This window comes from Cetorhinus maximus, chromosome 18, assembly GCF_964194155.1.
Source record: "Cetorhinus maximus chromosome 18, sCetMax3.hap1.1, whole genome shotgun sequence".
NCBI lineage: Eukaryota > Metazoa > Chordata > Chondrichthyes > Lamniformes > Cetorhinidae > Cetorhinus > Cetorhinus maximus.
In genome coordinates this window covers 42,809,996-43,055,011 of record NC_135896.1, presented here as the reverse complement: position 1 = coordinate 43,055,011, position 245,016 = coordinate 42,809,996, and the positions used below count along the sequence as shown (strand labels likewise).

Below are 245,016 nucleotides of genomic sequence, written 5' to 3'. Positions count from 1 at the left end.
CTTGAAATTATCAAAAGAAGCTGGGGGTAAAAGGGATTTGAAATGCTAATGAGTAAACATGGATGAGGTTTTAGCATGTAGAGTGTGAAGGAAATTTGCATTTTTAGGTAAGTGCAGTTGTTTGGATTTCAAAGGGATGGTAGGATGTTTACAACCAACAAGATAAATAGGGCAAGGTTATTATGTTTATTTTTACCAAAAGGTACTGACCATATTGGCAACATGAAAGATTTTTATATTATGGGAAAAGTACATTTTCAAAGACATATAGAACAATGGAATTTACAGATTAAAGAGAGAGAAACATATATAAAGAAAGAAGGAAGGTGCTGTTGAGGGCCATATAAGAACTAAAAAAAGTGTGTAAAACAGCCTCGGGGAAGCCTCAAGCCATGTTTGCTAAAGTCTGCTGTGCCCAGTAACTAAAGTTGGGGAAAAAGCCTTTGGAATTCCACTGTCGAGTGGGTGCTGTGGTAAATTTGCTGACTTGCTATTTAAATCTAAAATCTATTTTGGACTGTTGCCTTAAAGGCGTGTGTAGTTGGGAGAGTCAGTTTAATTAGGAATTTTGGGTTTTGTTATAATAAGTAACTGTAATCTAATGTATTTGAGATTTTTTCTTTTGTTAATAAATGTTTTAATTTAGTTTTTAAAATCTCTCAAGGTGTTAGTGGACTTATTACTTCTGAATTCAATGCCCAAATCTTTTCATAATAAATATAAACTGCAAAACCATTGTGAGAGCATGGCCAAGGTTCCCTTGTGGATTTGGTCCACCTGGCACACATCACATGCCACGTCTTAATCTCTATCTCTTTTGGCACCCAGGAAGTTGTGGATTTGTTTGCCCTACCATTTCCCTTAATGGGAATACACATTGATTGTACCCAAACTCTGTCTTCTTTAAAGGCAATCCATTGTTCAATTACAGCATTGCCTGCCAATCTTTGATTCCAATTTATCTGGGCCAGATCTCTTCTTATCTCTTTGAAGTTGGCTTTCCCCCCATTAATTATTCTTACTCTGGATCTTGCTTGTCCTTTTCCAGAGCCAACTTAAACCTTATGGCACAATGAGCACAGTCTCCTAAATGTGCCCCTACTGACACTTGATTAAGTTGTCCCAAGAAGTTATTCCCAAGAAGCAAGTGCAGCAATGCCCCCTTTCTTGTTGGACTGGAAACATACTGCTGTAGAAAATTCTCCTGAGCACACTATAGGAGCTCTTTTCTGTCTATGCCCTACACTACAACTATCCAGTCGATATTCGGACAATTAAAGCTCCCTATTATAACTGTTCTAAAATTCTTGCACTTCTTTATTGATAATAGGAATAATATTACATTCTAACTTGAGACACAAGTTTTTAGTTTGTTAGAACCAGTTATTCTAGTGGTGCTGCTGAATGGAGCACTTGTTGGGAACTGTATGTTTTTCTGGTTCAAACAAGGACAGCAATAATCCAATTCTCCACTCAAGAGTCGGTCACATTCCCATCTGGCGTCACCACATGGGCGGGGACAGTGACCGAATAGGCGGGGCTAGCGAACACCGCATCTGCCAATCAAACTACCAGTGAAACCATAGCAACCGGACTTACGAGCTGTCAATCATATGGCAGCACTTCCTGCCGCCAGGGCTGCGATTGCGTCTGTTCCCGTAATTCAGTGATTTGAGACTTCGTCTTCTTAGTGTCTTCTCAGACCTTCTTTATGCCCGCCGTTTAATGTATTGTTTGATGCAGGTAAGTAAAGTTGCGGGATGTTTATTTTTTTGTTTTAGCGCTGCTTAGGTTTCGAAGGTCCATTCGGGTAGGAATGAGTTAGCGAACCTAAAATGGCGGCCATTACCGCTGGGCAAAGATTTAACTTTCTGTGGCAGTTTTATTACAGGAAGTGTACCGCCTCTTTAAATAGTAGCGGTTCGCACTGCTGCTGGTTTTCTGCTCCCCGGTGAGTTGAAATGCTGTTCGGTGATCCTGAAGCCTGTCCGCCAAGGCCTGGCCTTACGGAGAAACCCCGGGGACCAGTGGTGACGTCACACACCGTGGAGCGGGCAGTTCAGACTCTTAAAGCGGCAACATCCAGAGAGTTTGGCCCGCACAAACCTCCATAGGCCCCGCTCACTGCTGATCATTATGTTATACAAACTTCAGAGTAAAACTGGTTGACAGTTGTAAAGATTGGGGGGTGGGTGGTGGGGAGTAGGGGGTGGAGAGAGAGGGGTATGGGGTGGGGTAGGGGGGGATGAGGTGGGGATTTGGGGTGGGGGGGGTGAGGGGTGGGGGGGGAACGATGGATGGGGGAGGACGGGTGGGGGGGGACGATGGATGGGGGAGGACGGGTGGGGGGGGGAACAATGGATGGGGGAGGACGGGTGGGGGGGGAACGATGGATGGGGGAGGACGGGTGGGGGGGGGGAACGATGGATGGGGGAGGACGGGTGGGGGGGGGAACGATGGATGGGGGAGGACGGGTGGGGGGGGAACGATGGATGGGGGAACGAGGGATGGGGGAGGACGGGTGGGGGGGGAACGATGGATGGGGGAACGAGGGATGGGGGAGGACGAGTTGGGAACGCGAGGGATGGGGGGAGGACGGGTGGGGGGGGAGCGATGGATGGGGGAGGACGGGTGGGGGGGGGAGCGATGGATGGGGGAGGACGGGTGGGGGGGGGAGCGATGGATGGGGGAGGACGGGTGGGGGGGGGAGCGATGGATGGGGGAGGACGGGTGGGGGGGGGAGCGATGGATGGGGGAGGACGGGTGGGGGGGGGAGCGATGGATGGGGGAGGACGGGTGGGGGGGGGGGAGCGATGGATGGGGGAGGACGGGTGGGGGGGGGAGCGATGGATGGGGGAGGACGGGTGGGGGGGGGAGCGATGGATGGGGGAGGACGGGTGGGGGGGGGGGAGCGATGGATGGGGGAGGACGGGTGGGGGGGGGGAGCGATGGATGGGGGAGGACGGGTGGGGGGGGGAGCGATGGATGGGGGAGGACGGGTGGGGGGGGGGAGCGATGGATGGGGGAGGACGGGTGGGGGGGGGGAGCGATGGATGGGGGAGGACGGGTGGGGGGGGGAACGATGGATGGGGGAGGACGGGTGGGGGGGGAACGATGGATGGGGGAGGACGGGTGGGGGGGGGAACGATGGATGGGGGAGGACGGGTGGGGGGGGGAACGATGGATGGGGGAGGACGGGTGGGGGGGGGAACGATGGATGGGGGAGGACGGGTGGGGGGGGAACGATGGATGGGGGAGGACGGGTGGGGGGGGGAACGATGGATGGGGGAGGACGGGTGGGGGGGGAACGATGGATGGGGGAGGACGGGTGGGGGGGGGAACGATGGATGGGGGAGGACGGGTGGGGGGGGGAACGATGGATGGGGGAGGACGGGTGGGGGGGGGAACGATGGATGGGGGAGGACGGGTGGGGGGGGGAACGATGGATGGGGGAGGACGGGTGGGGGGGGGGAACGATGGATGGGGGAGGACGGGTGGGGGGGGGAACGATGGATGGGGGAGGACGGGTGGGGGGGGGAACGATGGATGGGGGAGGACGGGTGGGGGGGGGGAACGATGGATGGGGGAGGACGGGTGGGGGGGGGAACGATGGATGGGGAGGACGGGTGGGGGGGGAACGATGGATGGGGAGGACGGGTGGGGGGGGAACGATGGATGGGGAACGAGGGATGGGGGAGGACGGGTGGGGGGGGGAACGAGGGATGGGGGAACGAGGGATGGGGGAATGAGGGATGGGGGAGGACGGGTGGGGGGGGAACGATGGATGGGGGAACGAGGGATGGGGGAGGACGAGTTGGGGGGAACGCGAGGGATGGGGGGAGGACGAGTGGGGGGGGAGCGAGGGATGGGGGGAGGACGGGTAGGGGGGGGAACGATGGATGGGGGAGGACGGGTGGGGGGGAACGATGGATGGGGGAGGACGGGTGGGGGGGAACGATGGATGGGGAGGACGGGTGGGGGGGGAACGATGGATGGGGGAACGAGGGATGGGGGAGGACGAGTTGGGGGGAACGCGAGGGATGGGGGGAGGACAGGTGGGGGGGAGCGAGGGATGGGGGGAGGACGGGTGGGGGGGGAGCGAGGGATGGGGGAGGACGGGTGGGGGGGGAGCGAGGGATGGGGGAGGACGGGTGGGGGGGGAGCGAGGGATGGGGGAGGACGGGTGGGGGGGGAACGATGGATGGGGGAGGACGGGTGGGGGGGGAACGATGGATGGGGGAGGACGGGTGGGGGGGGAACGATGGATGGGGGAGGACGGGTGGGGGGGGGAGCGAGGGATGGGGGAGGACGGGTGGGGGGGGGAGCGAGGGATGGGGGGGACGGGTGGGGGGTGAGCGAGGGATGGGGGGGGGAGCGAGGGATGGGAGGGGTGGGGGGGGAGCGAGGGTTTGGGGGGGACAGGTGGGGGGGGAGCGAGGGATGGGGGGGAACGGGTAGGGGGGCAGCGAGGGATGGGGGGGGAGTGAGGGATGGGGGGGGGACGGGTGGGGGGGGGAGTGAGGGATGGGGGGGACGGGTGGGGGGGGGAGCGAGGGGTGGGGGGGGGACGGGTGGGGGGGGAGCGAGGGATTGGGGGGGACGGGTGGGGGGGGAGCGAGGGATGGGGGGGACGGGTGGGGGGGGAGCGAGGGATGGGGGGGAGCGAGGGATGGGGGGGCGGGTGGGGGGGGAGCGAGGGATGGGGGAGGACAGGTGGGGGGGGAGCGAGGGATGGGGGAGGACGGGTGGGGGGGGAGCGAGGGATGGGGGAGGACGGGGGGGGTAACGAGGGATGGGGGAGGAGGGGGGGTGACGAGGGATGTGGGAGGGGGGGTGACGAGGGATGGGGAGGAGGGGGGGATAACGAGGGATGGAGGAGGGGGGGTGACGAGGGATGTGGGAGGGGGGGTGACGAGGGATGGGGAGGAGTGGGGGATAACGAGGGATGGGGAGGACGGGGGGGGTGAAACGAGGGATGGGGGAGGACGGGGGGGGGGTGAAACGAGGGATGGGGGAGGACGGGTGGGGGGGGAACGAGGGTTGGGGGGGGAACGAGGGGTGGGGGAGGAGAAACGAGGGGTGGGGGAGGACAGGTGGGGGGAGGACGGGTGGGGGGGGGACCGAGGGGTGGGGGGGGAACGAGGGGTGGGGGAGGACGGGTGGGGGGGGAACGAGGGGTGGGGGAGGACGGGTGGGGGGGAATCGAGGGGTGGGGGAGGAGCGGGTGGGGGGACGGGGGACGGGTGGGGGGAGGAACGGATTGGGGGGGGGAGGAACGGGGGGTGCGGGGATGGGGGGGGAGGAACGGGGGGTGCGGGGACGGGTGGGGGGGAACGAGGGATTGGAGGAAGGACAGGTTGGGGGGGGAATCGAGGGATGGGGGAACGAGGGATGGGGGGAACGAGAGATGGGGACGGGTGGGGGGGGGCGAGGGCTGGGGGGGGTGGACGAGGGCTGGGGGGGCGGGGGGTGGGGGCGGGGGGACGAGGGTCGGGGCAAGGACGAGGGTCGGAGGCGAGGTCGGGGGCGGGGGGGCGAGGACGAGGGTCGGGAGCGAGGTCGGGGGTGGGGGGGCGAGGTCGGGGGTGGGGGGGCGAGGACGAGGGTCGGGGGCGAGGGGGCCGAGGACGAGGGTCGGGGGCGGGGTGGGCCGAGGACGAGGGGCGGGGGCGGGGGGGGCCGAGGACGAGGGTCGGGGGCGGGGGGGGCCGAGGACGAGGGTCGGGGGCGGGGGGGGCCGAGGACGAGGGTCGGGGGCGGGGGGGGCCGAGGACGAGGGTCGGGGGCGGGGGGGGCCGAGGACGAGGGTCGGGGGCGAGGATGAGGGGAGGGGGCGGGGGGGCGAGGACGAGGGTCGGGGGCGAGGATGAGGGGAGGGGGCGGGGGGGCGAGGACGAGGGTCGGGGGCGAGGATGAGGGGAGGGGGCGGGGGGGGCGAGGATGAGGGGAGGGGGCGGGGGGGTGAGGACGAGGGGAGGGGGGGGCGAGGACGGGGAGGGGGGGCGAGGACGGGGAGAGGGGGCGGGGTCGCGGACGAGGGGCGGGGGGACGAGGGACGGGGCGGGGGGACGAGGGTTGGGGGACAAGGGTGGGGGGCCGGCGGGGGGACGGGAGGGACGAGGGTTGGGGGCGGAGGGGACGAGGGTTGGGGGTGGGGGGACGGGGTGGGGGGGGAGCGAGATTTGGGGCCGGGCGGTGGACGAGGGTTGGGGGCGGGGGGACGGGGAGAGGGGAGGGGGGGCGAGGTTTGGGGGCCGGGAGGTGGACGAGGGTTGGGGGCGGGCGGTGGATGAGGGTTGGGGGCGGGCGGGGGGGGGGACGGTTGGGGGCGGGGGACGGGCGGGGAGGACGAGGGTTGGGAGCGGGGGACGAGGGTTGGGGGCGGGGGGGACGAGGGTGGTGGGCGAGGGTTGGGGGAGGGGGAAGAGGACGAGGGGTGGGGGCGGGGGGACGAGGGGCGGGGGGATGCGGGGTGTAGGGGCGTGGGGACGAGGTTTGGGAGTGTGGGGGTATGGCGTGGGCCAGGGTTGGGGACGGGCGGTGGACGAGGGTTGGGGTGGGGGGACAGGTGGGGAGACGAGTGTGGGGGGTGGGGGACGTGTGGGGAAATGAGGGTGGGGGCGGGGGACGGGCGGGGAGACGAGTGTTGGGGACGGGCGGGGAGGACGAGGGTTGGGGGCGGGGGGACGAGGACCCGGGTTGGGGGCGGGGGGGACGAGGGTGGGGGGCGGGGGATGGGTGGGGAGACGAGTGTGGGAGACGGGCGGGACGAGTGTGGGGGACGGGCGGGACGGGCGGGACGAGGGTTGGGGGCCGGCGGGACAAGGACCCGGGTTGGGGGCGGGGGGACGAGGGTGGGGAGACGAGGGTTGGGGGCGGGGGGTTGGGGGCGGGGGACGGGCGGGGGGGTTGGGGGCGGGCGACGGGCGGGGAGACCGGGCGGGGAGACGAGGGTTGGGGGCGGGGGACGGGCGGGGGGGACGAGGGTTGGGGGCGGGCTGGGAGACGAGGGTGGGGGGCGGGGGACGCGCGGGTAGACGAGGACGAGGGTGGGGGCCGGGGGACGGGTGGGGAGATGAGGGTGGGGGGCGGGAATGCAAGGGTGGGGGGGCGGGGATGCGAGGGTGGGGGGCGGGGATGCGAGGGTGGGGGGCGGGGATGCGAGGGTTGGGGGGGCGAGGGTTGGGGGCGGGGGGGGCGAGGGTTGGGGGCGGGGGGGGCGAGGGTTGGGGGCGGGGGGGGCGAGGGTTAGGGGCGGTGGGATGGGGGGGACGAGGGTCGGGGACGGGGGGGGCGAGGGATGGAGGCGGACGCGGGGGGCGAGGGGACGCGGGGGGCGGGGGGGACGAGGGTTGGGGGCGGGGGGGACGAGGGTTGGGGGCGGGGGGGACGAGGGTTGGGGGTTGGGGGCGGGGGGGACTGGCGGGGGGACGAGGGTTGGGGGCGGGGGGACGAGGACGCGGGTTGGGGGCGGGGGGACGAGGACGCGGGTTGGGGGCGGGGGGACGAGGACGCGGGTTGGGGGCGGGGGGACGAGGACGCGGGTTGGGGGCGGGGGGACGAGGACGCGGGTTGGGGGCGGGGGGACGAGGACGCGGGTTGGGGGCGGGGGGGACGAGGATTGGGGGCGGGGGGGACGAGGGTTGGGGGCGGGGAATGGGCGGGGGGACGAGGGTTAGAGGTGGGGGTCGGGGGACGAGGTTTGGGGGCGGGGCACGAGGTTTGGAGGTGGGGGACGAGGACGAGGTTTGGGGTCGGGGGGACGAGGTTTGGGGTTGGAGGACGAGGGTTGGGATGGGGGACGAGGACGAGGGTTGGGGGTGAGGGGTGAGGGCGAGGGTCGGAGACGGGCGGCGGGCGAGGGTCGGGGACGCGGGGGGCGAGGGGGTCGAGGGTTGGGGGCGGGGGGGACGAGGGTTGGGGGCGGGGGGGACGCGGGTTGGGGGCGGGGGGACGAGGACGCGGGTTGGGGGCGGGGGGACGAGGACGCGGGTTGGGGGCGGGGGGACGAGGACGCGGGTTGGGGGCGGGGGGACGAGGACGCGGGTTGGGGGCGGGGGGACGAGGACGCGGGTTGGGGGCGGGGGGACGAGGACGCGGGTTGGGGGCGGGGGGACGAGGGTTGGGGGTGGGGGGATGGGCGGGGGGGATGAGGGTTAGAGGTGGGCGTCGGGGGACGAGGTTTGGGGGCGGGGGACGAGGTTTGGGGGCGGGGGACGAGGTTTGGGGACGAGGACGAGGTTTGGGGTCGGGGGGACGAGGTTTGGGGTCGGGAGGACGAGGGTTGGGGTGGGGGACGAGGGTTGGGGGTGGGGGACGGGTGGGTGGACGAGGGGTGGGGGTGGAGGACGGGCGGGGTGGGTCGACGAGGGTTGGGGGTGGGGGACGGGCGGGGGGGGTGGACGAGGGTTGGGGGTGGGGGGCGGGCGGGGGGGGTGGACGAGGGTTGGGGGTGGGGGGCGGGCGGGGGGGGTGGACGAGGGTTGGGGGCGGGGGGGGGGGGTGGACGAGGGTTGGGGGTGGACGAGGGTTGGGGGTGGGGGACGGGCGGGGGGGGTGGACGAGGGTTGGGGGTGGGGGACGGGCGGGGGGGGTGGACGAGGGTTGGGGGTGGGGGACGGGCGGGGGGGTGTGGACGAGGGTTGGGGGTGGGGGACGGGCGGGGGGGGTGGACGAGGGTTGGGGGTGGGGGACGGGCGGGGGGGTGTGGACGAGGGTTGGGGGTGGGGGACGGGCGGGGGGGGTGGACGAGGGTTGGGGGTGGGGGAAGGGCGGGGGGGTGGACGAGGGTTGGGGGTGGGGGACGGGCGGGGTGGGGGGCGAGGGTTGGGGGACGGGTGAGGAGGCGTGTGTTAGGGGTGGGGGACGCATGGGGTTGGGGGACAAGGGTTGGGGACGCGGTTGCGGGTGGGGGATGGGTTGGGGGTGGGGGACGGGTGGAGGGGGATGAGGGGTGGGGGACGGGGGAGATGAGGGTTGCAGGTGGGTGGGGGGAGATGAGGGTTGAGTGTAGGGGGGATGAGGGGTGGGGGTAGGGGTGGTGTAAGGTGTGGGGGTGGGGTGGGGAGAAAGTGATGGGTGTGGGTGCTAAGGGGTGGGGGGATTTGGGAAGGGGGCTGAGGGTGGAAGGGTTGACAGGAGGGGTAATGGGGTGGGGTTTGGAAGGTGTGGTGAGGGGGACACGAGGGTGTGGGAAGAGGGGGTGAGGGTGGAAGGGTTGTGGGAGGGAGGAGGAAGGGGGTGAGAGTGGGGAAGGGAGCAGGGGGAGGGGGTGGGGCGGCGAGGGTGCTTGAGGGAGGGGGTGGTGAGGTGAGTGTGCAGGAGGGAGTGGGTGGGGGTTTTGGGGACGGGGAGGGTGGGGGTTTAGGGGACGGGGCGGGTGCGGGATGCTGGGGGTTTATGGGACGGGGCAGTCAGGAGTGGGGGGAGAGGTGGGGGTTTAGGGGACGGGGCGGTCAGGCGAGGTGGGGCTTTAGGGGACGGGGCGGTCAGGTGGGGCTTTAGGGGACGGGGCGGTCAGGTGGGGTGGGGAGAGGTGGGGCTTTAGGGGACGGGGCGGTCAGGTGGGGTGGGGAGAGGTGGGGGTTTAGAGGACGGGACAGAGGAATGGGGAAATGGGTGGGTGTCGAGAGGAGCGGGGCAGTGGGGTTGGGAAGCGATCAGAGTGGAGTAGGTGATGGGGGTGTGGGTGGCAGGGAGGAGGTTGAGGATTTGGTTCCATTCCTCTGTTGGCATGTAGACTCCAAATAATAAGTATATTTACATTTTCTTGCTAAATGAAAAAAATTGAAATTGTTAAAACTGACTTCAAAAGGGGTGATTGTGGTTCACAAACCATCTAATTCATTGAGGAGAAGCAGATATGGCAGATGAGGGCAATTTTGTGGTTGTAGTGTGCATGAAGTTTAGAAAGCATTTAACAAGGTGGGCAATAACCAGAGAAGACTAAGAAGTATAAAATTGGGGAGAAGAATTGGAACCTGGATAAAAAATTGACCAGAAGGGAGAAAACAAAAGAGGGATTAAGGGTGTTTTTTTCAAAGTGGATAATAATTTTCCTCAAGTTTCGGTTCCAAAGTCACTTCTGTTCATTGTGTATTTTAATGATTTGGATTTGGGCTAGAGGGAGATAACAAAACAGTAGTAATATTTAAGTTTCTAAAATGTCAAAGGAAACTGCAATATGATATTGGTAAGATGAGGAATGAATTAGTGAGTGGCAGATGAAATTCAGTATAAGGTGATGCATTACGGCTTTAAAAAAGCAGTTATTACAATCAATCAAATTAGGCTCAGCATAGTAGAAGAGTAGAGGAAACACAAAGAAAGACTTGAAAAGTTGGACCATTTTCAACAGAGCAACACAGACCACGAGGCAATTTAACTCAAGCCTTTAAAATCATGGAAGGATGGAAGATGGTGGATAGAAGCAAACTATTTCCAGTGGTTGCAGGGTCTACAATAAGAAGCCATAGTTATGAGATTTAGAAGAGAGGGTAAGAGAGCCTTATACAGAGTTGTGTAGTTAAGAGCGAATTCACTTCCAGGGCTTGTGGCTGAGATTGAAACTATGTCAACATTCAAGATTAGATTGCATAGGTGGAAGAAAGAAAAGAGGAATGGATTTGGGAGCAATGCAAGTTAACATAGTTGCAACTATTTGCTTGCATGGAGGATGCACACCAATAGATAATTGAACGAACTGGCTATTTCCATTTTATAATTTCTATATATAGACACACACTGTTGTTCAGTTTGTGTCTATATATAGATATGTATATATATATATGTTCAATCAGCTTAACTAATTTATCTAAAGTTTTCCTTTTATCTGTCATAATATTGTTCATCTCACTCTCAACCAATTCAGCATTCATCTCTTTGTAGAGGACAATACAAAGCACTTGTTAAATACCTCTGCTATTTTTGATTATCCTCTATTAGTTGACCATCTTGTCTTCTTAGGAGCCCCACCTCCATACAAACATATGAATTAGGAGCAGGAATAGGCCATTCAGCCCCTCTAGCCTGCTCCGCCATTCAATAAGATCATGGTTGATCTGATTGTGGACTCAACTCCACATTCCACCTACCCCTGATAACTTAGGTTCTTGACTAACAAAGGAGTCAATCTACCTCTGCCTTAAAAATATTCATTGACCCTGCTTCCACTGCTCTCTGAGGAAGAGAGAGTTCCAAAGATTCACGACCCTTATGAGAGAAAAAAAAATCTTCACATCGCTGTCTTAAATGGGAGACCCCTTACTTTTAAATTCCATTCTTCTTGCAATAAACAACAACATTCCATTTATCTTCCTAATCACTTGCTGTATCTGCATACCAACTTTTCCTGATTCATGTACCAGGACACCCAGATCCCTCTGTATCTCAGAGTTCTACAGTCTCTCTTAAATAATACACTACTTTTATGTTCTTCCTATCAAAGTGGACAAGTTCACATTTTCCCACTTTATACACCATCTGTCAATTTTTTGCCCGCTCACTTATCTATGTCCCTTTGCAGACTCCTTATTTCCTCTTCACAACTTTCTTTCCTACCTATCATTGTGTCATCAGCAAATTTCACAACCATACATTTGGTCCCTTCATCTAAGTCATTGATATAGATTGTAAATAGTTGAGACCCCAGCACTGATCCCTGTTTCACTCCACTGGTCACATATTGCCAACCTGAAAAAGACCTATTTATTTCTACTCTCTGTTTCCTGTTAGCTAACGAATCCTCCATCCAACCTTGCTTAACAGTTCCCTTTCTTTACTGTATCAGTAGTTTATTTTAACTAGTCTGGAAGTAGTAATGAAACAGATGGGGTAAAATTAATTGGTGGAATTAAGAGTATTTATGCTACAAACAAAACTTGCATGATTTGGCATTGATGATGGTAACAAAAAAGTGTAACATAGCCTGAATATCAATAATACATTTAAAATCTAGATTATTGTATTGAACAAAATATATGGCAATGTAGTTAGGTTCTCTGAAGTTGTGGTTAGTTCCAAAGTATTTTATGTTTTGAATTTTGAAGAATGAGTCTTTCATTGTGATTGCTTTGTTTTGTAGGTCAACATGTTGGGAAAAGGCACAAAACGTAAATTTCCTGAAGAACAAGTTGTGGATGCCTGCCTTGATTCTGTTGGTAGCAATCTTAGTTTGCCATATAACTTGCAACGCCAGTCGCTTCTAAACATCTCATTGTTCAAACTTCAGCTCTGTAAGATGGTGGTGGAACCAAACCTTTGTCGCTCAGTGCTTATAGCCAACACCGTGCGACAGATTCAGGAGGAAATGATACAAGACTGCAGCTGGCAAGGACAAACGGCTTTCACAGGAAGCGATCTGTACATAGGTCAAACTTCCTCAGATAGTCTAATTGCCACAGATTTCTTATGTACTCCAACCAAAGAGCTACATGTAGAAAGTTCCACCGCTTCCACCAGTAATACAAGCACTCTTACTAAAACCAAGGTAAACTGCCTATCTTGTGAGAATATTACTTGTTCTTCAGCTGCTGCTTCTGCTAAAGACACCAGTACTGTAACACCAGACCAAGATCTGGTCCAAGCACATTTTGAAAATGATCTGAATATGTTGGAATCTGACGAGCAGCAAGTGGATCTGAAGCAGTGTCCAAAGCCCTTGGATCAAGTATTCGGGAGTTTTGAGATTGCAAATTACTCCAGTTCTCTCACAGATATGACAATAGATGATCTGTTTGCTGATATTGACACTTCTTGGCATGAGCTTGACTCAGTAATGTCTGGGTTGATGACTAGTCCAAAAACGACACCAGTCATATTTGAATTACTAAACGGTTTGCCAACACCCATAAATTCTACCCCAAACTGCAAAACAGACTTAAATGAGCTTGATCACATCATGGAGATTATTGTTGGGTCTTAAACTTAAGAGTTTTTTCACTCTCTTAAAAGATATTTGTACAATACGTATCCACCTTGTTTTATTTTCAGTTATATCTCTCTTGTAAAGTTTTCTGTCCAGTTTTCCTTTTTCAAAATATTGTTCAGATAATGCCTTTTGCAGGCAATGCTTTCATTGAGCTCGTACTTCTACTTGTGGTTAAAACTAAAATGGTACATATTTTCATACATATATATTTTAATACCAATTAGTTTTTTTACAGTTTCAAAAGTCTCCTGTTTATAATTTTTACTTGAACAGGTAGTTTTGAAATATTTTATGTATCTAAAACTGTGATTCAAAGAGGATTTATAAAATGTCTTCCTTAGCTGTGCCAAGGAGAGATCAACTCTTGTGTTGTCTAAATGGACTTCTTGCATTTCAGAATTGCCATATAAATGGAATCCTTTCAGTCTCCGTGATAGTTCAAGAAAATATCGTTAAAAAGGAATTGTCACTATGACAATGTACTTGCATTACTGTCTTACAAGCACAAAGTTCTTAGTTATAATCTTAAATTCATTGGATAATACGTTTATGCGTGCTATAATGGTATTGAATTGTTTCCTTGCTAGATTCTCTGTGGACTTGACATGAAAATGTTCCACTTTGTTCTGTGTAATCGCAACAGTACTGTGAATCTGGGCACAGAAGACAACGCTGGCTAAGGATTGAAAATTGTGAAAGTTTAAAGGTTTATTCCTAATTTTAAAAAGAATTGCAGCGTTTATAATTTACGCTTTGAGATGCATATTTTATTTCAAATTAAGTCACTTTTTACGTTTATAAAAAGCCATGATTTCTGATGGTTAGGTAGTTAGCACAGGCCGAATTCTAATTGGGACAGTTGATCTAAGTTATTACAAGCGTTATTTATTTATTTAAGTGAATATCATACAATTTGTGAAATTTTGGGTTGCAGCATGCAACTGATAATTATGAATCCTGATTTGGATGGAAGATGTCTGGTCCAATTTTAAACGTCTTAAGAGCTATTAAAAGAGGTCAGAATTATTTTTGAACAGTATTCTATGGAATTGCTGTCTGTAGTTAAAAGCATTAAATTGCAGTATATTAATTGCAGTAACTATCGACTTGTAAGTCCCAGGAAAAAACTTTTGCGGTTATGTTAAACATGTTAAAACTAATCTATTTTGTATTATTCATTAACAAAGCACATTTTATTCTTTTTAAGCAATAATATAAAGCTTGAAACATTAACATGTACTATAGATATTTGTAATTGCTGTTTTTACTGAGAAATTTACTGAGGATGTCTGTTAAATAAAAATGTACACATGCATTTTTGTATAATCACTGTGTTGCTACTTATATTAAGAATTACAAATGCAAGCTTATTTTTTAAAGTTTTTCTTTTCCTCTCCTGAGCCCATATGAACGAAACTTTGCCTTTTTGGGGGAACAAATGCAACAGTGTGGTCATTTTAAATTTTTATTTGCAAAGCTTACTTAGCTACAAGTTATAAATGGGAGTGGGCCATTTAGCCCTTTGAGCCAGTTCCACCATTCATTGAGATTGTGGCTGCTCTGTCACCTTACTCCAGATACCTGCCTTTGCCCTAAATCTCTTAATGCATTTGGTTAACAAAAATCAACAATTTCCGATTTAAAATTAAGAATTAACCTAGCCTCAGTTGCCATTTGCAGAGAGAATTCTAAACCTCTACTATCCTTTGTGTGTTGAAGTGTTTCCTAATTTCTCTTCCCCCTAGGCCTACTCTCCCCACCCAGAAGGAATATAGTATATAAAGAGATAGACATTTATTATTTTCCTTTAACATCTTGAAAATTGTGATCAAATTATCCTTAATCCCTTCTATAGTATAATGAGCACATTGGGTACCACACCTCAGAGTACAAGTGTATCACTGGGCCATAAATGATGTATGATAATTGCACTGATGTTTGCTGCCTGTACTGTAGACATTGGAGCCATTGCAATAAAGACTTCAAAGCTGTTTTGGATTTAATTTTACACTGCATCCTTTGCACATTGAGAAGTGAGGGATTTTAATACGTATATTGCAGAGAAGAGGTGGAAGAAGTTCAGCATTTGGTAGATGTAAGAATAATTAAGAATGGCCTCATGATTTTTACAAATACAGTATGGTTACTTTCCACAAGCAAAGCTAATTTTAAAAAATAGAACTTTTAGCGTAATTGTACACTTCAACCTGGAATTTCAGAAGTTGCAAGTTCTCTACTATAATTTTAACATGACTGCTGCTTCAAGTTTCACCAATTATTAACCATAATATCAAAATTCCTAGATAATCTTTCCCTTTAAATTTCTTTTAATATGAAGATAATAGATGAGAAAGATAATTAAGAAAAACAAATATGCATTGTGTTGTAATACACCCTGAACATTTGTGAAATCTGCTTTTTGATCTTTTGCATAAAAGAATTATAACCCCAGTTTGCAGATAATTTTGGAAATAAAGGCAAACATACTGAGGTTCTGAGAAGAGTACTTTGCTTTTCCTGAAGCTGCACTATCACTCCCACTGACCTGCGGGTGAACAAATTGCAGAAAATGAGTAAAACTTTGAAAGCTGCAGTTCATGTGATTTACTAGTTTATCCATTTGGCTGCATCAGTCTCTGCCAATTGGAGCAGACGTTGAAGCCAGAATCTGATGGCAACCATCTGATCTATCAAAGCTGCAAAGTCTGGTGTCATGACTCTTGCGATGAAGGCCTGGCTGCAGTATCCTTGGAGATGGCCAAACAGTCCAGGGTAAATTGCACAGTGGAAATGCCATATGAGAGAATTTGCTGGAATTGTCAGCTGAAGGTGCAATTGCTAGTGGTACATAAAGCAGTCAAAATGATAACCAGCCACCCGGCTCAGCAGACACCACCATTGCTCATTGCTCTAAATGCCTCATTTATTTCCAGTGCCTCCAGTTCCTCTGGAGATAGAGTCAAAATGTCAGCTGGGCCTTCACCCCTCATAGTTATTTCGTGTAGTGCATACTCATCTGCAGAAGGAGGAAAAAGTTGAGAGTGGCTATTGAGAAGGCAAATACATATTCAGGGCTACTGCATGTAGTGTATAAACTAAGGGAGGAAAAGCAAAATGCTAGATGAATGGGAATGTCTTGAGTGTGAAATGAGTGTAAGTAAAGGAATAAGAATAGGTGCAGGTTCTGTAATTAATGGCAGACTGTTATATGTGGAAGCAGTGAGGGTAACAAGTAGGATGTGTGAGGAGTGAGCATAAGATTACTGGTTGAAATGATGGTGATTGGGCCGAATGCTGGAAGGAGGAGGAGAGGGACTATGAGTAGGTGCCATGCAAGGATGGGGAAAGAAGCTGCACTTGCCTTTCCTAATACTGTGAGGTAATTGAATCTCATAGCACTGGATCTGGGTCCTAGGGGTGATGCTTCCGTCACTCGCTTCCCTTGCCATCTCCAGCCAGCCTTTCTTTGTGATGTTGATGGGCATCCCATTCCTATTTTGTGAATAAGCAGTCATAAGAATTACTTAAGAAATTGCAATTTTCAAACAAGTCATATTCAGCTTATAGTTGATCAGTCTTTCATTTTAAAGATATCCAATTTTTGTATGGCAAATCTGAATTTATCTTTCACTGCAAGAGTAGGAATGGAGAGAGAAAGGTGATAAATTGGAAAAATATTCACCTGGGATCTTTAGTTGCTTGCAATGATGTGAGTGAGTCTGAATAAAGTGGGGTATTTTTCATAACAATGAAATTTTACCTGGAGCTATCACTTTTACATCTTAAGAAATGGTATGCCTAGCCAACTTCTGGGCAGCAGCAGGCAAATAGTAGTATTGGTCTCCCTGGAGCGATTGTTGACCACTTGGTGTAATGATTCTACTTCAAGGATGCTTGCAAGCATTACATGAAGACCCTAAATGTTGACTATTGCACATGGGAGTCACAGCTGACGAAAGAGGGAAATGGTGAAGCCTCCTCTGGGCTGGCATGCACTACCACACCAACCAGTGGCTACAGCAGCTTGGCAACAGGTGCCAATGCCAAAAGCAGCAACCTGCTACATCAGTTGGCAGTTTCATGTGTGATGCTTGTGGCAGAACCTGCCTCTCAAGGATTGACCTTCACAGCCATCAGCAAAGATGCATCAAATGAAAACACCCCACCCAAATAGATTGTTTGCTGCATGTTCATTATCTCATTGATGAAAGCTTGCCAACATAAGGTGAAATTGAGCAGGTGGGAAGCTTCACCCCTGTTGCACTCAAAATTATTCACAATGGAGTTCATGATGCTTATAGCCTTGGAGAAGATGTCAGAATCAGGGTGAACCTACTTTATTACTTTGTAGATGTAGATTGAGTGATTGTCCTTCCTCAATCTTTTCTGCTTCTTGCCACCCTTTGCTGTGACTTTACTCACAGCTTTCTTGGTGCCCTTCTTGGGTGGTGGTTTGTTCTCCTCGGACATCAATTTTGGACACAGAAAAAGTACTGGGGCAAAGACTGGGATATCAGGATAGAGTGACTAAAAACTTTATCAAAGAGGGTCTTGAAAAGAGGTAAGGGAGGTGGAGGGGTTTTAGAGAGTGAATTACAAGCATAGGGCCTTCATGGCTGAAGATTATAGACATAGTGGATGAAGGCACAGAATATAAATTATAAATCTCTTTTGTACAGGTAATACTAGATCAAATTTTGTTATGAGTGTGAGGTTTTATAAGTTGATTTTGTCTTGGACCGTCTCTTTAATTTTAAGTAAAATGGAGTAGTAAAGCGGGTCATGTGATCTGCTACGAGTTCTGCCTGACAACAAGCCTGCATGGAGAATGGTGGCCCAGGTTGAGACTTACTAAGAGTAAGGTGCAAAATGTTCACACCTGAAAAGAAAAGCAAGAGCAGCTGGGCTGACTGGACAGACTTTCTGTTTCAGAGTTTTTGGACAGAAAGTGAGAAAGACCTTACAGAGACAAAATCTGCAGCTAGTGTGGTCAGCAGAAAGAAGACCACTCATCTTCTGCGAGCTACCAAGCAGAACGTGGGAGGGTGGACTGTCTTTGGTCAAAAAGATGCATCCGTGGCAAACTAAAGATTCTAGAAGATCTTTCCTGGTGAGGTGTGGAGAATAAATCACTAGAGTAGGCCTCACTGCTGAAGGCTGGTTCAGCAATTCTCAGGAGACTGAGGAAGAGGGCCTTTGATGGTCACTAGGAATTCAAACCTTTTGCTTAAAGTTATCTGCTGCTCAGGGGTTTGTAACAACTATATCTCCCCAAAACTCTAAATGTGTCATTCATCTCTCCTCAGGACTGATGGCGGCAGTGAACCAGGGGAGGGCGCAGTGCGGGGGGAAGAGAATGTTTGAGAGGATTAACTGGGATTCAATATGGGTAGAATAGAGGTTAGATCATGAAACACTAGCAGAGAAAATAGTATTTATTTACTAAAAGCGTTTGAAAGTTTGCTCTTTCTTGGATTTGAGGAACAGCACCAATTTTCAATTCACTTGTAGTCTGCTAAATCAATCTCTTCAATGGCAAAGAATGAAAACACCGAGGAGAAAACTCAGTGTTTCTTCGACCAATCAGATTAAAGAGTCCTTTCTGAGGCACGCAAAGTCTGAACCAGGAAGTGTAAGTTAGAATATTTAATTCAATGTAAAATTAGGTGCTGAAAGAAAAATAGAGAAAGAGAAAGATGAGATGAAGAGAGGGAAAAGAGACAAAGAAAAAAATTTTAAAATATAACTTTAATTTTTTTTATCCCAACAATAATTTAAACCTGAATGAATTAGACTTTATATTTGTAAAAGTATATTTTCAGAGCCAAAAAGGTTGTGTTTTTAGTAGTATGCCATTAAAAAATCACTTATGCTTGAGTGGACAAGCCCTAACTTTTTCTGGCATGTGTGATGGGTATCTAGTGGGTAAGTACCACAGTCTCATGCTGTTCGTGAATCTGAATGCCAATTTTATGGGTGAGCTTGTGAAGGAGCACAGCAAATCGGACAGCAACTTTCTGATTTCCACATGTAACTGAGGCTGTGGGGAGACTACAAGCTGCTTGCCCATTTACTCCTGAATAATGGTGAGCTATGATAGCCTCATTGTTATTCATATGTTCATATTTCTCTTCCTCAGAGAGCGGTGGAGGCAGGGTCAATGAATATTTTTAAGGTAGAGGTAGGAGGTAGATTCTTGACTAACAAGGGAGTCAAATATTATTGGGGATAGGTGGGAATGTGGAGTTGAGGCCACAATCATATCAGCCATGATCTTATTGAATGGTGGAGCAGGCTCGAGGGCTGGATGGCCTACTCCTGCTCCTAATTCGTCTGCTTGTATGTTTGTAAAACCTGGGCTAAAGTTCAAAATCCAGATGGTCATCTGAATGGGTTGACATGTGATCATCAATTCTATAAGTGGCTCCTCCTGAATAATATAGTTTTAATACGTTAACTGTTTAAATGGCCAAGCTTTTCAGGAAAAGGCTTTAGAACCACACATCAATCTAGTCTTGTTCCACAAAATATTGTGTTTGAATACTGTGACATATTAACCAACCTATGTAACTAAAAGTGACTAGCTGTTAAATTACTTTTTAAATGTCTTCAAAAGATATTGAAACAGGCAAGTATCCTGTCATGGATCAAAGATTCAAACCAGCTTGTGGGTGGTATTCTGACTGGCATCAGTGTGTCTTAGATATGTGGGATTAAGCAGGGTCATTGAATAGCTGCAATCTTCAAAGACAACACTGTGGCTAGATACTTCTAATACAAGTATAACTTTAGGTATGGGTGCTCAGATCACTATCAGAAGCACCAGGTTCCATGGTAGAGATTTGGCAAACACATAGTGAGCAATCATTTTCAGCAATCTCATTTTGTTGAATGACAGCTCAGGAGAAAGATCTTTGTTGCTTTGATATAATAGTAAGCACTGATTACTGTTTGTTTATCTTAATGTGAAATAAAATGTCATTTGGTTTATAGCCTCAGCCTTGTTTTAATAGCATATATATTCAATCCACTTACCAAAAATCAGAAATCCCATGGTACTCAGTACAGTGTCAGGGGCTCTCTCTGCTCAATCTCTGGATCTATCATTGATCTAAATGATGTTGATGGTTTGGCATCATTGTCAATGATGACAGTCCATGAGTCATTTCCAATTTACTATAGGATGCGATTTCTCCTAACACCGCAAAAATAAAGCCCAATTTTTGCAATATTTTGCCACACAGTACATCAGATCTTTCCTTTATTTCCTTCGGAGTCTCTTTTCTTCAGTTATCTGGATACGACTTGCAGACTGGACTTCTATATTTGCATACTGAAGAGATTAAGTCACACTATGGTTTGTGCAGGATGTGAGATCTGTTACAGGTATCACTGGTGATACTAAACCCAAGGAGAACACTTGAAGCAATACCTCAAAATGTTGCAAGAGGAACCTTTGTCCATTCCTATTCACAAATATGTGCAAATAAGCTCCACTTATATGGCATCTTTAAAGTTACAAAATGTCCTAAGGCATTGTATAAGTGGATGGGATACTGTGAAGAAGTGAAAGAAAAGGTTGTGATGGTAATAAGAGATGAAGGCAAGTAATTAACTTTTGAAAGTGGGGGAAAGGTAGCAAGGTGGAGGGATTTATAAAGAGTATTTGGACTGCAAGGGCATTTTGGCTGAAAGTTATGCTGAATGTGTGAAACAGAGAGAAAGAGAGCAGGGATACACAATAGAACATAGTCAGATGAGCAGAGCATCCTGGGACACATGGTTGGAGCTGGTAGAATAGTGTAAGGGCATTGAAGAATTTGATACTAAAGTCAATGATTTTCAAATCTGTGTCAATGGGGAGTCAATGCAAGCTGATGAGACAAGAGTGATAAGTAAGCAGAGTTTATTGTGGGTAGAATGAGTATCAGAATCCCACATGAAATTTAAAAAAACTTATAGCCTGAATTTTACCCTTGGCAGGCGCACATGATCAGCAGGCCCCGGAGTGGCCAGGAAACGATTCCCTGGCTGCGATTTCATGCTGGATGGCCAGTTAATGGCCAGCCAGCATGAAACACGCACTGAAAAGCTCCGTGCTGCCAGTGTGGGGGTGGGAAGAGGGTGGGCGACGACGTCACTGCGGGTGTGGGTGAGCGCTGTAATAGAGCTCCCTGAAGGCAGACAGTTGACTCAGGGAGGTGCAGACCTTCAAATGATTAAATAAAGGTTTAAAAAGTTGCAAAAAAATGCCCATGCATCACAATTAAAGCACCTGAAAATATGCCTCATAAAAATGCTGTCCACATATTTATTTTTATTTTATTTCATGATGGAGAATTCATCCCGCCCTTGGATGTGGCGTGATGAAAAATATCAAGGCCACCTGGCCAATTCGCCCATTCGCCAACTGTAAGGTTGGACGGGCCACGAAAATTCGGAGTCAATTGTGCCGTTAATGGGCTTGCCTGCTTAATCGTCGATGGGCGCGCTTCCAACTTTTGCACGCACCTGCTGAGCAAAATATCACGTGAGTGCGCAATGACGTTGGGACGCTCGCCTGACATCATCTCCCACGATTTTACACCTGATTGGGTCGGGCACGTGCCCACCCGTGGGACATAAAATTCTGTCCTACGTATCATTGAGTATTGATGTAGAATGGGATAACTTATGCAAACAAAAATGATATTAGAAGGGGTGACTATAAACTGGTTAAAGAGATAGGTTTTAGCTGGTGAAATTTAGGTAAAGAATTCAAGAGCTTAGGGCCTACATGACTGAAGACATGGTCACCAATGGTGGGGATGTACAAGAAGCCCACTCCCGCTGCTATGGCAGCTAATTTTGCAGTTCCCCCTCTCCTGATATTCCTCTCCAGGGTGGGGCATAAAATTCCAATTTATGTTAAAGACACTATAGAAAGGCAAGTAACTGGTAATAGGACAGGAGTTGTGTGTGTGTGGCGAGGGCACGGGGACAATTTTAACCAAGGATAGAAATTTTAATATCAAGGCATTGGTGAACCCGGAGCCAATGTAAATCACCAAGAACAGAAATATTGGGTGAATGGCACTAAGTGGCCTTTGTGTTGGAGAAGACATGGGGTTGAAAACTCAGCTCGGGGTCAAGGAGGATGCCAAGGTTGTGAATTGTATGGTATAACTTAAAACATTGATTAGAGACAAGGATGGAATTGGCGCTGAGGGAATGGAGTTTGTGGCAAGGGTTGAAGACAATGGTTTTGTCCTTCCCAATGTTTAACTAGAGAAATTTTTGGTTCATCTAAGACTGAGGTGTCGGATGTAATCTGACAACACAAAGGTAGCAATGGGTTGAGAGAGGTGATGGTGAGGTGGAGCTGAGTGCTGTCACCATATATGTGGAGCCTGATATCATGTGCTCAGTTGATGTTGCCGAGGGACAGCATATGGATTCAAACACAGCGACGCAAGATGAGCACAAATTTGGCAGAGAACAGCTGGGCACAATATTGCATTTCAATATCGTACGATTGGGTACGGCCTGATCCACGATAGACATTAAATTGCACCAAATCCAATGCTTTTATTATTGTATTGTTAAAAAGTGAACTTCAGAACCGTAATTATAGGATATGAATCATATGAAAACCAGAAATCCTAGGTATCAGCTTTACATTATTCCCTGCATAAGAGGCAGCAAACATTAAATCAGAGTCAGGGAGGGCAGTGAAATGCAGGAGAATCAAGAATTGAAGCTTGAATTTCATTTCTGAATTGAATATTTAACTTTTATCTGTTCATCTTTCATACCAGAATGAAAAATATAAGAAACATATATAATCAAATAATTGTAGTTGACTGAATACTAATTTCAGAATATTTTGATCATATGTTTTTAAAATCAATTCAAGCAGAAAACAAGGAACTCATGTTGTAAGCCATCAAATACATAATTTGTTCCACAATTAAGGAGTGCACCAAACAATGCAGAATTTCCAAATGCATAAATTGCATATTGAAGATATTAAGGTTCCTTGTTTTGCATGGTAGTTTTTAAATGCATTGCACATATTGTTAACCTCACATAATCAAATGCAAAATTGAGCTCTCTTTAAGCTTCTGAAGAATAATAAACATAAAAAATACATTCTAGATTATTTTAAAAGCAACTACCATAGTTAAAAACAAAAGTGATTTATATTGAAAGGCACCTGTGATACATAATCAGTTATCAAATATTTAGAAAACAAAAGAAAGTAACAGGTACAGGATTTTGTACTGGGAGTGGTACATTATATTTGCATTTGGTGACTAATTACATTGAGCATTGTTCCATAAATATTACAGAAGAGATGAGAAATAAGTCCTGTTGATTTTATTCTATGTAATGATCAATGTCCAGAACTTACTATTCTTTACATTTTAAGTGGACTCAGATTTCCACAGATTCACAGAATTGAGTCTTGTTTGAAAGTCATGTTCAGCCCAGGTTCTCTACACAGTCCATGCATTGCTATTTAAACATCCTTTGATGCCAGGCAGGTTTCCATTGAACAAAAACGGTAGCCACAATGACATTTTTGGGAGTCCTGTGTAGACAAGTCACGAACTTTCATTTAAAGTTTAAACCCATTCCTTCAGTGGTTTACTGCTGATCACTTTCCTGTCTATTCCATCCTCAGCTGTAAGAACTGGTGCAAGAATCTCACAGAATTTTTTGTTACAAAGATGGACTTCATCCACACAGCTAACACTGCTGCTCCCTTTCCCCTTGTCCACATAACTACATCTGCCTTTGATCGCCTCTGACTTTGAATCCTCACCTTTTCCTAGTTTCTTTCCCATCCCACCATACCTCTTCAAGTTCTTATCTTCTAGGAGACTTATCTCCAACTCCTTAGACTCCATTCCCCATAAACACATAACCAACCAACTTACTGCCATGCTTGCTGATATTGTAAATGGTTCCTGCTACTGGAGTGCTCTCTACTTTCAAAACCACCTTCATCCCCCATCTTGGACAATTAAACAACTAACAGGAAGAGGAGGCTCCACAAATAACACCATTCTCTATGATGTGGGAGCCCAGCACATCAGTGCAAAAGATAAGGCTGAAGTGCTGAGTGGATGATCCATCTTAGCCCTCTCCTGAGGTCCCCAGCATCACAGATGTCAATCTTCAGCCAATTCAATTCACTCCATGTGATATTAAGAAACGGCTGGAGGCACTGGATACTGCAAAGGCTATGGGCCCTGACAACATTCCCACGATAGTACTGAAGACTTGTGGCCCAGAACTGGTCACGCCCCTAGCCAAACTGTTCCAGTACAGCTACAACACTGGCATCTACCGGCAATGTGGAAAATTGCCCACGTACGCCCTGTCCAGAAAAAGCAGGACAAATCTAACCCAGCGAGTTACCGCCCCATCAGTCTACTCTTGATCATCAACAAAGTGATGGAAGTTGTTGTTGACAGTGCTATCAAGCAGCACTTACACTGCAATAACCTGCTCACTGACACTCAGTTTGGGTTCTGCAAGGGCCACTCAGCTCCTGACCTCATTACAACCTTTGTCCAATCATGGACAAAAGAGCTTAACACAAGAGGTGAGATGAGAGTGTCTGCCCTTGACATCAAAGCAACATTTGAATGAGTGTGGCATCACCACCAAAACTGAAGTCAATGGAAATCAGGGGGAAAGCTCTCCACTGGCTGGAGTCATACTTAGCACAAAGGAAGATGGTTGTGGTTGTTGGAGGTCAATCATCTCTGCCTCACGACATCACAGTAGGAGTTCCTCAGGGTAGTGTTCTGGGCCCAACCATCTTCAGTTGCTTCATCAAAGACTTTCCCTCCATCAGAAGGTCAGAAGTTGGGATACTTGGGAATGATTGCATAATGTTCAGCACCATTCACAACTTCTCAGCTATTGAAGCAATCCATGTCCATATGCAGCAAGGCCTGGACAATATTCAGGCTTGGGCTAATAAGTGGCAAGTAGCATTCATGCCACATGAGTGCCTGTCTATGACCCTCTCCAACAAGAGAGAATCTAATCATTTCCCTTTAACATTCAGCAGCATTACCATCACAAATCCCCAACAATCAACATTTTGGGGGAGGGGGGTTACCATTGACCAGAAACTGAACTGGACTAGCCATATAGATACTGTGGCTACAAGAGCAGGACAGATGCTGAGAATTCTAAAATGAGTAACTCAACTCCTGATTCCCCAAAGCCTGTCCACCATCTACAATGCACAAGTCAGGAGTGTGATGGAATACTCTCCACTTGCCTGGATGAGTGCAGCTCCAACGAAACACAAGAAGCTTGACAGCATCCAGGACAAAGCAGCCCATTGATTAGCACCCCATCCACCACCTTCAATATTCACTCCCCCCACCGACGTACAATGGCAGCACTGTGTACCATCTACAAGATGAACTGCAGCAACTCACCAAGGCTCCTTCGACAGCACCTTCCAAACCCACGACTTATACCACCTAGAAGGAGAAGAGAAGCAGATGCATGGGAACACCACCAACTTCAAGATCCCCTCCAAGTCACTCACCATGCTGACTTGGAATTATATTGCCGTTCCTTCACTGTTGCTGGGTCAAAATCCTGGAACTCCATTCCTAACAGCACTGTGGGTGTACCTACACCACATGGACAGCAGCGGTTCAAGAAGGCCGCTCACCACCACCTGCTCACGGGCAGTTAGGGATGGGCAATAACTGCTGGTCTAGCCAGTGACACCCACAACCTATGAATGAATAAAAATAAAAAAAACACTGTCCACCTTGGTGGGACTTCCTTTGCTTGCTTTTACTTTTACCTATCCAATTGTAACCAGAGCAACTCCAGCAACAGGTTCTGTTCCCACCTCCACACTGTCACTTAAGAAGTATCCCAAGGATGTATTCTTGGCAACCTCCTTTACGTGCAGATTCTGCTTTTACAATTACAGCCACCCAGCTCTACCTCTCTTGAACCATATGTCTGTGCTATCAAAGTGCTGATCTGACATCCCATGTTGGGTGAACCGTGATTTCATTGAGCTACGCATTAAGAGTGTAGCTGTCATCTGCCACCCATATGCTCACCATCAAATTCACCCCTGCCCCCAGCCACTATCCCGGGTGTTGTACCAGAGTATTCACGACCTTGATGTCCAACTTAACCCAGAACTGAGCTTCTCAACCTGTCATAAAGACTGCTCACTCTCACATTTAGAACATTGTCTGCTTCCTCCTTACCTTAGCTCCTCTGCCACTGAAATTTTCATTCATGCCTTTGCTACCTCCAGAATCAACTATTCCAATGCTCTGCTGGCCAGTCTCCCATCTTCCGCCTTCTGTAAACTGCAACTCACCTGAAACTGCTGTTTCCTATCCTTCCACTTGCCTTAATGCTTTTGCTCAGCCCTCCCAAGTTTTCGTTATTGAGCTCAGTTTTCATTGTCCACACTTCTTTCAAACACCTTAAAGTCTATTTTTTTCACTTTGGATACAACTGCAAATTGTTGATCAGAAATAATTTAATGACATTCTCCAAAGCGCGGTATTCTTCAACTTGCGGTAAGTTAATGATATAAATTAATTTAAATCTGTTTATGGGCTAATTTTACTGGCGCCAATTTAAAGCTCATTTCATGTTCACTTTTCTTACCTCGCCTGTAACCAACTCTTATTTCCCCAGTTTGACAAGAACTCTTCGTGTTCACAAAATCTATTTCTCACGAAGGGGTTGACAAACCACGGTGACAATGGTTGCTCTCTTAATATTACCTGGTATGCAAGTATAGAAAGAACATAAAAACGCAGGCCTTTATCGACCGCATAATAAATGTTTAGAAATAAATTGCTGAACTGATCAATTCTCCCGCAAAGAGGAGGTGAACTCAGTTACAGGGCTGTTTCCAAAAGCGATCGCGATTTCGCAAGGAACGCTGACTTTTTTTTGGAAGTGTTCACGTAGCAAGGATAGATGTTCTGTCAATTAAAGATTAGCTAGCGATTGCCCAACAGAAACACAGGACCTCAGGCGACGCCAGCCAGCTCTAAGTGAAGGGTTCTTTCAGGGCAATTCACCTCCGTCACCACTGGCTGCTGGGCATTTAACTATTGCAGGCCTTGTACGCGTTTGGCCACTTTTAAATCTGGAATCAAGCTAGTCACAAATACATAATTGACACTACATGAAAGTGGAAAGAAGTCATATTATATACCGACAATACCAGCCTTCTATTTAGACACGTATAACTCATGTACAAGACCAGTTTACTGCGCACCCTCAATGGTTAAGAAGCAGCCCACGCTTCCGCTCGCGAGGCGGGCGGGCACGCGCTGCCCTGCCGCACACTCTCCGTCATTCTGATTGGTCAAAACGGGGGGGCGGGCGAACCACTGATACAAGTTATACACCAATGGCAGCTCGGCCCTTGTTGCCCGGACAACGTTTCCCTCCAATGAAGGAGCGCGCACCTGACGAACTGTCAATCATCGAGTATCTTTCCCGTAATTTCGACGCTTTGAGCCCTGGAGCGACGAGACTGGAAGCTCAGAGCTTCTGTGGAGCGCAGCCTGTGTGGAAATATAACGGAGGGTTTGGAGACAACCGGCAATGTAGATCCAAAATGTATTCGGGCGAATGTCTCAGAGAGACTGCTTTCCCATGAAAATAAAGAAAATCTCTCAAGAATCTGTTTCCCTGCTCTGTACTCCGCTGGTCGACAGAAGGAAGTTGCAAAAGTCTCCTCTGTACTAAGGTGGGTGTTGGAACTGTAGACAGACATTGGGTTTATTTTCTGGTGTGTAAGCATTTCGACAGTGTTAGAGATAGGGCAAAACCGCGAGGCTTCTTATAAACATATAACACCATGTTTGTAACATTACACAAGTCACAAAAATCATCGTGACAGTTTTTGAGGTTCCAGTACCAGTGTTAACATGAAGACTTCATTCAAAAAGCTGATTTGTCGAACCTTCTGTACTGTACGATTGCTTACAAAGTGTACGAGGTGTTTAAATTCGGTATGACCTGTGGGGAAAGGAACTGTTGTAAACGTTTACTGAACTGGAATCCGTCCTCGGTGCTACCAGTGTAAAATGCGCTTCATTTTACAATTCCTAACTAATATTTCATCACACACTCCTATTCTCTTTCAAAACATGAAGCTGCTTTAGTTAAATTCTGTCATCTAACATTGTGTTGCTTTTCCAGCGCATCCGACTCCGAGGTGGTTTTGGAGAACTGGTTGTTCCGCTTGATTTGATGTACGGGTTTACCAATATGACAGTTTGGCGGATCAAGGAGTTGATGTTTAGTGTCCCGATAAAGATTGCCACTCCTCCCCAAATTCAAGAAAGCATAAGGGGCAGAATGGGGACCGGGAAGAGGTCGATATTTTCCCGGCTGATTATGAAAATTAATTGAAAAGGTTAATAACTAATGTCCATATATTATACGGTATAAAAATCGACGAAATCGTCGAAACAGGGCATATAATCCAGGAAGGTACCTGTTTGATCCTGGCCTGTCATGAATAAGTTGATCTCAACCAGAGTAAAATTTGACACACTTTGGGCTTTCAGACAGTCCTGGGAAAAGAGGGGAAGGAAGCCTTGATGTAAAACATATTGAAAACGCTAATCTTGACCTCTTAAGGGGATCTCTAAATATAAATTAGTTTTCAGATGGAGTGTCTGGGCCTGTATCCTGGAGACAATGAAAGATCCTTTGACGTTCTTGTAGTGATTGTTCACACTCTTTGCTGTTGGGAGGACTATTTCTTTTGATATGTCCAAGCTAGGCTGGTGGATTCCTCTTGGTGGGGTGGGGGTGGGGTGCGGGGTGGAGACTTAACGCTGATACTGGAGTTAAGCTTTAAAAAACAGGGCCATTGGAACAGCAAAGGGCTGCGAGGAGGATGGGTTATAGGAGGCGGAGTTAGAAAATTAGCTTTAAATAAAGAAAGGCATCCCTCTGAATAGCATGTTTTTTCATTATGCAACCACAAGTTGTATTGATGGCAATAAGTAACTGATTATGACGGTTCCGTATCTTCACCTTACTGTGGAATAAAACAACAAATATTAGTATTAATCTTGGCTCACTTAGTGGAAATTTGGCCCAACTTTAATGGGGTTGAAAAAATAAAGCAGCACAAGTATTTGGTGCAGATGCAAGGTCCTTTTATCCGAACTAATTTATATTTAGAGATCCCCTTAAGAGATCAAGATTAGCGTTTTAACATGTTTTAAATCAAGGTTCCCTTCCTCTCTTTTCCTCAGATTATACTATCCTACAGGTGGATATGGGGTAAAAATGATTCCAGACTTATCAAAAGAGCAACTGGTGCGATTGAACCTAAGAAGGTATCAACAGCAGACCTAAATTTGTCACTGTTCTTCAATTAGGAAGTGTAAACATTAACTTGGGTCCTGACTGCTGATCACCTAAAGACTGCTGCTGGAAAGTGTGTATGTGTGCCAGCATACTGTGAGGATAGAATGGGCCTGCCTATTTACTTTTCCTGTGGTTGAATAGCCTTTTGATGCTTGCTGTTTAGGCTCTGGCATGATCAATAATCTCTTGGGAAAGATGTTAGAGGATTGCTGATACCCATCCAGCATCAGTCAGTGACAGAGAATTGGTGGTGGGGCAATGATTCCTGATTGAAGAGTTTCAGATGGTGGCAGTCTGATTCTATACAGTCTACATTAAGACTGCCAAAAAAATGCACACATTTCAGACATACAGTACGACTTCAACTTGGTATGAGATGGCCTCATGAAGGGGGCTCATTCTTCACGATTTGCACTGCCGTTTTTGTGTTGGCATGTACCCAAAACTGTTCCACATTGATTCGAAGGTGGCAGTCCAACTGGAGCCTTAAATACATTGTGCATATCTGAGAAATCAAAAACTTACCTGCTAGTGGTGGGATTTAGTGTAACAGGTATTGTCTTGATGGTGACCGCTAAAATTACTTGTGTAAAATAACACGTTAGATTATTATTATATGCTTTCATTAAAATGGAAGTTACTTCAGGAACAAAATTATAAATCAAAAGCTCTACAACCTTTTCATTGAACTTTTTGCTTGATGCAGTTGTACTTTGTAACCAAGTGTTAGGTTGATGTTTTTCTTGTGTATTCAATCTCCTCGATAAAACAGTCTTAAAACCACAAACATACTGATAAAGTACACTAAAGCAACATTGTGGAGGTGGACCCATCATGAAAAGTGAAATAAAAACCTCTATATGAAGCTCACTACTGATAATTTCTCAAAGCTAAAAAGCTGCATAAAACATTTTTTAAGACTACTGCTGCCACTGCCAATTCTAATGTTGAAACATTTTAAATGCAAGTCTAAGTTTTAGAACTGTAGTCTTCTGCAGCCTCTCCACAAGAGTCATTTAAATGGAATGTACCTATACTGTAATGTGGATCAATACAAAATAATGTGTATCAATATAAGTCAATACTCCATTAATTTTTTGGCTCAAACTACAATTTAGCATTAGGTTCACAAATTGAATACCACAAGGGTGCTCGTATTATATTCCATTTAAATAACTGTATTGCACACAACCAGTTTTGTGAATTAGTTGCTTGTTAGGCGATTTTCTTTAAATCTGTTATCACACTGTGAACTGTTTAGCATTATCTTTATGTGCAATGTAAGAACATACATAAGATCTGTAGCATTTAGAATTCTGGATGGATAAATTAAGATGGGCTGTACTATCCTGTAAATGTCTTGTGTTAAACTTCAGCTAGTTGGTGCAGGAGGAGACCAGAAGTCAATCCTTACTCAGTTTTAAATTTATTCACAACGTGAGACATTACAAATGTCTAGTTCCTAACCCTACAACCCATCACCAGTGTCAATAAGTGTCTCTTTATATGTGCGCAAGTAATTATCCAATGAGTGCCCCACTGTATACACTTAATGTTAATTGTAAAAATTATCATTGTGTGATCAAGTAGTTACCGTATAGACAAAGTTAGATAACAACAACACAACTTGCATAAATATTTACTCTTTAATGTAGTAAAACGCCCCAAGATGCTTCACGTGTGTTATCAGACTGAAATTAACACTGAACGAAAGAAGCAGGTAACAGGTGACAAAAAGCTTGGTCAAAGAGCGTCTTAAAGAAGAAGAGTGAGTCGAAAAGTTTGAAGGGAATGTCAGAGCATAACGCCTCAGTAGCTGAAAGCACAACCACTAACTATATAGCACTACACACCTATGTAATAACAGTGAATACAGTTCAGAAGTACTGCTTTTAACATGAAGCACTTTAAGAAGAGATATTTCCTTTTTAATTTTAGTTACGTTAGCTGATTTGGTCCTCCTCTTGGTATTTGAATGGAAACAACAGCAACAACTTGTATTTATATATTGCTTTTAACATATTAAAACACTCCAAGGCACTTCAAAACACTTCACGGAAGCATTAACGAAAATTTGACACCGAGCCACATAAGGCAATATTAAGGCAGATGACTGACAGCTTGGTCAAAGAGTTTTTAAGGAGCGTTGTAAAGGCGAAGAGAGAGGTGGAGAGATTTAAGGAAGAAATTCCACAGCTTAGTGCCTAAGCAGTGAAGGCACAGCCAGTAATATTGGAATGATTAAAATTTGGGATTCACAACAGGCCAGGATTTGGAGGAGTGCAGGGATCTCAGAGGGCTTTAGGGTTGGAGGAGGTTACAGAGATGATAAGAGGCGAGGCTTTGGAGGAATTTGTAAACAAGGATGAGGACTTTAAAACTGAGGCATAGCTGGACAGGAAGCCAGTGTAGGCCAGTGTGCACAGGAGTTATGAGTGCATGGGCCATGGTGCATGTTAGGATATGAGCAGCACCAAATGTGTACTTCACTATGCCTATTGTAAAAAATTAAGGTCTAGGAAAAGAACACCAGAATTCTTACACGTTGGCATTATGAAGAGTTTCTGTGATCTACGTGTCTGCTATACTGATCACAAGTTTTGGATGTTCTCCTAGGTTTATATTGCTCCTGTGTGGTGCTTCTAATGCATATGCTGATGTAGGTTTCTCTTTATGTTATTATGTATTGTTTGTTTCAATCATAAATCCCACAACGATCTTAAATTAACAATTTATTTTCTATAATGTACCTATTTTAAAAATATTTTAAAAAATTGATTGGCCATGTGATGGTTGAAATCATGTTTCCAGAATGACCAAAACATTTACAACAAAATTGCAAGAAATAATTTCTACTACTGAGCAGTTCTTTCCTTCTAACTCTGTCATAAAGAGGATGTTGCATTAATATCTAATTGAGATTGCGAACCTTTATAGAGTACCAATACAGGATTAATTGTGAGTCTTGGAAACAGTGACTACACTTCAAAAGCACTTAATTGGCCCTGAGGCTCTTTGGGATGTCCTCACATTGTGAAAGGTTCTATATAAATGCAACTTTTTTTCTTATTTATTTTCTTTAATTGCCAAGATTAACAAAAAATTGTCGTTTGGCTGAACAAGTAAAATATCTTTGACCTGAATTATGCACTGCACTAATAGTAGGAATTAGTAGAATAATTTGCAGTCATCAAAGTGGCATGGTGACAAGCAGATAAAGTGGGATCCTGATAAGGGAGAGAACAAATCAAGAGCTAAACTTGTGAGAAAATTCAAACACTGCATCAGTTCCCATGTAACTGGCTTTTTATAGTGAAAAATTGTACTAATCTACAGATGTTTAGTAATGGAATGTACCTCACAGATAAATGCAAATTAGCACTTCAAAGTGTTGAAATACAAACTTTATGTGTGCTGTCACTTGTTTCTGTAAGCTCTTGTATGAGTTTAATTAATGTTCTCTATATTGTAAACAGTTTCAAATCCTTAACTGAAATGGTGATATAAAAATCACGAGAAAAGGTTTCTTCAATGTTCTTCACTATATTAGGGCGAGACTTTGGAAGGTTAAACAGTGCGAGAAGGGAAAGTGACGAGACTTTGGAGAGGCTTAAACAGTGTGAGAAAGAGAGAGAGAGCAGCAAGGCTTTGGAGGCTGAAAGAGTGTGAGGCAGGGAGAGGGAGCGGTGAGACTTTGAGGGTTAAATGGCGTGAGAAGGTGAGAGACTGCAGCAAGACTTCGGAGGCTTAATCAGTACGAGAAGGGGAGAGTAACAAGCAAGGCTTCAGAGGGTTAAACAGCGCGAAAAGTGGTGAGAGTGGCAAGACTCCAGAGAGGCGCAAAGAGCATGAGAAGGGAGTGGGGACAGCAGCTTCAGAAACAGCATGAGAGAGTATTAGTAGGATTAGTATAAAAGCAAAATACTGCGAATGCTGGAAATCTGAAACAAAAACAGAAAATGCTGGAAAAACTCAGCAAGTCTAACAGCATCTGTGGAAAGAGAAACATAGTTAATGTTCAAGTCTGTATGACCCTTCTTCAGAGCTGAAGAGAAGTGGAAATGTGATGAAATGTATAATGTTTAAGGGGAGGTGGGGGAGGCGGAGCTGGATGGGAGGCCAGCGATAGGTGGGGACAAAGGAAGGATTGACAAAGATGTCATGAACTAATGGACAAAGGGAATGTTAATGATAGTGGTAAATGCTAAAAAAGGTGCTGATAGTGGCATAAAGCTAAGAAAGCAGAATGTAATAATAGCAGAACAAGGGTAGCATTATGTGAAAGAACATTATGGAACAAGTGACAGATGGCCCTGTAGGGGATGGGGTAGGGGGATGGGTGGTGGTGGGGAAAGAAAGAATAGAAAATGGGATAGCAGGGGGTTAAAAACCACAGATAAATGAATAAAAATAAGTGGATAAAAAATAAAAATGAATGTAGAAAAACGGGGATTGGAAAAAGTGGGTGAGGATGGAGGAGAGAGTTCACGGTCTGAAGTTGTTGAACTCAATGTTAAGTCCAGAAGGCTGTAAAATGCCTCATCGGAAAATGAGGTGCTGTTCCTCCAGTCTGTGTTGGGCTTCACTGGAACATTGCAGCAGGCAAAGGACGGACATGTGGGCATGAGAGCAGGATGGTGTGTTGAAATGGCAAGTGACCGGAAGGCCTGGGTCCATGCTTGCGGAATGAACGAAGGTGTTCTGCAAAGCGGTCACCCAGTCTGCATTTGGTCTTCCCTATGCAGAGGAGACCAAGTGAAGCAGCGCTTAATTTGCACCTCCTTCAATTTGGTTTATTGCATCCACTGCTTCCAATGTGGTCACCTCTACATCGGGGAGACCAAACGCAGACTGGGTGACCGCTTTGCAGAACACCTCAGTCTGTCTGCAAACATGACCCAGACCTCCCAGTCGCTTGCCATTTCAACACATCATCCTGCTCTCATGCCCACATGTCCGTCCTTGGCCTGCTGCATTGTTCCAGTAAAGCCCAACGCAAACTGGAGGAACAGCACCTGATCTTCTGATTAGGCACTTTACAGCCTTCTGGACTTAACATTGAGTTCAACAACTTCAGACCATGAACTCTCCCCTCCATCCTCACTCCCTTTTTTTTAATCCCCTTTTTTCTACATTCACTTTTATTTTTTATCCACTTATTTTTATTTTTATTCATTTATCTATGGTTTTATCCCCTTTTCTATCCCCCTTATATCCCAGTTTCTATCCTTTTTTTCCCCAGCCACCGCTCCCTCCCCCCACCCCATCCCCTATTGGGCCATCTGTTACTTGTCCAATGATGTTCTTTCACACAATGCTACCCTTGTTCTGCTACTATCACATTCTGCTTTCTTACCTTTATGCCACTATCAGCACCTATTCTTAGCACTAGCCACTACCATTAATACTCCCTTTGTCCTTTAGTTCATGACATCTTCGTCAATCCCTGCTTTGTCCCACCTATCGCTGGTCTTCTATCCAGTTCCACCTCCCCCACCCCCCCTTAAACAATATAAATTCCATCACATTTCCATTTCTCTTCAACTCTGAAGAAGGGTCACACAGACTCAAAATGTTAACTCTGTTTCTCTCTCCACAGATACTGCTAGTCCTGCTGAGCTTTTCCAGCATTTTCTGTTTTTGTTTTAGTATCAGTAGTAGTAAGGTTTATTAATAGTAGTAAGGTTTATTCGTATTAAGGTTTATTCATATTGGCAAAACTTTATTAGTATTGGTAAGGTTTATTAGCAGTAACAAGTCTATTAGTTAATAAATAAAGTAATGGCAGGGCTGCCCCAACCTTGAGAATGTACATCCTTTGCAATGTAGGAATTCCAGGATGCTTCCCGTGTCCTGGATAACCATTTGTGCAGGAAGTGTCATCAGTTGCAGCAGCTTGAGCTCCAGATTTCAGAACTTGAACAGTAGCTGGCATCTGTGGTGCACCCGTGACGTTGGGAGTTATGTGCATAGCACGTTTATAGGTGTGGTCACTCCGCAGATTAAGGGTATACATGGAGGCAGGGAATGGGTGACCACCAGATATTCAAAAAGAAATAGGCAGGTAGTGCAGGAATGCCCTGAGTTCATCCTACTCTCCAACCAGTATTCAGTTCTGAATACCGATGAGGGTGATTGTTCATCTGGGGGGTGGAGCCAGTGCCAAGTTCATAGCACCACAGATGGCTCAGCTGTACAGGGGGGTACAAGGAAGATTGGAGGAACTATGGTGATAGGTGATTCGATATAGGGAAGTGGACAGGCATTTTTGTGGCCATAGGCGTGAATCAAGGATGGTATGTTGCCTTACTCTTGCTAGCGTCATGGATGTCATCGAGTGGTTACAGAGCATTCTGGAGGGAGAGGGTGAACAGCCAGAGGCCGTGGTCTATATCGGCACCAATGGCATAGGGAGAAAAAGGGATGCAGGCAGAGTTTAGGGAGCTAGGAAAGACATTAAAAAGCAAGACCTTAACGGTAGTAATCTCTGGGTTACTCCTAGTACCATGCGCTAGTGAGCATGGAAATAGGAGGTTAGAGCCGAAGAATGCGTAGTTGGGGAGATGGTGCAGGAAGGGGGGCTTTAGATTCCTGGGGCATTGGGACCGATTTTGGGAGAGGTGGGACCTGTACAAGCTGGATAGTTTGCACTTCAACAGGGCCGGGACCAATATCTTTACGTGGAGGACAAACAAGGCATAGGAGTGTACAAAAAATGGGAATATACTGAGAGGTATAGAGGAAGTGAGGGATCTTGGAGTGCGTGTCCATAGATTCCTGAAGGTAGCAGGACAGGTCGATAAGCTGGTTAAGAAGGCACCTTTGTTAGCCAAGGCTGAGGTGTATCAAGGTTGTGGGGGGCCTGGACAGAGTGGATGGGAAGGACTTATTTCCCTTAGCAGAGAGGTCAGTGACTAGGGGCATGGATTTAAAGTAATTGGTAGACGGATTAGAGGGGAGATGAGAAAAATGCTTCTCACCCAGAGGGTGGTAGGAGTCTGGAACTCACTGCCAGAAAGGGTAGCACAGGCAGAAACCCTGAACTTATTTAAAAGGTGTCTGAATATGCACCTGAAGTCCCGTAACCCCCAAGGCTCTGGGCCAAGTGCTGGAGAATGGGATTAGAATGAGGGGCTAATTTTTTGGCCAGCGCAGACACAGAGGGCAGAGTTTCCTTCTGTGCTGTAAATTTTTCTACATTTTTCTAAATTTTCTAAATATCTGAAAAGGAGGAATGTACAGGGATGTGGGGAGAGGGCAGGGGAGTGTCAGTACATGAATTGCTCCTTAGGAGAAACAGCACAGAAATTATGGGGTAAATGGCCTTCTGTGCTGTAATGATTTTATGTTTCCGTGTGTTCTTAACCTAATAAATATGGCTGCAGATCTTTGGAATCATAGAATGTCACAGTAATATAATGTGTTTCATGACTGAGTGTCATATTTACCTCATCAATTTTTCTCCATATGAATTACTTAGTCTATAATCCCACTCTCCTGCTCAATCCCCATATCCTTTAATGGTTCCCTTTTGTAAAGGCAACTATTTAATCCTTTTAAAGAATGGACCCTGCTTCAACAACAGTTTATGGTGGAGAATTCCATATTCTTGCCACCCTGTCTAAAGCCATTTCTCTAACTTTTTCTTCTTCTTGTGGTTGTCTTAAATTTTTGCATTCACATTATGATTTTGATGACCAGTGAGAAAATAATCCCACTATTTACCTTATCATAATCCTGAGCAACTCTGTCAGGTCAACCCTTAACCTTTTCATGCCTTTACCGAGTTAATCTGATCTACAAGAACTAACTCCTGTTCTCTTGGCCGATTACTGCTTAGATAAAGAAAAAAAGACTTGCATTCAGTTAGCACCTTTCACACTCTCATGACTTCTTAAAGTGCTGTACAGCCAATGAAATACTTTTTGAGGTGGAGTCTTTGTTGTAATGTAGAAAACGCGGCAGCTAATTTGTACACAAGGTCCCACAAGCAGAACTATGGTACTGACCAAATAAATCTGTTTCAGTGATATTGGTTAAAGGATAAACATTAGCCAGGACACAGGAGAAAACACCCCTGCTCTTCTTTGAATATTGCCATGGGTCCTTTTACATCCACTTGAGAGAGCTGACAGAGACTTAGTTTAATGGCTCATCTGAAAGACAGCATAACAGTCCCTTGGTACTACACTGAAATGTCAATTTGAATTATGTGCTCAAGTCTCTGGATTTGGACTTCTTGCTCTCTCTTGCTCTTTCTCTCTCTAGCGCTCACTCTCTCTCTCTCGCTCTCTCTCTCTCTTGCGCTCTCTTGCTTTCTTTCTCGCACTGTCTCTAGCAGTTCCTCAAAGTGAGGAGGACAGTTGCCATGAAACCCATGGCAAGAGTTTCATGTGGAGTCTTTGATGTGAGGAGGTTGTTGCGCTGCATCTGCCACATGGCTATGGCTGAATCAACCTGTTTGGCCATGCCACGAACATACATTCCATCAATTCTTCCACTGCAGCACAAGACCTCCTGTACTTCCCCATCTAGTTTCCCATCTAGCCCAATGCTAGCTGCTATTGTAAATGGTTCCTTCTCATCAGGTACTATCCCCCTTCCTTTCAAAACCTTCAGCACTCCTCCTCAAAAAAACATTCTTAACCCTCCCCTGTATTTACAAACTACTTCTCCAAGTGCAACTTTCTTTTCCTCTCAAGCCCTTGAACGACTTGTTCTCTCCACCAAATCACATTCTGGTTGGGATTTTTCAGTACCAACAAGGGGTGGTGGGGGATGGGGGGGAATATCACCTTCCCACTGGCGTGAAATTATGGTAGGAACGTGCGCTCCAGGCGTCATGGCGGGTCGCCATTCCTGCCAGAGGTTGGCGTGAAGCCGTTTTGCATCCTGTTAATGGGATGCAGATGAAGGCCCAACTGGAATTGTTTCCCCCCGACCCCCGGTCCAATTAACTGTGCCGCCAGCGAGATATCATGCCGGTGCAGAACACGTCCAGAGCAATGTGACGTGGACATGTCGGGGCTCACTTGGAAGAAGGCCTTGGAGAGTGGATGATGGAGGCCTCCAGCGACTGTGGACCCTGGAATGCCACGTGCAGCCGTGGGTGGAGCAATAAGAACATTGACCTTGCTGCAGGATATTCACGTGGATCTTCGTGCTGCTGGAGTATCCGAGATGTGGATATACGCGCTGCTGGGGTCTCTAGGACGTGGATCATCGTGCTGCTGGAGTCTCCAGGATGTGCATATTCGCGCTGCGTGAGTCTCCGGGATGTGGATATTTTCGCTGCTGGAGTCTCCGGGATGTGGATCTTCTCACTGCTGGAGTCTCAGGGGTGTGGACCTTCTCACTGCTGGAGTCTCTGGGATGTGGAGCTTCTCGCTGCTGGAGTCTCCGGGATGTGGATCTTCTCGCTGCTGGAGTCTCCGGGATGTGGATCTTCGTGTTGCTGGAGTCTCCGGGATGTGGATCTTCTCGCTGCTGGAGTCTCCGGGATGTGGATCTTCGCGCTCCTGGAGTCTCCGGGATGTGGATCTTCGTGCTCCTGGAGTCTCCGGGATGTGGATCTTCTCACTGCTGGAGTCTCCGGGATGTGGATCTTCTCACTGCTGGAGTCTCTGGGATGTGGATCTTCTCACTGCTGGAGTCTCCGGGATGTGGATCTTCTCGTTGCTGGAGTCTCCGGGATGTGGATCTTCTCACTGCTGGAGTCTCCGGGATGTGGAACTTCGCGCTCCTAGAGTCTCCGGGATGTGGATCTTCTCAATGCTGGAGTCTACAGGATGTGGATCGTCTCGTTGCTGGAGTCTCCAGGATGTGGATCTTCGTGCTCCTGGAGTCTCCGGGATGTGGATCTTCTCACTGCTGGAGTCTCCGGGATGTGGATCTTCACGCTCCTGGAGTCTCCGGGATGTGGATCTTCGCGCTCCTGGAGTCTCTGGGATGTGGATCTTTTCACTGCTGGAGCCTCCGGGATGTGGATCTTCTCACTGCTGGAGTCTCCGGGATGTGGATCTTCTCACTGCTGGAGTCTCCGGGTTGTGGATCTTCTCACTGCTGGAGTCTCTGGGATGTGGATCTTCTCACTGCTGGAGTCTCCGGGATGTGGATCTTCACGCTCCTGGAGTCTCCGGGATGTGGATCTTCGCGCTCCTGGAGTCTCTGGGATGTGGATCTTCTCGCTGCTGGAGTCTCCGGGATGTGGATCTTCTCGCTGCTGGAGTCTCCGGGATGTAGATCTTCTCACTGCTGGAGTCTCCAGGATGTGGATCTTCGTGCTCCTGGAGTCTCCGGGATGTGGATATTTTCACTGCTGGAGCCTCCGGGATGTGGATCTTCTCACTGCTGGAGTCTCCTGGATGTGGATCTTCTCACTGCTGGAGTCTCTGGGATGTGGATCTTCTCACTGCTGGAGTCTCCGGGATGTGGATCTTCGCGCTCCTGGAGTCTCTGGGATGTGGATCTTCTCACTGCTGGAGTCTCCGGGATGTGTATCTTCTCACTGCTGGAGTCTCCGGGATGTGGATCTTCTCACTGCTGGAGTCTCCGGGATGTGGATTTTCGTGCTGCTTGAGTCTCCAGGACGTGGACCTTTGCGCTGAAGGTGGTCAGCTGCATGAGGTTCTGTTGGGCAGCGATGGCCTGTGCTGTGGGGTATGGGGAGGGGAGAGGAAGAAATTAGATGGGAACGACAGGAATGAAGAAGTGGGTATTGAGGCCTAGATGAGGGGAGGTTGCGGGTGCTAGGGTAAAGAGAGTGATGCTGAGGGGATCGTGGAATGGGTGAGGTGGTTTACGGAGCGTTGGTAAGGGCTGTGGTGGAGAATGTGCAGGATGGGAGGGTGTTTGTCGGTGTGAATGGGAAAGCAAGGTGTGCAGGTGTGAATGGGCATGGGGGATGTGAATGGCAAGGGGGCAAGAGGGAAAACGGGTTCAGAGGATGTGGTCTATGGTGTCAACCAATGAGTCCTGGGGGTCAAACTGAGGGAATTGGTGATATGAAGAGATGGTGAAGGTTAAAGTGGGCAGAGGGAGCCAATAGGGTGGGAGGGTAGGGTACGTGGACATTCACCTGCACGGGATGGAGGGTGATGGGGGAGGGTTGTGGAGTGACTGTTGGGAGGCCAAAGGTTACACCAGGAGGGTCAATGGATATGGGCAGACATTGTGGGAGAGGTTGGAAGGTGTTGGACTGTATCTAAAAAGTCACATGCACCATGGCTGCTTCCAACTATCCAGAGCCTGGAGATGGGGATCTCAATGCTGCATGAAGGTTGAGTCATCGGGAGTGGGCGCAGTGACAGGTTAGCTCAACTAGACAAATGAAGGGGAACCCCAGCACGTAGTACTATGCCAAAACACTCAAGAAGCTTGACAAGGTCCAGGACAAATCAGCCCGCTTGATTGGCACCCCATCCACACCCTCCACCACTGACGCATAGTGGCAGCAGAGTGTACCATCTACAAGATGCACTGCAGGAACTCACCAAGCCTCCTTAGACAGCAACTTCCAAACCCATAACCACTACCATCTAGAAGGACAAAGGCAGCAAATACATGGGAACACTACAATCTGGAAGTTCCCCTCCAAGCCACTCACCACCCTGACTTGGAAATATATCACCGTTCCTTCACTATTGCTGGGTCAAAATCCTGGAACTCCTTCACTAACAGCACTGTGGGTGTACCTACACCACATGGACTGCAGCAGTTCAAGAAGGTACCTCACCGCCTCTGTCTCAAGGGCAATTAGGGATGGGCAATAAATTCTGGCCTAGCCAGCGACGCTCACATGGCATGAACAAATAAAAAAAAGCTAAGGCTTTTCAACAGATGAGTGTGTGAAGAGCAAAGCACAGGAGGCTTCTTGCACATGGCTCGCCAGGGCACTAGCAAAGATCCTTGCCTTCCTTCACATGTAAGATTCCGGGGGACATAGACCCAGCCTGGGGTGTCCCCCTGAAGATGGTGTTGGAGCACAATTAAACCACATCAGTCCTCATTAAAGTGCAAGTGTAGTCTATTTTCAAAAGTTAAGAACATTAACAAACATGGTGCACCCATTCAACCACATGTGAAATCATAACTTCTTAATCTTTCATTCCTTTTCATTTCTTCTAGGCACTCCCCTGACATCTGCAGCAGTGGTGGAGATGTCTGCTGACCACTATTCTCTGTTGTCTTGGATGATCTTGGCTGGCGTCCTCTGGAGACCCGAGACCTGGAGGGCTCCGGCTTACTTTGGCTGACCTGCTGTGAGGCAGCTGCTCTCTCTGCGGTCAAAGAGGATAAAGCTGAAGGGGGACACAGGCAAGGTGGATTCCAAAGGGCCGGACACTCTCAGGAAGTCCTGAGTGAAGGTCCACGGGGTGTTCAACAGCTGCTCTTCCTCCCTTTGGCTGCCGGGGCCCCTGTCTGACTCCTTGAGGAGAAGGGGCACCTGGAGGGAGCTTGAAGTGCCTCATCCCCATCTTGCACAGTGACAGCAAGATCTCACCCCTGGCTACAGCGAAGGAGTGCAGGCCTTGCACATCTCTGACGGAAACTGGGCACTCTGCTGGACAAGGTTCTTCATGGCATTCGCAATCCTCCCTGTGGAGACCTTCATATGTGCACAGGTCGGAATCACTTCATTAGAGAGCAGGCGGAAGGGCTCCTCCGCCTCATGTGCCACTCTGTTGAGGGTCTTTGCCACCTCTCCCTGATGTTCCCCCGCCTCTCACTGCCTCTCCAGCATTTCATGCAAGACCGATCCCAGAGCCTCGTCATCTGACTCGGGCACCACAGATGCCTCTTCCCCAGCAGTTCTCTGAGTGCTGGTGACCTTGGCTGACCCTGCTTTCTCCTGCTGCAGACATGTGTCCGTGTGGTGACCACCAGAGTGTGAGACTGTGCCTAACCTAGATCTGGTATACCCATTGACGTGTGTGTCTTTGGGCTGGTGTAGGGAGCAGGTGACTGCTGTGATGGCTCTACAAGCAGTTCAAGAAGATAGCTCACTGCCACCGTCTCAAGGGCAATTAGGGATGGGCAATAAATGCTGGCTTAGCCAGCGACGCTCATGTGCACTTTCTTCCTGCTCCCCAATGTCCTCAGTCCTCAGTGGGCTGGAGATACTGCTGGATAGAGCTTCTCCTTCTGGTCTTCCCCTCTTCCTGCTGGTACCTGTAAGTGAGAGAGGAGAGTGCAAGTGACTGCATGAGCTGTTTTCAACATAGGGGAACGCATGACCCTTAGGTTTGTGTGACTACATTATACATGGATCCTTACTGGATGGAGGCCTGCTGATCTCGCCATCTGCACAGGGTCGGTCCAGTTCCTCACCAGCCAGCTGAGCTGACCGCTGCTTGAATTCTGTAAGGTTCCTCAGTTCAGATGAGTCCCCTCCCATCTTCTCCCTCTCTCCCTCTCTCCTGTTGTACCCTAACTTTTCCTGTGCAAAGAGAGAAGATGGGGTTGAGAGAATTGGGTTTTCTCATGCTTCCAGTCTTACAGATATCCCACTGGGTTGTGTGCCATGTGATTGATGCGCTGTAGGTTGTCCACGAGGGTTCTGGGGCAGCACCCTCCAGAGCGATGAACCCATGCATTAGCGGTGCTTGCTGGTGCCCTCAATACTTACCACACCTTCCCCCCACCCCCAGATAGCATCTGAGCTCTGAGTGTGGAAGGGTTGTGGACCCACAGTGGCCTCTCCACCTGCAGACTACATGGACCGTAGTGAGGCTATGAGGCATCACCTTATCACGTTGAATAGCTCTTTTATGCATGGGCCGCACGATGGTGCCCTTGCCACTGAGGCCCATGTCCCCTCTACCATTCCGTGAGGTGAGTGTGAGCAGTTGAGGGTTCACTTACCCTGGGGGCGTGGATGAGGTCACTCATCAATTTCCGCCACTGTAGGGCAGTCATCCGGTGGAGGCCATGGGCACTGACCACCCTGGCTACTTATGCAGGGTTGGTCACATAGCTTGGCCCCCTCCTTCCATCTTTGGGGTACAGGGCGTCCCTCTTGGCCTCCACTGCATTAAGCAGCACATCGAGAGAAGTGTTGCTGAATCCGGGGGCCAGGCCTCCCTGGGATTGCCAGACTATATCCTCCTTCCGTGGTGGGTCGCGACAAAGAAGTTGATCACAACGCTTTTGGTGATCTCTCCTGATAATGTCTTTCATGTGGCAACCATTTTTTTGTTTAGGTCTTCATGAAGCAGTGTGAGATGTTTTCCTATGTTAAATTATTTGTGTAAATGTGAGTTGTTGGTGAAAGAAGCCATAACTGATTAAATTTCTCTTCATAACTGAAACCTCTTATTCTTTGTTTTACAAAACAGAATGAACTGCTGAATATTATTTCTACAGCTTAGATATTTTTAAGAAGTTGCTTAAATTATTGGAAGATTAAATATTTGTAAGAAAAATGTTAAGATATCTTCCATTGGGTAACTTTTTCCTTAATCACTTCAGAGTTGGTAATTTATAATGGGAGCTTAATTTCTGGCATAATGAAGGAATTCCCTCCCATGGATCACTCAAGTGAAGTGTCTTTTTAAATATGGTGCCCAGATATGATGGCGGGGCACGCGTCATCCAGCCTACCCTGTAGCGCAATACATCGGGAGACCCCTGACTGCATAATTAATGAGCCCAGCATTGCACAATTTGGTCTGTATTCCCACCGGGCTCCACAGTGGGAAACACTCCCAGTTCCTGCCCCCGCCACAGGACTTAGGCCCGGAATGGAAAATTCTGGCCTCTACCTGGAAAGCCAATCCCCGTTTGAATCTCTCCACTCAGGTTCTTGCCCCAGCCATAGCAACAAAGCTGTTCAAACCAATATTATCAATGGCATCCTCAGTGACTGGGACTGTAGGCAATTCCCTTCCTCCACTTCTCAACCACACCATCCACCTCCGATACCTCTCCTGCCCTGGATTGATTTCATTCTTACCCCTCCAGTCATAACTGCAGTATCTTCAATAGTGACTTATTTTCCTGTCCCTGCAATGTTGCCACTGGAATCCCCCAAGGATCTATCCTCTCTTTGTCTGCAGGCCACATCACCTGTCAATACGGGCTCAGGTTCCATATGTACACTGGTGATACACAGCTCTGCCTCACCACCCTATCTCTTGACCCTCCTCTATCTGTATGTTGTACTGATTGTCCAACGTCCAGTCTTGGATGGATTGCAATTTCCTCCATTGAGAAGACAAATGTCACCAACTTCAGCCCCTGCCACAAACACTTACTACCAGTTCCATCCCCCACCCTCCCTACTCTTTCAGGCTGAGCTACACTGTTTGCAACTTTGTGTCCTGCTCAACCTTGAGCAAAACTTTGACCCTATTATCGGTCTATCATAGAAATTGCCTACTTCCACTTGCATAATATAGCTCATCTCAGCCCAATTGTTGCTTAAGTTCTTATTCACACTTTTGTCTCACCCAGACTCAGCTCTCCTGGCTGCCACACTCTGTAAACTTCAGCCCTGCCAAAGCTCTGTTGCACATATCCTATTCCACCCCAAGTCCTCTTCAACTAACATCTTTTCCCAACATCGATGGCTCTGCCTATGCTGTTTAGGTTCAATGCTGTGAAATTCCCTCCCTAATACTCTGCCTATCCTCCTTTTATTAAAACCTTCTTCTTTGACTGTGCTTTTGGTGATCTCTCCTAATAACACCTTTCATGTGGCAACCACTTTTTATTTAAGTCTTCATGAAGCAGTGTGGGATGTTTTCCTATGTTAAATTATTTGTGTAAATGCAAGTTGTTGGTGAAAGAAGCCATAACTGATTAAATTTCTCTTCGTAATTGCAACTTCTTAGTCCTTGTTTTACAAAGTGAAATTGCTGAATATTATTCCCACAGCTCAGGTATTATTAATAAGTTGCATATGTTATTGAAAGATTAAATATTCGTAAGCAAAATCTTAAAAAAATCTTCCATTGGATAACTTTTTCCTTAAGCACTTCAGAGTTGGTAATTTATAATGGGAACTTAATTTCTGCCATAATGAAGGAATTCCCTCCCATGGATCACTTACGTGAAGTGCATTACCTCAAAAGCCTCCATCCAAATTCCCAAACTGATGTGAAATATCAACCTAACAGTCAAAGGTTCAGCAAAGACACAAGCGACCTGGCCTGATCCAAAGGGTTCTGTGTGGTGTTTTATTCTTGGTAGATTTTGTACAGCCGAGAAAAAGATGCAGCCTGAATAACCTGAATCCCTGATCCAAAGTGCACGCTGAAATTAACGTAAGTGTACATAAGGGATACAAAGTTTCAGTTGAAACAACCCAATGACCCAACTTTTACATGTCCAGCTTGGACACATGAACACAAGTGCTGGGAAAGCTGATAATTGGGGCAATCTTGTACCAGATGTATTTTAGCTGGAGCCACATAAGATTAAGCTGGTAGAGGGAGCGAGGAAATTGAATGTCATGCCTTTGTAGCACTGGTGTATCGGAATAAAGATTGCTCCTTTCATGTGAAGTTTGGCTCACCAAGATGTTTTTCCAATCATTTAATATAAACATTTCAGAATCCAAATAGTTACGCCTCTTTGATGTTACTTTTAACTTTTATGTTCCTCACAAAGCAATTCATTTGAATTAATAAACTGCATTTTATTTGTAAGTGATTGTGGAACATGTAACCTTTGATTTAAAATTTCTGTACAATATATGTTATATTATGCACTGTAGCTATATTACAGAAAAAACCTGTCATGAATGCCTCAGTTAATTTTTTTTCCCCAGATCTCTGTGTGTTTACCACATTTATCCTTAGACTTGAAATTGGCAACGGCCTAAGCATTCAGAAGCATCATCTTCTTCTTGTGAAGCTGCCCTGTTTGTTGTGCAAATGGCTACCTGATTAAGGGAAGGGTGTTTGTCTATAATAGTGAAATAAGCATGGCTGCTATTATCCTCCAGTTCTTCTCTCCTTAGTACTTTTGGTCCTGCTTAACTTAGCTAAGACTCCTTTTCTCACCATGCCAAATGATAATTGGACAAAAATGAATTTTAAAAAGTCTGCATGTGTATCATCACATATTCTGCATTGTGCGTCAAGATTTTGGGCATTGAGCAAATTTTTCAATTGTTTAATAGTATTTTAGAATGGTGGAAAGGGGAACCTCACTCAGGATGCAGGTTTGCAGATGATTTAGACTTTAGAGTAATGCTTGCCGGCAAAATTAATAAAGTGAATGAAAGCAAGCTTAAGGTACACTGGAATTTAGCATAATGTACATTTGCAGGATGGTTTTAAGTCAAGTCTTTCTGAAAATCAGTATTCCAAGATTGAAAAAAATAGAAAGACTTGCATTTATAGGGTGGAATCATCCCAGATTTGCACTAAGTGTAGTAGCAGGTGGGAAAAAGAACATTTTATCTGCCGGCTGCAAAGGCGGCTTGTCACACTGTATCATCCCAATCCTGGCTCATTAATCATGCATTCCCGGGAAACACACCTTTTTGATGGTGGGCGGGCTCTCATTCGCTTGCCACGCTGTCACCTCGCCGTTTCCTCACACCGGATGCCATATTTAAAGTGCAGTTGCGTGCACACCTCTCAGTGCTTCCAGCCCAGGACTGCTGCACAGAAGACATGGCCCCAAAAGGCAAGAAGACTGCAGCTGTGATTCATTGATGCATCACTGGAACGCCTTTTAAACACCATGAAGGCCTGCCGTGATGTTCTCCACCCCCATTCTGGGCAAAGACCAGCAAGCAAGGTTACCAATCCAGCATGGCAAGCAGTGGCAGTGATGGTTAGTGCCAGTGACCGGCAAAAGAGGACAGCCACTCAGTGCTGAAAGAGGATGAATTCTCCATGATGATGGATGAAGCCTCATCCATTCCACTCTCCTCATCACTCTCAACTTATACACTCAGAAACCCATCACACATCCACAGGGATCTCACACCTCAAGGGACAACACCACTAACTCTCACACACACCCTCACATCTCCATCAGGTTCATATCCTCTGGAGCTCACATCCTCACCCCGTCCATGTCTCCGCTCACCACACAAACATTCCATGCAATGTCATGTATCCTGCTCACACTCTCTCCATCTGTTTTCATGCAGGAGAAGCTGGCTCAAAGCAGCAGGGAGAGGTCTCAATCAGGGGTGGAGTGGCCCACATTAGGCCCCTCATTCACTTTGAGGAGAGTGCCATTGTGCTAATTGGTGAGGACATGGACCATGCCTGCAGTGACAATGAGGTCAGTGGCGAACACCCACCTGAGGACCTTGCATCAAATCATCCCTCTCTCAATGCAAATGTGAGTGCTCTCTCTCCTGCTTTGGCTCTGCTGCCATGCAGTAGTTATCTCTACTTTGGTTCACAGTGGGTTCTGCCAAGTAACTGACGCCCTCAGCCAGCCAGTCCCTCAGCTCCATCCAGGTCCTTACCTCCAGCCAAGAGGACACCTCGTCCATTGAAGAGCTGGAAATAAGCATCCTAGAAGACCTGTCACAGCGCTTACCCACACCCTCCACCAGTGTAGAGATACACACCTCGGTGGGACCTAGATCTAGAGCAGCCTCGAGTTCACAATCTGGTGGTCACTGCATGGACACGTGTCCATAGCAGGAGGAGGCAGGTTCAGCTGAGCTCCCGGCACTGAGTGTTGGGGAAGAGGCATCTGTGAGGCTCGAGTCAGATGATGAACCTCTAGATTCGGCTTTCCAACTCATTGTGGAGAGTCAGCAGAAGACGGGGGAACATTGCGCAGAGCTATTGGAAGCCCCCAACAGAGTGACATGTGAGTCGGAAGAATGTGTCCGCCTGCTCTCTGATGAAGTGGTGCCCACATGTGCGCGTATGGAGGTCTCCTTGGGATGCATGGTGGATGCCATGGAGACTACGGTCCAGCAGAAGGTGGAGATGCATGCAGACCAGCACTCTATCGCGGTAGCCATAGGTGAGTTTCTGCAGTGGTAGCGCGAGAGGGAAATGAGGCACCTCGACGTCCCTCCAGATGCTTCTTCCCCTCAAGGAGTCAGTCCGCCCATCGTGTTTTTTATGATTTCAGGACATTCCAAATTGCTCTACAGTCACTGGAATACTTTTGAAGTGTACTCAAAGTTGAAATGTAGGAAACACAGCAATCACTTTTCAGAGAGCAAGATCCCGCATACAGCAGCGTGATAATGACCCAAATATCTGTTTTAGTGCTTTTAATTGGGGGGATTAAGGACACCAGAGCCAACTTTCCTGCTCTTCTTTAAAATAATGCCATGTGATTTTTACATCTACCTGAAGGGGCAAATGGGAGCTTGGTTTAATGTCTCATCCAAAAGACAGCAACTCTGACATACAGCACTCCCTCAGTGTAAGCCCATATTAAATTTTGCGCTTAAATTCCTGGAGTGGGGCTTGAACCCACAACCTCTGACTCAGAAGCAAGAGTACTACCAACTGAGCCATGGCTGACACCCAAACATACAGCTTGTTATTGGAACTTACAAACCATCAATGTCTTTTTAAAAGAAATATTCCTTTGCATGAATAGCCTTGTGATTGGAACTTCCAAATTCTGAGGATGTCGTACATTTAGGAAGTTTGGAGTGCTGAGTTCAGGGGCAGGATTTTTCGGATGGAGGGTTTCCTACCCCCAGCCAAAAAAGCTGGTGAGGAATGCATGCCTGCTCCTAAAGCCTCTGTGGAGTGTTAATTGGCTGGAGGCGGGACTCATCTGGGAGGGAAGTCCCACCTCAGAGAGCTGCTGGCCAAACTGATTGGCCAGCAGTTCCCTAGTTCCAGCAGTGCTCCTGGGCCGCTGCTGGGACTTTATCCAGATGGCCCGGGAGAGGGAGTGTGCGCCAGGCCTTGCCCACCTCTAGTAAAATTGCGGACAGGAGGGTGGAAGCGGCAGGAAGGACACTGGAAGAATCATATGGCCCTCCCTCTCCGCCTGCAAACCTGGTAGGGAGTGGACTGTAAAATTCTGACCCTGGTGCTTGTTGTCAAGCCAGTGCTTCCGGCCTCCCTGAAGCACCAGCCATTCCCATTGTAGTAAATAGATTATGTTGCCATTATAATAATGTATAACACATCACTCATTTTTGTTGCTTCCAATTGTGTGCATTTTTACATTTAGAACCGAGAAGCTCCTGTTTCTCCCTCCACCGCCACCATTATTCTTAAAGATTCTGTGATTGTGAAGAAAAGATGAACCACTTCAAAAATATTTGGCTGCTCCAAGGTTGAGCTGGGTAAATGCACTGCTTGATTCTAATATTAAGTTATAGAGCTGACAAAGGACCCATGTTCAATTTGAAGGGTTTGTGTTAGGTTATCTGGTCTCAGATGTGACAACAGTAGCGGTGCAGCGATTTACACCAGTGCCTTGGAGAAGAAAAATAAGCATGATATCCTGTTGCTGATTGCTGTAGCCATTTGAGTGAGATATTCTTAGGCTGCTGCACCTGTGGAACCACGTCAAAGCCTTCACAAGAGGGAGGGAACTGTGTGGAGGGAAAGGAGAGGAAAAATTATCACCATGAAAACAGTTGCTGCTTTAAGTATGTCTCTTGACTGGCACACGGGAAGAAGGTTCGCTCTGCCAATTTTTTCTTTCGTATTTTTTGTCTACCTTAAAGCACTGTCACCTCGCTAGCTTATTGATCCATGAGTATTGTCAAATTGGCCATGGCTTGCTTGGGCCTGGACAGGAATTATCAGCAGATTCATTTTCAAGGAGGAATTACAGCCAAACCCACTTGTACCACCCAATTTAGGAAATGTTAGATCAGTAATTTGGTGCATATTTGTTTTTTCCCTAGCCTGTATTGCTCAGCTGAGCCTTAAAAACATGTTCTTGGGATACGAATGACATTGACAAGACAGCATGGGCTGAATTTTCATTCTGGGGTCGACATCCCAGATGTCGGGTGCATTTCTGAGTCCTGACCCTGCCTAACACCCAACATGATTTTTAAGAACAGGCCAATTAGTGGCCTGGGTGCATGCTCGCCATTCAGTCAAGGACGGAAGCGTGCTCCCAAGGCGAGGGCCAGTTGGAGGCCCTCCAGTGCTGACAGATCAACAGCCCCACCATCAGATGTAGGCGCTGCCGATGTAGATAAGAGAGAGAGAGAGTATGCCTCAAGATGGTGGTGTCCTCTGAAGAGCTTGTATAAATTTTAAATTTAAAAAGGTCACCACTACCAAGCCATCATCGTGGAGGTGCAATCCCTCTGCTGGATTGAGCTCCTGTAGAGTTTCTGCATCGTCAGTGTCTGCATAGTGGCCCTAATAGGCCCTGTAATTGGCCTAAATGACGGGTAGCTGTCAATACCACTCCACCCGCCTGTCTTTGGTGGGCCTGTCTGTCTTCTGCTGAAGGGCCATGAGGGCTCGAGGCGTTGACTGATTTCTTCTCCACCGGTGCTGCCGGACTTGCTGGGTTTTTCCAGGTAATTCTGTTTTTATTTTGTTTTGGATTTCCAGCATCCGCAGTAGCTTTTAGCTTTTTGTTTTTATCTGTCTGTCTTTGGTCCTGTCCCCTCAGATGAATGAAACTTCTGCCTCAAATCTCTATTGATTATCCACATAAGATAGAATTTAATCCGCCCTCAGTAGCAGGTTGTGGGGAGTGGGTGGGGGAGATGTGTGTGGGGCCATAGAATCGGGAAGGAAGATGGAGCTGTGGAGCGCCTGTCACCTTCTAGGCTCCATGTAAAAGTGACTGCTAGTAAAAATTGGAGGTATCCTTGCTAGCTCGATGGGGTGGTCCTCCTGACCCAGCACGCTGTGACCCACGGAGGACCCCTATCATCCTCCCCCACCACCAACAAGGGGCCACCCCCCCCCCTCAGAAAGCTCCCCCTTACTGCATTCCCTCAACAACGACCATCTGCTCACCCTCACTGGGGCTTGCCTGACTAGCGCTGGCAAGCCACGCACGCTTACCTCCACTCCAGGGCCTCCTCCTTTGTTGATGCTCCAGGCAGGTTGCAGTACCGGCAGTGGCCATCGCTTCTGATGGCGCTGCTGGGACTGAAGAGCTCCCAGCCGTCCAATTGACTGGCAGGTCTTGCCAAAGGGATCCCCGTCCTTAAAGGGACTGGATCTCTGCTGCCAGGCAGCCAGTGGCCTGAAGTGTATAAAATTGCAAAAGACTTCAGGAAATGGCCATGGCAGGTTTGCCCCCAGCTTCCTGGCTATCCGTCAGGGCCATCTCCACAGCCATTAAACTCAGCTCTTAGTGTGGGATTAGAATCACATGTAAGCCACAGCAGTGGTTGCAGTTTGCCTTCCCTCAAAGACACTAGTGAACTGGATGGGTTCTTATGTCAGTCCAGTATCACAACATGACATGGTAGGATTTTAATTCATAAAATTCTGGGTTGCTAATCCATCATAACAACCACCAGGCCACCATACGTGTAGGGCTAATTAGGAAGGAGGAGGAGGCGACAAAAGAATTACACACAAGGATGAGAACTTTAAATTTTAAATTTTGCAGGATTGGGATCAGCAAGGACATGAGTGAAGGGAGATTGGGACCTGGTTCAGGATAGGTATGAGAATTTTGGATGAGTTGATATTTATATAGGGTGGAGGATGGCAGGCCAGCCAGGACAACTTTGGAATAATTGTGTCTGGGACTGGATTTTATGTGACCCCGACGGGTGTGGTTTGGCAAGGTGGGGCTAGCCCACCACCTTCCTGCCCACCCCTGAGCTGACCCCAACATAATATGCAGCCCACCCACCATATATTAAATAAATAATTAAAGATCAATAAGATTGTCAGCAAGTCTGTTGACTGGGATATTACGCTGCCCATGTCATAATACAGTTGGTGTGGGCAGGTGGGCGAGAGTTGGCAGGCTGTGTTTTGTGGCCTAGATAAAAAAAAGGCAGGAAGGAAGGGGAGCACCTCATTTGAGGGGTGCCCTGTGTGCATCAGGGACAATTCCACTCCTCCTTCCTTGCCACCTAGCTTCCAAAACCCGGCCCCCACCCACCTCTTCACCCTCCCTGAGCTCTGATCCCTCCCCACCCTAAAAACCCGGAACTTACCTGGTTTCAACAGCCACCCATCTTCTGCACGCTCCTTCTTGTAAACCGGCAGTACCCACTACTGAGCTGTGGCACTTTTGGGACTGCTAGAGTTGCCAGCCAATCAGATTGGCTGGCACCTCTCAAGAGTGGTGCTTCTTCCTACTGAGGGGTGGAGATCCCATTCTTATCTTATTTACTCCACCCCGAGTGTGTTATGGCTATGGGACTGGCTTCTTCCCAGTGTGTCGGCTGCGAACTGACTTTCCTTCTGGGGGTGGGGGGGTTGGTGGGGGGGTGGGTGAGCAGTCCACACACCCCCCCCACCAGTAAAATCCAGCCTCTGAAGTTGGCAAAGGTGTGGAAGGAACTTTGAGCAGCAGACAGACTGAGGCAGGCATTGTGATGGCCATTGTTTCTGGAGGTAGAAGTAGATGATCTTTGTAATGAGAAGAATATGGCTGTGGAAGCCCAGTTCTTGGCCAAGTAGGATGCCGAGGTTGCCAGCAATCTGAGGGAGTGGGCAGGGTGAGAGTTGGAGTGAGTGCCAAGGGTATGGAGTTTGTGGCATGTATCGAAGATGTTGGTTGGAAGCAATTGCAGTTCATTTGTGATTGGATGTTGGAAATACAATCTGACAACATAGAAACTAAGAAGGTTGTTTAATTATTACGTATCTGTATTCCTAATTTCCAATTACTTTATTAATAGATATTTTAAAGAATTTGTATTTCCAATGGAATTGCTTAAATTTTAATCTGTTCTTTTCATACATGAAGACAAAACTGAAACTCTGGTGCTGTACCTAGAGCTAAGTCACTCACTCATTTCTGTTCCCCATCACAAAAGATTTCCTTAAGTCTGCTTACTTTGCACTGCATGACCTTTGTAATTGCCATTTTACTTTCTAATCTTGCATCAGTTGAGATGTGAGCTGTAACGACTTGTTGAAAGTTTGTTTTTGAAAGCTAGGGGTAAAAATTGATGTACATTTCACATGTTTATGGGTCCGAAATAGATGCCACAAAGCCTAATTCTGCAGAAAGCTGTACCACAGGAAATGTGGGCAACACCATATTTGTTTGGACACTCTAAAGGTGTCCCTACTCCTTCAGCTCTCCTTCACCTGTGTCTTCTTGCTAGGGGAGGGGTTGGGCTGCAGCTTGTCTTGTGCATATCATTGACCACAATCATCAATTATAGTTGCCCACATCCAATGTTCAGTTCATAGCACCCTCGCCTTTGAATCAGAGGGTTGTGGGTTCATGTCCCGCTCCCGGAAACCAAGAACTGTGATTGTACTCGAACGAGTTGCAATCTGTGACTGTTGATAACTCGAAAGAGTTTAAGGGTGCAAGCTGCCTTTAAATCCTGTCAACACTGCGCAATATTGATGACCAGCATTAGGTGAACAGCGCGGTAACACTGGCAGCCCACCTTTTTTATTTAAATTTATCAGGGTGACAATTTGGAACCTGGTTCCATCCAATTGATTGGGCCATTACACTGAGTGTGGTGCCCATTCTATGCCTGAAAATGTGCTTAAACCAATTTCTACCCTTTAGCCTGATATGGATGAATTCCTTCATTCTTTCTATACTCAGAAATGCAGTTGGTATCAGATAAATCACATAACCTGTGCTCAGAATTCCAGTGTACTAAAGGGGTGCCCATGCCTTTTGTATTTATGGAGCCTAAAGGACCACATACAAACTTTATGTTCATGTTCCCATTAATTGGCAGATATTTCATGTTGCTGATATGAGTGGATCTTGTTGTTCTGATATAGCAATTATCTATGAACAATGTAACAGTGCTAAAATCCAGCCTATCCAAACCTTCAGGCCCAAACATTGAGATGAACAAACTAGCAAATAAGAAGTAGAAGCAAATAGCCTAAGCTTTGAGGACCAAATTGTCAGATTACATGATTGCATGTGATACACCTACAGTTGCCACCTCTGATTGGATATATTCCTGCCAGTTCAATCAAGTGTCATGTGATCACATGACATTCAATCACATTATATTGTCCAGGCTGACAATGAAGAATGGCCACTGATGAGGTAGCTGCTGCCTGTGTACCCCAGTGAGAGCTAGTACTCGTGGAACTGTACCCTTGTAAGAATCAGTGCCTTAGAACTGTACCCTGGTGACAGTCAGTGCTTGTGGAACCGTAACTTAGTGAGCGTCTGCGCCGAGGAATCGTACTCCAGTGAGAGTCAGTACCAGGGAATTGTATCCTAGTGAGAGTCAGTACCTGTGGAACCATACCTCATTGATAGTTAGCACCAGGGGAATTGTACTTCAGTGAGAGCCAGAGTCAGAGGTCTGTACCGAATTGAGTGTCACTACCAGTGGAACCGTATTCTGGTGGGAGTCAGTGCCAGAGGAGTCGTACCCCAAAGAGAATCAGTTACTGTGGAACCCTGCTCCAGGGAGAGTCAGTGCCTGCGGGACCCTACTCCAGGGAGAACCAGTGCCTGCGGGACCCTACTCCAAGGAGAGTCAGTGCCTGCGGAACTGTATCCCAATGAGAGCCATTACCAGGGGAACCGTACCCCATGGGAACTGTACCCCAGCGAGGGTCAGTGGCAAGGGGAATCATACCCAAGTGAGAGTCAGTGCCAGGAAAACTGTGAAACAGTGAGAATTAGTGAGAAGATAAATATACTTAAGTGAGAGTCAGTGCCGGGGAACCATAGCCCAGTGAGAATTGTTGTCAGGGAAACGTACCTCAGCAAAATTCAAGTCGCGTTAGGTGAGAAGGGGAAGAAAAAACAAACAAAATGCTATTGAATAGGTTAAGAGGAACTCCCTTTTAAATATTGGATTATTTCATATACTTTGTCTCTTTAAGAGGCATGTTATTGACCTTTCTTACGTTTGGCCCCAAGTATTCAAATTGTCAGGAGCTGAAATTTATTGATTGGGTTTCTTTGTTCCCTCAAGCAGATGGAGTTGGTCCATTTAAATTCCAGGTGAAGGCTAGCCCCAGGAATTCCCTCTTGTCTGAAGTTTTATTATTAAGCATTATTAACCATTAAGTTTTAAATATAGTGAGCCCACTGTCAAATGTCATCTTGGAGCAATACAACAAGAATGTAGCCATGTAATTCTGTTTCTAAAGGGTTCATTAAATGGTCATGGCAGAAAGGTTTTCAAGTTTGCTAATTTTATTTATATTTGAAGTTAAATTTGTTTTTCTCTATCTTCTCTATGCCATTCATTTGGTATGTTCCCAGGGTCTTGCACCAGCTCTGGTGAGAATTACATCCAAGCCTCTTCCACTCTTAGATGGTCTGGGGTGATGAATTTTTCTCTCTCTTTTCCACAACAACATGCTGAGGTTGTAAAATCAAGAGCATGGGCAATCAAACCTGTAATCATTATTCCATGAGGGCTTTACTAGATTTTATTCAGTGCAATTTAAAATTCATCACAATTGATTAAAATAAAAGTTGAACTAAATAGGACATTCAATGCAAGTTTCAGATGAATAGTTTAAATTCAAAAATTTTGTAAAGAGACCTGCTGAATATTATTTTCCTGATTCTCTTTCTTTGTTTCTTGTTGCATATGAAAGACATAGGGTGAAATTATCCCAGATTTGCACTAAGTGCGGTAGCGAACGGGAAAAAGTACTTTTTACCTGCCAGTCACGATGGCGGCTTTTTGCGCCATATCGTCCCATTCTGGCCTCATTAATTATGCAGCCACAGGAAACACGCCGTCTCGCTGGCGGGTGGCCTCCGATTTACCCACCATGCCATTACCTCGCTGCTTCCTCATGCAGGGCGCCATATTTAAACTGTAACTACGTGCACACTTCTCAGTGCTTGCGGCCCAAGTGAAGACATGGCCCCAAAAGCCAAAAGTCAAAAAGCTCCCCGATTCAGTGATACATATCTGGGACACTTTCTGGACACCATGAAGACCCGCCGCGATGTCCTCTACCCCCGCTCTGGCTGCAGGAGGCCCATCAGTCTCACCACTCCAGCTTGGGAGGCAATGGCAGAGGTGGTCCAGTGCCAAGGCAAGAGGTCGGCCATTCAGTGCAGAAAACAGATGAATGATCTCATCCGTGCCACCAGGGTAAGGCAACTATCTCATCACTCTAAACTCACACACTCACAAGGCCATCGCACGTTCACTGGCATCTCACTCACTGCCAGCTCAAGGGACATCACCTCACACTGTCTCTCACACAAATCCTCACATCATCATCTGGCTTCATCTCCTCTGGAGACTGCCTCCTAAGCGCTCACCACCTTGAGGCTACTTACGCGGATCGACATGTGCCCCCACACACACCCTGGGATACTCCGCTTCCCCAGTACAGCCCTTGCCCTGCAGCCTCTTCCCTTGCCTGAGGCCACTCCTACCCCTTCCCCAAGCAAGCCCTAGCCCTACAGTTGTTGAAAAGCCACCCCGCCTTACAGCTGATCTGGTAGGTAGAGACCTGCCTGTAAGCCCCCTTAAAAGTGATGTGGCGCTGCCTGTGAAACCTGGTGGTAATGGCCGCGAGTGCTGTCCGAAGCAAGATAGGCAGACAAACCTCGAAGCCTCGAGCAAAGGGCAGCTCGCCAGGTGTACGTCATTTATGTGTAGTTGTGAAACACGTCAGTGTGGTGCCGGATGATCCAACACGGGGGGATGATTCTGGTGAGCAGGGCTTATAATGCTATGCGGATGTATTAAAATTAAGTTCCCGACGTCCGGCAGTGGGAAAGGCAGCCCGCCATTGATGGGCGGAGCAACGATTGCAAACTGGTTTCACGTGAAATCAATTTTTGGGCTTCCTGGCATGTTGTCTGCTCATGCCTGCCATGATGCCTGATGCCAACAGGCACGGAAAATTCCATGCATAGGCTCACAAACTGTTCCAGAAATGAGCACACTCCTTTCCTTTCCTATTAATATTCAGGTTAAATGCCCAAAGTTACACAGTTTAATAGTGATTTTGTTTGTGCTGCATGTTGTAACATAATAGTTTCAAAACATAAGCATAGAAACATAGAAAATAGGAGCAGGAGTAGGCCATTCGGCCCTTGGAGCCTGCTCCGCCATTCATTATGATCTTGGCTGATCATCCAACTCAATAGCCTGCTCCCGCTTTCTCCCCATATCCTTTGATCCCTTTCGCCCCAAGAGCTATATCTAACTCCTTCTTGAAAGCATACAATGTTTGGCCTCAACTACTTTCTGTGGTAGCGAATTCCACAGGCTCACCACTCTCTGGGTGAAGAAATTTCTCCTCATCTCAGTCCTAAGTGGTCTACCCCGTGTCCTCAGGCTGTGACCCCTGGTTCTGGACTCCCCCACTATTGGGAACATCCTTCCTGCATCTACCCTTTCTAGTCCTGTTAGAACTTTATAGGTTTCTACAAGATCCCACCTCATTCTTCTGAACTCCAGCGAATATAATCCTAACCGACTCAATCTCTCCTCATATGTCAGTCTCGCCATCCCAGGAATCAGTCTGGTAAACCTTTGCTGCATTCCCTCTATAGCAAGAACATCCTTCCTCAGATAAGGAGACCAAAACTGCACACAATATTCCAGGTGTGGTATCACCCAGGCCCTGTATAATTGCAGCACGACATCCCTGCTCCTGTACTCGAATCCTCTCGCTATGAAGGCCAACATACCATTTGCCTTCTTTACCGCCTGCTGCACCTGCATGTTTACCTTCAGCGACTGGTATACAAGGACACCCAGGTCTCATTGCACATTCCCCTTTCTCAATTTATAGCCATTCAGATAATAATCTGCCTTCCTGTTTTAGCTACCAAAGTGGATAACCTCACATTTATTCACATTATACTGCATCTGCCATGCATTTGCCCACTCACTCAGCTTGTCCAAATCACACTGAAGCATCTCTGCATCCTCCTCACAGCTCACCCTCCCACCCAGTTTTGTGTCATCTGCAAATTTGGAGATATTACATTTAGTTTCCTCATCTAAATCATTCATATATATTGTGAATAGCTGGGATCCCAGCACCGATCCCTGCAGTATCCCACTAGTCACTGCCTGCTATTCGGAAAAAGACCCATTTATTCCTACACTTTGTTTCCTGTCTGCCAACCAGTTTTTTATCCATCTCAATACACTACCCCCAATCCCATGCGCTTTAATTTTACACGCCAGTCTCTTATGTGGGCCTTTGTCGGAAGCCTTCTGAAAGTCAGAATAAACTACATCCACTGGCTCCCCCTCATCAACTCTACTAGTTACATCCTCAAAAAATTCCAGTAGATTTGTCAACCACGATTTCCCTTTTGTAAATCCATGCTGACTCTGTCCAATTCTGCCACTGTTTTCCAAGTGCTCAGCTATTAAATCTTTTATAATGGGCTGTAGAATTTTCCCCACAACCGACGTCAGGCTGACTGGTCTATAATTCACTGTTTTCTCTCTACCTCCCTTTTTGAATAGAGGGGACACATTAGCTACCCTCCAATCTGTAGGAACTGTTCCAGAGTCTATAGAATCTCGGAAAATGACCACCAATGCATCCACTATTTCTGGGGCCACTTCCTTAAGTACTCTGGGATGTAGATTATCAGGCCCTGGGGATTTATTGGCCTTCAATCCATCAATTTCCTCAACACCATTTCCCTACTAATACTGATTTCTTTCAGTTCCTCTCTCACACTAAACCCTGTGTTCCCCAACATTTCTGGTATGTTATTTGTGTCCTCCTTTGTGAAGACAGAACCAAAATATGTATTTAGTTGGTCAATCATTTCTTTGTTCCCCATTATAAATTCCCCTGTTTCTGACTGTAAGGGACCTACATTTGTCTTCACCAATCTTTTTCTCTTCACATACCTATAGAAACTTTTACAGTCAGTTTTTATGTTCCCTGCAAGCTTACTCTCATACTCTATTTTCCCCTTCTTAATCAATCCTTTGGTCCTCCTTTGCTGAATACTAAACTGCTCCCAATCCTCAGGTCTGTTGTTTTTTCTGGTCAATTTGTATGCTTCTTCCTTGGATCTAATACTATCCCTAATTTCCCTTGTAAGCCATGGTTTGGCCACCTTTCCTGTTTTACTTTTGTGCCAGACAGGAGTAAACAATTGTCGCAATTCACCCATGCGCTCTTTGAATGTTTGCCATTGCCTATCATCCCTTTAAGTAACGTTTCCCAATCCATCATAGCCAACCCACGCCTCATACCATCGTAGTTTCCTTTATTAAGATCCAGGACCCTAGTCCCAGAATCAACTATGTCACTCTCCAAAACAAAAACAAAAATATCTGGAAAAACTCAGCAGGTCTGGCAGCATCTGCGGAGAGGAACACAGTTAACGTTTCGAGTCCGAATGACCCTTCAACAAAACTAAGTAAAAATAGAAGAGAGGTGAAATATAAGCTGGTTTAAGGGGTTGGGGTGGTGGGGGGGCGGTGGGGGGTGTGATAGGTAGAGCTGGATAAAGGGTCAGTGATAGGTGGAGATAACCAAAAGATGTCACAGACAAAGAGGTGTTGAGGGTAGTGATATTATCTAAGGAATGTGCTAATTAAGGGTAGAAAGCAGGACAAGCAAGGTACAGATAACCCTGGGGGGGTGGGGTGGGGTGAAGGAATCAAAAAAGGCTAAAAGGTAGAGATAAAACAATGGAAATAGGTGGGAAAAGAAAAATCTATATAAATTATTGGAAAAAAAAGGGGGGGATCGGAAAGGGGGTGGGGATGGAGGAGAGAGATCATGATCTAAAATTGTTGAACTCAATATTCAGACCGGAAGGCTGTAAAGTGCCTAGTTGGAAGATGAGGTGCTGTTCCTCCAGTTTGCGTTGAGCTTCACTGGAACAATGCAGCAGGCCAAGGACGGACATGTGGGCATGAGAGCAGGGTGGAGTGTTGAAATGGCAAGCGACAGGGAGGTCTGGGTAATGCTTGTGGACAGACCGAAGGTGTTCCGCAAAGCGGTCACCCAGTCTGCGTTTGGTCTCTCCAATGTAGAGGAAACTGCATTGGGAGCAACGAATGCAGTAGACTAAATTGAGGGAAGTGCAAGTGAAAGGCTGCTTCACTTGAAAGGAGTGTTTGGGTCCTTGGACGATGAGGAGAGGGGAAGTAAAGGGGCAGGTGTTGCACCTTCTGCGGTTGCATGGGAAGGTGCCGTGGGAGGGGGTTGAGGTGTAGGGGGTGATGGAGGAGTGGACCAGGGTGTCCCGGAGGGAACGATCCCTGCGGAATACCGCCGGGGGTGGGGGGTGAAGGTAAGATGTGTTTGTTGGTGGCATCATGCTGGAGTTGGCGGAAATGGCGGAGGATGATCCTTTCAATGCGGAGGCTGGTGGGGTGATTAGTGAGGACAAGGGGGACCCTATCTCATGTTTCTGGGAGGAGAGGAAGGTGTGAGGGCGGATGCGCGGGAGATGGGCCGGACACGGTTGAGGGCCCTGTCAACTACCGTGGGTGGAAAACCTCGGTTCAGGAAGAAGGAAGACATGTCAGAGGAACTGTTTTTGAAAGTGGCATCATCAGAACAGATGCGACGGAGGCGAAGGAACTGAGAGAATGGGATGGAGTCTTTACAGGAAGCCGGGTATGAGGAGCTGTAGTCGAGGTAGCTGTGGGAATCGGTAGGCTTGTAATGGATATTGGTGGACAGTCTATCATCAGAAATTGAGACAGAGAGGTCAAGGAAGGGAAGGGAAGTGTCAGAGATGGACCATGTGAAAATGATGGAGGGGTGGAAATTGGAAGCAAAATTAATACATTTTTCCAGGTCCAGACGAAAGCATGAAGCAGCACCAAAGCAATCATCGATGTACTAGAGAAAGAGTTATGGGAGAGGTGTCACTCTCCATCTTGATGAAGAATTCTATCATATTATGATTGCTCAATCCCAAGGGGCCTCGCATAACTAGATTGCCAATTATTCCTTTCTCATCACACAATACCCAGTCTAGGATGGCTTGTTCTCTAGTTGGTTCCTCAACATATTGGTCCAGAAAAACACCCCGTATACACTCCAGGAATTCCTTCTCAATGGTATTGTTACTAATTTGATTTGCCCAATCTGTTTGCAGATTAAAGTCACCCACAATTACAGATTATGTGCAGTGACATGAAATTGATGCCACAACTGAACACTGAAGTTGTTAGCTTTAAAATGTTTATTAGAAAATCTCAATAAAATATATTTCAGGTCCTTAATATCAAAGATAAACTCTCGTAATTAAAAGAACACTTCTAAGCAGGTGCTATATGAAGATATCATTGCCATGAAAGGAATAAAATCAATTTAAATCACTACTGCATGCAACAGGAGGCCACCATTCACTGCATTACTAGCGCGGGTTGCACATGGAACCAAGTTTACCCACTTAAATTACATAAGATCACAATCCAGTGTCTCTTGTAAGTGGCTTTCAGTTTAGTATCTTGTGTTCTTTTCTCTACTTTCGGACAGTACTTTTGGGCAACTATATTAAACTCAGATTACCACTAAGCAATTAAATCTGAACTGATCTACTTTATTTAGAAAAAATATGCTGGGAGGATACTATTATAATTCAAGTTAACTTGTTAAGTGATAATCCTGCAGTCAGGTATTTATCTATTGGATATCTCCAGATTTCAAAATAACTTAGGGTTAAGTATTATTTAAAGTATCAGTAAGATCTTGGAATGCAACAGTTTACCAAACAGAAGAAACCTTAATTAATACAATATGCTAACCTGCTCCCCATCATAAATCCATTCTAATATAAGAGCATCAGAGAGAATCAAATCAAAATAAAGTCTTCAGGTTTCCTCTGTTCAATGACTATGCACAATATATGTTATTAAAATCTCAGTCTGCCCATGTCTCATCCAGGGAGAATATCCAATATAAACACTGTATGATTCTCGAAAATAATTATGCAAGAGTGTTAAATATGTATTCATCTACATTATTTGCTGCTTTCTACTGGAGATAATCCACCTTTTGTCACCAGCACAGGAACAACTGTAAATCTAATGAATGGAAAATAGTGGGCTGGAAATGCACAGTTTTGTGATTTGTAATCCTATTGGTGTGGCCAGTGTGTGGATAAATATTGAGAAGAGGCTAGAAACCAATTATTATTGATGAAAGGGCTTATGGGGATGAAAGAATAATAATTAAAAAGCTAAAGGAGAATATGAGGAAATAAGAGGTCAAGAGTAGGATATGAAAACCTAAGAGGAATTCTGAAGAAAAAGTTCAAAAAATATCAAAAGGAACAGTATGTCACATGTTAATCAGTAGAAAGAAAATTGCTACCTGATGTGGAATCCCTGAGAGGAGGGCATTGTCTCTGTATAAATGATTATCAAAAACAGTGGTCATTTAATAATCCTATTCACATCAGCCTTTAACAAAGGGAAGCATATCAAAGCGCAAATAGTTGTAAATAGGCAGGATATAATTGTGATTACGGAGACATGGTTGCAGGCTGACCAAGGCTGGGAACTGAAAATCCAAGGGTATTCGATATTTAGGACAGACAGGCAAAAGTGAAAAGAAGGAGGCTTGGCATTGTTAGTTAAGGATGAAATCAGTGCGATATTGAGAGAGGATATTGGCTCAGAAAATCTAGATGTAGAATCAGTCTGGGTGGAACTAAGAAGCAACAAGGTGTGGAAAACATTATGGGAGTTGTCTATAGGTCTCCAAACAATAGTGATAGGGTAGGGGATGACATTAAACAGGAAATTAGAGATGCATGTTACAAGGGTCCTACAGTAATCATTGGTGACTTTAATCTACATATAGACAGGGCAAACCAAATTAGCAATAATACTGTGGCGGATGAATTCCTGGATTGCGTACAAGATGGTTTTTTAGACCAGTATGTTGAGGAACTGACTAGGGAACAGGCTATCCTAGATTTGGTATTGTGCAATGAGAAGGGGTTAATTAATAATCTTGTTGTGCAGTGTCCTTTAGGGAACAGTGACCATAACATGATAGAATTCTTCATTAGGACGGAAAGTGAAATAGTCTGATCTGAAACTAGGGTCCCAAATCTTAACAAAGGAAACTACAAAGGTGTGAGGCATGAGTTGGCTAACATAGATTGGGGAACTTCATTAAAAGGCATGATGGTGGATAGGCAATGGTTAATATTTAAGGAACGAATGTATGCGTTGCAACAGTTCTACATTACTTTCTGGTGGAAAAAAAGCAGGAAAAGTGGCCTAACCATGGCTAACAAAATAAATTAAGGCTAGTATTAGATCCAAAGAGGAGTCATATAAAGTTGCTAGAAAAAGTAGCAAGTCTGAGAATTGGGGGCAGTTTAGAATTCAGCAAAGGAGGACCAAAAGATTGATTAAGAGAGGAAAAATAGAGTATGAGAGTAAACTTGCAAGGAACAAAAAAGTGGACTGTAAAAGCTTTTATAAGTATGTAAAAAGAGAAAGATTAGTGAAGACAAATATAAGTCCCTTACAGTCCGAAACAGGATAATATATAATAGAGATGAAGGAAATATCAGAGCAATTAAACAACTACTTTAGCTCTGTCTTCATGAAGGAAGAGACAAATAACTTCCCAGAAATACTAGGGAACCAAGGGTCTAGTGAGAAGAAGGAATTGAAGGAAATTAGTATTACTAAACCTATAGTGCTGGAGAAATTAATGGGACTGAAAGTTGATAAATCCCCAGGGCCCGATAATCTACATCCCAAGGTGCTAAAGAAGGTGGCCATGGAAATAGTGGATGCGTTGGTTGCAATCTTCCAAAATTCTGTTGATTCTGGAACAGTCCTGGCAGATTGGAGGGTGGCAAATGTAACCCCACTATTTAAAAAAGGAAGGAGGGAGAAAACAGCGAATTACAGATCGGTTAGCCTAACATCAGTAATAGAGAAAATGCGAGAGTCTATTATGAAGAATGTGACAACAGGACACTTAGAAAATATCAACGAGGTTGGGCAAAGTCAACATGGATTTATGAAAGGGAAATCATGTTGACAAACCTACTGGAGGTTTTGAGAACATAACTAGCAGAATAGATAAGGGAGAACCAGTGGATTGGGTGTATTTGGATTTTCAGAAAGCTTTTGATAAAGCTCTACATAAGAGGTTAGTGTGTAAAATTAAAGCACATGGGATTGGGGGTAATATGTTGGCATGGATTGAGAATTGGCTGGCAGACAGGAAACAGAGAGTGGGAGGCAGTGACTAGTGGGGTACTGCAGGGATCAGTGCATGGACCCCAGCTATTTACAATATATAGCAATGATTTGGATGCGGGAACCAAATGTAATATTTCCCAGTTTGCTGACAAAACAAAACTTGGTGGGAATGTGAGCGATGAGGATGGTGTTAAGAGGCTTCAAGGTGATTTAGACAGGTTGAGTGAATGGGCAAATACATGACAGATGCAGTATAACATAGATAAATGTGAAGTTATCCACTTTGGTAGGAAAAACAGAATGGCAGAATCTTATTTAAATGGTGATAGATTAGGAAATGTTGATGAACGAAGGGACCTGGGTGTCCTTGCATACCAATCACTGAAAGCAAGCATGCAGTTGCAGCAAGCAGTTAAGAAGGCAAATGGTATGTTGGCCTTCATTGCAAGAGGACTTGAGTACAGGAGCAAGGATGTCATACAGCAGCTGTACAGGGCCTTGGTGAGACCACACCTGCAGCACTGTGTGCAGGTTTGGTCTCCTTACCTAAGAAAGGATATACTTGCCATAGAGGGAGTGCAGCAAAAGTTCACCATACTGATTCCTGGGATGGCAGGATTGTCGTGTGAGGAGAGATTTGGCTGACTAGGCCTGCATTCACTGGATTTAAAAGAATGAGTGGAGATTTCATTGAAACATATAAAATCCTGATGGGGGTGGACAGACTGGATGCAGGAATGATATTTCCTCTGGCTGGGGGGTGGGGGGTGTCTAGAACAAGGGGTCACAATCTCAGGATATGGGGTAGACCATTTAGGACTGAGATGAGGAGAAACCTCTTCATTCAGAGAGTGGTGAACCTATGGAATTCTCTACCACAGAAGGCTGTGGTGGCGAAGTCACTGAATATATTTAAGAAGGAAATAGATTTCTGGACCCTAAAGGCGTCAAGGAGTATAGGGAGACCACAGGAGTAAAGCATTGAGATAGAGGAGCAGCCATGACCATATTGAATGGTGAAGCAGGCTTGAAGGGCTGAATGACCTACTCCTGCTCCTATTTTCTATGTTTCCATGAGGTGAATCCTGAAGCGGTTGAGAGTGAGATTAGTGATATTATATAATGCATAAAAGGAATAAGAAGAATTGGTTAAGCTAAGGGGAGACAAAGCACTAGGGCTTGACATAATACATTTTAGGATTCTACTGGAGTTGAGGGAGGAAATTTTCAGTGGCCCTAGAAATTTAATTTCAAATATTATTTAAAAGTATAATTGTATATAGTATCAAATGAAATCCGAATTGGATTAACTATTTTTTTTCTACAAATGTAATGGACATTAAATTGTAAAGGACTAGAAGAATAAATGGTTTCTACTGAAATGCATCAAATTTTGGTTCACTAGATTCTGAATGAATCTGCTCCTACAATCTGGCATAAGAAACCTTCACAAAATGTTGAGAGCTGTGGAACTGCATTAATTGTACGAAACAGCATTCTTTTGGACAAAACATGATTTGATGAATATGATTAAAGAATAAAACTGATAAAGGAGCCACGCTTGTCAAAGGTACTTTTAAAAAGGTGTGTTTGAATGACAAACCAGATGAAAAAGAAGCCTTTAAAATCTTAATTCCAAGAAAAATTACAGAAATGGGTGAGTTCTCTTGTGCGTGGTCCTTGCCACACAAAAACAAATGTATTCATATCAGCATAAAGCATTAAACTGTTGCATGTGTGTGTGTGTGTGACACATGCGTGCTTTTTTGCCTTTTTATCACTTCCTTCTCATTTCGCCAGCCATCTCATATTTGAATTCAGCAGTAATTAAGTTGCACTGTGACGATTCAGTTATCTTGTTCCATGAATTCTTGCTGAGTGATGGTGGGGGCTGCGGGATACGGGGTTCACTGTTAAACTGATGTGTAAGTTCAAGAGTTTTATCAGGAATGCTTTGGAGATGTACTATGAATGTTGGAGAAAATATCCTCATTAGAACCTTGTAACACTAGTTAATTGTGTACCTTTGGCATTTGTGTTTCAATACCATGCATTTTTCATCTGTGGTTTCAAGTATATTACATGCCCAATCTTGGGAAGTGTTATTGAAAATGGTATATTCCTGAAGGAGATGTTTATATATTTACCTATTTAAGAGACCACTACAAACAATGTTATAGCAAAGGTATTGGGAGGATAGTGGGAGTGACAGGGTAGATAGACTGTTTCCAGTGGCTGAAAGGTCTAGAACAAGGGGCCATAGATGTAAGATTAGACATAAGGGATTCAGAACAAAAAGCAGGAGAAACCTTTTTGCGCAAAGGATTAAGAACGTGCTACTGGAATTGGTGATTGGATCAGAGACAATGTCAACTTTTAAGATTAGGTTAGATAGTTGATTGAAGTAAAGGGGAAATATAATGCAATATGAGAATAGAGCAGCCACCTGGGATTAGGACTATCACTCATGTGAAGGTTCAACACCGACAAAGAACAGTTAGATCAAATGGTGTGTGCCTGTATCATAATTCAATGTAATACCGTATCCAAGAAAATATTAGCAAAGTATTCCTCTTTAAAATGACTTTTAACATAGTGCCTTTTTGAATGGCCAAAGAATAATTAAACACTGTTTGTGTATTCTACAAAATGTGTGCTAGCTCAGTCATCACATCTAGTTTAAACTTTTTTTTTACAGCCACAGAAGAATTTGCAACTTGGTGACTAACATAGTGATACGTGCAGATGAGTCATAATAGGCAGCTGTTTCACTTACTGATATAGACAGCAATGTCTTTCAGCTTGTAACTCTCCTTTAATGGTAAAATAGTCCTAATGAGAAGGGTGGCTGGTGATTGGCCTGTCCTGAGCTAAAGTGCAGCCCACTCAAATGCAGCTTCCTACGTGGCTAAAGCCATCACTTATTTCCTGTCGTTGGCTTGCTTCTTTGTCAAGCTGCAGCCAGTGAGAGGCTGGTTTATGTTCCTGCCCTAAGTGTGTAATCCGTGGGAGTCAGACTGCCAAACGCCTACTGCTTGCCACTGCGTCACTGAATCATGCTTAACAATATTTCATGCGAGGTGACTGAATTGTACCAACAAAATGTTAAAATAAAAGTACTTTAATGTTATGCACAGTAGGAAGTCTTTATATGGTGTCTAAATTTAACTGAATTTTTTAGCTGAAGAAAATTAGGCCTTTAAAATGTGGCATTCAAAGCCACCTACATTACTTTTTTTGAAAAATACAGCAGATGTGCTAAAGTCAGAGGGCGAAATACTACGTGTAAATAGCTGATACTCATCCTTCTGCCATACTTTGTGGATTATTTATGCTTGAAATTTCTCACTTCTGTCTGGCAAGGTACAGCTGTGTGCTCTTTCTATTGGTTTGAGAACTACGCCAACAACTGGACAACTAATGGTGTATAAACTTATTTTCTTTAAAAGGGGAGGGATAGGTATTCTTTTGGAATGGGAAATCATTTGATTTTTGAAAGGTTGCATGTTATTTGAATCCCATGCAAAGCAACATGAATTTGACTGTTGTGCAGTTTGTGCTGTGTTTATAGTTTCAAATTTGTAACAATTTTACAGGAGTAATGATGCTTCAAGTTCTCCCTGATGGGTCAACAAGTTTAGTCTGTAATAAATGATCTACAGAGACCTAAGTCCAATCAGAGACCTCTACTGAGGTGGAGGTAGGAATGTTAGAATTGACTTCTGTGCTCGGGATTAAGGAGAGAAAAGTTGTCCCGAGTTCCTGCTTCTGACCAAGATCGGGGCGAGGGCACGTAGTTGTGTGATTGTGTGCGTGTGCTTATTGGATGTCTGGTGAGGACAGGATCAGGCTTGGCTCTGATGTCCCTGTGATAAAATAGCCAGCCTCAACTTACATTTCAGACCCAGACAATAATGGCCATAAGAGCAAAGGCCACCTAATATACACAAAACTCTGGTCTTGCAAGAATCAGCGCTTCAAGAGGAAAGATGAGAAAATTGATGAGAAAAAGATACATGTTAATATTGTGTGCACTAATTGATTTGTGTGATGTCTCTGTGTTCCAGCAGTACCTCTGGGCTAAAATAATTGTTTAGTCCACAGGTTGGTAATCCTTGGCTGAGTAAATGTTGATTTAAAAAAAGACAAACAGCTTTACATTTTTGTAATCTAGAACTTAATAAGGTGACGTCAGAAACCTATTTGAAGAATTGTTCTTCTAGAACTTTCCTCAACATGGGTTGATATTTGGCAAACTTGGATATATTTGCTGACCATTTACATGTTGCATATGACAGAATTGTAACTGGGTACCAAAATCAGCTAAGCTAATAAACACGGCAATTGTCAATTATTACACAATTGTGCACTTATTTATTCCAATTGTCCTGTATCATCCTTCATCCCATTTTGAATAAATACATTTTCTGATGAAATGCAAATTTTATGTGACTTATAGTTAAGTAATCTTTCAATAGTGATGCAATTTTAATTTTACTATTTTGTGCATGTCATTACAGAAATCCTGAGCCAGTGCTTCCCAAACTTTTTCCTGATGTGACCCCATTTTAATGCCTCAAACTTTGTGTGACCCCAGAGTGAAAATATGGAGGGTCCGAGAGCAGTTGAGCGGGGAAGTGGGGTGGGAGAGTCATCGGCTTCAGATGTTGAGCGGGGGGAGGTTTATGACAAGATGGTTATGGATGAAGAAGGCCATTATTTCCTTAGTACCTCTTTCATCCTGAATGACTCCAAATTGCCCACATTTCAGCGTCGAATTGTTTCTTAATCATTCCAGGGTTTTTGCCTCCACTACTTCATCTGAAGCCCTTCACATGTTGATCATTCCTTTTCTGAAAAAAATCCTGATATCACTCTTAAATTTACCTTTTGTTAGTTTGAACCTTGGCCCCTCGATAGTGATGGCTCTCTTATTTAATAACTTTATGCTCAATCATTCTAAAACTATCAAATTCCAAAATGACATTTCAGAGGAGGTTCTTTGGACAGAAGAAAAAAGCCCCAAGACTTTAAGGTAACGCACTTTTCTGCGTTCATTTGTGCACTGAATTAAATGGAGATGGTAGTATGGAAAATGCAAAATTAGAACATAAGGCTATAAGCTTTAAAATCAAAACATTATTATAACAACAAACACCTACCTGTTGATAGGCTTTTTGCAGTAGCAAGTGGCCTCAGAAAGCAGTGCATTAGGCCACATCCACCATTAGAAAAAAAAACAAGGATTTAACGGGCCTCGTAACTGTTGGCATTCAGTCCAAGCTCCCTGGCAGCCGTTGCTGCCTTGCAGCTTGTGACCCCAAAATCTCATCTCGTGACCCCACTGGGAGTTGCAACCCAAAGTTTGGGAAGCCGTACCCTAAGCATTGCCACACTAACATGGTCTAGTCAGTTTATTATGTAAAGGTGAAATAATGGGTGATGTAGGAAAATATTTGCAGATTTAACATTATTCAGTGTAAGTAATTCACCTAATATGGTATTACACATGTGGAGCTAAGACCAAGGGCTGACTTTTATGCTGCCCCCCAACATGTGTAAAATTCAGCCCTTAGTCCCCGGTTTCAGCATAAAAGTTGGGGCAAGTCCACCTCCGCTTGGCTGGCTTGCCCCGCAATCATTTAATGGCTGTCGGGCCATTATTGGCTTAAGGCAAGTCATCTTCCTGCATCGGCAGGGAAGACCAGCCTCGGAGAGCTGTCGAACAATCAAATGGCAGGCAGCTCTCTTGTCCCAGCATCGCCACTTGGAATGGAACAGTGGCCACAGCTGGGATTGAAGGGTGTGCCAGAAAGGAATATGCAGCAATGGAGCTGGGCTTAAAGGTAAGTCCGAGGCCTTGCTGGAACCAGGCTGGCAGGTCCCAGTGAGGTGGGTGTGGGGCTAGGATTGTCAGAGCGGGGAGGGAGGGGAAACCTGGGGTGGGGTAAGAATTATTTTGGGGCTGGGTGGTTTCACCTTATGGACTGGATTCTTGGCGCCGCCTTCCAATTAATGATCACTTAGGTGCCTCAATTGGCCCACGTCAACTGGGTAACTGATGCCTCTCCCATCACTGGTAAAATTGCAGTGGGGACTAGTAGGCGGCAGGTATGGAGCCACTGCCATGGCACCCAATTTTATGGAACCTCCCCACTACCCACCCCATCCCGACCTGCCATGTTCTTCCCAGACCTCTGTAAAATTCTATCCTAGTGTCATCTTCAGGTAAAGTGGGCGAGAAAGTTTGGAATAATTGGTCCAACTCACATTGCAGTAATCCTTACCTCATTTTAATATTTACAATGAAATTTGTTACTTTCCGAAACATTCCATCTTTATTTTTATAGAATTGTTTTATATCTTATATTTTTTATAGTTAAACAGTAAAACTTGCAGCAATCGGGGAAGCAGAGAAGTAGAATTCATTGGAGTCTAAAATACATTGTGAAATACAGACTGAGGACATGGGGCATGCAAAACGCAAGCATTACTATGTCACCACTGCTGCAAGAGTGTAATTACAGATGGCAAGTTTACATGGGCAGTTTCCGTTATAAATGAAAATAGCTGGTGCAAAGGTGTGACAAAAATATGACAGAATGAAGTAAGGTCCTCATGAAAAATGCCATATAAATGCAAGCTTGTTACTTTCTTTATTCCAGGTTGCCATGGATGGAACGTGACATAGAAGTTTTGGATGAATTGTATAATGAAATATCACTATCAACTTTGTTATTTTAATTTATAGAATTGAAACCCCTTAAACTGCTGAAATGATCAAGAATTTACACATTTATTCTATGCTAATTATTTTTCACAAGATCTATTTTGAAGAGCATTGGTAGTGTTCTGATGTTGTGCCTGAGACTGATAATTGCGCTAAGGGTTCCGCTTAGGTAAACAGGCTCCAACTGTAACTCTCTGCACAGAGCTCCCTCCTAGGTTGCCCAGGCCATCTAAAAGACTCCCTTCTCCATTTCTGACTATTTTTAACATTGGGTTTGACCTAGCAATGTAGTTATGCTCCATCCAATGTCATACTCGATGTAAGAAAGTACTCCTTCTAGGAGGTCTTCTGCTTCTCTCCTTTGTCTGGTTGGACCAGAGTTGTACTGCAACTTCAGCATTGCTGTAACATGGAAACCTATTCGCCATAATGTTTAGGTTTTATTATTTACTTCTTGTGAAAGGGAAATTGTGCTTGACTAATTTATTAGAGTTCTTTGAGGAAGTAACAAGTATTGCAAATATCTAGTCCATGGTTCATGTATTTTAGTACATAATTTCTACTTTTAGGAATTAAAGTTTAACTGTTGAAAATGGGATAAATGCAATTAAAGCAAACTTGGAGTTAACCCTTAAAAGTTTGGGGCCATATTGACTTAAGAGGTTAACAACTAGAAAGGTAAGATCATAAAACAGCAGGTGGACCTACTTAGCTGGACAACTGGAGACTGATGTCTGCAATCCTTGCATTAATGGTATTCCAGAAAGATGTTTTTGTTTTGGGAGTTTGAGTTAAATTGGTTTAAAAACATTCAGTGAACCCTGAAATATTATAAAACCCATTCACTTTGTCAGATCAAAAAAAATGTAAATGAGGGTTAATTAACTTAAAGGTTGATTTGAGGATAGCCCAGAGCAATGTATGTCGCCATGGAGATGTGTGTATCTTAGGAATACTGTCTGGTTTCAATTTCTCTGGGTGTTTGTTGGGAGAGGTTTTTTGTTGCAGTTTGGACCTCATGTAGCTTGCAGCCTACTGAAAGAAGTTATCCAAAATAAATAAAAGCAAAATACTGCGGATGCTGGAAACCTGAAACAAAAACAGAAAATGCTGGGGGTGATGGAAGAGTGGACCAGGATGTTCCGAAGGGAACAGTCCCTACGGAATGCCGACGGTGTGGGGGGTAAAGGGAAGATGTGTTTGGTGGTAGCATCATGCTGGACTTGGTGGAAATGGTGGAGGATGATCCTCTGAATGCGGAGGCTGGTGGGATGAGAAGTCAGGACAAGGGGGACCCTATCATGGTTCTGGGTTGGAGAGGAAAGTGTGAGGGCAGAGGCGAGGGAGATGAGTTGGACACGGTTGAGTGCCCTGTCAACCACAGTGGGAAACCTATGTTAAGGAAGAAGGAAGACATGGCAGAAGCACCATTTTGGAAAGTGGCATCATCGGAACAGATGCGACGGAGGTGAAGGAACTGAGAGAATGGGATGGAGTCCTTACGGTAAGCGGGGTGTGAGGAGCTGTAGTCAAGGTAGCTGTGGGAGTTGGTGGGCTTGTAATGATTATTGGTAGACAGTCTATCACCATAAATTGAGTCAGAGAGGTCAAGGAATGGAAGAGAAGTGTCGGAGATGGACCACGTGAAAGTGATGGAGGGGTGGAAATTGGAAGCAAAATTGATAAACTTTTCCAGGTCCAGATGAGAGCATGAAGCAGCAGCGAAACAGTCATCGATGTACCGAGAAAAGAATTGTGGGAGGAGGCCTGAGTAGGACTGGAACAAGGAATGTCCCACATACCCCATAAAGAGACAGGCATAACTGGGGCCCATGCGGGTACCCGTAGCCACACCTTTTATTTGGAGGAAGTGAGACAAGTTTAAGGAGAAATTGTTCACTGAGATAGCAAGTTCAGCCAGACGAAGGAGAGTGGTGGTGGATGGGGATTGTTTGGGTCTCTGTTCAAGGAAGATGTGGAAAGCCCTCAGATCATCCTGGTGGGGGATGGAGGGATTGGATGTCCATGGTGAAGAGGAGGCAGTTAGGGCCAGGGAACTGGAAATTGTTGATATGATGTAGGGCATGAGAGGAATCGTGGATGTAGGTGGGAAGAGACTGGACAAGGGGAGAGAGAATGGGGTCAAGATAGGAAGAAGTGAGTTCCATGGGACAGGAACAGGCTGACACGATCAGTCTACTGGGACAATCCTGTTGTGGATTTTGGGGAGGAGGTAGAAGCAGGCCATCTGGGGTTGGGAGACTTTGAGTTTGGAAGCTGTGGAGGAAAGATCTCCGGAGGAGATGAGGTCAGTGACAGTCCTGGAAACAATGGTTTGATGTTCGGTGGTGGGGTCATGGTCCAGGGGGAGGTGGGAGGAAGTGTCTGAGAGTTGGTGCTCAGCCTCTGCAAGGTAGAGGTTAGTATGCAAGACAACAACAGCACTACTCTTGTCGGCAGGTTTGATAACAAAGTCAGGGTTGGACCTGAGAGAACGGAGTGTGGCAAGTTCAGAAGGAGACAGGTTAAAATGGGTGAGAGGAGCAAAGAAATTGAGACAGCCAATGTCACGCCGACAGTTCTCAGTGAAAAGATCAAGAGCAGCTAAGAGGCCAGAGGGAGGGGTCCAGGTAGAGAGAGAATATTGGAGGCGGGAGAAAGGATCCATTGAACAGGGGGAGGACTCCTGCCCAAAGAAGTGAGCACAGAGACAAAGGCGGCGGAAGAAGAGTTCAGCATCGTGCTGAGCCCGGAATTCATTGAGTTGAGGGCCTAAGAGTATGAATCTGAATCCTTTGCTGAGCACTGAACATTCAGCATCAGAAAGGGGAAGGTCAGAGGGTATGGTGAATACATGGCAAGGGCTGGGATTAGAAGACGGGATAGGGCCAGAGGGACAGGACGGGGTGGAGGATTCTGGATGGGCGTTGGACAATGAGTTGTTGGAGCTTGCATCCCTTAGCACCTGAAAGGAAGAGACAAAGTTTCTTGTTAAGGCGTCAGATGAGACGAAGAATAAAATGTAACTGGGGACAAGGACATCTTTGAGATAGGGTGAGTCAGTGCTGCTGGAGGGAGAGGTCAAGTGTGTTCATATGGTGGCGCATGGCACTGAGTGTGGATCTCTGGATGCGGCGAGAACAGTAGTCCGAGGAATGTTGCATGTCCCAGAGATATCTGTAATCCTGGGTGGGTTCGAACCATGAGGGATGGAACTTCAGTTGGAATCCATGTGGGATAAGTCAGACGGAGACAGTCACTGAGGAAGGAAGTATGGCTGTGAAAGCAAGTTTTGGTAAACACCTTGTTAAACACCAGGAGGGAAATGGAAAGCAATAAAGGCGAACAGGGCAAAAGAGACAAATGGAAATCCTGTCAGAGAGAAGAGCAGTACTTCTTCAAGGTAGGCATTCCTGGAAGAGAAGTGGCAGTGAATTAAACACTAAGATAAAAGCAAAATAATGCGGATGCTGGAAATATGAAACAAAAACAGAAAATGATGGAAAAACTCAGCAGGCCTAACAGCATCTGTGGAGAGAGCGACAGATTTAATGTTTCAAGTCTATATGACTTCTTCAGAGCTAAAGAGAAGTAAAAATGTGGTGAAATTTATACTGTTTAAGGGGGGTGGTGGAGGAGGTGAAGCTGGATAGAAAGCCAACGATAGGTAGAGGCAAAGGAGAGATGGACAACGATGTCATGAACAAAAGGACAAAGGGGTGTTAATGGTAGTAGTGGTACTGGCTATGGGAGATGCTGATGGTGGCATTCAGGATGGAGAGCAGAATGTGATACTAGCAGGACAAGGGTAAGCACTCTGGAAAGAACAACATGAACAAGTGATAGATGGCTCGAGTGGGGGTAGGGTGGGGAGAGCATGTGCGCGAAAGAGCGTACTGGTCCCTGAGGCAAAGTCCTGTCTCAGGGAGTTTAGTGAAAGGTAAATAAAGTCAAAAAATAGAGACATTTTAAAATTATTAACATGTCCCCCTCATGTGACAATGTCACACGAGATGAGACATGTTGATAACAAACTCATAGAATTTATTAAATTTTTACAAAACGGTAATGAAACTTCATTCTGCCAGTGGATGAAGTTTCATTAATAATCTACAGCCTGCTGGGGCTCCTGGCCTGCCTGCCAGCCTTAAGGTTGGCCGGGCAGGGTATTTAACTATCTTAATGAGCCTGTCAGTGGCCATAATTGGCCATTGACAGGTCAGCCGGTGGACAGCTCATTTTGCTGTCCGCCCGCCTTCCTTAAGATTTAAATGACCCGGGATGATGTCGGGGATTCCTCCCGTGTCATTTTCCCCTCGGCGAGCGGGCCCCACCCCCAAATCGCCGAGGGGAAAATCCTGGCCATAGTTATAAATTACAGTATTAAATTACTTGCATTTGCTTTGTTTAATTTATTCTATATCCAATAAAGTTTGTGTTTTGTTAAAAAATGTGAAATCTTGTGGCATAGTTCTATTGGTTAAAACAAGGCATTTGGGTTTCTATTTAAAGTTAACAGTCCCTAACCAGATCATAACACTAGCAAGGTGGATAAAAGGGAACCTGTGGATGTGGTGTACTTGGATTTCCAAAGGGCACTTCATAAGGTGCCACTTCAAAGATTACTACATAAAGTAACAGCTCCTGATGTAGGGGGTAACATATTAGCATGAATAGAGGATTAATTAGCTAACAGGAAACAGAGTAGGGATAAACGAGTCGTTTTCAGATTAGCAAGCTATAACCAGTGAAGTGCCACATGGATCAGTGCTGGGGCTTCAGCTATTTACAATCTATATCAATGACATGGATTAAGGGACTGATTGTATAGCAGCTACATTTGCTGATGGCGCAAGATAGGTTGGAAAATAAGTTGTGAAGAGGACCTAAAGAGTCCACAAAGGGATTTAGATCGGTTAAGTGGGTGGGCAAAAACTTGGCAGCTTGAGTGGAAGGCGGGCAAATGTGAACATGTCCACTCAGGAAGGAATAATAAAAGAGCAGTATATTATTTAAATAGGGAGAGTCTGTAGAACTCTACGGTACAGAGGGATCTGGGTGTCCTGGTACATAAACTGCGAAACATTAATATGCAGGTTCAGCAAATGATTAGGTAGGCACATGGAATGTTGGCATTGTTACAGCCAAGGGTGGGAGTGAACTAAAACCCTTGTACCCTTTCACATACTGTCATAATCAGCGTGGTTTTTGGAGAGGAAGATTTGTATGTTTCTAAGCCCAATGTGTGGTCAATTTAATTAACAGCAGCAAGTTTTGTGGGTTTAAATAAAGAGGGTTGTTTATTCACGCATTCACCCCGAAAGCCTAAACACTACGTCAATCACTTAGCACTCTCTCACACACACATAGACACACACACACACACATACACCCATGCTTGATAAAAAATACAGTTAGAGAGAATCGTGTACTTTTACATGTTGTAAATAAAATAATAGTTCAGAATTTATTTGTTTGGCTCGTTGTAGGAGAACAGTTGTTGTGGGCCTGGTAAAGAAAGGAGTCTTCTCCACCTATGAATCTAGTTTAGATGAGTTCAAATGGCTGAAGCCAGATATTAGGATTATTGCAGCATTCCCTCGAGGACATGAATGTTCAGCAGGTCATGAAGCTAGGCATATGTGCTTTTTGTATTAGGAAGTCCAATTTCTTTACAGGTGTACTTGGATTTAGGAATTAGGCTGGGAGGCTTTTAAAAATTTTACAGTCTCCAGATTCTTAAAGGCAAAGATGAGGAGGCAGGTACATCTGCAGGCCACTTAGGGCCTGGACCCCTGGAAATTCCTACCTTCTGGCAGTCCCAAGATGGTGATAGGAACAGGGCACAGGATTAGTCCCATCTCACAATTCCTGCTCCTGACATGAAAATCCGGCCCAGATAACATTCTAGTAAATCTACACTGTGCTCCCCCCAAGGCCAATATATCCTTCCTAAGGTGTGGTACCCAGAACTGCTCACAATACTCCAGGGGCAGAATTTTACGAGTCGGCAAGCGGGGGCAGGGCCCCGCCCCCTGCTCGCCGACAGCAAAATTCAGCCCATAGTTTGGGACTGGAGTCACACATAGGTTAGATTGAGCAGGTTTTCAGTTCCTGAAGGGTATTAGTGGATGAGGTGGGCTTTCACAACTCTTACTGGAAGCTATATCACATAAGCCTCAGTGAGTTGTTTGTTCATTGAGATTGGGCATGTAAATGTGGCATAATCCTTGCATCAGATGTAATTTCACAATAGGCAGTTTCATGTTTCATGATCAGACTTGGACTTCTTGGTTATGTCCTGGACCCTTCTCTGGTCTAGCAATCAATCACACTGTGCCTCACATTGTTACTGTTGAAATGCCTTAGGTTGCTGGTCCTATTCTGTACAGCAATGCAGGACTCTCAAGACTGCACAATGGGTTTCATCCATTTGCCATGCTCAGACTCCCAACTAGAATGTATGAAGATGCTCATGCCTCCGCCAGATCTATCATAAAGCAGAGGATAGGTTTAATTAGACAGCATTTCTAATACCTCAACAATTCTGGATGTACCCTTTATATCAGTCAGAACCATTGTCATACACAAGCTGGCCACTGACCGAGCCATGAATCTTGGGGAAATGAAGGGCGAGTGGTGGAGGATAACGTGGCTTCACTAGTAGGCCCCTGTGAGTTGCTAGACCTATTTACCAAACATTAATTAAATTGCCTACTGAAATATCATAGCATATTACCATATTCCTCACACCATCTTCTCTTGATGTATGAATGTCTGCAGCAGTGACTATAGCCATTGAACAAGGACCCTCTGGCCAGCTCTCTAACCATAGCAGAGTTTCAAGTTACTGAAGAAGGGAAAGGGACTCCTTGACCACAAGAACACAAGAATTGGAGCATGAGCAGGCCATTCTGCCCTTCAAGCCTGCTCTGCCATTCAATAAGATCATAGCTAATCAGATTGTGGCCTCACCTCCACTTTTCTGCCTACCTCCCCATAACCCTTGATTCCTTTGTCGATCAAAAATCTGTCTAACTCAGCCTTGAATAAATTCAATGACCCAGCCTCCATTGTTCTCTGGTGAAGAGAATAAATTTCTCCTCATGTCAGTCTTAAATGGGAGACCCCTAATTTTTAAACCGTGTCCACTTGTTCTAGACTCCCTCACAAGGAGAAACATCCTCTCAGCATCCATGCTGTTAACTCCTCTCAGGATCTTATATGTTTCAATAAGCTCATCTCTCATTCTTCTAAATTCCAATAGGTGAAGCCCCAACCTGCTCAACCTTTCCTCATAAGATGACCCCTACATCCCAGGAATCAGTCAAGTGAACTTTCTCTGAACTGTTGCCAATGCAACTATATCCTATCTTAAGTAGGGTGACCAAAACTGTACACAGTATTCCAGATGTGGTCTCAGTAAGGCCCTGTACAACTGTAGCAACACGTCCCTACTTTTGTACTGAATTCCCCTTTCAATAAACACTGTTATGTCCAGTGAAGGCTTGTCTTAGTCATCACTTTAAACATGGACTGTGCTTGTATGGAAGCTTCTGGAACTGTCTTTTTATATTTTTTTAAATGGACACTAACCAGGCTAAGATGACTGCCAAGGGTCAGGTGACTTTTGCAAATTCAACCTAGACTATATTAAGTTTCTGGAAAGTTCCTGATTGAATCATCCTGGATGGTGGTATTTTCCTTCAATGGGCATAGACAGCACCCTTCTGTGTGGAATTCACAATTGCCATTGTTCATAGTTTACTCAAAACTCAGAATCAATGGACTTCTAGACTCCATGGCCTGAATTTTTCCCATGTCAGGCAGGGAGCTCTGTACTGCCATTTCACACAGTGGGCCAGTTAAGGCCCGCCCAGTGTAATACACGAGTGGGGGAGGAGGGAGAGTTGGGTCCAGCGCTCTTTCGCGCATGCACGCGAGAAAATAAAAGCAATAAAAATTTAATGAAACACGTCCCCTCATGTGACTGTGTCACATGAGATGGGACATGTTTTTATTTTTCAGAAAAAGTTTTTACATTATCAATATTAGCTTTAGGAAACCTCATCCTGCTTATGGATGAGGTTTCCTAAAAAATGTAAAAGCCACTTGGCCTTTTCGCCTGCCCGCCATTCATGTTAATTACCTGTTTAATAGCCATAAGAGGCCTATCAATTATCGGCGGGCACGCAGCTGACTCTGGCACGCGCTGGCCGGAGGAAACATCATGAGATTGCGCGATGACGTGGGGATGCACGCCGACGTTATCACGTGTCATTTTACATTCCAGTGTGTCGGGCCCACCCCCACACGCAGAATGTAAAATCCTGGCCCATGTCTCCAAGTTTGCAATACAACTAAAGGAGAACTGCAGAAAACTTGTTATCCATAGTGGGTGTGAAAAGCCATCATATGTCTTCATTGTCTAGCAATGGTTTTCAGCATTAAGCCTTTCTAGGAGGGAAAAAGCATTTAATTATGTGACTGAAACTGGTTTCTGACACCAAAATCCTTTATTATCCTAAGACCCAAAGGACCTGGGCAGTCTGCAAGAACACCGCAAGAAACAGCAGATGCAGGAAAAGGCTGTGTCATAGATCATAGAATCATAGAGGCACAGAAGGAGGCCATTCAGCCCATCAAGTCCGTGCCAGCTCTCTGTAGAGCAATCCAGGCAGTCCGATTCCCTCGCTCTAAACCTGTAACCCTGTGTCTATTTTGCTCAAATGCCCACCTAATTTCCTTTTAAAATCACTCAATGTCTCCGCTTCTTCTATCTTCTACCCTCAGAGGCAGCAAGATGCAGGTCATTATCACTCACTGTGTAAATAAGTTCTAACTTAGAGCTCCCCTGCAGCTCTTGCTTTAAAACCTTAAGTTTTGTACCATTAGCTAATGGATATAGCTTTTCTTTGTCTACCTTATCTGAGTCTGTCATAATCTTGTACACCTTTATCAAATCTCCCCTCAATCTTCTTTGCTCCAAGGAGAACAACCAGAGCTCTTACAACCTAACCTTGCAGCTAAAATCCTACATCTCTGGAACCATTCTGGTAATCTCTGCACCCTCTCAAGGACTTTCATTTCCTCCCTAAAGTTTCTGACCAGAGCTGGCTGCAATAGTCTAGCTGTGCACTAACAAGAGCTTTACAAATGTTCAACATAACTTCCCTGCTTTTGTACTCAATATTTCTATTCATGAAGCTCAAGATTCCAAATGCTTTGCTGTTACAGGCCCAATTTACTCAGTCCGCCCCATTTAAATCTTCAAGAAGGCGGGCCTGCAGCAAAATCAGCTGTGGGCCCGCCTACCTGTCAATGACCAATTGAGGTCATTGACAGGATCATTAAAAAAATTAAAGGACCTGCCCGTCCAACCTTAAGGTTGGTGGGCAGGCCAGGAGCCCCGGCGGGGAATAGAAAAAACATGAAACCTCATCCACCGGCGGGATGAGGTTTCATGTAGGGTTTAAAAAAGTTTAATAAAGTTTTAATGAAATTTATTAACCTGTCCTATCTCGTGTGACATTGTCACATGAGGGGGACATGTTAAGAGTTTTTTTTTCTATTTTTAATGTTTGTACAACTTTCAGTGATCTCCCTGAGGCAGCACTTAGCCTCAGGGAGATGTGCGCTCTTTCGTGTGCATGCGCGAAAGAGCGCAGTCTTGCATCTGGGGAATCCCTCCCCCCCGCCCGCACAGGAAGCGCATTGCTTCATTGGCCCGCCCACTTAAAATGGTGGCGTGGCCCGCTTCTTCGGTGGGGATCGGCTCCCCGCCCGCCAGAGATTGGGTTGGGCCCGCCCGCCCGGTAGGCAGAAAATTCTGCCCTATATGTTTGACACTTGTGCTTTCTGCAGTGGTATAGCAACTTGCTTGGTTGTTGACAATGTTGGAACCATGGAGAAAGTAAATTAAGCAGGATGACCCCAGGGATGTAGGTTTAAAAGAATTGCAAAAACTAGGCTATATTTAATGGAGTAACAAGAGGTAGAGAGAGAATGTACTAAGAGAGAGGAATTGATAAACTCTTGAAAATTAAGGCATGGGAAGGAACAGGGAATTAAAGTAGATAACTGCCATGTGGACCTAACAAAACCATGCCGGGGAAACTAAGTACCACTTTTGCTGAAATATTTAGGATTTTATACCAGGAAAGCCCACAGTTCAATTCTTGGTCTGTTATGCATTTGCTGATCTCAGTTTAGGTAGCAACACAGGATTGCATTTGGTTTTATTTCTTGTGACTGGAGAGTGAGAGATAGAGAGGAAGAGAGAGAAAGAGAGTGAGAAAGAGGAGTGGGGTATTACGGAATTGGAGAATATCAGGATTCAGCTCCTAATTGTTGTTCAGTGACTTCTTCTGAAATCTGTTTGAACTTTTGGTGAAGAGATTTGAGCCTATGGTTGAATAGCTTGTTGATATGCAATATCTATTCAACGGTGGAGGCTATTGCAGTGGAGTCTGAGTCATACACCCTTGGCATTCATGTACCGGTGCATCCAGTAAGACTGGATAGCAATTAAGGTGAAAAACTCTTCCAAAATCAGGGACACTGAGGCCAACTGTGGCATCTCCGTTGCCGCCCTAGCACAGCTTGTCCAACAGTAGAAAGCTGGAACAAAGCCCTGACGTCTACTAGTTTGTATGATTTCTGTGCTGTCCAACGCGTGGCATTCACTTCCTAAGAGGGTACTGGAAAGTAGCTCTTCATATAAGTGGAACCCTTGTTACTCATACTGTAGCATGCACGTTTTTAATAAACGTATCATACTATTTACATGGTTAAGAACTGACAGCAAAATATATTATCTTTATGTACGGTAGTAATTGTAAACTTACATTTTAATTTTTAAAGATAATTTATTAAAAGAACTATTTAAAATTGAACTTAGTTCCTCAATGTATATCTGACAGGGGGTAATTTCCAACTTTGCCACCAAGGAAGTAAGCTGGAAATAAATGGAAAGTAGGGCAGGTTTTACAATGGCTGGCAATCGACTCGTTAAAGATTCCCTCATTCTAATTGCAATAAAATGTTTTCAGCTGGTTGAATTTAGCCATAATTCCTTTAAAAATAAATTTATAGAAATGGAAAGATTCCATTATCTGTTCAAAACGCTTCCATGTGGCCAACAAAAATATGGACTAGGTTCTAGGTGAATGCATGTGTCTTAAATGTATTTATTCTATCAATTTCTCCATTTATTGTTTTAAGATATATTTTTGCATAAGTTGCAAGCGTTAATTATTTAAGTGAGGGCACTGGTTTGGAATGGTTACTGTGCCTGACTGACTGTAAGTATGCATACATTAATTCATTTTTCAACTAATATGTAAAGTTAATTTTGAATCATTTCTGTTTTTGACTCTGCAAGTTGATTCAGCTCACCTGTTTGGTTACTGTAGCTACCTCATTTAACCCAGTCCCCTCGTCGATGTAAAATGCATTTACTGTTTAATTAAGTTATATTAAAACAGTTAGCAAAAAGATTACCTGAATTTTTTGTAATTCTCTTTTTTTTACAGTAAGTATTTTTTGGATTATGTATAGTGAAACGGCTTTCATGTTTTCTACTAAAACAGAAACATTCGAAATGGGAGCCAGTTGTGAAATAAGTTTTTTAATGTCCTGTATCTTTGTCTCAGGCTCTTTTATTTCGGTAATACTTTACAGTATCCAAGTGGATTGCAGTGTATAATGCTTCAACAAACTGCTGTTAGCGGACATGGTAGAGACACTGTCAGCATTTCTGGAATAGCAGTTGGGGCCCTGTGTGCTTGTTGGGCAGTTCTCTGACTGTTCACCAAGCTGGAGATGGACACTACTGCAAGCCACAAAGCTCCACCCACTTTTTCAAGCCCCACTCCTTTCCACGGCAGCTTAGTCTTCTGCGTCATTGTGCTTGTGCAGTTGCTGTTTGTCAGCTGTCTGAAAAAAGCAAGACAGCTGCATGGCAGTTTGTGCAAGTGAGAATTCTAGCTTGCCTACAGAAACTGATTTAAAAACCAACCGAGGACTAATTCATTTTCATTTAAAATGTTCAAAATGTACTGTCACACTAACTCCAAAGATTTGGAAATAAAAATTGTGGCACTTTGGAACAAGGTAAGCTTTTATTGTGTAGCATTTTCACTAATTATCAAAAATATCTGTTTCTTTGTTAGATTGTTACTTTGCTTATATTAACATTATGGAGAGACCTAAAAAGAGACAGTAGTGCAAGCAAGGGTTAGTGCAAATTCTGTTATGGCTTTAGAAGGGTTCAGTCAGACAGACTTCTTTGTTTACTGTACACCCCATGTATGTGAAGGCATACAGTAATCTGGGTAGGAATTGTTATGTCTGGATAATATAAACAATTGATAATTACAAGAAGAAGGGTAGTGCTTTTGTAGGAAGCAGCAGTATTGATTTGAACACTATGATTTTAGTAAATGTGTATAAAGGCAGTAAAGAGTAACCTCTAAGTAACAGTAATAAACAAAGATCAAGTAGTTTAAATTATCTAACTAGTGTTTGCCCTGATTTCTATGTACCAGGCCAAATTATTTGTACCGTATGAAGTTCAGAGTTAATGAATTTTGTTTTCTGATTAATTTGGAAAATGTGTAGAAATTCTGTGAAAGTGTTCTGAGGCACTGTTCAGAAAGTCCATTACCCAGTCTTCTTTAAGTGCTTTGCTGAATTCCAACATTTGTAACAGACATAATTGAATGGGTTTTTGAGATTCCACCTAAACTGTTCTGCAAAATGTGTTTTTTTTTCTTAACAGCATATTATCATATATTTAAGATTTGAAACTGTAGTAAGCAATGTAGCTTCAGCAAATGGTGAAAATGTGTGGAGTAAAAAAATCAGGGATTTGGTAAACTCTCACCTGGGTTCACTTTTTCCAGGTTTCTAATACAGTAATTGTATGTAGTAGTCACTATGGTATACTAAATGTATATGCAGTCAACTTATCAACTTCTCGCACTTTGAATTGTGGGATGATTAGCGCAGGGGATTTGTTGAGAATTTAAATTTGCATTTCTCCAAAATACGCATCCTTTTTATTTATTAGTCTGGAATATGAATTCAAACACACTGATTCATCCTTTTATACCATTTTCATTCAACACAATTTTCTGTTATCACTGGAGATAAGGCGAGGTAACTTACCTAGAACTTGTTAATAAAACTATAACAAGTGAGTTGCTGTCATCCTGTTGGCAAAACATATCAAGGTGTTTGTCAAATCATTTTTGCTATGCTGATTGGTGAAGAACTATGTGGTAATCATTTTTCTGTTTTACGTTTACAGATCTGCTAGATAGTTTATTAATTAAATTAAAAGGGGTTAGAGTTATTTTCTGTTACAGGAGAGATGCTAGTAAACCTTGCATTAAAAATCTTCAGCATAAAGTGAATCCTTCTTAATCTTAAATGATAGTGTATGGCTACAGCATTGCAAGAAGAAGCATTTGCTGGAAATGTCTATTTTGCTGTGGATCGTTTGACAAATTGAGAAAAAAAGCCATAAAACTCCAGAATTTTGTTTGTCTTAAAAGAGCTGGAAAAATCTTAAATTGTATATAACATGTTTGAAAGCTTATGATTAAAATGCTATATTAAGTGGATGTCAGACTAATGGCTATCAATCACTCTAAAAAATTACCTTTAATCTCAGTCTTTACTCACCCACAATGGAGCATGTGTATATGTAATGGTAGAGTTTCCACTAGCTTGTGCTGATATTTTCAATGCAATTCACTGAAAATTGGCCAGATCAGTACAAAGGCTTGTGTGAGTTTCTGCAATCCTGTGTATTACTTTAAAAATATTGCACTGGAAACCAGCCCTGCCCATAAAACTGGCCATGCCCCTTGACCAAATTAATCACTACGGTGAGTTTCCACTAATTGAACCTGTTTGCGGGACTTCAGTGGCTCTTAAAATTAGGCTTTTTTTAGACTCAACGACACCAAAAGGCACCTTTTTAAAAGCTTTTAAAATATTTTTCTTAACTTACTAAGGGACCGACTACTGTATACCAATGAAACTAGTTAATGGTTCTGCCTAGTTTTTTTTAAAAGTCATTTTCAGTTATTTAAAATTAGGTTACTCATAGATCCTGGACTGGATCCTACGATTAAAATTTTTTATTTTTTTGTGGTGAATCCCATTTTCAGCTGTATTAATAAAACTGCACCTTAATATATCAAGGTCATTTTTTTAACCCTAAAAATTTACATCCTAAAATATTGCCCAATTGCAATGGTTTCACACAAAATTTTACATATGGTGATATACAAATGGGTTTAAACAAAAAAGTTAGTTCCAAAAGGTACCACAATTTTGAGCACAATTTGCACCCGGGTCACCGATTGCACCCAAAAGGGAAACAGGTGTATATATTAACATGTACATGATCCTAAATTGGTGAACTAGCATTATAGTTATTAGTTTCATTACATTGTTTGCATTTTGCAACTTTTTAATTGCTGCCTCAGCTATTTAGTATACGTTTTGATCAGAGCACTTTCTTATTTAAAGGGCCACCTGAATTGCTGTGGTCACTTTCCTGATTAAGGCCAGGATTTTCTGGCCCTGTCATAGGCGGGATCCGCCATGGGCGAGGTGACACCCCAGCCAGAAATCCATTGACCTGAGGCGGGACTGGAAGATCCCGGTGGCAGTTGGGTGCAGAAAATCCCATCCTAAGGGCAGAATTTTCTGCCTGCTGGGCGGGCGGGCCCGACCCAATCTCTGGCGGGCGGGGAGCTGATCCCCGCCGGAGAAGCGGGCCGCACGGCCATTTTACGTGGGCGGGCCAATTAAGTGCTTCCTATGCGGGCGGGGGGGATTCCCCAAAAGCGAGAGAGTGCTCTTTCATGCATGCGCATGAAAGAGCGCACATCTCCCTGAGGCAAAGTGCAGCCTCAGGGTGATCACTTCCACTTTGAAAAAGATTGAAAAAAGAAAAAAAAATCCCTAACATGTCCCCTAAATCCTAACATGTTCATAATTTACAGAATAACTTTATTAAACTTTTTAAAACCCTGCGTGAAACCTCATCCCGCCGGTGGATGAGGTTTCATGTTTTCTCTATTTGCCGCCGGGGCTCCTGGCCTGCCCGTCAACCTTAAGGTTGGACGGGCAGGTCCTTTAATTGTTTAAATGATCCTGTCAATGACCTCAGTTGGCCTGCAGCTGATTTTGCTGTGCCCCCGCCTTCCTGAAAATTTAAATGGGCCGGGATAACTTCGGGGGTTCCGCCCGACGTCATCCTGTGTCATTTTACGCTTCGGCGAGTGGGCCCCGCCCCCTGCTTGCCGACAGCAAAATTCTGCCCTAAGAATTGTGGATAAAAGATGGTTATTCAAGGCTTCCAAACTGCATGGATTTGCAGCCACACAGCAATCAGAAATGTACCGTCCAGGGGACAAACAGGCCACTCTCAAGCAGAATTTCCTATAAGATGTACACATTCCCAGCTGTGTGGAAATCTTAAAGGGATTACGGAGAAAACTGGCTGCACACAGTGAATGTTGTTCTTGCATAGAAGAAACCTTCATTACAATTGTTTGATTAATTCAATGGGAATGAAAAATGGTGACTTAATAAAATGATCCTCTAATATTTTAAAAAGGGAACAAAGAAACTAAATTCACTATTGGTACACTTGGTTGGTTGAAACTCCTTTTAAGAGGTTGCTTGCAGTAATCACTAGGGCTCTTTAGCCTACACAGAAAATGGAAGAAATCCAGAATGTGGTCTGTACTCGGGGTTTAAAAATGAAGAATGATTCAATTTCCATGCCTCATAGCCTTAGTAGTGCATCTGCTGCCACATCATTTCAGAAACTAAACAGCACTGGATTTCAATTTTTTCATGTGCTTTCCATCATATATTGTCATATAAGTATTGCGTAGTGACAGCCTTGATAATGACAAGATTGTTTGTCTATATTTTGTTAATTGACATTAGGTTTTATTATTGTTTTGGACTATTTATTTATTTATACAGTAACCATTACGGTAGCATTGTAGTTAGATTACTAGAGTAGTAATGCAGAGATCTAGACTAATGATCTTGAGACATGTGTTCAAATCCCATGACGACGTTAGAGTAGTTTAAATTCAGTTAATTAAAAAAAATCTGGAATAAAATCTAATATCAGTAATGATGACCATGGAGCTATTGGGTTGTCATACAAACCCTGTCAATGTTAGAAATGCAGGTCCCTTTAAGAGTAAACCAGTTCAAGCTTCAGAGTGAAGTGACAGCAGATGATGCTCAATGAAGCCTGTACTCAAGGGCTGGGTTTTTCCCCAGTAGGTGGGTTTTGCTTCTGGACAGAGAGAGGATCCAGAAGGGAATAGTGGAAACTGGTATTTGTACTGAACTATAGTTTAATAATAAAACAATTGTGATTCACAGAATGTCTTCTACTGCCTGATTCAGTAAATGGATATCCACTTATTAAACAAACCCATCTGGTTTACTGATGCCCTTTAGAAAAGGAAATCTGCTGTCCTTACCTGGTCTGGCTTTAATGTGACTCCAGACTCTCAGCAATGTGATTTGTAGTGTAAGAGTTAACAGAATGGATATGCTAATGTATGACATGGGTGATGGTGTATCACTGGCATCAGTCATTCATGTGTTAGACTCTCTCTTTCAAGAGAGAGGGAGGTTGGAACACACCATGCCTAGGAGCAACATACCTACTCTGTAATCTATTTAGATGTAGTACTGATAAACCTGTTTTAAGCAAGTGCCAGAGTATGACTACAACCTGTCTAAGGGAAGATGGGTCACACATGCCAGTTACCAAAAACCACACCAAGAGTCCACAGATCAGAGGGACCATCCAAAACCTGGTTCACTCTTAACTGCCTTCTGAAATGGCCAAGTAAGCTACTCAATTGAATTCGAGGGCAATTAGGAATTGACAATAATACTCTCACCTTGCCCACATCCTGTCAATGAATTTATGAACTACATAAATCACTGTCAGAAACTATGGTGGCCTTGGAAAAGGTCTACAAGAATGATTCCTACCTTGAAGATTTTTTTCTATTCAGATAGGCTTGAGGAGCTGGGTTTATTTACTTTATTAGATTGCCTCTAAATCTACACTGCTCTAGAGGCTATAACATTACGAGAGGGCTAGGCAGCACACCTATTAATAGATTAGGAAGAATTTTAACCCCCAAAAAATGGGCAGGTTTGGTTTAGGTGGTGGGTTGGTGTTAAATTCTGACAAGTCTGTTTCCTGACTCAAACCTGCCTCTGACCACTCTTTTCTGGCTTTCTGAATTGAAAGGTGAGCAGGTGACCAACCCTCTCCAAGGACATGGGATAATGAAGCTGTGAGCCTCATATGTATTCTACTTTTGGAATTTGGCTGCTGTTGTCTGGATTTCCTGAATGTCCGCTCGGCAGCTTCGTCAGACCGAGGATTTGTTGGACCCAGGAAGTGAATGCCTTTGCACCTAACTCCGAGATCCAGGGTGCCTTATTGAGGAGGCTCCGTGATTGGGGCACCCACCCCTGAACAACTTTCCCCCTGAGACCTTTGATCCCACCACGAGGCCTCTGACCCCCCCTCTCCCCCAGCTCACACCAGGCCTCAAATTCCCCCACCCAGTCTCTAAACACCTCCGATCAAAAAGCCTCTGGGCCTTCGACCCCCCCCACTGAGGCCTCTGACATCCCTCCTCCTCAGGCTCTTGACCTCCTTCCCACCTCCACCTGGGCTCAGAAGCCGACCCAATTGACTTGACCCCCCCACCCCCCCTGCCGCTGTCGTGAATCCAACACCCACCCACCTCGCTGTCCTGAATTGCGGACTCTCCATGACTTTCTGACCAATCTGCTGCCTGCGGGCCAGGTAAGTAAAAATTTTTTCCCATTAATCCCATTTAACAGATTGAGGAGGAGCAGTGGACATGAGGTTAAATGACACAAAGGTAGGAATAGACTGGATATTAGGCAGTTCTTCTCCCGGAGAGTAGTGAGCTTCTGGAATGCAGTGTTGGATGATGTGGTGGTTGCTGGCTCTCTGTACATGTTCAAGAGACAGATGGATCAATTCTTGACTGGGGCAATGATCACATCATACCATATCACAGGTAGGTGACTTTACAGATAATAGTTGGCTCAAGTGATCTTCTGGACCAGTTTTGACCGCTGGAGGCAGGAGGAGAGAAATTTCCTGGATTAATTTTCCCTTATTGGCTCTGGTTTTTTCTGTTATTTTATTTCTTCCAGGACATTATATGTGGAAGGCTAGAAACTCTCTAGTCAGGATGTGTGGAGCAGGTTTGTTGGACCAGATCTGGTCACCAATTTTGTATGTTGCTACCTATCTGCTAGTGCTAAAATGGGAGCATCATTAAAAAACTCAAATGGAGCTCACACTCTCTTATGTTTCTTATAATGATAAATTCATTTCAAATAAAGTGCCAAATTATGGTTTCTGGATCATAATACTGCCACAGATGCAACTGCCCATAACAGTATCGGTAGGAGTGACCACTGCATGGTCTTTGTGGAGACAAAGTCCCATCTTCATATTGAGGACACCCTCCATCGTGTTGTGTGGCACTACCACCGTGCTAAATAGGATAGATTTTGAACAGATCTAGCAACTCAAGAATGGGCATCTATGAAGCGCTGTGGACCATCAGCAGCAGCAGAATTGTATTCAATCATAATCCATAACCTCATGGCCCAGCATATCCCCCACTCTCACCCATTATCACCAAGCCAGGGGATGAACCCTGGATCAATGAAGAATGCAGGAGGGCATGCCAGGAGCAACACCAGGCATTCCTAAAACTGAGGTGTCAACCTAGTGAAGCTACAACACAGGACTACTTGTGTGTTAAACAGCATAAGCAGCAAGTGATAGACAGAGCTAAGCGATTCCGCAACTAACGGATTAGATCTAGGCCCTGCAGTTTTGCCATATCCAGTCGTGAATGGTGGTGGACAATTAAACAACTCGCTGGAGGAGGAGGCTCCTCACTGATGGGGAGCCCAGCACACCAGTGCAAAAGATAAGGCTGAAGCATTTGCTACAATCTTCAGCCAGAAGTGCCAAGGGGGTGATCCATTTTGGCCTCTTCCAGAGGTCCCCAGCATCACAGATTCCACTCTTCAGCCAATTTGATTCATTCCCAATGATATCAAGAAATGGGTGAAGGCACTAGATACTGCAAAGGCTATGGGCCCTGACAATATTCCAGCAATAGTACTGCAGACTTGTGCTCCAGAACTTGCCATGCCCCTAGCCAAACTGTTCCACTACAGCTACAACACTGGCATCTACCCTGTTATGTGGAAAATTGCCCAGGTATGTCCTGTACACCCAAAACAGAACAAATCCAACTGGGCCAATCACCGCTCCATCAGACTACTGTCGATCATCAGTAAAGTGATGGAAGGGGTCATCAACAGTGTTATCAAGCGGCACTTGCTTAGCAATAATCTGCTCACTGACACTCAGTTTGGGTTCCACCAGGGTCACTCAGCTTCTGACCTCATTACAGCCTTGGTTCAAGCATGGACAAAAGAGCTGAACTCCAGAGATGAGGTGAGAATGACTGCCCTTGACATCAAGGCGGCATTTAACCGAGTGTGGCATCAAGAAGCCCTAGCAAAACTGGTGTCAATGGGAATGAGGGAGATAACTCTCCGCTGGTTGGAGTCATACCTAGCACAAAGGAAGATTGTTGGGATTGTTGGAGGTCAATGATCTCAGTTTCAGAACGTCAATGAAGAGTTCCTCAGGGTGGTGCCCTGGGCCCAACCATCTTCAGCTGCTTCATCAATGACCTTCCTTCCATCATAAGGTCGGAAGTGGAGATGTTCGCTGATGATTGTACAATATTCAGCACCATTCGCGGCTCCTCAGATATTGAAGCAGTCCATGTCCAAATGCAGCAAGACCTGGACAATATTCAGGCTTGAGCAACACACAAGTGCCAGGCAATGACCATCTCCAACAAGATAGAATCTGACCATCGCCCCTTGACATTCAATGGCATTACCATCGCTGAATCCCCCACTACCAACATCCTGGAGGTTACCATTGACCAGAAACTGAACTGGACTAGCCATATAAATACTGTGGCTATAAGAGTAGGTCAGAGGCTAGGAATCCTGTGGTGAGTAACTCACCTCTTGACTTCCCAAAGCCTGTCCGCCATAAAAAAGGCACAAGTCAGGCCTGTGATGGAATACTCTCCACTTGCCTGGATGAGTGCAGCTCTAACAACACTCAAGAAGCTTGGCAGCATCTAGGACAAAGCAGTCCGCTTGATTGGCACCCCATCCACAAAAATTCACTCCACCACCAGCGCACAATGGCAGCAGCGTGTGCTATCTATGAGAGGCACTGCAGGAACTCACCAAGGTTCGTTAGGCAGCAACTTCGAAACCCATCTAAAAGGACAAGGGCAGTAGACACATGGGAACACCACCATCTGGAAGTTCCCCTCCAAGCCACTCACCATCCTCACTTGGAAATATATCGCTGTTCCTTCACTGTCACTGGGTCAAACTCCTGGAACTCCCTTCCTAACAGCACTGTGGGTGTACCTTCGCCACAGGGACTGCAGTGGTTCAAGAAGGCAATTAGGGATGGGCAATAAATGCTGGCCCAGCCAGCGACGCCTACATCCTGTAAATGAATAAAATTCCACTATGGTCAACTCTTGTAATATGCTCCTGGCAAAAGGTTTAAAAATATAAATTGTAGTAAGATAACATTATACAAGTCAGAACTAATTCCTATTGTAGTCTGATGATTATAACTAAAAGAATATTGCATGTGACAGGAGGAATGTACCCAAATGCTGCATAGAGCTAGACTGCTAGCTGTCTTTGGATTGAAATCTTAACTACATCCACTCCACAGGCTCAATAAAGGACCTTTTAAAGGAGTACAATGAAACAATTAACACTTATTAGAAACTAGCTTAACTTTCATGGTATCACGGTGAAAGACTAGAGATTTTCAAACGAGTCTCTGGCTCTTAAGGACTGCAAGGTCATCAAATTTCTGCTGTGTGATCACATTTTTGTATTTTCTGATGTACTAGCATGTTATTTTTGTTGTTGTTTACCAATGAGAACATTGATATCCTTTTTAGAAGCTGACGGTCTTTTGAAAGTCAGGGTATGGGTTCTGAGGAATGATTTCCCTACACAGAAAAGTTTGTAACCCACTGGACTAGGTGGTACTGAATCTGGCATAGGAAAATGATAAATAGACTGAATTCAAAAAACAAGGCAGTGAATTTTGAGTTATACTGCCTGTGTGAACTTTGCATATGAGGGCAGATATCAATTAACTTCAATGGACAGAAAATTAACTGCAAATGTGCCGCTGAATGTCTAACATTAGCTCCTGTTGTGAGATACTCACTGGTGAGAGTACAAACCTGCAAAATTACTCATAGCACTTCATTAACAGAGAAAGGTAATTTCTCAAATTAAAAACCAGAAAATGCTGGAAATACTCAGCAGGTCTGGCAGCACCTGTTGAGAGAGAAACCAAATTAATATTTCAGATTTGTGACCTGAAAATTGCCCTAAATGTCTTTACACACCTATGATGTTAATTGAAATACCAGCTTGCTGTTCATTGTTGAATATAGTTTCTTCAGGTCTCTATAAACAAGAGCATAAACTGCTCACTTATTTAAAGATCATATTAACTATTCTGATAGAGCGGATACTCATTTTTTTCCCTTTTTCTTCTCCTAGATTCATGTTGGCTAAAGGACTGAAGCGCAAGTTTAGTGAATACGAAGAAAATATGGCTGGTGTTCCTGGTGCCTTTGATTCTAACCCAGGGCTGCCCTACACTTTGCAGAGACAGTTAGTACTTAATATGTGCCTCATCAAATTGCAAAGCTGTAGGATGCTGGTGGAACCAAACTTGCATCGTTCTGTTCTTATAGCAAATACTGTACGGCAGATCCAGGAGGAAATGAGGCAAGAAAGCAGTCATGAAGGATCTAATATTTGCAATGGAACAAGTCCAATTCCAGACACATACACAGCATCTCAGGCAGGTATTGAATTAACTGGAACGCCATCATCTGTTCAAAATAACTCTCTCGATTTGAATAGTTCTTCAGATTTTTCAGAAAGTCAGATTGAGAATTCTTTAGTGGTGGTTTCAGATGATGACATGTCATCTGCAATTTCATCAATCCTCAAAGACTTGGATTTTATGGAGGACATCAGCCCATCTCCTTGTCCAACATCTGCAGGCGAGGGTGACATAAATACAGAAATATCTTTGGGAGACAGACCGCAAGAAACTAAGCCTGCAGAAACTGTGTTTGGCTCTTTTGAAATCACAAATTCAACGAGTTACCTAACAGACCTTGCTTTTGATGACATATTTGAAGACATTGACACATCAATGTATGACTCAGATCTATGCTTACTTCCATTGACACCTGCTAGATCGCCACCAGCTATTGTGGATGATGTTTCAAAACCATTTCAGTTATGCAACTCTACATCTGTGAATGCCATTCAGATCTGCAGAGTAGATTTGAGTGACCTGGACCATATCATGGAGATTCTTGTAGGATCCTAATTCATCACTAGGTGCTTCAGAGTTTTGGATGCTTGTCTTCCTATTTATTTGAAACAACTTTATCTGTACCATTAGTAATGGGAATAGCCACTGTATAGCAAGCTGTATTCAATCTTATAAATTTTGGAAGAGTTTAAACAGTATAATTTTCAACTTTTTACACATTTCAAAAAGTTGTATACAAAAGACTACAGAAAACAAGCATATAATTAGCATGTGAATCATGGCAAGTGAAGTCTTTGCTAGTGATGACAACTCCAGGCTTGAAATCCAGAAATGTGACTGTAATCACTTAGGTTATTTTTTTATGGGATAAAATTGTTTTTAAGAAATTAATGGACTGCTGCAACACACTGAACATTAACTTAATCAACTAAACCTTTAATAGAGACTAAACAGTATTTTGTGTTTCTGTACATCTTTTGATAGTTACGGTTTTTCAGCATCCAGATATAAAGTGTGAGAGGAACTAATTTTCCGAAGGACATTTTGATGAGCGGTTTTATTCTATTGATGAAGCACATGGTGTGTTTTCTTTCCTTGCAGAATGTTTTTATATGGTATTCTTGCACCAACAAAGGCACCTTTATCAAAAGGTTACAAGAATGTTTTATATTACATTTAAACTATTTATTTTTTTAGAATTTTATACTCTAAATATCTATGTTTGTTGTTTGTCTTGTTTGGTCTTTAGTTCCAGTCTGACAGGCTTTGCTGTTGGATTTGACTTACACTACCTCTCCCAAGATCTAACAATAAAGCTTTGTCTTTTTTTTTAAATATGTGCTGTACATGAGCGGATGCAGCTTCTGTTTTTTAGTTTAGAAAAACGTTCATGGGGGAGTGGAATTTAATTTATCCAGAGCAAAGAAAGTTTTTTTTCTTCTTAAATGTGAAGCTGTTGAGTTAGATTTAAATATTTATGACCTAGACTAGCTTTATTTCAATTGCGTTTTGTAACTCTGAAAACATATTGACTCAACATTAGAGCTTGTTTGATTCTGGGGTTTATTTTGAACTGAGTATTTATGTTAGACAAAATATGCACATTCAAGAACTACATACTTTATCAGCTGTGTCAGAGGATTTCTTGTTTAGTTATATAGTACTGTAACTGTAGATATTCTGACATCTGACCTGTAAACAAATGTATTGCCTTTTTTATTTCAATATATTTCCTATGAGATTAACTGCCCAACTACCCAAAGCCATTTTGTTAATGAAAGAACTCCACAAGGGAATGCATATGATGGTGGGAATGAGGAAATGCACGTGAAAGCTGAACAAAGATATAAATTAGTTTGCGAACCCCAACATGGGTGGCAATTGTAATTATATGGGTGAACCAGTTTTTGCAATTTGTACACTGAGCTAGACACTCCAATATAGTATGAGACCAACAACTATCACAATATAATTGAATGATGAGGTGAAAATTTTTATTAACTTTAATGCTACACCTTTCTTGCTTAAATTTATATTTCTTTATGTTCTGAAATAATAATATGAACCGATAAACTCATGATTGGCCTTTTTGTCAAATTTTGGAACAAATATAACTGGCGGGGATGGTGGGGGGGTGGGTGCGATGGTGTTTAATGATGGTGTAATTCAATTTCATTTTTATACAAAGGGATTGATGCTGATATAAGCATGTCCTGAAAATGTTGTCTCTTTCCTCTGTTATATTGATATGTTGGGTTTAGAAATGACACAGGCAACATGGAGGAGCTCCCCGGTCAATATAAAGACCTTTTAATGTGAGCATACTTTTGCAATATTCTACCTAGCTCCTACCACTACCACCACAAAACCCCACAGATTTGAGCACATAATCTAGGCTGACAGTTCATTCCAATACTGAGAGAGAGCTGAGTCCTTGGAGTTACCAACTTTTCAGGTAAGATGTTAAACCTAGACCTTCTCAGTGATATTGCAGATCCCATGGCACTATTTGAAGAACAGCAGAGCATTCTTATAGTATTCTAGCCAACATTCCCCTATTAACTAACACCATCAAAAGTAGATTATCTAGTAATTTAGCAATTGTGAGGCCTTACTATGCTTAAATCGGCTGCTACATTTGCATATATAACAGTGGTTGCACTTCAGAAAGTAATCCATTGTAAAGCACTTTGGGATGTCAAACTATATAAATACAAGCTTGTTTATTCTCTTTCTCATTCTCTCTGGCCCCCCCCTCCATTCATTAAGTGGCTTAGTTTGTCTTCTCAGGTGAATGCAAAGGATTTCATGCTGTTCTTCTAAGAAGAGCAGGAGAGTTCTCCTGATGTCCTGACTAGCATTTATCCTTCAATCCATATCATAGAATTATATGGTTACAGAACAGAGGAAGTCATTCGCCCCTCCGTGTGGCTGCAAGAGCAACTCAGCTAGCCCCACTCCGCTGCCCTTTCCCTGTAGCCCTACAATTTTTTCCTCTTCAGATAATTATCCAATTTCCTTCTGAAAGCCACCACACAATTTTCCTCCACCAAGCTCTCAGGCATTGCATTTGAACTAAATGCTACATAAAAAAAGATTTTCCTCATGTTGTCTTTGGTTCTTTTGCCAATGGGAACAGGTCTCCCTAGCTACTGACCTCTCATGACTTTGAATACCTCTATCAAATTTTCTCTCAACATTCTCTAAGAAGAACAACCCCAACTTTTCAAATCTAGCCATGTAACTGAAGTCCCTCATCCCTGGAACCATTGGAACTTATTTTCATAAGTCTTTTTTGTACCACCTCTATAACTTCACATATTTCCTAAAGTATGGTGTCCAGAATTGAGCAGAATACTCTAGATGAGGCTGAACTAGTGTCTTTTAATGGTTCACCATAACTCCCTTGCTTTTGCATACCCTGTGTCTATCTATAAAGCCCAGGATCCTATATGCCCTATTAAGCACTTTTCCGACCTATCCTGTCATCTCCCATGATTTGTGCACACATACCCCCAGTCCCTCTGGTCCTGTACCCCCTTTAGAATTGTTTTGTTTATTTTATACTGCCTGTCCTCATTTTTCTGACCAAAATGTATCACTTCACACTTCTTTGCATTAAACTCAGCTGCTAATTGTCTGTTCATTGCACCAGTCTGTCTATGTCCTCTTGATGTCTATCACTATTCTCCTCACAGTTCATAATACTTCCAAGTTTTGTGTCATCTGCAAATTTTGAAATGCGCCCTGCATATGCAAGTTTAGATCATTAATATAAGATCAAGAAAAACAGTGATCCTAGTACCAACCCCTGGAGAACCCCACTGCATACCTTCATTCAGTCTGAAAAACAACCATTCACCATTACTCAGTTTCCTCTCACTCAGCCAAATTTGTATCAATGCTACCACTGTCCCTTTTATTCCCTGGCTTTAATTTTGCTAACAAGCCTGTTATGTGGCACATTATCAAATGCCTTTTGGAAGTCCATGTACACTACATCAATCACATTACCCTCATCAACCCTCTATGTCACCTCATCAAAAAGTCAGTCATGTTAGTTAAACACAATTTTCCTTTAACAAATCCATGCTGGCTTTCTCTAATTAATCCATATTTGTCTAAGTCACTTGTTAATTTTGTCCCAGATTAAAGTTCCTAAAAGCTTTCTCGTCATTGAGGTTAAACTGACTGGTCTGTAGTTGCTGAGCTTATCCTTGCTGCCTTTTTTGAACAATAACATTTAAAATTCTCCAATGCTCTGGCACCACACCTGTATTTTAGGAACATTGGAAGATTATGGCCAGTGCCTTTTCAACTTCCACCCTTACTTCCTTCAGTATCCTTGCATGCATCTCATCCGGTCCTAGGAAGGTATCAACTTTCAGTAAGGCCAGCCTTTCTAATACCTCTTTTTTAAAATCAATTTTCAGTCAATTGAGTGCCGAAGCTACCTTCTCTTTCACTATAACTTTAGCAGCATCTTCTTCCTTGGCAACATGTTCATTTAGTATCTCAGCCATGCCCACTGCCATCATGCTTAAATCCCCTTTTAGGTCCGTAATTAGGCCCACCCCACCTTTTACTATCCTTTCTACTATTTATATGCCTATAGAAGACTCTTAGATTCCCTTTTATACTAGCTGCCAGTCTCTTCTCATACTCTGTCTTTGCTTCTCTTATTACTTTTTCACCTCCTCTAAACTTTCTTTTCAGCTTGGTTCTCACGTATTATCAACCTGATACCTGTCATTCTGATATAAAGCTAAAAAAAGTTTAATTGTTCTTTTCTTTAATGGGATATGGGCATTGCTGGCAAAGCCTGCATTTATTGCCCATCCATAATTGCCCTTAAGAAGGTGGTGGTGAACCGACTGCCTGAACCACTGCGGTCCGTGTGGTAAGTACACTCAGTGCTGTTAGGGAGTGAGTTCAAGGATTTTGACCCAGTGGCAGTGAAGGAATGGTTATATATTTCCAAGCCAGTGTATGACTTGTGGAGGGGTTTGCAGGTGGTGCTGTTTCCATGTTCCTGCTACTCTTGTTCTTCAAAGTGGTAGAGGTCTGAGTTTGGAAGGTACAGTTGCAGGAGGCTTGACGAGTGCTGCAGTGGATCTTATTGATGATACACATTACAGCATAGTGTGTTGGTGATGAAGGGAGTGAGTGTTTAAGGTGTGGATGGGATGTCAGTCAAGCTAGTTGCTTTGTTCTGGATGGTCTCGAGCTTCTTCAGTGCTGTTGGAACCACGCTCATCAATGCGAGTGGAGAGTTTCCATCACACTCCTGACTTGTGCCTTATAGATGATGAACATGCTTTGAGGAGTCAGGAGGTGAATTACTTGCCACAGAATTCCTATCCTCTGACCTGCTCTTGTAGCCACAACATTTATGTGATAGTCCAGTTAAGTTTCTGGTCACCCCAGGATGGTAGGAAATTCAGTGATGTTAATGGCCTTGAATGTCAAGGGGAGATGATTAGATTCTCTCTTGTTGGAGATGGTCATTGCCTGGACCTTGCTGTATACCAATTAGCTGCCACTTTCCCCTCTATTACAGAATTAACTACACTCCTAAAGTACTGAATAGGATGTCCCAAAGCACCTCATAGTCAAAGATTGTGAGAAAGGTATTCTCTAAATACAAGTCCTTCCTTCTTTGCATAGCTCTCAGGATTTAGCACTGCTTCTCCTATACCCAAGGCGCACCCAACCAGGAGAGTCCAATTGAAAGGTGATGTTATCTTAGCCTTAATGGTGTAAGTAAAAGTATAATGTTAATAATAATGGGATAATAGCATTAACTGAACTATTTTTGGATAGTCCTTTCTTGATTTCTGTTGGAGGGGCAGGAGCAACAGCGAATCTTGGATACAATTTACCCATTCATCACCCAGTTAGATATTACAGATGTTTTCAACAAAGAAGTTCCAAATGAATTATTTGACATATTGCTATTTATTTTTAAGTTGCAATACAATATATGGTGGACAGTCTATGATATTTAGCATTCTGCGCAAGGATATTTAGTGTGAAGCCAATTGGCACTTCATTCTAGCATGTCAGACTAAGGTATGAATTACAGTTCACCTGTAATCCTTATAGTGGGTGATCAGATTCTGTTATTGGATAGCTTTACATTAAACATCAAATTGTGACTTTTTTTGGTTTAGGTGGATTTCTATCATGTTGGAACCATAACTGTTTCTTTCCCACCATCTTCAACCAACCCCCACTCTGCGCACCCCCCCCGCCCCAACTTGTATCATTTTATTTTCAGTTCATTTGGATGCATGTTTGTTCCTCCCTGTCAAATATTAAAAGCATGTTTTTTGTTCTCTTAATTTGGTTACATGTATCTCAGAGAAACGAATACATTTTGTGGTATCAAACAGAGGTAGCTTATAATTTATAACAGATGGTATTAAATGTCATTTGATTTTCCTAGAATTGTGTGTGTTTTCATTAGTTAGTTATCCTATAGTTGCTTTAAACACTTTTTTAGGTTAGATATTTAAATTGCAGATTTTGTTGAAACTTATGTACCTGGTTAGATATATTATGATTGTTTCAGTAAAACTGGAGGCAGCACAGTATGGATTGAAACATTTATTATGATAATATATTGTAACTTAGATTAGTTTATAAGATTGTCTTCAAAATAATGTTTATTTAGTATGGGATTTAACAGGAAGTTATTCTAAAATATTTAAATCTATTTTGTGTTTTACCATGGCGGGTGGAGAAAGCAGAACATCTTAGTGATTAATAAAAAAAAAAGATTATTTAGAAGAAAAATATTTTAATCCTTCTGTAACAAGACAAGTCTTTCAAAATTAAAGAAACTATTATAAATTCAAAATTTTGGACAAACAATTAAGCAAAAGTATTTGTAACAATTGGAGTGAAGGCTCAAATGTCCAAACTGTAACTTTCAGCATGTATTTCATGTGATGCATAATTATAAAAATAACTTCATCAGTGTTGAAAGGAAGTCTGTGGGAGTTATGACTATGCATCAGCAGGAAGTGACAACTTTTGAATTTCCTGAGGTACGTAAAACAGCATGCATAACTGACCAATTAGAATTCTATCCCAGTCCCCTTTTGTGTACACCCTTTCACCTTTAGATTTCCAGATTTTTAACCAGTTTAAATAATTTCGTTCATGCTGAAAGTCTGCTGCAAATTAAATGGATTGGCGATTGAATTAAAAACACCTGTAAATTGCTTACATGAAGAGGATAAATTTGCTGTTTGTAGTTTGACTGTTAAGGGCTTTACATTTGAGAATGAAATCTGAAAAACATGAATTCAAAGGACAAGATCAATTCCATTATTATACTGCATTTACACAGAGAAATTCCAGCCTGTTTGCATTAATGATGTTCTGTTTTAGTTGATTCCCACTTATTCCATACAATTGAGATTTAAATATGTTGTAAATCATGAGACTATGGTCCCATGGAAATGATGATTTGCTAGAAATGCGTGGTGTGACTATAGCTATTGCACGAACTGTTCTATTTTTAAATGAGTAATTTTAAATGAGAACCACAGAAATTTCAAAGTAATTTCTGTCTTCATTTTCTCCTCTTGCAATACCATTGTAACAGGTCAGTTATACTGAAAAACTTGCATTTTTTTTCAAACGTTTTGTTGAAAATAAAGTTTAGGTAAATCACTAATTTGTAATTGAAAATATTTTTCACACCTCTTTACCTACTGGGGGATTTCAATGCTGGAGTGCGCAGGGACCATGAGGCATGGTCCTCCTGCCTTGGACATCATGGTCTGGGAAAGATAAATGAGAACGGACAGAGACTACTTGAGCTTTGCTGCTACTATGAGCTTTGTGTAACTAACATCTTCTTTCGGAGCAAACTATGCCACAAGGTGTCCTGGAGACATCCAAGATCAGGGCAGTAGCACCAGCCGAATCTGATCATCATTCAGATGTGACTCTCTCAACAGTATTCTCAACACACGCAGCTGCACAGCACTGACTGTGATACAGATCACTCCCTGGTGTGCACTAGGGTAAGGATTCAACCCTTGAAGTCTTTTCATTCAAAGCGGAAATGCCATCCATGTAGCAACATCAGCCATTTTGCCTACCCAGATAAAAACTGACTGTTCCGTGACTCGATTGAACAGACGTTCTCTGGCATTCCCACACAGAGCGTAGAAGCAAAATGGAACAAACTTCAAGACAGTGTTTACAATACTGCACTCTTGACATATGGAAAGCAAGAGCGAAAAAATGCTGACTGGTTTGTGGCTAATATCACTGTGATGGAACCTGTCATTAAACTCGAGCGGTCTGCTGTCATTAATTATGAGAGATCTGAGTGAGAGAACTCTGAATGCACTAAGACCCGCTTGGAGTAAAGTCCAACCAACTGCTAGGCACCAGTGACTATTGTTACAACCCTGCCAAAATATCCAGATGTTCTTCAACACAGGGAATGTCAAGGGCATGTATGAAGGGATCAAAAAGACCACAGTTCCATCAGCAAAGAAAAGTGGTCCATTGAAAACAAAGGCAGGGGAGGTCATCACTGACTAATAAACAGTTGGGGAATTTAGGTGGAACACTACCTTGAGTTGTATTCTATGGATAACACTGTCACCAAGGAAGTTCTAGACACCATAAAAAGCCTGCCTGTAAGGGCAGAGCTGGGCCAGGATTTCCTGGTTGGCAAGTGGGGGGCGGGGCCCGCTCGCCGATGCGTAAAATGATGCGGGATGAGAGATCTGAGCGAGAGAACTCTGAATGCACTAAGACCCGCTCGGAGTAAAGTCCAACCAACTGCTAGGCACCAGTAACTATTGTTACAACTCTGCCAGAATATCCAGATGTTCTTCAACACAGGGAATGTCAAGGGCATATTGAGGCCATTGACAAAGTAATTAATGTAATTAGTCGACCTGCCCGTCCAACCTTAAGGTTGGAGGGCAGGCCGGGAGCCCTGGCGGGCATTGGAAAAACATGAAACCTCATCCACGGGCGGGATGAGGTTTCATGTATGTTTATAAATTTTTAATTAAAGTGAAACTGAAAGTGATGGACATGTCCCAACTCATGTGACAATGTGTAGTTGATCTCCCTGAGGCAGCACTAAGCCTCAGGGAGATCTGTGCGCTCTTTAGTGCGCATGCGCGAAAGAGTGCACTCTTGGCTCAGGGAATCCCCCCGCCCACACAGGGAGTGCATAGTGCTTCCTTGTGGACGTCACATTGAGTGGGCCTTAGTTGGTCTGCCCACGTAAAATGGCGGTGCGCCTCCAATTGGGGGCGCCGATCGGAGGCGTGCCTCCACATGCCCGCTCTTGAACTTCTCCCCCGATGGGGGGAAAATTCTGCCTCTGGACATCGAACCCACAGTGGAGGAGCTTAGCAAAGGTATTGACTCGCTTGCCATGAGCAAAGCTCCTGTTGCTAATGCTATACTGCCTGAACTCATCAAGCACAGGAAACCGGTACTCCTGCAACATGTGCATGATCTTATCTGTCTTTGCTGGAGGGAGGGGACAGTGGGCCAGGAGATGTGAGATGTAAAAATGCATGACCCTGTGCAAGAACAAGAGTGACCCAGTGATTGCAACCAAGGCACCTACCTGTTGACCATCACAGGAAAAGTATTTGCGCATGTTGCCCTTGTCAGACTGCAGATCCTGGCTGAATAAATCTATCCCCAATCCCAGTCTGGTTCGAACTTGAAGATCTACAATTGACATGATCTTCACCGTCCGCTATACACTGCCTTCATCGACGTCACCAAGGCATGTGAGCAGAAGTGGTCCATTTAAACTGCTGGTGAAAATTGGCTGCCCACCAAAGATGCTCAGTGTGATCTCTTTTCATGGTGTCATGATGGGTAATGTCACCTATGACGTGGCAGCATTGGAATCCTTGGAGATCTGCAGCGGGATCAAACAGGGTTGTGTACTGGCACTTACTTGGTATTTTCTTCTGTTTGCTCATGCCATATGCCTTCAGGCCAGCTACAGAGTGTGTCTACTTACATTCCAGAACTGATGGAAAGGCATTCAGCCTTGCTCGTCTGAGATTCAAGACAAAGGTGACCAAGTCCTTCATCAGACTTTTGCTCTACGCTGATGATGCTGCACTAACATTCCATACTGAGGAACATTTGCAGTGGCAAGTGAACATACTCTCAAGCCTGTAAAGAGTGTGGTTTGACCATCAGCATCAGGAAGAAAAATGTCATACCAGTATATGAAGTAGGAGCAGGAGTAGGCCACTTGGCCCCTTGAGCCTGCTCCACCATTCAGTAAGATCTTGGTGATTTGATTGTAACCTCAACTCCACATTCGCACCTACCCAGCTTCTGCTGCTTTTTGAGGAAGAGAGTTCCAAAGACTCATGACCCTCTGAAAGAAAATCTCTCCTAATTTCTGTTTTAAATGGGTGACCCCTTATTTTTAAGCAGTGACCCCTAGTTCTAGATTCTCCCACAAGGGGAAACATCCTCTCCACGTCAACCCTGTCAAGACCCCTCAGGATCTTTTATGTTTCAATTAAGTCACCTCTTACTCTTCTAAACTCCAGCGGATACAAGCCTAGACTGTTCAACCTTTGCCCATAAGATAACCCGCCCATCCTAGTTATTAGTCTAATAAACCTTCTATGAACTGCTTCCAATGCATTTACATCCTTCCTTAAATAAGGAGACCAATACTGTACACAATACTCCAGATGTGGTCTCACCAATGCCCTGTATAACTGATGCATAGCCTCCCTGTTTTTTTATTCAATTCCCCTTGCAATAAATAATAACATTCTATTGGTTTTTTCAATTATTTGTTGTACCTGCATACTAACCTTTGGTGATTCATGCACTAGGACACCCAGATCCCTCTGCGTCTCAAGAGCTCTGCACCATTTAGATAATATGCTTTTTTATTCTTCCTGCTATAACGGACAATTTCATATTTTCCCACATTGTAGTCTATTTGTCAGATCTTTGTACGCTCACTTAACCTAGCTATATCCCTTTGTGGCCTCCTTATGTCCTCTTCACAACTTAATTTCCTACCTAACTTTGTGTCGTCAGCAAATTTAGCAACCATACCATCGGTCCCTTCATCCAAGCCATTTATATAAGATTTTAAAAGTTGAGGCCCCAGCACTGATTCCTGTGATGTTTCATCTTGTCAAGCAGAAAGTGACCCTGTTGTGCCTACTTTCTGTTTGCCAGCCAATGTATTATCCATGCCAATATGTTAGCTCCTACACCATGAGCTTTTATTTTCTGCAAAAACCTTTGATGTGGCACCTTATCAAATACTTTCTGGAAATCTAAGAACTGTACATCCACTGGTTCTCCTTTATCCACAGCACATGTTACTACAAAGAACTCCAATAAATTGTTAAACGTGATTTCCCTCTCACAAAATCATATTGGCTCTGCCTTATTGCCTTGAAATTTTTCAACTGCCATGCTATAATGTCCTTAATAATAGCTTCTAACATTTTCCCTATGAGAGTTGTTAAGCTAACTGGCCTGTAGTTTCCTGGTTTCTGTCTACCCTCCCCCCCGCCCCCACCTTTTGAATAAAAGAGTTACATTCGCTATTTTCCAATCTAATGGAACCTTCTCCGAATCTGGGGAATTTTGGAAAATTAAAATCAATGCATCAACAATCTCACTAGCCACTTCTTTTAAGACCCTAGGATGAAGTCCATCACAATCCGGGGACTTGTCAGCCCACAGCTCCAACAATTTGTTTAGTACCACTTCCCTGGTGATTGTAATTCCTTGAGTTCCTCCCTCCCTTCCATTTCCTGATCCAAGACGTTGCCATATCGCCATCTATCGGCATTGACAATGTGACGCTGGAGGTTATTGATAGCTTCACATATTGTGGCTCCACAATCAACAGCAATCTGTCACTTGATGCTGAAATTAACACTTAAAAGTTGCAACTGTTATGTCCAAACTGAGTAAGAGAGTCGAACAACAGCAGCCTAATTGAGAACACCAAACTGAGAGTCTACTAAGCCAGTGTCCTCAGCACACTCCTCTGCAATGGTGAGACCTGGACAATGTATGTTAGGCAGGAGAAAACGCTGAACAGCTTCCACCTTCGCTGTCTCAGCTGTATCTTCAGCATCTCTTGGCAGAACACAGTTACCAATTCAGAGGTCCTGGAGTGTGCTAATTTCATCAGCATACACTCATTGCTAAGACAAGGATACTTGTGATGGCTTGGCCACATTCGTCAGATGGATGATGGCCATATAACCAAAGACTTTCCATATGGTGAATTGGCCACTGAGTCATGACATCCTAGGTGTCCTTACCTCCGCTACAAGGACACCTGCAAGTGAGATATGAAGATGGCAGACATTGACACTGACAACTGGGAGACAGTTGTTGACAACCATTTGAGGCTGACTGTTCGGAGGAGCATTGGAAGTGGCGAACAGAAACAAAAAGCTTAACTGGCCGAGAAGAGGGCCCAGAGGAAACTGAGCCAATGAATCGTGCATCTTCTCAGCCCAGGAGAAATGCAGCAGGAACTGTCATGCCAGAGAGGGCTCCTGAGCCACACTAGTTAATGCCTAACACAGGGATAACCACTACAGCACAAACCATTGTCTTATGAGATGGCAGGCTGCCACACCCAATTGAAAATACTTTTCAAAACGAACATTCTAAGCACTTACATTGAAATTTACCTGTTAATGAAAGGCAACAAATAAGTGTTTCTGTATGACTTCAAGTCCACTTCACTTCAGATACATTTCCTTTTGCCCATCACAAACATCCACAAACAGAAGTTCCGAAGAAGAGTTGCATTGGGCTTGAAATGTTAACTCTGTTTCTCTCTCCACAGATGCTGCCAGACGTGCTGAGTTTTTCCACCACTTTCTGTTTTTATTGCAAACATCCACAAACAAGCCCATGCTTGCTATGAAATGAAATTTAACATTATATGCAAAATAAGCTGGGCTTGCAGGCTGCAGGATGAACAGTGAGCTGTGCACTGAAAATAATGCTAGTAGTCAAATGATCTTGATCTCTGACTTGTGCATGAAGTACATCCCCACCCACTGCAACCCCTAACTTTCCCAAGGTTGTAAATCAGTACTTGTTGGTACACTGTACAACTAGTGAGAGCTATAATTGCAGCTTTTTGCTCAGTTGAATTGTTTGCAACACCTTCTAGTCCAGAGCATGCGGAATCCTGCATGAAAGACATGTTCCCCGCACACCCACTGCCTCCAACACCTTGTTTTTGCTGCAGCACCATGTACCATACCATGGGGCTGAAATTTTTGCTTAGTGGGCGAGTTTGCGTCCGACCTGTTTGAGCGTGAAATGATGCGCATTAACATTGGCTGAGCGTGCCAACATCAATGTGCAGTTGCGCAATAGTTTGGTCGGCGGGCGCGTGCCAGAATTAGTAGGGTGCCTGGCGACAAAAGGTCTGTTAAGGCCTTTTAATTAAAATTTTCACTGCCTGTCCAACCTAATGGTTGGCAGGCAGGCGAAAAGGCCAAGTGGCCTTTGCATTTTTTTTGGAAACCTCATCCATGGGCGGGATGAGGTTTCCAAAAGCAAATAAAATAAAAGTTTTGCAATTGAATTAATAACATGTCTCTACTCATGTGGCAGTCACATGAGGGTACATGTTTTATTACATTTTTATTTTCTTCATTATTTTTTGTTATATCTCTTCATCTCCCTGAGGCAGCTCCATGCCTCAGGGAGATTATGCATCGCTCACTCGCGCGCATGCACGAAGTTTGTGTTCGGCCCACTCACCCTCCTCCCGCGCCCCCGTACAGGCAGCGCTCAGCGCTGCCACTCACGTTTTGTGCTGGGCGAGCCTTGATTAGTCCGCCAATGTGAAATCGCAGCGCGGTGCCGATCGCGGGTGGTGGACAGCTTCCCAACCACCCCCACCCGCCCCCACCGAGCCTGCCCGCCAAGGGCAAAATTCTGCCCATGGAATAACGTCAATAGGTGTTTGCGCTTTAGACATGCAGCCTTGCCAAGCTGGCTGTGTCCAGCAACAGTGGCTCAAAGCTAGATGAAGCTCCATCCCAGCTTTGCAACCAAGTGTTTCACCATTGCCTACCTGAAGCATTTATGCTGCACAAGTAATTAACTCTGTTCTCATTAATAATGTTACTTAAATCTGTCCTTCCCTTAACCAAAAGGCATGAAAGATACAGGTGTCTTGTCACAGAGGTATAATGTTGAACACTAATCCTGTTGCAAAGAGCGTCACTCGATTGACAGGAGACTTAATTTTATCCAAGCTTGAGGTCAGTAGTCTCTATTTGTTCTCACATTGTTCTCTATGAAGAATGAAGGGACTGAAATTCACCCAGACCTGCTTGTCTTACCTACCCAATCTCTCCTGGACAACCAGTTACTGAGTAAAAGTAGATGAAGGCAACCAGCTTGCCAATTTTGATTATCGTATAATGTTCCCCAGGGAACTTGGAGAAAAATAAACATCCTTTATGGGGGGAAGTGTTGCTTTAAATTCATATCTACAGTCAATGGCTATTGCACACACAGTTAAATAAATGGACCAGACTAGGACACAAAAATGTAGCCATTGTTGGACTAGCAACACAGAGTTCAAATCCTACCATCACAAACTTTTAATTCTTTCATGGGATGTGCACATCACTGGCAAAGCCAGCATTTGTTTTCCATCACTAATTGCTGGTGAGCTGACTTCTTGAACCGCTGCTGTCCATCTGGTGTAGATAGACTCACAGTGCCACAGTGCTGTGGCGGCTCTTTGATGGAACTGTCCAATTTAGTCTCACAAACCCCATAATTGTGCAATACAATTCAATAAATCTTGTAATTTGCAGGCTAGCATTCATAAAATGAACAATTATAGTTTTCACTCGTTGTATGGTATTTGTACCAATGCCATAAAAACCTATTGGTTCACTGATGCTCTTCAGGGAAGGGAGCATGCCAACACTACCCTAATTTTGAATAACGTCAGGCTGAAATGCTAGCCAGCTCTCTATCCAAGCTGTTCCACTATGCCACTAGCATTATCCAACAGGTATGTCACAAAAACAGTATATGTCTAACCCAGTCAATTACTCCATTAACAGTCTCCTCCTACTAATAGTCCCCATTAAGCAACACCTACTCACCAATGACCCGCTCATCAGAGTCTTGATCCAGAATGCCCTTGAATTAAAGTAGCGTTCAACCAATGAAGGAGCCCCAGTAAAACTGAGGGCAGTGGGCGTGATGAGGTGAAGGCATTGTTCTGAGTCAATAGGAAAACTTCCCAATGAATGAATTTATACCTAAGATAAAGGGTTGAGGTTGTTAGAGTTCAATCATTGCAGCCCTTGAAGGTTGTAGGACCTCTTCAGGGAATTGTCTTTGGCCCAGCTATCACTGCTGCTTCATCAAACCCTCTCTATGAGGGTTCAGGAATGGGGCTGTTCACGTAGCTTAGCTCCATTCATAACTCCTCTGTACTGCAACTGTACATTTCAGCTTGATGCAAGTGTTGGACAACATCCAGACTTAGTTTGACAAGTGGCAGGCAATATTCGTGCCACATGACTACCAGATAATAAGGGAAGTTCAACAACTCTTCCAAATTTCAAAGGCATCAGCATTTCCAAGCATCTTGGGGGCCATCACTGATCAAAAACTGAACTGGACAAACAATAACAACGCCATGGTCATAAAATCAGAGCAGAAGATGGATTCTCTGTGTTGATTGGCTCACCTCCCACCCCCCCATATCTCTACCACATGCAAGGTTCATCAGGAATGTGGTGATGGAATGTGTAGGAACAGGTGCAGCTGCAAGAATACTCAAGGAGCTCAATACTATCCAAGGCTGTGTTGTTTACTTGATTTATGTCCACATTACCAGAATGAACATCTACTTCCTTTACCACCAATGCATTATGGCCACAGTACTGAAATGGCCCTTATCAAAGTCACAAATTACATCCATGGTAAACTGTTCCTCCTGTCTGCAGCTTTGGACATTCTTGACCACACTGTCCTCCCGAGAACAGTACCTCACTCCATTTTCCAGCTTGGTGAGAGTACGCTTGCCTGGTTCAATTCTTATCTATCTAGTTATAGCCAGAGACTCATCTCAATGAGGAGATGGTGACATAATGGTAATGTCACTGGACTAGTAATCCAGAGGCCCAGGCTACTGTCAGGGGATGTGGGTTCAAATTCCGCCATAGTAGCTGGTGGAATTTAAACCCAATTAATAAAACCTGAAACTAAAAGCTAGTCTCAATAATGGAAACCATTGTTGTAAAAACCCATCTGGTTCACTAGGGAAGGAAATCTGCCATCCTTACCTGGTTTGGCCTTGATGTGACTCCAGACCTGCAGCAATGTGGTTGATACTTCACTGACCTCTCAGTTGTGCATAAAAGTAAAACAAAACTGGACAGACCACCTGTCATCAACTTAAGCGCTGGAAACAACAATGGCACACCCAGCCCTGTTGCCCCTGCAAAGTCCTCCTCACCAACATGTGGGGGCTTGTGCCAAAATTGGGAGAGCTGTCCCACAGACTGGTCAAGCAACAGCCTGACATCACCAAATCATACTTTACAGCCAATGTCTCAGACACCACCATTGCCATCCCTGGGTATGCCTAGGACAACCTACTGATTTCCACCTACTGCCCTCCCTGAGCTGATGAATCCGTACTCCTCCATATTGATCAGCACTTGATGGAAGTACTGAGAGTGGCAAAGGTACAGAATGTACTCTGGGTGGAGGACTTCAATGTCCATCACTAATTGTGGCTCAGCAGCACCACTATGACCAAGTCCTAAAGAACATATCTGCCAGACTGGGCCTACGGCAGGTGTTGAGACAACAAACAAGAGGGAAAAACCTACTAGACCTTGTCCTTACTCAACTACCTGTCACAGATGCAACTGTCCACGATAGTATTGGTAAGAGTGACTATTACATAGTCCTTGTGAAGACAAAGTCCCATCATCACACTGAACATACCCTCCAGTGTGTTGTGTGGCACGACCACCGTGCTTAATGGGATGAATTCAGAACACATTTAGCAGCTCAAAATTGTGTATCTATGAGGCACATCAGCAGCAGAATTATATGCAACCACAGTCTATAACCTCATAGCCTTGCATATTCCTCACTCTACCATTACCATTGTTATGATCTGGCTAGGGACCAATAACTTCTTGTTTAAAGTAGACAAAATTTGAAACCTTTGTTCTTTAAGAGAATAAAGCCACAAGATGTCTTAAACAAACTGAAGAATTTTTACTATACAGGAGTCAACTAAGCAAACACTAAATGCTATCTATCCTATACTCTCACATCCAGAATTAACATGAGATAAATATGCATTAACTGGCAAACTGTGGTCGAATATGAACTGTGAATTGTACATTAAATGTCAAATAAAGCTAAGTCCACTTTTACTAATTTACTCAGCAGTCCACTTAGATTTTAGGGATCACTGTAAGTCACAAAGCCCTGCAAACTCTGTCCTCCTCGTGAGGAATTTCAGTTCCTCTCCTTCAAAGAGCCAGTCTGATCTCCAGCTGACAGCAGCTCTACTCCACCCAAGTTACATGGGTACAACCCTCACCAAAACGCACACTATTCCGAGTGCCTCTCATCTCTACTCCCAGACCCAGCCTTCTTGGTCTTCTTTTCCATCTGAACTGACCTTCTTCAAGACTGAATCCCTCTGTGTTGGCCAGGCTAGATGACAGGGCCCCAGCTCCCCAGCTGAGCTGCTGCCAACAATTGCGACTGGGATTAACTTGTGCCCTGTTAAATCTTTCAACAGGATTCAGGCTGTCCTAAGGCAGGGTCTGATGTATCAAAACCTGGTACACACTGTATCTTGAATGTTACAATATCTAGTTTGCCAACAGGTGCTAAATTACAATGGCTCAATACCCTCACACCATCAAGCCAAGGGATCAACCTTGGTTCAATGAAGAGTGCAGGAGGGCATACCAGGAGCAGAACCGGGCATACCTAAAAATGAGGTGTCAGCCTGCTGAAGCTATAACACAGAACTACTTGCTTCTGCTTTATTTATGTTGGCATCATGGACTAAGACCCATATCCTGCCAATATTTATATGGGTAGCACTAGCTGTGATGGTAGCCCTGATAATGAAAGTTTTTCAATGGAAATAATCTAAAGGTGGATCTTGAAGATTTCAAGTGATGGAGCTGTGACTATTTCCTTTGGCAGCTTGTTCCATTGTGGGATTGTTCTTGGGAGGAAAAATTGTTGATACACTCTCTCGGGCCAGAATTTTACGCTGATCGGGCGGGCACGCTCCAGAACGGATCAGATGTGAAATCACGTGAGATGTTGTTGGGCGAGCGCCCTGACGTCATCCCACGCTCGCGTGATATTTCAGTCGGCAGGTGCGCGCAAAAGTCGCAAGCGTGCCCACCAACAATTCAGAGGGAAATTAAGCCCATTAACGGAGCAAGTGATTCCAACTTTTTGTGGTCCATCCAACCTTGCAGTTGGCGGATGGGTGAATCGGCCAGGTGGACTTTGCATTTTTCATGAAACCTCATCCAAGTGCAGGATGAGGTTTCCGTTATTAAGTAAAATAAAAGTAAAAATCTATGGACAGCACTTTTATCATCTATGGACAGCCCACCGATTCTCACAGCTACCTTGACTACAGCTCCTCACACCCTGCTTCCTGTAACAACACCATCCCATTCTCTCAGTCCCTTCACCTCTGTCGCATCTGTTCCGATGATGCTACTGTCCAAAACAGTTCTTCTGACATGTCTTCCTTCTTCTTTAACCGAGGTTTTCCACCCATGGTGGTTGACAGGGCCCTCAACTGTGTTCGGCCCATCCTCTGCGCCTCCGCCCTCACACTTTCCTCTCCCTCCCAGAACCATGATAGGGTTCCCCTCATCCTCACTTATCACCCCACCAGCCTCTTCATTCAAACGATCATCCTCCGCCATTTCTGCCAACTCAAGCATGATGCCACCACCAAACACATCTTCCCTTCACCCCCCCTGTTGGCATTCCATAGGGACTGTTCCCTCTGGGACACCCTGGTCCACTCCTCCATCACCCCCACACCTCAACCCCCACCCACGGCACCTTCCCATGCAACCTCATCCATGCAACACCTGCCCCTTCACTCCCACCCTCCTCACCGTCCAAGGGCCCAAACACTCCTTTCAAGTGAAGCAGCACTTCACTTGCACTTCCCTCAGTTTAGTCTACTGCATTCGCTGCTCCCAATCCGGTCTCCTCTACATTGGAGAGACCAAACGCAGACTGGGTGACTGCTTTGCGGAACGCCTTCGGTCTGTCCACAAGCATGACCCAGACCTTCCTGTCACTTGCCATTTCAACACACCACCCTGCTCTCATGCCCACATGTCTGTCCTTGATCTGCTGCAATGTTCCAGTGAATCCCAACGCAAACTGGAGGAACAGCACCTCATCTTCCGATTAGGCACTTTACAGCCTTCCGGACTTAACATTGAGTTCAACAACTTCAGATCATGAATTCTCTCCTCCATCCTCACCCCCTTTTGATTCCCTTTTTTCTAATAGTTATAATTATATTTATTTTTTATATATATTTTTCTTTTCCCACCTATTTCTATTATTATTTTTAAAATTTATTTCCATCCATTGTTTTATCTCCACCTTTTAGCCTATTTCTATCCCTTCCCCCCACCCCACCCCCGCTAGGGCTATCTGTCACTTGCTCATCCTGCTTTCTACCCTTAATGTCACCATTAGCACATCCTTTAGCTAATATCACCACCGTCAACACCCCTTTGACCTTTTGTATATGACATCTTTGGCAATCTCTCCTTTGCCTCCACCTATCACTGGTCCTCTATCCAGCTCCACCTGTCCCACACCCCTTAAACTGCTTATATTTCACCATATTTCGATTTCTCTTTAGTTCTGATGAAGAGTCATATGGGCTTGAAACGTTAACTCTGTCTTCCTCTCCACAGATGCTGTCAGACCTGCTGAGTTTTTCCAGCAATTTTTGTTTTTGTTTCAGGTTTGTAACTATTAACTCAAAATTGAAATGTGTATCATATGTGTGTAATCCAACAATAGTTATGGTTCAGGAACCTATTCATTACACATAGAAGCCAACTAGATCAGCACTCGTGATTTTATTTCTATTGCACCAAGTGACATTACATGGTGATCATTGTGATTATAAACTTTTATTAGTACAGCAGTAACACAGACCGAAATATAGGAGATACCTGCAAGCATTCACTGCTTGAAGCTCTTATATTTTGAAGCAGCTACATAAGGTCGATGCAGATAAAGGAATGAAACTGCACTTTGGTCCAGTAAGACTGGAGGTGTACCACACTCTGTAAAAACTCAAACCCTTGACGAGTCATCTTCCACAGAGGGAGCCTCATACTTCATAGTTTTATTGTGTTGGGTATTCTCCTGAGTTATACTTCTAATTTTGCATTGATATGCACTAAAATCACTTTGCATTGATAAAGTAGCAGTACAATCTCCACATTAAAATTGTGAAGGAGTAGTCACATTTTAAATGAATCCCCAAAACATTATGGGGGTACAGCAGTGTAATGACTATGTTATTAAACTACATATACAGAAACTGAATGAATAACTCAGCAAAAATAAGTTCAAATGCCATCATGGCAGCTGAAAATTTGAATTCAGTTTTTAAATATCTGGAAATAAATATCAATAAAAGCGACCATTCAGCTGTTGGATTGTTGGGAAAACCCCAACCAATTCACCAAGGGAAGGGAAGCTGGCCTGTGTTGTGACTCCAGTCCCACATCAATGTTAACAATTAGCTATCCTCAGGGGTGACCTTGTAAGTTGGTCAGTAGTATAAAACTACTTCTATGGTTCAAGAAAAGGGTCCCCAACCTCCTCAGAGCAGTTAGGGATGGGCAATAAAGGGCAGCCACGCAAGTGATATCAACATCCCGAGAATGAAAGATTTAAAAAAAAAATTAAATAGTTTAGGCAATCTGTTAAATTCAAAGGTTGTCGGGGGTAGGCAGATGTGGACTTGAGGCCACAATCAGATCAGCCATGATATCATTGAATGGTGGAGCATGCTCGAGGGGCTGAATGGCCTACTCTCGCACCTAATTTGTATGCACGTATGATTGTAAATTATACTTGCTTTAAAATACCTGTGCTGTAACTAAATTCTGGTAAATTTTGAAATGTTAAGTATACTGAGTTTAAATGTGATGCTGAATGATCATACCATGTAAAAAGTTAAAAATTTAGAAAAATCGTTTGAAACAAATTGGTGTTAGTGAAGAATTCGAGGGGAAAGCACAAAATATGAACATTTTAAATTGTGTATCACAAAAACAATGAATTTCTCTTGATCCTTGGGACATCTCGGACTCTATTTCCATTCACCTGTAACCACTGGATAAACACAGTTTCTAGCCGATGTGTAAAACTTCGGCCAGTTCTTGGAAAAGGAGTTACGGGGATCTGTAATCAAACAAAATAAAAGTTGATGGATATAATTCAGCAGGAGCTTTACAATGTGATGTACTAAAATGTTGACATTTACTGTAAGTTCAACTTTAACTTTTTAAATATGGTTACTAATTTTTTGAACAAAATGTACAGGGAATTCTCCCTTCCATCTCGCCCCAAAGTAATTTCTATTTGATTTCTTCATTCAGGAATTTCTTCCCTTCCTCCCGGGAGCAATCTGATTAACACGACATGAGCAAAGTCAGGAATTTACCACCTGGGGAAAGCATGTTGTGCAAATTATTGCACTGATGGACAGGAAATCAACTAAAAAAAAACTAGTATGTTCAATGTTATAGGAATGCAGTTCCTAGTCCATTTACATGGATTAGAAAATGAAGTGTAATGGAATGTCCAATATAGAAATGGAAGAACTGACATTCGTGCATTCAATACAATAGAGGGGTTTTAAACCAGAAGATGGGAAAGCCAACCGAATGAGGATGGAGCTGCATTCCTTCTCGATACAAAGGTATGAACCCCTTTCTATATTCTTCTCTTTTCATGGACTACCTGCAAAGGTGGGTTGTCTATTAAGTGGAATGAAAGAATGAAACAATAAGGAGATGACCGGTTTCTCCAACGTTCTCCAATGAATCGAGCATGTGCAAGTCTCCTTTTGCCATCTCTATTCGAGTCACGCTTGGTAACTCTCTGGACTGGAGATTGAAGTTGTTACCATTGCTACCACCACCACTCCATATAGGCCAAAATAAAAAGAAAAAAGTTTGACATATTTGAATAGTTCAGGCAATGTCCTGAGAGCAAATGTTGTTAGTCAAATAAGTAAATATAATCACTGATTGGGTGGCAATTTGATGCATGTGCTACAATGAATATAGGATTTTAAACAATTCCGGCTAAACTCTTTAATGTACATTTAAATCCATATAAGTCTTTTAATGTCTTCCCTCAGAAGATCCAAAAAATACAATATGAACACTCAGCATTAAATTTCAAAGTAAAGGAAGTAAAAGACTGCACAGGATAAGAGGCTGCACCTAACAAAGTGCACCAACCTGATGAAAGTGCTGAATACTCAGGCAGCCAGAAAGAACACGATGTAATCTCCTCTGCCATGGCTAAAATTAGAAGTGACTGAGGCCATGATTAATGAGCTTTCCTACAGCAGAAATAGTCTGACTCCAAGGACCAAAATGAAACAGGCCATAAAGAGTCCAAGTAGTCAGGCTTTGAAGGCTTGTGTAAAGCCATTCAATGGAGAAAAATAATGAAAACCAATCTCTCTGGAGGTGTCAAAGTTGAAGGAGCGTACAGGTAATTCTTGCCAAAACTAAGTATTTCCACCAGTCTTAAATATCTTAATTTCTGGAAAAGTTAGTCTATTTTTGATGTATATTCATAGCACAAGGCACTTTAAATTGCTTATACTGTCCATTCAGACATAATCATAGAGTCATCCAAAATCTATTATGAGTACATCGCCTAAATGAGAATGAGACAGAAGTTTCTCTACCTAGATTGTCTGATATTCCCTGCTGAAGGCTTAAGCAGTGAGAAACTCAATAACTGACTATCCCTCATGACCTCGGCCCTCCCTAGCTACATAATCTCCTTCAACCCCACAATCCTCAGGATTATTTGCATTCCTCCCATTCTGGCCTCTGAGGCTTCCTTGATTTTAAATTGCTCCACCACTGGTACGCGTGCCTCCAGCTGCCAAGGTGCTAAGCTCTGGAATTCCTCCCCTAAACCTCTCTCCCTTCTTTAAAATGCTTTTTAAAACCTATCTCTTTGGCCGAGCTTTGATCATCTGGCCTAATTGATCCTATTTGGCTCAGTGTGAAACATTTGGTTATGGCTCCTGTGAAGTACTTCGGAATGTTTTACCACATTAGAGCCACATTAAAGGGTGTGTGTCAGAGGTAGTCCCTTCTGCAGGAGTCAGCCGCATCCTACTGGATGGATAACTGCACCTGGTCCTCTACACTCACCCAGCTCTCACCTGTGGCTCCATGTAGCTGCTTGTGCATGGTAGCAACCGCACCTTGGTAACTGTGTAAGTTTACAGGTCAGACTAGGTGAGGGTAGTATGCAGGCTGGTGTCCACATGAGGGAGAACACCCATCTCCAACCACCCTTTGTCAAGTGCACAAAAAACTGCCTTAATGGATGTAGCAGAGGGAATGGTATTCCTTTACTGGTATTGAAAGCATCGCAGCACAGCTTTGAGGACAGCTGTAAAGTTCATCAGCTTGGGCACAGGAGGCGCTGCAGATCATCCACAGTAGTTGACCGTATCTCCAGTCATCTTGCAAACCACTGGGAACAGATATGCATGAATGAGAGGGTGTTTCTTGTGAGCACACCTTACCGACTCTTTCACACACATCCTGTTATATCCCAAATCCCACACACTATGGGGAATCGTCCCAGATTTGCACTAAGCGCGGTAGCTTTACCTGCTGGCTGTGATAGTGGGTTTTCATGCCGTATTGTCCCAAACCCGCCACATACTTATGCATTCCCGGGAAACACGCCGCTTCAATGGTGGGCGGGCTCTGATTCACCTGCCACGTCATCACCTCGTTGCTTCATCACGCCAGGAATAACCAGTTCTGAAGAAGAGTCATATGGACTCAAAACGTTAACTCTGTCTTTCTCTCCACAGATGCTGTCAGACCTGCTGAGTTTTTCCAGCAATTTTTGTTTTTGCATAACATTTAAAGTACAGCCTCGCTCAGAGCTTTCAACCCATGACTGCAGCAAAGAAGACATGGCCCCGAAAGGCAAGAAGACTGCAGCCCTTGAGGGCCTTTGGACGCCATGGAGGCCCGCTGTGATGTCCTCTACCCCCGCTCTGGCCGCGGGAGGGGCAGTTACATTACCACTCTAGCTTGGTAGGCGATGGCAGTGGTGATCAGTGTCAATGCTGCTCAGGAGAGGTTGGCCATCCAATGCAGAAAGAGGATGAATGATCTCATCTGTGCAGCCAGGGTATGGCAACCATCTCATCACTCTAAACTCACACACTCAAACCCATCACACATTCACTGTCAGCTCACTCACTGCCAGCTCAAAGGACATCACCACCCATTCTCACACACATACCCTCACATATCCATCAGGTCTCATCTCCTCTGGAAACTGCCTCCTCAGCCCTTACCATCTTGAGGCCACTTGCACAGATCAATATGCATCCCCACATACACCCTGGGATACCCTCCTTCCCCAGTACAGCCCTCGCCCTGCAGCCTCTACCCTTGCCTGAGGCCACCTCTCCCCCTTCCCCAAGCAAGACCTTATCCTTCAGCTGTTGAAAAGCCACTGAAATATGGCTGATCTGGTAGATAGAGATCTACCTGTGAGCCCCCCTAAAAGTGATGTGGTGCTGTCTGTGACACCTGGCGCTGATGACTGCGAGTGCTGACTGAAGCAAGGTAGGCAAACAAACCTTGAAGTCCCAAGCGAAGTGCAGCCCGCCCAAGTGCATACCTTATATATGCTGTTGTGAAACACGTCAGTGTGTTTTTCTGCCGATGTTGGCGGACGATCTAGCGGGGGTGGGGTGGGCTGGCCTTATAATGATATGCTGATGTATTACAATGAGGTTCCCAACGTCAGATAGTGGGGAATGCAGTCCGCCATCGGCGTGCGGAGCAGACAATCGTAAACTGGTTTCACAACGTCGTGAAACTGATTTTTGGCCTTCTCGCCATATTGTCAGCCCTCACCACCGAACACGCCCGATGCCAGCGGGCATGGAAAATCCCAGTCTATAATATATTCCAGGCAAGACAAAAAGAAACAACGGGACTCTACTTAGCTTCTTGGAGCGTATAAACTCTACTTGATAAAGACAGCAGTTCCTGAGCCCAGCTCAGGCTGGCAGGCCACTATTGTGATACAATATTGACATTGCTGCTTTAAGCAAAACCTGTCCTACAGAGGAAGGCCAGCTAAGAGAGCCATCAGCAGGCTACACATCCTTCTGGATAGGCAAGTGAAGAGTGGGAGGCAAGAGGCAGGTGCTATTAAGTTTGACAGCACGAAAAATTTTGAATACTCTTCCTAGGGGCATAAAAACACCACCTCATGACTCTATGCCTACGTCTTGTAAACAAATATGTGACAACCATTAGTGCATACACTCCAACAATGACTAACCCAGAGGATATCAAGGACAAATTCTACGAGGACCTGCACAAAGCTATTGCAAATACTCCACAGGAGGACATGTTAATTGTGATGGCGGATTTCAATGCAGGGTTAGGAGCTGACTATCGGGCTTGGGATGGTGTCCTGGGGAATCAAGGTGTGGGGAAAAGCAACAACAATGACATGCTTCTGCTGAGCCTTTGCAACCTCTGGAATATGTCAATCATTAGCATCATCTTTAGACAAAAGGCAAAGTACAAAAACACTTGGATGCACCCAAGATCTAATCATTGGCTTCAGGTTGACTTTATCATCACCCGGCAGAACCATGTAAAAAATTTTATGATCATCAGGGTTAAAAGGAGTGGAGTGCTCTACAGACCAAAGAATGCGACACTCCAAAAGAAATTTACTATCTCACAGAATAGAAGTCCAAAATGCACTATACACTCCCAAGAAAGCAGGATGTGCAGAAACTGGCATCCTCAGAGTGCTGCGAAACAATTCAGTGTCAGACTTGAGGAACAGGGTTGTCCTCCAAAGAAAGTTCAGTTGATAATGTTGAAGTGGTATGGTCAATCTTCAAGGGCAGAATCTTCTGCCTGTTGGACGGGTTGGTCGGGAGCGGCCGCAGGCGGCCGGGCACCGCCATTTTACATGGGTGGGCCAATTAAGGCTCGTGACGCGCGCCCAGTGGTGCTCAGCGCTACCTGTGCAGGCGGGGAGACGAGGGAGAGTCAGGGCCTGCACACGAAAGAGTGCAGAAATCTCCCTGAGGCACGGAGCTGCCTCAGGGAGATTAAGTTAAGATTCAAAGTTTCAAATAAAAAAAGAATAAAATTATTTAGACATGTCCCCTCATGTGACAGTGTCACATGAGCGGCAACATGTTTATGAATTGTTTGAAAAATATTTATTAATTTAATAAACCCTTCATGAAGCCTCATCCTGCCCGTGGATGAGGTTTCATGCAAAACACGAAGGCTGCCTGGGCTCTTCGCCTGCCTGCCAGCCTTAAGGTTGGATGGGCAGCGTTCAGAATTAGTTTAATTAGTTTGTTAGTGGCCTTAACAGGCCTTTGACAGTTCGGTGGGCGTGCGCTGAAGGCGGCTACACGCCCACCGAACGGAAGATCGGAATGATGCGCGGTAAGGTCGGGACGCACGCCCACACGCCGACCAGAAAATTCTGCCCCAGATTTTGAAAGCTGCCAATGATGTCCCGGGAACATAGTAAAGAAATCACCAAGGTTGGTTTGATGAAAATGCTGATCAAATTGAGGAACTGCTACAGGAGGAAAATGCGTATGCAGCATGGCTGGGAAATAAAGATACTTTCGCTGCTAAGAAATCATTCCAGGAGAGCAAAAGGAACCTGCAATGAAAACTGCAGAGGATGCAAGACACATGGTGGGCCAAACAAGCCAGAGGGCTTCAAACCTGTGCTGATCAGCACAAGCTAAGGAATTTCTATGAAGCCCTGAAAATTGTGTATGCTCCTCTCTCACGCAGCTACTCACCTGTTCTTAGCACTGACAGGAAAATCTCCTGACAAACAGGACAGTTGTCAGAGTGCTGGGTCGAGCACTATAGGGTGTGTTTAACCTCCCATTCACTGTAAATGGGGTAACTATGGACAAGCTTTTAGACTGGCTCAAATGTGATTACCTGGTCAGCAAACCCTCTGTTAGAGAGGTTGACGAAGCCATCAGATCCCTACCCACCTGGAAAGCTCCAGGATGCCAGGAGAAATTTGCAAATCTGCTGGCCATCAAACTCACAATTACATCACATAATGCGGGATCAACAAACCATTTCTCAGGAGTTCAAAGATGCCACCATTGTTCACTTGTACAAAGAAAAGGACAAAAACCTGTGTGTGACAACCACAGAGGAATCTCTCTGCTTGTAATAGCTGGTAAGATTCTAGAAAAAGTTCTACTCAACAAATTGGTAAGCCACATAGAATAACATGTACTGACAGAATGTCAAAGTGTGTTCAGGAAAGATAGAGGAACTTGCGACATGATCTCCACCCTTCAGCAAATACAGGAGAAATGCCATGAACAACAAATGAAACTACTGTGCCTTTGTTGACCTGATGAAGGCCTTTGACACAGTAAATAGAAAGGCCTTGTGGAAAGTCTTAGCCACACTTTGATGTCCTGTCAGAGTTGTGATTCTGATACAGCAAGTTTCATGATGGAATTATGGTCAGAGTCGCTGACTGTGGTGAATACACTGACCCCGTTGACATAACTAGCGGTGTGAAGCAGGGGTGTGCCAAGGCCCCTGTGCTCTTCAGAATATTCTTTGCTGTCATGCTTTCTGGAGTATTTGATGGAAAGGTTGATGGAATATATGTCCAATTCAGAACAGATGGTAATTTCTTCAACTTGAGGCAACTGAAATCTTCAACTGAGGCGTCAGGGATGATTATACGGGAATTGCTGTTGGTCGATGAGTGTGCCCTAATGTCACACAGTGAGCATGGTCTTCAAACAATGACAGACTGTTTTTCAAAAGTGCCTGGCGACTATGGACTAACCATCTGCTCAAGGGAGACAGCGATACTCCACCAACCATCACCAAATTCTGACTATACCCCATCTACTATAACTATCAATGACACAATGCTGAAGGCTGTATATGACCTCACTGATCTTGGAAGCACAACCTCCAGAAATGTCTGCATTGACAGCGAGGTGATAACTAGAATTGCCAGAGCAAGCTCAGCTTTTGCCCATTTATGCAAGTTACTGTGGAGGAAGCGAGGTATCAATTTCACAACAAAACTTGCTGTGTACAAAGCTGTGGTAATACCTTCCCTCATATATGCCTGTGAGATACGGACTACCCACTCCAGACATAATAAACAGTTGGACAACTCCCACATCCGATGCATTCAGAACATCATGGTCATTAAATGGGAGGACAAAGTGCCCAACACTGAGGTACTTCAAAAAGCAGTAATGTCTGGGCCCAGGCATTTTCAGATGGCGAAGTTTCTCTTCCTGCCGTCCGAAGAGTCGATATTACCTGTCCCACAGCCATTTAACGCTCCAATGAATGTTAATTGGCTGGAGGTGGGACTTCTGCCCCTCAGTTGGGAGGAAGCTCCGCCTCAGAGAACTACCAGCCAATCTGATTGGCCGGTAGCTCTAGTCCCGGCAGTGCCAGAAGCTGCATTGGACAGGGTTGGGACTGTAAGCAGTCCCTGGAGTCAAAGACCCGGCAGTCCAGGATCTGGTAAGTTTTGGGGGTTTTAGGGCAGGGAGGAGAGGTGCGGCTTGAGGGGCATAAGCAGAGGTGGGGGGCTTGTGGGAGTGCTTGTGGAGAGACTAGGGAGGGAGGAGGCACCTCGAGCAGCCAGATGTTTTGGGAGGGGAGGCACCCAATGGTAAATGGAGGCGCCCCACCCCCACCCCCCTTTCCTGCAAGTGGTATGAGCAGGGTCACTTTTCTGAATTCTCCCATGCCTCTGAACTCCTCCTGCCAACCTGAAAATTGAGGCTGGGAGGGAAATGGCCCTTAAGTGGTATTTAATTGGCCATATAAGGGCCTCAATTGGAGCAAGGGCATGGAGGCCAGCCTATCACCTGTCCGACCATAATATTGTGGGGAGCCAGTGAGAAGGCCATCTGAAGAATTTTATGGCCACACCCGCACCTACAAACCTGCTGGTGGGGGAACATACCATTCTGCCCCTGGAACTGAAGTACTCATGTTCAGAGTCCAGCTCAGATGGAGTGGACATGTAGTACATATGACTGACGATAAAATCCCTAAGATGGTCAGGTATTCATAACTTAAACTTGGACACCCCTGCATGGTAGGACAAGATTAAAGTTCAAGGACGCCTTGAAGTCAAACCTCAGGAAATGTGGCATGTCCACCACTGACTGGGAAAAAATGCACAAGAACTACCTGGCAAGCAATCTCAAGTACTTTGCTGTTTCCTTTGAACAGCAAAGAATACAGGCAACTAAGGACAAAAGGCAAGCTAGAAAGACCAGGCAATCCCAACAAAAATCAGACAATTCATCCTTGCTTGCGCTTTGGAAAGCCATGTAGATCTGAAATCAGGCTCCACAGCCATGTTCGAATGCACAACAGATGACTTTACACACATAAGAAATACCATCAGCAATAAGGGGAACTGATGATCACAATGATAAATTCAATTTGTGCTGCCCTATAGGTGGATGCACCAAAACGGCTCATAGGAGTGCAGGGGGCAGGATTCTCCAGGTATTCTGACACCATTGATCCTTCAACAAACATGAAACATGAAACATTAAATATGGCACCCAGAGCGCTGAAGCAGCAAGGTGATGGTGTGGCGGGCGAATGAGAGACCGCCTGCCATGGAAATGGCGTGTTTCCTGGGAATGCATAACTAATGCAGTGGATTTACAATGACATGGCGAGAAAAGCTGCCATTGCGGCTGAAGGGTAAAACATTTTTTTAACCTGCCCGCTGCCGCACTTAGTGCAAATCTGGGATGATTCCATCCCCTGTCTTGGATAAATCGCAATTCTTCCAGCTAAATACTGGTAAGACCAAAGACAATGGGTGGAATTTAATTCCACGCGATGGGAAAGATGGCGGCCAGGCCCACTTAATCATGGGAGAGGCAACACAGGAAAACATCCCACAATTAAGCCGGAGGTGAGAAGGGGCCACTGCAAGAAACTTGCCCACTTGGGGTAGGATGCCAACTAATGAGCCCATTGTCACCAATTGTCCTAGAGCCCACCAAAATTTACTGGTAGCTCAGGGATTAAATGGGAATCATACAGTTTCCCTGTGCCCCCCAAGGCCCATCCATCCGAGACCATAAGACATAGGAGCAGAAATTAGGCCATTCGGCCCATCAAGTCTGCTCCGCCATTCAATCATGGCTGATAAGTTTCTCAACCCTATTCTCCCGCCTTCTCCCCGTAACCTTCGATCTCCTTACCAATCAAGAACCTATCTATCTCGGTCTTAAATACACTCAATGCCTGGCCTCCACAGCCTTCTGTGGCAATGAATTCCATAGATTCACCACTCTCTGGCTAAAGAAGTTTCTCCTCATCTCTGTTCTAAAAGGTCTTCCCTTTACTCTGAGCCTGTGCCCTCGGGTCCTAGTCTCTCCTACTAATGGAAACATCTTCCCCACGTCCACTCTATCCAGGCCTTTCAGTATTCTGTAAGTTTCAATCAGATCCCCCCTCATCCTTCTAAACTCCATCGAGTATAGACCCAGAGTCCTCAAACGTTCCTCATATGTTAAGCCTTTCATTCCTGAGATCATTCTCATGAACCTCCTCTGGACCCTCTCCAGGGCCAGCACATCCTTCCTGAGATACGGGGCCCAAAATTGCTCACAATATTCTAAATGTGATCTGACCAGAGCCTTATAAAGCCTCAGCAGCACATCCCTGCTTTTATATTCTAGTCCTCTCGAAATAAATGCCAACATTGCATTTGCCTTCCTAACTACTGACTCAACCTGCAAGTTAACCTTAAGAGAATCCTGGACTAGGACTCCCAAGTCCCTTTGCATTCCAGATTTCTGAATTCTCTCCCCATTTAGAAAATAGTCTATGCCTCTATTCTTCCTACCAAAGTGCATGACCTCACACTTCCCCACTTTGTATTCCATCTGCCACTTCTTTGCCCATTCTCCGAACCTGTCTAAATCCTTCTGCAGCCTCCCCGCCTCCTCAATACTACCTGTCCCTCCACCTATCTTTGTATCATCTGCAAACTTAGCCAGAATACCCTCAGTTCCCTCATCTAGATCATTAATGTATAAAGTGAAAATTTGTGGTCCCAACACTGACCCTTGCGGAACTCCACTAGTCACCGGCCACCATCCTGAGAAGGACCCCCTTATCCCCACTCTCTGCCTCCTGCCAGACAGCCAATCTTCTATCCATGCTAATACCTTAGCTCTAACACCATGGGCTCTTATCTTACTGAGCAGCCTCCTGTGTGGGACCTTGTCAAAGGCCTTCTGGAAGTCCAAGTAGATAACATCCATTGGCTCTCCTTTGTCTAACCTGCTCGTTACCTCCTCAAAGAATTCTAACAGATTTGTCAGGCATGACCTCCCCTTGATGAAACCATGCTGACTTTGCCCTATTTTACCATGCACTTCCAAGTATTCTGAAATCTCAACCTTAATAATGGACTCTAAAATCTTACCAACGACCGAGGTCAGGCTAATCGGCCTATAATTTCCCATCTTTTGCCTCACTCCCTTCTTAAACAGGGGGGTTACATTAGCAATTTTCCAGTCCTCTGGGACACTCCCTGACTCCAGTGATTCCTGAAAAATCACCACTAACGCCTCCACTATCTCTTCAGCTATCTCCTTCAGAACTCTGGGGTGTAATCTATCTGGTCCTGGGCTCTCCTTCCTTTCCAGTTTTTTCATAATTTTCCATGAAGTTGAATCCACCCCCCCACACGCTAACCTGCTGCTTTGTTGCCCATTAGTCATACTTCTTGGAGTTTTACCCTTCCCTTCCCTCCCACTTTCTAGTTTAAAGTCCTGTTGACCACCCTATGTACCCTTTTCGCTAGAACATTGGTCCCAGATCGGTTCAGGTGGAGACCGTCCCAACGATACAGATCCCTCCTGTTCCAATACTGATGCCAGTGCCCCATGAAATGGAACCCCTCTTTCCCACACCACTCCTTTAGCCATGTGTTTACTTCCCTTATTCTCACGTCCCTATGCCAATTTGCACGTGGCTCGGGTAGTAATCCGGAGATTATAACCCTTGAGGACCTGTTCTTTAATTTAGTTCTTAGTTCCTGATAATTCCCAAACAGGTCCTCTTTCCTAGTCTTACCTATGTTATTTGTCCCGAAGTGGACCACAACAACTGGATCCTCCCCCTCCCTCTCCAATATCCTTTCAAGCCGGTCAGAGATGTCCCTCACCCTGGCACCGGGCAGGTAACATACCATGCGGGACTCTCGATCCTGCTTACAAAGGATGCTATCAATTCTCCTAATTATAGAATCCTCTACAACTACCACTTGTCTTTTTGCTCCCCCCTCTTGAATGGCCTCCTGTGCCACGGTGCCGTGGTCAGCTGGCTCATCCTCCCTACAGCCCTGTTCCTCATCCACACAGGGAGCAAGTACCTCGTACCTGTTGGACAAGGTCAAGAGCTGAGGCTCCTCTGTTCCTGAACACAGGATCCCTCTAGCTGCCTCACTTGCAGTCACACCGTGCTGACCCTGACCACTGACCGGACTTGAGGTACTTAATCTACCGGGTGTGACCGCCTCCTGAAACAAAGTGTCCAGGTAACTCTCCCCCTCCTGGATGTGCCGCAGCGTCCGGAGCTCGGACTCCAGCTCATCAATTCTGAGCCGGAGTTCCTCCAGCAACCAACACTTGCTGCAGATATGGTCATTGCGGCTCGCAATGGGATCTGCCAGCTCCCACATCATACAGCTACATACCAACCTACGAGGGAGTGTGGGGGGGGGAGGGGGTGGGTGTTCCCTTGTTGTCAGGCACTCTGTGCATGATTGAGGGACTCGGCATTGGAAAGGTGGGGCGGAGGTGGTAAAAGCTACACCCTGCCCTTGCCTCTGACCCGTTGCCCTCCTTCCCCCATGAACCCCATCCTGCCCTCACTCACCTGTGTCCAGGGATGCAGTGACTATCCCTGGTGAAGGCCTCAATGCATTACTGGCGGCAGTGGCGCTGTCGGCAATGGAGAGCTGCCAGCCTCTGATTGGTTGGCAGCTCTCTGCAGGGGTGTACTTCAGCTATTGGGGCCCTAAATCGCAGAATGCTGGCCAGTCAAGTGCCTGAGAGGCACATAATTTTGTTGGGCTTCTCCCACGGAAATGAAATGGGACTCTTGCTGGTTCTTCAACTAGTGGGTGAGACCCCTGTCACCCACATTAAATTCAGCTCATTGTCTTCAGCCTCACCATAAACTTTAATATTGTCACAGATTCATTCCCATTCCTGGCCACCAAATCAGTTTGAGCCAGACTGCTCACAAACTTGGCATCCTATTCTAGTTCTTGTATTCACTTTACAAAAAGGATGTAGAAACATTGGAGAAAATGTGCAAATAGTATTCACAAGGATGAGACCAGAACTGAGAGAGTGCAGCTTTCAAGAAGGACAGAACAGGCTAGGGTCCTTTCTTCAGGTCAGCTGCTCCCCAGAATGCAAATTTTGTGCCTTCAGCCTTTCTTACATTGAAGTTTTTTCCCCTCCAATATGGGTGAAGCAATATTACATAACCTGTAGACCCCACCATCGTTGAAGCACCAGGACAAGTTATAGAAAGTGGCTTTCCCTAGATTGAGCAAATCAACATTGGTTGTTGACAGCTAGATAGGGAAAGAGTTGAGAACAGTGAGAATGAGCAAAGCCAGGGAAGAGCAACCAACAGCTAAATCTGAAGGGGTAAAAGATAAGACAAAAACAGTAGCAATCAATTATAAACTGCTAAGAAGAAAAGGACGTCCTTCTCCCAACTTTTCCCCACCTTCATCAAATGGATTCATCCACACTGAGCAAAAAAATAAATGCTAGGAAAGTAGGCAAAAGAGTCTAAAAGACACGCATGGATGATTACCAGGGTGTATACTTACAGAAGCACTTAGATACCCACCAAATTATCTCTCTCAATATAGATGGCAACAATCTGACATCCAAGATGTTAACTACAATGAACCATATTTAAAATAAATATTTCAAAATCTTGCACAACAATGGCATCAAATACCTCAAAAGAAAACATAACCTTTACTTGGCACAGAAGTTTTAAATTTAATACACATATATTAAAAAAGACAAGTTTTCAAATTTAGTAACTACTATGTATATATTTTTTATTTTACCCTGGTTTGGATTAGTGTCTTGGTGCCATTTTCAGACACGGTAGTAATTTTTGGCAGTGCACTAAGTGTCTCCAGGTCTGAATAGCAGCCCATCCTGTCCTCTAGAAACCAGATGTCACCTTGCCCAATGTCCTATATAGCATAAACAAGGGGGAAAAAGTGTAAGTCAATCTGTACAAAAATAAATCAGATGCTTAAAATCAGTACTAGTTGTAGGGTAACAGGTTAGATTCAGGGTTATGATTCTATGATAGTATATAGCCTATAGAGTTACATTGCTAAATAAAGATTTTCCACAACAAGTTTACAATTTTGGGGAAAAAAAATAAAGCAATTGTCAAATTCCTTTAGTCACATAGCAATGTATAATGTTGGGATAAATACGGTGGGAAGTAAAATACATTTAAAAACTTTAAATTGTTGTCATTTTATTGGCGGCTGGAGAAAACTGTTTCACAAATTAAAATCATTTTCAAAGTTAAAATGGAACTGTTCAAAAGTTGTCCATTCCCAAACTTCAAATAGTACTAATAGATTGTTTAAATAATCCAAAAACAGTCAAAATGTGATTAGAACATTGAATCATATAGCACAGGAAGAGGCCATTTGGCCCATGATGCCTGTGTTGGCTTTTGAAGGAGCTATCTAATTAGTCTCAAACCCCTGCTCTTTTCTTATAGCCCTCCACATTTTCCTCTCCATATATTTATCCACTTTCCTTTTGAAAGCTATTAATGCATCTGCATCCACAACTCCTTCAGGTAGTGCATTCTACATCATAACAACTCACTGTGTAAAAAAGGTTATCCCTCTCTTGTTTTTGTGCCAATTACTTTAAATATGTGTCCTCCAGTTACTGACCAACCTGCCAATGGAAACAGTTTCTCCCTATTTACACCTTCAAAACCACTCATAATTTTGAATACCTTTACCAAATCTCTCCTTAGTCTTCTCTAGTCTTGCCACATAACTGAATTTCCTCATCCCTGAAACCATTCTAGTAAATCTCCATTGCACTCTCTCTCCAAAGCCTTGACATCCTTCCTAAAGTGTGATGCCCAGAATTGGACTCAATATCCTAGCTGAGGCCTAACCAGTGATTTATAAAGATTTAGCATAACTTCCTTGCTTTTGTAAGTGTATCTCTGGGCTGAATTTTACGCTGATCAGGTGGGTGTGTGCCTGACCCGATCGGGCGTGAAATCGCACGAGATGACATTGGGCAAGCGTCCCTGAAGTCACCCTGCACTCGCGCAAAAGTCGGAAGCGCACCCACTGACAATTAAGAGGGCTATTAAGCCCATTAATGGCGCAATTGTCTGTCATTTTACGTAGCCAGTCCAACCTTACAGTAGGCAGACGGACGAATTGGCCAGGCAGCCTTTACATTTTTCATTAAACCTCATCCAAGGGTGGGTTGAGGTTTCCATTATTAAGTAAAATAAAAACAGAAATCTGTGGATAGCATTTTTATAATCTATTTGTTCAGGTGCTTGATTGTGATGCTGGACATTTTTTTCCTGATTTTCAAAACTTTATTTCCTGGGTTTCGAGTCTTTAGCTCCCTGAGGCAGTTTTCTGCCTTCAGGGAGCTTTCTGTCAGCACTCATCCATGCCCACGTTAATGTCATCGCCCGCCCTCCTTCTGCCCCTACCCCGGCAGCGCTGATCTTTTCAGCGCATGCTTCACACTGGCTGGCCCGTTAATTGGCCAGCCAGCGTGAAATCGTGGTCGGGGCCGATCGCGGTCAGCGGTCTGTTTCCCGGCCACTCCCTGGCCTGCCAATCGTGCCTTCCCGTCGAGCTGAAAATTCAGGCCTTTATAAAGCCAAGGATCCTTAAGCTTTATTTTTTTTTTAAAAAACAGCCTCATTAACTCGCCCTGCACCTTCAAAGACTTGTGGATGTAAACCCCCAAATTTCCCTGTTCCTGCATCCCCTTTAAAATTGCACCATATATTTATATTGTCTCTCCTCAACATTCCTTCCAAATCCATAATGTTTGCATTAACCAACCATTTTAAATGCTACCTTACCATTAACAAAGTTTCGAGACAATATTATTATGATTGCGTTCTCAATAAAAACATTTTCCGAGGGCAGACCAGGTCTGCTGAAACACAAGTCTGCTATTTAACTGGTTAACTTTGTGCTGTGAAGTCTCGGCCAACTTTGGCATTAGTAACAAGGTATCATATATAGTATTAACAACAAGTAGTTATAATTTATTGTATAAACAACTGTCACTAACCGATCTTTGTTCATAAATATATAAAGGATTTTGATAAATTATTGATTATTAATAAAGTTAGTGAATAAACAATAAACAACATTTAATTGTGACAATTACCCTGAAGCACTAGTTTTTACTGAGTGAAGACATAGCACTATCCTTTGGTTACAAGAGACTAAATTCAACTCAAAAGGTCAGATAAAGAAAAGTAAACTTTATTACATTGGAATTTGCTGTGAGAAGAGAATGAAAAGCATGAGCCCTTAGTTTTTCACTGGGATTTTGTACAGGACGTTGTTGTCAGTGGGATATCTAACTGGTGCATCTGGGACCTGTGTGAACAAGGCAAGCAACCGTGTATTTCCTTAAACAATAAGATTGAAAAAAATCATTAATGAGCAGCGTAGTCTGAATCAAAAAATGTCAGTTAGAAAAACAAAGTCAATGTCGCATTGGGTAGAGGAAATAAAATAAAGGCAGGAAAGTTTGAATTAAGAAAGAGGGAGATAAATGACAAAGTAGAAGTTAAAAATTTATAAATCTTCAACGTTAATTAAAAGCTGAAGGAATGACATTTCACACTTGTAGAAGTTCATTTTCAGTGCCAGAGAGGTTGTTTAGTAGTTATTAAGACTTCCAACACTGCTAATAGCATACTTAGACTGGAATGGTCAAGCCCTAACTTGCTGTAGTGAGCTTAGTCAATATCTGCAAAGTGAGTACAGAAGAGACATGCTGTTCAATGCATTTGAATGGGTAGCCAGAAGTCAAGGTGCTGTTTTTATGCAGTTCATGGAGGGGAAATGCATTGTAGACAACAACTTCAGGATTGTTACATTTACTGATAAACACACGCATGTTCACTGGAAGTTGTTGTCCAATTTGTGCGTGAGTAATAGTGAGAGCAATTAACCTAACCAGAGGAGGAGGCACCAAAAATATCCCCATCCTTAATGATGGGCAAGCCCAGCATGTCAGAAGAAAAGATAAGGCTAAAGCATTTGCAACCATCTTCAGCCAGAAGTGCTGAGTGAATCATCCATGTCAACCTCCTCCTGAGGTCCCTTTTAGTTGCCAGTCTTCAAACAATTCAATTCACTCCATGTGATTTCAAGAAATGGCTGATGGCTATGAATACAGCAAAGGCTATGGGTCCTGACAGGATCCCGGCTGTTGTACTGAAGACTTGCACTCCAGAACTAGTCTTGCCCTTAGCCAAGCTATTCCAGTACAGCTAAAACGCAGGCATCTACTAGACAATGTGAAAAACTGTCCAAGTATGTCCTGTCCACAAAAAGCAGGACAAATCCACTTTGAATAATTACTACCCTGTCAGTCTACTCTCAGTCATCAACAAAGTGATTGAAGGTGTTGTCAACAGTGCCATCAAGCAGCACTTATTCAGCAACAATGCTCAGTTTGGGTTTTGTCAGAGCCACTTGGCTCCTGACCTCATCACAGTCTTTCTGTGGACCAACGAGCTAAATTCAAGAGGTGAGAGGGATTGCCCTTGACATTAAGGCAGCACTTGCCCCAGTGTGGCATCAAGGAGCCCTAGCAAAATTGAAGTCAATGGGTATCAGGGTGAAAACTTTCCGCTGGTTGGAGTCATTCTCAACACAAAGGAAGGTGGTTGTGGTTATTGGAGGTCAATTACCAATGCACCAGGACATTGCTGCAGAAGTAGTAGTGTCATAGGTCCAGCCATCTTCAGCTGCTTCATCAATGAGCTCTCCTCCATCATAAAGTCAGAAGTGGGGATGTTCGCTGATGATTGCATAAATATTCAGAACCATTCACAACCCTCAGATACTGAAGCACTCTGTGCTTGCATGCAGAAAGACCTGGACAACATTTAGGCTTGGCTCATCAGAGGCAAGTAACAATTGCTGCACAGGCAATGACCACCTCCAACAAGAGAGAATATGATCATTTTCCCTTGACAGTCAATGACATTACCACCTCTGAATCCTCCACCATCAACATCCTGGGGTTACCATTGACTAGAAACATAACTAGACCAGCCATATAAATATGGCTATGACAGCAGGTCAGAGGCTAGGAATTCTGTAGCGACTAACTCACCTTCTGACTCCCAAAACATCATCCACCATCTACGAGGCATAGGTCAGGAGTGTGATGGAATACTCTCCGTTTGCCTGGATGAGTGCAGCTCCAACAATACTCAAGAAGCTCGACACCATCCAAGACAAAGTAGCCCGCTTGATCAGCATCCCATTCACCTCCTTAAAGATTCACCCTTCCACCACTTCCACACAGTGGCTGCAGTGTAAACCACCTATAAGCTACACTGTAGCAATACACCAAGTTTCCTTCGACAGTACCTTCCAAACCCAAAACCTCTACCACCTAGAAGGACAAGGGCAGCAGATGTACAGCCACCTATAAGTTCCCCTGCAAGCCACACACCATCCTGACTTGGAGCTATATTGCCATTCCCTCACTGTCACTGGGTCAAAATCCTGGAACTCTCTCCCTAACAGCACTGTGGGTGTACCTACACCACATGGACTGCACCGTCCATGAAGGCGGCTCACCACCACCTTTTCAAAGGTAATTCAGGATGAGCAACAAATGCTGGCTTTGTCAGAGATGCTCACATCCCAAGAATGAATAAAAATAATTAGCCTCACCATCATTTCCTCAGGAAAGCCTAACCCTTTATGTCTAAAATCAACTGCGCAGGAATCCTTATCAGCAAAAATTGCTACATATACAACTAATATAATAGTCATATCACTAAAAAGCAAATGATCTTGTTGTTATCTGATTGCTGTTTGTAGGACCTTTGGGGGAGGGGGGTAGGACAAGGAATGGGATCTCCATTTTACAGGATGTAAACTTTGATGTAATATGCACAGAAATCTAAAGCCATTTCCTGATTGTGCCAAAAGTTAGAACTCTCATATGCGCAAGAGGAAATCCTGCATGAGGGGCATGCCCTCTGTTGTGAAATACTTGCATGCATCAAATTTGATCATGTTTTGATAGATGTTGGTAATTCATTACATACAATAATATGTTATCAGCATATGGAGAGATTTTCTGCGCAGTTTCTCTGGTTTGTGCTTGGTAGATGTCCAGATTTGCTCTGATACATTCTGCCGGAGACTCTGCAACCAGAGGAATGTGCAGACAGGATAGAGTTTTGATGAAGGGGGAATACAGGAAACTCATGGTAATTAGTGAAGTGCGAAGGCAGGATTTTCATTTACATCTGCAGTATATTGTTAAAAGACATTCCTTTAAATGTCTTGCGGGGAAAATGTCTATTCTTATTAGCCGAATTTCCATCTGGTGTCCAGGGAAACTACCAGAGCAGGAATATTGGTGCTACTGCAATGTGAGTTGCATTGAATAATGACCTGGTGTAATTCTTCAAAGTAATCTTGTATTATGCAGAGAGACAATATAAAATAAAGGGTACAATTCTAAAAGGGATGCATGAGCAGAATGATCTGGGTGTATTTGTGCATAAATCATTGAAGATGGCAGGACAGGTTGAGAGCGCAGTTAATAAAGCATTCAGTACCCTGGGCTTTATCAATAGGGGCCCACTGTACAAAAGCAAGCAAGTTAGGATAAAGTTGTATAAAATACTAGGTCGGCCTTAACTGGTGTACTGCGTCCATTTCTGGGCATCACACTTCAGGAAGGATGTGAAGGCATTATAAAGGGTGCAGAAAAAGTACACAAGAATGGTTCTGGGATGAAGAATTCAGTTACGCAGAAGGATGGAGAAGTTGGGACTGTTTTTCTTGGAGAAGAAAAGGTTGAGAAGTGATCTGATAAAGGTATTCAAAATCATGAGGGGTTTGGATAGAGTAAGTAGGGAGAAGCTATTTCTATTGGTGGAAGGAACCAGAAGGCACAGATTTAAGGTAATTGGCAAAAGAAGCAATGGTGACATGAGGAAGAACTTTCAAGCAGCCAGTAGTTAGGAGCTGGAATGCAGTGCCTGAGAATGTGGAGAAGGCAAAGTGAATTGAGACTTTCAAAAGGGAATTGGATCATTATCAGAAAAGGAAAAAAAATTGCAGTGCTATGGGGAAAAGGCAGCAGAATGGCACTAGGTGTATTGCCCTTTCAGAGAGCCGGTACAGAAATGACAAGCCAAATGGCCTCCTTCTGTACTGTAACCATTCTATAATTCTATAAGCCATCTGATTTACATGGAGCAACCTGAAAGTTCAGATCTTGGTCAATAATTAGTAGTCTGCTTTGAGGACTTACATTGGTATGTGTGAAACGCATTAGGTGTGGTTGTACTTTATTACACAATACTGTAATTGCCTTGACGGCTTCTGAGGAGGTAGTTGTCACCAGCGCAAATGGAAGAATTTCAGCATGAGAGGGATCAGCATGGAGATTAAAGCCTTGATCGGGTCCTGGGACCTTCCTAGGATAGGGAATTTTCAGGGTCTGTTGGACCTAGCTGGCTAATTTGGTGCATCGAGCAATTATGTGCTTTCCACGGAGCCAAGAGTGCCAGGTTACATTGGTATTGTACAGTTTCTTGTTACATAACTTGGGACTTGTTTTTAGAGTGAGGTATAAAAGTTTAAAACTACTCTGCTGTTCTCAATGTGCTGAGAAGAATGTTATGAGAAGTTGCCCCAGTTTGTATTCCTCTTCTTAATATTTGGTACTAGCAGGCCAGAGAGGCTTCTCAGTGCCCTGATAACATATTATTTAGTCTTTCTTTGGTCAATATCAGGACTGTTTCAGTATTTTCTGGTGGTCTCAAGAAAAAGTAAAGTTTGGTAAAACAGTAAAACATGTTAATATAAAAAGGAAAGCTATTTATATCATGCTTGCAATTAATCCTTTGACCCTACTTCAAAAAAGTGCAAAAGATCTCCTTCATAGTTATTTTGTAGCTTGGACGCATTACATTCAATCTTAAAAGAATGGTCTATCAAATCACATTGAATAGCATTGTTTTAGTAATATGGACCTGCTATATTTTAATTCCTACTTCCATTTGTAGAGCTCCTTTGTTTTGTTTAACTCTAATTGCCAACAATTCAATAAAACCATTCATAAAGACGTTTAAGTAACATCTTGGTTCCCCTCAGGTGATTAATCTCTAGCTTTAGTGCTGCAGAGCACCACCTAGTGGAAATGAGTGTATTAAAGCTATTCTGTATTTCACTGCAACAAGAATTTGGTTTTGGAACAAGTCATATACTAAAATTATGGTAATTACAAAATAAAGCAAGTAATTTATTCTTTCATGGGAATTGAGCATTGCTGACAAGGCCAGCTTTTGTTGCCCACCCCTATGAACCCATGAACTGAGTGGCATACCACACCATTTTAGAGGACAGTTAAGAGTCAATCACATTGCTGTGGGTCTGGAGTCACATGTCGGCCAAACCAGGTAAGAACGGCAGATTTCCTTCCCTAAAGGACATTAGTGAAACAGATAGGTTTTTGTGACAATCGATAATGGTTTCATAGTCGCCATTACTGACACTAGCTTTTAAATTCCAGACTAATTCCGGTATATTTAACTAAAGAAACAAACCAGATGTGCTTAAATAGAATATTTATCAATGAACATATGTAGATTAAATAGGACGTGCAAGTCAATCGTGAAACTTCAATTCAATCAGTCAGGTAAAATTAAATATTTTTTTCATTTAGACAGTATACAGTACACTTGTAATTCAAGGCTAACTCAACTTATTAGATAGTTCATATGCTTCAGGACAGTATTTTTACTTTGCTTCTTTCTTTATGTTGCCTCTCTTCTCACCCCACACAACTACTGTGGGAGATTCCCATAGATCCATCTTTGACCCACTTTTTCCTCATCTATATGCTACCCTGAAAGCTATAATCTGAAAATATTAGCTCAACATCCAACCAAAGAACTCCCTGCCAATCTCTGAACCTTTCAACTGACTGTGTTGTCAGACTGTTCTCCAATAATCATCTTGGATAGCCTACAATTTCCTCCCTCTAAATATTAGAAAACTGAACCATTGGTGGAATCTTGTGCCCTCCCCTGTGATGAGTTTGGTGGCAAGGGGTATTTCATCAAGTGGGAGGGTGGTGGGTGGGGACCCTGACACCTTCCAGCCTCCACCCCAATTAGGTCTGTGGTGAGAAGGCCTGTGGATGGTTTCCCACCCCACCACCAGTTGAGACCCTGGTGTGTTTGCCTGTGGGTTCCCAGAGAGTTTCCCTCGTTCAAAGGCACTCAGTGCCTGATCAAGGTGGTGGGGGCTGTAGTGATGGGAGTTCTGAAAGCCAACCCCATGCCCTTGCTGCTGACACCTCTCCCTCACCCTATCCTGTGACCCCCACCCCACGACCCCCTTCCCACCATCACTCACCCTGTGCCTGGGTCCCTCCTTAATCTGAGGCATCGGTGGGTGTAGTACCAGCAGTTGTTATCAATTCACCAGTGACGCTGCTGATTACAGAAGAGCTACCAGGAGCCTTTTTTTAATTCATTCATGGGATGTGGGTGTCACTGGCTAGGCCAGCATTTATTGCCCATCCCTAATTACCCTTGTTCAGAGGACATTTAAGAGTCAACCACATTGCTGTGGGTCTGGAGTCACATGTAGGCCTGACCAGGCATGTAGGATGGCAGATTTCCTTCCCTAAAGGACATTAGCGAAACAGATGGGTTTTTACAACAATAGGCAATGGTTTCGTGGTCATTAGACTATTAATTCCAAATTTTTTTTTATTGAATTCAAATTTCACCATCTGCCGTGGTGGGATTCGAACCCAGGCCCCCAGAGCATTACCCTGGGTCTCTGGAATACTAGTCCAGAGACAATACCACTATGCCTTTGGTTGGCTGGCAGCCCTTGGCAGATCAGGCTTCTGCCCCCCAAGATCCTTTATCCCTGCTGCTGGCTTGTCAAATGCCTGAGTGGCACAAGATGCGATGGGCCTTCTTGAAAAGAAGTGACACAGGGGCCTCACTGGCTCCAGACGGTACCGAGATCCCTGTTGCCTCCACAACATTCCACCCATTGTCCTGGCCCTCAACCACGGAGTCTCTAACCTTTAACGGCCCAAATCCCTCCCCAGCTGTTGTCTCAGTATAAATAAGACTGTGTGCAACTACAGTGTCCTATTAATCCTGAGCTGTCAATCCCATATTCTTCTTCATCATGAAGGCTAACTACTTCCATCCCATTTTCATCAGTCATCTTCCACCAAACCTCCAGACTCAACTATTTCAGTGTCCACCGGTTTAGTCTCCATTCCTCCCTATTCTGTAAAATTCTCCAAAGATTTGTTACCCATACTCAAACCAGCAATAAGTTCATCAAGTTCATCACCCCTGTCCTTCCCACATTGTCCCCCAATACTCTAGAAACCTCAAATTTAAAATTCTCAATTTTGTATTTGAATTGCTTCTTCCCAATTTATCCTTCCCAATCTCCAAACTCCTTGAGTCTTACTATCTCATTATTCCTCTGTCCATTTCTGTACCACCCCTGCTTTACTCTACTGCTGGCAGCTGAATCTTGCTGTCATATCCAGCTTTAACTAGTCTTTATTGCTTAAACTATCTAATGCCTTAGTTTGGCCTTATTAACATACCACTGATGGTTGCCAACTTTCCTGGAGTCTCCAGGAAATAAAGATTAAACCCCAGGACACAGCTGAAGAAAAATCATCGGCGCATTAAAGATGGTGCTTTTTTAAAAAAAAAAATGACAGTTCCAAGTTAAATCTTGTAAACTAGCTCCAATTTTCTTATATTCAAGCTTTTCACATGACTAGCTTAAGATTGTACTTCCTTCCCTAGTCACAGTAATCAGACCTACAAGCAAGTTTAGCACTGTCATTATATGTTAGCTTTGACCTTCAGGTAACTTATCTGTTTAATCACTTGTTAATCTCCCTTACGTAATGGATTTACTTGTTTAGATATGATAGAACTAGAGTGTGCCATTTTGTCTGTAACCTCAATAATTAGCAATTATTAAACAGTATCATATTGCAGTTTTATAAGTCATGAGGTCTCAAATGCATGATAAAAGTAATCTTTATGAATGAAATAAAGTGAAGTTCATTGTTTCTCTATGTGTGGACCTTGACTCAATGGTACCACATTTACTTCTGAGTCATAAGATTGAATGTTCAAGTCCGACTCCAGGGACTTGTGCATACAATCTCCAATTCTCAGAGGTGCTGTATTTTGCATGAGACATTAAATCAAGAGCCTGGTGGATAGAAAAATATCCCAGGACATGGGATTTCTCCTGTTTTTCTAACCACCATTTGTCTCTCAGCGAACACCACTGAAATTAATTAATTATCTGGTCATTTATCTCATTACTGTTTGTGGGAATTGACTGCTATTTTTGCCCACATTATCATACTGATTACATTTTAAAAGTGCTAATTGGCTGTTACGCTCTTTGGGATGTCTTGCAGATTTAAAAGGCACTGCAAAAATACAAATTTTATCTTAGTGTTTATTATATTAATACATATTTATTGATTTCAATGAAGGTTAACGCAAACATAGAGATCAACGTCATATACACTAGTCAAACCAGTTACCTTCATTTCTTCTTTAAAATGGAAAATTTGTGGTGCGAGGACTCATTCAGTGACTGTAACTATATATTACTGCTATGAGTCACAGATATGGTGATTCAAACGCTGGACTCTTTCTGGATGCACTGAAAGTATTTAGATTAGGACTAAAGAAGTTCTGGATAGTTAACGTTTTGGTATAATATATAAATAAATTGCACAGGATTATCTTGCCTTTTGATTTTGGTCAATTCCCAGTGTAGAAAGGAGCTTCTGTCGAGTGTGCGATACATTCCAGCTGGATCTTAAGGACACTTTATTTAAATCTTGAAGGATTTCCCATGCACTTGGAAATTCAGGACTGGAACAGAACAACAATACGAAGAAATAGACAAAATGGTTTGTACACTTGTGTGTTTGCTGTTTAGCCTGCATAGCGAGTAGATGGGGTTGAGGGAATGGGACATTAATTCATTCAGACAGACTTCCTCAATTAAATTTGCTGGACAAATATTGATAGAATGTGCCACTGCATGGTGATGTTTGGTGTGGAATTCCAACCCAGCGCTGATGAAGTAACACTGTTATATGTCCAAAAATAGGTTTAAAGGTTGGTGCTCAAACATTTGAATTACCATCCTGTACCAATGTGAGAGGTTAACTCCTAACTGACAGCCAAGAAAACTCACCTAAAGAGCAGTCCCAATTTCAGTTAATAGGGAATTAGATTCCTGCAAAAACTCTTGGAACACAAAGTTCTCTCTGGCTCCTTGAATATCTCCCTGCTCTTCTGCTCTCAATCTTTTCAGTCATGATGTTTATGCCTGTTTTGTATGTCTTTCTGCCTGTGTCTGCCCTGTCCCCTTCTGTTTCTCTGCAGCTCCCACTCTTGTTTTGCAGTGTTAAGAGTAAATCTTGACGTTGCCCAATTCCCAATGGATTCGAGAGTCGAAGCTGTGTAATCCTTGATGGGTTTGTGAACTGAACTGTGAGCAGTCTCCTTTTGTGGGCTGAATGGGAATTACACAGACTGATGCTGGATTGTAGTAAAATGCTGCTGTAAAAACCTCAAAAGGTTTGAGATAACAACATGAGTTAAAAATAAATGCAAGATTTAAACTCAATGTTGCAAAACAAGAGTAGGAGCTGCAGAGACAGCAGAAAGGGACAGAGACAGAGAAACATACAAAACAGGCAGAGAGACACATGCAAGAAGAGGCTGGGAAGAGAGAAAGAACAGGGTGATATTCTAGGAGCTGGAGAGAACTTTGTGCTCCGAGCGTTTTTGTGAGAATCTAATTCACTATTAACTGAAGTCAGCACTGCTTTTTAAATGAGTTTTCTTGGCTGTCAGTTGGGAGATAATCTCACACATCGGTACACAATGGGAATTCAAATGTTTAAGCACCAACCTTAAACCTAGTTTTGGATGTTTAACACCGTTCCTTCATCAGCACCAGGTCAAACTTCTGGAATTCCTTATAACACATTGGGGAAGCATCAGCACGAACGCTGCAGCACTTCAAATAGATGGCCTACCATCACCATCTCAGGAGCATAGGGTCCTGCCAACATTGCCCATAATCACATGAACAAAAGATTTTAAAAATTAGAACAAAATCATCTCTGTATATTTGCCACAGAATAATTTATACACAGTTAGTTAGAGTTTGGCCTTATAGTTATGGGAGCAGTGTGGGTCAATCATGGAACTAAGCTGCATTGGTCAATTTATTTTTGTTGAACCTGGACTGATAAGTAGTTGATCAGAGACTTCACACAACAGGTAAGATGCACTATTTAGAGTGCTACAGGTCCAGCTGTTAGTTGTCAGTTTATTGTGTGTTCTAGGCCTATGGCAGTTTTTCATTTAATTTGTTCTCATCTGAGTGATTGGATGACATGTCTTCCAGGCAGACAGTATGTCACAGTATTTAACAGTAATAGGAACTTTAGTAATGGCATGTCTCAGATTACCATATTAATAATGAAAAGGCTGCGTTTGTTGCTAACGCTGTGCACGTGCTGTTCTAGTGTTTTACTCCGTAATGTCATTGTGAGTGACAGAGTAGGTTGTGGCCAGTAGAAAAGATGGTGCTGCTCATATTATCATGGCTATGTTTTAGGTGGTGTCCTTTAATTCCAAATTGAAGCAGATTGGCTGGAGTGCCTGTCACTCACGAAGAGGGAGTCAGTTTTCCGGGTCGGGGCCCCAGCCAGACTTGGGCCTCAGCCGGTGGTCCAAGCGGGAGTCAGGTGGAGGGTTTACAGAGGAGAGGGGTTGATGGGTGAGCGGGAGGAAAGGGATGGGTGTGAGGAGGAGGGGAATGGGTGTGAGGAGAGCAGGGGATGGGTGTGAGGAAGAGGAGGGGGTGGGGATGAGATGAGGAGGAGGCAGATGGATGTGAGGAGGAGGGGTATGGGGATGGGGGTGTGAGGAGATGAAGGACACTATACCCAGGGAGGATTGATTTATCAAACTTTTTTCTCCCTTTCACTAAAAGGAGCTTTCATGGCTAGAACACATGGGAGAATAAAAAGTTTTATAATTATAGAGAGCAAAAAACATGCAAGGAGTTTAGAAGTAGTTTTTCTTTTGAAAATTAGGAGGTAAGCAAGCAGAGGGAAATATTTTCAATATGCTTTAGCTGCAGTATAGCCTCCTTTAACCAATCTATTTGGGGAACATGGAAATCAATTTACATGAGTTGAGATGAATTATGGTTCACTGTACATATTTAGGTCACAGAGTTACTCCTTCCGGCAGGAGGGTGGTGATGGAATTTGGGACAGGAGTAACCAATTTTTTTTTTAGGCTTCACAGCAAGTCACAATCATGTGTGATGCATCTGGGAGGGGGAAAGTTACTTGGATGTTTTGTTCCAAGAGGCAGTCACACCCCTTAGGTGAGGTACTTCAGATTTGGTCACGGCCAGGGATAGGAGGGTGTGACTAAGAGTGAGACAGGCATGGGGATCGGGAAGGTAGCAATGAAGGCACCTCAGCCCTTGCAACTGTCCAACAGGCTCAAGGTTCTTGCAACTTTTATGGAGGAGAGCAGGGACTGCAGGGAGGATAAGCAAACTGACCACAGCACTGTAGTGCAGGGAGCCATTCAAGTGGGGGGGAGTAAAATGTAATGCAGCATAGTTAGGGGAAAGATGCTGCTCTTTTCAGCTGAGAGCGAGAGTACTGAAGGCTGTGTTGCATGCCCGATGCCAGGGCTAAGTATATCTCCTCAGGGTTGGAGAAGAACTTGGAGTGCGAGGTGAAGGATCCAGTTGTCATGGCCCATGTGGGTATCAATGACAGGTAGGACTAAGAAAGAGGTTCTTTTGAGAGAGTATGAGCAGCTAAGGACTAAATTAAGAAACAGAGGTGCAAAGATAATAATTTCTGAATTACTAGCTGAGCCACAACCAAATTCGCATAAGGTAAATAAGGCTAGGGAGTTGAATTCATGGCTCAAAGATTTATGTGGGAGAAATGGGTTTTGACCCATGTGGCACTTGTACCAGTACTGGGGAAAGAGGGAGATGTGATGTTGGGAATGCCTTCACCTGAACCATGCTGGGACCAAAGTACTGGCAAATCATATAATTAGGGCTCTAGAAAGAGATTTAAACTAAATAGTGGGGAGGAGGTGGCAGGGTTCGTGTGAGGAGAGATTTGGAAGGTTAAAAAACAAGGACAAGGCAATAGTGCAGGGTAACGATGAGGGTATGGTGACCAGAATGTGACGGGAAAGGTCAGAGCATTCAAACATAAGGTTGCACCAGCAAATAAGTTAGGGAAAAATAGCAAAAACGACTGAATTCAAGGCTCTTTATCTGAATGCACACATGATTTGTAGCAAGATGGATGAATTGATAGTACAAATAGAAATAAACGAGTATTATATGAAAGCAATTGTAGAGACATGGTTGCAAAGTGACCATGTTGAATATTCAAGGGTATTTGACATTTTGGAAGAACACGACAAACGTAAAAGAAGGTGGGTAATTTTGTTAATAAAGGAGGAGATCAGTACAGCAGTGAGAATTGATATTGGTTTGGGGGATCAAAATGTATAATCAATTTGGGTGAAGATAAGAAATGGCAAAAGGAAAGAAGTCACCGGTGGGAGTTGTTTACAGGTCCCCTGACAGTAGCTGCACTGTAGGATAGGGTATACAACAAGAAATCATGGGGGCTTGGAAGAAAAGTACTGCAATAATCATGGGAGATTTTAATCTTCATGTAGATTTGACGAACCAACTTGGCAAAAATAGCCTAGAGGATGAGTTCATGGAATGTATTCAGGTTAGTTTCTTACAACAACAAATACTTGAACCAACCAGGGAACAGACTATTTTAGACCTGGTAATGTGTAATGAGACAGGATTAATTAAGGACCTCATAGGCAAGAGTGATCATAACATGGTGGAATTTAACATTCAATTTAAGGGTAGTAAATTTGGGTCTGAAACTAGTCTTAATCTTAAATAAAGGCAATTACAAGGGTATGGAGACGGGAGTTGGCTAAAGTGAAATGAGAAAATAGGTTAAAAGGTAAGAGGGTAGAGAAACAGTGGCAGACATTTAAGGAGTTATTTTATAACTCTCAACAAAGCCATATTCCATTGAGAAAGAAAGATACTATGAAAGGATGCACCATCCATGGCTAACTAAGGAAGTTAAGGATGATATCACACTTAAAGAACCGGCATATAAAGCTGCAAAGATTAGGCCTGAAGACTGGTAAAATTTTAGAAATCAGCAAGGGATGACTAAAAAAAGAGGGAGAAATTGGAAAATGAGAGAAAACTTGCAAAAATTATTTTAAGAAAAGAGAGTAAAAACTTCTGCATGAATAAAAATGAAGAGAGTAACTTAAGTAAGCATTGGTGCCTTACAGGATGAACCTGGGGAATTAATAATGGGAAATAAGGAAATGGAAGAGGCTTTGAAAAGTATTTTGTCTCTGTTTTCACAGCAAAAGAAACAGAAAGTATCCCAAGAATAATAGAAAATCAAAAGACAAAGGGGAGGGAGGAACAATCACAATCACTAGAGAAAAAGTACTAGAAAAACTAATGGGATTAAAGGCTGACAAGTCCCCTGGACTTGATGGTCTGCATTCTGGGATCTTAAAGGATCTGACTGCAGAGATAGTGGATGCATTTGATGTAAACCTAGATTTTGGAATTGTCCCAGTGAATTGGAAAGCTGGAAATGTACAGTTTAAGATAGGGCTGAGAGAGGAAGCAGGAAACTATAACTCAGTTAGTCTAACAACTGTCATTGGGTAAATGCTGGAGCCTATTATTAAAGACGTAGTAGTAGGACACTTAGAAAATCATAATACAATCAGGTAGAGTCAACATGGTTTCGTGAAAGAGAAATCATGTTTGACAAATTTATCAGAGTTCTTTGAGTATATAACAAGCAGGTTGGATAAAGGGGAACCAGTAGATGTAATGTATTTGGATTTCCAAGAGGCATTCGATAAGGTGCCTCATAAAAGGTTACTGCATAAGATAAGAGCTCAAGGTGTTGGGTTGATATATTAGCATGGATAGAGGTTTGGCTAATTAACAGGAAACAGGAGAGTCAGGAGAAAATGGGTAATTTTCAGGTTGTCAAATTGTAACTAGTAGGTTGTTGCAAGCATCAGTGCTGGGGCCTAAACTATTTTAAATCTATATTAATGACTTGGATGAAGGGACTGAGCATACTGTAGCTAAATTTGCTGACAATATAAATATAGGTAGGAAAGCAAATTGTGAGAAGGATACAAAGTCTGTAAAGGGATATGGGTAGGTTAAGTGACTGGATAAAAATTTGGCAGATGGAATATAATGCGGGAAAATGTGAGGTTGTCCACTTTGGCATAAAGAATAGAAAAGCAGAGTATTATTTAAATGGAAAGAGATTGCAGAAATCTGAGGTAGAGGGACCTGGTTGTCCTTGTACTTGAATCACTAAAAATCAGCATGCAGGTGCAGCAACGAATTAAGAAGGCAAGTGGAATGTTGGCCTTTATTGCAAAGGGGATGGATTATAAAAGTAGGCAAGTCTTGCTATCGCTGCACAGCACAATGGTGAGACCACACCTGGGGCTGCATCTTCCGGTCGGCGAGCAGGGGACGGGGCCCACTCACCGACATGTAAAATGACTTGGGGTGACTTCGGGCATGCATCCCAAAAATCATTTAGATTTTCAGTTTGACGGGCACGCAGCCGACTCAGCTGTGCGCCCGCCGAACTGTCAACGGCCAGTTAAGGCCTTTAAAAAAGTAATTAAGCTAATTAAAGGATCTGCCCGTCCAACCTTAAGGTTGGTGGGCAGGCGAGGAGGCCAGGCGGACTTTAGAAAAAACATGAAACCTCATCCACGGGTGGGATGAGGTTTCATGAGGGTTTTAAAATGTTTACGAAATGTTGAAATAAAAGAAATTGACATGTCACATGAGGGGACATGTGAGGAATTTTCTTCTATACTTCCACAAATTTTTTAAACTTCCAGCGATCGCCCTGAGGCAGCACTTTGCCTTAGGGAGATCTGTGTGCTCTTTCGTGCGCATGCATGAAAGAGCGCACTCCCGGCTCAGGGGATCTCCCCCCCACCCACACAGGGAGCGCATAGCACTTCCGAGTGGACGTCACGCTGGGCGGGCCTTAATTGGCCCGCCTACGTAAAATGGCGGCACGCCCCCGACTGGGGGCACCGATCGGGAACCCACCTGCCCACGCCCGCTCCCGCACATTCCCCCTAACGGGAGTAAATGCTGCCTTTGGAATAATGTGTGCAGTTTTGGCCTCCTTGTTTAAGGAGGGCTACACTTGCATTGGAAACAGTTCAGAGAAGATTCACTAAGTTGATCCCTGGGATGAAGGGTTTGTCTTAAGAAGAAAGGTTGAGCAGGTTGGGCCTATACTCATTGGAGTTTAGAAGAATGAGAGGTGATCTTATTGACACAAGATTCTGAGGAGGTTTGACAGGGTAGATGCTGGGAGAATGTTTCCCTTTATGGGGAATCTAGAACTACAGGACACAGTTTAAAAATAAGGGGTCTCCCATTTAAGACGGAGATGAGGAGAAATTTCTTCGCTCAGAGGATTGTTAGTCTTTGGAATTCTCTTCCATTGAGAGCGGTGGAGGCTGGGTCATTAAATTTATTGAAGGCTGAGTTATACCGATTCTTTTATCAACAAGAGAATTAACGGTACCGGAGGGAAGGCAGGAAAGTGGAGTTAAGGCCACAATCAGATCAGTTATCACCTTATTGAATGGCAGAGCAGGCTCGAAGACCCTCCTGTTCCTATTTCTTATGATCTTATAGCCACCCACTAAGTCATGGGAAGGATGTCTGATGTCCAAATGCCTTCATTTATGCCTCACTCAAGCCAATTGCCTTTCTGGGCAACACACTTGAAAAAAATAACTGATTTGATGGTACCTGGCTAAGTCCCAGCAGAAAGGAACTAGCACCCTCTTGTGCTCCTTTTGCCAAGGACTCTGGTAGTTGTAAGTTTGCAAAAAAACTGTCTGCACCTTTATTTTTTCCTCTCCCTTGCATTTCACTTATAACTTGCTCATCCTTTTGTTTGTTTCCCTTACTGTAACTCCACTTTTGTTTCTCTTTCTCTCTCAGTATTGCCCCTCATCCATCACTTTAATTTCTCTCATTTTACATTTTCTCTTTTTCTTTCTTACCCTTCTTTTCACTCCTGGAGCTAAAGAGCTTCCCTTAGCTTCCTTGCTATTATTGCAGGTGTCTCGGGTGTTGGACACTCAGGGCTCTCTGCATGTGCTCTCTTTCCTCTCTGGTTTCTTCTATGTTCCATCAAACTTAGTGTTTACAGGATGCTGGCATTCGAAGATCTCGGCCTTGCTCTCATCTGTGTATTCATGGCTCTCACATTCACTTTCTTCCTCCTGTGACCTTGTCCTATTTCTGCCCTTCACTTCTCTTACTCACTTTCTATCTCAGCTTTCTGGTTCTCCCTCTCTTGCACAGCTTATTTCTCCTGGACTCTGTCATTCCATTTTTCACCTTCCTCTTGGGCCTTGGCTGGAAGTTGGTGGTACTGCTGAGCAGACTCTTTGCAACAATGATTGGGAAATGAAACACAATCTGTCTGCCTATGCCACTGATGCAATCATACTGCTGGTCTGCATCTATCTATCTTGTACTGAAGCGATGGCATTCTTTTCTAGAAATATCGACTTCCCCGAATCCTAGGCCTGAAAATAACGCAGAAACTACAGGGATATGAACATACAAAAGAAAAAATAGACAGAAAAAGACCAGCTGGTTCATTTGAGTCTGTTGCATTGAACCGTGTGGCAACATGACCCCCAATGCTCCTTACATATCAGCAGACATGGAGTCTCCTGGCAGAAGCAAAAAAAAAAACAGATGAAAAAAAACCCGCTGGGTTAATTCAAGAGAAAAATAATTCTGGAAAAATTTCTCACCAATTTCAAATGGTAGATCAAAAATGGGTTCCAGGAGATAATAATTGTCACAAAATATATTACCCAATAATTGTACAGTGAAGGAGTACTGGTAGAGTGTGACATTGTCTAACTTGAAGCAACTAGCAAAGCCCAAGACTTGTCACAATCTCACTCCTTCCCTCTGCTGCCCTGAGATATAGCTTCAAACTGCTTCTGTCTCAGAATTCAACCCTTTCCTTAGATTCTCTACATCCCATTTTCCCTATCCCCAAATTACTTTAAAAGGTACCTTCTTCCTCCTCCCCAGCTTCCTTAAAATACCCTTCACAGAAAAGCACTAGCTTCACTTCCTATATATGATGTATCTTTTCTGTCCATCATCACCCTTCTGCTCAAAAATAACCCACGTGCACACATGCACACACTTATAGAATTGCTCAAAATCATTTCTCTATTCTGGTCAAAATCTGCTTTCTTCTCTTGGTTATTGAGGAAGGATGATTGATCGAGTGATTGCAGCCATTAAGTTTGTAAAATTAATGCTACTACATTTTTAAAAAATGTTACTAACCACACAGTTTAGAGTACAAATTAGATCAATTTTACTCTGAATTAGAGTGCAGGGGTGTGGCCCAAAGGTTGGCTTGGAGTTGCAGCATTCAACACCCACATGCCTCAGATGTTTTATGGCCTCCTCACACAAAGTGACTAGTAATTTTTTTTTTATTCGTCATGGGACGTGGGCATCAGTGGCAAGATTAGCATTTGTTTCCCATCCTTATTGCCCTTGAGAGCAGTTAAGAGCCAACCACATTGCCGTGGGTCTGAAATCACATTTAGGCTAGGTCAGGTAAGGATGGCAGATTTCCTTCCCTTAAGGTCTTTAGTGAACTGGATGGGTTTTTACGATAATCGACGATAGTTTCAAGGTTTCAATTACTGAGACTAGCTTTCAATTCCAGATCTTTTTTTGCCAATGGACTTTATGGACCTAATCATGAAAGCTTGCAGACTATAGTTTGGACACTTCCAGACCGACAGTATAGCTCAATGTCTGTTATTGACAAGAATTGTATCTTGACTGGGGTATTTCTGTAGATTGTTAAACTCCAGTTCTTTAATTATCTGTTGACAACCTAAAAGGAAATGATTGGTCCTTTGCTGACTCTCTGTCGGCAGCCGTCAACAGGTAATTAAAGTGTTCCAGCTTAACGATCTAGACAAGCAGCTCTGCATAGATTACATTCTCATCAATTTGACAGATGGTAGCTCGGATTGCAGCCATGACATGACCTCAATGTTGCACCTTTCCTATCCGGTTGGAAAACTGTTCAGCATGAGCCACTCAGAGAATGAAGCTGTACTTGTCTATTGGGATATTTTTGTGACTGAGCTAACTGCCGAAAGAGCAATAGATCATAGAATAGTACAGCACAGAAGGAGGATTTGGCCCATCAAGTTTCCCACTTAGTTAATTAATAATTCTTGTTCGAACCGGAATTTATCATCATTAGATGGCATTGTTGTCTCTTACTTTGTTATACTGATTTTTGCAGTCACTTGATGAGTCCCATTTTGTGTCTGAAATGTGTCAAAGTTGTCTAGCTGACCAAGAAAGATGTTAACCCATGTTAGATTATATGCTCAAATCTTGGAGCATGGTTTTGGTTCACAGATTCTGTTTCAGTGCTGAGTGTACTGCTAACACTAAGCCAAGCTGATAAACCGTATCATCTATTTCTTGTACAGTGAGGCTACAAAACTTCAGTTTCACAGCTGCTCTAACAGAACTCATTTACTGTAATGTTCATTTACCTTGTCTTTGCTTTAATGGCATCACTTTCTTCTCCATTTATCTTGAGAAGTTTCTCTAGTGTTGGGATGTCTTCAAAGGAATGTTTCATCGGTTCAGATGGAAAGGAGTTCTGAAAAACCTTTTCCAAGAGATTCCTTGTATCAGCCTAAAGGAATTAAGATATTTCAGATGCAATATTCCTTGATGTTTCACTTTTCCAAGGTCACAAGATAATTACGGATGAGAAAGCCCATTCAGCCCATCTTATTCGTATGTCAACGTGGCTCATTCAGTTGCACTCTGTGGTAGCACAAGGTTCTGGATTCATGTCCCATTCCAGGACTTGAGCATATAAGTCTAGGCTGACACTCCAGTGCAGCTCTGAGGGAGTGCTGCACTGTCAGAAGTGCCAACTTTTGGATGAGACATTGAACCCAGGCCTCTTCTGCCTGCTCAGGTGGACGTAAAAGATTCCATGACACTATTCCAAAGAAGAGCAGGGGAGTTGTCCTGACCAATATTTATCCCTCAGTCAATCACAAACAACAGATTAACCGGTCAGTATCACATTGCTGTTTGTGGAAGTTTGCTCTGTACAATTGTCTTGTATTAGATCATATCTCAGACACCTTCTTTACAGGCTAAAAAGAAAATCAAGTTTCAACAGCCCTTCTTTACAATTTGGGCATTAGGTATTAGGTAGTAACTTAATGGTTCTTCTCTACATTGCCACCACCACTTGTTTATCTATTGTGTGTGTCAGCTACCAGAACTAGTGTGAATATTCAAGGTGTGCCCTAGTTAGAGCACCAACAGTTTGATCATGAAAGTGGAAGGATAGAGAGAGGTGGTGGAGAGGTAGAGCTGGGCTTCATCAGTGCCCAAGTCAAACCTCCATTTGCTGGGACTACCCTCATCTGGTTCCATTCATGCCTATCTAATTGCAAGCAGAAGAACATCTCTAACTTCTCTAGCTTTGCCTCCAGCACCATTACCCCTGAAATCACTCAAGGATCTATTCTCGACTCTTGCTCATCTATATGTCCATCCTTGGATGTGTGTGCCGACTTCCAGATGCACACTGATGATGCCCAGCTCTCCCTTCCCATCATCTTTCCTGACCCCTCCAACTGACTTTGTGATATTAGCCAGTTTACCTGACATTCAATCCACAATGAGCCACAGAATCTTCCAACTAAGCATTAGGAAGACTTCTCTCCTGTTATTGTCAGGCTGAACCAGATTGTTTTCAACCTCAGTATCCTAATCATACGAACATACAAAATAGGAGCAGAAGTAGGCAATTTGGGCCCTCGAGCCATCTCCACCATTCAATAAGATCGTGGCTGATCTGTCTGTGTTTCGAGTTCTACATGCCCATCTTTCCCCGATAGCCTTTGGTTCCCTTGCCTAACGAGAATCTAACATCATGCTGAACTTCAGACCTATTCTACAGCATTGTTCCTATCTCAGCCAATTTGCTGCTGAAGCCACCATTCACACTGTTGTTGCCTCCAGACTCAACTCTTTCAATTTTCCCTTGAATGACCTTCCATCCTCCACTCCCCTGAAACTTCAACTCTTCTGAAACCGCGATGCTCATATTTTGTCCTTCAACAAGTGTCACTTGGCATTATCCTGGCTTTCACTGGGCTACATTGGTTCCCAGTCCTCCAATTGAAAATTCTCCTTTGCCTGGATGCCTCCCTCTCCACCTCTAAGACCCTCTTTAAAACCCATTTCTTTCACCAAGGTTTTAGTCACCTCTCCTAAAATGTCCATTTTTGGCTCAGCCACTGAAGTGCCTTGAATCATTTTTCTACATTCGTGGTGCTATAAACAAGAACAATTTGCATTTATTTTAACATAGTTACATGTCCCACATCACTTCACAGGAGCATTATCAAATCAAATTTGACAATATAAATATGAATTGCTGTGTTTATCATATTTTGAGGTTTCTATCCATGTTTCCATTGAAAAGATTTGGATATGATGAATGTTCAATGTGTGGATTTTCAATTGAAGGGAGGTTAAAAGGGAAAGGGGCTCATTGGACCAATTCCTGGATAAGGGAATTGTCCTAGGAGGAGGGATTGAGTAAATGAGGCATTTATTCTTTACAGTTTAGAAGAATGATAGGTGATCTCATTGAAACATATGAAATTGATAAGGGGCTTGTGAGGGTAGATGCCAGGAGAATGTTTCCCTTGGCTGGGACTCCAGAACTAGGGGTCACAGTCTCAGAATAAGGAATCAGCCATTTAGGACTGAGATGAGGAGAAATATTTTCACTCAGAGGTTGTGAATCTTTGGAGCTCTCTATTGCTGAGAGCTGTGGATGCTCAGTCATTGAATATATTCAAGTCAGAGATTGATAGAGTTTTGAATACTAAGGAAATCAAGGGAAATGAGTATAATACTGAAAGGTGCAGCTGTGGGAGAAGATCAGCTTTAATCTTATTGAATGGGGGACTGACTCTAGGAGCCAAATGGCTTATGTCCAAGGTTAGAATTTTCCTCAGATACATGCCCCAGTTGTTGGATTGATGAGGTGATTGATGCGGTATTAAACCAGGCATTGAAACTTTTAAAAAATTCATTTACGGGATGTGAGTGTCGCTGGCTAGGCCAGCATTTATTACCCATCTCTAATTACCTTGAGAAGGTGTTGGTGAATTGCCTTCTTGAACTGCTGCATTCCATGTGATGCAGGTACACCCACAGTGCTGTTAGGGAAGGAGTTCCAGGATTTTAACCCAGCGCCAGTGAAGGAACAGCAATATATTTCCAAGTCAGGATGGTGAGTGGCTTGGAGGGGGACTTCCAAGTGCTGGTGTTCACATATATCTGCTGCCCTTGTCCTTCTAGACGATAGCGGTCATGGGTTTCGAAGGTGCTGTGGAAGGAGCCTTGGTGAGTTTCTGCAGTGCATCTTGTAGATGGTACACACTGATTCCACTGTGTGTCGGTGATGGAGGGAGTGAATGTTTGTGGAAGGGGTGCCAATCAAGCAGGCTGCTTTGTCCTGGATGGTGTCAAGCCTCTTGAGTGTTGTGGGAGCTGCACTCATCCTTGCAGGGAGAGTATTCCATCATACTCCTGACTTGTGCCTTGTAGATGGTGGACAGGCCTTGGGGAGTCAGGAGGTGAGTTACTCGCCAAAGATCTAGCCTCTGATCTGCTCCTGTAGCCACACTATTTATATGGCTAGTCCAGTTCAGTTTCTTGTCAATGGTAATCCCCAAAATGTTGATAGTGGGTGATTCGGCGATGGTAATGCCATTGAATGTCAAGGGGTGATGGTTAGATTCTCTCTTGTTGGAGATGGTCCATTCCCTGACACTTGTGTGGCGCAAATGTTACTTGCCACTTGTCAGCCCAAGCCTGGATATTGTCCAGGTCTTGCTGCATTTGTACATAGACAGCTTCAGCATCTGCAGAGTCGTGAATGGTGCTGAACATTGTACAATCATCAATGAACATCCCCAGTTCTGACCTTATGATAGAAGGAGGGTCATTGATGAAGGAGCTGAAGATTGTTGGGCCTAGGATACTACCCTGCAGTGATATCCTGGAACTGAGATGATTGACCTCCAACAACCACAGCCATCTTCCTTTGTGCTAGGTATGCCTCCAACCAGTGGAGAGTTTTTCCCCTGATTCTCATTGACTCCAGTTTTATTTGGGCTCCTTGAAGCCACACTTGGTCAAATGTTGTCTTGATGTCAAGGGCAGTCACTTTTACCTCACCTCTGGAGTTCAGCTCTTTTGTCCATGTTTGAACCAAGGCTGTAGTGAGATCAGAAGCTGAGTGACCCTGGCAGAACCCAAACTGGGCATCAGTGAGTAGGTCATTTCTATGTTAGTGCCGCTTGATAGCACTGTCAATGATCCCTTCCATCACTTTACTGATGATGGAGAGTAGACTGATGGGGCGGTAATTGGCCAGGTTGGATTTGTCCTGCATTTTATGTACAGGACATACCTGGGCAATTTTCCACATCGCCCGGGTAGATGCCAGTGTTGTAGTTGTACTGGAACAGCTTGGTTAGGAGCGCGGCAAGTTCTGGAGCACAAGTCTTCAGAACTATTGCCAAAATGTTGTCAGGGCCCATAGCCTTTGCAGTATCCAGTGCTTTCAGCCATTTCTTGATATCACGTGGAGTGTATTGAATTGGCTGAAGATTGGCACGTGATGCTGGGGACCTTCGGTGGAGGCCGAGATGGATCAACTACTCAGCACTTCTGGCTGAAGATTGTTGTGAATGCTTCAGCCTTATTTTTTTGCACTGATGTGCTGGGCTCCTCCATCATTGGGGATGGGAATATTTGTGGAGGCTCCTCCTCCAGTGAGTTGTTTAATTGTCCACCACCATTCGCGACTGGATGAGGCAGGACTGCAGAGCTTCGACCTGATCCATTGGTTGTGGAATCGCTTAGCTCTGTCTATCACTTGCTGCATATGCTGTTTGGCACGCAGGTAGTCCTGTGTTGTAGCTTCACCCGGTTGACACCTCATGTTTAGGAATGCTGGTGCCGCTCCTGGCATGCCCTCCTGCACTCTTCATTGAACCAGAGTTGACTCCTGGCTTGGTAGTAATGGTAGAGTGGGGGATATGCTGGGCAATGAGGTTACAGATTGTGGTTGAGTACAGTTCTGATGCTGCTGTATTGTACTCAACCACATCACCATCATAGACAATAGGCAAGCCATTACCCAATCTCAGGTGCTTTTAACTGGACAGCTCTAGCAAAGAGCTGCCAAAAGCAAGATGACCCAAATGGCCTCCTTCTGTGCTGCATGATTTTAATCTCTTATTCATTGACAAAGTAATGGGATAAGTTATCAACAATGCTATCAAGTGGCAGTTACTCAGCAATGCCCAGTACTGGTTTTGTAAAGGCCACGCTGCACTACAACATTGATCCAAACTTGCACATAATACTGAATTCCAGAGGTGAGGCGAGTGACCGCCCTTGACATCAAGGCAGCATTAGATAGAGTGTAGCCACAACCTCAGTATAACTGAAGTCAGTGGGGGTCAAAGGGAAAATGTTCCAGTAGCTGGATTCATATTTGGCACAAAAGATGACGATTGCAGTTCTTAAAGGTTAATCATCTCAGCCCTGGATATTGCTGCAAGATTTCTTCAGGCCAAACTATCTTCAATTGCTTCAATGACCATCCTCCTGCATAAGGTCAGAAGTGGGCATGTTTACTAATGATCGTAGAGTTCTCAATTCCATCTGAATTTATCAAATAATGAGGCAGTTCATCCCTGCATGCAGCAAGACCTGGACAACATCCAGGTTTGGGGTGTTAAGTGGCAAGTGACATCTATGCCACATAAGTGCTAGGCAATGACTATCTCCATCACCTACAAGGCACATGTTTGGAGTATGATGGGATGCTCTCTACTTGTCTGACTGGGTACAGCTGCAACACAAGAAGCTCAACACTATCACAACAAAGCTCTCTGCTCAATTGACACCCCATCGACGAGCTTAAACATCCACCCCTCCTTTACCCTCATACTGTGGCTGCAGTATACAACCTACAATTGCGCATAGATCACCGTCCCTTCATTATCACCGGGTCCAAACCCTGGAACTCTACTTAACAGGATTGTCTGAGTAACTGCATAACATTGACCTTAGTGGTTCATTAGGGTGGTCCACCATCAACACCTTTTCAAAAGGCAAATGCTGGCCTTGTCTGCAACACCCATTCCAGAAAAGTAATTTAAAAATTAGATTCTGAATATTAAATTCAGTTCCACCTTTGCCACAACATCCTGCAGCTCTGGCATTTGATTTCTGTTGCTTCTCGTGTTCACATATATACATCTTATTGTAGATTTGTCTTGTTTCACATTGGCAGCTGCTTTTTAAATTAATTTTAGGTTCATGCACTCAGGGCTCAGGGTTTCTTTACCTCCCTACCTTAATTGCTTTCCTCCCTGCCCTCACCTCTACCTCTGTAGTTTAAATGATTCTCAAGTCCTGTCTCAATTTTACTTGCGAATCTCTTTCCCCACCCCTCCCAGCACCCTCCCACCCCCCTGCATTGGTTTAATTGCATCCCACATCTCCTGTACCAGTCACACAATAGGGGGTCTGGGGGTATTGTCTGGTTGCAGCCCTCGCATTCAACAGCAGAATTATTCCTTATTGTCAAAGTTGTCAATACTGATGAATGGCTATTTATCCAATCTCAATTGTGAAAAATGTAGTCATATCCAATTGTGTTTCTGTAGAGTTTTAGATCATATTTATGGGTATGTTTTTTGGAGAAAGCAGTCAACATTTCAGTTTTGTAGCCAGATGGTATTTAAGTTCTATGTCAACCGGGGTTCAAAATACATAGGGGCGATAAGCGGATTGGCCCTCGAAACTTCACAAATAGCCTGCGAAAAATCAATGACTTGGGCGAGAAGTTCAAAATATCCAAAGAAAGGTCGCCCTCATACATACACTATAACCTCAGTGCGGAACTCCGAAATCCGGAAACACCAGTTTTTTTTTTAAGCCGACCCACAATTCTCAGACTCGCCACTTGTGGCGCTGCAACAATCCCTGGGCCATTTAATCGATGCCGGGCAGATGAGATTGGCTGCTTCAAACTTTGCTGTATCTCTGCTGCTTGCGCTTTGTATCCAATCCAATGTGTCCAGTGCTGGACCCTCACCGGGAATCTGTCCACTCTCACAACCCTACGGCCGTACTGTAGCGCTGCTTCTGCATCCTTATGCTGTGCCCTGCCCTCTCCCAAATTCTGGGCTGTTTGTTGTTGCTTGTGTTATTTTCATTTCAATGCGAGCTGCTGATGGGAGGAAAGTACTGATCTGTAAATAAGTCAGGATTTTAGGTATTCTGAACTGCCAGCTACGATTCTGCCAGCCGACCAGCGCTCTCGGTTTCACTCTGCCTGTTTTCCCACCTGCTTTTGATGTACCCCTATTAAAATTTTTAAAAAATGCTCCCCCCACCCCCCGGCCAAACCCCACAGCAAACAGCCGACTGCGATCAAAGATATTTACAGATCACTACTTTCCCGGCAATCCTGAAGAATGAGAGGAAACCCTGCACACAAACACATACATATTTAAAACGGCGAGGAGTGCACTCGCTCACCACTTGCACTGTCACGCCGGTGGGGAGGAGCAAGCAGCGATTTGATTGATGTCTGACATTAATTTCATCTTCTGTAACCTCTCCAAGGACCCGGCAACAAACCGGGAGAGAGAGAGAGAGAGCCAACAGCAACCCACAATGAAATGAAAATAACACGAGCAACAAACAGCTTAGACCTGGGCAGGGAGAGCGCAGGGCAATGCGTAAAAATGCGTGTGTCTGTGCTAAAACGGGGTCACATTTATTACTGAAAATGAAAAAGGAACCTCAGAAAAACAAAAAAAAAAGCCCCAAATCAAAAGGTAGCTCTCCACAAAATTAAGCTAGGCAAACAGCCCTCGAAAAACAAATTATTTTCACCCCTGCTGTCAACCAATGCAAACTTTCAGGTGATAGTCTGTTCTACAGTGCAAGAAGATAATTTATGTCTAGAGATTATGTTCAGAGGGAAAATAAATAGTGCCTTATGCACATAAAACACTTCTGTTCACAGCTCAAGTCTTGTCCTGGTAACAGTGTATAACAGCGCAAAGGGGAGAATCCAATAGCTAGTTCAGAGCGAAGGTATTACTATCCTTGGATACTTGTATCATTGACCTAGATACAGGGCAGGTTAGGCAAGCTCCCAATAATAGGGAATATGATATCTCCTTCTGGGTGCGGCTTTTGACGACAAAATATCTAGCCATAAAGCTCAAAAGTGTGACACTGTTCAAAACAAAATGAAAACTTTCAACTTTTGTAAATCACTGATCTTTTGCATGTTAATTATTTTCTGCAAACTGCTATGGAAAGAATATTTAGAAGAATCAAACAAAGTTAAAGATGTCACACAAGAGTCCTGTATTTTATGGAAAAATGGTAAGTACTGTGTTTTTAATTAAAGGTTTCCTTGCACATTATATTAATAATTGTAGTGTAGTTATTCCTTAAATATATACCAATACCCATACTTTTCTACATTCTAGTACAAACTGGTATTTACTTTAGTGACAGTCACAATACTGTAGGCCTTCAGGCCAAAATGACAGTCTTATCTTTATTACCCTCCAAACTTTAACCTAATAGCTGAGCAATGCTGCCAAAAATATCTTACAACATCATCAGTAGCCAACTTCAATTGAACCTTAGCAATAAGTACATTTCCTCAATATAAATGCTGACAGATTTACAAGGGAGAGGTTTCTTTGTTCCTACAATTTATGAAGTTTAGAAAACTTTTAATGTTGGGGATATTTTATTTATAAAGTCATCACTGTTGATCACACCAGACGCACTTCCTGATAACCTTCTGTGTAATTATCAAGTCAAATGCCTCCGGAAGGATGATAGTTTGTCACTCTGTTTGCCTGACGTGGGAGGTCAGCTTTATTTATTTGAACCCGGTTATAAGTGACATCTGTATTTTGTCCTGGGAATACATGAGATTTTAACTCAATTAACCCAGCTATCATAGCTGGAATAGGTTCAACATAGCATCTAAAGCAGGAAGGTTGATTGACAGCCTCATGTTCAAGTATATTTTGAGCAAATCTCTCAACTCAATTCTTCTTTCACAGCTTGTGGTGGTGGTAAGTCTCATGGAGTATTGTGGGTCGTTATAAATCCTCACTCAGAAGAGTTACAGCATGAAGACTAATCCAAGTATTGCACCTTTTGTCATTTTTGTGTTAAAGAAGGAGGTTGAGCTCTAGAAAAATAGTGCAAGTTGCTGCATTGTTCCAAGTTGCTGTATTATTAACAAACCAATCCCTTTAGTTTATGACCATAACCAGAATTTAACCATTTATCCTTCCACTATCTGAAGTCCAGGGGATCATGAGATAAAAATATTAATAAAGTTACTATTCAATCCCTGGATAATAATACAGCACTGTACTGTATATTTAAGGTCAAACTTTAATTTGTTAGGAGTGAAATTTCACACAAAGCTGAGCAAGAGAGAAATATCTGGTTAAAGCTTGAAAACTATGGTGGCAGCAATCTTGAATTAAGAGTATAACCCAGAGGGCAAAAATAGACTCATTTTTTTTTACATTTCAAAAATGTGCAGAGACGATGGGCCGAATGACCTCCTTCTACACCGTAACAATTCTGTGAGTCTGTGATTTTAGCAGGAGTATTCAGCAGAACTTAGAGTATGTATGAGAAAGGTGGATCATAACAGTTAGCTCAAGTACAGATGATAAAACCAAACAAAGAGGCTGTAAAATAACAATGTAGAATTGAGGAGGTGCAAGAAGATAGCATTCAAAAAGAGAAAAGGAATGATAGCTCAAAGTAAAATGACAATGAAAAGACGTAGCATCAGCACACAGAAGCATCACATAAGTATGAGGCAGACATCAGCATGATCATTGACTGAACAATTTGTGACACACCCAGCTCAGGTGAAAAAAGATAGAAGTGAAATGAATCTATGATCTGAAAAAAATTATATCAATGTGTAATTTCAAAATTTAATTCTGGGTATGAATGATTTTAATCTGCATTTGAATTGTCAGCAGGACAGCATATTTGGAACAAGCACAGAAACTGATCCCATCACTCAGTGGGGAAATGTTAACTGTATTTTTGTGACGGGAACCTGAATTCTGTATAGAATATAATATTGTGAAACTGGCGTTTCTGCTAAAAATCTCATCAAAAGGCTTAAAGGTATAAAAGAGCCTAACTAGATATACAAAATATCACCTCTGGAGCTGTGCAACAGCAAATTCAAAAATATATAATTTACTAACACTTCTTCAGGCACATGGATGTCTACCAGAGCGGAACTATTAATTGATTAGCTTAACTAGTTTGAAACTATTAATACCAAATAATGCACAGTACTGAGGTAAAGCCTGCAATCTTGTCCCAAAGAACTTGAGGGACATACAATGGCAACATAGTTTCCTCAGCCTCAGCTGTTGCTAACAAGGTTTAGGCTGTAAGCCAGAAATATTCTGAGGGCAGAAATTCATCTCAGGCGGTGGCGGAAAACGGGCGATATCAAATCGGCTGCCTGGTATACGCAGCACCTAATATCTAATGCCATTGACTGCAATAAAACTAAATATCAGGCCACGTGTATAAGCAGGCAGACAATTCGGTACTGCCCGTTTTGCACCGACATCTAAGATGAATCTCTACCCTCTGGTTTATGACACTTTCTCTCTATTCTTCATCAGATGATAAAAAGTCCACCTGAATTGGTGCTCTTGAAATGGCTCAATCAAATGACCAAGTAAATCTGTCTTCCTCTAGTTGATGAATATGTCTGCCTGGGATTTGAAGTGTTTTTATTTAGCTTTGAGCTAAAGACCCAATTCCAGTCTGATGATTGAGACGAGAGCATCATCTTATCTTTGCCACGGGTAGGGTAGGGATGGAATTGCAGGGGGAGACATCTCATAATGGGAAACAAAAAAGTCAGAAGTTAAATGTGATATGGGCATATATCGCACCACTTTTCGTATGAACAAACAACTCCCAGTGAGGAAAATGGAACAAAATTCTTCAGTTGACTCAAAAGGAGAATGCTTCCAAAGCCTTAGCAAAATGCAGCTAACATATTTGTGAGCAGAATAAAATCACCTCATTTTATATCTCAACACCTGTATCCTCTTAGAGCTTTCCAACCCAGTTTCCTTTTGCATTGATTGCTGGAAAAAGCCCTCCCCCAAATCACTCAACAGCTGCACTTTCAAACTCCAAACAGTATAGCCTTGGCCCTTCATTCACAACAATACATCTGCAGCTGTCAGTTTGCTCAACCACATCCTCACTTGCACCTTTGATACACTTGCTCCCAGTAAAACCATTACTCTCTCCCACTTTGGCCATTACCCCTGATATAGAGCCCAATTTCATTCCTTCAAGACCATGATGCAGACTTGAGCATACCTGGTGCACTACTGATTTATCCACACACCACTCCAGAATCGGTCTGGAAAACAAAGTTGCTTCTTTTCTCCACTACCCACTATTTCCTTAAACCCTGCTTTCTTACTTATTTCTTTCCTATTTATGCTCTCTGGTCATTAAGATTGAAACCTGTCTCTCCCCCTTGTCCAATAAGCCACACATCCCCAAAAGCTGCCTCTTTCTCTAGTCCCAAACCCTAACATTTCTCCCCTATTTTCCTTAATGCTCCCATTCAGTTCACCTTATCCATTAGATCCACCTCTTGCTCCTTTGACCCTATTCCCACTAAAATGCTGACTGACCAGCTTCCCTTCCTGATTTCCCCATGCTAGCTTACATTGTAAATGGCTACATCTGTTCAAGTAGTGACCCTAAATCTTTCAGAACCATTGTGATCATGCTTCTGTAAAAAAAAAACTCATCCTAGACCGCTTCATCCTTCTAAACTAATCATCCCATCTCCAATCTCCTTTTCTCTTAACTTTATTGAATCTCTCAATAGGTGCCACTGCACTGAAATGGCACTAATCAAGGTCACCAATGACATCCCCTATGACTGTGACCATGGCGCATGCTCTCTTCTTCTTGATCCTCCTGCAACCTTTGACAGGGTTGATCACACAATCTTCCAATGCTTTTCCTCCATCGACCAATTCAGTGGAACTGCCCTTGCTTGGTTCTGTGCTTCATTATTCAATCATAACCATAACATTTCTACCAATGGCCTCACTTCCTGCCACCATGCCATTAACTCTGGAATTCTTATGGATCAATCCTTGACCCTTCCTCTTGCTCATCTGTATGTCACCCCTTCCAAAGAATAGGATTAGATTCCACAGGATGACATTCAGCCCCACTTTCCATCATTTCTCTTGAACCCTCCACTGCCTCTGTTGTCAGACATCTAGTTTGGATAAGGTGAATTTCCTCCATTTAAACTTTGAGAAGAGTGAAGCCATTGAATCAGAGCCTGCCAGGAACTCTATATCCTCCCGATATCCCTCTCCCCGACCATTTCAAAGGGTAAGACTGCTTGCAACTTTGGTGTTCTATTTGACCCCAAGCTGTGTTTCCAACCCCAAATCACCTCCAAAAATTTCCTACTAAAATAAAAGCAAAATACCGCAGATGTTGGAAATCTGAAATAAAAGCAGAAAATGCTGGAAAAACTCAGCAGGTCCAGCAGCATCTGTGTATCTGAATGCATGCAGTATACGAAATAAGGTAAATGAGCTTGTGGCGCAGATTGAAATTGGCAGGTATGATGTGGTGGGCATCACAGAGACATGGCTGCAAGGGGATCAGGACTGGGAGCTAAATATCCAAGGATATACATCCTATCGAAAAGATAGGCAGGTTGGCAGAGGGGGTGGGGTTGCTTTGTTAGTAAGAAATGAAATTAAATCCATAGCAAGAAATGACATAGGGTCAGATGATGTAGAATCTGTGTGGGTAGAGTTGAGGAACCGCAAAGGTGAAAAAACCATAATGGGAGTTACGTACAGGCCTCCGAACAGTAGTCAGGACGTGGGGCACAAGATACACCAGGAGATAGAAAAGGCGTGTAAGAAAGGCAAGGTTACAGTGATCATGGGGGATTTCAATATGCAGGTAGACTGGGAAAATCAGGTTGGTAGTGGATCCCAAGAAAAGGAATTTGTGAAATGTCTACGAGATGGCTTTTTGGAGCAGCTTGTGGTGGAGCCCACTAGGGAACAGGCAATTCTAGATTTAGTGATGTGTAATGAGGCAGATTTGATAAGGGAGCTTAAGGTGAAGGAACCCGTAGGAGGAAGTGATCATAATATGATAGAATTTACCCTGCAATTTGAGAGGAAAAAGCTGGAATCAGGTGTAACGGTATTACAGTTGAATAAAGGCAACTACAGAGGCATGAGGGAGGAGCTGGCCAGAATTGACTGGGTGATGAGCCTAGCAGGGAAGACAGTGGAACAGCAATGGCAGGAGTTTCTGGGAGTAATTTGGGAGACACAGCAAAAATTCATCTCTAGGAAGAAGAATCATACTAAAGGAAGGATGAGGCAACCATGGCTGACAAGGGAAGTCAGGGACAGCATAAAAGCTAAATAGAAAGCATACTATGCGACGAAGAGCAGTGGGAAACCAGGGGATTGGGAAGCCTACAAAGACCAACAGAGGACAACTAAAAAAGAAATAAGGAGGGAGAAGATTAAATATGAGGGTAAACTAGCCAGTAATATAAAAGAAGATTGCAAGAGTTTTTTTAGATATATAAAGGGTAAGAGATGGCAAAAGTGGATATTGGGCTGCTGGAAAATGACGCTGGAGAAGTAGTAGTGGGGAACAAAGAAATGGCGGAGGAACTGAATAGGTACTTTGCGTCAGGCTTCACGGTGGAAGACACGAGTAACATCCTCAAAGTTCAAGAGAGTCGGGGGGCAGAGGTGAGTATGGTGGCCATTACCAAGGAGAAGGTGCTAGGAAAATTGAAAGGTCTGAAGGTGGATAAATCATCTGGACCAGATGGATTACACCCCAGAGTTCTGAAGGAGATAGCTGAAGAGATACTGGAGGTGTTAGTGGTGATCTTTCAGGAATCACTGGAGTCAGGGAGGGTCTCAGAGGGCTGGAAAATTGCTAATGTAACTCCCCTGTTTAAGAAGGGAGTGAGGCAAAAGATGGGAAATTACAGGCTGATTAGCCTGACCTCGGTCATTGGTAAGATTTTAGAGTCCATTATTAAGGATGAGATTTCAGAATACTTGGAAGTGCATGGTAAAATAGGGCAAAGTCAGCATGGTTTCATCAAGGGGAGGTCATGCCTGACAAATCTGTTAGAATTCTTTGAGGGGGTAACGAGCAGGTTAGACAAAGGAGAGCCAATGGATGTTATCTACTGAGACTTTCAGAAGGCCTTTGACAAGGTGCCGCACAGGAGGCTGCTCAGTAAGATAAGAGCCCATGGTGTTAGAGGCAAGATACTAGCATGATATAAGATTGGCTGTCTTGCAGGAGGCAGAGAGTGGGGATAAGGGGGTCCTTCTCAGGATGGCGGCCGGTGACTAGTGGAGTTCCGCAAGGGTCAGTGTTGGGACCACAACTTTTCATTTTATATATTAATGATCTAGATGAAGGAACTGAGGGCATCCTGGCTAAGTTTGCAGATGATACAAAGATAGGTGGAGGGACAGGTAGTATTGAGGAGGCGGGGAGGCTGAAGAAGGATTTAGACAGGTTCGGAGAATGGGCAAAGAAGTGGCAGATGGAATACAAATTGGGGAAGTGTGAGGTCATGCACTTTGGTAGGAAGAATAGAGGCACAGACTATTTTCTAAATGGGGAGAGAATTCAGAAATCTGGAGTGCAAAGGGACTTGGGAGTCCTAGTCCAGGATTCTCTTAAGGTTAACTTGCAGGTTGAGTCGGTAGTTAGGAAGGCAAATGCAATGTTGGCATTTATTTCGAGAGGACTAGAATATAAAAGCAGGGATGTGCTGCTGAGGCTTTATAAGGCTCTGGTCAGACCACATTTAGAATACTGTGAGCAATTTTGGGCCCCGTATCTCAGGAAGGATGTGCTGGCCCTGGAGAGGATCCAGAGGAGGTTCACGAGAACGATCCCAGGAATGAAAGGCTTAACATATGAGGAACGCTTGAGGACTCTGGGTCTATACTCGATGGAGTTTAGAAGGATGAGGAGGGATCTGATTGAAACTTACAGAATACTGAAAGGCCTGAATAGAGTGGACGTAGGGAAGATATTTCCATTAGTAGGAGAGACTAGGACCCGAGGGCACAGCCTCAGAGTAAAGGGAAGACCTTTTAGAACAGAGATGAGGAGAAATTCTTTAGACAGAGAATGGTGAATCTATGGAATTCATTGCCACAGAAGGCTGTGGAGGCCAGGTCATTGAGTGTATTTAAGACCGAGATAGATAGGTTCTTGATTGGTAAGGGGATCAAAGGTTACGGGGAGAAGGCAGGAGAATGGGGTTGACAAACTTATCAGCCATGATTGAATGGCGGAGCAGACTCGATGGGCCAAATGGCCTAATTTCTGCTTCTATGTCTTATGGTCTTATGGTCTCATGGAGATAGAAACAGAGTTAACTCTTTCTGTTTTATTCCAAAAGTTGCCCGCCTGTTGCCAAAATCTTTAAACATGCCTTTATCTTCTGAATTAACTATCGCAATGCTATCCTGGCCTGCCTTCCACCCTCCAACTTCCATAAACAGCCCATCCTAAAGTTTGATACTCATATCCAATCCTAGTTTATGTAAATTAGAAACAATAGGAGCCCCAAACTGAAATTGTTCTCCTCTCACCAGCGTTTTTGCAAACTAGGGAGGAGGTGTAGATCGGTGCTCAAGGTGGGAAATCTCCCCCACTTTGGAGCAATATACTGCTGGGGTGGTTTGCACTCTTGGTATCGACTTGATTTCACCTTTCACAAACTCCCGTATGCGGAAGCCTGCTCCTCATCATTTTTCCATGTTTTCTATTCTTACCTGCCCTTTAGCTACTCACACACAATTCTGAGGAAGGATTCAGTACTCGGAAGGTGCCTGACCTGTTGAGCAATCCAGCATTTCCGGTTTTTGTTTCACTTCCACTCATTTAACCAATCTTTCTAAATACAGGTTTTACCATGGCTAGTCTGTGGGCCCAGAATGTGCTAAACTCCTAAATGGCACTTGCTCAGCAATGATAAAAGACTGACTAGCCTAAAAAAAGCCACTTAGGTGACAAGAAACAATGCAGTGCCCATTTTTGGCAATATTGCAGCAAAGTCATCAGAAAAACAAGATCTCAGCTGTATAAGATATCATTTAACAGATATGAATTTGTAATTTAACTTCCTTTTTCCAGATAAACTAGACATCACAGCCTTGCAACTCACTTCATGATTTTTTTCCTTCAGCATGTTACAAAAACTCAAGTAGGAGTTTCACCATCAGCATCTTCTTTCATTACCAGTTATATAATTCTTTGAAATCCTCGTTGTTTTGTTTGCTTCAACAGATTTTTTTAACCAAAAAATGGCGAGCATAGATGATATCAGCTCTGGCTGAAAGATTTTTGGGGGCAGGTCATGTGAGGAAGCAAAATGAAAGGTTAAAGTCGAGTTGCTCCTCAGCTTATCATTCTACCACTAATCAAAGCAACATTTTGCATATATGTTGGAAACTTGAAAAAAGAACAAAAATGCACATAACATTCAATCAGGCTATTTTCCTTTCTTTACAAATTTTGCCTGACTTGCTGAGTGTTTCCAAACATTTTCTATGTTTACTTTCTACCAGTAATTAATTCCACATTCCAAAGGTTAAATCAGCAACTCTCCCAAGCAATTATCTTAATGATCATTTGTTTACAAAATAACTTGTAATACTAACCTTCAGAGCTGAACTTGCAGAGACAATCTCTTGGTTTTCTGAAAATGGAGAGCTCGTAGGGCACAATGCTCCAGTTGCACCAAAGTCTGAAAATTCAGTTTCACTACAGTCAATCTGAAGTGTGTCATTAACTAACTGGCCATTACTTTCAAATGTTGTCCAATTCACTGCAGAATCAATGAAACTGTCATCAACAAAAGCTGCAGATTGGCCTGGATTGTGGCCTCTAAGTAGTTCTCCTTCAGCATTCCCAGAAAAGTTTAATTTTAACATGTTGAACTTTGGAGCACAAGCATCGATAATTGAAACAGAGGCTTTCAATTCATTGTCACATTTGCCATTTGTGGATTTATGGCGTTGGATTGGAAAGTGATTATTCATGAAGCTGCCATTAAGACTTTTGGAGCTTTTTTGCTGGAAACTCTTCTCAGCAAAATCATCCTTTTCCCTCAAAGACAATTCATGAAATGTACCACAAAACTGAGATGCTTTACCATAACCTGCAAAGTCACTCCATAACTCATTGCTTTCTTCGTTTTTTGACGCAAACAATGTTTTGTTTGTTGAAACATTAAGTTGTATATCCTCTCTCACACCCACTAACTCAGCTCCATTTAAGATATGCTTCATGTTGCTAACAGGATCCTCCATGTAGCCTGCTAAGCTGGCATTAATTGAATCACTGGGATCTAATGCTTCTAAATTGAAAGATCTATGAGTTTCCAGTACAGTTGTCTCTCTTTGGATTTTGTCAATTTCACCAGGATCTTGTTCCTCCATAGAATTCTGGTTCATAGATGGATTTCTGACATCTAATCCACAATCATCCAAAGGAATAGAAATTTCCACATTTCCATTCATGCCGTTCAGTTTCATGAAGCATTCTGCCATGTTCTGGGGAAAGTTATTAGCATTTACATTTTCTTCATCCTGTTGCAAATGTACTGCTGGTGATCTTTCTTGATAATCTGCAACACCAGTTACCATGTTGATAGCACATGGTTGACGACAGTGCTACCATGGAATTATACAAAGATAATTCAGAAATAACTCTCAAGGGACTGATTGGTTATGAAGTTAAAATGGAAAATTACTTCCATTACTCTATTCTGTTTCTAGCTTTCGTGTAACTCAATACACTTAACATCTCAGTTTAAAGTTACTAATGAAACAGCTTAAAAGAGGAAATAGGTCAGTCTTTGTTAACTGAACTGTGTTGCAGTTTACAAGCTTTTGTGTTAATTCAACATATTTGTATTAATTTGCAAACTACATTTGCAATATTTGAATGCACAATTTTATTTTGCAGTTTATGGTTTTATAAATTAGGTTGTATTCCCATCACGGCTAGTGTTGTTTTCATATGACCTTCAGCATTTGTGCCAATTGTCTCCTTCAGTCTGTAAAAAGAAATGAAAAATAACAAAGTGAAACATTCTTTGCATATTTGTCAGATCAGGCATGGTATTATGGAAGTACACAAAAGGCTTTTATACCCAGACCAACATCAATTCTGGCTTATTAGACACACTTACAGCGGTTCAAGAAGGTAGCTCTCCACAACTTTCTCAAGGGCAATAAGGGAAGGGCAATAAACATTGGCTTATAAAAGACCATATCTCAAAAATTAATGTAAAGAAAGGTTTAGAAAACTGGATTTGCATAAAGACTTTGCATTTTGCAAGCAAGTAAACACAAGTTTGCTCCTCCTTTCCTGTTTAAGTTTCATCACCAAGAGATGATGAAACAGGCTGTGGTATAACGATAAGACATATCAAAGTCAAGCCCAATCATCCTCAATGGCTGTCCATGACAATTTCCAGCAGGGATCCTTGTGCAACAAAATAGGAATTCAAACTTGGGATGATTTCCCTAGCTTGGGGTACTGAGATCATTTGTAATAGCCCCACTATTAGTGTGAAAGAGTTACCAGTGATTTAACCTAAAGCATTTTGTGGGGAAGTGATGGTGTAGTGGTATTGTTGCTAGACTAGTAATCTGGGGACCTAGGTTCAAATCCTACCACAGAAGGTAGGAAATTTGGAATTAAAAGTCTAGTGATAACCGTGAAGCCATTGTCAATTGTTGTTAAAAAAAAATCTGGTTCACTAATGTCCTTTAGAGGAGGAAATCTGGTCTATGTCCATACCTACATGTGACTCTAGACCCACGGTGATGCCCACATCCCCTAAATGAAAATTCTGATCAGTATGCTCTCTGCTCTACTATTTTAGCATAAAGGAGTGAAAAAGAGAATAAGAAACTGACAGTGGTGGTGTTTGCTCCCAGATGACACTGGGAAGACTCCACACTTTTCTTTAACAATAATGCTGTAGAATCTTTTACATTCAGCGGTACAGGAAAACAAGACCCTGGTTTAACTTCTCACCTGAACAGCAACACCTCTGCAAATGAGACTCATGATCTTCTGACTGGACTAGAGTGCTACAACTGGGTTAAACTGATATTTTAAAAAAAGACTGAATTATTTTTGAATTTGGAAGCAAAAATCTGAATATTTAAAAGTCTATTTGCACAGAGCAAATTAATGTTGTATTTTGTTGAATGGATAGATTTTGAAAAATCTCAAATTTCATTTACCCAATTTTTAATTGGCGCATTTGAGTAGCAGCATTTCTGATCTTAAGATAGCTGTGTCCTAACAGTTATCTTTGGTTGACCACAACAATGATCTCAACATAAAATCAGGAAATGCTGGAAAAACACAGCAGGTCTGGCAGCAACTGTGGAGAGAGAAACAGAGGTGATGTTTCAAGTCTGTTTCTCTCTCCACAGATGCTGCCAGATCTGTTGTGTTTTTTCAGCATTTCCTGTTTTTATTTCAGATTTCCAGAATCCCCAGTATTCTGCTTTTATTTTAATGATTTCAACATTATGCTGACATGTCACCTTTGGGCCCGTGGAATGTTGATGCATGACAAAGGTCATAGCCAGCAACCGTTTTGACTAGTGAATTAAATAAGTGTAGGGTAGCCAGCAACAACTACTCTCGGTGAAATAGGATACCCCTCCTTCAGTGTTCGAACACTGAGCAAAGTTGGCAGAGGAATCTTTCTAGCTGGTCAATATAGTAATTTTACTTCAGTAAAATGTATGGCACACAAGGGTGTTACTCTGATTCAAAATATGCTATGGTCAGTGTATTTTAAGGGAACACATCATTCATTACTCCCCGAACAACCAGAGGATTCATGAATTCAATGTGAAATACACTGATTACCAAATTTCAAAGCAGGGAATGAACAGATACAAAAATGTGTGATTGGCAATTACATTGAAATTTTTGAGGATTTGTATTAATTGTGTTTAGTTTGGTTATCAGACAAGAGGGCAATGATTTAATCTTGGCTTAAGTTTACTAAAAAGATTAAGAGGCAAGGCTGGGATTATCCCTGTGAATGTGAACACCAATAGGAAGTTTCTAAAAGATAAATGTAAAAAAGCAGAGGCGACTTTTCCCCCCACCATAAAACAAGCTCACATTAATTAGTTTAATAACTGCAGATCTGTGGAAAATATATCAGGAAATATTGCAGTTCATCTGGTTCATCCCAAAACTTACTACTTTCAATTGCCGACTCTTGTCAAACATCTAAATCTACCATAAAATGTTCAAACTATGTTTCCCAGTCTATATATTCTTTCTCACTGTGTAAGCTAGTTAAATATCAAATAGCCAGTTCACCTTAATTCTAAGTTTGAGCATATAGTTTCTGATTCTGAAATTTGTGACAATCTCAAATATATTGTGGAGATTTTTCAAAGCAGTATTTTTGGAAAATACCTTATTGATACTATGAGACAGTTTCACTAAAGAAAGCTACATAGATGACTAAATGACTAAGTCGACTTTAAAAGATGAAAGAAACTATTGCCATATGAATCGGAAAAACATCTTACAAAAAGCTTCTGGATTGTAATTCACATACTCAACATTCTGGAGATGGCAATGTTTAGAAACTTCAGTTAGACATTTCTAAAACATTTACCTTTGGACAAAGTTTTTCTTCGAAAAGAAATTTAATTTAAAAGCCCTCTTTAGTCACCCCAAATATTTTATATGCCTCCTGCTCATTTCTACCTTAACATAATTTTTGGCTGTTCAGATCTAACCATCCTTTCTCAAGTTAGGGTGGTTTTACTTCCACAAAAAAGTCAAATCTTTATTTTTGTAGGTATTGTATTTACAAAGAGTACTCAAGTCTTAAGAATAAATTTCCAACTTCGAATTGAAGCATAATTAAGAAATAGTTTCTAACAGGCCAAATTAGTTGAAAGTTAATGTGCTGACATTGGAATAATGCATATGTTCTTAATTAAAGAGTAAAGAATCATTCTGCTAGCCTCATCAATAGTCAGTTGTAGTATTCCACTTGGTGAAAACACTGCAGGAGTCATTTATAAGGTAGTATAAAAATCATACTGTTGCCAGCTGGTTAAAGTTTGCCCTTCAGCAGGTTAAGTCCTGGTCACACAAACTTTGATAACGCAGTTTTCTATTGTTTTAACCTCAGTTCTTATATTTTTTGGAATGCAACAGAAACGATTGACAGTGCCATAATCAGAAAACATTTTACAGTTCCCTTTGCACATAAAACATGGTCAAGTCTCCTGTGGTAATAAAAGATCCTTGGTTTCAATCTAGATAGCTTTCACATAAATCCCAGATTTTACTGTTATCCCCCATTTATTGTTATTGATTTATCGCCTTCCACCCGCCCCTCTACCCCACCCCCACCCCCGGCAAATAAGATTGAACAACCTTTCAACCTGTGTCACCACCCCTGACTTGGGAGTGTCTAGATTTAACTTTGTGCATATTTCAGATACATAAAATAGTGTCCCACTTTGTTCACCATTTTCTTGTCTCTCCTAACCCCACCCCCCCCAAACAAATTGTATAGTTCAAATATAACAAAAATTAGATAACAAGCAGCTGTGAGTTTGCAAACATTTTTTGCTGAACTTTTTTTTAACCCTCTTGATTTTTAATTGGCAAGATGCTACATTCAATCCTTCACATACACCTCGTTTAAACTTACTAAAACCTCTCAAATAGCAATGTAGTTTATTTTACTATACAATATTAGTATTACTGTATTTTAAAATCGTAAATTTACAGGAACAGTAATATTGTACTGATATTCACTAATGGCAATAGATATAATACAGGAATTGACTTAAGACCTGTTAGCCCTTGAGGGACTAGGATCGTTATGAATAGCAGCGCAAAAAACAATAAATGAATGCACCCATCAGTCTAAACATGTTGCGCACAATATTAAAATCACTTCACACCCGGAAGTGACAACGCTTATCAATGCAGTTTTCACAATCTGCTGTCAGTTACAATCTGCTGTCATTTTGCAAAGGTTAAAAGAAAACATGTTCCTACTGACATGAGTGGAAATTATGGCAGGTTAACAACACCCTCGTAGGAAAATTCCCCAGAAGACAAGTCTCTCTCCAAATGCTTTCGTGTGCTCTCAGCTTGTCCAATGTATGTTAAGAATTACATTTAAAACGAGCATATACGATCAGTACGTTTCCAGCCAGTACTCTTCCAATTAAAACAGACCCGACAATTCTCACTTATTTGAAGCGAAATGCTCTTAATTTTAGTTTAAATTTGACTTAATTAGGCGCACATCACTCTTGAAAACGTACATTAAAGTGGGGTTAATGATCGACCTCGTTTGCATAAATTCAACCCCGCACTTTTCCGATGTCGTGACTAGTAAAACTTTCCCAACCAGCTTTTTAACCCCAGCACGAATGTTTATAAGTACCCAGAAAGGGAGAGAGATGCAATACAGCGAGAGCTCAGTAACTCCCGCAGCCCCCGCTACAACCAGCAGGACTGGGATCAGTTGCCCTCCGACAACGGGCGGAGCCGGCAGATCCTTCAGCCTGAAAAACTGAACAGAGAAAAAAGAAACCGGGGCCAGAGAACAGGAGAGGGTTTCCCGTCTCAGCCTGAATCCTGACCGCCCCGCCTGCCAGTACCTGTGGCCTGTCAGCTCCGCCGCTCCCCGCTCCTGGGGAACCAGCTATGAGCCCCAGTAAGCAGTCTCAGGTTGAAGAGCAGCCCGCCTCCCGGATTCCACTTCTGGGGATTGTTACACACGTCACCCAGCCCACCTTCCGAGCTCCGAGAAAGCCGGGAGATTCGAGCTCTTCCCTGGGCAGTTCCTGGAGTCTAACACAAGCGATGCAAAGCGTATCCTTTCAGGTCGATGACTTCATATCAGAGCAATTCCCCTCTCTCTCCACAGAGGCTGCCAGACCTGCAAGAGCGCTTCGCGCATTTCCTGTTGCGATGTTTTCTTAGGTTGTGCGTATTGACGCCAAAGTGATGGAGTCACAGGTTTCAGGCAAAAGGTTTGCCTCTCCGCCGACGCTGACTGACTTGCTGAGTATTTCCAGCATTTTCCGATTTGAGTCACATACTCTCATATAATTTTTCCCTCCTTATTTGTCTTTTAGTCATTCTTTGCTGTTCTTTATATTCTGTCCAATCATCTGGCCTTCCACCAATCTTTGCACAATTATATGCTTTTTCTTTAAGTTTGATAATATCTTTAACCTTTCTTGTTAACCAGGGATGGTGTGTCCATCCCTTGGACTTTTTCTTAATTGTTGGAATGTATCTATGCTGAAATATCTCCTTAAACATTAGCCATTGTATCTCTATTGACCTATCCTTTAACCTAATTTTCCAATTTACCTTAGCCAGCTCAGCTTTCATGCCCTCATAATTGCCCTTATTTAAGTTTGAAAACTTAGTCACAGACCCACTCCTCTCTCCATCAAACTTAATGTAAAATTCAATCATATTATGGTTGCTGTTACCTAGCAGCGCCTTCATTAAGAGATCAATAATTACTCCCATTTCATTGCATAATACCAGGTCTAGTATAGCCTGCTCTCTGGTTGGCTCCAGAACATGCTGTTCTAAGAAACTATCTCAAAAACATTCAATGTACTCCTCATCTAGGCTATCTTCACCCATCTAACTTTTCCAGTCTATTTGTAAACTAAAACCTCCCATGATTATCGCCATGCCGTTCTGACAAGCTCCAATTATTTCTTCCCTTATGCTCAACTCTACCATGTGGTTACTGTTAGGGGGCCTGTACACAACTCCCACTAGTGACTCCTTGTCTTTACCATTTGTCACCTCTACCCAAACTGTTTCCACGTCCTGATTTCCTGAACTTAGGTCATCCCTCTCTATTGTGCTAGTACCATCATTAACTAACAAAGCCACCCTTCCATCTTTTCCTCACATCTCATCCTCCCTAAATACCCTGTACTCTTAAATATTCAGGTTCTAATCCATATCCTCCATGCAGCCATGTCTCTGTAATGGCTGTCAAATCGTTATTATTTATTTCTATGTGCACTCTCAGTTCATATGTTTTGTTTCAAATGCTACTGTATTCAGATACAGAGCTTTTAGTTTTACCCTCTTATTCTTTTTATAACCTCTAGTTTCATCTGTTGATTTACTGCTAGATTTGTATGCTATCCCTTCCTGTCACGGTCTGTTTTTTTATTTTTTGTAATAATACCTTTTTTCTTTTGTCTTGTCACTGCTCCTTGATTTGCCACACCTTCCCAAATTTGATCCCTTGCCCCCACTATTTAGTTTAAAACTCTCTCTACTTCCCTAGTCATGTGGCTCGCAAGAACACCGGTCCCAGCCCAGTTCGGGCATAGACTGTCCCAATGGTACAGATCCCACTTTCCCCAGTACTGGCGCCAAACCTCTGGAAACTGGAACCCACTTCTCCCACACCTGTCTTTGAGCCACACATTCATCTCCCTAATCTGATTTGTCCTACACAAATTTGCACATGGCTCAGGTAATAATCCAGAGATTATGACCTTTGAGGTCTGCTTCTTAATTTGGTGCCTAGGTCCTTATACTGACTATACAGAACCTCTTTCTTTGTTCTGCCTATGTTGTTGGTACCTACATGGACCATGACAACTGGGTCCTCCCCCTCCCACTACGGTGGGATGAGCCAGGAGCAGCGCCTTAGGTGGTTATGCTTCTCTGAGGAGGTAGTGATCGAGTTATGTCAAGACCTTCATGATGACCTGGAGCCTCAAACCAGCATGAGGATGACCTTCAATGGCTGGGAAGATTTCCATCTCTCTTTTGCTCTGTGCAACTAATTTGTTCCAGGAGGGAGCTGGAGACCTTAGAAATATGTCACAATTTATCATTCCCAGAAGTATGTAGGAGGTCACAGAGGCAGTCTACAGAAGGAGAGGGGACTTCATCCTCTTCTTCCTGAGGAAGGAAGACCAGGATGAAAGGGCATGTGGGTTTGCCAAAATAGGGGGCTTCCTGGTGGTGAAGGGCACCATCGAATGCTCTGTTGGTTCCTCACGCCAATGGGAGTGATACTGCAACCACAAGGGCAATGTGCAGTTGGTGTGTGACTACACCCTAAAATTTATCTTAGTGAATGCCCTCTATCCTGGCAGCACCCATGATGCTTTTATCCTGTGACAGTTAGTACTTCCCACTCACACAGCCATAGAGTCATAGAAGTCTACAGCACAGAAGAAGGCCCTTCGGCCCATCAAGTCTGCGCCGGTCAAACAAGCATCCAACTATTCTAATCCCATTCTCCAGCAAGCCCATAGCCTTGTATGCCATGGCATTGCAAGTGCACATCCAAATACTTCTGTTTACCCTATCTATGCCCCTCATAATTTTATATATCTCAATCATGTCCCCCCTCAATCTCCTCTGCTTCAGGGAAAATAACTCCAGTCTATCCAATTTCTCCTCATAACTGAAACTCTCCAGCCCAGGCAACATCCTGGTAAATCTCCTCTGCACTCTCTCTCTAGTGCAATCACTTCCTTCCTATAATGCGGATTCCAGAACTGCACGCAATACTCTAGCTGTGGCCTAACCAGTTTCATACAGTTCCAGCATAACCTTCCTGCTCTTATATTTTATGCCTCAGCTAATAAAGGCAAGTATCCCATATGCCTTCTTAACCACCTGATCTACCTGTCCCGCTGCTTTAAGGGACCGGTGGACATGCACACTAAGGTCCCTCTGATCCTTGGTACTTCCCAGGGTCCTACCATTCATCGTGTATTCCCGTGCCTTGTTTGTCCTGCTCAAGTGCATCACTGTCTTTGGGCCTTCAAGAGAGACAACAGGATGATTACGTGGTGACAAGGGCTACCTACTCCACACTTGACTCACTACTCCCTTCCATCATCCTGCCAAGTGAGGTCAGTGGGCCTTTAGTGAAAGCTATGGAGCAACATGTGGAAGAAGCCATTGGTCTCTTAGACCATTCAGGAGGGCTCTCTCCAGTACAGGCCCAGGAGGGTCTCCATGTTTATGATGGCGGGCTATGCCTTCCAAATTATGAGATCCCAGCCACTATTTCCTGGGATCTGGAGGCCGTCTCAGGAGGGGGAGGAGAAGGACTGAATCATATCCCTGGCAGATACAGTATCCCCATTAACGTGGGGCGGGTCGGGGAGGGAGGGGGGTGGTGCGCAGAGCTACATGCATGCAGCTGCACCATTGCGAAGCCTGTTATCCTGGATAACCCATGTGCCTCCCTGCCTGCAGAGTGTCTCTTACTAAGATGATGCTTCAGCCATAAATCGCTGAATAACTTATTTAGCATAGAACAAATAAATTAATGTAATCAGTACAAAACACTGTTTATTTACAGTCATTTACAAAGCTCATTACCTTTCACAATACATCAAAAACAATAAAGATGTGGTTCCTTGGCAAGCTTTCAACATACATTAAAGTTTGATGAAACAATGAAATCACTAACTTAGTGCAGTCTTTGATGGATCTAGACTAAGATGAACTAAACACAAGTTTCTCAATATAAACTTGTGACTAGAAACCCCTAGCCACATAGTTAATCATCAAAAACTACAAAGAATCATTGGTCCTACCTGTTTACAAGCCTGATCCATTTCTTCATCACAGACTTAGCTGTCAGTTAAGAATCACTTTCTCAGGATATCAGTTACCTCAGGAGTATTGGAATTGAATAACGTGGCATGTTTAATTGATTTGTGCCAAATACTTTGAATGGCCTGTCAAAAGGATTCCATTCATTTACAGTGGCAGCAATGCGATCACACATCCACGATCACAAAGCATGTCTCATCCCTGCCTTGCCCTGAGGTGTGCACACTTATCAGGGCGCCGTGTAATTCCCTCCAATTTACAGAAAACAGCAGTGACAGATGTTAATCTGTGCGTTTTGGAGTTATCGACTGAAAATTCAAATAAATGGTTAATTTTTGTCAGAGTGTGTCTTAGCTTCTTATGGCTTGATATCTCAATAGGTTTTCGATACAGCAAAGCAAAGCAATGAGAAAAGTATTTTCTTTAATTACTATTGCTACTCAATCTATTGCATTGCCACAGGAATTTTTTCCATCTCCTAAAAATGGTAGAGTTTCAAAACATTTAGGTTTTTAACTAAGCAAATTTATTGAACAAAAGATGACAAAGTAGGCAGCGTTAGCTGTGGCTCAGTGGGTGGTACTCGTGCTTCCATGTCAGAAGGTTGTGGGTTTAAGTTTAACTCCAGGATGTGAGCACAAAAATCAAGGCTGGCACTCCAAGTGCAGTACTAAATGTAACTCCCCTATTCAAGAAAGGAGGGAGATAGAAAGTAGGAAACAACAGGCCAGTTAGTCTAACATCTGTCACTGGGAAATGCTGGAATCCATTATTAAGAAAGTAGTAGTGGAACATTTAGAAAATCATAATGCAATCAAGCAGAGTCAACATGGATTTATGGAAGGGAAATCAGGTTTGAGGAATTTATTAGAGTCCTTTGAGGACGTAACAAGCAGGGCAGATAAAGGGGAACCAGCAGATAATGGGGGAATGTTCCCTGCTGGCATCGGGCGTTTTCGATGGCGTGAGCGGACAATATGGCGAGAAGGCCAAAAATCGGATTCACGCCGCTGTGAAACCAGCTTGCGATTGTCCGCTTCACTCGCTGATGGCGGGGGTGCAATTCCTGCCATCGGGAACCTCATTGTAATACACCTTTATATCATTATAAGCCCAGCCCGCCAGAATCGTCCAGACCTGCTGGATCGTCCACCCATGTCGGCATGATTGCATGCCGACATGTTTCACAACAGCATATGAAAGGCGTGTAGTTGGCTGGCTGCACCTGAGGTTAACTCACAGGTGAGTACACAGTAACGTTGCGAGGTGCTTGCCTGGATTGCCTGTTGGACTTCAAGCCTGGGGCGTGTTGGTGGGGGGTGGGGGAGGCACATGTACTACCCACTGAGCAAAGGGTGTCCTGCTGTTGAGGTGCGTTGGGAGGGGAAAGGTTTGCGCTGTGGTTTAGGTGACCTGGGGGGTGCGGGTAAGGGCTGCCCGGTGGTTGAAGGTAGTGCACAAGCACGTACGGAGTGGGCTGGGTGAGGGAAGCGGCCTCGCATTAGGGAAACCTTATATAAAATGACCATTCCTCTGCAGCTGAGACAGTTCAGGCGCAGCCACATTGATATGATTGGAGCTGGGCCTCTAGATTCTCTGCCCACTGAGGCAACACAGAGGCATCAAAGTGCCACCAAGTGCTTTTTATCCCTCAGACACAGACTGTAAAGCAGTGAGCGTTTTAGTGGACTGAAGAACAGTTAGACAACTAGGCACATTGTACAATCTCCTTGTTCAAGCAGGACGTGGAGCAGTCATTGGTGGAGGAGCTCACAGCCACTTGCAATGTCATCATTTAAGTTTGGACCAGTGTCCCCCAAGGTTCAAGCTAACAGTGCAGCCTTGCAGCGCGGGTTAGGAGAGAATACCTGCATCTGAGCTGAGAGCACAGCATGCAGTCCAATGGGCAAAGCCGCTATCAATCGGTTGGGTGGAGTGAGGGGGAGGTCGGTGGGGTTTCTGGCATCAATGTAGTGCACTAATCTCTGGCCATCCAACTGGTGGCCAGCACTCTCCGGGATGCGTTAAGGGGCCTTCAGACTTAATCAGGACAGGTTCTTGCTACACTCATGCTAACCCACACAATTCTCACTTTCTTCCTGCAGGAGGAGTACATCAGGGTCATGGAGCCTGGTGAACTAGCTGTATGCCTCGTGGAAAGTGAAGACGATGGAGGAGAGAGTGACCGAGACTCCTGGTTGCGCAGAGGGAGGAGCAGCAACCTCAGAAAGAAGGGGCAGCTGGGGCTCCCGCATATGGTGCCGAAGAGCCACAGCGAGCCATTGCTGGTCGGTGCCTAGCTAGACCCAGGGGCTATAGACGCTGCCTTTCATTCCTGCAGATGACCAAGAACCAGTGTCGCTGAAGACTGCGCATGTCTAGGGAACTGATCGGTCACATCTGCCACCTGCTGCAGGATTTGGCGCCACGGGGACATGGAGGGCATCCGCTGTCAGTGGCCGTGAAAGTGACTGAGGCGCTCAATTTCTACTCCAGTGGCTCTTTTCAGGGCTCCACAGGTGACCTTTGTGGGATATCACAAGCCTCCCCAACAAATGCATCCATGAGGTCATGGATGCCACCTTCACAAGGGCATAAAACTTTGCGTATTTCGCCCAGGACCAGGACAGCCAGGATGCAAGAGCAATTGGATTTGCCCAGATCTCAGGTTTCCCACAGGTGCAGGGTGCCATCGACTGCAATCATGTGGTGCTCAGATCTCTGTCACAGCTAGGGGTTAACTATGTCAACCGCAAGGGATTCCATTTGCTGTATGTGCAGCTGGTGTGCGACCACCACAAACGCATCCTGCAGGTCTGTGCACCGTTTCCAGGCAGTGTCCAGAAATCCTACATTCTCAGTTGGTCACAGATCCCTAATGTCTTCCAGGGTCCACAGAAGCTGCAGGGCTGGCTCCTCGGGGACAAGGGCTACCCGCAGAGGATGTGGCTGATGACAGTCATGTGGCAGCCTCAGGCTGCAGCCGAGCAAAGTTATAATGAGGCCCATGCTGCAGCTTGCAACTTGGTGGGCCAGGCTACCGGGATGCTGAAAATGAGGTTCTGGTGCTTGGAGCGATCTGGTGGAGCCCTACAATATGGTCCACAGAGGTTGTCATGCATCATTGTTGTCTGCTGCACCCTTTAAACCCGGTGCTGCAATGCGTAGAGAAACTGGCTGAAGAGGAGATGGAGGAGCTGGAGGTCTCCTCCAATGAGGAGGATACTGACAGGGATGAGGGTGAGGAAGTCCTCGAAAGCAATGATAACAGGGATGAGGCCATCGCACTGGCCAGATGAGGCAGGCGTGCTCGGGAGGCCCTCAGAGCTGCTCGATTTGTGGAGGATGATGGTGACATGCAGTGAGGAGATACCATAGATCCTCACAGTGCATCTATGAATGTTTGACTCCAGTCTGGCTTATGGCAATGCACATACCCCCTGTGATAATTCTCCTGTCATGGAGATGCAGTGGAGGCCCTAATAGTTGCACAATTGCAGGAGGATGATGATGACATGCAGTGAGGACACTCCATAAACCTTCACATAACCTCTGAGAATGTTTGACTCCTGTCTGGCCGAGGGCAGCTCGCTTGCGCTCTGTGATCAGGGTCATATAATAGAGACGCAGCCATGAAACTTTAAAAGCACCTGATCCTTTGTCTGCCTTCAGCACCTGACCCCTTCAGGAGCACAGCATCAGTGGTCACAGATGCTGAAGAGATGGGGACCAGCCCCACCTTAAAGGTGCTGAGAACACACACAGAGAACGACGGAACTCTGTGACGCCTGTCCATGATATTCTGGCAGCAATGACAAGCACTGTTGAGGTGCAGGCATCAGTAATGTGTCCAGGGAGTGTGTGGCTGGGCCATCTCTTTGGTCTGAAAGCTGCACAATGCACAGGGAAGAGGCCCTTGACTGAGACACCTGCCTTTATCTGGTGCAGAAAGATTTCACATCTGAGTGACAGGAACACTGCTCATCAGAACAAGGAGCCATAGGCAGGGAGACATTCTTGGGAGTTTATTGAAATAGCGAACAGTATGTGCAAGTGATTAACACCCATGACCAGGCTGTGTAACTACATAACTACATCTTCTTATATTCCTTAACCCTGCCACTATGCCATGGTGCTCCCCAGATATCCACAGCGGCGGTGGAGGCAGCCTACTGACTACTACGCCTTGTCTGTGATGACCTTGGCGGGCTTCCCCTGGAGGGTTGAGACCTGGAGTGCCACGGCCTGCTTTTGGAGTCCTGTTGTGTGGCAGTGGCACCCTCCTCTGCCTGTGGAGCTGGAGCTGCTGAGGTTACAGGAAGAGGGGTTTCAGATGGGCTGGAGTCACCTGGATGGTCCTGGGGGGGTACACCTGCTGATCTTCCTCCCTGTGGGTGCCCAAAGGCTGACTTCTTGCGGAGAAAGCGTAGCTGGAGCGAGATTGAGCTGCTCCACACCCCTCTTGCGTACACACTGTTGGAGGCCAACTATGACATCAGCGATGGAGTCGAGCCTGTGCAGCAGTGCAGGAACGAAGTCCTGGACCAAGGTCTCTATGCCGGCCATCATCCTACTAGTGTTGGCCTTGGTGTGTTGGCATGCTGGCGCTATCACCTCAGCCTGAAGGTGGACGGAGTCCTCTGTCTTGACTTGCAATTTGAGCTGTGCAGCGGACATCCCTTCCTGATGTTCCCAAGCTTGCCTTTGCAGCTCCAGTAACTGTGACATGACCGAGTCCAGAGGCTCGTCATCTGACTTGGACTCTGCAAATATCCGGCCTCAAGCAGTCCTCTGAGTGCCAGACACCTGGCAAGTCCCTGCCGCCGCCTGCTGCGGATCAGACAGTGCGATGTGCTCACCAGATTGTGATCCTGAGGTATTCTAAAGCTAGGTCCCATTGAGGTGTGTATGTCTGTGTTGGTGCAGGATATGGGTGAGCGCTGTGATGGGACTTCAGGGAGGGTGCCACCAGATTCCTCTTCAGAGGTTTCTTCCGGGCTTGATTGGAGGCCCTGGGTCATGGACTCCATTGCCTGTTTGGCATATGTGCCTGCGGACTCAAGGGGAGATAGTTTATGTATGGCAGTGGCCTCTGAAACAGGACACATCACTCACAGCATGGTTTTCTGATGGATGTTGCACTGCTGGATCCTCATTTGATAGAACACCGCCGACCTCACCGTCAGCACAGGACTGGGCCAGATCCTTGCTGGCCAGCTGGATGGCTCTGTTTTCAAAGTCTGTGAGGACCTTGATTTCATGCATTCCTCCACCAGTCTGGACCTCTCCCTCTTGTTATGTACCAGCTTGTCCTGCATAAATAGAGGTGGAGAGAGTGTAAGCAGCACACCTGCCAGGCCAGATGATAAGTATGCCTGACATGTGTGTGTGGTGAGTGGTCCCATGGACGGGATGAGAACAATGAAGGTGTGTGTGAGAGAGTGAATGGTGATATCCCTTGAACTGGCAGTGAGTGAGGGCCCTGTGGATAGGTGATGGGTTTGTGAGTGTGTGAGTTGAGAGTGATGAGAAGAGTGACTTACCCTGGCGGAACAGAGGAGATCGTTCACCCTCTTGCGGCACTGGCTGGCTGTCCTCTTTTGAAGGGCATTAGTGCTGACTATCGCTGCCTCCCAAGCTGGATTAGTGAGGTTGCTGCCCATCCTGCGGCCAGGCGGGGGTAGACTACATCAAAGGCGCTTGAGGAACATGTCATTGAACCTGGGGGCTGCTGCCTTTTTGCCTTTCAGGGCCAGTCTTCTTTGCAGCAGCCGTGGGCTGGAAGCGCTGAGAGGTGTGTGCGTGGCTGGACTTTAAGTATGGCACCTGGCGTGAGGAAGTGGCAAGGTGATGGCCTGGCGGGCAAATGACAGCCCACCCGCCATGGAAACAGTGTGTTTCCTGGGAATACATAATCAATGCGGCAGGTTTGGGTCAATATGGCTTGAGAAGCCACCATTGGGGCCGGTTGGTAAAATGTCGTTTTACCCGCCCACTACCGCACTTAGTGCAAATCTGGGATGATTCTGCCCAATGTATTTGGATATCCAGAAGGCATTTCATAAGGTGTCACAAAGAAGGCTACTTACACAAGATAAGTGCTCGTGGTGTTATATTAGCATGGATAGAGGATTATCTAACTAACAGGAATCAGAGAGTCGGAATAAGTGGGCCATTTTCAGGTTATCAAACTCTAATCAGTGGGATGCTGCAGGGATCAATTGTGGGGCCTCAACTCTTTACAATATATATCAATAACTTGGGTGAAGGGACAGAGTGCATTGTGATGATACAAACATAAGCAGGGAAGCAAGTTATGAGGCGGACACAAGAAGTCTGCAAGATTAAGAGTGAGTGGGCTAAAATTTGGCAGATGAAGCATAATGTGGGAAAATGCGAGGTTGTCCACTTTGATAGGAAGAATAGAAAAGCAGAACATTACTTAAATGAAGAAAGATTGCAGAATGCTTTAATATAGAGGGATCTTATTGAAACATAGATTCTGAGGGGGCTTGATAGGATAGATGCTGAGACAAAGTTTCCCCTTGTGGGGGAATCTAGAAATAGGGTGCACAGTTTAAGAATAAGGGGTCTCCCATTTAAGATGGAAATGAGGAGGAATTTCTTCTCTCAGGGGTCTTTAATCTTTGGAATTCTCTTCCCCAGTGAGCAGTGGATGTTGGATCATTGAATATATTCATGGCTGAGTCAAACAGATTTTTGATTGACAAGAGTGTCAAGGATTATGGGGGATAGGCAGGAAAGTGGGGTTAAGGCCACAATTAGATCAGCCATGATCTTATTGAATGGTGGAGCAGGCTCAAAGGACTGAATTGTCTCCTTCTGTTCCTATTTCTTATGTTCTTAAGAATAATGGATTGCAGGAGACTGGACACACAACTCAAGATGCACGCCGGAACCCTGTGGAAGTCCCGATGCACTTTGGGAATGGGGCAGGATGTTTGCATCCGCAAAAGTCTCCGACTCTGAGTTAGGGTCAGGGAGTTCAGATAGTTCTACGTACTCACCTGAAGACTACCCAAGAAATGTTACCAAGACAGAATATTCCTAGTCTAGCTCTTGGGTAACTAAAGAACTGACCCCAATCACTCACATTAATCCTCCCAAATCCTCCCTTGACTCCCCCCTGCGCCCAACTAATCCCCCTTAACCTTGGTTACCCTAGATCCTACACAATCTAACCTGACTACCCCTGACCCCCTGATTATCCCCTCAACCAGACCTGACTACCCCATCACCCAGCTACCCCCCTGACCCCAGCCAACTACCCCTGACTCACCTCATCCATCTCACCCAGCTAACCCACCTACCACCCTACCCACTTACCACCCTATCCACCTACAATCCTACCCACCTCATCCACCTGCTACCCTACCCAGTTGCCACCCTACTCACCTACCACCCTATCCACCTGCCACCCTGCCCACCTACTACCCTACTCACTTGCCACCCTACCCAGCTACCACCTCACTCATTTAACACCTCATACACCTGCCACCCCATCCACTTACCCACTTACCTCACCCTACCTGTTCATTCATTCATCCACTCACCCATTCAATAACATTCACACTGGACATTTAAACTTACCATATGGCAGCTAATGCCGTAAAAAGGGGACATGTCCTGTCTTCCTTCCCGACAGTACTGCGATCCAAAGGAGTTCTCTAATGGAGAAGCTGTGCTCTGAAGACTCAGCAAGATATACGCTAGGGCATTGAAAAGTTCTAGTGGGGCGGCAACCTGATAATGGTTGTTGCTTCGCAGAAGATTCAGGCCAGTGTATAATGATATATATATTTGCTGTTGATATTACACTATTAACTTCACAAATAAATAAGACAAATACACATCAGAATCTATATGCAAGTTTTTTTTTTTAAGATTCATTTACTTTTCTTCTTTGGGATCTAGCCTGTCTAATCTCTCTTTCTCTGCATGGTCCAGCCAGCCTGATTTTAAATGGAATTCCACTGATATTCCCTTCGAGAAACAGGCAACCTGGCCCAATTAGTGTTTATCTTTGCTTGAGCAGATGCTGCAATCTCATGTGTCTGCTCTGTTCGTTTATTCCCCATCCCTTCCACTAATTATCTAACATATTCTTAACTATTATTGAACACTATTCAACTCTGACGTACTCACCTCACCTCTGCTCTAGTGAGTGTAGCTTTTTGGAACAAGTTCAGCTCAGTAAGTATTGTGAAGGCAGTTGCTGGAACTTCCTAGATTTTAATAACTGTCAGTTACATTCAAAAGTAACCGGCTGTCTTACACAACTGAGCAAAACAAAGCAAAACACAAATCTCTCTTCATTTAAAAAATGTTCTGCTTTTCTATTCTTCCTAACAAAGTGGACAACTGCACATTTTCCCACATTATACTCCATCTGCCAAATTCTAGCCCACTCACTTAATCTATCTCTATAATTTTGCAGGCTTTTTAGTATCACATTCGGTTGCAAGAAAGGCACACCTAGCCCAATGTGCTTGAATGTGGCTTGGCTCCCTGCACTTGCAGTAGTCATAGTGACATGGCTATGACATGGGCTTTAACTGCAGGTCTGCTCCCTGACCCTTCCCCATTTTGGGGACAAGATTACCTAATTAGGATTATTCAGGGGTACAGTAGCATAGTGGTTATGTCACTGAACCAGTAATCTGGAGGCTTGAGCTAATGATCCAAAGACATGTGCACAAATTGTATCACAACAGCTTGGGAATTTAAATTTAGTTAATGAAATAAGTGTGAAATAAAAAGCTCATATCTGTAATGGTGACCACAAAGCTAGCCAATTGTTGTAAAAAGATCCCTATGGTTCAGTGTGGTGTAATATGTATTCTTTAGATGTCTCAATGATGAAATCTTGAGACTTGTATATTTAAACATAAGCCCTTTATTGTTAACTAATTTACAGATCCCAAGTTACATTCATGGTGTTGTTGCCATGCGGGTAGGCTGCTTCCAGAGTGTTATCACTAGATTGTTCTCTCAGCCCATTACCATGTGACTCTATTCATCATAGCTTGGGGCGGTGCTATTCTCCAGTCCCATGTTAACCTTTGTTCTGTTGAGCCATGCCATTACAATGGCATGCAGGCACATACTACAACCTTCCCCTTACTTCTCCAAATAAAACTTCCCTCACTTCCAACGGAGTATTACAATACAATCTTCACTTGCTATCCCTTCTCCCCATCTCAAGTCTCTGACTTTATAGATGCAGACGGCCTGGTAGCTTGACAGTTCTTCCACATCTCGGTCTGTCACACTTGGGGGAATGGTAGTAGTACTCTGTGGGCAGAATTTACTATTTGTCGGGTGGGCGGGCCTGACCCAATCGTGGGCGGGTGCAGAGCCGATCACCGCCATCGATCAGGGCTGCACCGCTATTTTTCATGCGCGGGCCAATTAAGGCCCGCCCAACGTGACGTCCGCCAGGAAGCACTATGCGCTCCCTGTGCGGGCGGGTGGTGGGGTGGGGGGGGGGGGGGAAATCCCTAAAAGCGAGAGTGCACTCTTATGCACATGCTCACAAAAGAGCACACATCTCCCTGAGGCTAAGTGCAGCCTCAGGGAGATCGCCTTGACTTTTAAAAATATTAAAAATAGAGAAAAGAAAAATCCCTTACATGTCCCCTCATGTGACAATGTCACATGAGTTGGGACATGTTCATAATTTACAGAACATCTTTATTACAATTTTTAAAACCCATCATGAAACCTCATTCCGCCGCTGGATGAGGTTTCATGTTTTCTCTATTTGCCGCCGGGGCTCCTGGCCCACCCACCAACCTTAAGGTTGGATGGGCAGGTCCTTTAATTGGTTAATTGATCCTGTCAATGGCCTCAAGTGGCTACTGACAGGTCAGCGGGCGCACAGCTGATTTTGCTGCGCCCCCACCTTCCTGAAAATTTAAATGGGGTGGGGTGATGTCAGGCCCGCCCCCCCCGCTTGCCGATGGCAAAATTCTGCCCTGTGTTTCTGGTACTTGGTTACCTCCATTTGATTTGCTTTTTGCGCTCCTTTGAGTTGCGTTTCTCTTAACAACCCGTCTGCTTTTTTCAGACACTGTGGGTTTGCCCCTTTCCTTCCGAAAGTAATGTGCACTCTGTTCATTCCTAGATGGATTCGAATTGTTTTTTCCGTGGTGTTTGCCATGTTCTTGCTGGATGTATAAGTGTTGCAAATGGAACCTTCATTTCCACTTGTTTCACAATTTCAGCCAAACACTTGTTTGTTGTTTTATTTTCAAATCCTTTTGCAAGCTTATGAATCTTTTCATTCAGCTCATCTTTTTCTTCTTCTGGTGCTTTGCACTTCAGTGTCTTATTTACATTTTCTGATCCCATTTCTGTCTTTTCTTTCTCTGTCTGCAACAGAACTTTAGCCTTGTCCTTCATTTTAGATTCACTGTTGGCCAGGTCTGTTAACTTAACTTGTTTCAGTTCTGTAATTGTGTTACTCATGGCTTCGTTATCTGCTCGCAGCTTGGAAAGTCCTACGACTTTTCCTTTCAATGTCTCCTCTTTCTCATTCAACTGCTTCTTCAGCTCTTCAGTCTATTTTTTGTAGCTTTTGGCTTCCTCCTGGAATATAGAACATTGCTGAGTCTTCTCTGCCAACTGGTTCTGCAGTTTGTTCAGGTTGATATTAAACCCATTTTGCTTCTCTTCAGAATGTTCCAGAGGAATAACTTTGACCAGAGGGATTCTTGTAGTGTGTAAAGGTCTGTCAACAGGTTTTCCTTTTCTTTGTGAAGCTCACTTGCTTCACCTTGAGTTTCCCTGTAATTCATTAAAGTCTCCTCGAGTTTATTCTGCTGTGCTTCCATTCTGCTGTTTAAAACAGTCTTCATTTCTTAATGTTGCAGAATGGTCACACATTCCTTTTGCATTTGAACTTGAAGGGCAATTAACTGTTCTTTCAACTGTTTATTTTCTTGTGGACCTCTTGCCAACTCACTCTGGGAGTCTGTGCATCGTTTCTGCTCAGCTTGACTCAGCTTGAATCTTGTCTTTTAAATCTTCTGGTTCAGCTCTGATGCGAACATTTTCCTGTAGAACAGCTTCATTTACTTTTTGCACGTTTTGCTTCTTTTGAGTTACCTCAGATAGCTTTCTTTATTTACAGCCATCTGCGCATGCTGCACTGCCTTCTGATGTGTCAGCATTTTCAAAAAACTCTATTTTTGAGCCTTTAGGCTGCTTCTCAGCCATTTGTTTCTCTGTGCTAAACTCTTTGGCTCATTCATTTTATTGCTTTGGTATGGTCAGCAACCATCTTGTGGTTTACTTGAATATTGTCTCCCTCGCCCTGGGGCCTTTTGCTGTCCTCCCTCTGGGGTGTCTTGTTGCTTTCGGCACTTTATTGGGAGTTGCCCTCTCTCTGGGATCGTCTGTTGCCCTCAGTGCTTTATTGGGAGTTTCCCAACCCTCTCGAGTCTTTTGTTGTCTTCAGTGCTTTATTGGGGGTGTGCTAGACCACTCTTGTGTCTGATATTACCATTTCCTTATCCAAAACACATCTGGCTCTTCTAATTTCCTGCCCATGGCTGTTTATTTTTCTCGTAGTTATAGCTTTAAATGTCATTGCCCCTTTAAGACTGTCAGTGCAGTAACCATTTTTCACTTCAGGCTATCTGCAGCTGTGGATTTCCTTTGTTGTGAGCTTCCCGTACATTTCTGGGTTTTGGCAGGCTCCCAGCAATCCTTGGCCTTTTACTTTAAAACTTGTTAAAACTTCAAAATGACACAATGTCTTTCCTGGGGAATTCTTTCTTCTTTTTCTTTTAATCTTCAGGAACTTTTCTCTTCTTTGTTGAATCTCCCTTTCTGTTCGGTGCCCTTTTTTAAAACTTAAATCTGCAGCATTTCTTTCTGTGTGCTCTGCTTGCTTTTTTTTCACAGGGTTATTTCACTTGCAGTGGTCTTCCAGCTTCTCTATGGACGTGCTGAGCCCTGGGACCACCACCTATTCTATGACGTAAATACAGCTTCTGTTTTTATAATTTTTACTCACTATTTCGTGAACCAACCAGGTCCTTTGACTCTGTGTCACTCAGGGTCTTACAAGTTTTTTGTAGCATTGCTCACCCATCATATGATCTGAACAGTTTTTGCTCTGCATCACTTGGGGTCTTGCAATGGACTTCCACTCACTCTGGTGGATTCCTTGACTTTTAAGTCTGTAGCAAAGCTTCTTCAACTGTTTCTTCAAGTTTCCTTCTCAGGTGCACATCTCTCTATGACAGCTTCAGCTGCTTTTAGTTTTTCATACCTTGGAATACTGTTCTGGGTTCATTGTTTAAAATGCCACCTTTCATATCACTGCTGATGTGAAATCTTTTAGAAGTGACCACTGCTGCCAACTATGTGTAATATGCGTTCTTTAGATGGCTCAATGATGAGATGTTGAGACTTATATATTTAAGTATGAACCCTTTATTGCTAACCTTTAACTATTTACAGATCTCAGGTTACTGTCTTGCATGGTGCTGTTGCCATGCAGGAAGGCTTCTTCCAGAGTGTTCTCTCCAGATTGTTCTTTCAGTCTATAACCATGTGACTCTATACATTATACTGTGGGCAGTGCTATTCTTCAATCCCACATTAACCCATGCTCTGCTGAAAACATTTACATTACAATGGCTTGCAGGCACATACTATAACACAGTGTGTCCTTTAGAGAAGAAAACCTGCCATCCTCACTCATTCTTCCCACATGTGACTCCAGACCCAAAACAATGTGGTTTACTCTTAACTGTACACTTGATGCCGAGCAAACCATTTAGTTGCACCAATACAAAGTAGTATAACAAGAATAAAACCAGAAACATCACATGGCTTTGACCTTGTTATCAGATTCGGATTTGGGAAAGGCACACCTAGCCTGGTTGACCTTGTAAAGTCCTCTTTACTAACATGCACTTTGAGGTAAAAAATTTCAAAGATTCACAACCCTTTGAATGAAAAACATTCTCTTTATTTCAGTCCTAATTGTTTATTCCCTTATCCTGAGTCTGTTGCCATCATTATATCATTGTCATATTAGTGCTGCTTGACTGCTTCCACAACCTATCATTATCACACTGGTGGGCTTGTAAATTCACAGTTTGATCAGCAGCTCCAACTGATTATAAAGGGATTAGCTGTCTTTGATGTGGGGCAATGAATACAAATGTTTGTTTTTATAAAGGATTAATTATCTAAACGGATTTAAATGTATTAATTGGGCTTTTATCAATGAGAGTGTTTTTTTCAATATAGTGAAGTCTGTAATAGTTAATTAGAACTATATTATATTTCATCTCAGTATGGGTTCTGCCCTTGGTGGATATTGGGTGAGTTGGGATGGAGGGTGCAAGAGCAAAGGGTGGTGGGTGGAAGCACTAGTTGGCATGAGTTGGCACTAAATTGGCGTAGGGAGTATAAAGGACCATGGGGTGGGTAGAGGGACATGATGTGGCATGAGTTGGCATGTAAAGGGCATGGGGAGTGTATGGGGGGTGAGGCGGTGTGAGGGGTGAGAGTTAGAAGGCCTGACTGTTTTTATTATAATTGGGACAAAATCCCAGAGCACTGGTGTAGGCTTTTTAAACAGTTCCCTTGGTAGCCCCTGTAGCTGCCTTCACAATGTTTCTGGGGGTAGCGGTCCTGATACCAGTTAATACCTGCCCTCTGGAACGAAAACCTGGCCGTTCAGGGAAGTTTATCCCGTGTCGGGTTTGTGGTGTGTGGAAATTTTCTAACTCTGCACACCCGATTTGGGAGCCAAAATTTGGGCCTAATTAATCCACCCACCGTCAGCATAGCCGCCCTGGTCATTGTTTACAGGTGTGAATAACTCATACCTTCTTCCTAGTAAGACAGCCTGGGCCCACCTTTAACCTTTAACAACGAAGCCACCCAAGCTTGTTGTTGGGGAGAATTCAGAGCAGGTCACATGACCTTGTTCATTCCTCCATTTTACAGTCCCAAACCATAACAACCTTACAAACTTCATAGTTGTAAGAAGAATATTAAAGAATGTGCTCAGCTTATCAATTCTTCATAGTTTTTTTTCCCTCTGCCAAATTGCCAGCAGGTCATAGCCAAACTGTTCAGGTAATTTTTACTTGAGTGCCATGTTGATGAATTTAGTCTAAACTAAGTTAAGGTGAAACAAATTGGCTATAGTGTAGGTGTGGCTATATTAAGGAGGTAAAAAGCCGCAAACCTCTTACCTTATTGATATGTAGTAGGCAGAGAATGCAGAAAATTTTGAATTACACATTGCAAAACAGTTTGTAAATTCTCATGCAGAGCACTCTTCATGGAGTATTGAAAACTGATGAAGCAGATAGATGTATCATAGACACTTGGTATGGAATATCTTTAGGTTGTTACCTGGACTAGAATGTATACAGGATTGTATCTAGAACAGCCTTTATCAAGGTACAACAATGGTTAAATAGAACTGTGTATACTAATTTGGAACAGCTGTATTCAAATTTACTGAACTTACATTGTCAGTGGTAAGCTTTCTCATGGAGATTATTTGAATTCAAACAATTTCCTCCATCCAGATTGCAGAAGAGGGTAGATGTTGGTCGAAGGGATATCACCGCTGTTTCTAGAGTTCATGTGACAGATGTTGCTTAAGATTTGTAAGCAGACTAGTTGAAACAAAACCCTTATATCTAGAATTTACTGGCATAAAAAAATTTAATTAATTTATAGAAAAAATTAGAAGTAAAATGTACCAAAGGTTAACTTTTCTATGAGCATCTAAAACTATGGATTAGTTGGTTAATTCAAATTTCCCACTTGCCCATCAAATCAAAAGACAGGTTTGGCTGAAAAAGGCCCTTTGCCTCATTTGACCTTGTCCTTCTCGAATACCAATCCACTGATTTCCCGTTACAGGATCTAGATGTATCTTACATGAGTCCTGTCTCTTGGATGCAAAATCTACCTGATAACCTTTTCCAGCAGTTTGAATAGGGAGTTAATAGCTATTATGCTTATTGTTAGAGTGCATCATCAGTGATGTCACATGATGTTACATCCCATGTAGCTGGAACCTGAGAGAAAAAAGTTCTGATGAAGTCTTACAAAAGTCCACCCTATAAATAGTGTAAATAGCCAACAAATGTTTATTAGTTTATAACAGCATGGTTTTCAGCTTTCTTCTATCAAAGACATCCAGGCCCCAGTCATGGTATTAGTGAATGTTGGCAGCGGTGTGCAAACCATTTTATAAGGATCCCCCTTGATGCCGAGAAAGGTAGGTAAGTGCAAAAGCAGTCAGCTCAGCAGAGGGCATGTGAGAAATGCCCATAGCAGCAAACGGAGTGACAACTTGTTGCTGGAGTCCTGCAACAGCTGAAAATAGGCAGAGATGTGGAGAAAGCCTTCCCCTTCCTAAATCCCTGGACAACGTGGAAGGCCCCTATCAGGCTGCGCACTGGATCAACTGGCACCGCTGCTTCAACCGCTACTGCACCGCCTCTGGACTCGAGGAGAAACCAGATAAGGATCAGTGTGCTACTATACACAATCGGCAGTAGAACCGAAGACATTTTAATATGGTAATAGGTCAATGCGGAAAGCCCTGGATATTCAAAAGTCTTTAGTGCCTTCAACCCCTACTTCAGTTTGAAACACGATACTGGTACAGACCGGGAAGTGTTCGACAAAACCACCCATAAATCTGCAGCAAGTACTGATTCCTTTCAAAATGATTATTATCGTCTGCCAGTGCACGGGGATATGTCAGGGCACCCAGAACGTCCACAATGAGTAGAGCAGGATGCGACAGTGCGCAGTCATGGCCATTATTAGATGTTTATTGTTGGGGGAAATGATTGCATCGCCGCCACATCTGTCCAGCCGTTAACGCAGAGTGCCACTTCTGCCACAGGACGAGGCATTCTCAGCCAGTCTGCAGCAACAGAAAGCTTTCAGCTCCAGGTCAAAATTTAAAGACAGGCTACTCCCAACAACAGCTTCTAAAGCACTAGAAAATCCTTGTGAGTATCAACCACTTTTTTTATCTGAGGTCACAGAATCTAAAAGGCATTTTTGGAAAATAATGGCTAATGGCCACAACGTGACTTTTAAACTGGAATTAAGTTCACCCTCCAAATTAAGTTGTCCACCAGCGAGAGTTTAAAATGTTCAGTTTTACGACTGTATATAAGTGGCGTGCACCTGGCGAACTTCACTTCTTCCAAAACTTTGAGGTCCGTAGATATTGCTTTCTCTTTCTTGAGGACCTCGCATAACTTCACTCACATCGAGTGCCAGTAGCAAAAGCTCCGCCAATGCTGGACACGGGTGGCAGGCTATGCCGGGGGGGAATGGGGGGCAGTGGATAGTGTCTGGAGAAGGAGACGGGGAGCAGAGTGTCCAGGGAAGGGGGAGGAAGAGTGTCTTAGAGGCGGGATTGGTGGTGTCGCCAGTGGAGTCCTGGTGGGAGGGGCGGGGTGATGAACTCAGGGCACTGGTGATAGGAGGGAACAGTCACAGTCAGAGCGGGGGAGTGGGATGGGGCAGGGTGGCATGTCCAGGGTGATAGTCTGGTGGTTGAAGCTTTTATCGGGTGGGTAACAGAGGGGGACAAGACAGGTGGTTCAGATAATGGGAGGGAGTAGGGTCAGGGTGGGTATGGGGACAGTAATGGGTGTCGGCTCTGAGGGGAGGGAAGGCATGTGGGGGTGGATCGTGATAGGGTCCAGGGTAATGGGGGGAGGTTCATGGGTGACAGAGGGGAGAAGAATGGTGATATTGAGTGGGTCAAGTGTGATGGAGGCAAGTTGGTGGGTGATAGGTGGAAGGTATAAGGTGGTGGACTGAGTTGGTGGACCGCACACTATTTTCCAAATTTGATCTTGACCACACAGTTAGTCAGTGAGTGAAATCCTTTGAAGTAGGAGGAGGGTCTTTTCAGGTGGGTGAAGTTCAAGGTCGGCACAAGAGGCCGACTAAAGGGACACCCTAATAATTATGAGGCAACTGGATGTCAACCATGCCCGGTTGTGTTCTCCTCTCTATGGCGAAGCCTACATGGCAGCAGGTTTATTCCCAACTCAATAGTCTCACAACATTGAGATCCCAGCAAGGCGTGGAGCTGCCATTCATTATGTGCCATTTGCCATCAGCTGCAGTCAGAGGCAGGGATGAAGGGAGGAAGGGAGGTGGAATGTCTCCAAAGGGCTCGACTGGTGGAGGGCAGCCAACCTGTGACTCCAAACCTTTATCCATGAATGGTTGTGGCTGACAAGGGTTCATGTGGTTAGTCTTTCTATGCTGCCAAGGCAATGATCTCTCTATAGAATATTGAGGGTAGTGGAGGCAAACAGAACAGTGTCAGGGGAAAGCTTCTTGCACATGGCTCTCATTACCCTGGTCAAAAAACAATGTCTCCATGCACGGTCAAGTTTGAACAGGAGGAACACCCATCTCTGGCCCTCCAGAATGTCCTTCACTTGGAGGGAGTGGGGTGGGGATCCATCAAAGGGCTCAGCACTACCCTGTTGGCTTTGAGATGCAGGGAAACCTGCTCACATAATTTACCACTTCATTTCATTCACATATTCACTAAGGTGTTTGATGCAGGCTGCTGGCAACCCTGCCTTGGTAATGACTCTCATCCAGATGAGGAGATGGAGGGCCCATCGCAGGTTGGCACAGGGCCAGGAGAAGCAATGACCTGAGCAGCAAGAGGCAGTGGGGTCTCTAAAAGTTCAAGAGGCTGGTGCACAGGGTCCACTGCAACAGTGAGCATTGGCCTGATCATGGGTGTAATGCAGACAGTTTTCTTATCTAACAATGAGCGAAAGGCATTGCCGGAGGTGCCATCGTATGTCCCGGGATGTGGTTGCTCGTATCTGCCAGCTTCTTCAGTACGAGCTGTGGCCACAAGGACTCTGTAGGAGTAATGCGGAGCTGGGGTGAGTGGGGGAAGCCTTCCCATGTCTTGCTTCCATTTTTCTTCTTTCTGCTGCTTTCAAAAGCAATGTTGTTTTCAGCTATTCTGACCACTTTAAATAGAGACCCCTTCATTGACAGGTGCGTGTCATCATCATGTCCACACTCATGTCAGGAAACCTAGAAGCAGGATGCTAACACTGTGGCTGCGTTAAAACTGCAAAGACCACTGCTGAATCAATCAGGCTCTGACCCACTGCTGCCAGCTCCCACACCCCCCACCTTCCACCCCACCACCCCCACCACCCCCGCCCCCCTCAGCCCCTTGATGCAAGCAGATCAATTCAAAGAAAATTCCACCCCAGGGATCAGTTTTCTTCTGCCTTTAAGACATGATTATCCTTGTATCCTTGTGACCAGAAACATATGCAGTACCCTGCATTGGCTGAAAAAGAAACTGTGCAGCTTGTAACTGAGCTTTGAAGAGTTGGATCAGCCAAGTAAACTGGTATCTTGTTTGAAAATATATCTTCCAGCATCACACCCATGTTACCTGTGGCTTGGGACTTTAGTGTAAGTAAATGCAGAGGCTCTCGTAGATTAAAGGTGTCCTCCAAATACTTCCTAATAGATTCTACCCTACCCATGGAGTGTGTATATTTTTATTTTGAGTATTCACACTTTATATTTATCCTATTGAACAACATTTGTCATAGAGTAACCCATCTACAAACTCTTTCCAGCTCTCTTTGTAAGGTCTTGCCTATCTCTTCTGAATTTGCAGTACCCTTAGTTTGCTGTTACCCGAAAATTTAAGGACCTTCCATTGGGACGGTATCTGTATAAGATACATTTCCCAGGAACAGGATGGGTCCCTGCAATGCTCCAGGGGACCCAACTCACTACAAATACCCCAACCCCCCATCTTGTGATCTGAATCCCCTTACTTCCTTCTGCTCTTTAAGTAGTTTCTAATTCAGTCCCTTGATAAGTACCGGCTTTAATTTATATTAAACTTTCTCAAACAAAATTTACAAGATTGGTCAGGCAAGGCCTACCTCATCTAAAACCTAACTGACTGTAATTTATTGGGCTATTTGCATGTATTTATTCTTCTAATTTGTTTCAAATTCGACTAGATTTCTAATTATTAGGCTGTAGTTGCTAAATATGGTCCTGCTGAATTCATTTAAGCATGGGAACTATATATCTCCGTTCCCACTCTGTCAGCAACTTTCCATTATTCATCGACTGCAGTTGAAAATGACTGTTGTGCATCACAAATATATCTCCACATCTCTCTAGACACATTTGAAATATAGTTCATCCACCAGGGGATTTATTGGCTTTACTGGACTCTACTTTATTTGTATCAAAGTCGTAATGCGGAGACAACATGTACTTAATGCTGGGTGACATATTGGCTGTTTTCACTGGTAAATTCCTCCAAGAACTTGTCATTGTCAAATTAAATATCTTCTGTTCATTATCATATGAGAAGTTGCACTGGGTTGCTTAAGGTTTTAATTTCCTTCCTGACTGATTCAGTTGGTCGTGCTTTCACTCATAATTCAGATGGCTGTGGATGCAAGTTTTAATATGTACTTGAATGCATAATCTAGGCTGACATTTTAGCATAGTAATGATGGAGTGCTGCATTGTTGGTGCGGCTGTCTTTCAGAGAGACGCTGAACTGCCTTTCTAGTCAGGGGATGTAAGCAATGCTTTGCCACTATTTGAAGAAGCGGGAGCTCTCTCAGTATCTTAGCCAATATTCACTGCACAATCAACATTGAAAAATTAGGTAATCTGGTCATTTGCTCAGTTGCTGTTTGTGGGACTTTGCTGTTTGCAGCTGACTTCTTTCATTGTCAAATCCTGGAAATCTCTACCTAGCAACATGGTGGGAGAGCTTTCACTGCTTGAAGTGCAGTGGTGCAAGAAGGCCCTCCACCACCTTCTCAAAGGGAATGAGCAATAAATGTCAACCTTGCCAGCTTCATTCACATTCCCAAATAAATGATATAAAAAAACTGTCTATCATGTTTACCTACATTGCAGCGACATTCATCGGTTGTAAGGTAACCCTTGAATCAGCGCTATATAAATGCAAGTGTTCTCCACTATCACTGGCTGCTTGTCCCAACAAAACCCCCCCCACCCCGCCTTAAACCAGCTTATATTTCACCCCTTTCCTATTTTTACTTAGTTCTGTTGAAGGGTCACGAGGACTCAAAACGTCAACTGTGCTCTTCTCCGCCGATGCTGCCAGACCTGCTGAGTTTTTCCAGGTATTTCTGTTTCTGTTTTTGTTTTTACACTTGTTGTTTAAGTGCTGGCAGAATGTTTAGAAATTGTGTTTTGCATTTGCTGCTATGACCCCCTGTTTTTCTCTTCACACTCCTAATTTCTTTATTTTGAATGAATTAAACATAGCAATTTAGATCATTTGCACTTACTGTTTTATTAAGACAGCAGCAACAGTGTAAAGTCCAGACTGTACAAAACGCATATGCCAGCTTGCATGCCAATAGGGTGTAAAGTAATACAGTATATTTCACAGAAATATGTAATGCTGACTAGAATTGACAGGGTGCGGGTACCTGACCCAGTTGTGAGTTCAAATCCCCTCATGGCAACTTGGAAAATTGAATTTATTGGGTGGAATTTTCCCATCCTGTCCGCGGCGGGTTTCGTGGCGGGCTGGAGCAGGGAATCCAGTGGCAGGCAAAAAGTCAGAAATCTGCTAGCGTAACAAGTTTGCAATTCCCCTGATGGTGGGTTTCCAGCAGGTCGGTTATCCCGCTGACTAGTGGCGTGAATGCTATTTGCATTCATTAACATCTCATGAATTAAAATAGCTGCTTGCCGGGATCTCGTTATGCCTTCCAATCTTGCTTCCAGTCTCGCCAGCGGGAAATTATGTCGGCCTCAAATCCGTTTGAAAAGGGGTGACGTGCACAAGTCGGACCTCATTTTGCTGGTAACTTTGAAGTGAGCGCAAGATACATAGCTTACCTGCCTTAGCGCCGCGCTGGCCTTGTTGCGATGAACGCCACTCTGCTAAAGCTGTAGGATTGGTCTGCTCCTGCTCTTTGCCTACATTGTCCTGAAGAACACCACTGTGCTGTGGTAATCATGCAGACGTCCACTTTCAAAAACTAACACTTCAACTGGAGGTGGGCTATGAGGCGAGGGTGGGTTGATGAACACAAGGTGGGCAATGGGGAAGAAAGGCTGGAGAATGGCAGTTAATGGGGAAGGGTGAAAATGATGGGGGAAATCGGGAGGGAAGGCTGTGGAATGGCAGTGAGTGGGAAGGCTGAGCATGAGGGGGGAAATGGGGAGGGAAGGCTGTGGAATGGCATTAAGGGGTAGGGTGAACATGAGTGGCCCTTTCTGGGGTCACTCTCTGACCTCTTATTGCCGCAGGAGTGAACAGGAGCCTGCCTAGAAAGAAAGGAGGTAGAATTCCTTGCTATGAAAGCCACTGAAAGCCAATGGCTTCATTGGCACTGTTAAAAGGCTATTCAGAACTCAGTGGCTTTACATCACAGTCACTGCATCTCAAGAGTAACACATAGGAATGTAGAATTTGGGAATACAGGCAATAGTGAAGGAGGCACAGCTGTTTCATATATGGCATTCCATCAATGAAGGCCTGTCAGCTGTTCATCAGATTTGATACTCCCAATGAACCAAAGGGCATTCACTCACAGCAGACACATGGGAACACCACGACCTAGGGATTCCCCTCCAAGCCACTCACCATCCTGACTTGGAAATATATCGCCGTTCCTTCACTGTTGCTGGGTAAAAATCCTGGACTCCCTCTCTATCAGCACTGTGGGTGTACCGACACCACGTGAACTGCAACGGTTCAAGAAGGCAGCTCACCACCACCTTCTCAAGGGCAATAAGGGATGCACAATAAATGCTGGCCTAGCCAGTGACGCCAACATCCCGTAAATGAATAAAAAAACCTAATTGGTCATTAATATGCCACATCGGAGATTGGAGTGCAGATTTAGGTTGGGTCACTCATCTCAGTTAAACCTTAGCGTTCCACACAGGGCTCAAGATGTTATATAACTGCAATGTTATCTTGGTCACCTCGATGTGTGTGCTAGTGGCTCAGGGACAAGGCGGCATCAGCCACCATGCAAGTAGGGCAGGAAAAGCTATGGACCTTACAGTTTCCAAACATTTCATCTTGCGAGCTTCACTTTCTTGCCCCTTGAATCATTGTCTTCAATGTTTCCTTTCAGAGAAAAGGCAAAGGCACATATGGATCTAGGGCTCAATACTGCCTTTGTCAGGGGCCTAATGCAATGTAGGAGGAGAAGGAGGGAGAGGCGATGCCACACGCAGCTCCAGCAGGAGGGACATGGTCAAGCGGAGCCAGAGCGTGAGCAGGAGGGTCAGGAGGAGAGACCCAGACAACAGGGGTAACTCGCCAGAACTAGTGTTTATTGCAGAAGAGTCTCCTATTTACAGATGAATGAGAGGCAATGCCGTGCACGTCTGCACTTGTCCTGAGCTCTGGTACATCACATAGGCCCCATTCTTCATGAAGACCTGATGCTATGTGGAGTTGGAGGGCATCCCCTGCCAGTGGCTTTGAAGGTGACCGCAGCGCTCAATTTCTTGGTCTCTGGCTCTTTCCAAAGATCAACAGGTGACCTGTGCAGTATTTCTCAGTCCGCAACACATCTATGCATAAAGGAGGTCACAGATGCCCTTTCCAGGAAGGCCCATCATTATATCAGATTTGCTCTAGATGAAGATAGCCAGGCTATGAGATTCACTGGCTTCGCTGCCATCTCAGGCTTCCCAAGAGTGCACGGTGCATTAGACTGCACCCATGTGGCTATACGGGCTCCATGGCAGCAGGCCTAATGGTTATAAACTGCAAAGGCTACCATTCTATCGATGTACGGCTGATGTGTGATCACCAGAAGCACATACACACATTTGTGCGCGGTATCCCATGACTCCTACATCCTGAGTCACTCCTAGGTGCCTGAGATTTTTGAGAGGCCATTTTGCCTGCAGGGGCGGCTGCTTGGGGATAAGGGGTACCCATTGGAACACTGGCTGATGATACTGGTGTGTCGCCATCAGAGTCCATCTGAGGTGAGGTACAACGCTGCTCACAGCTCCACACGCTCCCTTATAGAGCAGATCATAGGGCTTCTGAAGATGCGCTTCAGATGCTTGGACTGCTCAGGTAGCTCAATACCATACACTCCCGACAGGGTCTTCCGCATCATCACAGTGTGTTGCGCCCTTCACAATCTGGCAATGCAAAGAGGTGAACCCCTGCTAGAGGATGAACGGAAGGAGGATGAGAGTTCATTGGAGGATGAAGATCCGAAGATCCAGGAACCTCAGGAGGCTGCTGAGGGTCTCTGTATGAGCATGATCATGCCATGGAGGAAGGAAGATGTGGAAGACGTGCCCATAATACGTTAATTGCTGACAGGTTCCAAGAAGAGTAATGTTAAGTGAGGGAATATGGCCACATCTCTCCTAGCCCCGTCCTGACTCCTGCAAGAGATGGTGCACCTGGAGGGAGGTCAAGGTGCCTCATCCCCATGTCGCCTACATCTTTCATCTCAGGGGATGTCCACCCACTTGCAGTGAGAATGAGTTCTGCATTCACATTTGTGTGATCTGACCTCATGAATCGCCAGGCAATGATCTTTGCTTTGGTCCATGGGGCCCTGTGAGTGAGCTAGCTCTGGGAACTGAGAGTCCACTTAGGAACAAGAGTGATGCAAGAGAAGACTTGAAGCCTTTGCCGCCATCTAATGATACAAACACTGCTGCGACTGAGATGTGGACATGCCTAGGGATCTCCTCCTCCTGTGCATGTTTTTTCTTCTGCCACTACCACTGAGGAGACATAAATGCAGCTAGATTATCAATGCTGATGAGCTGCCCTCACTCAATGATGTTCTTTGAGGAAGAAAGGTTAGAAATGCTTACACCACACATCTCAAATAAAGGTTTAAACACAGCTCCCTGACATCAACTGCGGATCACATCACAGGAATGTGAATCTCACAGTGGGACACTATCACTGAGTGGGAGGAAGGCTAAACCTCGAATTAAAGATTCCGAAGAATAAAATCTCAATGCAAAATGTTGCCCAAAACATTCACATAACCATCAAATATATTCACAAAAGTGCAACTTAGTTACATGTATAGCACACCCATGACCCAAAAGTGGCAATAATTTTTCTTAACTTTCCTAACTCTAGCACTACACCTGGGTGCAGCCCCAACATCAGCAGCCGAGGTGGGGGCAGCCTGCTGACTGCTGACTGCTACATCCTGATCTGTGATGACCTTGGCGAGCCTCCTCTGGTGCCCGAGGCCTGGAGGGACCCAGCCTGATAAGGGTCACCTGTTAGGGGCATAAGCGCCTTTGGTGGCCTGAGAAGCTGAAGTGGATGGGAAAAGGGGGCTCTGAGCGGCTGCACACACTTGGAGTGCCCTTAGGGGTGGCCCCCAGGGTGTGTGGCTGTCCTCCCTGTAGGTGCCCGAGGGACCCGTCCTCACTCCTGCAGGAGATGGTGCACCTGGAGGGTGGTCAAGGTGCCTCGTCCCCATGTTGCCTACATTCTGATGGCGCCCACCAGGGTGTGTAGCAATGGAGTGCAGCACCAAGTGCAAATCTGGCAACACCTGCTGGACCAAGGTCTCCATGTGGCCACCAGCCTTCTCATGGTGACCTCGAGGCACTTGTACGTCGGAGCCATGACCTCAGACAGAACATGGATGGGCTCCTCCATCATTCACTGTAGCCTGCTGAGTGACTGCCAAATCTTTGCCTGATGTTCTGCCACCGCCTGTCGTTGCATCTCCAGAATAAATTTGGGGGCTGCTTCCAGAGGCTCATCATCTGACTTGGCCTGAGCAGGTGGCTGGTCTCCAGCAGCCCTCTGAAAGTACCTGCCTTTGACTTCTGCGGGGTCGTGTCAGTGAGGTGTTCCCTAGAAAGAAAGCCTGAGCCTAATCTACAGCTGTGCCCCACCGATGTGTGTGCCTCTGAACTGGGGGAGGGTGCGTGTGAACTCCATGATGGTTCTTCTGGAGCTTGCTCTTCGGATGTGGTCTGGAGGCTCGCACTGGTGCTGGACTGGCTTGGAGGCCTCAATCTGCTGGTGCCTAGAAAATAGAAAATAGAGTTTCAGTTAATGAGCATGAGCTAGATAAGACTCCATGTGACTCAATGTGATTGTCAGGATTTGATGAAGTGATGGAGCTGTGATCCGTACTGGGTTGCTGGGAGAGGCCGATCTCCCCTTCCCCACAGGAGCGATCCCTGTCCTCCCCAGCCAGCTCGGCTGCAGCCTCCTCAAACCCAGTGAGGGCAATGATGTCGGCCGCCCCTCCCCCGGTCTGCGATCTCTCGCGCCTGTTGTGGGCCAGTTTGGCCTGTATGAAGAAGAAAGAAAGGCATGTGAGGGGAAGGGATGGAGCAGAGGTTGGGTGAGATGCATGTACCCTGTGTGTGGTGACCTAGAAGGGCCAGAGGATGGAGTGTGAGCAACATGATAGATGGGATGGTGGTGAAGTGAAAGTCCTGGTGAGAGAATGAGTGTTGATATGTGCCCCCCGCTTATGGTCATGTGAGATCCCTGAAGAGAGTAACCATTTCAGCAGATGATGCCATTGATAAGAGTTTGATATTGGGGGGGAATTGAAGGATGACTTACTCTGGCAGAGCGGATGAGATCATTCATCCTTTTCCTGCACTGGGTGGCATTTTGGACCTGGTTGCCAGCCACTCTGAACCTGCCCTGTGATAGCCTCCCAGGCCGGAGAGGTGAGGCTGGTGCACTTCCTGCAGCCATCCCTGTGAGGCAGGACTTGCCTGTGCGCCCACACTCTGATCAAGGGCCTAGCGGGTGAAGCGGGGCGCTGCCTTCTTCTTGAGCCTTTCAGCCCTCTTCTGGTGGCTGGAAGACATCTCTGAACATGTCTGGAAGAGAGGTGGGTTGGAGAGAGTGAGATTATGTGTTGGACTGGCCTTTAAACATGGCGCCCAGACCTTCGACCCCACCAGCTGACGACAGAGGGGAATGAGCTTCTGACCTGCCAGGTGATTCGGTCCGATACTTGCCTGCGCATAATTAATGACCCTCCAAGTGCGGAATCAGGTACGAGTTCCCACCATTCCAGACAGCGGTGTGAACACCGCCAAAACCGCCTGCCACCACACTTAATCTCATAAATGGAAAATTCTGCCCATTAAATCTGGTGATTTGTGAACTACAACCAGATAAAATAACCATGGCTGCAGGGTTGTAGTAAAAATAGCCTTCAAGAAGGGACCCTCCCACCATTACCCAGTCTGGACTTTCATGTGACTCTAGTCCCAAACTTTGTGGTTGACTCTTAACGTCCTCAGCGCAACAAGGATTTGGCAACTAGGGAAGGAGCACTGAGGACAGCAAGGTCAGGAAATGTATTCTGGGTGGAGGACTTCAATGTCTAACGGGAGTGGCTCGGTAGCAGCACTACTGACCAAGCTGGCTAAGTCCTAAAGGACATATCTGCCAGTCTGGGCCAGTAGCATGGATGAGGGAACCAACAAGAGGGAAATCCTACTTGACCTCATCCTCACCAATCTACCTTTTTCAGGTACATCTGCTCATTACAGCATTGGTAGGAATGACCACTGCACAATTCTTGTGGAGACAAAGTCTCATCTTCACATTGAGGATACCCTCAATTGTATTGTATGGAACCGTCACCATGCTAAATTGGATAGATCCAGAACTGAGCTAGCAGTTCAAAACTGAGCATCCATGAAGTGCTGTGGGCCATCAGCAGAGGCAGCAGCAACCACAATCTGCAACGTCATGGCCCAGGATCTCTCTTTTATTAAACTAGGGGATCAACCCTGCTTCAATGAGCAATGCAGGAGAGCATGCCAGGAGCAGCACCAGGCATATCCAAGGATGAAATGCAAACCTGGTAAAGCTAGAACACATGACTACATGCATGCATGTTTAACCAATTTATTAGAGTTCATTGAAGGAGTAACATGTGCTGTGTCTAAATGGAAGCCTGTAAGTGTACTGTACTTGGATTTCTAGAACAAATTTGATAAGGTGCCACATCAAAGGTTAATGCAGAAAATAAAATCTCATGGCGTAGGGGCACCATGGTGCAGAACGCAGCTCACCACCACCTTCTCAAGGGCAACTAGGGATGGGCAATAAATGCTGCCACAACCAGCGACGTCACATCCCCTGAATGAATAAAAAAAACATATTAGCATGGGTCTTTGTCTGACTGGCAGTGGAAGCAGCATGCTAGAGATGGAGCTAAGTGATTCCTTAACCAATGGATTTGCTCAAAGCTCTGAAGTCCTCGTCCAGTCTTGAATGGCGTTGAACAATTAAATAAGCAACTGACAAGTCTCTGGGTCCAGATGGACTTTATCCTAGGGTCTTAAAAGAGATGGCTAATGAGGTAATAGATGTGTTGGTGTTAATTTTCCAAAATTCCCTAGATTCTGGAAAGGCTCCATCAGACTGGAAAGTAGCAAATATAACCCCTCTATTCAAGAATGGAGGAAGACAGAAAACAGGAAACTACAGGCCAGTTAGCCTGACGACTGTTGTGGCGAAGATGTTAGAATCAATTAATAAAGAGGTTATAGCTGGGCATTTAGAAAAACTCAAGGTAACCAAGAAGAGTCACCATGGTTTTGTGAAAGGGAAATCATGTTTAACCAATTTATTAGAGTTCATTGAAGGAGTAACATGTGCTGTGTCTAAATGGAAGCCTGTAAGTGTACTGTACTTGGATTTCTAGAACGCATTTGATAAGGTGCCACATCAAAGGTTAATGCAGAAAATAAAATCTCATGGCGTAGGGGCACCATGGTGCTGAAGGCAGCTCACCACCACCTTCTCAAGGGCAACTAGGGATGGGCAATAAATGCTGCCACAGCCAGCAAGGCCACATCCTCTGAATGAATAAAAAAAACATATTATCATGGGTCTTTGTCTGATTGGCAGGATGTGACGAGTCGAAGTGGAAGACCAAATTATTTGAAAACATGTGGATCATCTGAGAAGTAGAGAGACATTCCAACAATCAGCTATTCTGCCTGTAATTAACGTCGAACCATTAATCCATGGTGACAGATCGACCTAGAATAGACTTAACTGATGCTTTTGTAGAATTGCCTAACCCTGAACTGCCACTTTCTGTGATGTACCTGATGCTGCAGTTCCTGACTATGTCGATTCATTGGGAAAACCTAAAGTGGTAGAGCTATGCCGCTTTAACCGAATAAGGAAACAACCTCTGTGACTCAATCTTTAATCACCTGACCTGTATATATGTATATGTTGCGGATTAAAATGTTCTTTGTAAATAGGAAATTTAAAAAAAACTAAAGAGGAAGGAAATGTAGTGATTGAAGGTATAACCTTTCTTATTGCCTCTTAATGGTCATGTAATTGTTCTTGACAAATGAGCCCTAAGCGCGGGCAATCCGGGTTGGGGGGGGGGCGGTTGGGGGAATGGGGGTACGGGGGGGTGGGCAGAGTTTTCTTGTCATGGACCTGGTTCAAGCATGTAGCTTCTAAAAATGCTCTGTAATAAAGTTATCTGTTTCAAATAGAAACCTGTCCGGTATGTCAAGTCATTACACGGGGGTAGATGGGAGTGTGGAATTCGAAACACAAACAGATCAGCCACAATCGTATTGAATGGTGGAGCAGGCTCAAGAGGCCAATGGCGTGCTTCTGCTCCTATTTCATAAGTCCGCATGTTCCTATGGAAGGGGAAGCTCCATAGACATCCCACCTTCAATATGGAGGAGCCCAGCAAGTCAATGCAAAAGATAAGACTGAAGCATTTGCAACCATCTTCAGCCAGAACTGCAGTGATTGATCTATCTCAGCCACCTCCTGAGGTCCCCAGCAACATATATGCCAGTCTTCAAACAATTCAATTCACTCCATGTGATATCAAGGAATGACTAGATACAGCATAGGCTATGGGCCCTGACAGCAGCTGGCTACAGTACTGAAGACTTGAGCTCCAAAACTAGCCGCACACATAGTCAACAGTTTTACAGATGTACTGGAACAGGTAAATTGCCCAACAATGTGGAAAATTGTCCAGGTATGCCCTGTCTACAAAAAACAGGACAAATCAAAACCACCCTTTTACTGTCCCATCAGCCTATTCTGAACCATCAGCAAAGTGATGGAAAGTGTCATTGATGGTGCTATTAAGCAACACTTCCTCAGCAATAATCTGCTCACTGATGGTCAGTTTGGGTTCCAGCAGGGGCATTCAGCTCAAGATATTATTACAGTCTTGTCCAAATATGGGTAAAAGAGCTGAATTCAGAGGTGAGGTGAGATTGACATCAAGGCTGTTTTTGACTGAGTGTAGCATTAAGAAGCCCTAGCAAAATTGAAGTCAATGAGAACTGAGGAAAATTCTCCACTGGTTGGAGTTGCAAAAGAAGATGGTTGTGGTTGTTGGAGGTCAATAATCTCAGCCTTAGGGCATCAGTGCAGAAGTTCCTCAAGGCCTAGGCCCAATCATTGTCAGCTGCTTCGTCAACAATCTTCTCCGCATCATAAGGTCATCAGAAGCAGGGATGTTCACTGATATTTGCTGACTGTTCCGTACCCTTCACATACAGAAGTATTCCTTGTCCACATGCAACAAGACCTGGACAACATTCAGGCTTGGGCTGATAAGTGGTAAGTAACATTCTCGCCACACTAGTGTCAGGCAATAACCATCTCCAACGAGAGAGAATCTAACCATCACCCCTTGGCATTCAATGGCATTTTCATCGCTGAATCTCTCTCTATTGGGATTACCATCAATCAGACACTTACTGGAGCAGCTATGTAAATACTGTGGTTACAAGAGCAAGTTAGCGGCTGGGAATTATGTGGCAAATAACGCACCTCCTGGCTCCCCTAAGCCTGTCCAGTATTTACATGATACGAGTCAGGATTGTGATGGAATACTGTCATCCAGGAAAAATCAGCCCACTTGATTAGCACCCACCAACGGTGCATTGTGGCGGCAGTGTGTACCATCTGCAAAATGCATTGCAACAACTCATCAAGGCTCCTTCGACAACACCTTCCAAACTCGTGAACTCTACCGCCTAGAAGAGCAAGAGCAGCAGATGCTTGGGAACACCACCACGTGCAAGTGTCCCTTCAAACAACACTTCATCCATGACTTGGAACTATATTGTCGTTCTTTCACACTGGGTCAAAAACCTGGAACTCACTCCTAACAGAACTGTGGATACACCAGATGGACTGCAGTGGTTCAAGTGCTCACCACCATCTTCTCATGGCAATTAGGGATAGGCAATAAATGCCAGCAATGCTCGCATCTCAAGAATGAACAAAAAAATGTCCAAGTATATAAAAAATACATTATGTTTTGTTTGACCCCACGTTCGCATTTTAACTTGGGAAAGTTGATGTAAAGTGTAGCTTATTTCCTTTTGCGAGCAACATTTTGTCTTGCAACATGTTGAAGATCATCAAGCTATTTGCGTCAGTTCGTGGCAATGTGTGCAATCTTAGACTCTTTATTAACCTTTTCAGAAATCATTTGCCAATTAATTTGTTGCCTTGCATTGCTGGCACGTTGTTTTGCACTCAGAAATTCTTGCTGTTCAATTTGAGATAAGGAAGTTGAAACAATCACATTGCTCACACAAATTTCAGTACAATGTAGCAGATTATAGGTCTTCATTGTGTGTTTTCTAAGTTCAATATCGTTTTCTATTGCTTATTGACGGAATAGAATGGAAAACTGACCTTTAAACTTGTTAATTTCTAGTAGTTAAGATTGTAAATTTAAATTAATATGTAACTGACTGCTCTCTGCTAGAGGAACTTTCAATTTGGTTGTATTGAAAATCTTTGTGAAAATGGTTTGGTGATTTGTTTTGCTCTAAAGTTTTTTAATTCTATAAAATTTCCCTTTCTATCTATCAATTATAAAATGTCAGTCACATTTTGAAAATTGGCAACTTTGGGAAACCAAAGCATTAAGATAAGAACATAAGAAATAGGAACAGGAGTGGGCTAATCAGCCCCTCGAGCCTGCTTCATCATTCAATAAGGTCATGACGATCTGATTGTGGCCTCAACTCCACTTTCCTGCCTGCCTGCCGCCCTTAACCATTGACTCCCTTGTCAATCAAACACCTATCTAATTCAGCCTTGAATATATTCAATGACTTAGCCTCCACTCCTCGCTGGGAAAGAGAATTCCAAACACTAACAACTCTCTGAGAGAAGAAATACCTCCTCATTTCTGTCTTGAATGGGAGACCCCTTATTTTGCAACTGTGCTCCCTAGTTTTAGACTCCCCCAGGAGGAGAAACATTCTCTGTACCCTGTGAAGCCCCCTCAGAATCTTATATGCTTCAATAAGATCACCTCTCATTCTTTTCAACTCCAATGAGCAAAGACCCAACTGCTCAACCTTTCCGCACAAGACAAACCCTTCATCCCAGGAATCAGCGTAGTGAACCTTCTCTGAACTGCTTCCAATGCAAGTCTGTCCTTCCTTAAGTAAGGTGACTGAAACTGTACACAACACTCTAGGTGTGATTTCAGCATGCCTTGTACAGTTGTAAGACTTTACAACTTTTACATGTTACTCTAAAGCTTAAAGAAAATGTCTTCATGATTATGAATATTGATGAAATCCATCTTTGACATTACAATATTAGGCAGAGATAAATGTTGAGCCTAAATGTGACCCACATGGTACTAATGGTTAACCATTATCTGAGTTTTCAATCAAATAAACAGAGTAGTATCTAGAGTTTTCCCTTCATTTATTGTCAATACGAGGGGAGATGATTCCATTTCATTGTCAATGTAGGAAAACCTACACTGGGAATTATATTCGTTAATTCCTTGTGCATTTGAAAATTACAAGGAAATATTTGCATGTATGCAACCAATATAGGAGGTTGCAAAGCCCTTGGAGTAGACCTTGCAGCTACTCCATGTTGGGATCATACAGACTTTGCTTTTACAATGGATTAATTGGCTGCCACTTGAAATTCTCAGTGGTGCAGTGCAGGCTTATTATAATCTTGAAAATGATGTAAATGAGGGCATTTGATAAAGTTTCCCCAGAGAAAATTGCCCCATTTCATAAATTGGGAGAGAATATTTACCATCACGTTTGACTTGGAACTATATTGTCGTTCCTCCACTGTCATTTGGTCAAAATCCTGCAACTCCCTCCAGAATTGCACTGTGGATGTATGCACAGCACATGGTCTGCAGCGGTTCAAGAAGGCAGCTCACCACCACCTTCTCAAGCGCAATTAGGGATGGGCAGAAAATGCTGGCCTAGCCATCCCATGAGTGAATTAAAAAAAATTCCATTGCTATTTCTCAATACATCAGCTATGGTTGCTCATAAATGAGTACAACGACATCAGTGGTTTGGGTACCATATTGTACCAAAATGGAGCAGAAAGGTATTATAATATAAAACTGTAATGTGTACTGATTTATGAGATGAACACTACAGAAAACACAACAAGAAGAACTAAATGGGTTGCAAAAACTATTAAAGACACCCCTCAGTAATGAATATGGAATCTGTTTTAAACTGCTGATCCAATTACAGGTCTTAAACTGCAGGTGGCATCATCCACACAGAAACGAAGCAACAAATTCTTGTTGAATGAACTTCATTTTGAAAAACAAAATAGGTACTGCTTGGTAATATACTGCAAAACTACATTCCTAAGCCTTCAGCTCCATCTCTCTCCCTGGCTACTGTCTGAGGCTAAAACAGACCATCTGTAATCTTGGTGTTTTTTTTGACCCAAAGATAAACTTCCAAATATCATATTCACTCCAGCACCATGACCACCTACTTTGAACTCCTCACCATCACCCATCTCTGCTCCTGCCTCAGCTTATCTGCTGTTGAAGCCCTCATCTATGCTTTTATTACCTCTAGACTTGAGAAATCCAATACCGTCCTGGGTAGCCTCCATTGTAACCTTCTATAAACTTGAGCTCATCCAATATTCTGCTACCTAACTCACACCAAGTCCTGTTCAGCCAGCATTTCTGTGCCTGTTGAGGCACATTGGTACCCGGCATGGCAATGCTTTGATTTTAAAATTATCATCCTTGTTTTCAAATCTCTCCATGACCTTGTCCATCCCTATCCCTGTTACCCCTCCAGCTCTATAACACCCACACCAAGCTCTTTGCCCTTTTACATTCTGGCCTCTTGAACATCCTCAATTTTAATTGCTCCATCATTGGTGGCTATGCCTTCAGCTGGCTAGGCCTTAAGCTCTGGAATTCCATCCTTAAACTTCCCTCCAGTTGACCTGACTTAAAATGTCCCTTAAAACCTATCTCTTTTATTACCTGGCGTACTATTTCCTTATGTGACTTGATTTCCAAGTTTGTTTGATACTGTTCCTGTCAAGGTCTTGGAATGTGAAACCACAGTAGAGGTGCTATTGGAATGGAAGTTGCATAAATTTTTATAAATCCTTTCCAGTGCATGCATAGATGTAATATTTCTCATGTAGAACCAGGAGAAATAACTGGGGACATGCTTAAAGCATTGTAAGTCTATTGTGCTGCATTTTTCTGGAAGGAAGTTGGGGGGGGTGTTCTATCTTCGGGGACTGGCCTTTGCCGATTGGGGGTGACCCCTCCTAGAACACCCCCTTTCTTCCTACATGCCCGCCTACCCTTCTTCCTGTCCTACCCGCCCACAGCCCCCCATGCCCCCACCCCCCTTCCCTGACCTGCCCAAAACCTCACTGCCCAAGACCCCGGATGTACCTGGCTTCGTTGGTCTGTGGGTCTTCTTCCTCCTCCCGACAGCACCCCCTAATTCATTCTTGGCACTGAAGGGATTGATGGACCTGCTGACCAATTGCATTGGCTGGCAACTCCAGTGAGGAGCGGAAGTCCCACACTGGTCCCGTTAAGCCCGCCCACAGTGCTTTATGGCTGCAGGGCAGGCTGGCATGGAGTGGGTCAGCTCCACGCTGACTTTTCTTCTGAGGAAGAGGAAGTGGGGAGCGAGTTCTTTGTCCCCCTGTAATATTCAGTCTCTTGTGGTCACCAGGGCCTGGATTTTCCGGCCCCATCGTGGTCGGGTCCCGCTGCGGGTGAGGCGGTGCCCCAGCCAGCAGTCCGTTGACTTGTGGCAGGACTGGAAGATCCCTGTGGCAGGCAGGTGTGGAAAATCCCGCTCCAGGTCTTTTCAGATTGTCAGTTATCAATATTGAAATTTATTTCTCAAGTCACTGTTTACATAGTTCAGTAGAGCTGATTAATTTATCTTCTTATCTTCAGCCCCACTTCAGAAATTGAGAACAAACAGGAAATCTCTATTGTAGCAGCATTTCCTAATTGGCCTGAACACATGACTGCCCTCCACATAACCTTTGAACATCTTACTTCAATCAAGATTTAGTAATTGTTTTCAGAAATGGGAAAACAGCTCATTTGGTGAATGTTACTGTGCGATACGATGTGCATAACATCACAGAGCCAAACACATCCTCCCAGAGACATACAGATACAAACAGTGCCAAACAGAGCAAAGCAGAGACAAACAGAGCCAAACAGCACCTGGCAGAGCCAAAGAGAGCTAAACATAGTCAAACTGAGCCTAGCAGAGGCACACAGAGACTGGCAGAGCCAAACAGAGCCAAATGGTGCCTGGCAGCGCCAAACAGAGCCAAACAGAGACAAACAGAGCCAAACAGACACTGGCAGAGCCAAACAGACACTGGCAGAGCCAAACAGAGCCCAACAGAGCCAAACAGAGCCTGGCAGAGCCAGACAGAGCTAATCAATGCCAAACAGAGCCACACAGAGCCAAAGAGAGGCAGCAGAGACAAACAGAGCCTCACAGACCCAAACGGAGCCTGTCAGACCCTTACAAAGACAAACAGAGCCTGGCAGAGCCAAACAGAGCCTGGCAAGGTTAAAGAGAGACAAACAGAGCCAAACAGTGCCAAACAGAGCCTGGCAAAGCCAAACAGAGCCAAACAGAGCCAAAAGGGGCCTGGCAGAGCCAGACAGACCCAAACAGGTCCTCCCAGAACCATACAGACGCAAACAGTGCCAAACAGAGCAAAGCAGAATGAAACAGAGCCAAACAGCCTGGCAGAGTCAAAGAGAACCAAAGAGAGCAAAACAGAGCCTGACAGAGCCAAATAGAGCCAAACATAGCCAAACAGATACTGGCAGAGCCAAACAGAGACAAACAGAGCCTGGCAGAGCAACACAGGGCCAAACAGAGTCAAACAGACCCTGGCAGAACGAAACAGAGCCAAACAGAGCCACAGAGAGCCGTACAGAGCCAAACAGACCCTGGCAGAGCCAAACAGAACCCAAGAGAGCCAAACAGAGCCAAATAGCACCTGGCAGAGCCAAACAGAGCCAAACACCAAACACAGCCAAACAGAGCCTGGCAGAGCCAAACAGTGCCAAAGAGAGCCATGCAGAGCCAGACAGACCCTGGCAGAGCCAAACAGAACCAAACAGAACCAGACAGAGTCTTACAGAGCCAAACAGGGCCTGGCAGAGCCAAAAAGAGCCAAGCAGAGCCACACAAAGACAAATAGAGCCTCCCAGAGCCATAAAGAGCCAAACAGAGCAAAGCAGAGCCAAAAACAGTGCCAAGCAGTGCCTGGCAGAGCCAAGCAGAGCCAAACAGGGCCAAATTGCACCTGGCAGAGCCACATAGAGGCAAACATAGCCAAACCGAGCCAAACAGAGCTTGGCAGAGCCAAACAGAGCCAAACTGGGCCTCGGGCAGGGACAAACATAGCCTGGCTGGGCCAAACAGAGCCAAGCAGATACTAGCACAGCGAAACAGAGCCAAACAAAGCCAGGCAGAGCCTAACAGCGATGAACAGAGCCAAACAGAGTCTGTCAGAGCCAAAAAGAGACTGGCATAGCCAGACTGAGCCGATCAGTGCTAAACAGAGCCACACAGAGCCAAACAGAGCTTGTCAGAGCTTCACAGAGACAAACAGAGCATGGCAGAGCCAAACAGAGCCCAACAGAGCTGGCAGATCCAAACAGAGCCAAACAGAGCCTGGCAGGGTTAAAGAGAGACAAACAGAGCCAAACAGAGACAAACAGCGCCAAACAGAGCCTGGCAAGGCCAAACAGAGCCAATTGGGACCAAACAGAGCCTGGCAAAGCCAAACAGAGCCAAAAGGAGCCTGGCAGAGCCAGAGAAATCCAAACAGGTCCTCCCAGAGCCATACAGATGCAAACAGTGCCAGACAGAGCAAAGGAGAACCAAACAGAGCCTGACAGAGCCAAACAGAGCCAAACATAGCCAAACAGGTACTGGCAGAGCCAAACAGAGACAAACAGAGTCTGGCAGAGCTACACAGAGCCAAATAGAGTCAAACAGACCCTGGCAGAACCAGACAGAGCCAAACAGAGCCATACAGAGACAAACGGAGCTAAACAGAGCCGAACAGAGGCTGGAAGAGCCAAACAGAGCCAAAGAGTACTTGGCAGCGCCAAACAGAGCCAAAGAGAGCCAAACAGAGTCAAACAGATGCAAAGGGAGGAATACAGAGCCAAAGGGAGCCAAGCAGAGCCAAAAAGAGCCATGCAGCACCTGGCAGAGCCAGACAGAGCCAAAAATAGCCAATCTGAGCCTGGCAGAGCCAATCAGAGCCTGCCAGAGCCAAACAGAGCCAAGCAGAGCCTGGCAGAGGCAAACACAGCCAGGCCTTGGCTGGCAGAGCCAAAAAGAGCCTAGCAGATCCAAACTGAGCCAAAGCCAAACAGAGCCTGGCAGAGCCAAACAGAGCCGAAGGGAGCCAAACTCAGCCAAGCAGACACTGATAGAGTGAAACAGAGCCAAACAGGGTCAAACAGAACCCGGCAGAGGCAAACAGAGCCAAGCAGAGCCCAACATAGCCAAACAGAGCCTGTCAGAGCCAAGAAGAGCCAAACAGACCCTGGCAGAGCCAAACAGTGCCAAACAGAGCCTGGCAGAGACAAACAAAGCCAAACAGATTCAAACAGAATCTCCCAGAGGCAAACAGAGCCAAACTGTGCCAAAGATAGCAAAGCAGAGACAAACAGAGCCAAACAGAGCCAAAGAGTGCCTGGCAGTGCCAAACAGAGCTAAAGAGAGCCAAACAGATCCAAACAGAGCCAAACCGAGCAAAACAGACCCTGGCAGAGCCAAACAGAGCCCAACACAACCAAACAGAGCCTGTCAAAGTCAAACACAGCCAAACAGAGCCCGGCAGAGCCAAACAGAGCCCAACAGGACCAAACAGAGACTGGCAGAGCCAAGAAGAGCAAACGGAGACAAACAAAGCCAAACAGAGCCCAGAAGAAGCAAACAGAGCCTGGCAAAGTCAAACACAGCGAAAAAAAAGCCAAACAGAGCCAGGCAGTGCCAAACAGAGCTAAAGAGAGCCAAACAGATCCAAACAGAGCCAAACAGACTCTGGCAGGGCCAAACAGAGCCCAAAAGGACCAAACAGAGCCTGGCAGAGCCAAGAAGAGCAAACTGAGCCAAACAGAGCCAAGCAGTGCCCAAAAGAACCAAACAGAGCCTGGCAGAGCCAAAAAGAGCAAACAGAGCCAAAAAGTGCCTAGCAGAGCCAAACAGAGCCACAGAGAGCAATACAGAGCCAAACAGACACTGGCAGAGCCCGACAGAGCCAAACAGAGCCAAGCAGCACCTGGCAGAGCCAAACAAAGCCAAACATAGCCAAACAGAGCCTGGCAGAGCCAAACAGATGCTGGCAGATCCAAACAGACCCCGGTGGAGCCAAAAAGAGCAAACAGAGCCAAAAAGTGCCTAGCAGAGCCAAACAGAACCACAGAGAACCAAGCAGAGCCAAACAGACACTGGCAGAGTCAAACAGAGCCAAACAGAGCCCAACAGAGCCAAACAGAGCCTAACAGAGCCAAACAGAGCCAAATTGCACCAGGCAGAGCCACATAGAGCCAAACATAGCCAAACAGAGCTTGGCAGAGCCAAACAGAGCCAAGCAGATACTGGCAGACCGAAATAGAGCCATACAAATCCAGGCAGAGCCTAACAGCGATGAACAGAGCCAAACAGAGCTGTTCAGAGCCAAACAGAGCCTCGCATAGCCAGACAGAGCCAATCAGTGCCAGACAGAGCCACACAGAGCCAATCAGTGCCAGACAGAGCCACACAGAGCCAAACAGACCCTGGCAGAGCCAAACAGAGCCCAACAGAGCTGGCAGATCCAAACAGAGCCAAACAGAGCCTGGCAGGTTTAAAGAGAGAAAATCAGAGCCAAACAGTGCCAAACAGTGCCTGGCAAGACCAAACAGAGCCAATTAGGACCAAACAGAGCCTGGTAAAGCCAAACAGAGTGAAACAGAGCCAAATGGAGCCTGGCAGAGCCAGACAGATCCAAACAGGTTCTCCCAGAGCCATACAGATGCAAACAGTGCCAAACAGAGCAAAGCAGACTGAACAGAGCCAAACAGAGCAAACAGTGCCTGGCAGAGTCAAAGAGAGCCAAAGAGAGCCAAACAGAGCCCGACAGAGCGAAACAGAGCCAAACATAGCCATACAGAGCTAAACAGATACTGGCAGAGCCAAACACAGACAAATAGAGCCTGGCAGAGCTACACAGAGCCAAACAGAGTCAAACAGACCCTGAAAGAACCAAACAGAGCCAAACAGAGCCATAGAGAGGCAAAGGGAGCCAAACAGAGGCTGGAAGAGCCAAACAGAGACAAAGAGTACATGGAAGCATCAATCAGAGCCAAAGAGAGCTAAAATGAGCCAAACAGAGCCTGGCAGAGCCAACAGAGCCGAAGAGAGCCAAGCTGAGCCAAGCAGATTCTGGTAGAGTGAAACAGAGCCAAACAGGGTCAAGCAGAGCCTGGCAGAGGCAAACAGTATTAAACATAGCCTGGTAGAGACAAACAAAGCCAAACAGACCCACCAAGACCTCCAAAGCAGAGCCAAACAGAGCCAAATACCGCCTAGCAGAGCCAAACCAAACCAAACATTGCCAAACAAAGCCTGGCAGTACCAGAGCCAAAGAGAGCCAAACAGATCCAAACAGAGCGAAACAGAGCAAAACAGACCCTGGCAGAGCCAATCAGAGCCAAACAGAGCCCAACACAACCAAACAGAGCCTGGCAAAGTCAAAATCAGCCAAACAGAGCCCGGCAGAGCTGAACAGAGCTGAACAGAGCCAAACAGATCCCAACAGAACCAAATAGAGTCTGGCTAAGTCAAACACAGCGAAAAAAAAGCCAAACAGAGCCCGGAAGAATGAAACAGAGCCAAACAGAGCCCAACAGAGCCAAACAGCGCCTGGCAGATACATAAGGAGCCAAGCAGAGCCAAAGAGAGCCAAACACCGCCTTCCACAGCCACGTAGGGCCAAACAGTGCCAAACAGAGCAAAACAGAGCCACAAAGAGCCAAACAGTGCCTGGCAGAGCCAAAGAGAGCCAAATAGAGCCAAGCAGCACCTGGCAGTGCCAAACAAAGCCAAACATAGCCTGGCAGAGCCAAACAGAGCCTGGCAGATCCAAACAGAGCCAAACAGACCATGGCAGAGCCAAACAGAGACAAACAGAGCCCAACAGGGACAAACAGAGCCAAATAGAAGCTGGCAGAGCCAAACAGAGCCAAACACCAAACACAGCCAACCAGATCCTGGCAGAGCCAAACAGTGCTGAACAGAGCCTGGCAGAGCCAAACAGTGCCAAAGAGAGCCATGCGGAGCCAGACAGACCCTGGCAGAGCCAAACAGAGCCAGACATAGCCCAACAGAGCCAAACAGGGCCTAGCAGAGCCAAAAAGAGCAAAGCAGAGCCACACAGAGACAAATAGAGCCTAAAGGAGCCTGGCAGAGCCAGAGAGATCCAAACAGGTCCTCCCAGAGCCCTACAGACGCAAACAGTGCCAAACAGAGCAAAGCAGAACCAAACAGAGCTAAACAGAGCCAAACAGAGCCAAGCAGAGCCTGGCAGAGGCAAACACAGCCAGGCCTTGGCTGGCAGAGCCAAAAAGAGCCTAGCAGATCCAAACTGAGCCAAAGCCAAACAGAGCCTGGCAGAGCCAAACAGAGCCGAAGGGAGCCAAACTCAGCCAAGCAGACACTGATAGAGTGAAACAGAGCCAAACAGGGTCAAACAGAACCCGGCAGAGGCAAACAGAGCCAAGCAGAGCCCAACATAGCCAAACAGAGCCTGTCAGAGCCAAGAAGAGCCAAACAGACCCTGGCAGAGCCAAACAGTGCCAAACAGAGCCTGGCAGAGACAAACAAAGCCAAACAGATTCAAACAGAATCTCCCAGAGGCAAACAGAGCCAAACTGTGCCAAAGATAGCAAAGCAGAGACAAACAGAGCCAAACAGAGCCAAAGAGTGCCTGGCAGTGCCAAACAGAGCTAAAGAGAGCCAAACAGATCCAAACAGAGCCAAACCGAGCAAAACAGACCCTGGCAGAGCCAAACAGAGCCCAACACAACCAAACAGAGCCTGTCAAAGTCAAACACAGCCAAACAGAGCCCGGCAGAGCCAAACAGAGCCCAACAGGACCAAACAGAGACTGGCAGAGCCAAGAAGAGCAAACGGAGACAAACAAAGCCAAACAGAGCCCAGAAGAAGCAAACAGAGCCTGGCAAAGTCAAACACAGCGAAAAAAAAGCCAAACAGAGCCAGGCAGTGCCAAACAGAGCTAAAGAGAGCCAAACAGATCCAAACAGAGCCAAACAGACTCTGGCAGGGCCAAACAGAGCCCAAAAGGACCAAACAGAGCCTGGCAGAGCCAAGAAGAGCAAACTGAGCCAAACAGAGCCAAGCAGTGCCCAAAAGAACCAAACAGAGCCTGGCAGAGCCAAAAAGAGCAAACAGAGCCAAAAAGTGCCTAGCAGAGCCAAACAGAGCCACAGAGAGCAATACAGAGCCAAACAGACACTGGCAGAGCCCGACAGAGCCAAACAGAGCCAAGCAGCACCTGGCAGAGCCAAACAAAGCCAAACATAGCCAAACAGAGCCTGGCAGAGCCAAACAGATGCTGGCAGATCCAAACAGACCCCGGTGGAGCCAAAAAGAGCAAACAGAGCCAAAAAGTGCCTAGCAGAGCCAAACAGAACCACAGAGAACCAAGCAGAGCCAAACAGACACTGGCAGAGTCAAACAGAGCCAAACAGAGCCCAACAGAGCCAAACAGAGCCTAACAGAGCCAAACAGAGCCAAATTGCACCAGGCAGAGCCACATAGAGCCAAACATAGCCAAACAGAGCTTGGCAGAGCCAAACAGAGCCAAGCAGATACTGGCAGACCGAAATAGAGCCATACAAATCCAGGCAGAGCCTAACAGCGATGAACAGAGCCAAACAGAGCTGTTCAGAGCCAAACAGAGCCTCGCATAGCCAGACAGAGCCAATCAGTGCCAGACAGAGCCACACAGAGCCAATCAGTGCCAGACAGAGCCACACAGAGCCAAACAGACCCTGGCAGAGCCAAACAGAGCCCAACAGAGCTGGCAGATCCAAACAGAGCCAAACAGAGCCTGGCAGGTTTAAAGAGAGAAAATCAGAGCCAAACAGTGCCAAACAGTGCCTGGCAAGACCAAACAGAGCCAATTAGGACCAAACAGAGCCTGGTAAAGCCAAACAGAGTGAAACAGAGCCAAATGGAGCCTGGCAGAGCCAGACAGATCCAAACAGGTTCTCCCAGAGCCATACAGATGCAAACAGTGCCAAACAGAGCAAAGCAGACTGAACAGAGCCAAACAGAGCAAACAGTGCCTGGCAGAGTCAAAGAGAGCCAAAGAGAGCCAAACAGAGCCCGACAGAGCGAAACAGAGCCAAACATAGCCATACAGAGCTAAACAGATACTGGCAGAGCCAAACACAGACAAATAGAGCCTGGCAGAGCTACACAGAGCCAAACAGAGTCAAACAGACCCTGAAAGAACCAAACAGAGCCAAACAGAGCCATAGAGAGGCAAAGGGAGCCAAACAGAGGCTGGAAGAGCCAAACAGAGACAAAGAGTACATGGAAGCATCAATCAGAGCCAAAGAGAGCTAAAATGAGCCAAACAGAGCCTGGCAGAGCCAACAGAGCCGAAGAGAGCCAAGCTGAGCCAAGCAGATTCTGGTAGAGTGAAACAGAGCCAAACAGGGTCAAGCAGAGCCTGGCAGAGGCAAACAGAGCCTGGCAGAGCCTAAAAGGGACAAACAGACCCTGGCAGAGCCAAACAGTATTAAACATAGCCTGGTAGAGACAAACAAAGCCAAACAGACCCACCAAGACCTCCAAAGCAGAGCCAAACAGAGCCAAATACCGCCTAGCAGAGCCAAACCAAACCAAACATTGCCAAACAAAGCCTGGCAGTACCAGAGCCAAAGAGAGCCAAACAGATCCAAACAGAGCGAAACAGAGCAAAACAGACCCTGGCAGAGCCAATCAGAGCCAAACAGAGCCCAACACAACCAAACAGAGCCTGGCAAAGTCAAAATCAGCCAAACAGAGCCCGGCAGAGCTGAACAGAGCTGAACAGAGCCAAACAGATCCCAACAGAACCAAATAGAGTCTGGCTAAGTCAAACACAGCGAAAAAAAAGCCAAACAGAGCCCGGAAGAATGAAACAGAGCCAAACAGAGCCCAACAGAGCCAAACAGCGCCTGGCAGATACATAAGGAGCCAAGCAGAGCCAAAGAGAGCCAAACACCGCCTTCCACAGCCACGTAGGGCCAAACAGTGCCAAACAGAGCAAAACAGAGCCACAAAGAGCCAAACAGTGCCTGGCAGAGCCAAAGAGAGCCAAATAGAGCCAAGCAGCACCTGGCAGTGCCAAACAAAGCCAAACATAGCCTGGCAGAGCCAAACAGAGCCTGGCAGATCCAAACAGAGCCAAACAGACCATGGCAGAGCCAAACAGAGACAAACAGAGCCCAACAGGGACAAACAGAGCCAAATAGAAGCTGGCAGAGCCAAACAGAGCCAAACACCAAACACAGCCAACCAGATCCTGGCAGAGCCAAACAGTGCTGAACAGAGCCTGGCAGAGCCAAACAGTGCCAAAGAGAGCCATGCGGAGCCAGACAGACCCTGGCAGAGCCAAACAGAGCCAGACATAGCCCAACAGAGCCAAACAGGGCCTAGCAGAGCCAAAAAGAGCAAAGCAGAGCCACACAGAGACAAATAGAGCCTAAAGGAGCCTGGCAGAGCCAGAGAGATCCAAACAGGTCCTCCCAGAGCCATACAGACGCAAACAGTGCCAAACAGAACAAAGCAGAACCAAACAGAGCTAAACAGAGCCAAACAGAGCCTGGCAGATTCAAAGAGAGCCAAACATAGCCTGACAGAGCCAAACAGAGCTAAACATAGCCAAACAGGTACTGGCAGAGCCAAACAGAGCCTGGCAGAGCTACACAGAGCCAAACAGAGTCAAACAGACCCTGGCAGAACCAAACAGAGCCAAACAGAGCTATACAGAGACAAAGGGAGCCAAACAGCCAAACAGAGGCTGGAAGAGCCAAACAGAGCCAAACAGACCCAAAGGGAGTGATATAGAGCCAAAGGGAGCCAAGCAGAGCCAAACAGAGCCTGACAGAGCCAAACAGAGCCGATGAGAGCCAAGCTGAGCCAAGCAGACCCTGGTAGAGTGAAGCAGAGCCAAACAGGGTCAAGCAGAACCTGGCAGAGGCAAACAGAGCCAAGCAGAGCCCAACATAGCCAAACAGAGCCTGGCAGAGCCAGAAAGAGCAAAATAGACCCTGGCAGAGCCAAACAGTGCCAAACAGAGCCTGGCAGAGACAAATAAAGCCAAATAGATTCAAACAGAGCCTCCCAGAGGCAAACAGAGCCAATCTGTGCCAAAGGGAGCAACGCAGAGACAAACAGAGCCAAACAGAGCCAAATAGCGCCTGGCAGACCCAAACCGAACCAAACATCGCCAAACAAAGCCTGGCAGTGCCAAGCAGAGCCAAAGAGAGCCAAACAGATCCAAACATAGCCAAAGAGAGCAAAACAGACCCTGGCAGAGGCAAACAGAGCCAAACAGAGCCCAACACAACCAAACAGAGCCTGCCAAAGTCAAACACAGCCAATCAGAGCCCGGCAGAGCCAAACAGAGCTAAACAGAGCCAAACAGAACCAAACAGAGCCTGGCAAAGCCAAGAAGAGCAATCAGAGCCAAACAGAGCCCAACAGAACCAAACAGAGCCTGGAAAAGTCAAACAAAGCGTAAAAAAGCCAAACAGAGCCAAACAGAGCCGAAAAGAACCAAACAGAGCTTGCAGAGCCAAAAAGAGCAAACAGAGCCAAAAAGTGCCTAGCAGAGCCAAACAGAGCCACAGAGAGCTGCACAGAGCCAAGCAGACCCTGGCAGAGCCAAAGAGAGCCAAGCAGAGCCCAACAGAGCCAAACAGAGCCTGGCAGATACAGAAAGAGCCAAGCAGAACCAAAGAGAGCCAAACACTGCCTTCCAGGGTGACACAGGGCCAAACAGTGCCAAACAGAGCAAAACAGAGTCACAAAGCGCCAAGCAGTGCCAAACAGAGCCTGGCAGAGCCTAAGAGTGCCAAACAGAGCCAAGCAGCACCAAACAGAGCCTGGCAGAGCCAAGAAGAGCAATCGGAGCCAAACAGAGCCAAAAAGAGCCCAACAGAACCAAACAGAGCCTGGCAAAGTCAAACAAAGTGTAAAAAAGCCAAACAGAGCCAAACAGAGCCCAAAAGAACCAAACAGAGCCCAAAAGAACCAAACAGAGCCTGGCAGACCCAAAAAGAGCCAAAAAGTGCCTAGCAGAGCCAAACAGAGCCACAGAGAGCTGCACAGAGCCAAACAGACCCTGGCAGAGCCAAAGAGAGCCAAGCAGAGCCCAACAGAGCCAATCAGAGCCTGGCAGATACAAAAAGAGCCAAGCAGAGCCAAAAAGAGCCAAACACCGCCTTCCAGGACGACACAGGGCCAAACAGTGCCAAACAGAGCAAAACAGAGTCACAAAGCGCCAAGCAGTGCCAAACAGAGCCTGGCAAAGCCTAAGAGTACCAAACAGAGCCAAGCAGCACCTTGCAGAGCCAGACAAAGCCAAGCACTGTCAAACAGAGCCTGGCAGAGCCAAACAGAGGCTGGCAGAACCAAACAAAGCCAAACAGAGCATGGCTGAGCTAAACAGAGCCAAAGAGAGCCAAACTGAGCCATAGAGAGCTAAACAGAGCCAAACAGAGCCAAACAGAACCTGGCAAAGCCAAACTGAGCCAAACAGAGAGAAACAGAGCCTGGCAGAGCCAGACAGAGCCAAGCAAAGCTTGGCAAATCCAAACTGAGTCTAAGAGAGCCAGAACAGAGCCTGGCAGATCCAAACAGAGCCTGGCAGAGACAAACAAAGCCAAACAGATTCAAACAAAGCCTCCCAGAGGCAAACAGAGCCATACAGTGCTAAACAGAGTAAAGCAGAGACAAACAGAGCAAAACAGCGCCAAATAGCACCTGCCAGAGTCAAATCGAATCAAACATTGGCAAACAGAGCAAAACAGAGCCACAAAGAGCCTTGGCTGGCAGAGCCAAACAGAGCCTGGCAGAGCCAAAAAGAGCTAAGCAGAGCCAAACAGTGCCCCCCAGAGCCATACATAGCCAAAAAGTGCCAAACAGCATCTGGAAATGCCAAACAGAGCCAAAGGGAGCCAAGCAGAGCCAAGCAGAGGCTGCAGAGCCAAAGAGAGCCAAACAGAGATCGGCAGAGCCAAACAGAGCCAAGCAGAGCTAAAACAGAGCTGGGCAGAGCCAAACGGAGCCAAACAAAGCCAAACAGGGCCAAACAAAGCCTGACAGAGCCAAAAAAAGCCAAACAAGGCTGAACATGGCCTGGCAGAGCCAAACAGAGCCTAGCAGGGCCAAACGGAGACATACAAAGCCAAACGGAGCCAAACAGAGCATAACAGAGCCTGGCAGACCCAAACAGATTCAAACAGTGCCAAACAGAGCCGGGCAGAGGCAAACAGAGCCAAACAGAGCCAGACAGAACCAAACAGAGCCTGGCAAAGCCAAACGGAGCCAAACAAAGACAAATATAGCCAAACAGAGCCAAACAGAGCCTGGCAGATCCAAACAGAGACAAACAGAGCCTGGCAAATCCAAACAGAGCCAAACAGGGTCACACAGAGTCCAGCATAGTCAAACAGAACCAAACAGAGCCCAATAGCACCTGGCAGAGCCAAACGGAGCCAAACAGAGCAAAACGGAGCCGGGCGGACCCACACAGATTCAAAGAGAGCCAACCAGAGCCAAACAGGCACTGGCAGAGCCAAAAAGAGACAAAGAGAGCGAAACAGAGCCTGGCAGAGCCTGGCAGAGCCAGCCAGATCCAAACAGAGTCCAAAAGAGCCAAACAGAGACAAACATAGCCAAATAGTGCTGGTAGAGCCAAACAGAGCCAACCATAGCCAAACACAGCCAAACAGCACCTGGCAGAACAAAACAGAGCCTGGCAGAGCCAAACAGTGCCAAGGAGAGCCATACAGATCCAGGCATACCCTGGCAGAGCCAAACAGAGCCAGACAGAGCCCAACAGAGCCAAACAGGACCTGGCAGAGCCACAAAGAGCCGAGCAGAGCCAAATAGAGCCAAACAGAGCCAAGCAGAGCCACACAGAGCCAAACAGAGCCTGGCAGAGCCAAACAAAGACAAACATAGCCAAACAGATCCAAACAGTGCCTGGTAGATTTAAGCAGAGCCAAACAGAGCCTGGCAAATCCAAACAGAGCCAAACAGGGCCACACAGAGCCCAGCAGAGCCTGGCAGAGCCAAACGGAGCCAAGCAGAGCAAAACAGAGGCTGGCAGACCCAAACACATTCAAACATTGCCAAACAGAGCCAAATAGGCACTGGCAGAGCCAAAAAGAGCCAAACAGAGCCAAACAGGGCCTGGCAGAGCCAGCCAGATCCAAACAGAGCCCAAAAGAGCCAAACAGTGCCAAATATAGCCAAATAGCGCCTGGCAGAGCCAAACATAGCCAAACCCAGTCAAACAGCACCTGGCAGAGCCAAACAGAGCCTGTCAGAGCCAAACAGTGCCATGGAGAGCCATACAGATCCAGACAGATCCTGGCAGAGCCAACCAGAGCTAGACAGAGCCCAACAGAGCCAAACAGGGCCTGGCAGAGCCAAAAAGAGCCAAACAGAGCCAAACAGAGTCTCCTAGAGCCAAACAGAGCAAAGCAGAGCCGAAAAGCACCAGAGTCAAATTGCGCCTGGCAGAGCCAAATAGAGCCAAACATAGTCTAACAGAGCCAAACAGAGCCTGGCAGAGCCAAACAGAGCCTCGCAGAAGCAAACAGATTCCAACTGGGCCTGGCAGAGCCAAACAGAGCCTGGCAGAGCCAAACAGAGACTGGCAGAGCCAAACAGATTCATACAAAGCCTGGCAGAACCTAACAGCAATAAACAGTGCCAAACAAAGCCTGGCAGACCCAAACAGAGCCTGTCAGAGCCAAACTGCACCTGGCAGAGCCAGGCAGAGCCAATCAGTGCCATGCAGAGCCAAACAGAGCAAAAGAGAGCCAGCAGGGACAAACAGAGCCTCACAGAGCCAAACTGAGTCTGTCAGAGCCAAACAGAGAAAAACATAGCCAAAGGGAGCCAAGCAGAGCCAACCAGAGCCTGGCAAAGCCATACAGAACCTAACAGAGCTGGCAGGTCCAAACAGAGCCTGGCAGGTTTAAAGAGAGCCAAACAGAGCCACACGGAGCCAAACAGAGCCAAACGGAGCCTGGCAAGGCCAAATAGAGCCAATTGGGTCCAAACAGAGCCCGGCAGAGCCAAACAGAGCCAAAAGGAGCCTGGCAGAGCACAGCTGATGAGCCTATCTCCTGGCAAGATCCCTTCATCCTATTTCCATCATGCTTTTGGAGATGTTTCACAGCAAGTTTTATTTAAGGAATAACTCTTCTGATAAATGCCACACTCTCTCTGGCCTTCTTTCTGTTTTATTTTGTGTTTAATTACATTCTCTTACTTTGCAGGCGACAGAGACTATGGTCAGCGAGATTATGGTCTGGCGCAATATGTTTGTGACTGCAGTGGCAAATCTAGAAACACCGACCCGAGAACTGTCGAATGTACAGTAGAGAAGGAGGCCATTTGACTCATCTGATCTGCACCGGTCCTTTGGAATCACAGTCCAGTTAGTCCCACTCACCTGTTCTTTCCACTTTACCCCGCAATTGTTTTCTCTGACAAGTATTTTTAGAATTCCCTTTGGAAGGCTGAAGTTGAATCTGTGTCCATCATTCTATCAGGTAGTGCATTCTACATCTGAACTCCTTCTTGCATAAAAAAAAACTCCTCCTGTCACCTCTGGTTCTTCATAGATATAAGGTGGCCAATCACCTTATATCTATGCCCAGTGGTTATTGACCCTTAAGCCACTGGGAACAGTCTCTCTTTATTTATTCCATCTAAATCTCTCATAGTTTTGAACACTTCCTTAATCTCTGCTTTACAGAGAGCCCCAGTTTCTCCAGTCTATCCATGTAACTATAATTCTTCACCCCTGGAATCATTCTTGTAAATCTTCTGTACCCTTTCTAAAGCCTTCACATCCTACCTAAAATGTAGTTCCCTCAATTGGACATAACTAGCAGTGAGAAAGTTTATCAGACAGAGAACCACATGATTGGTAACAGTTCATTTTGTTCGTATTATTATGTATATTTCACAAAGGTTGGATTATACTACAGCCCTAAGGACAACAATGTCATTGTGAAGTGTTTATGCTTTGTACCAACAGTTATATTGTAAAAGCAATCTGAATCTGAACTTAGAGCTTGACCTGCTGCAAGAAGTGGAATGAAACTCTTTGGCGATAGGAAGTTCACTTTGCTTTCCTTTGGAGTCAGTCCAGGTTTTAACAGCTGATTCACACTTTAAATTTAGAGAAAGCCACCCTCCTCCAACACATCTACTCTGTCATCCAGTTGAGTGGGGGTGCCCTTACCTGGTTCCATTCTTTACTATCTCATCGTAGCCAGCATCACCTGCAATGGCTTCTCTTCCTGCTGTTGCACCATTACCGCTGGAGTACCCCAAGGATCTATGCTTGATCCTTACTATTTTTCATCGACCCACTGCCCCTTGGTAATATCACCTGAAAACACATCAGGTTTTACATGTACACTGATGACACCCAGCTCTATCCTACCTGTCTTGATACTTCCAATGTCTCTGATCTGTCACAGTGAATGAGCAGAAATGTCCTCCAACAGCATATTGGGAAGACTGAAGCCATTGTCTTTGATCCCCATAACAAACTCTATTCCCCAGCCACCGAATCCATTCCTCTCCGTGTTAACTATCTGAAACTGAACAAGACCATTCCAAACCTCAGTGTCATTTTGACTGTATATACCTATGTATGACTACATATCCGCTTAATCACCATGACTGCCTATGTCCACCTCTGTAACAAAGTCAATTTTAGTTCCTTTAACTCATCTGCTCCTGAAACCATTATTTGTGCCTTTAATACTTGTAGACTTGACTATCCCTGTGCTCCCCAGGCTGGCCTCCCATCTTCCACTCTATATAAACTTGAACTCATCTAAAACTCTCCTGCCAGATCTTAACTTGCACCAAATCCCAATCACCTATCACCCCTGTGCTCACTGACCCACATTTGCTCCTGATGTGGCAGCACCTCAGTTTTAAAATCTTACCCTTGTTTTCAAATACCTCTATAGCCTCATCCCTCCCTATCTCTGTATTTTCCTCCATCGGACTACAACCCTCCAAGATCTTTGCGCTTCTCCAATTCTGGTTCTTGAGATCTCCAATTTTAATTGCTCCATCATTAATGGTCAGGTCTTCAGCCACCAAGGCCCTACCTTAAACCTCTCTGCCTCTGTCCCTCTCTTTTCCTTTAGGACACTTCTTAAAACCCAATTCTTTGATTGCGATTTTGGTCATCTGACCTGATACCTGCTTATGTCACTCGGTATTAAATTTTGTTCATTTATGGCCCTGTGAAGCACCTCAGGAGCTTACCACTTTAAAGGCTTTATATAAATGAAAGTTGTCATTGTTGTTGGAGATCAATGTTTTCAGGTTATGGGATCGACTGAAACCAACCATCTCGTCAGTATCCACAGGGAAAATGTCTCATCCTCACCTACTCTCGACTTCTCCAACAACCTGGTAACCTCGTGCCACAGCCTCATGAGCACTATCTAATTCCCTAATAGCAACATCAACTTCCATTTATATAGCACCGTGAATATAGTAAAACATCCTAAGTTGCTTCACAGGAGCGTTCTCAAACAAAATTTGACACCGTACACTATAAGGTGATATTAGGACATGTGACTAAAATCTTGGTCAGTAAGCTTTAAGGAATGTATTTTAAGATGACAGTGAGATGAAGAGGTGGAGAGGTTTAGTGAAGATTCTGAAGATGCTTTTAGGACCCAGCTGAAAGAAAGTTAAGACTGGAGGAAGTTACAGAAATAGGGAAAGGCAAGGCCATGGTGAGATTTGAGAACAAGGGAAAGCAAGAAATTGTTCTAGGGACTCCTTTGGGATCTGCTTCTCACCATCTCTTCTTTACTATCATGTTCACTGACCTAATCTTTACAACTAACAAGAGAGAAATTTATTTCCTGCTGCTACCTCTCCTCCTCCTCTTTATCATCATGCTCCTTAGTCACCTTGTCTCCTCCTGTTGCTGTGGTGGATCTGCAGGGAAAGAGTGCATTAGCAAAGAATGTGTTATCCATTAGGATTATTGAGACTCTGAAGAATGTGGAAGTTTCTGGCTACCTTCAGCTTTACAGGGATGTTATGGTAACCGACATGAGTGCAGTCAACCTGTGGCCTGCACTGTCCACCATCCTCCACTGCTCAAGCCAAGAGCCATCCTACCTGCTGATTGGTTGCTCCTTACAGGGGATGAACTATTGATGTCTGGTTTGGCACTGCCAGTCACATGCCTTTCATAGGCATTGTGAGCAGATTTCTCCTATAACAAGGTTAATCACTTCAGTTGAATGATGGCCTTTAAGGGATGTTTCCTAGAAGGCATCAGACATCTGATGTCAATCTGCCCTTTAAAGTGGAGGGAAGTATCTAAAGCTTCTGTACACAACTAATTCCTGCTTGGGAAGATGGAAACAAATAATGCAATATACAGAGTTACCGAACCCCTTAAGCATAGTACAGTGTGAAGGGCGACCTGTACAGCTATTGATTTTAGTGGGTGAATAGACTGTTAATGCCCAAGGAGGGAAACTGACAGTGGCCCATGTGTTACGTTGCCTGCTTTTATTAGGTCATTGGACTTTTTCAATCACTGGTCTATAATTATGGCACTGAGAGAAGTGGCAGAGTACCACTACTGCTTGACACCACATAGCATATGAGAAATATTCTGAGATTTCCTCCTCAGGACAGGGGAAGATCTTTTCTCTTTTGTTGCATCTCATCTTGCTGTGTTGTACGTTGGCTTCTTTAGAATTTTGGGCTCCACCTCATTATGATGAGCAGTGCTTGTGTCACTCAGATGTGAAACCTTCGTTCCTGCACAAGATAAAGGCAGGTGTCTTTGAAAACCTCATCCCTTTGTGGAGTCAGGAGGTGAGTTACGTGCCGCAGAATTCCTAGCCTCTGACCTGATCTTGTAGCCACAGTATTTATATGGCTAGTCCAGTTCTGTTTCTGATCAATGGTAACCCCCAGGATGTTGATAGTAGGGTATTCAGCGATGGTAATGCCATTGAATGTCAAGGGATAGTTAGATTCTCTCTTGTTGGAGATCATCATTGCCTTGCACTTGTGTGGCCCAAATGTTACTTGCCACTTAGCCCAAATCTGGATATTCTCCAGGTCTTGCTGCATTTGGACATGGAGTGCTTCAGAATCTGAGGAGTTGCGAATGGTGCTGAACATTGTGCAATTATCAGCAACATCCCCACTTCTGACCTTATGATGGGAGGAAGGGCATTGATAAAGCAGATGAAGGTGGTTAGGCCTGGGACACTACCCTGAGGAACACCTGCAGTGATATCCTGTGACTGAGGTGATTGACCTCCAACAACCACAACCATCTTCCTTTGTGCTAGGTATGACTCCAACCAGCAGAGAGCCCTTTACATTGACATGTCCACTCCATGAAGTTTCACAGGTTCAAATATAAAAAGCCTCCTACTGAACACAACCTAGTGACCCACAACTGATGAATCAGTGCTCTTCCATGTTGAACACCAATTGGAAGGAGCAATGAGGGAAGTAATAGCACAGAATGTACACTTGATGGAGGGCTTTAATGTGCACCATCAAGAGCACCTCAACAATACCACTGGCTGAACCTGCCAAATCCTGAATGATATAGCTGTCAGACTAGGCCTATGTCAGATTATCAGGGAAGTAATATGAGGATTCTACTTGATCTCTTCACCAATTTATTTGATGATAAATTGGTAGCTCTGACCATGGCACAGTCCTTGTGAAGACAAAGTATTTGAATTACACCATAATTTCCCAGTGCTTTTGAGCTGTAAAACAGGCCCTCCAGGAAATTCTGAAGCAAACTTTTGTAAAATGGAGATTTTGATCACTGGGTGGCAATATGTTGCTACTAATGTATGGTTATCATTTCATCTGAACAGTTAGAAAATCTGTGAAAGCATAACTATGGGCAGGATTTTCAGCTTGGCGTGAGGGCACGCACCCAACATGCATGAGCGTAAAATAGTGCATGATATTTTGGTCGACGGGTGCTCTCGAGAGTTGGCAGCGCATTCGCCAACAAACATTCACTCCCTCCACCAGTGATGCACAGTAGCAGCAGTGTGTACCATCTACAAGATGCACTGCAGAAACTCACCAGGGCTCCTTAGGCAGCACCCTCCAAACCCACGACCACTGCCATCTAGAAGGACAAGGACATCAGATGCATGGGAACACCACCACCTGGAATTTCCCCTCCAAGCCACTCACCATCCTGTACCGAATGCAGACAGCAATCTATCCAGCTTGTTTTATATTCTGCTGTTTGTATGGCCTACCTTAAAATCTCTGAAAGATATACATGAGCATCAGCACAATTTACATATTTTCAAGTCGAGTGAGGCTCTCTTTCCTGCCTAGCAACACAATTAATTCCTGATGCTTGTGTGGGCAGAAGCAGAATATCTTTTAAAGATAATCTAAATTTTCTAGTGATTGAATAATCATTCAAAGCAGGCAATAATAAGCATTCCCAACAATCAGTAGATGAACATGAATGCACCCAATTGCACAAAATATATAATTAGAAAGGAACCTAACTGATTAACATTTTATTAAGAAACTACTAGTAATAAACATTTTAAGTTCTCTGAACGCCACCCCCACATCCCTGTCCAATTTTTCCCTTTCTCATTTTCCTGGTATGACTGCCCACTGGGGTGTGTCCAGATCGCAGACAGATAATAGCGAGGAATGATTTGTCAACGTAAGTCTTATTAAAAGGACTTTAAGAATTAGATATCTTCCCAGCGCTGACTTCAAATTTTGAGCATGATCACAACGTAAATGAATTATGGCATAAAATTTAAATCTTATTCAGAGAAGAGTAAGTTGACCAGAGTGAACCTGCAACAAGGCTTGTTAATCAGGAACCACTACTGCCTACAGGCCAGTTACTTATGTGAGGAGAGATGTTTCAATGACTTGCAATGTGCAGTTGCTGTAAATATTCTTTCTTGCCTGACTGGTGCATGACTTATGAGTTGTCACTCACTAGTCAGTAAAATGGTGGGAATTGAAGTTTTATGGTTTACAAATGTGTCTATTGTATTGGCGGAAGGAGTCAGGTGGATGTGTTGGGCTGAAAGTAAAACTGGATCTGTTTTGGGAGTGGAACATGGAGGAAATATTGCTTTCCAGCTCTTTCAAAGAAAGATCATGGACGGATAGCTGGCTGAATGCATGGCTGAGGCTCTATGAGGCAGAGGCTAAGAGTCTCAGGCTTTTGATGAATATGCGTGGGACTGGTATTATGATGATACATTGAGCCAGTTGGTCAAGGAATTGAAATAGACCCTTTTGGCAGATGTAGGGAGTTTTGTGTCAGTGCAGGTGACAAAGAGGCAGTCGTCTTTGCAACATTTGGCAATGCTGCTTCAAGGTCCATCTGCAGTACTGAATTGGTGTCACTCATTTCAGTCAGGCGATGATGAGTTCATGGCCCATTCCAAGAGTTGAACATATAATATAGGATGACACGTGGATGCAGTACTAAGGAATGTTTTATTTTTGACATGCAATCTTTCAGATGTGACTTCAAACCCATTCCCTTTTCAAGTGGTCATAAAAGATCCAGTGATGCTATTCAGTGAAGAGGAGGAAGTTCTACTGATGCCCCGATCAACTATCCTTCCTCAGTCAAAATAAAACAAAGGATCTGGTCACTCATGTGTTTGCTGGTTGTGGGACCTTGCTGTGCCTCCAGTTTACCCTCCCTTTAATCTTCACCACCACTAAGCCCCCATCTCCCCTCCTGAACTCTCCATAGCTCTGACTCAGGCCTCTAAGGTACACCCATCCCATTCCCCATCCATGGATGGCTGTGCCATCAACTGCCGAGGTCTCACTATGAGGAATTCCTTCCTTAAACTCTTTTACCTTTCCACCTCCCTCTACCCATTTACAGCCCTCTTTAAAACCTCTCTAACCTAGCTGCTGGTCACCTTTCCAATAGCTCCTTAAGTTCAGAAACAATTTTTTAATTTGCCTCTGAACTGCCTAGGGATGTTTCCCATGTTAAAACTGCTCTAGAGATGCATGTCATTATTGTGCATAATAGTGCTTGCATTTCAGAATTCTGATATGCTTTTGGACGATCTGAGGACATGATCAGTCACAATATACTGCAAATACAAGTTTGTTTTTTCCTGTACATGGACTGAGAGCTGGTATTTTTCTCTTTACCAGGAGGTGGCATACTCAGAAAACATACAGTGCCCTGCCTGCAGCCAACTAGAACAACAAGAATTAATCAATTAAGTCAGCTGCATTTAAATTATTAGCTGAGATCGGGATTCAGAATTTATGACAATTCGTTCCATTGTTTATGAAATTGGTATTGATAAAGGAACATTTTTATTCCAGCAGCTGATAGAAAAGAAAGAAAAGAGTAGTACGCTCCTGAAGGAACCCTACAAATACACAGAAAGTCATCCAGCATATAAAAAGCGAAAAGGCACAATAAGAATTTCAGTTGTGCACACTTCACTGGACTGAGATCCATGATGAAGCAGTGGTAATTCTCTCTGTTTGCATTTCCCTTTATTCACCGTCATTTGGACAGAATTATTGAGAAAAATCCCATGAATTCTGTTTAAAGCATGTGTAGGACTTAATTGGGCGGAATCGGCCGTGCCTGCTGGCGTTGGGCATGCTCGGCGGTGAGTGGTCAATATGGCCAGAGGGTCAGACTGGTTTCATGACATTGTGAAACCAGTTTGTAATTGTCCTCTCAGCCTGTCGATGGCAGGCCGTGTTTCCTGCTATCAGATGTCAGGAACTTCATTGTAATACATCTACATATCATTATAAGACAAACCCTCCAGGCTCATCCTCCACCACTCCAAGCTGGGGGTCATCTGCTGAAACAAGTGAGGATCCAGCAGTGCAACATCCATCGGACAACCATGCTGTGAGTCAGTTCCACTGTTCCGCAGTCCCCTGCCATGCACTAATTATTTCTCCTTGCTTTTGCAGGCACATCTGTGAAGTAGCCAAGGGGCTCCACAAGCCAAGTCCTCGCCTCAAGCCCCAAAAACATCTCTGAAGAAGAATCTGATGACACTCTAATTGAAGACTTGTCCCAGCGTTTACGCACACCCTCCACCAGTGCAGAAACACACACCTCGGTGGGACCTACTTCTAGAGTAGCCTTGGGGGTCACATTATGGTGACCCCTGGTGAGCACATCACACTGAGTGATTCACAGCAGAAGGAGGCAGGGACTTCCCAGATTTCCGGCACTCGGAGGACTGCTAGAGGCCATTAATCTAATAGTTTGTGTCAGATGAGGTGCCTCTGGACTCAGTCATAGCTCAGTTGTGGAGTTGCAAAGGCAAGCTAGGGAACATCAGGAAGGGATGTCCGCAGCACTCCTCAGATTGCAAGGCATGATGGAGGAGTCTGTCCACCTTCGATCTGAGGTGATAGCGCCGGTATGTCAACGCACCGAGGTCAACACTAGTAGGATGGTGGCTGCCATGGAGAGCTTGGTCCAGGATATCAGTCCTTCTAAGGTCTGTGCGCGGCTGAACTCCTTCGCAGATGCCATAGTTGGCCTCCAACACTGTCCACGTGAGAGGGGTGCGGGGCAGCCCGATCTCACTCCAGCTACCCCTTCTCCTGAGGGAGTCAGCCAGGGGCCCTCAGGCACCCATAGGGACAAGGATCAGCAGACGCACACCCATGTGACTCCAGGAGTGTCCAGCCCATCCGAATCCCCTCTTCAGGGGATTCAGGGGACCTCAGCAACTCCAGCTCCAGCTCCACAGGCCGAGGAGGGTGCCACTGTCAAGGTCATCACAGACAACAAGGCATAGCAGGCAGCAGGCTGCCTCCATCTCCACTGTGAATGTCGGAGGAGCACCAAGACATAGTGGCAGGGTTAGGAAGGTTAAGAAGATTTAGTTGCACAGCCTGGACATGGGTGTTAATCACTTTACTTAATGTTCACTATTGTAAATAAACTCCCAAGAATGTCTCCTTGCCTATGGCTCCTTGTTATGATGAGCAGTGCTTGTGTCACTCAGATGTGAAACCTTCGTTCCTGCACAAACAAGATAAAGGCAGGTGTCTCAGCCTAGGGCCTCTTTCCTGTGCAGTGTGTAACCTTCAGACCAAAGTGATGGTCCGGCCTCACACTCACCGGACACATTAGTGATGCCTGCACGTTGATGGTTCTTGTCACTGCTGCCAGAGCGTCGTGGGCAAGTGTCACAGAGTTCCATCATTCTCTCTGGGTGCTCTCAGCACCTTTGAGGTGGGGCTGGCCCCCATCTCTTCAGCATCTGTGGCCAGTGATGCTGTGCTCCTGAAGGGGACAGGTGCTGAAGGCTGACAAAGGATCAGATGATTTTAAAATTTCATGGCTGCATCTTTATGATATGACCCTGATCACAGAGCAATGCCTCGTCAGAACGACATGTTGGGGTTCCCCTTTAGTTGTCCAGTTGAGCTGACCTGCAGCTCCGCCCACCCGATGACCCGACTCCCATCCAGCATTTCCATATCAGGAGTTCAAGGCTCTGGGTAGGTCTGGAGCAGCCTTGGCACCCATGGCTTTTGAGGCTCACTCAAATACCTTTTACGCTCCCCTCATTACCGACACCCTCCTCCCCATCACCATGGAACCCCCCGTATCACTGTCAACCTCCCCATGGTTACCCTTGAACCACCCCCCCCACCTACATCACCTTTCAGCTCATTACAGTGAATGTCCACATCCCCTCCCTCCCTGAAGAGCCCATTCCAGTCATCCACACCCTTGTCCTTCCCACCCAAAAGATCCGCATATCATTTTGTCTCCCCTCCATCAACCTTAACCGCCCCTTCACCTGTCATCGCAGGACCCTCAACCTCCCACTACCTCATACCATTGCCCCTTTAACTGTAATTATGCCATCATGCCATCAATTCCCTTGCTTTATTCTCCAGGATTCTTCAATTGATACCACAGACCCCTCCCTCTGAACCGTCTCCCCCACTCATGCTCCCATTACCCCCCTTGCATCCACCTCCACTCACGGTCCCATTCTTCCCCTTGCAGCCCCCCGACTCATGGTCCCATTCTTCCCCTTGCAGCCCCACCACTCATGGTCCCAATTTTCCTCCAGTGCCTTTCCTTTGCTCCCACTCCTTTTCCCCACCATACCCATCCACAACCCCTGCAAGACATCCATCTTCCCCCCTTCCCTTTGGCATCCAAACCTTCCCCATTTCTTTGCGCGTCTCCTCCCTGTCTTCTTTCTCCCCCACTCCCTACAAAGGCCCTTGTTGCGCACCATTACCTGCTGCAGCTGTGCACCTGCTGCTGGATTCTCCACTTGGTTGAAACTTCTCTGGCTTTGCGAAGTTCCTCCTGCAGCTCCTGGCATCCAACCAACTGAGCCCCGTGCACGCCACGTTGTTCCGGACATGTTCTCGACTAGCATGAAATCCCTGAAATCCCAGTCGATTGGATGGGGCGGAGAGAATTTCAGTCGGGTGTTCATTTGAATCCCGACCATGAGATGCAAAATGGCTTCAAGACGGCTTCTGGCAGGAATGGCGACCTGCCATTATCCCAGTGCCCTGCCATTATCCCAGTGACCTGCCATTATCCCAGTGGCCTGCCATTATCCCAGTGACCTGCCATTATCCCAGTGCCCTGCCATTATCCTAGTGACCTGCCATTATCCCAGTGACCTGCCATTATCCCAGTGCCCTGCCATTATCCCAGTGCCCTGCCATTATCCCAGTGACCTGCCATTATCCCAGTGCCCTGCCTTTATCCCAGTGACCTGCCATTATCCCAGTGCCCTGCCATTATCCCAGTGCCCTGCCATTATCCCAGTGCCCTGCCATTATCCCAGTGACCTGCCATTATCCCAGTGCCCTGCCTTTATCCCAGTGGCCTGCCATTATCCCAGTGGCCTGCCATTATCCCAGTGGCCTGCCATTATCCCAGTGACCTGCCATTATCCCAGTGACCTGCCATTATCCCAGTGACCTGCCATTATCCCAGTGGCCTGCCATTATCCCAGTGACCTGCCATTATCCCAGTGCCCTGCCATTATCCCAGTGACCTGCCATTATCCCAGTGCCCTGCCATTATCCCAGTGGCCTGCCATTATCCCAGTGGCCTGCCGTTATCCCAGTGCCCTGCCATTATCCCAGTGGCCTGCCATTATCCCAGTGATCTGCCATTATCCCAGTGACCTGCCATTATCCCAGTGATCTGCCATTATCCCAGTGATCTGCCATTATTCCAGTGATCTGCCATTATCCCAGTGATCTGCCATTATCCCGCCATTATGGTCTTGTCCACAAGTTTTCACCGTCATTTCACACAATTGGGTGACTGATTTTTCAGCTCCGATGTATTGTCCACCCCTGCCCGTCACAAATCTTACTGCTGCTGGGAGGGGATGAATCTGCCCTGCGTTTCTTCACAGATATTGCCAGGCCTACTGAATATTTCCAGCATTTTCCACTCTTATCTCAGATTTCCTGCATATGCAGATCAGAATTTGTCCCAGATTTACACTAAGTGTGGTAGCAGGCAGGAAAAACGAAGTTTTACCTGCTGGCCACAATGGCGGCTTCTCACGCTGTATCGTCTCAATCCTGCCATGATATCCTCTACCCCTGCTCTGGCCTCAGGATGAGCAGCAACATCACCAATCGGGCTTGGAAGGCAGTGGCAGCGGTGGTCAGTGCCAACCCCTAAAAAAGAGGACAGGCACCCAGTGCCAAAAATGGATGAATGGTCTCATCCATTCTGCCAGGGTAAGTCACTCTTCTCATCACTCTCAACTCACACACTCACAAACCCAACACAAAGCACAGGGGTCTCACACCTCAATGGATAACACCACTAACTCTCACACACACCCTCACATCTCCATCAGGCTTATATCCTCTCGAGCTTGTGTCCTCATCCCGTCCATGGCTCCTGCTCACCACACACACATTCTACGCAGTGCCATGCATCCTGCTCACACTCTCTCCATCTGTTTTCATGCAGGAGAAGACTACTCACATCAGCAGAGAAAGGTCCCAGGCCGGGGGTTGGAGTGGCCCACCTTAGGTGCCTCACTCTCCTTGAGGAGTGTGCCATCGTGCTGACTGGTGAGGGCGTGGACTGTGCAGCGACGGTGAGGTTGGCAGCGAGCACCCCCTTGAGGACCCTGCACCACATCATCCTTCTCTCAACGCAAATGTGAGTGCTCTCAGTCCTGCTTTTGACTCTGCTGCCATGTACTAATTATCTCTACATTGGTTCACAGGGAGCTCTGCCAAGTGACCCTCATGCCAGCCAGGCCCTCAGTTGCATCCATGTCCTCGCCTCCAGCCAAGAGGACTCCTTCATTGAAGAGCTGGAAATAAGCAGCCTGAAGACCCGTCACACCCACGCCCTCCACCAGCACAGAGACATACACCTCGGTGGGACCTAGATCTAGAGCAGGCTTGGGTTCACAATCTAGGGGTCACCGCATGGACACATGTCCGCAGCAGGAGGAGGCAGTTCAGCTGAGCTCTCTGGTGCTTGGAGGACTGCTGGGGAACATGCATCTGTGAGGTCCGAGTCAGATGACGAGCCTCTGGATTCGGCCTTCCAACTCATCGTGGAGAGTCAGCAGAAGGTGGGATAACATCACGCAGAGCTGTTGGAAGCTCTCAACAGAGTGGCACGCGAGTGGGAGGAGTGCATCCACCTGCTGTCTGATGAAGTGGTGCCCACAAGTGTGTGCATGGAGGTCTCCATGGGGAGGATGGTGGATGCCATGGAGATCCTGGTCCAGCAGAACGCGGAGATGTGTGCAGACCTGCACTCCATCGCCGTAGCCAGGGTGAGTTTCTGCATTGGCAATGTGAGAGGGAAATGGGACACCTGGATGTCCCTCCAGGTGCTCCTTCCCCTCAAGGAGTCAGGGTGGGATCCTCGGGCACCCAAAGGGAGGAAGAGCGGCAGCTGGACACCCCTGGGTCATCCACTCAGGAATCTGAGAGGCTGTCCTCTCCCTCTGAGTCCCCATTGACTCTTACCCCCTCAACCTGATCCTCTGTCACTGCAGAGGGAGCAGCTGGCCCATAGGAGGACAGCCAAAGCAAACTGGGGCCCCCAAGGCCACAGCTCTCCAGAGAACCCATGCCGAAGGCATCAGAGGCAACAGGGCCAACCATTGCACAGGCTGTCTCCACCCCTACTGCGGATATCAGGACAGCAAATAGAAGTCTTAGGCTTTCAAAAGTTAAGAAACTCTGACCTTGGTTGCATGCGTGAACACATCTTGTCACTTTACAATCTGGAAACATATTTACTTTCACTGAAGAATGTGTAATGGTGTCTTTCAGCTTCATTGACAGGCTTCGTGAGTCCTCCCACAGCATCCCCCCCACCCCACTGCAAGTTCAGCTGCACGAGTGATTCTGGCGGGAGAAGTGTGTGTGTGGCAGGGCCTTTTGGAACCTTGTGCAAGCACTCTCCCACACATCTCAATGTCTTGAGCATTTTGAATGCTGCCTGCTGGGGTTCCCTTTCAGATGACCATCTGAGCTGACCTGCATCTCCACCCACCCAATGATCACACTCCCAAGCAGCACCTGATCTCACCCATGACTCTCATTTCACTTTCGATTTGGCAAGCATGGTAGTGCTGCAGTTTATCTTGCACTCCGCCATCTTTTACCCTCCCTTAGTCACACATTTGCTTTCCCTCATCCCTGTCGACCCCCCTGGCATCACCCGCTGCCTCCCCTCTGTGACGTAACAGCCACAGCTCTTTTCTTTCGGGGGTGTCCAGGTGAACGTGCACGTTCCCTTCCTTCCCAAAAATCCTACCCCCATCCACATTAACCTCCTCGGCCTCCTCCATCCCCCCCCCCCCCCTCCCTCAGGCCCCATGTCGGCCTCCAAGTCCCCACCAACCACCCTCGTCTCTTCTACCAATACCATCCCACCCCTACCCTCCCACCTTAAAACATCACTCTGCCCTCGGTCATTCTCACCATTCCCTTGTACCAACCCACACTCAGTTTGCTTCCCAGGAGGCAATCATGGACTCATCAGCCCCCTCCCTTGCCCATTCACCTGGACATCCCTCCCTCCGGACTCCTTCCCCACTTGGAACTCCTTTCCCTCTTGTAACTCCTTCCTGCCCTGGACTCATTCCTCCCCCTGGACTCCTCCCCCTCTACACACACCTTCCGGCCCCACCTGGGACTCCTTCCTCTGCATGGACTCCTTCTTCTCTCTGGACTCCTTCCCCTCTGTGGATTCCTTCCCCCCCTCCAAACTCCTTCCCTTACTCCTTCCACCCCCATTTGCTGTCTTCTCCCCCATTACCCCCTTCCCCCCGTAGTCCCTCCCCATCCCAACCTCCCCTGACACTTTTGTTCCCCTGAACCTCCTGCCTCCTGCCACCTTCGTTCCCCCCTCCCAATCACCCCCTGACATCTTTGTTTCCCCCTCCCAACCTTTCCCTGACACCTTCGTTCCACCCCTCCTAACCTCTCCCCCCTAATATTTTCAGTCCCCTCCTCCCTACCTCACCCTCCTGACACTTCTTCCTCTCCCAGTCAATCTTAGACCTTTCTCTCCCACCCCCTGGTGCATCTTCCTCTCCCAGACATAGCTGGACCTTCCTCTCCAACCCTCAACCGTTATCAGTTGTGAGCAGACCCTCAACAGTGATTTTCCACCTTCTGTGAGCTGCTTCGCAGTGGAGCCATGTCCATGAGAATCCACCCAGCATGCCATTGATGTTCCTCCAGGATCCCATTGCTGTTGGGCTCCAGCATCTTCTGCTTCTTGGATGGCCACAATGTGAGCAAGGCCCTGGTGGTAAGTCCGGCCTCTGCACATCGCACTTGTCAAGACGTGTTCTGCACCGGTGTGTTTTCCCACCAATGTGGGCGGATGATCCAGGGTGGGGGGGATGAGTCTGGCGAGCTGGTCTTATAATGATATGCTGATGTATTACAATGAGGTTCCCAATGCTCAACAGCGGGAAACGCAGCCCACCATTGATGGGCAGAGTGGACGTTGTTAAACTGGCTTCATGGCATCGTGAAACCGGTTTTTGGCCTTCTTGCCATGTTGTCCACTCATGCCGCCGAACACGCCCGATGCCAGTGGGTACAAAAAATTCCGCCCATAGTGTTTTGCCTTTGGAAAATGACAGGCTTGTTTGGGCTTAATTGCTTATTTTTCTTATCATTAAAACTCATTACCTTCATGAATTCTAATCCAGCTGTGTCCTGAAAGATAACAATTTGATATGGGCGCTGAAATTGTATAGGCTGTGATCCCAGCTGCAATGCGGGGAATGTGCCTGCTGGGGCCCTCAGTACTGACTAGAATTGCCACTGGCAGGATACTGGATACTCCCCTGTAGACCCCCATGCACACAGAGAAAAATGACTAAGTTAAAAAGGGTCGGGGAGCAGTTTGGGGTGGCCAATAACCGTAGAGACAGACAGAGCAAGGGAGAGCGTGGAGAATTAGTGAGGCACACACAAACATACCCACAGACCCGGAGCTTTCAACAGCTGAACTGCAGGCAGTGACAGAGCCCTGGAAGGGAAGTGCTGTGGCTGTGTGCCAGGAAGCTGCAGCTCTCCTGCTGAGTGCTATGTTAACCTGCCTGTTGGTGCTGGATCAGCAGCAGAGCTGGGAGGAGGAGGCAAGCACTGAGCTGAAGCTGCAGTCAACTGGAAGCAGAGCCTCAGAGATTCAAGGGCAATTTCAGCAAGCTAAGATTCTTCTGCTGAGGCCCAGGTAGAGACTGGACTGGCAGCACTCAGAGGGCGTGATCACTCCCAAACCTTCCCGGGACAGTATCACTGCTGGGGGCCTGTTCAAAGCCGAGCCAATCATTTCATGGAAATATATTACTATAATAAAAGGGGAAAACTGTAGAAAAGTTCCACCCCTCATGGCAATCTGGACAGGGTGCAGGACGTAGGATCGCCAACCCTCCAGGATTGGCCTGGAGTCTCCAGGAATTGAATGAAGAATTGATTGAATGGTTGTATTTTTTTAGTTATTTTCTTTGAACATTTCTCCTTAGCAAATATTAAGATATTGAAAATGGGAAGAAGAGAGGCTGTTTGACTGACAGTCAAACATCATCCAGTTAGGTAATGAATCTTTTTGGCTTCCAGTTGGCATAGGAAGGCAGTGTGTCACAAGGATGGAAGTGTTGGTTGACTAATGTCTGGAGCATGGGGGAAAGTCATGTGATGAACCCTCCAGGAATACATTTAATCACGGTTAGCAGCCTTAAAGCTGGGTAGCGTGCAGGGTGGACAGCATCTAGGGGAGGACGTTGCAAAATAAAAATACCGGGCACAAAGGTCTGGTACGGGTCAAGGGATGGACTATCTGATATAAAACCAGGTGAATGGACATCAAGGATCAGAGGGAAGGCACCTCATTTGCATGGGTGTAATGGATGCCTATCACTCTGGTTGTATCTTGTCCCAAGAAGCTGGCAAGTCATTGCACTTGTGGCCAGATGCGCCAGGAGAAACAATGTTTCTGTCCCTTTGGTCCCTCAGTGGAACAAATCTTTAGGGATCCAGGGCTCTTCTCGCAGCCAGTCTCATCCATTGCTCCTACTTGCACTCTCACCTGTGAAAATGACAAGCTTATTTGAGCTTCATTGCTTCATCTCAGGTTGTATCAGCAACAACCAAATGCAGGGGCCACCAAGTTCGGGAAATTTTGGAGCCATATTGAAAATCTGTCATAAATTACCTTCAGGATAGTGTAACCATCATACACAATACATTTCATAGTTAACCCTGGTCCTTTACTCTGTCATATGCTGTGAATTATTTGATACCACTCATCTAACTTTTGTTCATTTCACATTTTTAACGATGTGAAGTGTAAAGCTTTTTATCCATATGCCATTCTGTGAATTTACCCTATCATATTTAAATGAACATGAATTGGCAAGTGTTCTAAGATTGTTTTTAATCTGCAGTGATCTGAATTCCAAAGTGATCTATTGGCATAAATAGAATGCATGTAACAATTTAATTGAATTCTTTGAAGATATTATTTAGCATATGCGCAAGGGGAATGGAGTGGATATGGCATATTTGGACTTTCAAAAGTGTTTGGTGAAGTGCCAATTCACAAAGCTTACTTCCTGATGTCATCATTTTCGTCTTGCTTTTGGCCCAGCATTTACCATTGTATATTGCAGTGTCAGAATTTCCTATTTGATTTTGCTGTCAACTTTCATGGTGAATTATAGTTTCTGCCATTTAGGTGTCTCTGTGAAGGAATGTCTCAAGTGTCCCAAGTCCATTACAGTCTTGTGTATTGAACTCATCATTACCAATTGATCACTGGCAGTAACATGAGCAATTTACTAGTGATAAATATATATTTTTAGATGAGTCATTTTTCTAAATAAATTCCTAAAGAAAATAAAGGATTAGAGCATTATCTGCATCATCTGAATACATCATTAGTCTTCAACAGTAATAATGAGCTAACACTAAACTGTTAAAACCTCTGGAAATTGTTTGCACTTTTATTCCATAGTGACATACTTTGTTTGTGAGAAATCAATTATATTTTCATTTGATTTCCATGTTAATCTTTCTTAACTAATAGGATAGGATCCTTTTGTGCTACTGTTGAACAACATTTGTGATTTAATACATTTTTAAAATATATTAAAAATCTTTCCTACCTTTTAGTTTATTCTCACCTCATCAGGCATGTACTTTTCTCTAACCTAGGGGCTGAACAAGTGAACAGCTCCTAGGCCTGACAAATGGGATTCTGCAATTGGTTGTTAAAATATGTATAGTAATGCCTTGAAATTATTCATTTTTCCATCTTTGCTCAATAATGGTCTGTTAATTGTATTATCAAGGTTAAGGATACACAGGTGAAACGCATTGATTGATTAAGTACCTTGAGCACATATAAGAGAGACTTCTGAGACACTGGGAGGAGGCAGACATATCCAATCTTGTATTCTGTAAACAAATCTAATATTAAGTAAACGGGTTGGGTGTCTCATTTCCTACTTTCAGAATGAATCAACATAGTAACAGAGAATGGCTGCCTAAATGTGAAGATTGGAAACTAAGAAAATTGTTTTCAGATGGAGGATTGTGAACTGAGTTACTTTTGTGGAGAATGGCTGAAAACAAGTGTAAGTTATCAGGATATGATTACCCACTGATGTTCTCTGAATCCAAGCCTTAGGATCAGTAGAAAAATGAAGTGGATGTGTGGACATAGATTATGTCCTTACTGAAGAGAAAACAAGGCATGGCCTTGGTGTTGTTGCTTAACAAAAGTAAAATCAGAAGCAAAGTATTTTGTGAGCTACAGGCCCATCATTTGGATACTGATGAATGTTTGGATCTTCTATTAAGCTTCATGGATGAAATGTACAAGAAAAATTATCTATTTTGTGCCTACAAGGCATGGTCAGACTTTGTAGATTTTGAGATGCATGTTCATTCCATAGAGGAAATTATGATAGATTTTAACAGACTGTGTATAAAAGATGGCAGAAATTCAATTTGGAGATTTCTTATTTAATGCCAGGAGTTAAGTTGCTGGATTGTGCCAAGGTGTTGCACATGGATAGGCTCCTGCTTCAAACTGGTGTTTGGTTCTCAGAAAAAGATACTTTTGGATCAAATGTCTGCTGCTTTTTTTAAAAAAAAGTTTCTGGGGTGGCAGTCATTTCCAGCAGCTTTGATGGTGCAACCTGGACATTTAGCAGGAGTTCTGTTTATTTTGTTGCTAATGTAAGTTTAGTTTGAGCAGGCTTTTGGTGAAATTGCCATGGCAACAGTGCATAATGGGCTCAGTGAATGTTTTACACTGTTTTACTCTGTTTTACACTGCACATGATTATTTGTCATTTCCATTAGCTTCAATCTTGTTCATTTGTCTAATTACCTATCTTGGTGCTTTAGAGAGTTTTGAGGTATTGAAATATCATGATAAAGTTGTGTTGTATAGTAGATATTGAAAATATTATAGTGGGAAGCAGCAATCAGCAGAGTCTTCAGACTTACTGATCAAGAAAATACAGTTACAATTGTGAACCATGTAGTTGTCCTCCGGCCTCTTAAAAGTTGTGTTGCACAGAGACACCTGAGGACTCCAATGCTTCTCACTGACAGTGAAGACCTATGTTCAATCATTCCACATTGTTGCTCAGGAGTTATTTGACCTTTCTACCCTGAGATTCCTGATAAAATAGAATCCAATTTCACCCCTTGAATGAAGTAATTATATTGAATAATACCATGCACCCAGGCAGGAGAAAGTCTTCCACTTCTACAGAATGGAAAATATCTTGTGCTGTTTATCCAAGTTGCAAGGGAGAGGTGATGGCGTAGTGGTATTGTTGCTGGACTAGTAATCCAGAAACCCAGGGTAATGTTCTGGGCACCTGGGTTCAAATCTTGCTATGGCAGATGGTGCAATTTGAATTCAAAAATGACCATGAAGTCATTTTTGATTGCTGTAAAAGCCCACCTGGTTCACTAATGTCCTTTTTAAGGAAGGGAATCTGGCCTTACCTGGTCTGGCCTACATGTGACTCCAGACCCACTGCAATGTGGTTGGCTCTTAAATGCCCTCTAAACAAAGACAATTAGGGATGGACAATAAATGCTGGTCACTAGCCAATTACACCCACATCGAATGAATTTAAAAAAAATGTATTGACTATTACCCCAAATATGAATTTATTTTCACCATGTCTATATGGTGCAATGTGTAGAACATGTTAACGAGGGCTGAGGCAGTCGCCAAAATCAGTATCATCTGCAAAACATTATAAATAACTAATGGGATATTTTCCTGTCAAATTAACAATATTGCATGACATTGTTAAAGTAAAATTTTGTATTCTGTAGGGCACAAAAGCTAACTCATATGGAACAATTTGTAATCAGATGCCAACAATGGGCATTATCATTTTACCAGGACTTTTCTGTGATTGTCTTGTGAATTGATTGCTGAATATTGAAAAGAGAAAATGTCATGCATGACTGAGGGTTAGAGGGGTGGTGGTGGGGAGGTTAATAAGAGTGGGTGGCTGTGGAGTGAAATAAGGGGCCCAGAAATAGAAGCACCAGGGTCCATGATTTTTCTCCCTGGCTGTCTGTTGGTGATGGTCAATCGCCAGTAGCAGATGATAAAGGTGGTGGCAAATCCACTTTAGAACATGGTACTAATGCTGGAGGTCATGCTTTCTGTACACTGAGCACAAGGGAACATTAGCATGAGGTGGAGTGTAAAGTTGGGATTGCATCCTAAGGGCACTGCAAGCATGGTTAAAGGCAATGGCATTCATCAGGGTATGCTTTCACAATGTGAAGGGATATGCCTAAATATCTCACTTTGTTTTTCACACAGGCCTCAGCTCTGCTCGCTCACTCCTCCAAGCCAGCTCATCCCTCAGGCATCAGGAGAAGGAACAGATGTATGAAGTTTCATACTCTGCCAACTCAAATATTAGCACATCAGAGAGATGTAGCACAAGTGTAGAGTTGATGGCACAGGGTGAAGGACACTGTACCAAAGCACAGGAAGTTTGGGTCAGACATGTGCACAACCCCCTCAGGAAGGAGGAAAGTTACAATGATGTTCCATTTTGGGGCATGGTATTTGTCCAATCAGCAGCAGATGTGTGGATGTCTGGTAGAGTTCCTTGAGGCAGTGGGAGCTTGAGGATTGCAAATGGGAGTCCATTGACATCATGAGTTCCACATTGTCCCGGGGCTCAAATGCATAAGCTCTGACCATCTCGCATGGAGTGACACATGCAGCAGCACTTGGAATGAATGCAAGAGCAGTGTCTGGCCAGGACGCTGGCCTGCCTTAGTAGCCTGGATCAGTCCGCTCCATGTGTGAGCACTAACATCCATGGGATACATGACAAGCTGTATACCCTGAACAGGGCGGTCACACTGACAGTGGTTGCTGGAATGGACAACTGCTGTGCACCAGCAGTTGGCCCCATCAACCCCACCTGACAGCCAGCCCAGGGCTTTGCAGGTCACTGTGGGGGGTGAAGGTACCAAGGCATCTCAGCACCCTTCTCTTCCAGTCCTTCTGCCAGAGCCTTTGTCTGCTCCACATATGCTAGTGATCACGGCTACCCATGCAGAGATGTAGGGGCTGCAGTCTGAAGGAAATCCCCAATGGATGCCTGCATGACAAGGCTGGTCACCATGTTCCTTATTGCCGTATAGACTGAGAAGTAAGCAGCCTACCTCCACCTCCTCCGAGACAACACAGGAGCACTTCGTAGCAGTGTTTGTGTATGCAGGGCACCATCTCTCCTAGAGCACTAATGGGTTCACTATGGTGATACTTTTCAACTTGTAATTATCACAACTGAGCACTTTTTGGATATGTATACATACACTTATGGATGTCTTGGTGTGTTTTTTTTTTCAATGAGTTAACATCTTGTCAGGAAGTAGAGATCGTTCAAGTAAGTCATATTGGTATTTGTAGGTGTTAGGAATGAGTTTTAGCTTTAAAGTTTAAGTTTGATTTGTATTTGTGTTAAAGGTCAAATTGAGTTTTAGTTTCACTTTAAAATGTGCTTGCATTTCTAATGAGTTTTACAACTGTAAGGTAAGCAGGCAAGAGTAGATAAGTGTTGTTGCCTAGCAACAGGGGTCCAGAGAGACAGGTCCCTCCCACAGGCACACAAAAGAGAAACAGCAGTTTGATTTTGGAAGCTGTTTGAGGTCAGTTGGTTTTGAAGGTAACTGCCAGGAGAGACGGGAGCATAGGGGACAGATAACCAGCCCCTAACTAAAGAAAACACCCCAAAATCCAGGGGAGTGGAACAGGAGAAAGTCCTAAGAAGACCTTCTAGTCAAAGGAAGGACTAGGACCGGGGAAAACTCCCCTTAAGAGTGAGGGGAGGGGCAGGGAGAAAGGCTCCAAATTTCAGATTTAAAGAGACAGA

General features: G+C 44.9%; 3 protein-coding genes and 1 long non-coding RNA gene across 10 annotated transcripts; 3 read left to right on the top strand and 1 right to left on the bottom strand.

Annotated features, from left to right (window-relative positions):
* Positions 1–1,585: 1,585 nt before the first annotated feature.
* Positions 1,586–14,919, top strand: cdca4 (cell division cycle associated 4). Of its 2 annotated transcripts, XM_078562534.1 has the most exons (3): positions 1,588–1,743; positions 12,083–12,487; positions 13,516–14,919. In XM_078562534.1, exons 1-3 carry the CDS (start codon positions 1,726–1,728, stop codon positions 13,606–13,608), a joined length of 516 nt encoding a protein of 171 aa, XP_078418660.1. In that variant the 5' UTR covers positions 1,588–1,725; the 3' UTR covers positions 13,609–14,919. The 2 variants fall into 2 exon arrangements, with proteins under 2 accessions (XP_078418659.1, XP_078418660.1); XM_078562533.1 differs by having other exon boundaries at positions 1,586–1,743; positions 12,083–14,919.
* A 12,519-nt stretch (positions 14,920–27,438) lies between these two features.
* Positions 27,439–94,635, top strand: LOC144693111 (SERTA domain-containing protein 2-like). 4 transcript variants are annotated; one of them, XM_078562528.1, is made up of 3 exons: positions 27,439–27,686; positions 29,212–29,295; positions 92,998–94,635. In XM_078562528.1, exons 2-3 carry the CDS (start codon positions 29,246–29,248, stop codon positions 93,842–93,844), a joined length of 897 nt encoding a protein of 298 aa, XP_078418654.1. In that variant the 5' UTR covers positions 27,439–27,686; positions 29,212–29,245; the 3' UTR covers positions 93,845–94,635. The 4 variants fall into 4 exon arrangements, with proteins under 4 accessions (XP_078418654.1, XP_078418656.1, XP_078418655.1 ...); XM_078562530.1 differs by lacking the exon at positions 29,212–29,295; XM_078562529.1 differs by lacking the exons at positions 27,439–27,686; positions 29,212–29,295 and adding an exon at positions 47,545–47,572.
* On the top strand, positions 67,461–68,932 carry LOC144693482 (uncharacterized). The gene is made up of 2 exons (XR_013579548.1): positions 67,461–67,576; positions 68,093–68,932. It is a non-coding gene; the product is annotated as an uncharacterized LOC144693482 (long non-coding RNA).
* An 18,824-nt stretch (positions 94,636–113,459) lies between the features above and the next one.
* On the bottom strand, positions 113,460–171,577 carry LOC144693110 (uncharacterized). 3 transcript variants are annotated; one of them, XM_078562525.1, is made up of 6 exons: positions 171,325–171,574; positions 165,298–166,697; positions 148,894–149,039; positions 138,867–138,993; positions 127,859–127,990; positions 113,460–114,817 (listed from the first exon to the last, which is right to left on the bottom strand). In XM_078562525.1, the coding sequence occupies exons 2-6, from the start codon at positions 166,282–166,284 to the stop codon at positions 114,680–114,682; spliced, it is 1,530 nt and encodes a 509-aa protein (XP_078418651.1). In that variant the 5' UTR covers positions 166,285–166,697; positions 171,325–171,574; the 3' UTR covers positions 113,460–114,679. The 3 variants fall into 3 exon arrangements, with proteins under 3 accessions (XP_078418651.1, XP_078418652.1, XP_078418653.1); XM_078562526.1 differs by lacking the exon at positions 171,325–171,574 and adding an exon at positions 170,714–171,267; XM_078562527.1 differs by lacking the exon at positions 127,859–127,990 and having other exon boundaries at positions 171,325–171,577.
* Between the last annotated feature and the right edge of the window lie 73,439 nt (positions 171,578–245,016).

Bases quoted from the DNA above. Each gene is read 5' to 3' on its own strand.
- LOC144693110 (XM_078562525.1), bottom strand. From the start codon at position 166,284: ATGGTAACTGGTGTTGCAGATTATCAAGAAAGATCACCAGCAGTACAT. The intron at 138,994-148,893 runs GTAAATGAACAT...GTTCTGTTCCAG, and splicing joins GCCATTAAAGCAAAGACAAG to TCCTGAATTTCCAAGTGCAT. The intron at 114,818-127,858 runs GTAAAATAAAAA...GTTTGATTACAG, and splicing joins AGACACTAATCCAAACCAGG to ATCCCCGTAACTCCTTTTCC.
- LOC144693111 (XM_078562528.1), top strand. From the start codon at position 29,246: ATGATTCCAGACTTATCAAAAGAGCAACTGGTGCGATTGAACCTAAGA. The intron at 29,296-92,997 runs GTATCAACAGCA...TTCTTCTCCTAG, and splicing joins GTGCGATTGAACCTAAGAAG to ATTCATGTTGGCTAAAGGAC.